The 276128-nt window shown below is 42.1% G+C and overlaps 2 protein-coding genes, 1 long non-coding RNA gene and 1 pseudogene across 7 annotated transcripts; 3 read left to right on the top strand and 1 right to left on the bottom strand.

Moving 5' to 3' along the window:
• The first annotated feature begins 29526 nt into the window (after window positions 1-29526).
• Window positions 29527-30285, top strand: LOC105500029 (chloride intracellular channel protein 4 pseudogene; annotated as a pseudogene).
• A 7132-nt stretch (window positions 30286-37417) lies between these two features.
• Window positions 37418-192579, top strand: LOC105500038 (ubiquitin specific peptidase 9 X-linked). 5 transcript variants are annotated; one of them, XM_011710070.3, is made up of 45 exons: window positions 37418-37684; window positions 74348-74601; window positions 80139-80284; window positions 82533-82612; window positions 85909-86021; window positions 88314-88532; window positions 92148-92263; window positions 92454-92705; window positions 92781-92919; window positions 94766-94918; window positions 96685-96789; window positions 100550-100756; window positions 103128-103264; window positions 105134-105282; window positions 115298-115385; window positions 118383-118725; window positions 120009-120104; window positions 120532-120743; window positions 122540-122780; window positions 123020-123169; window positions 125002-125122; window positions 134534-134664; window positions 134932-135210; window positions 137039-137164; window positions 138525-138650; window positions 139833-139999; window positions 146767-146875; window positions 147110-147256; window positions 147882-148028; window positions 149044-149266; window positions 158058-158278; window positions 161040-161230; window positions 166426-166599; window positions 169559-169700; window positions 171188-171941; window positions 172493-172616; window positions 173644-173869; window positions 174316-174445; window positions 178645-178830; window positions 180757-180977; window positions 181064-181152; window positions 185321-185477; window positions 185635-185895; window positions 186560-186655; window positions 188364-192579. In XM_011710070.3, exons 2-45 carry the CDS (start codon window positions 74506-74508, stop codon window positions 188499-188501), a joined length of 7728 nt encoding a protein of 2575 aa, XP_011708372.2. In that variant the 5' UTR covers window positions 37418-37684; window positions 74348-74505; the 3' UTR covers window positions 188502-192579. The 5 variants fall into 5 exon arrangements, with proteins under 5 accessions (XP_011708372.2, XP_011708394.2, XP_011708380.2 ...); XM_011710092.3 differs by lacking the exon at window positions 37418-37684 and adding an exon at window positions 38041-38712 and having other exon boundaries at window positions 105149-105282; window positions 185635-185847; XM_011710078.3 differs by lacking the exon at window positions 37418-37684 and adding an exon at window positions 38041-38712 and having other exon boundaries at window positions 105149-105282.
• Window positions 192580-225584: 33005 nt separating this feature from the next.
• LOC105463143 (sarcoplasmic/endoplasmic reticulum calcium ATPase regulator ALN-like) lies at window positions 225585-226067 on the bottom strand. Its single transcript, XM_011710104.3, has one exon. It carries the CDS (start codon window positions 226038-226040, stop codon window positions 225789-225791), a length of 252 nt encoding a protein of 83 aa, XP_011708406.1. The 5' UTR covers window positions 226041-226067; the 3' UTR covers window positions 225585-225788.
• A 7996-nt stretch (window positions 226068-234063) lies between these two features.
• Window positions 234064-235110, top strand: LOC139360597 (uncharacterized). Its single transcript, XR_011618095.1, has 2 exons — window positions 234064-234207; window positions 234417-235110. It is a non-coding gene; the product is annotated as an uncharacterized lncRNA (long non-coding RNA).
• The last annotated feature ends 41018 nt before the right edge of the window (window positions 235111-276128 follow it).

The following is a 276128-nucleotide window of genomic DNA, read 5'->3' as shown; positions in this document are numbered from 1 at the left end:
TAGTAGGTGGAAACATAATGCAGTATAACTCTTTTGTGAACCAATTTAGCAACACATAAGCAGAACATGAAACTTTTCATATCTTTGACTTAATAAATCTCTATCTGTGCATCTAGTACCCTAAGATAAACCTACATCCAGCAAAACCTTTATACACAAAGATATTCATTGTGGCATTATGATGATGAAAATTATAAGTAACTAATGTCCAAAAATTGGAGAAAAACTGATAAATGATGAAGCCATTACAACATTATGTAAACTATAGGATCACTATATAATGGAGTTGAATTAAGGTATAAAATGGAATAAAGATATCTATAGGTTATCATTAGGTGGTCTGTTGAACATGGCGTTAATTGAAGAAAGCAAGGTGCTGAAAAGGTGTATAGTAAGTTAATTTTGGAACTACAGATATATGTACATATTTTCTGATATTTTTCCAAACAAAATGTCGGAAAAATAAAGCAAGTAGTAACAAAAGTGGTTTCCTAAAGGTGGAGGTAGGCACTGTGGAACACACAAAGGTGAAAACTAGAACTCTCTGAATGTATCTTGCTTTATATTTTTGCTTTGTGTAAAAGATGGCCCCCAAGAATCCCTACCTCGTGGTATTTACACCCTTGTGATGTCCCCTCTGACACTGCACCAGGGTTTATCTGTGAGACCAATAGAATTTGGCAGAAGTTACATCTGTTTTGTGTGGGGGGAAAAAAAAACAGAATTTGGCAGAAGTGATGGTATAAAAATTTCCAAGATGAGATTCTTTTTTTTTTTTTTTTTTTTTGTTGAGACGGAGTCTTGCTCTGTCGCCCAGGCTGGAGTGCAGTGGCAGGATCTCAGCTCACTGCAAGCTCCGCCTCCCGGGTTTGCGCCATTCTCCTGCCTCAGCCTCCCAAGTAGCTGGGACTACAGGCGCCCGCCACCTCGCCCGGCTAGTTTTTTGTATTTTTTTTTTAGTAGAGACGGGGTTTCACTGTGTTAGCCAGGATGGTCTCAATCTCCTGACCTCGTGATCCGCCCGTCTCGGCCTCCCAAAGTGCTGAGATTACAGGCTTGAGCCACCGCGCCCGGCCTTCCAAGATGAGATTCTAAAAGACAATGTAGCTTCCTTTTTACCCTGTTTCTCTCTCTTGGATCACTTGTTCTGGGGGAACCAGTTGCCTTGTAGAGCAGTCCCATGTGGCGAGGATCCAAAGCCCAACAAAGCCACGTGAGTGAGCCCTGGCAGAAGCAGATCCTCCGGCGTTAGTCAAGCCTTACCATATCCCTGGCTGACATCTTGACTGCATTTCAGGAGGAGACCCTGAGGCAGGACCACCTAGCTAAACTGCACTGAAAACTGATGAGATAATAAAAGCTGATTTACAGAAACTGTGAGATAATAAAATTTGGTTGTTTTAAGCCGCTAAGTTTGGTATCATTTGTTATGCACCAGTAGATGTTAGAATAGTAAGACTGTTGTAAATAATTTAACAACTGGGCCGGGCGCTGTCTCACGCCTGTAATCTCGGCACTTTGGGAGGTCAAGGCGGGTGGATCGCCTGAGGTCAGCAGTTTGAGACCAGCCTGGCCAACTTGATGAAACCCCGTCTCTTCTAAAAATACAAAAAAATTAACCGGCCTTGGTGGCGCATGCCTGTAATATCAGCTACTTAGGAGGCTGAGGCAGGAAAATCACTTGAACCCGGGAGGCGGAGGTTGCTGTGAGCCGAGATCGCGCCACTGCACTCCAGCCTGGGCGACAGAGAGAGACTCCACCTCAAAAAAAAAAATAATAATAATAATAATTTAACAACTGAATATAATAAAAAGGAAAAGAGGCAGTCATTAAAAATTGAAGACAAACTGAAACAAATTGAACCTCATTATATATCAAGTTGGTGGCAAAACTACACATATAATAATGATTTTAAGTGATTCATGAACACAGTATTTTTCCTGTACATCCTTAGTGGGCTGGATCCTAAGGACTAAAATAACTGCGAATAAATCTTAAATGGCATTTAGTGATCTATCTGTTAGTAATAACATCGGTATTGTTATCCTGAAACTATTTCATTTATATAGGGGAAGAAAGCAAATAGATCATTATGTTAATATCATTAGGAACCAAGATTTTACACATGAGAGAAGAGATGCAAACACAAAATCAAAGAAATTAAGTAAAAACCCTTTAATCTTTAATTTAGATTAGAAATAGCAGTATTTATTCATAATTTATTTTTATTTTGAAAAAAAATTTTCTTAGCCTTGTGCACTGAAAAGACCTGAAAGAAATGACAGCATAATAGCAATAAAGACCCAGCATCCATATCATAGTGAGTAAATATAATTTAAAACAAACAAACAAGCAGAACTCCTTAGGGAACTGGCTAATTCCAATTCCCAGGCTGGAAATGTAAAAGATGAACTTGGAATTATTAAAAGTTAAGGGAGAAATTACAGATTCCAAGGGTTGTATGACAGTACGAAGGAGCCGACTTTTTAAGGTCCGTCACTGGCACAAGATGGATAATTTGAGCATCAAAAAGCATAATGAGGCTGGGTGCAGATGCTCACACCTGTAATCCCAGCACTTTGGGAGGCCAAGGCAGGCAGACCACTTGAGGTCTAGTGCTCCAGACCAGCCTGGCCAACATAGTGAAATCCTGTCTCTACTAAAAATACAAGAGTTAGCCGGCCATGGTGGTGTGTGCCTGTAATTCCAGCTACTTGGGAGGCTAAGGCAGGAGAATCCCTTGAACCCAGGACGCAGAGGTTGCAGAGATTCAAGATGATACGACTGCACTCCAGCCTGGGCGACAGAGCGAGACTCTGCCACACACACACACAAAAATGACAGAATTGGAGCATCAGCTTTTATGAAGGATAGTCTGGGTATGGAAATGCTTTATGTCTTGATGTAAATGGTGGTCACATAGTTGTACAATATGTAAATATTCATCAAGCTGTTCAGTTAATAGTCATACATTATATTTTAGGTAGTTTCATTTAATTTAACCTTAATTTAATAATTTTATCTCAATTTTAAAATTACACTTCAATTTTCAAAAATCTCCATTGTGGGGCTGGATGCAATGGCTCACTCCTGTAATCCCAGCACTTTGGGAGGCCGAGGTGGGCAGATCATGAGGTCAAGAGTTCAAGACCAGCCTGGCCAACATGGTGAAACCCCGTCTCTACTAAGAATACAAAAATCAGCCAGGCATGGTGGTGGGCACCTGTAATCCCAGCTACTCGGGAGGCTGAGGCAGGAGAACTGCTTGAACCCAGGAGGTGGAGGTTGCAGTGAGCCGAGATCACGCCACTGTACTCTAGCTTAGGCAACAGAGCAAGACTCCATATCGGGGGGAAAAAAATCTCCACGTGCCTCCCAGTGAGGAAGTACACAGCACCCTATGAAGTATGCTTGCCAAAAAATTGAACCTGAATCTAATCAAGTCTCCTAATGTGACTACCAGCTTATAGAAAATAAAGGGAACAGAGGAACATGTTATATGATACCAATAGGATACAACCAGATGAATTTAATATATGGGATATTCTGTAGGACAAGTGACATGATTTATTCACTAAGTAAATGACAAAATAGAGAAAAGGAAGTATGGAAGGAAGGCGTCTTAGCCCCTTTGTGCTGCCATAGTAGAATACCTGAGACACGGCAACTTATAATGAACAGAAATTTATTTCTCACAGTTGTGGAGGCTGGGAAGTCTAAGATCAAGACAGTGTCTTGAGCGTCTAGTGAGGGCCTTTGTGCTGTGAAGGGCAGAAAGCTGAGAGTAAAAAGAGGACCTAACCCATCTCTTTATAATGAATCCACTCTGGAGATAACAGCATTCATCCATTCATGAAGACAGAGGCCTAATCTGTTTCCTGGACTAATTACTTCTCATTAGGCCCCACCTCTCAATATGGTTGTTTTGGGGATTAAGTTTCTAATACATTCTTTTTAGCGCATACATTCAACCCATAGAAGAAGGATTATACAGTAAAAGAGACTTAAGGGACATATTCACCAGAACAATATGTGGACATTGTTTGGGCCCTGATTCAACTCAGGCCGGTTCGAATTAAGCCTCACAACACAAGAGCAAGTGGACAGCAGAGTGCTTTCCGTCCTTCCCGCATGCTTCCCGCTTCTCTCAGTTTCCCCACCAGGAACGTCTCTTCTCTCCACTCCGCTGACGCCCTGCCCGAGTCTACACCAGAATCCAGTCAGTTGGTGGTTTTCCAGCATCACAGAACCAGCCTCGAGGCAGGCCCATCGGCAGTGCCAGCATGAGGTGAGCAGCACCAGTATTTTCAGTCTGTCACATAGGTGGTAAAGCTGACTCCAGCAGGAAATCAAGCTTCGGTGGCAGAGAAAGTCTTTGGGCAATGTAATGCAGGAGCTACAGCAGTTGGAAGTTGGGCCAGTGTGTGCTAAATTGATGAGAGACAAGGGACAGGGGTAGGGGGCATGACAATGTTTTCTACACAGCCAAATGGCCGTTATAAAAAATTAATTTCTTAACTACATAAGCATTCATTATCCATCAAAGATACTTCGCTCTTAAGTACAGGGTTAAAATACTCTCAGTCACCACCCCCAATCCTTCTCTTCCTTCTCCCCAGAGTTAACCACCATTATCAGTTACCATTTACATGTGCTTGTATACATAGAGATACTCATTGAAATACATATGGCATGGCTTTTTAGATTTTTTGATTTTATTTCATAATATACATTGCAACTTGCTTTATTCAGTAAACAGTTTGTCTTAGAAGTTGACTATTCTAAATTATGGCATATAGATTCACTTCATTCTTTTTAACTGCTGCGTAATATTCCCCAGTATGCATATGCCATGGTTTAGGTTTATTTCACTGTTGACCTGCATTCCTTATTACAAAAATCCAGTGATTAACATCTCTGTCCCTGTGTCTTTGTCTCCGTTTAGGAGTGTCTCTCTAATGTAGATAGATAGTAGTAGAAATGCTGGGTCAGAGAGAATGTATATTTTGAAATTGCATTAGATGTTAAAAATGCATTCTCTAAGGCTAGGCCCAGTGGCTCACACCTGTAATCCCAACACTTTGGGAGGCTGAGGCGGGGGGATCTCTTGAAGCCAGGAATTCAAGACGAACCTGACCCACATGGTGAAAGCCCATCTCTACTTAAAGTACAAATTATTAGCTGGGTGTGGTGGTGCACGTCTGTAGTTCCAGCTACTTGGGAGACTGACATAGGACAATCACTTGAACCCGGGAAGCAGAGCTTGCAGGGAGCAGAGATCACACCACTGCACCCCAGTCTGGGCGACAGAATGAGATTGTCTCAAAAAAAAGAAAAGAAAAGAAAAGAAAGGAAAGTGTTCTGTAACCAGGCATGATGGCACATACCTGTAGTCTCAGCTAACTGGTAGGCTGAAGTAGGTGAATTGGTGGAGGCCAGGAGTTAAGGATGTGGTAAGCTGTGATCAGGCCTGTGAACAGGCACTGCACTCCAGCCTGGCCAATAGAGCGATACCCTGTCTCTAAAAAAAGAGAAAAAAATGTGTCCTCTGAAATGTGGTTCCAATTCACAAGTGTACCTGGAGAACACCAATGCCCTTTTCTTACTACAGTACTTCCGATAGCTGCCTTAGCCGACATTTCCCATCTGGCACCGCCCTGTACTACTTTAGCAGAAGATAACCCAGGGAGAGAGCTGTTCATCCCAACCACCCACAGACCACTGCACACCTTCTGCAGCCCCCTACAGTCCAGGGGGCCACCAGGGTAGAACTATTGCAATCCTGCAGGAGAAACCAACACCCTAACAGAGCCCTTAGAGCGGCAGCAGTGTCTGTGGTATCCAGCTGAGAGTAGAGTCTTACAGAGACTGTTGCAGTGGACTTGTTCCTAAGTATGTGTGACAACCCCTAGCAACTCCTGGAAATAATGAGGTGCTTTTTGTGGAGATTTCGGGTTCTTTTTTTTTTTCCTTTTTTGAGATGGGGTCTCGCTACATTGCCCAGGCTGGAGTGCAGTGGTGCTATCTCGGCTCACTGCAACCTCCGCCTCCCGGGTTCAAGCGATTCTCCTGCCTCAGTGTCCCGAGTAGTTGGGATTACAGGCGCATGCCACCACGCCTGGGTAATGTGTGTATTTTTAGTAGAGATGGGGTTTCACCATATTAGCCAGGCTGGTCTTGATCTCCTGACCTCTGGTTAGACCCCGCCTCAGGCTCCCAAAGTGCTGGGATTATAGGTGTAACCCACCGCACCCGGCCTTTTTGAGGTTCTTGCATGACAGATGGCAGGGCAATTAGGTTTCACTTAGCTTTTGTTTTATGCCAACAGTGGACCTGGATGCCTGTGGGAGTGGCAGTTTGCAGGAAGAAAGCTAGACAGTTTCTATCAATTTCCCCTAAATAGGCCTTGGGCTGGAATCCACAGTGTCCTTTGCCATGTGAATTTCTGAAAAAAACATTTTTTTCCAGTCAGAGGTAACAGCAAAGGCAAAGGTGGTAGCATGTTTATGGTTAAAGGAATGGTAAGGAGGCTGGCTGGAATAGAGGGAGTGAGGGGGAAAGTAGGAGATGAAGTCAGAGAGATAATGTTGGGGATTGGAGACATGGCAGCCTTCTCACATCATTTCCTGCCCAAGGGTCGTTTTACACCTCGAAGTGTTTTGAGAGCAGGCTCTTGGTTTCTTTGGTAATTTAATTCCTTCAAAACCATAGAAGGTTTCAGATCTCTTTGCTTCCAACTGTTGCTTACAGCACAGTTCCATGTGCTGTAACCATGCCCAATGTTCTTTCCTAGACATAGTGGTAAAGTCTCCTTTTCGTAGTGTTTGTTTCTTGGTCCTGTGCTTCTCTCCCTTTCAAATTAATGGTGGCTACCTTGATGTCATCTCAAGCAATACGCTTAGGTGAGGGCACCAACACCCTTAATCAATTTTTCCTTTAGGGCAAGGTCTCTCCGTTTAAGTGAGAGGTCTTATGGGCCATCGTGCCAAGGGGTCAAGCGCTCCCTAAGCAGCAACAGCATAGTGGCTGACACTATTGCAGCTCTTAGGCTGGCTTGCCACACTACTGTAGGTTTGGCTGGTAAGAGGTAATGAGGCCACATGGATTTGGAATGGTATATTACTTACAGAGACAACGTAAGCAAGATCAGCATGGTGTCGGCTTCCCAAGTCCTTAGTCCCACAGGGTGGCATGGAAGCTGAGGAGCCAAATGACAGGCCCCTGGAGTGACAGGTCACTCTGCTGCAGATAAGCCAGGTATAAACCATGGTTGATCAGTTTTGTAGAGTGCCTCAGAAACACGCAGCTGCACCCTAGCTCGGAGGTGGGGAAGGTGGAAAGGGTTGCCCTCCCCAAATGAGGGAGATGCAGTCTCTCACAAGATAAGGACAAGAAACTGCCTTGCAGCAGTTCCTTGTTTTCATCTCCCCTTGTTCCAGTGGGAATCAGGGGGCAATCTGCCAAAGCTCAGGTCAGACTGCAGCCAAGCCTCGCTCGTGTGGCCTACATGAAGATGTGCAGCGTCATCAGCATATCATGACAAAGCCTTTCCTGTACACTTTGTGACACGAAGTCTTTTTCGGGCTCCTCTCTTCTTATTTGGGATATAGACGTTGTGAGCTTTTCTAACCCTGTATCCCCAAATTTCTCAACTCTTTAATTTTTAGGCTCAGGGGTACATGTGCAGATTTGTTTTATAGGTACATTATGTGTCATGGGGGTTTGTGTACAGATTATTTCACCACCCAGGTAATAAGTGTAGTAACCAATAGGTAGTTTTTTGATTCTTATTCTTGTCCCTCCCTCTACCCTCACGGAGGTCCAGGTGTCTATTGTTCCCTTCTTTATGCCCGTGTAGACTCAGGGTTTAGCTCCCACTTAGAAGTGAGAACATGCAATATTTGATTTTCTGTAAAATTTGTTAGTTCGCTTAGGATAATGGCCTTCAGTTTCATCCTTGTTGTTGCAAAGGATGTGATCTGGTTCTTTTTTATGGTTGCACAATATTCCATGGTGTATATGTACCACCTTTTCTTTATCCAGTCTACCATAGATGGCCTTTTAGGTTGATTCTATGTGTTTGCTATTGTGAATCGTGCTGTGATGAACATATGCATGCATGTGTCTTTATGATACAATGATTTCTATTCCTTTGTATATATACCCAATTATGGGATTGCTGGGTCGAACGGTAGGTCAGCTTTGAGTTCTTTGAGAAATTGCCATACTGCCTTCCACAGTTGCCAAATTAATCTATATCTCCACCAGCAGTGTATAAGCATTCCCTTTTCTCCACAACCTTTCAGCATCAGTTTTTTTTTTTTTAAATTTTTTAAATAATAGCCATTCTGACCAATGTGTGATAGTATCTCATTGCGTGTGTGTCTGTGTTTCATTGAGACTTAAGGCAAGGTGGGCTTTGCCGGCTTTCAGGTCACTGTGGTTTTGATTTGCATTTCTCTTTTTTTTTTTTTTTTTTTTTTGAGACGGAGTCTCGCTCTGTCGCCCAGGCTGGAGTGCAGTGGCCGGATCTCAGCTCACTGCAAGCTCCGCCTCCCGGGTTCACGCCATTCTCCTGCCTCAGCCTCCCGAGTAGCTGGGACTACAGGCGCCCGCCACCTCGCCCGGCTAGTTTTTTGTATTTTTTAGTAGAGACGGAGTTTCACCGGGTTAGCCAGGATGGTCTCAATCTCCTGACCTCATGATCCGCCCGTCTCGGCCTCCCAAAGTGCTGGGATTACAGGCTTGAGCCACCGCACCCGGCCTGCATTTCTCTAATAATTAGTGATGTTGAGCCTTTTTTCATATGCTTGTTGGCCATGTGTATGTCTTCTTTTTTTAAATAATTTAATTTAATTTAAAGTTCCAGGATACATGAGCAGGATGTGCAGGTTTGTTACACAGGTAAATACGTGCCATGATGGTTTGCTGCACCTATCAACCTATCATTTAGGTTTTAAGCCCCACATGTATTAGCTATTTATCTTGATGCTCTCCCTCCCCCTGCCCCACTGTGTACGTGTGTATGCCTTCTTTTGAAGAGTGTCATTTCATGTCCTTTGCCCTTTTTTATTTTCTTTTTTTGAGATGGAGTCTCGCTCTGTTGCCCAGGCTGGAGTGCAGTGGCACAATCTCAGCACACTGCAACCTCCGCCTCCCAGGTTCAAGCGATTCTCATGCCTCAGCATCCCAAGTAGCTGGGATTACAGGCGCACACCACCATGCTTGACTAATTATTTATATTTATTAGAGACGGTTTCACCATGTTGGCCAGGCTGGTCTCAAACTCCTGACCTCAAGTGATCCGTCCACTTCGGCCTCCCAAAGTGCTGGGATTACAGGCGTGAGCCACTGCGCCCAGCTTCCTTTGCACATTTTTAAATGGGGTTGTTCGTTTTTTTTCTAGTTGATTTAAGTTCCTTATAGATTATGAATATTAGACCTTTCTTGGATACACAGTTTGGAAATACTTTCTCCCGTTCTCAAATTGTCTGTTTACTCTGTTGATAGTTTATTTTGGCTTACAGAAGTTCTTTAGTTCAATTAGGTCCTGTTTGTCAATTTTTGTTTTAGTTGCAATTGCTTTTGGAGTATTTGTCATGAAATCTTTGCCAGGTCCTATGTCCAGAATGGTATTTCCTAGATCATCTTCCAGGGTTTTTATAGTTTTAGGTTGTACATTTAAATCTTTAATTCATCTGGGGTTTATTTTTGTGGATGTTGTAAGGAAGGGGTCCAGTTTCAATCTTCTGTATATGGCTAGTCAGATATCCCAGCAGCATTTGTTGAATAGGGAGTGTGGCATTATTTAAACTCTTTAATTTCTGCTTTTTTTTTTTTTTTTTTTGAGACAAAGTCTTGCTCTGGCGTCACCCAGGTTGGAGTGCAGTGGCACAATCTTGGCTCCTTGCAACCTCCACCTCCAGGGTCCAGGTGATTCTCCTGTCTCAGCCTCCCGAGTAGCTGGAATTACAGGTGCCCACCATCTCATCTGGCTAATTTTTGTATTTATAGTAGAGATGGCATTTCGCCATGTTGGCCAGGCTAGTCTCCAACTACTGACCTCAAGTGACACGCCCACCTCAGCCTCCCAAAGTGCTGGGATTACAGGTGTGAGTCACCGCACCAGACCTACAGAATTATTTTGAATAATTGCATATGGACTTAACTTACTAAAACAGTCTCCATGTTGCTGGACATTTGGTAGTTTCCAACTTTTTGCTACTATCCACTGAACTGCAGTAAATACTTTAGGAATTTTTCTCTGCCCATTATTTGTTCATGATGAAATGGTAGATATATAATTGTTAGGCGAAGGGAATGGATCATGAAAGAATATTGATGCAGATTATCAAGAAGCACCTTTAGAAAGTTCTACAGGCAGGGCGCAGTATCCTCACTGTAGTCCTGGCTACACAGAAGGCTGAGGTAGGAGGGTCACTTTAGTCCGGGAGTTGGAGGCTGCAGTGAGCTGTGATCACAGCATGATCACAGCACTGCACTCTAGCCTGGCTGACAGAGCGAGCCTCCATCTCAAAAAAAAAAAAAAAGTGTTTTAAATTTCATTTTGCATTCACTTTTACTGTCCATATTTGCTAATTTTTGCACTGTAGTCGAAAAATCTGCTCCAGACTGTCTTAGCTTTTTGGAAAGTATTGAGATACAGTCAGTGCCTTTGCTCTTATGCTGTGAGGGTTAATTCGAACAGGCCTGAGTTGTTTTGCTGGCAAAGGCATGAAACATACTAATTACCAGTGTTTCCTTTTAGCTAGGGCCCCACAGGCTCCAGGGGACCAAGAAATTTCAGGGCATTTTGACCCAGTTTGTTAGAATTATTCATTGAGGACCTTGAGATTGATGATTAGCAGTTGGTCTTGGTCTTATATACCCCATCCCCCACCCCCAGGGAGCTCTGCTGTTGAGTCTTGTTACATATCAGAAAAACCGCTAGGTATTACCAACTCCTAAATATATATTCACAATCAGTAATCACAGTATTGAATGTGATTGATGAAAGCTATACCTCTCTGAATGTATCTTGCAAAGTACTTTATTACATATACCTTTTATGACCTAAAAATTACACTTCTTATTAAGTGCCAAAAATATTTTTAAAATATCACTCTGAAAAGTAAGAGGAGAAAGAAATAATTTTGCTCATCTAGTGAAGAATGATGACACCTGAACTTAGAAACATGTGCCATAGCTACCTTAATGGGAAACATGGCAGTGCTGTTTTGAAAACATTTAGGGACTATGTAGTTCATAAATAATAGATCTTTAACTGTAGTTTACGTTTTCTTAGCAAAAATGGGTTAACAGCTATTATTATAGCCAAGATAAAATTATAATTCCACAAATCCAACAAAATAACTTGATTTAGCATCTCTAAATATATGAATATATTGTACTAAAACTTTTTTGAATAATTTTAGTGACTATTATATGACAAATATAATCATAATCCTTGATGCACTTTATAATTTTTGTACATATTTTAGTCTTGCATGGAAATGTACTAAATATTTACTAGCTCAGAAAAATATTCTATGGCCAGGCACGGTGGCTCACAGCTGTAAACCCAGCACTTTGGGAGGCCAAGGCGGGCAGATCAGCTGAGGTCAGGAGTTCAAGACCAGTCTGACCAACATGGAGAAATCCCGTCTCTACTAAAAATACAAAATTAGCCAGGTATGGTGGTGCATGCCTATAATCCCAGCTACTTGGGAGGCTGAGGCAGGAGAATTGCTCGAACCTGGGAGGTGGATGTTGCAATGAGCCAAGATTGCACCATTGCACTCCAGCCTGGGCAACAAGAGTGAAACTCTGTCTCAAAAAAAAAAAAAAGAAAAAAAGAAAAATATTATGTAAGTCTACATGCAGTTCATGTTAAATATATAGAAAAATTAAACAGTAAAAAAAAGGTATTATATATAGAGAGAGAGTATAGTTTTTAAAATAACAAGTTATCATTGAAATACATAAAGTAAACTAACTTAGTACCTAGCATGATGTGAAAATATATGGGGACTAAAATAATACACTTAGGTATATCTGTTAAAATAGTGAAGATTAAAAAGAATTAGGCTACCAAGGGCCAAGCGCGGTGGCTCACGCCTGTAATCCCAGCACGTTGGGAGGCTGAGGTGGGCGGATCATCAGGAGATCGAGACCACCCTGGCTAACACGGTGAAACCCCGTCTGTACTAAAAAAAAAATACATAAAATTAGCCGGGCGTGGTGGTGGGCGCCTGTAATCCCAGCTACTCGGGAGGCTGAGTCAGGAGAATGGCGTGAATCCGGGAGGCCGAGCTTAAAGTGAACCGAAATCTCTCCACTGCACTCCAGCCTGGGCGACAAAGCAAGACGCCGTCTCAAAAAAAACAAAAACAAAAACAAAAACAAAAACATATCTTTGACTTAATGAATCTGTATCTGTGAGTCTAGTAGTCTAAGATAATTCCACATCCAGCAAAACCTTTATACAGAAAGATATTCGTTGCAGCATTGTTTATGATGATGAAAATTATAAGTAACTAATGTCCAAAAACTGGAGAAAAATCGATAAATGAAGAAGCCATTACAACATTATGTAAACTACAGGATCACTATATAATGGAGTTGAATTAAGGTATAAAATAGAATAAAGATGTCTATAGGTTGCCATTAGGTGGTCTATTGGACACGGTGTTAATTGAAGAAAGCAAGGTGCTGAAAAGGTGTATAGTAAGTTAATTTTGGAACTACAGATATATGTACATATTTTCTGATATTTTTCCAAACAAAACAATGGAAAAATAAAGCAAGTAGTAACAAAAGTGGTTTCCTAAAGGTGGAGGTAGGCACTGTGGAACACACAAAGGTGAAAACTAGAACTCTCTGAATGTATCTTGCTTTATATTTTTGCTTTGTGTAAAAGATGGCCCCCAAGAATCCCCACCTCATGGTATTTACACCCTTGTGATGTCCCCTCTGACACTGCACCAGGGTTGATCTGTGAGACCAATAGAATTTGGCAGAAGTTACATCCGTTTTGTGTGTGAAAAAAAAAGAAACAGAATTTGGCAGTAGTGATGGTTTAAAAATTTCCAAGATGAGATTCTAAAAGACAATGTAGCTTCCTTTTTACCCTGTTTCTCTCTCTTGGATCACTTGTTCTGGGGGAACCAGTTGCCTTGTAGAGCAGTCCCATGTGGCGAGGATCCAAAGCCCAACAAAGCCACGTGAGTGAGCCCTGGCAGAAGCAGATCCTCCGGCGTTAGTCAAGCCTTATCATATCCCTGGCTGACATCTTGACTGCATTTCAGGAGGAGACCCTGAGGCAGGACCACCTAGCTAAACTGCACCGAAAACTGATGAGATAATAAAAGCTGATTCACAGAAACTGAGATAATAAAAGTTGGTTATTTTAAGCCACTAAGTTTGGTATCATTTGTTATGCACCGATAGGTCAGTAATAGATGTTAGAACAGCAAGATTGTTGTAAATTTTTTTTTTTTTTTTGAAACGGAGTCTCACTCTGTCACCCAGGCTGGAGTGCAGTGGCACAATCTTGGCTCGCTGCAACCTCCGCCTCCCAGGTTCAAGCAATTCTCCAGCCTCAGCCTCCCGAGTAGCTGGAATTACAGGCATGCCCCACCACACCCGGCTAATTTTTGTATTGTTAGCAGAGACGGGGTTTCACCGTGTTAGTCAGGCTGGTCTCTAATTCCTGACCTCATGATCTGCCCGCCTCAGCCTCCCAAAGTGCTGGGATTACAGGCGTGAGCACCACCGTGCCCGGCCGAGTTGTAAATAATTTAACAACTGAATATAATCAAAAAGAAAACTAGAGGCAGTCGTTAAAAATTGAAGACAAACTGAAACAAATTGAACCTCATTATATATCAAGTTGGTGGCAAAACTATACATATAATAATGATTTCAAGTGATTCACGAACAAAGTATTTTTCTTGTACATCCGTAGTGGGCTGGATCCTAAGGACTAAAATAACTGCGAATAAATCTTAAAAGGCATTCGGTGATCTAACTGTTAGTAATAACATTGATATTTTTATCCTAAACTATTCTATCTAACCAGTGGAATAAATCAAGTAAGTCATTATGTTAATCACATTAGGAACCAAGATTTTACACATGAGAGAAGAGATGCAAACACAAAATCAAAGAAATTAAGTAAAAACCCTTTAATCTTTAATTTAGATTAGAAATAGCAGTATTCATAATTTATTTTTATTTTGAAAAAAAATTCTTAGCTCTGTGCACTGAAAAGACCTGAAAAGAAATGACAGCATGATAGCAATAAAGACCCAGCATCCAGATTATAGTGAGTAAGCATAATTTAAAACAAACAAATATGCAGAACTCCTTAGGGAAGTGGCTAGTTCCAATTCTGAGGCTGGAAATGTAAAAGATGAACTTGGAATATCCTATCCTACCAGAAATTAAGAAAAAAATTAAGGACTCCAGGGGTTTTATGACAAGAATAAAGAGCGGCTTTTCAAGGGCCCTCACTGGCCCAAGATGGGACAATTTGAGCATCAAAAAACATACTGACTGCAAAATACTGTAATATTTACACATCAAGTATTTTAAAACTCCATGAGTTCATAATGACATCGATAATCAATAAATAAAACCTCATTGGTTACCTTTTGGAGGCTGCTGGGACATCAACTCACTAATTGTAAAATAGGCAAATAAAGGAAAAGAATATCATTTGTTTTGCTCTTCTGGGCAAACTATATTCAAGAGCATCCAGAAATGATAGGAAAGTTCTTCATTATAAACTAATTCAAGTTCATTAAAAAATGACAGAATTGGAAAATCACCTTTTATGAAGGATAGTCTGGGTTATGGAAATGTTTTATGTCTTCATATAAGTGGTGGTTACATGCTTGTGTAAATATGAATATGTAAATATTCATCAAGCTGTTCACTTAATATTCGTTCATTATATTTTAAGTAGTTTAACCTTAATTTAATAATTTTGGCTGGGCGCAGTGGCTCACGCCTATAATCCCAGCACTTTGGGAGGCTGAGGCGGGCGGATTTCCTGAGGTCAGGAGTTCGAGACCAGCCTGACCAACATGGAGAAATCCCGTCTCTACTAAAAATACAAAATTTAGCCAGGTGTGGTGGTGCATGCCTGTAATCCCAGCTACTCGGGAGACTGAGGCAGGAGAATTGCTTGAACCCAGGAGGCAGAGGTTACGGTGAGCCGAGATTGTGCCGTTGCACTCCAGCCTGGACAGCAAGAGCAAAACTTCGTCGCAAATAAATAAAGAAACAAAGAATAATTTTACCTCAATTTTCAAATTACACTTGAATTATAAAAAAATTTCCGGCCGGGCACGGTGGCTCAAGCCTGTAATCCCAGCACTTTGGGAGGCCGAGACGGGCGGATCACGAGGTCAGGAGATTGAGACCATCCTGGCTAACACGGTGAAACCCCGTCTCTACTAAAAAAAAAATACAAAAAACTAGCCGGGCGTGGTGGCGGCGCCTGTAGTCCCAGCTACTCGAGAGGCTGAGGCAGGAGAATGCCGTAAACCCAGGAGGCGGAGCTTGCAGTGAGCTGAGATCCGGCCACTGCACTCCAGCCTGGTCGGCAGAGCGAGACTCCGTCTCAAAAAAAAAAAAAAATTTCCATTGTGGCTGGGCCCGGTGGCTCACGCCTGTAATCCCAGCACTTTGGGAGGCCGAGGCAGACAGATCACTTGAGGCCAAGGGTTCAAGAGGAGCCTGGCCAACATGGTGAAACCTTGTCTCTACTAAAAATATAAAAATTAGCCAGGCGTGGTGGTGCACGCCTGTAATCCCAGCTACTCAGGAGACTGAGGCAGGAGAATCTCTCGATTCTGGGAGACAGAACTTGCAGTGAGATCGTACCACTGCATCCAAGCATCGGTGACAGAGTGAGACTCCATCTCAAAAAAAAAAAAGAAAATTTAAAAATCCCCATTGTGGTCAGGTGCGGTGGCTCACACCTGTAATCCCAGCACTTTGGGAGGCCAAACTGCATGGATCACCTGAGGTCAGGGGTTCGAGACCAGCCTGGCCATCATGGTGAAACCCCGTTTCTACTAAAACTACAAAATTAGCCGGGCGTGGTGGTGTGTGCCTGTAGTCTCAGCTATTCGGGAGGCTGAGGCAGGAGAATTGCTTGAACCCCGGAGGTAGAGGTTGCAGTGAGCCAAGATCGTGTCACTGCACTCCAGCCTGGGCAATGGAGTGAGGCTCCACCTCAAAATAAATAAATAAATAAATTTTTAAAAAAGGTCGGGCGCGGTGGCTCACGCCTGTAATCCCAGCACTTTGGGAGGCTGAGGCAGGTGGATCACCTGAGGTCAGGAGTTCAAGACCAGCCTGGCCAACATGGTGAAACCCCATCTCTACTAAAAATACGAAAATTAGCTGGGTGTGGTGGGGCATGCCTGTAACTCCAGCTACTCAGGAGGCTGAGGCTGGAGAATCGTTTGAACCCGGGAGGCAGAGAGGTTGCAGTGAGCCGAGATCGAGCCATTGCACTTCAGCCTGGGGAACAAGAGCAAGACTTCATCTCAAAGGAAAAAAGTAAATAAATAAAAAATAAAAAAAATAAAAATCCCCATTGTGCCTCCCAATGAGGAAGTACACAGCACCCTATGATATAGACTTCCTGAGCTCCAGCAGTCTTCCCACCTCAGCCTCCGGAGTAGCTGGGACTACAGGTGCACGCCACCACACCCGGTTGATTTCTTTTAAATTTTTTATAGAGATGGGGCTTCCCATGTTGCCCAGGATGGTCGCAGACTCCTGAGCTCAAGCGATCCCTCAGTCCTGCAAAGTGCTGTGATTACAGGTGTGAGCGATGGAATTCGGTCCCTACTTAACAATTTTACGCCTAGTTAATTTTTTTTTTTTTTTTTTTTTTGAGACAGAGTCTTTCTCTGTCTTCCAGGCTGGAGTGTAGTAGTACCATCCTGGCTCACTGCAACCTCCACCTCCCTGGTTCAAGCGACTCTACTGCCTTAGCCTCCTGAGTAGCTGGGATTACAGGCATGCGCCACCACAGGTGGCTAATTTTTTTGTATTTTTGGTAGAGACGAGGTTTCACATGTTGGCCAGGCTGGTCTTGAACTCCTGACCTCAAATGATCCTACCGCCTTGGCCTCCCAAAGTGCTGGGATTACAGGCCTGAGCCGCTGGGCCTGGCCTTTTTTTTTTTTTTTTTTCTCTCCTTGAGAAGGAGTCTCGCTCTTTTTTTTTTTTTTTTTTTTTTTTTGAGACGGAGTCTCACGCTGTTGCCCGGGCTGGAGTGCAGTGGCGCGATCTCGGCTCACTGCAAGCTCCGCCTCCCGGGTTCCCGCCATTCTCCTGCCTCAGCCTCCTGAGTAGCTGGGACTACAGGCGCCCGCCACCGCGCCCGGCTAATTTTTTTTTTTTTTGTATTTTTAGTAGAGACGGGGTTTCACTGTGGTCTCAATCTCCTGACCTTGTGATCCGCCCGCCTCGGCCTCCCAAAGTGCTGGGATTACAGGCTTGAGCCACCGCGCCCGGCCGAGTCTCGCTCTTTTGTCCAGGCTGGAGTGTAGTGGTGCGCTCCCAGCACTTTGGGATGTTGAGTCGGGTGGATCACTCAGGCCAGGAGCTCAAGACCAGCCTGGCCAACATAGTGAAACCATGTCTCTACTAAAAATACAAAAATTAGCCGGGTGTGGTGGCAAACTTGTAGTCCCAGCTACTCGGGAGGCTGAGGCAGGAGAATTGCTTGAACCCTCGAGGGGGAGGTTGCAATGAGCCGAGATCGCACCACTGTACTCTGTCTTGGATGACAGAGCGAGACTCCATCTCAAACAACAACAACAACAAAACAGGTGTTCTCTGACCAGGCATAGTGGCACATGCTTGTAGTCTCAGCTACCTGGGAGGCTGAAGTGGGTGAATTGCTTGAGGCAAGGAGTCAAGGCTGCGGTGAGCTGTGATCTCACCTTTGAATAGGCACTGCACTCCAGCCTGAACAATAGAGTAATACCCTGTCTCTAAAAAAAAGAGAAAAAAGTGTGTACCTAGAGAGCACTAATGCCCTTCTCTTACTAGACTTCCAATAGCTGCCTTAGCCTATATTTCCATCTGGCACCGCCCTGTACTGCTTTAGCAGAAGATAACACGGGGAGAGAGCCGTTCATCCCAACCACCCACAGACCACTGCACTCCTTCTGCAGCCCCCTACAGTCCAGGGGGCCATCAGAGCAGAACTATTGCAATCCTGCAGGAGAAACCAACATCCTAACAGAGCCCTTAGAGTGGCAGCGGTGTCTGTGGTATCCAGCTGAGAGTAGTCTTACAGAGACTGTTGCAGTGGACTTGTTCCTAAGTATGTGTGACAACCTCCAGCAACTCCTGGAAATAATGAGGTGCTTTTTGTGGGGAGTTGAGGTTCTTGCATGAACAGGTGGCAGGGCAATTAGGTTACGCCTAGCTTTTGTTTTATGGCAACAGCGGACCTGGATGTCTGTGGGAGTGGCAGCTTGCAGGAAGAAGGGTAGACGATTTCACTTTCCCCTAAATAGGCCTGGGGCTGGGATCCACAGTGTCCTATGCCATATGAATATCTGAAAAAAACAATTTTTCCTGGCAGAAGAATCAGCAAAAGCAAAGGTGGTAGCATGTTTATGCTTAAAGGAATGGTAAGGAGGCTGGCTGGAACGGAGGGAGCGAGGGGGGAAAGTAGGAAATGAAGTCAGAGAGATAATGATGGGGATTGGAGGCCATGGCAGCCTTCTCTGATCATTTCCTGCCCAAGGGTCGTTTTACACCTGGAAGCGTTTTGAGAGCAGGCTCTTGGTTTCTTTGGTAATTTAATTCCTTCAAAATCATAGAAGGCTTCAGATCTCTTTGCTTCCAGACAGTTCCATGTGCTGTAACGTAACTATGCCCAATGTCCTTTCCTAGACGTAGTGGTAAAGTCTCCTTTTCGTAGTGTTTGTTTCTTGGTCCTGTGCTTCTTTCCCTTTCAAATTAATGGTGGCTACCTTGATGTCATCTCAAGCAACAGGCTTAGGTGAGGGCACCACCACCTTTAATCTAATTTTTGCTTTAGGGCACGGTCTCTCTAAGTGAGGGGTCTTTATGGACTATTGTGTCAAGGGATCAAAAGCTCACAAGATAGGGACATGAAATTGCCTTGCAGCAGTTCCTTGCCCTTATCTCCCCTTGTTCCAGGGAGAATCAGGGGACATTTTGCCAACACTCAGGTCAGACTGCAGCCAAGCCTCGCTCGTGTGGCCTACATGAAGATGTGCAGCGTCACCAGAATATCATGACAAAGCCTTTCCCGTACACTTTGTGACACAAAGTCTTTTTCAGTCTCCTCTCTTCTTATTTGGGATATAGCAGCAGAGAGCTTTTCTAACGCTGTATCCTCAAATTTCCCAACTCTTTCTTTTTAACTTTTAGGTTCAGGGGTACATGTGCAGGTTTGTTATATAGGTACATTGTATGTCACAGGGGTTTGGTGTACAGATTATTTCACCACCCAGGTAATAACCAATAGGTAGTTTTTTATTCCTCCCCTCCTCCCTCTGTCCGCCTTCAAGCAGGGCCTAGTGTCTATTGTTCCCTTCTTTACGTCCATGAGGAATCAGTGTTTAGCTCCCACTTATAAGCGAGAACATGAGATATTTGGTTTTCTGTTCCTGTGTTAGTTCACTTAGGATAATGGCCTCCAGCTTCATCCATGTTGCTGCAAAGGATATGATCTTGTTCTTTTTTAAAGTTGCATGGTATTCTGTGGTGTATATATACTACCTTTTCTTTATCCATTCTACCATACATGGTCATTTAGGTTAATTCCACGTATTTGCTATTGTGAATAGTGCTGTAGTCAACATATGCATGCATGGGTCTTTATGGTAGAATGATTTGTATTTTGGGGGGTATATACCAATAATTGGAATGCTGGGTGGAATGGTAAGTCTGCCTTCAGCTCTTTGATAAATTGCCATACTGCTTTCCACAGTGGCTGAACTAATCCACATTTTCATCAGCCGTGTATAAGCATTCCTTTTTCTCCACAACCTTTCCAGCATCTGTAGTTTTTTGCCTTTTTAATAATAGCCATTCTGAGTGCTGTGAGATGGCATCTCATGTTTTTTGTTTTTTTGTTTTTTTTGGCATGGAGTCTCACTCTGTTGCTCAGGCTAGAGTGCAGTGGCATGATCTCGGCTCACTGCAACCTCTGCCTCCCGGGTTTAAAAGGTTCTCCTGGCTCAGCCTCCTGAGTAGCTGGGGTTACAGGTGCCCGGCTAATTTTTTTGTATTTTTACTAGAGACGGGTTTCACCATTTGGTCAGGCTGGTCTCGAGCTCCTGACTTCATGATCCACCCGCCTCGGCCTCCCAAAGTGCTGGGATTATAGGCGTGAGCCACCGTGCCTGGCCACGTTTTTTTAAAAATTTGACTTAAGGGCAGGGAGGCTTTGGGGACTTTGGGGTCATTATGGTTTTGATTTGCATTTCTCTAATAATTAGTGATGTTGAACCTTTTTTCATGTGCTTGTTGGCCATGTGTATTTTTTTAAATTTAATTTAATTTAAAGTCCTGGGATACCTGTATAGCACGTGCATGTTTGCTACATAGATTAACATGTTTCATGGTGGTTTGCTGTACCTATCAACCCATCATGTAAGTATTAAGCCCCACATGCATTAGCTATTTGTCCTGATGCTCTCTCTCCCCTCGCTTCCCTGTGTATGTGTTTATGTCTTGTTTTGAAGAGTGTCTGTTATTGTCCTTTGCCCATTTTTAAATGGGGTTGTTTGTTTGTTTTTTTCTAGTTGATTTAAGTTCCTTACAGATTCTGGATATTAGACCTTTGTCGGGTTCATAGGTTGTAAATACTTTCTCCCATTCTATAGGTTGTCTGTTTACTCTGTTGATAGTTTCTTTTGCTGTGCAGAAGCTCTTTAATTAGGTCCTATTTGTCAATTTTTGTTTTTGTTGCAACTGGTTTTGGCATCTTTGTCATGAAATCTTTGTGAGGTCCTATTCCAGAATGGTATTTCCTAGATTATCTTGTAAGATTTTTATAGTTTAGGTTTTACATTTAAGCCTTTAATCCATCTTGAATTGATTTTTGTGTATGGTGTAAGGGAGGGGTGGAATTTCAATCTTCTGCATGTGGCTAACCAGTTATCCCAGCACTATTTATTGAATAGGGAGTCCTTTCCCCATTGCTTGTTTTTGTCAACTTTGTCGAAGATCAGATGGTTGTTGGTGTGTGGCATTGTTTTAACTTTTTGTTTTTTTTTTTTCAAGATAGAGTCTTGCTCTGTCGCCCAGGCTGGAGTGCAGTGGCACGATCTTGGCTCACTGCAACCTCCACCTCCCGGGTTCAAGCAATTCTCCTGCCTCAGCCTCCTGAGTAGCTGGGACTACAGGCACACGCCACCACACCCGGCTAATTTTTGTATTTTTAGTAGAGAGAAGGTTTCACCATGATGGCCAGGCTGGTCTCAAACTCTTGACCTCGTGATCCCCCCACCTTGGCCTCCCAAAGTGTTGGGATTACAGGCGTGAGCCACCGTGCCCAGCCTATTTTAACTCTTTATTTTCTTTCATTTCTGCTATTGAACCAGCCAGTTTTTGAGTCAGCTTTTCTCTTCATGTAATACCTTGCTAAATACAGCAAGTAACCATCAATACATACCTAAAATTGCTTTCTATCTTTTTTTCCCTAGAGTTATAGGCTCAGGAGACATTTGGTCTGACTTCTAATTTATCACAGGTGACATTTTAATCAAGAATTTTGCTGCTTTTTAACATGGCTCTCCATGTTGTATCCTCCAATATCAGTTTTGTCACCTCTCACTGACTCAAATACAACACGTTTTGTTATTGCTCATCTTAAAGTATTACGTGGGTGAACAGGTCAACGGGGCAACCTTCCTCCATGCAGTCATTCAGAAACCCAGGGTGACAAGAGCTTTGCTACCTTCAGCACATGGACACCAAGGTCATCCTTGGGGGTCGCACGCAGTCATCCCTACTGGAGCAACCTGGTAGAGGATAAAAACATATAGGAATATGTTTGTGAGTTTTATAGGAGCAGGCTAAAAGTGGCACGAGAAATTTGCTCTCCTATTTCATTGCTTATAAAGCAATTTCATCATATGACTATATCTAACTGCAAGGGGGGGCTGGGAAATGTGTTCCCAGGAAGAAGAGGAAAGCGTGGATCAGGTGAGGAGCTAGCAATCTCTGCCACAGGTGCTTTGGAATAGTGTATTGGCAATGAGAGTAGTAAGATGTGGTAGAATTTTAGGTTTATATTGAAGGTAGAGACATCAGAATTTGTTGACTCCAAGGCTTTTGGGCTAAATAATTGGAAGAATAAAAATGCCATATACTGATATGGTAAAGACTATTGAGAACTCAGTTTTAGGTATTTAATTTTTGAGATGTCTGTTAGCATCCACGGGGAGATGTCAAGTAAGCAGTTGGATATGCAGGTCTACAGTTTAAAGAAGTGGTCAGTATTGAAAATGTCAATTTGGGGGTCCTTAGGACATGGATGGTATTCAAAGCAATTGTACACTAAATGCAAAACTATATATAACAATACTGAATTTCATTCACTCTACGAAGTGCAATTTCCTCACATCTTTGAAATTGGAATGCATTTTAGAGCACTCAGCCTTCAGTTATGATTGGCAGGGCTTTCTTTCTTTGTTAGTGGCACATAAAATAATGATGTATCTACAATTGATGGCACCTCAGATTCAATGAAGCCTAGTAATAATGGTAAAAAATGATAATGATAATATTGAGCACTTAATATTGTGGTTGAGACACTGTGCTAAGCCCCTTCTACGATTATTTTTATATGCAGTTGTAACATAGAAAGTCTAAGAACACAGACACTGGGGCCTGACTGAGTGGGGTCTGTCTGAATTTTAGCTCTGTGCCTACTAATCACATGACTACAGCCAAATGCTATATCTATGCCATAGTTTTCCTATCTAAAATAAGATAATACCACCTCACTTACAGGTTTATTATAAGGATTAAAGGAATTAATACACATATGGTGCCTAGAATGAGGAATTAATACACATATAGTGCCTAGAATAGTGCTTACTTCGCACGTAAGTACTGAAATGATTTAATATTTTTGTTAAAATATGTGAAAAGCATATGCAGGCCGGGCACGGTGGCATGCGCCTGTAATCCCAGCTACTCAGGAGGCTAAGGCAGGAGAATCGCTTGAACCTGGGAGGCGGCCATTGAACTCCAGCCTAGGTGACAGCGAGACTCCATCTCAAAATCAATCAATCAATCAATTAATCAATAAAGAGCATATATGTATGCACGTAAAACTTGACGATACTCTTTTTTTTCTTTCTTTTTTTTTTAAGGCAGAGTCTCCCTGTGTCACCCAGGCTGGAGTACAGTGGAATGATCTTGGCTCATTGCAGCTTCCTCCTCCTGGGCTGAAGCCATCTTCCCACGTCAGCCTCCCAAGTAGCTGAGACTACAGGCATGAGCCACCATGCCCAGCTAACATCCCTTTACTTTTAATATATGTCTTTATATTTAAAGTTGGTTTCTGGTAGATGATAAATAGCTGGGTGTTGGGTTTTTTTAATCTCTTCCGACAGTTTCTGTCTTGTAATTGGTGTCTTTTATAATAATTAGACCATTGATGTTTAAGTGACTATTGATATAGTTGGATTAACGTCTACCATGTTTGTTACTGGTTTCTATTCATTATCCTTGTTCTTTTTGTTTTGTTTTGTTTTTGTCTTACACTTTTTTTCTGCCTTCTCTGGTGTTAGCTGAACGTTTTTTGTTTTTTTCTTTTTCTTTTTCTTTTTTTTTTTTTGAGACGGAGTCTCGCTCTGTTGCCCAGGCTGGAGTGCAGTGGCTGGATCTCAGCTCACTGCAAGCTCTGCCTCCCAGGTTCACACCATTCTCCTGCCTCAGCCTACCGAGTAGCTGGGACTACAGGCGCCTGCCACCTCGCCCGGCTAGTTTTTTGTATTTTTTAGTAGAGATGGGGTTTTGCTGGGTTAGCCAGGATGGTCTCAATCTCCTGACCTCGTGATCCGCCCGTCTCGGCCTCCCAAAGTGCTGGGACTACAGGCTTGAGCCACCGTGCCCGGCCTGTTTTTTTATTTTTCTAAACAGGATTTTGCTTTGTTGTCCAGGCTGGAGTGCAGTGCCATGATCTTGGATCACTGCAGCCTCGATCTCCTGGGCTCAAGTGATCCTCCTACCTCAGCTTCCTGAGTTCCTGGGACTACAGACGTGCGCCAGCACACTTGGCTAATTTTTGTATTTTTTTTTTTTTTTGGTAGAAAGAGGAGTTCACCATGTTGGCCAGGGTGGTCTCGAACTCCTGGGCTCAAGCAATCTGTCCGCCTTGACCTCCCAAAGTGCTGGGATTATAAGCGTGAGGTACCATGCCCGGCCAGTTGAACATTTTATATGATTCTAATTTCTCTCCTCTCTTAGCATATAAATTATATTTCTTTCTCTTCTGAAGTTGCTGTAGAGTTTGCAGTATACATTTACAACTAATCTAAGTCCACTTTCAAATAACACTACCACTTGACAGGTAATACAAGTACCTTATAACAGAGTATTCTCAGTTCCTCTCTCACACCCCTATAACATTGCTGTCATTCATTTCAGTTATCCATAAGCTATACTGAATACTGCTAATATTGAATCACTGCTATTATTATTTTGAACAAACTATTATCTATTAGATTAAAAATAAAAATAAAATATTTTATTTTACCTTCATTTATTCCTTCTCTAATCCTCTTCTTTTTTTTTTTTTTTTCCTTTGAGACGGAGTCTCACTCTTGTCACTCAGGCTAGACAATATCGGCTCACTGCAACCTCCTCCTCCCGGGTTCAAGCAATTCTCCTGCCTCAGCCTCCTGAGTAGCTGGGATTATAGGCACCTGCCACCACGCCCTGCCAATTTTTGTATTTTTAGTAGAAACGGGGTTTCATCATGTTGGCCAGGCTGGTCTCCAACTCCTGACCTCAGGTGATCTGCCCACCTCAGCCCACCGCGCCTAGCCCCTCTTACTTTCTTAATGTAGATACAAGTCTTTGACCTCCCTCTATAATTCTCCTTCTTTCTGAAGCACTTAACATTTCTTTCAAGGAGGTATACAGGCAAGAAAATACCTCAGTGTTTGTTTGTCTGAGAAAATCTTTACTTCCCCCTCACATTGGAAGGATAATTTGGCTGCATACAGAATTCTAGATTGGTGGGTTGATTTTTTTTTTCTAACACTTCAAATATTTTACTCCACTCTCTTCTTGTTTGTTTGTGTGGGCTCTAAAGAGAAGTCTGATGTGATTCTTATCTTTGCTCCTCTGTAGGTAAGGTGTTTTTCCCCTCTGGCTTCTTAGAAGATTTTATCTTTGATTTTCTTTCTTTCGTGCAGTGGCATGATCTCGGTTCACTGCAACCTCTGCCTCCCGGGTTCAAGCGATTCTCCTGTCTCAGCTTCCCAAGTAGCTGGGATTATAGGCGCCTGCCACCACACCTGGCTAATTTTTTTGTATTTTTAGTAGAGACGGAGTTTCACCATGTTGGTCAGGCTGGTCTCGAACTCCTGACCTCAGGTGATCCATTCACCTTGGCCTCCCAAAGTGCTGGGATTACAGGCGTGAGCCACTGCGCCTGGCCGATTTGAAACTTTTAGTAGCCTGCAGTAGAGTCGCTGGAGGTACCTCTTTAACTTGGCCATGGCTCTCTTGATTCTAGAAAGTTCTGTGTGGAAACAGGGCCCTTTCACATGCTTTAGAGAAGCTACTTTAATTACTAAAAATGATTTCGAAGTTTAGCATTTTAGCAGATTTTTCTAAAATATTCCAAACAACTCTGTAATAGAGACTAGATTATAAATAATTCTCTTATAATTTTGTTTATACTGTTGATTTGAATATGCTTTTTTTTTCTTTTCCCCAATGATAGGATAAGCATAAAATTCAAGACAGTTGCTGTCTAGAATATCATGTTCTAATTTAGTGAGATCCAAATTAATGATGTTATAGTAGATGAATTGGTAGCAAATGAGCATATTTGCTTACGGGCTTTAAAAGTGTTTACTTTTTCTAAGATAAGCAGTAATATTTCCAAATTAGAGTAGACTTTGAAGAAACTCTAGCAAAAGGAAGAGTTGGTTGAAAATTTGCCTTTTTACAAGACTTCTAGGCTAGTCAAGAAGAAATAACAGTGCTGAGGCAGAAAGCAGGACAGAACTGAAGCTTCTCTCTAGGTTGCAGTCATGTAGAGAATTTGACTTGATGTCTGACTTGAATTAGCAAATGGTTGGTCTGGGTGACTGCAGTGCAGTTTTGATCGTGAATATGGCTGGAAAATTTGGAATCCTCCAGATGGTACGTAGATCTATATCTGAGCTATACCACTGCTAAGGAGCAATGGATTTACTAGAACCAGCATAGGGTCAGGAATGAGGCATAATCTGTGCCACAAACTGGTGATATCTCCTCCGGGGAAAATATGTACTTCTTAGGCCTAGATGAAATAAATACGATTTCACTAGTAAAAACAAAAGGATCAAATTACTTTGCGCTATGGTGGTTTACACAGAATATGTAAGATACAGCCCTTCAAATTTTTTTAAAAAGCCCCAAAGATCTAAAAACTCTACAGTAAAAGAAGTGAAATAATACCTAAAACACTGGCTAAAAGACTCTGGTGGAATATTAATCGTGATGCTCCCTGGGGTAAGGTAAGGTGCAGGGAGGCAGGTTGACCTGGGGTCAGCTCTGGGGTCCCGCCAGAACTTTTCAGGTCTTACTCCTTAAATCTTTATTTTTATATTTTATTTTGTTGTTGTTGCTGTTGTTTGTTTTGAGACGGAGTTTTGCTCTTTTGCTCTTCTTGGCCAGGCTGGAGTGCAATGGCGTGATCTCAGCTCACAGCAACTTCTGCCCCCTGGGTTCAAGCGATTCTCCTGCCTCAGGCTCCCGAGTAGCTGGGATTACAGGCATGCACCAACACATCCGGCTGATTTTTGTATTTTTAGTAGAGACGGGGTTTTGCCATGTTGGCCAGGTTGGTCTCAAACTCCTGACCTCAGGTGATCCACCCGCCTCTGCCTCCCAAAGTGCTAGGCATGAACCACGGCATCCGGTCCTGTTTTTTGTGTTTTTTTGAGACAAGGCCTGGTTCTGTTGCCCAGGCTGGAGTGCAGTGGTGTGATTTTGGTTCACTACAGCCTCAGCCTCTCCAGTAGCTGGGACTACTGGCATGTGCCACCATGCCTGGCTGATTTTTTATTATTTTTTTGTAGTGATGTGGTCTCACTATGTTGCCCAGACTGGTCTCAAACTCCTGAGCTCAAGTGATCCTCCCATCTTGTCCTTCCAAAGTGGTGATGTTACAGGCCCTGGCTGGCCCTTGCTCTCTCAGCCACCCCTCCTCCTTTTTGCTCCTATCCCAGATTTCTTCTTAGGGTTTCCTGCAAAGCCATCCAGTTTGATGCCCAGGCCCTGCGGGCTCAGCTTCCACCATTTGGGCCTCTCAAGGTTCTTTTGAAAATCAGAATAAGAAACGTTTCATCTCATTGCGTATATTTATTTCATTTGTGTTTTTCTTGGCTTTCTAAATTGCTGGGGGGATTTTTTAAAATCTTTTTGTTTTTTAACTAGAAAAACTAACAAAATATACACAGACTCTCAAATGACACTACGGGTACCTTCATGGCTTTGCCTCTAATTATTTATTATTACCTTATCCCTCTTCACAGGGGCAAACCCATGCTTTATGAAGCCTGATGCTTACACAATTCTAGGAGCCTTCCTTGAAAAAAAAATTTCAAAATTACAAATGCAAAATTAGGTACAAAAGGGAATATTTACAATGAGAAATCACCACAAATAGCAAGATTTAAACAGCTGATAGGCCGGGCGCGGTGGCTCAAGCCTGTAATCCCAGCACTTTGGGAGGCCGAGGCGGGCGGATCACGAGGTCAGGAGATCGAGACCATCCTGGCTAACACGGTGAAACCCCGTCTCTACTAAAAATACAAAAAAAAACTAGCCGGGCGAGTTGGCGGCGCCTGTAGTCCCAGCTACTCGGGAGGCTGAGGCAGGAGAATGGCGGGAACCCGGGAGGCGGAGCTTGCAGTGAGCCGAGATCGCGCCACTGCACTCCAGCCTGGGTGACAGAGCAACACTCCGTCTCAAAAAATAAAAATAAAAATAAAAATAGGCCGGGCGCGGTGGCTCAAGCCTGTAATCCCAGCACTTTGGGAGGCCGAGACGGGCGGATCACGAGGTCAGGAGATCGAGACCATCCTGGCTAACACGGTGAAACCCCGTCTCTACTAAAAAATACAAAAATCTAGCCGGGCGAGGTGGCGAGCGCCTGTAGTCCCAGCTACTCGGGAGGCTGAGGCAGGAGAATGGTGTAAACCCGGGAGGCGGAGGTTGCAGTGAGCTGAGATCCGGCCACTGCAGTCCAGCCTGGGTAACAGAGCGAGACTCCGTCTCAAAAAAAATAAATAAATAAATAAAATAAAAAAAATAAAAATAAAAATAAACAGCTGATAAATTAAACAGTGCAAAATCCAGGGGAAAAAAAATCATGGTTGATCAAAATTTCTTTCTTTTTTTTTTTTTTTGAGATGGTGTCTTGCTCTGTTGCCCAGGCTGGAGTGCAGTGGTGCCATCTCGGCTCACTGCAACCTCCGCCTCCCAGGTTCAAGCAATTCTCCTGCCTCAGTCTCCTGAGTAGCTGAGACTACAGGCACGCGCCACCATGCCCAGATAATTTTTTGTATTTTTAGTAGAGACGGGGTTTCACCATTTAGCCGGTAGGTCTCTATCTCCTGACCTCGTGATCCGCCTGCCTCAGCCTCCCAAAGTGCTGGGATTACAGGCGCCACCTCGCCGGCCTTTTCTTATTAATAATTTAGAAACGTTTTTTCAGCCTCACAATTTGTGAGTAATATCAAGTACTTTTTTTTTTTTTTTTTTTTTTGAGATGGAGTCTTTCTCTGTCCCCCAGGCTGGAGTGCAGTGGCACAATCTCGGCTCACTGCAATTTCTGCCTCCCGAGTTCAGGCGATTCTCCTGCCTCAGCCTCCTGAGTAGCTGGGATTACAGGCGCACACCACCACAACCAGCTAATTTTTTTTTTTTTTTTTTTTGTATTTTTAGTAGCGATGGGGGTTTCACCATGTTGGCCAGGCTGGTCTCGAACTCCTGACCTTGTTGTGATCCGCCCACCTCTGCCTCCCAAAGTGCTGGGATTACAGGCCTGTGAGCCACCGCGCCCGGCCAATAATCAAGTGCGTTTTTAAGATGATCAACTGGTCGCGCGCGGGGCACGTGGGGAGGTGCTGAGGAGCCGAGGCCACGGCCAGCTAGACGCCGGACTGTCCAGCGAGCACTGCAGCGGGAGCCGGCAGTCGGAGCAGCCCCGGAGCAGGAGCAAAAGCAGCAGCAGCAGCCGTCGCCGTTAGCGGAGCGCAGCCGAGCCGGCCATGGCGTTGTTGATGCCGCTGAACCGGCTGAAGGAGGAGAACAAAGAGCCCCTCATTGAGCACCTCGTCAAAGCTGGCAGTGATGGTGAAAGCATAGGAAACTGCCCCTTTTCCCAGAGGCTCTTCATGATTCATTGACTCAAAGGAGTTGTATTTAGTGTCACAACTGTTGACCTGAAAAGGAAGCCTGCAGACCTTCAGAACTTAGCTCCCGGGACCCACCCACCATTTATAAGTTTCAACAGTGAAGTCAAAACGGATGTAAGTAAGATTGAGGAATTTCTTGAAGAAGTCTTATGCCCTCCCAAGTACTTAAAGCTTTCACCAAAACACCCAGAATCAAATACTGCTGGAATGGACATCTTTGCCAAATTCTCTGCATTTATCAAGAATTGAAGGCGAGAGGCTAATGAAGCACTGGAGAAGGATCTCCTAAAAACTCTGCAGAAACTGGATAAATATCTGAATTCTCCTCTCCCTGATGAAACTGATGAAAATAGTATAGAGGACATTAAGTTTTCTACACGTAAATTTCTGGATGGCAACGAAATGACATTAGCTAATTGCAACCTGCTGCCCAAACTGCATATTGTCAAGGTGGTGGCCAAAAAATATTACAACTTTGATATTCCAAAAGAGATGACTGGCATCTGGAGATACCTAACTAATGCATACAGTAGGGACGAGTTCCTCAATACCTGTCCCAGTGATAAGGAGGTTGAAATAGCTTATAGTGATGCCAAAAGACCTACCAAGTAAAATCGCATTTATGAAAGAGATGTCTTCATGTCTTCCCCTAAGAATATGCTTTTCCTAACAGGCTACTCTTCTTCTTATAGTGTAGAAACTATATTTTGCATGAACATGCAGTTATTGAAAATTAGGATCAAGGATAGACAAGGTATAGTAGTTATCTTAAAATATACACTCCTTGACTGGGCGCAGTGGCTCATGCCTGTATCCCAGCACTTTGGGAGGCCGAAGCAGGCAGATCACCTGAGGTCAGGAGTTCAAGGCCAGCCTGGCCAACATGGTGAAACCCCGTCTCTACTAAAAATACAAAAAAAAAAAAAAAAAAAAAAATTAGCAGGATGCCGTGGCATGCGCCTGTAATCCCAGCTACTTGGGAGGCTGAGGCGGGAGAATCGCTTGAACCCGGGAGGTGGAGGTTGCAGTGAGCCGAGATCGTGCCACTGCACTCCAGCCTGGGTGACAGAGCGAGACTGCGTCTCAAAAAAAAAAAAAAAATACACACACACACACACACACACACACACACACTCCTAAGCAGTATTATTTTGAAATCCTTTTACCCCGCCTACCTCTGTACCCGGGCTCCCCTCTTTTTAGTTTGGAGACACTCCACCACAAACTTTACACTTTAGAGGTAGCTTGCCATCTCTCAGGAGCCCTCACCATTGTGTCCATTCACTGTGTGTAGATGGCAGAATTTTGAGGTGCAATGCTTGTTAGAATAGTAACTACGACTTTATCAGGCAGCCCCAAACTGGTGCATAATGCATGGTACAAGGAATATTTATGTATTTTTTTGGATTTTTGTAATATTTAGTGCAGGGTGGAGAGCTAACAGAGGAAAGAGCTCCATTCTTCAAAATAGAGTGATGAAAATTCATTCTAAAACTCAAAGTATTTTCTTTTCTTTTGGGGGAAGGGGACGTAGTCTCACTCTGTCGCCCAGGCTAGAGTTGCAATAGCGCGGTCTTGGCTCACTGCAACCTCCTCTTCCCAGGTTCAAGAGATTCTCCTGCCTCAGCCTCCCAAGTAGCTGGGATTACAGGCGCCTGCCACTGCGCCCGACTAATTTTTGTGTTTTTAGTAGAGATGGGGTTTCACCATCCTAGCCAGGCTGGTCTTGAACTCGTGACCTCATAATCCACCCGCCTCGGCCTCCCAAAGTGCTGGGATTACAGGCATGAGCCACTGCATCTGGCCCAACTCAAAGTATTTTCATTTGGGATATTTATTCTCTTGTTTTTTATTAACCCAGTGATTACACTTGGCTACGTTCGAGGAAGGCATGTCCATTGTAATTTTGATGATGACAGAATTATTTTTCTTTGTAGAAAGACAGATACTACTTTATCAGGGAAGTTAGTCAAATGAAATGGAAATTGGTAAATGGACAAAAGCTACCTAGTTAAAAGGATGATCCGACAACATTCTTTAACCCCATTGTATGTGGAAAGAGCATAGCTTAAAATCTTGAGAAATTTGGGTCATAAAAGTTTTCATGGTAGACAGTTGATGCAGTATATAAATTGGCATAATGGAAATAATCTGATTTTATTTTTACAACTAACAAATCATTCCCCTTCATTTAAACACCTTTTGTATTTACTTCAATGAGGAGATTGGAGTCTGAATGGAAAGTCTTACTGTTTTCCAAGGGATTCTGAGAAATTTTTGTATTCAACAGTTGGAAAGTTCTCTACTATTCTAGTTGATAAAACTTCCCTTTTTTGATGTAGATGCAGATTTTCTATACAGTTCTATTGTCTTGTTTTACTAGGACTGTTAACTTTTGTCATAAAATTCAAATAAGATTTTATTTCTTGGTAATTTTGGCTTTCACAATTTGTCTTTAAATCCTTGAGCAAGATGTTTACAATTAAGAGATTTCTGACATTTATTCTTACACTAAGTGGATCAACTCTAGGATTTAGGCACGTTAACTTTACTTCTGTTGTGTTTTGAATCTCTCCAGAGTTGCATGTAGATAGTATTTGTTTCTGTGCACTTAAACCTATTTAGAAAATATCTACAAAGTAAAAATGGAGAGGAAATAGATGTGTTTTTTCATGAAAATTTTGATGCAAATTTCATCAAGTTTAATGATTCACCAATTTCTTACATTAATTTGAATTAAGCATTTAATTCAAAGAGAGGGGAGCATTCATTATTGACATATATGGGCTTTTAAAAACTCCATCCTTTATAAATAGTCAAGGTTTGGGTCACACAAATTATATTTTCATCATGGAAAAATTTCAATTTCTCAAGCCATAATGTTGAACGGAATTGGAGCATTTTCTTTAGAATTTCTTGAACAGGCAAATGAAAGCTTATTATAGCATGCATGTATTTTCTTTTCTCTTTGGAACATCAACACCAGTATATTGTTGGCAGCTATTGTATTAAAAAAAAAAGTATATTTTCACTATCATAAAGGATTCTTTCCCCCCCTCATGAAAATAAACAACAATTTGGGGTAAAAAAAAAAAAAAAAAGATCAACTTTGAGACAACTGTCAAGTTTCTTTCATACATGGGCTGCAAGTTTTCAAGACTTTTGTGCAGTTACTAATATTAAATAGTCTTTGAGTTGATAACGCTCATAACTAGCTTATCCTCGGTGTTCTCCTTCTAATGTCTGTGGCATTGATTGGTGACTAAGCCCCATTTACCATGACTAAGACCAGGTAGCTTGTTCCCTTTGAGTGGGCAGATACATGGTAGTTTTACTTTAGACTCCTTTATGTCCCCAGAACTCAGGGATGATCCAAGGCTAGGGCTACTCTTGCTATCCTTACAGGACTCTGCATCCAAGTCTTTGCCTGGGAATAGGTCAGTTTCAGAGAGATTCCCACAGAGCAGGAGGGACAGACTACTTCTGAGCATGTTGTTAGGCACTGGTGTTTAAAATTTAGTCGAATATCCATGAGCAATAGCACATTATCAACGGTGATCATTTAATTCTCTCTTGTTCTCCCTAGCTACATTTTCTGCCTGTTGTCATAAAGATGAAGTGGGACCACCTACTTAGATTTTTAGTTATCATATTTTTATATTAAAAATAGTAACTCATTGTGGACTTTGCTCATTCCATTCAATCACAAAGCCTTCTCTAGGGAACATATTATCAAAGGTCCCTCCTCTTCTATTTTAGTTTGGCCATTAGCCCGGAAAGTATTTCTACAGGTATGAAGCCTTTAACCGCTTGCCTATAGAACTTTAAAATTTGTAGCCCTGAAAATATTAAATAATATCAATTTATCCAGGAAAATTTATCTATGGTTTAAGATAAGTGTCCTAGTAAACAATGAGTATACTTATCAGCTATTTCTAGGGCAGGGAGAGTGGGGAGAGAGAGCAATGGGAAGTATTATGAGGAAATGTAATATAATAAGGTTTTGCCCTAATGAAGCAGAACCAGGAAGTTAGAAAAAATTACAGTTTGAAAACTAAAGGACAGGTGTTAGAAAAGAGAAACCCAAACAAAGGAGGAAGAAAGACCTGGACTATATGGATTTTAATTTAAGGAGTTACACTGTGATAATAAACCTATTCTTTTAACTCAAAACTGTTTATTTCCTATCCCATTAACTAAGTGGAAGATCTCAAAAGGGGGCAGTCCTGCAGGCCAAATGTACCCTGGGAGCCAAGGTGCACCCTCTGGGTAGCTCGAGAGAGCGCAAGGCATCAGTTGGTGGTGAGCTTGACTTGAGAGTTGAGACTAAAACCGCTGGTGGGGGTGTAATGTATAGCCTAAACCATATGACATAGTATTTGGCTAGATTTTCTTTTCTTCATTTTTTTTTTATTGTAAAATACAGATAACTTAGAATTTACCATTTTAAGAGTACTATTCAGAGGCATTAAGTACATTTGCAATGTTGTCCAACTATCACCACTTTGCATTTCCAGAACCTTTTTCATCATCTCAAACAGAAATTCTGAACCCATAAAACAACTCCCTATTACCCTCTCCCCCTAGCCCCTGGTAGCCTCTATTCTACTTTCTGTCTCTATGAGTTTGACTACTCTAGGTACCTCATATAAGTGGAACCATGCAATATGTGGCCTTTGTGACTGGCTTCTTTCACTTAGCATAGTGTTTTCAAGATTCATCCATGTTGTAGCATGTATCAGAGTTTCATTCCTTTCTAAGGCTGAATAATATTTCATTGTGTGTATACACCAAATTTTGTTTACCCATTCATTTGTTGATGGACATTTGGGTTGTTTGCACATTTTGGCTATTGTGAATAATGCTGCTATGAATGTTGGTGTACAAGTGTCTGTTACAGTCCCTGTTTTCCCTTCTTTGGGGTATATACCTAGGAGTGGAATTGCTGGGTCATATGGTAATTTTATGCTTTTTGAGGAACTGCCATGATTTCCACAGCAGCTGCACCATTTTACATTCCTGCCAGCAATGTAGGAGGGTTCCAATTTCTCCACATCCTGGCCGGTTATTATTATTATTTTTTTGGTTAATAGCCTTTCTAATGGGTGTGAAGTGGTATCTCATTATGGTTTTGATTTGCATATCCCTAATGACTATGATGTTAAGTGTCTTTTCATGTGTGTATTGGATATTTACATATATTCTTTGAAGAAATGGCTCTGCAAGTCCTTTGCCCATTTTTGACTTGGGTTTTGTGTTTTGCTGATGTTGAGTTGTAGGAGTTTTTCATATGTTCTGGATATTAATGCCATATCAAATATATTATTTGCAAATATTTTCTCCCATTCTGTAGGTTGCCTTTTCACTCTGTTGATAGTGTCTTTTGATGCACAGAAGGTTTTAATTTTGTTGAACTCCAATTTATCTATTTTTTCCACCTGTGCTATTGTCATATCCAAGAAATTATTGCCAAATCCAATCTTCTGAAACTTCCCCGTCACGGTATAGTTTTATCTCTTATGGTTAGGTTTTTTATTCATTTTCAGTTAATTTTTGTATGTTACATGAGGAAAAGATCCAACTCCATTGTTTTGCATATATATATGTATGTAATATATATTATATATGTATATAATATATATATACACACACACACACCCAGTTTTCCCAGCACCATTTATTGAAGACTGTCCTTTCCCTCATTGAATGGTCATGGCACCCTTGTGGAAAATCAGATGACCATATATGTTAAGGGTTATTTATGAGCTCCTTATTCTATCCCATTGGCGTATATACCTGTCCTTCCTCAGTATAGTTTTATAGTAAGTTTTGAAATCAGTAAGTAGGAGCCCTCCCAACATTGTTCTCCTTTTTCAAGACTGTTTTGGCTAGCAGAGAGGTGGATAAGGAAACTCCTTATCTGTATGAATTTTAGCATCATCTTGTCATTTTCTGCAAAAAAAAAAAAAAAAAAAAAAGCCTGCTGGGATTTTGATAGGGATTGCATTGACTCTGCAGATCAATTTGAGAAGTATTGCTATCTTAATAGTATTACATCTTTTAATCCTTGAATATGGGATTTTTTCCATTTATTTCAGTCTTTAATGTTTTTCAATGATCTGTAGTTTTCAATGTACAAATCTTGCATTTCTTTTGTTAAATAGATTTTTAACTTTATTGATTTTGATGCTATTGTAATGGAATTTTAACTTAATTTTCAGATTGTTTATTGCTAGTGTGTAAAACTATAACTGATGTTTAAATATTGATCTTATATCCTGCAGTTTCCAGAACTTGCTTATTGGCTTTATTAGGTTTTTTTTATAGTGGATTTCCCAAGATTTTCTATATATAAAATCATGTCATGTGAAAGTAGCGATAGTTTAATTGTTCCTTTCTTATCTGGATGTCTTTCATTTCTTTTTCAGGCTAGAACTGCAAGTACAATATTGAACAGAATTGGTGAGAGGGGACAATCCTTGTTAAAGGTGCACTTTTGATAGGGTTAAAAGACCAGTGTTCAACACTTTCCAATCCTGACCTTGGGCAAATCATTTACCCTTTCTGTTTCCTTATCTAAAATCGAAGATAACAGCCTACAGTGTACACGGGTGGTCGTGTCTACTTTTTAGAAGCCCATGAGCTAGTGGGTAAGCAAATGATTCATGGAAATAATTACAAAAACAAGGTAACATATGCTAAGAGTTATTAGGGCTATGAATGATGTATCTTGGATACCCTATTAGGTAATTTTGTGGTGAAAAATTTGTAAACAATCTAGTGCTAAATAGAGAAATGGTTTAAAAATTTAAGATACCAATAACTTGCTTTCACTGTCACCTAAATTAGTTTGGTTCCATTTTTAACAGTCTTTTATTACAAACTGATATAATCATAGCATAACTAAATTCAACCCTGTTCTCTATAAAATAGATCTCGTTTTGTAAGGTTTTACTATGATTTTGCATGCCATTTGATGTCCACAGGTAGTTTTAAGTCAAAAGGAAATCTGTAAATTAGGAACTGTTAATTTCCTCTTCATTTGGGCATCCTAGGCAGACTGTATAGAATTGTTCCAAGCACCCCATTAATTTGAGATTAGCCTAAGTTTTTCCTACGCCTGCACTTTGGAATATAAACATGTAGAAAATAGTCCATGACACAGCGGATGGGTTCATAAGTTTCTTCCGGGTTCTAACACCGAATCGTGCTGATGATCTGGCAATGGAGGCTAATCTTGCCATATCAAGTACGGCCTATTCGCTAAGCCGTCTGGGGTACTTTATAATTTTTTTCTTTCCTGGTCTGTTTGAAGGGCTCCTATAGCCAACAAGGTTGTCAGTCCCGTCAGTTACGCTGTGAGGACGCCTAAACGCTTTCAAGTACTGATGCTGCGAGATCGTGTGAAAGTGTTTCCCAGAGCACCTCCCTCGCGGGGTGGGGAAAAGGACCTCACTCCCCACGCCCCCTCCTTCCGCTGCAGGAGATAGCCACACCTTCCCCCTATCGGCGCCAAGCAGGTGGCCAGGCCCTCGGGACCTCGCGCCCCCGCAGCCCAGTGGCCCGGCCAGCTCGTGCGTCACGTGACGCGGGTCAGCTGCGCCGCCGGGACCTCCAGGCACCGCGGCGGCGACAGCCCAGCGCGTGGTCTCGGGATCTCATCTTTCCGCGCCCCTCCCCCCACGATCCCGGAAAAGGGGGAGGCCGGTGACGTCATCATCCGGGTTCTTGTCGGTGGGGCCACGGTTCACAATGGAACAAAAACAAGCGGCCAGAGTCAAACTATGAGCGACGCGGCTGCGGCTCACGCGATTAACCCCGTCGTGACCGCACACCCCGCCAGTCCCTGCCGCCCAGCCCCTCCGGCGTGGTGTGCCAGATCTTTTCGGGTCTCCCTTCCCCAACTTCGGTCCTAGAGCCACCTCTGCCCTCGTCCCGCTCCTGAGCCGAGGGGCATGGAACAGGATTTCTGGCGGTAGCACGACCCTGAAGGGGCCAGCCGGAAGAAACGGTACTGCGCGAACAATCTTTACCGCATTGTCTTCCCCTCCCCCACCCTAGCTCTCCGGGTTCCCAGCGGCTCGCGCCCAAGCCCGGCCCCCTCGGCGGCTCGCGCTGCTCTCCCAGCCTTGACGGTCCGGGGTGGAGGCGGGAGAAGAGGGGGCAGCTGAGCGGGAGGGGGCTGGGCAGGAGCAGGGGGAGGCCCGAAAGGAGGGGCCTGAGAGGGGCGGGGTCTGACGGGGGCGGAGAACTTCGGGTCTTGGGCGGCTCTGGGGCTAGTGGGAGTCTGCGCCGCCGCCGCCGCCGCTGCTGCCGCCGCCGTCGCCGCTACCGCCGCCGCCACTGGCCGAGCGGTTTTTTTTTTTTTTTTGGTTTGCCGGATCCGCCATATTGACGAGGACGGGCATCCGCGGCTGCGGACGCTAGTCTCCGCCGCCGCCGGAGCCGCAACCTCTCCGCACCCGGCCCCGTCAGGGCCTCTGCCGCGCCGAGCCCCTCCCCGCCTTGCACAGCTCCCGGGCCTCGCGGGAGCCCTCCGCCGCCGCCTCTCTCTCGCGGGAGGCGGCCGCCTTAGCGCCCGGTGCTTGGGTCGGCGCCGGGAGCTAGGAGAGAGCTGCTGCAAAGCCACCAGGCCCGGAACGGGGACAGAGGCGGCGACTAGGGGAAGGTGAAGCCGTCGCTGCAGGAGGAGGAGCAGGAGGAGGTGACGCAGGAGAAACGCACCGCCCGGAGCCCGTCTGAGCTCAGCGAGAGCCCCAGCCTGAGGGGAGAAGGGGGAAGAGGGCCGTAGCCGGCCAAGGAGGAGGAGGAGGCGGGCGCGGCGAGAAGCGAGTTCCGGCGCCGGGTGTGCAGCCTTTTGGTTGAGACGCCCTCAGCCCCGAGCCCGGCCGCCGCAGCCTTTCAATACACTTTGTTGCCGGTCACCCACGGGCCTGGGATGCACCCAGGGTAGGTCTTGTCCCGAGACCGAGCCCCAGCGTCGCTTGCTGTCTCCCGCCTCCACGTGCCCTGGTTCTGAGAAGACGTCTGTGTCGTGCGGTGAGTGGCCAGCTGCACCGGGGCGACGCGCCTTCCCGGGGCCAACAGCTGGATGTGGGTGAGGGGAGGAGGGCGAGGGGGGTGTGCGTGTGTGTGAGCTTCTTCCCTCGGCGGCTGCCGGCCGGGCCGGGGCTTCCCCGTTCCCCCTCCTCCGGCCCGGGCTGGGCGGGCGCGCGGGGCCGTGTTGTGTGTGGAGCCGGTGTCCCGAGAGCGTGTCTTGTGTGTTTTGGACTGTAAGGGAAAATGGCTGACGGCTCCGTCCCTCCCCCTCCTCCCCCTTCCCGTCCTGTCTGGGGCCGAGTAGGAGGATGGAGTCTCCGGGCGTGGCGGGCAGCCCCCCCGCCGTCCGCACCCGGGGCCCGGGTCGGTTTGGGGGCTGGCCGTCCCCGGCCCGGCGGCCGCTTTCCTGCCCGGTCTGGTTCCACTTGACACCAAACGCCATTACTGAGGTGGAGTGATTTGGAGTCGGGGAGCTAGGCCTCGGCTACGCCTGGCTATCAGGCCTGACGACTTGTCCGCCTCCCCCCACCCTCCCGCGATAACCCGCAGTTTCTCCCCGGCCCTGGGCTCCTGGAGTCGGAGCTGGGTTATCGGCCTCCTACACTTCCTTAACCCCGCTTAATTTGCAGAGGGCCAAAGCCGTGAAAGGGGTTTTTGAGTGCAGAAATCGCTTCCAAGCTAGCTTGGACCTATTATCTTTCTATTTTTAACTGTTTCTGCAAATATTAGCATGTGCGAGTTTATTAGTGATCAGATCTTCAGATTCTTGTGACGTGAGGCTTAGGGTTGGATAAATGGCTGATTTTTCATTCATTGTGAAATAAGTTAAAGAGTTATAGAGCAGGTGTATAGATGGCTTCTTCAATTATTTGTGTGGATTTCTGTAGCGACTAGAACTTACACCAGAATTTGCAAAATTTCTAGTAGAACCTGCTTAAATTAAGCATGTTATTTTTTGGAAGTTCCATAGTTATAACGTTAATTGAATTTACACGGTGCAGTTTACAGGTGTATATAATTGTTTCAGATTGTCTTTTAGTTTAAGCAAGTTGTAGGTATAGATTATTCATACTTTATTTTTCGGCGAGAGAAGTGTGTGTGCCGCTCTTTTACCTGGAAACCCATGAGTCCCTGAATCTACCTAACGTATGTATACTTTCACTTTTGAGGGGAATAATTTGGGGTGCATTGATTAGGAAACTTTCCAGCAGGTACTTAACCCTCTCGGAGCTAATTACCCTTAGGTAACTCCTTCACCATGACTAGCTTGGCTGGTTAGTACACTTGAACTTAAAAATAGAGACTACAAACTCTCCTTTAGATCTCGCTGGTCTTCTAATTCGCTGGGCTGCCATTTTGGTTTCAGCAAATTCCTTCAAATTCTTGAAGAATTATGTATTAAATATAAAAAATGTCAACATTCTTTTTCTCAATTTTTAAACTAATGTGCTGTGTCATACATCTAACTTTAACCCTTTAAACTTTATCGTTCCAGCGTTTGGGTGGAGTGAAAGCTTGAAGTATTTGGAATTGGTGTTCCACAGGTGAACTCAAAATGTCTTTGGTATTTTACTGTTTTGTTTTCTCTAATTTAAAAATAGGACATTTGGACTATATTAATTATCTCTACCCCTTTTCTTGTATTTTTTTTTTTTTTTTTTTGCATGAACGTGTAACTTGTAATTCTGGTTATCAACGTTCTCATGTTTCTTTTGTTTGCTGACCTTGGTAGTTTCTGAGAATTTCTGGAGGGAGTAATAGCACCAGCAACAGTACATGTGTGAATCTTAAGTTACTTCAGGAAGGAACTTTGAAGGGCATATTTTACCTTTCACCAGGTTATTGGGGTCTCTAGTTTGGTGTTCCATAGTCCATAGTTCGCATGGTGTTTTTTTTTTGTTTTTTTTGTTTTTTTTGTCTGTCGCCCTGGCTGGAGTGCAGTGGCACGATCTCGGCTCACTGCAACGTCCACCTCCCGGGTTCAAGGGATTCTCCTGCCTCAGCTTCCCGAGTAGCTGGGACTACACGCGCGTGCCATCACGCCCGGCTAATTTTTTGTATTTTCAGTAGAGACGGGGTTTCACCGTGTTAGCCAGGATGGCCTCGATCTCCTGACCTCGTGATCCGCCCGCCTCAGCCTCCCAGTTCTCATGTTTTATCTATGGAATGCTCAAGTAGGATTTATTTTAGATCTTTTTTCTTTCAGAGTCTTGTTTTTAATGTCTTAAGATATGAGATTTCTTTGCTATCTTCTCAGATTTTTCTTTGACATGGTGGTAATATAATGCAGCTTATGGTTTTGAAATGGTTGTTTGTCGTGAATTTGCCAATCATCCAGTTCTTGATTAGTTGGTCACACAACAAGCGTCTTTGAGCTTATTTTTATTTAATAAGATCGATTTCTAACGTTTTAGTTTCAAAATTTTAGTATTAAAACCAATCTTTGTTTAAAACAGATTTAAGAATTCGTTATTTGAAATATCTAGCAGTGTGTGTTAATGGGTTAGTGTTTTTGTAAGTCTTTTGGGCAGTGAAGGTGAGGGGGCTCTTATCCTGAGATTGAGTTAGTTGGTTTTTATTCTGAAAGAACGTATTACTTTTTATGGTAGCCTACATTATGTTTCCCCTCTTGTAGGTATGTTTTCTGAGTCTCGAATCGTTTTTCTCTTTTTTCAAAAAGGGAAGAAAACGTATTTTAGTTTTCATTTGGTTCTTTTTGGAGCTGTATTTTTGAAAGCCATCCTATTTATTGCTAAGTTCTTGTATTATTTTAACATAGAGTCTAACGTTAGTATTTGGGAAAGAGTTAATACATTGGACCTCAACCCTGACTGGACATGAGAATCACTGGGCCTGGTTAAAAAACAAGAACAACAATTAAAAAAACTGATCCCTGGGTTCCACCCCCAGAGACTGATTAATTGGTCTGATATGGGGCCTGGGCAAAGGTATATTTTAAAAGCATTGTGGATGATTCTTACATGCATTTGGGAGTTGAAAACCACTGGGCTATTGTTTTTATCATCTTGTTAGAACTTTCAAGTGGATAAATAAGAAAATGGATTTTTTTCTCAATTGTTTTCAGTTATTAGCATGATTATCATTTGAGCGTTAATTATGTGTCAGCACTGTTAAGCATTTTCCATTTATTGCCTTACGGAGATGGGTCTGAGGTCTGTCAGGTTCAACCAGTGGTGCTTCAACTACTGTGCTATGTTAGTGAAATGACACTGATTGCTATTTTTAAAAAAGCATTTAGAGCTTTTGGTTTGTTTCTTGTACCAGAGTAGGTTTAGATATAGTTTAGTTTTTAAGACTATCAAGATAGTCTCCAATTTGATAAATATCTTGGTTGCCCAAGGGATATGTTAAAAGCTATATGGCAAATAGGTTTCTCCCTTTCCATATATCTTCCAGCATGCTCAGGGTGATAGTTTAGTTGGTGAGTTTATGAGAAAATATTAGACAACATTCCTAAAAGGTGTAGAAACTATGCGTTTGTCTCCTAGTAATTTACTTAAATGATCTCATAAATGACCATTTAGTATCACATGAAATTCTGTTATCTCAGTTTGAGAATTTAGAGTTTTATTTGTCTTAGTCAAAATCGGTTTGATTTTAATTAAGCGTTTTGAATTTTGTGTTGTTTCGGGATTGATGTATAATTGTTTTATGGAACAAATGAAATAACAGTACCAGACATTTATTTGAAGTTTCTGTCTCTTAATCCACTTGGTCCATTGGACCAAATTCTGCATGGTGGGGGGATGGCAGCGGGGAAGCCTATAGGAGTTCAGGATCTATGAGGTGTTTTTTTTTTTTTTTTTGGAGACAGATTCTCGCTCTGTCACCGAGGCTCGAGTGGTCACGGTTCACTGCAGCCTCGACCTCTCCTGGGCTCAGGTGATCCTCTCACCTTAGCGTCCTGAGTAGCCGGGACTACAGGCGCTTGCCACTGTGCCTGGCTATTTGTTTTTTTTTTTTTTTTTTTTTTGTCTTTTGTAGAGATGGGATTTTGCCATATTGCCCAAGCTGGTCTTGAACTCCTGGGCTCAAGCGATCTGCCCACCTGGGCCTCCCAAAGTGTTAGGATTCCGGGCATGAGCCACTGGGCCTGGCCCTATGAGCATTCTTAGTGTGACACAAGATTCCTCAAAGATCTTTTTGTTAAATTATATCATAGAAAATGGGACTCCAGGGATCATGAAAAAAGTTGATGTAATTGTTATAAGGAAAAAAGACTTAAAACTTCTAACACTTACCTATATTGGGCATTGAATTTATCATTTAGTTATTGTGGATTATAAAGTGATGACCATTGTAATATACTTTTAAGGAATAACTTGTGAAAAAGTATATTGTTAGGATGAGATTGCTTACCTAAAATTTATTCTTCAAACATACCCATGCTAAATCTTGGTGGCTTCAACATGTGTAAACACACATACCTTATGTTTGGCAGCAAATGGATTTTCAGTTTTATTCTCAGTCACTGCCTAACAAGGATTTTCTACCACCTCTGTGTACCAATCATCTGTGGAGCTTTTTCAAAATATATATTTGCTCTACAGGTGAGTCTGATGTGTAACCAGGGTTTTTTTGCCATCCCTTTTAGGGAAAGGGGAGATCTGAGACCCTTTGCATGTGTTCCACCGTTAGGCAGTAGTACTCTTGCTTGAGTTTCGTTTTGTTAGTCACACAGTCAAAAATTACGGACTGAAACACAGACATGCAGTGAAAAGCTCAAACACTAGAAGAGACAGGGATTCCACACTCAAACGTAATATATACAGTATATTTGCACATACATATCAAATTTATTGTCACTTAGCACCTTCTCAGTGTTACGGTTCCAGCTTTACTATAAACATTAATATCTGTTAAGACATTTGTTTCCTTTTTAATCCATTCCACAAATACTTATGGGGCATCTGCTATGTGCTAGGCGCTGTTCTAGATATTACTGTAGTCTAGAAGCTAACATGTGAAGTGAGGTGGGCTGGACTAGCTGATCTCTAAAGTCTTTAGTGCTAATTTTCTGGCATTCTTTTATGTACCTCATAGGAGAGATTGGATTAAGTTGTTATTAAAAAAAAAAAAAAAAACTTTGTTATGGTATATGCCAATTGAATTTTTTTGTCACTTTAAATAGAATTTCATTCTGAACTCCAATTTTCTCCAGTGAGCCCAAATGTCAGGTATAGTAGAAATAGGTTCTTTTGAAATTCTTGGCATCCTGGCTTTAGGAATAGCTATACTTCTGATGCTGTTAATTTTTGACTGGAAATTACATACTCTGGTGTCACCCCTTACTCCTGCCATTCCTTTGCTGTATTAATGCTCTGTTATCTCTGCACAGCGTGTTTTTCTATTTAATTTACTTTGTTTAGGTGTTTTGATTAGTTTTGTCCTTCAAATTCTATCTTTAAGGTTAGTGGCTTTCATTCTAAGTCACTGATATATCCTTAGCACCTAGAAAGTGCCTGGCATACAGACATTTAGTAACTGTTGGATGAAAGTAGTTTATCATATTCTTGCTATTTTGCTTATTTTTTCTAATTCTTTTTACTACTTGGAGTCATTTGTCTTACTAATCCCATTACAACGAGGAGTCCTGGAAGAGATCTCAGTTCTTTCTAGTCAGACCCTTCATTTTTCAGATGAGAAAAATAGCTCAAAGAGGTGAAAGGTGAAGTAACTTGACCAAGATAGCATGCCATAGACTACCTTCTTTATGAAGCTATTTCTATATCTGTCAGATCACATTAATTATTAAATTCTCTGTAGTCACTCATAAAATTAACATTAAATTGTCTCTCTGGTAATGGATAATAAGGTCAGGGATTCTGTCCTTTACCTTTGTGTATTACAGAGCACCTAGAATAATACTGTTTATAATAACCATTTGATTACCTGAATGGGAAAATCTGGGGCAGTATTTAACTTGCACTACCTCCAGCCTCTTGTACAGAATTGATGCATCTTCATTTTATGGCACCCTATAGTTTATTCTTATTAATCATGTGAGCTTTGAACATGTTCGACCCATGTTAGTCAACCATAATCAAAGGAATTGTTTTCCTTGGGATGAGTTTGAGCTGGTGATCTTGGATATTAGATCCCATCTTCTACAGAGGCTGCGAATTGGGTGGAAAGGAAAAAGTGAGTGGTGAAGCTATGTCCATTTTATTCCTGCTGACTTTGGTGGCTATTGAGAGTTATAAATTGAGGCTGTTGGTTACATCTCTCATTTCTGGTCTTTTCTGTTAACTGGTTACTTAGAACTCCTAAGTAAGGCCGCTCATTATTAACTTGGACCCCAGAGAGCGTGGAAGTCACCGTATGGTATTGGACCCATTTCTGCCTAACAGTGTTTTCTCTGTGGTCGAGATGTAGTGTACAAAGTTTTGGTTGCTCTGCTTGGTAACATCGCTGGAGTTCAGAGCAGAGATCAGTAAACTTTTTCTGTAAAGGGCCTCATAGTAAATACTTTGGATTCGTGGGCTAAGAGGCAAAATTGAGGACATTGGGTAAATTTTTTATTGGTGAAATAAAAAATATAATTAAATACAGTTATGTATAACTTAGGTCTAATGAGAAAAACAATTTGGTGTGTGTGTGTGTGGAGGGGAGGTAATACAGTATTTTGCTTTATTGGGTAAAGTTGAGTGTTCCCTGTCATCAAATTGAGTACAAATGTTCTGTGTGAAATCCATTCTTAGCTTGCGAGCTGTACAAAAACAGGAGGCTGGAATTGGTCTGTTACCATATTTTGCCAGCCCCTAGTTAAGAGCAGCGATTTTTTTTTTTTTTTAAGAGGGGGTCTCGCTGTCACTCAGGCTGGAGTGTGGTGGCACAATCGTAGCTTATTGTAGCCTGGAATTCCTGGGTTCAAGCCATCCTCGCACTCCAGCCTACCGAGTAAGTAGGACTGCAGGCCTGCACCACCTCACCTGGTTAATTTTTGGTAGAGAACGGGTTTTGCTGTGTTTCCCAGGCTGGTCTCAAACTCTTGGCCTCAGATGATCCTCCTGTTTTGACCTGCCAGTGTTGCTGGGATTATAGGCCTGAGCCACTGTGCTCGACCTTCTATTTGATACACTATATGTTAACAACTCTGAATCCTTTCCTTAAGTTGGGTTCAGACTTCTGTACATTAGCTGATGAAAGGGTTTCTTTTTATTGCAAGGTGGTATTGCCTGAGAATAGTTTGGTTTCAGCAGCTTTGCTGTATTTGTACAGCAGTATCTTGCGTTTATGTGCAAGTTCAGGTGTATTTTGCCCTTTTATAAGAATGAGTGGAAAACAAAAATAAATGGCGCGATCTTGGCTCACCGCATCCTCCGCCTCCTGGGTTCAAGTGATTCTCCTGCCTCAGCCTCCCTAGTAGCTGGGATTACAGTCATGCACCACCACACATGGCTAATTTTGTGTTTTTAGTAGAGACGGGGTTTCTCCATCTTGGTCAGGCTGATCTTGAACTCCTGACCTCAGGTGATCTGCCTGCCTCGGCCTCCCAAAGTGCTGGGATTACAGGTGTGAGCCATCATGCCCAGCCTACCTGGAGGTCTTAAATATCCTTGAGACAGAGGGAACTGGTTAGGGATATGAATCTTAAACCTTACTGGATTAAGTTGTGCTTGTTGGTTTGGTTAGTTGGCTTTGTTCAAATAGTGAATGAAATAATTAGAATGAAATAGGAATTAAGTGTGGCAAATATATGATGAAGTTTATGAATGAATTTGAAAGGTGAGGGTATAATTAGAAATAAAATTTTCTGTACTCTGTGAGTGGGAAAATCCCCTAAAAACATGTGACTGTTTTTGAAATTTTTGACTTCTCTCACATTTTGGGGAATGTGAAAGGATACTGGCTATGTACAGCATATGTCCAGACTTTTGAAAATATAGAAAATCTCATTTACTCAATTAGTGTGTATATTATCTGTTTACTGTGTTCTTTGTAGATATAATTAATTATCCAGGATTCTTAAGAGTTGACTTGGAGCGTGCTGAGCTGAGGCAAGAGGGGTTGTGGGGCCAGACTGAGTGTTGGAGTAGGAACCTACTGTAGTGTCTACGGGTGTATTTCTTTTTTCTTTTTTTTTTTTTGAAATAGAGTTTCACTGTTGTTGCCCAGGCTAGAGTACAATGGCATGATCTCGACTCACTGCAACCTCCGCCTCCCAGGTTCAAGTGATTCTCCAGCCTCAACCTCGTGAGTAGCTGGGATTACAGGTGGGTGCCACTATACCGGCTAATTTTGTATTTTTAGTAGAGATGGGGTTTCACCATTTTGGCCAGGCCGGTCTTGAACTCCTGACCTCAGGTGATCCACCCACCTCGTCTTCCCAGAGTGCTGGGATTACAGGTGTGAGCCACCATGCCCGGCGTGTTTCTTGTCTGATGTCAGTGCATATCATTATCTGAGCCATGTCAGTGTCAGCTGAGGATTGCTTTGTTATCCTCGGTGCATTATGGGAAGGATTGAGTTAGTATGCCTTATCCATAATGTTTGGGATCAGAAGTGTGCCCGATTTTGTAATTTTTCCCCCAGATTTTGGAATATTTGGAATATTACTTGTGGGTGAGTGAAAATTCAAAATCCGAAATTTGAGGCCAGGTGCGGTGGCTCACCCCTGTAATCCCAGCACTGTGGGAGGCTGAGGTGGGCAGATCACTTGAGGTTAGGAGTTCGAGACCAGCCTGGCCAATATGGTGAGACCCCCCCCGTCTCTACTAAAAATATAAAAATGAGCTAGGTGTGGTGGTGTGCACCTGTAATCCCAGCTACTCAGGAGGCTGAGGCTGGAGAATCCCTTGAACCCGGGAGGTGGAGGTTGCAGTGAACCCAGATCGCGGTACTATGCTCCATCCAGCCTGGGTGACAGAGCAAGACTCCATCTCAAAAAACAAAAAAAAAGTTCAGATATTGGAGCGTTTTGGATTCCAGATTTTTCAGATAAGGGATGCTCAACCTGTGCCATTTTAGTCACCAGAGGGTATATGAAGATGATTCTCTACTTTCAAGGCTCTGAAGATGGTGAGCCAGACAATTATACAGTGCAATTACAGCTGTATTAAATGGAGGTGTGAAAAGTGTAGTAGGAGAGATGGAGAAATCATTGTTTGGCATTGGATGAGGTCCTCAAAGATGTACTTTAGATTTAGATTAGAGCAGGGACTTCCGGGCAGGGGGAGCAACTTGAGATGAGGCAGGGTTTTTTAACCTTGACACTATTGACAGTTTGGGCCAGATAATTCTTTTTTGTGAGGTGCTGTCCTACTCAGCCCTGGCTTCTACCCACAAGATGCCAATGGTATAGCCGCCCCCCCCCCATGTCTTCAGACCTTGCCAGTTGTGCCCTAGGGGCAACATTGAGAACCATTATTTGACATGGAGCAATGAAAGTGTGGAAGTATAATGTTTTCAGAGTAAGAACTAGTAGGAGAGTGTGGAAGGAACACTAGAGATACTGGGAGGGGAGGGGTTATGGGAGATGGGACTGAAAGGTAGTTTGCGTGAAGCTAAAATCACAAGGGGTGACCTTGAGTGCCATGTTAGTACATTTGCCTTTTACTGTTAAGGTAATGAGAGATGTACTTTCAAGTTTAAGTGAAAGGAGACATTAGATTTGTATTTGTTTTCGGAAGATAATTCTGGTGGCATTCATGGCAGATATGTTGGAGAGTTGGATCTCGGGGGATTGAGATGGTATTTTAACCGTCCTTGTGAAAGATAAGAAATAATGATTAGGGAATGGAATAAAGGAAGGAGATCAATGGGGTGCTCCCATGGTATGAGGGAGGTGCTGCTAATTTCAGTTTGGCTTTTCTGCCGCAGAATGGAGTACTGAGCTAAAAAGCAGAACACCTCTATTGTCTTCCCTTTCAACTTTTCCTGCCACCTCCCAATTCCCTTTCCTCACTGAGAGCTGCTGTCTGTTGAGATCTGTTGAAAGGTCATCGAGAGAAAGGAATCTGGGTTACAGAATGACTACTCTCCCAATGTGGTTCCTTAAACAGTGAATTATCAAAGCAAAAGTGTCATCGTCCCCCCACACCCTCCTCCCCCCCGTAAGGGGTTAGACTCTGGCATCCAGAGAGCATTAATTGTAGCCTCTCCTTGGTGTGTGTAGATGTTATGTTGCCTTAAAATACTTTGACATACAAACATAGGTGAATAATCTGATCGTTTAAATAATTGTAATGATTTCATTGCTTCCTATTTTGGAGGTTAGCTTTATTTTAAGTGAGAATGTAGTCAGTGGAAGGGTACTGGACTTGGATTCACAAGATCTGTGTTTTATTTTTTTATTTTATTGATTTTTTGAGACAGAGTCTCACTCTGCTGGCCAGGCTGGAGTGTAGTGGTGCGATCTCAGCTCACTGCAACGTGTGCTTCCCGGGTTCAAGCGATTCTCCTGCCTCTGCCTCTCAAGTAGCTGAGATTACAGGCACCACCACCCACGGCTAATTTTTTTATTTTTTGTAGAGACGGGATTTCACTGTGTTGGCCAGGCTGGTCTCAAACTCCTGACCTCAGGTGATCAGCCTGCCTTGGTTCCCCAAAGTGCTGGAATTACAGGCGTGAGCCTGGTCAAGAGCTGTGCTTTAGTTCCACTTACCCAACTCCCTGTGTTAAATCACTTAGCTAACCTCTTGGGTCTTCATGACTCTGTAAAACCAAGATGTTGGACAAGAGGTGAGTTTACTACTTTTTTAAGTTCTTAAATTTTATCTTTATTCCTAGAGATGTGGAAAAATCTGTAGTCTAGAGAAGAGAAATTGTCAAGTAAAGGAAAATAAAAAAGGTAAAAACACGTTAATGGGTTTAGGAGTTGGTTATATTCCTCCATTTACTTGTCAATCCGACAACTTGAATGTCTGCTCCCCCTTGTTTCTCCTTTGTGTGGTCTGAAGGGCTTTATTTTATTTAGAATCCTGTGGGTTAATTGTGCTTGGCCCACAGCTTGTACTGTGAATTTAGGGACCATAGACTTTGTAGCCAGGGGTATAATTTCTTTGTTGGCAGAGCAACTTAAAGTTTGGTTAAGTTTTCATCTGCAGTCTAGCTTGAGCTTTAATAACATAACTGTTGCTAAAAAGTGGTATAGCCTGCTAGGGGAAATAATATTTAGGGGAAAATTATTTTTTCTGAATTGAAGATGAAAATACACAGATAAATACAGTAACAGTGATTTTTACCTGGCACAGATGGTTTCAGAGAAAATGTTGATACCTCATTTCTTATTACTGTAAGAGAACTAGCAAAAGAAGCTTATTTTTATTGTGTTTCTTAGGTGAGTCGTTCTCAAACTTCTTGCTCTCAGGATGCTTTTATACTCTTATAAATTATTGAAGACCCCAAAGAGCTTTTGTTTATGTGGGGTTACAGCCATTGATTATTTACTGTATTAGAAATGAAAACAGACATTTAATAAAGTTGTGTATGCTTTTAAAAGTAACAAAACCCCACTGCAGGTCAATGTAGATAATATTTTTATGAAAAATAACTTTTCCAGAACAAAAATTAGTGAGAAGAGAGGCATTAGTTTACATGTTTTACAAATCTCATATCTAGCTTAATAGAAGACAACTGGATTCTCTGCCTCCTCCTGCCTTCAATCTATTGCGATATAATACATTATATAACCTTTGGAAGAACTCCATAGTACACTTGAGAAAGAATGACAGTGAAAGTTGCAAGTAAAGTCTTATGAAAACAATTTTGACTCTGACCTCTTGAAAGGGTCTCAGGGATCTTTGAGAACCAGTGTCTTGGACTGCCAAGAGAAGTTGTGATGTTATCTTTTGAGTGACTTATCTACTGTAAATTTTACTTTAACTGATATATATAACTTACAGTAAAATGCACAAATATTAGATTGTATAGCTTGATAAATTTTTAGAAAATACGTACATCTGTGTAGTCATTCAGATCAAGATATAGAATATTTGCAGCACCCTGTAAGGTTCCCTTATGCCTCTACCTCCTCCCCATAAAATCCCAAATACCCTGACCTCTGTCTGTTTTTTTTTTTTTTCTTGAGATGGAGTCTCGCTGTTGCCCAGGGTGGAGTGCAGTGGCGCGATCTTGGCTCATTGCAAGTTCCGCCTCCCGGGTTCACGCCATTCTCCTGCCTCAGCCTCCAGACTAGCTGGGACTACAAGTGCCTGCCACCATGCCTGGCTAATTTTTGTATTTTTAGTAGAGACAGGAGTTTCGCCATGTTGGCCAGGCTGGTCTTGAACTCCTGACCTCAAGTGATCTGGCCTCCTCGGCCTCACAAAGTGCAGGGATTACAGGCGTGAGCTACTGTGCCCGGCCTGACCTCTCTTTTAATGAATGTTATGCCAATTTTTAAACTTCAGATAAATGGAGTAATATACTATATATTCTTGTATCTGGCTGCTTTTGCTGAACACATGATCACTAACTTTGTCTTTTTCTTTATTTTTTTTTTTGAGATGGAGTCTTGCTGTGTTGCCCAGGCTGGAGTGCAGTGGCGCGAGCTTGGCTCACTGTAGCCTCTGCCTCCCGGGTTCAAGCGATTCTCCTGTTTCAGCCTCCCGAGTAGCTGGGATTACAGACGCCCGCCACCACACCCAGCTAATTTTTGTATTTTTAGTAGAGATGGGGTTTTGCCGCATTGGCCAGGCTGGTCTCGACCTGCTGACCTCGGGTGATCGGCCTGCCTCGGCCTCCCAAAGTGCTGGTATTACAGGCATGAGCCACCGTGCCCAGCCAACTTCGTCTTTTTCATTACTGTATAGTATTGTATTACATACATGATTTATTTATCCATTCTGTTGGATTGAGGTGGGGTTTTTTTGTTGTTTTGAAACAGGGTCTTGATCTATTACTCAGACTGGAGTGCAGTGGTGTGATCACAGCTCACTGCAGCCTTGTCCTTCCAGGCTCTAGCGATTCCTCCCACCTCTGCCTCTCGAGTAGCTGGGACCATGGCCACATGCCACAATGCCCAGATAATTGGTTTTATTTTTTTATGGAGATAGAGTCTCACTATGTTACTCAGGCTGGTCTCGAGGTCCTGGGCTCCAGCGATCCTACTGCCTCAGCCTCCCAGAGTGCTGGGATTACAGGTGTGAGCCTCTGTGTCTGGCTGACATTTGAGATTGTTCACAGTGTTTTCACCAATATAAAGAGTGTTACCATGAACACTTTTGTATATGTCTTTTGGTGGTCTTTTGCTGCATATCCAGAATTGGAATTGCTGGTTTATAGGATACATACGTGTTTAGCTTTAGTAGATACTGCCAAACAGATTTCCCAAGTAGTTTTACCAGTTTTAACTCCTACTAGCAGTAGGTCGTGTTGCTCTTCCTTATCAACACTTAGTATTATTATCAGTCAGTGTTTCTAATCTTAGCCATCTTGGTGGCAGTTTAGGAATATCTGGTGGCTTAAATTTGTGTTTGTGTCTAGTGTTTAGAATACTTTCACATGCTCACTGGTCACTTTACTGTTTAACTCTTGCTTACCTATAAAATTTGAAGCTTGGCCAATACATCTTTTGTAGCTCAAAATCTCTCGTTGAATGAATTTTCTGAAACGAGGCTTTTAAAAAAAACTTAATTGGCTGGTCATGGTGGCTCACGCCTGTAATCCCAGCACTTTGGGAGGCCGAGGCAGGTGGATCACGAGATCAGGAGATCGAGACCATCCTGACGAACATAGTGAAACCCCGTCGCTACTAAAAATACAAAAATTAGCTAGGCATGGTGGCACACGCTTGACTAATCCCTCTTCTGAGAAGCCTTTAATAGATACTCTCTACCCTCTTCTAATTTACTCCCTTTCCAAGCTTTTTATTAAGGAAAAATCAAACACACAGATGTAGATAAACTTCCATATGCCCATCAATCAGCTTCAACTCATGGCTAGTCTCTTTTTACCTACCCTTTCCATTTTGACACAAAAACCAGACAGCATTTCATCTTACATATTTCAGTATATCCCAGGCTAATTTAGATGTTTTTTCCTTGGTGTTCACATTGTGCTGCTCTATTGTAAATTATAAGTTCAATTTAGTTCTTACTATTACTCTACTTTGTAAACTTCTCCCAGGTAATAATCACTAACACTTAATACCTGTGTGTGAGGATCTATGAAATTGCTTCACCTGCGTACATTCTTTATATTCTTCACAGCAGTTCTAAAAGGTAGATAGATATTACTGTCTCTGTTGTATATATAAGGAAACCAAGGCACAGAGGTTGAATAACTTGCCCAGCTTGTACACCTAGTTAAGTGGTAGAATAGGAATTCAAACTAAGGCAGTTTATCTTCAGTCTTTAGTGTTAACCACTGCATTACATAATGTCTGAGTAAATGAGCTCTCTACTGCATATAAGTTCTTTCAGTCGTCCTTTTTAATTAGCATTTTTTCCTTGTTAATGTTGCCTCCTGTCTTGCATTTGCCAACGGCACACAGGTATTATTTGCTCTTTCATAAAATCTAGCTAAAAGGGTCTTTAGCATGCAACTCTCTTATTTTATTTTTTATTAAAAAAATTTTTTTTTTGAGATGGAGTTTCGCTCTTGTTGCCTGGGCTGAAGTGCAATGGCGTGATCTTGGCTCACTGCAACCTCTTCCTCCTGGGTTCGAGCGATTCTCCTACCTCAGCCTCCTGAGTAGCTGGGATTACAGGTGCCCACCACCACGCCCAGCTAATTTTTGTATTTTTAGTCGAGATGGGGTTTCACCATGTTGGCCAGGCTTGTCTCCAACTCCTGACCTCAGGTGATCCACCTGCTTCGGCCTCCCAAAGTGCTGGGATTACAGACGTGAGCCACTGCACCTGGCCAACTCTCCTGTTTTAAAGTTGAGCATCCCTTGCTTTTAGCTGTTGTGCTTCTAATTTTATATGTGATATTCTGTCAAAAAATTGCTGACCTCTGGTCTCTTTGTTTAATAATAGTGTCTCTATAATTACGGGGAGAAGGTAACACATACTGAATTTAAATATTTTTGTTTTTTATATACTACATTTTAAATTTTTAATGTTTTTGTTTTTGCTTTAACGTTATATTTGAAAATTTCATTTGCAGTAACTTGATACAGCTTTCACTTTAGATTTTTCTGTTTTGAGTATTAGCCCTCATGGTGTTATTTTGAGTGTTCGAATCTTTAGGATTAATTTTGCAAAGATATAAAGACTTTAGAGGAGCCGGCCAGGCACTGTGGCTCACGCCTGTAATCTCAGCACTTTGGGAGGCCGGGGCGGATGGATCACGAGGTCAGGAGTTGGAGAGCAGCCTGGCCAATATGGTGAAACCCCATCTCTACCAAAAATCAAAAAAAAAAAAAAAAAAAAAAGGATTAGCTGGGTGTGGTGGCACATGCCCGTAGTCCCAGCTACTTAGGAGGCTGAGGCAGGAGAATCACTTGGACCCGGGAGGTGGAGGTTGTAGTGAGCACAGAGATCGTACCACTGCACTCCAACCTGGGGCGACTGAGCGAGACTCCGTCTCAAAGTAAGTTAAAAAAAATAAATAATGACTTTAGAAGATACTTCTTCTCAGATCTTTCTTAATGGAATTTGTGTGTATAAAACTATTACAGAAACAACCCAAATGTCCATTGTCCATCAAGTGATGAATACATAAATATATAATGGAATATTATCTGTCAATGAAAAGAAATGAAGTACTGATACGTGCTGCAACTTAGATGAACTTTGAAAACGTCGTGCTTAAGTGAAAGAAACCAGTCACAAAAGACCTCATACCATATGATACCATTTGTATGAAATGTCCAGAATGGGCAAATTCATAGAGACAAAATAGATTAGCATGGGGCCGAGGGGAGGTTGGAGGGAAGGGAGAATGCTATTAATGGTATGAAGTTTCTTTTTGGGGGCAATGAAAAAAATAATCTGAGATTGATTTTGGTGATAATTGTGCAACTCTGAATATACTGAAAACCTTTGACTTGTACACTTTAAATGGACGATTTGTATGGTATGTGAATTAGATCTCAAGGGTGCTATTTTTAAAAACTTAAATATAATTTATAATGATAATCTCATCAATTAAAAATAATTTGAAATTCTTTGGTGTGCTTTTTCAGATTCTTTACATTTATGACTTAACCAATGTAGTTTTGGAAGATACAGACAAAAAGAACACCCAATGGAGACACACAAAGTTATTAGGCTGGGCGCAGTGGCTCATGCCTGTAATCCAAGCGCTTTGGGAGGCCAAGGTGGGCAGATCACTTGAGGTCAGGGGTTCAAGGCCAGCCTGGCCAACATAGGGAAAACCTGTCTGTACTAAAAATACAAAAAATTAATTAGCGGGGTGTAGTGGCACACGCCTGTAATCCCAGCAATTTGAGAGGGTGAGGCACGAGAATTGCTTGAGCCCAGGAGGTGGAGGTTGCAGTGAGTTGAGATCACGCCCCGCACTCAAGTCTGGGTGACAGAACGAGACTCTGTCTCAAAAAAAAAAAAGTTAATTATTAATACTGCCTTGTCTAAAATGTTGAATAAATGAAATGAGATCTTTGTTTTCAGCGTATTGGGTCAGCATTTCATGATTGGGTTAGTAACTTAGAAAAGTTAGATAATTTTGACAAAGATTGGTAAAAAGCTGTTAACAGATAACTTTGAATTTATCTTTTTTTTTTTTTTTTGAGATGGAGTCTTGCTCTCTCACCCAGGTTGGAGTGCAGTAGCGCAATCTTGGCTCACTGCAACCTCCACCTCCTGGGTTCAAGCAGTCTCCCTGCTTCAGCCTCCCTAGTAGCTGGGATTATAGGTGCCCGCCACCACGCCTGGCTTATTTTTGTATTTTTTAGTAGAGACAGGGTTTCGCCATGTTGGCCAGACTGGTCTTGAACTCCTGACCTCAGGTGATCTGCCTGCCCTAGCCTCCCAAAGTGCTGGGTTTATAGGCTTGAGCCGCCACGCCTGGCCTAACTTTGAGTTTATCTTAACCTGTTGTTTCAACAGAGTAGATTGATAGTTAGGCCTACCCGCATTCTGTAACATTTGATGTGACTTATGTCTAATATTAAGTCAACATAGCTCACCTATTGGCTGATTTAGGGACTGGGATTTATTGGAACTTCACAGCCTTTGTAACGATTAATAAAAGGAGTTAAAAACAGGTGTTTTCTTTTTAAAATAAGTTTTTTCATTTTGATGATATTCTTCAACATTAGTATATGCATTTTGGATTATCCAGATGAATGCCTCATAATCAAGAACTGTTAACATCATTTCAGTACTTACGTTAGCTTTGTGTTTTTATTGCCTTGCTTAGTTGTAACATTAGATTTGTGGGTTAATGAGAACAACAGAGGCAGACCTAACACATGAATAATATGATGGTGCCAAGGGCAAATGATGCCACAGGACACTATGTGTATAGAGTAGTGTAATCATTCAGGTAGAAGTAGGAACATATGATGGTGGTATAGCCAGGCAAAACTCGAACCCATGCCTTAGCATTCAGTAATACACTGCCATCTGTCATGTTATTTTAATAGTTTTATTTGTATTTTGTTTATAAATTTATTTTGGTTTTAGTTATAAGAGCAGTAAGCATAAGGAATTTAATCCTAATTTCATTTCTGCATTTATTTAAGCAACATTGAAATAAAGAGTGATTAGTTTTTGAAAATTCTGTTATGGTAGAACCAGAATTTGCAAGCTTGAGCCAGCTTACTTAGTATTATTGATAGAAACCTAGCATTTGGCATTAGATGACTGGAACTGGGACTGCAATTCTCTATTTACTAGGTTATTTCTCTATTTATGAAATGGGAAATATATTTATATTTCTACCTAAAAGGGTCGTTCATTTGTTCATTCTTTCACTCAACAGATAATTAGTAAGTTGTATAGCACCACATAATTTTATCTCATTATTAGTTTAATTTTCCCTACTGTCAAATTTTCTTTAGAGCCAACACAAAATCTGATAGGAATATTATGCTATGAATTGTCTTCTAGAGGGTAAGATTCCCCCTTTTTTGAGACAGGTTCTCGCTCTGTCACCCGGGCTGAAGTGCAGTGGTGCGATCATGGCTCACTATAGCCTTGAACTCCAAGGCTTAAGTCATCCTCCCGCCTCAGCATCCCCAGTAGTTGGGACTACAGGTGTATGCCGCCACGCCCAGCTAATTTTTGTATTTTTTTGTAGAGGAGGATTTTGCCATATTGCCCAGGCTGGTGTGCTGGGCAAGTCCTGGGCTCAAGTGATCTGCCCACCTCGGCCTCCCAAAGTGTTGGAATTACAGATGTGAGCCACTTCACGCGGCCTAAACCTTTAACTTGAAATTTACTTTTTAAAAAATAGGACAAAATAATTTTAAAATGTGGTAGGATCCTGTGTTAATGCAATGGAATAACAGCTATATCAGTAAAAGTGTTGAGGCTGTTCATGTATTTAAAAATCAACCTAAGCAATTGTAGTATGTATGCCAGGAGCAGAAAATTCTGATTATTTATAGTTGGGAGAATAATTTTCCTCTGGGCTGATCTAGAGATTATATTTATAGGGACCCTCTGAAGGTTCAAAGATAAGAATTGTCAAAAGGGGATAATAATCAGCATTTAAAGAGAGGAATAACCAGCACTTGTTAAAACACCTACTCTTTACTGGGTCCCTCTGTGTGTCTGGTACTTCACATGCATTCTATTAAAGCTTTTCAACAGTCTCTGGAGGTATTAGCCATTTTGAGAGAGAGAGAAAAAAAAAAGATACCTGGAGTTAGAACTAATCATCTATTGTTGACCTGTCTGCTATGTTGCAGTATATGCATTGCCAACAACCTCATAGTCTGCAAAAATCAGGTACCAAAAACTAACAATGTGTATAGGGAAAAATGGGATTAAGAGTAAACTGATCACTCTAAAGCTGCGTTACTTTATAATTAGAGCACTAACAAAACAAAAATTCCAGTAAAATAGCAGTTTTAAAGATCCTGAATTTCTGACAAACTACGATAAATACAGTACTTGAAAAAGGATAGCTTGATGGAAGGGGGGGGCAGGTATAAGGGGGAGGATTGGGGTGACTGAGTTAGGGAGACAAGGCTAAGATGTATAAATATCAGATGGAACTGCATACATACTTCTGAGACAGAGCATGTGGCCAGACTAAGCCAAGAAGAAGAATGCAAGGGGGTAGGGGGTGGTGGTGATGAGCATCTGGTTCAGACCTATAACCCCCAACCCCATGCTACATTCAGCTTCTGTTACTTGTGGGTACAAAACATTAATGTGTTGGGGGAAAAGTGGCAACCAGTATTCTACTTTGTGAATTTGATGACTCTAGGTATGTCATAAGTGGAATCATAAAATATTTGTCCTTTTGTGACTGCTTTATTTCAGTTAACATAGTGCCCTCAAGGTTCATCTATGTTGTAGCATGTCAAAATTTCCTTCCTTTCTAAAGCTGGATAATTTTCCATTGTTTGTATATCTATTTTATTGACACATTCATCTGTCAAACAGATACATGTGCTTCCACATTTTGGCTATTGTGACTAATGCTGCTATGAACATGGATGTACAAGTATTTGTTTAAGTCCCTTTCAGTTCTTTTGAATGTATACCCAGAAGTGGGTTTGCTGTATGTATCATATGTAAATTCTGTGTTTAACTTTTTTTTATTTTTATTTTTTGAGACAGAGTCTCACTCTTGTCACCCAGTCTGGGGTGCAGTGGCTCCATCTTAGCTCACTGCAACCTCTGCAGCCCTGGTTCAAGCTATTCTCCTGCCTCAACCTCCCAAGTAGCTGGGATCCCGCCACCGTGCCCGGCTGATTTTTGTATTTTTAGTAGAGACGGGATTTCACCATCTTGGCCAGGCTGGTCTTGAACTCCTGACCTCGTGATCCACCCACCTCGACCTCCCAAAGTGCTGGGATTACAGGCATGAGCCACCGCGCCCGGCCAATTCTGTGTTTAATTTTTTGAGGAATCACCATACGTTTTCCACAGTGACTGCACCATTTTACATTTCTTCCAGCAATGCACAAGGGTTCCAGTTTCTCCCCTTATCCTTGCTATCACTTGTATTTTCTGCCTTTTTGATTATAGCCATCCTGGTGATATCTCATTGTGGTTTTGGTTTGCATTTCCCTGATGGCTAATGATACTGAGTATCTTTTCGTATGCTTATTGACCATTTGTATGTCTTACACATTCAGATCCTTTGCCCATTTTTCAATTGGGTTGTCTTTTTGTTATTATTGAGTTGTATGAATTCTTTGTGTATTCTAGATACAAGTCCCTTACTGGACACATTATTTGAAAATATTTTTCTTGTAATTTGTGGGCTGTGGGTTGTTTTTTCACTGTTTATAGTGTTCTTTGGAGCACAGAAATTTTAAAATTTTGATAAAGTCCCATTTATCTATTTATTTTGTTGCTCCTGCTTTTGGTGTTGTACCTGTTAGAATCCATTGCCAAATCCTAGGTCATTAAGATATGCCCCCATGTATTCTAAGAGTTCTATAGTTTTTTACCTTAATTTAGATCTTTGATGCGTTTCACGTTAATTCATGTTGTTACTGGAAAACATTTCTATATGTAATAGGCTCAACAATGAATTATACACGTGTTGTTTTAAACAACGCATTTTAAATGAGTTAAGAGAAAGGAGAAATATGCAGTCATACTGTTTTCTTATAATTTTGCATAATTGCATTTACCAGTGTTCTTTAACTGAGGATGTGTCTTGTCATGCTCCTCAGGTTGTCATACTGGAAGGTGATTTCTGAATTCTTTTTTTTTTTTTTTTTAAGACAGAGTCTTGCTCTGTCACTCAGGCTGGAGTGCAATGGCGCGATCTTGGCTCACTGCAGCCTCCGCCTCCTGGGTTCAAGCAGTTCTCCTGCCTCAGCCTCCCAAGTAGCTGAGATTACAGGTGCCTGCCGCCACACTCAGCTACTTTTTTGTATTTTTAGTAGAGATGGGGTTTTGCCATGTTGGTCAGGCTGGTCTCAAACTCCTGACCTCAGGGGTGATCCACTTGCCTCAGCCTCCCAAAGTGCTGGGATTACAGGTGTGAGCCACTGCGCCCGGCCCTGAATTCATTTTTGAAATAAATTTGGTTGATGGTTTCTTTTCTTTTTTTCTTTTCTTTTTTTTTTTTTTTTTTGAGACAGAATCTTGTTCAGCCTCCCAAGTAGCTGAGATTACAGGCACCTGCCACCATACCTGGCTAATTTTTGTGTTTTTAGTAGAGATGGGGTTTCACCATGTTGGCCAGGCTGGTCTTGAACTCCTGACCTCGTGATCCGCCTGCGGTGGCCTCCCAAAGTGCTAGGATTACAGGCGTGAGCCACTGCGCCCGGCCAATTTTTTGCATTTTTAGTAGGTCTTTTGATAGCTGCTTATTGCCATGATCTCTCCTGTTTTCTGTTGTTTTCCAACACACCCTCAGGCAGCATATTACCGTATCGTTTCAAATAGTTCACTTTAAGACAACTTCAGAACTCTGTTCTTAAGGCCTGCCTTTCCCCCCGGGCAAAATCTTTACACCACCGCTTCAGAACTGGGTTGGACTGTGGCTCACTTCTCAGAGTGACACCTCTGCTTCTTGAGCAGGGTGCTTGACTTTGCCTGTCATGGAATCTTGACTCTGAGTGAGGTAGGGTGGGGGCCATTAGGACCACGCTTTTCTTGACCTGCTGCACCTGGGGTTAAGAGCGTCTGCCTCACAAGTGGTGCCTAGCTGGAGAAAAGAGCCCCAGACTTCTTAGCCATTCTTGCCTGCAATAGAGCCTCTGCAACTCAAAGTTGGGGGTGATGAGAAATGCTGGATGTCTTTCCTTCCTGGAGAGATACCATCAACTGGGAGCTGGGTCAGGGGAGGTGTGTTCTTGGCCATTCTCCGGAGTGGAGCTACTGTCCTGCTGAGCTGGCTCAAATGCCACAGACTGTCCTTATTGAGATATGGTAGATTTTCTTAAATAAGTTATTTTTTCATTTGCTGTATGCCCTTAGGACAATTTCCAGAGGCTTTTAGTGTTTTTTGTTTTTTAAAAAAATAATTTTCACCAGTTACGGTTGTTTCACTGGGAGAGCATTTACAGAGCCTCTGATGGCACCATTCCAAAAGTTATTTTTAAACGTAAAATTACTCAAATTGCCTACAGCCACTTAAAAATTTGTGTTTGAGAATGCTTTGGATAAGATGCTGAAGTTTATATGTATGTAAAAGCTTCAGTACCCTAATTGTGTACATACAACTTGACAGACGCTCAGTATGGAGGAGGTTTGAATAAGGGTGTTTGGCCAATTAGTGAGCATTTCTAAAAGAATAAATTGCTGCTGCCACCAGAATTTCGAATGCAGGATGTAGTTCTGTTGCAATGACTTGTAGGAAGTTATCCATAGGAAGTAGCCATGGATGTACACAGTAATTTACTGACAAAAATCAGGAGTCTGTAAGGGGGCGTGTGTGTGTGTGTGTATGTGTGTATAGTGTTGGAAATAAAACACAAGCATTTAGCTCAAGTAACATATTTAACAGATTAATTAGACATGTTAATTTGCATTAACCTGAATTATTGATTGGATTTAAAGCTGTCTAGAACTAGCATGGGCAGGAAACCTGTGCTTAATATAATTACCTTGACTGGCCTTGTGTATAATTTATCATAATGTGTGGTAAAAATGATAAGGTCTGTGCAAATGATAATGGCAGTGCCGGTGGAACTAGGAAAAAAGCTTTTACCTTTGAGCAGAGGCCACATTTTAAAATAACTTAGGGATGTTTAGGTTTGTAGCTGTGGGCTCAACTATTAAAAATAACTTACTGTATTTCAGACTCCTTAACGTGAACCTCCCCATTTAACACTCTATCTCTGTCAGAGGGAGAGATCCCCAGACTTCTCAGCCACTCCTGTCTGTTTGAGAAGCATTCTCAAATAACCCCCCACAACCACGCCCCAGAGAAGGGGCCTCATTTTGTTGCCCAGGCTGGCCTCAAACTCCTGGGCTCAAGTGATCCTCCTGTTTCAGCCTCTGGAGTAGCTGGGGCTATAGATGTGCACGACCACACCCAGCTAATTTTTATAACGTGATTTTTTATTATTCCATATACCTGAGGAATACAGCTAATTGTGTCTTAGCTCCTTGATATGTACTATAACAGTGACAAAGAATACTTAACATGCGGAAATCGTGAATTAAGTGAAAAATCCAATTTTGTAAAACATATTTCTGCATCAAAAACTAAACAGTTTGTCTTGGGAGTGGGGTTATGGTGAGATTAATGGTAGTTCCCCCCACCCTTTTCTGACATTATTGATGTATGGTCTGATAGTTAAAACTGTAGGACACTGGCACTTGCACTGCCTGAGTTTGAATCCTGGCTCCTACCACTTTGACGGCCTATACTCTCTCTGTCCCAGTTTTTTTACTCATGAAATTGGGCTGATAATAGGGTTGTTCTAAGGGTTAACTTGCTTAGAATAGTGCCTGAGACAAAATAAATACTTAAATGTTAGCTGTTGTCACTATTAATGAGGAAAATGTTATTTAAAATTTGAGATATGTCACCCTGGCTGCATTAGTATTGAAGTTGGGAAATGAGAGACAAAGTTGGAAAAAAAAGTTACAGGCTGATGATGAATGACCTTGAATATGTGTACCAGATCGAGAAGAGAAGCCATTAAAGGTTTTAGAGATGTAAAGTGTTGAGATTAATTTAGCATTAATATACTGAACGATTGGTGTAGTAGTGTGGACACTAGTCAGGATGCTGTTAAAATAGGAGTCTAGGCTAGAGTGGTTTGAGTGGGAGTGGAAAAGATAACATTGGACACATTATAAAAGAGGAATGAAGGAGATGGGAAGGGAGAGATTTGACTTTGTTTTTACTGTATTTCCCCACACCCCCAATTTTAGTTTGGAGCTCTGCTGTAGACTGAATGTCTCCACTCCCCCACCCCAAAAATTCATATGTTGAAACCTAACCCCCATGTGATGGTATTAGGAGGTGTTTGGGAGGTGACTGGGTCATGAGAGTGGAACCTTCACAAATGGGATTAGTGCCCCTGTGTTAGTAAAAGAGACTCAAGGAGAGTTCCCGCACACTTTCTGCCTTGTGAAGATACAGCAAGATTGCTATCTGTGAACCAGAATTCAGGCCTTCACCAGACACTAAAATATGCTTGGCCCCTTGATCTCCAGCCTCCAGAACTGTTAAGTGTTACTTGAGCCACTCACTCTGAGCTTTTGTTACAGAAGGGGCTAAGAGAAACACCTATTGTTTGCCAGTGAATCCTTGGGATTCAATGATGAGCAAAGCTTGCATAGCTTCTGCCCTTAAGGAGCTTTTATGTTTTAGTAGAACATAAACTCACACAGGTGCTATGAGAAAATAGGGTAGCTGGCTCATAGAGCCTAGGATATGAGTACTTGATGAATCCTGACTCAGGAGAGTTGGGAGCTGATGAATTAGTATGGGTAAAACTAAGCAGAGTGCTTTGTTCAGAGGCTCTCAGAGGTGGCATGAAGGAGCACCTTGTGAAGGAACAAGAAGAAGGCAAATTGAACTGGAGTTTGGACAAGCTTTGGGTCGGGTTAGCTGCAAGATGAGGCTGGAATTGGGTGTTTGAGGGCCTTGTAGACCATTAGATAAGTATTTTGATCTTCATCCTGGTCTTCGAACATTTTTTTTTTTTTTTGAGATGGAGTTTCGCTCTTGTTGCCCAGGCTGGAGTGCAGTGGCGCGATCTTGGCTCACTGCAACCTCTACCTCCTGGGTTCAAGCAATTCTCCTGCCTCAGCCTCCTGAGTAGCTGGGACTACAGGCATGTGCCACCACGCCCGGCTAATTTTGTATTTTTAGTAGAGATGGGGTTTCTCCATGTTGGTCAGGCTGGTCCCGAACTCCCGACCTCAGGTGATCTGCCCCTCGGCCTCCCGAAGTGCTGGGATTATAGGCGTGAGCTTATAATATATCCCGGCTAGTCTTTGAAGATTTTTAAGCAGTGCCATGACATGTTTCGCATTTCAGTAATACTCATAGTGATGATTTTTAATACCGAACAAAACAATTGTAAGAATGGATGCAGGCCTGACAGTCACTGTGCTTTCAAGAGAAAGCTCAATCCCTTTTCCCCGTTGTTTCCTCTTCTTGTTTGAGTTTATAGAAAACAACAGAAGGTTCTATAGAGAACCTTCATGGTATAGTGGAAGAGCCAAGGGTTTTAGAGTCTTAATGGAAATATTGTGATCTTATATAAGCTCAGTGTACTTAATCTCTTAGCTTCTATTTATGTCTGTTAAATTGGACCGATGGCTGTGTGAGATAGGTATTATGATTAAGTGAGATTATACAAATAAAGCACCTACTGTTGTGTCTGATACACAAATAAGTACTTAAAACTTTTCAAGAATAACATAAGATAGAACGGGAAAGGAGCCACAGAGAACCTTTTAATGAAATGGAACCAGCAAGTCCACAAAAGAAAATAAATCTTTAGCATAAATACTGAGACCTGTTTCGCCTTGCCCACAGGGTAGTTATGGACCATAGTGTCTGAATATAGTTTATTGTGAGGTGTATGCCACAAGTAATTATAAGTAGTTAAATAATTAAACAGTAATGTTTGCAAATGAGATTACCTAAAAATATTAGAGTCAAAGTTATCTCCTTAATAATTATTTCCACTCACATTTCATGTGTTTTCTTTTGAGGCACCAAAAGAACCCTTCAAGTCCAGCACATAAACTATTAATATTTGCTATTTTTGTTTTGTGTTCTGCTTTATACAGTTTTTGTGTTTTGGCAATTTCTCGGTGTCCACAGAAGTGTGTCAAGCCTGTGATAACCTTATTTTAGTGTCCTTTCTCATGCTGTGGTAGAAAAACTGCTGTGTAGGATACTTTTTCTCTAGACAACAATGCATTAAGATTTTGTCTTTAAAAACATATTGAATCTGTCATAGCAACAAAATCTTCAATTTAAAAATTCAAAAAGATCTAAACTTGGCTTAAAAATAAGTTTTTGTTGTTGTTGTTGTTTTTATTTGAGACGGAGTCTCACTCTGTCACCCAGGCTGGAGTGCAGTGGTACGATCTTGACTCACTGCAAGCTCCGCCTCCCGGGTTCACACTGTTCTCCTGCCTCAGCCTCCCTGGTAGTTGGTACTGCAGGTGCCCGCCACGATGCCTGGCTAATTTTTTGTGTTTTTAGTAGAGACGGGGTTTCACTGTGTTAGCCAGGATGGTCTCCATCTCCCAACGTTGTGATCTGCCTGCCTCGGCCTCCCAAAGTGCTGGGATTACAGGCATGAGCCACCGCGCCCAGCCAAAAATAAATATTTTCATATTCCAAAATGGTGGGCATTTTGAAAGAAAGCTTAGCTGAAAAGATACTGCTTACTGGATTGTAATAAACATGAAACAATTGATTTATACATTCACATTATAATTTTAAATCATTATATAGTTGACCCTTGAACAACACGGGTTCAAACTGTGTGGTCCACTTACACTGCAAATTTTTTTCAATAAATATATTAGAAAATATTTTGGAGATTTGTGACAGTTTGAAAAAAACACGAGGATGAGCTGCATAGCTTGGAAATACTGAAAAAATTAAGAAAGGTGTGTCATGAACGTGTAAAATATATGTAGATGCTAGTTCATTTACTACCATGAAATGTACGTAAATCTATTATAAAGTTTATCAAAACTTAATGCACACAAACGTTTTTATAGACCACATGTGGTGCCATGTGCAGTTGAGAGAAATGTGAACAAATGTAAAGATGGATTAAGTCATAACTGCATAAAATTAACTGTAGTACATTTTCTACTGTAGCTTCATAGCCATCTCCTTTTGCTACTGTGGTGAGCTTGTTGTAAGTATCGGATGAAAATATGTGATGCTAATCTCTGCGTGAGCAGTTCATCTCTCCAGTAAATGGTCTATCGTAAAATGATCTCTCATATTCTCATGTATTTTTCATCATGTTTAGTGCAATACCATAAACCTTGAATAACATTGCGGGACTCATGAAGTGCCACTAGTGGTGCTGGCGAATGGGCTCCCAAGAAGCAGAGAAAAGTCATGACGTTATAAGAAAAAGTTGAATTGCTTGATAGGTACCATAGATTGAGGTCTGAGGTCTGCAGCTGTGGTTGTCCACCATTTCAGATGATTGATCTTGTAAACAGATGTTGTAATATTACTGTATTGGTAAATACAGTACAGTACTATAAATATGTTCTCTCTTCTGATTTTCTTCTTTTTTTTTTTTTTTTTTTTTTTGAGACAGAGCCTCGCTCTGTCACCCGGGCTGGAGTGCAGTGGTGCGATCTCAGCTCGCTACAACCTCCATCTCCCGAGTTTAAGCGATTCTCTGCCTCAGCCTCCCCAGTAACTGGGATTACAGGCACACACCACCACACCTGGCTAATTTTTGTTTGCATTTTTTATTAGAGACGGGGTTTCACCGTATTGGCCAGGCTGGTCTCAAACTCCTGACTTCAAGTGATCCGCCCACCTCAGCCTCCCAAAGTGCTGGGGTTACAGGTGTGTGAGTCACCACCCCCGGGCTCCTTCTGATTTTCTTAACTTTTTTCTCTGGCTTGCTTTATTGTAAGAATACAGTATACATGTAACAAAATGTGTTAGTTGCCTCTTTATGATCAGTAAGGCTTCTTGTCAGCAGTATGCTGTTAGTAGTTAAGTTTCTGAAGAATCAAAAGTTATTTATGGGCCGGGCGCAGTGGCTCACGCCTGTAATCCCAACACTTTGGGAGGCCGAGGTGGGTGGATCACGAGGTCAGGAGTTATAGACCAGCCTGGCCAACATAGTGACACCCCATCTCTACTAAAAATACAAAAATTAGCCCGGCATTGTAGCGCATGCCTGTAGTCCCAGCTACTTGGGAGGCTGAGGCAGGAGAATCAGATGAAACCAGGAGGCAGAGGTTGCAGTGAGCCGAGACCGTGCCACTGCACTCCAGCCTGGGCAACGGAGTAAGACTCTGTCTCAAAAAAGAAAAGAAAAGAAAAAAAAAGTAGTGAGGTCTGCTGCCCTCTACTGGTGAAGCCTAAGTATAGCTTGTGTTGTACAGTTAGGTCTCTTGTCTCTAGTGAGTCAGATATTTTAAGAATGGAAAAACAAGGGTGGATGTCAGTTAAACATAGAAATTAGAAAGAGAATTCCCTTTGATTATTGGTACGTAAAACCGGAATAGGCAAAATTCACAAGTCAAGATAATTTTCGTGTATGAGCTTAAGGATGATTTATCAAATTGTTTTCTAAGAAACTCAACTCGCTTTGATGTCCAGTAAAGGAAATAATCTGGTAGGGAGTTGGAATTGCTGTTGCTTGTTTATTGTCTCTGTCCTCAGTCTGTAATGTTCTACAAAAGCAGAGATATTTGATGCACTGTGTACTTCCATATATTCTCCTATGATTAGAACAATATGTGGCCCATGTAATGCTCAGTACACAATTTTTGAACGACTGAGCTTTGCGTTTTTATTTAAACATCTTTTTTTGGATAAAAAGAAAAATTCAGAGAAGAAAATCTTAAGTATCCTAGGATCATATATCAAATCAGAGGATTTCAGTGAGCTGTATAAAAGGAGATAGATTCTGGGATATAGGGCAAATTTTAGCAGAGTTGGGATAATGACTGGGTAAGAAAGGACAATTCTTTGTCCCGAAAGGAATTCTCTGGTATTAAGGCCCTCTGTGAAAGCTGCTGGAGAAATTCAGTTCTGCAAAGTTTAAAGTAAATGGTTTGCTGTTCATGGAGTGCTAGATTACTTAATACAGTCCAGCCTTTATCTAGGTAAAGGTGATGCTTTTCCCATTATGGAAGATGTTAGGATGCTAAGTTTGAATATGAAAAAGTGCTGTTTTTCCTAGAGGTAATCAAATCACCATTTTGGTTGTATTTCCCATTGCAGAAAATTCAAGATGCATTCTGTTTGTATAATTTGTTTTTATGAAATAAAGCGTAAAACTTCATATGGTAAATTTTCACACTGTGATTCATTGTATTTGAGCATGCCTATAGAAAGTGATTGCTACTGTGTCAAATATTGAATGATTTGAATAATTACTAAGTTGTTCGGTTGTGTGTAGGATACTGCTGCTTTGACTTGGTAGAGAGCTTGTTCTAGCCCTGCTAGGTATGCCTAAATCTCCGTGACATAAAAAACAGGCTCTTTTAGAGTTGTGAGACTGCTGCTTGAAATCAAGCAAAGCTGTGTGATTCCCAGCTGTTTCCACCACTTGAGTATTGAATAGGATTTATTAAGAAAAGTAGTGGTGTTATTCTTGGATAACTTAATTGTATCTGTGATAAGTTTTTGCTCCACTCAAACCTTTCCAAGTTATATCTGAAAGCAATATTTTCAGATTCATTCCTCAAATATTTAGGAACTCTGCACAGTACATTGTAGAAAGGGAAATGAAAATTTAATTGCTCCATGCCTATTTCTTGCTCTTTATCTTGCATCCTAGTGTGCTGAGGGAAAGGGATCAAATTCTTATGTGGTAGTAGAGAGATGCAGCGGAGTATGCTATGCTGAGACCTGACATACCTGCTCAGCAATACCAGAAATATAGAAATGAGGACAGCTTGTCGGGTAGAAGAAACAGAAACCAAGAGCTAGAAAGGTGAGACTATATAAGAGATAGGGATAGCAAGCAACTTGAGGCTTTGCTGATTGAGTGTCCTGTCATAAGCAGAAGATGATTTAGTTCTGTGGTCTTAGAGAAAGGTATTTTGAGAGAGGAGCTTCACACTGCCACTTTTCCCATTTATCTTATTTTGTTTAAAGGGATAGTCCCTTAGTTATCCACATAATACTTTGGTCTAGAATAATTTATACCATGACTTTTGTCAGATATTTGATTTGTCTATAGATGGTTACTGAATTCATATAGATGGAAGGATATTGTGCATAAAAATATGAGAATATAATTTTGAGCTATTTTAGCTCAAATGATCTCCAAATGCTAAAGAACTGCAAGGTAAGGGAACAGTGAGTACTCTATATATACAATTTTACTGTGGGAAAACATACATACAATTTATCATTTTAACCTTTTTTTTTTTTTGAGATGGAGTTTCGCTTTGTCCCCCAGGCTGGAGTACAGTGGTGCCATCTCGGCTCACTGCAAGCTCCGCCTTCTGGGTTCACGCTATTCTCCTGCCTCAGCCTCCCGAGTAGCTGGGACTACAGGCGCCTGCCACCGCCTGCCACCGTGCCTGGCTAATTTTTTTGTATTTTTAGTAGAGATGGGGTTTCACCGTGTTAGCCAGGATGGTCTCGATCTCCTGACCTTGTGATCCGCCCACCTCGGCCTCCCAAAGTGCTGGAATTACAGGCATGAGCCACCACGCCCGGCTACTTTTTATATTTTTAGTAGAGACGAGTTTCACCATGTTGGTCAAGCTATTCTTGAACTCTTGACCTCAAGTGATCCACCTGCCTCAGCCTCCCAAAGTGCTGGGATTACAGGCGTGAACCACTGTTCTCGGCTGATTTTAACCATTTTTAAGTTTGCAGTTCAGTGGCATTAAGTACATTCACATTGTGGGATGCTTACCATCATCCATTTCCAGAACTTCTCTCCAAACTGAAACGCTGTACCCCTTAAGCAATAACTCCCTATCCCCCCAGCCCCTGGCAACCATCATTCTGCTTTCTGTACGAGTGTGACTAATCCGGGTACCCATGTTTGTGGAATTATGCAATATTGTTCTTTTGTGAATGACTTACTTCACTTAGCATGATGTCCTCAAGGTTCACCCATATTGTAGCACTTGTCAGAATTTCCTTTCTTTTTAAAAAATACTGAATAATCCACTGAATGTATGTACCACATTTTGTTTGTCCTTGGATTACTTCCTGGAAATACTTTTAAAAGAGACATAGTATTGGCTTAGTAGACAAGGTGATCTCCCCGGCCCCCCACTTGCCCCACACTTGGGAATATATAGTCGCTTACCTCGTCACTCTGAGGAGGCGATGGTAGGGAGTGGAGGTTGTATTTATTTTCGGGAAAAAAACCAGACTCCCAGGTGGTGCTGATGAATCCATCTCTTCCTACCCTTTTGTGATTAATTGGATCTGTGTTCAAGATTCCCAAGTTTTGCCTGAATTCTAGACGTGTAGAGCCAACTCTCTAGTGGTTTTCACCTCAGTTTCAGTGTTAGAACTGTAAGAACTGCCAGTCTACCCCTTTCCTTTGAAGAGAAGTGGACGGGAAACCTGGAGTCCAGGATTATATAAGCCAAGGAAGCTCAGAGTTTCAAGAAGGGAGAGGAGGTCAGTGTCTAATGATGAGAACTGTGTCTAATGATGAGAAGAGGGCAAACAGGATGAATATTGAGAAGCAATTACTTGATTTGTCAGTAAGTAGAACGTCGGGCCTTCTTCTCGTGCTTCCCCTAATGCACGTACTCAAAAGCTTTGTATGTAATTTTTAGGGGAATTAATCTTCAAGCCCATCCCTACATCTCAGTTAAGACCTGGCTTAAAGCAGTTTTAGTTTTAGTAGCTTTGGGTGGAGCCAGGTGAGAATGGACAAAGTGAAAGGCGAGATGGGCGGGGCATGGTGGCTCAGAACTGTAATCTCAGCACTTTGGGAGGCCAGGAGGGAGAATTGCTTGAGCCCAGGATCTCGTGACTAGCCTGGGTCTTAAAACAACCACCACCAAAACCCCAAAATTTACAACTTAGCTACTCTGTCTCCATCACATTTATTTAAAAAGAAAGAAAAGGGGAGATGGAGACAGTGTTATGACTTGTGGGAAAAGGGAAGGGCAGACACTGGTGATTTTCAGTAGGGAAGATTCAAGCACAGGCTGGCAAAAGATTGATTGGGGATGATGATGATTGGAGCATCATCCCTTGGAGAGGGTATACAATGGGATCATGACCCCAGGCTGAGGGACAAGAAGAAGAAGAAACTGGAGCAGATTTGAGGTAGACAAGAATAAAGTTGAATTGGTTATCTAGTATTTTGAGTGCCAAGAATATAATCATTCACATATTAGCCTGGTGTGGCGGCACGAGCCTGTAGTCCCACCTACTTGGGAGGCTGAGGCAGGAGAATTGCTTGAACCCGGGAGGCGGAGGTTGCAGTGAGCCAAGATTGCGCCACTGTACTGCAGCCTGGGTGACAGAGCGAGACTCCGTCTCCAAAAAGAAAATAATCATTCACATAATTTGTCAGCAGACCCAAAGTGACTAAGGAAAATGATAGGCAAATTTCTCAAGGTTTTTAAAATTGTCTGCTTCACGTAACACTCTTTGTAATTTAGGGTGTATAAAATGGATAACAAAAGCGAAAGAGGGACTGCTTAAAGCAGACCTTTTCATTTTTGTTTTCCACTTTGTGTTTAAAGAGCTTCTATGTCTTAGACTCACCAGTACTTGATAGTATCAGTCTTAAAGCTTTGTTTTGCTTTGCCAGTTTGATCAGTGGAACAAATCTTGGTTTTGTAATTTGCATTTTCACAATTACTAATGAGGTTGAGAGGCAGGCTAGTGTAGCATTTAAGAGCTATGGACTCCCTGGGTTTGAATCCCATTTTGCCACTTAGTACTTACTGATACAGGTAATTTACTTTTGCTCTCTGTGCCTCCCTTTCCTTACCTGTGAAGAGGGATGATACTAGTTCCTACTATATACATTTGTAAGGATTACAGTGCTACAAACAGTGCCTAACGTGTGAACAGCTCTATTTTAAAATTACGTCTTATTTCATGTATTTATTAGTCATTTCTATTTCTTTTTCTGAGAAGTCTGCATACCCTTTGCCTGTTTTTCTACTGAGGTGTCTTTATTTTGTAATTTGTTGGACATATATAGTTACGGATATTTTCTTCTACTCTGTTTGCTCTTTAATTTTTCAGAGAAAAATCTATCTGACTTCTTCCTGAAGCCTCTGAATTTTGCCTACAGGAGGACATATCTTAAAAATCAGTTTTTGTGTGTGCTTTAGTCAAGTTTTTTTTGTTTGTTTGAGGCAGGGTCTCGCTGCATTGCCCAGGCTAGGGTGCAGCGGCCCCATCTCAGCTCACTGCTACCTTCACCTCCTGGGTTCAAGTAATTCTCCTGACTCAGCCTCCTCAGTAGCTGGGACTACAGGGGTGAGCCACCATGAGTGGCTAATTTTTTTTTTTTTTTTTTTTTTTTTGGTATTTTTAGTAGAGATGGGGTTTCACCATGTTGGCCAGGCTGGTTTTGAACTCCTGACTTCAAGTCGCCTGCCTTGGCCTCCCAAAGTGCTAGAATAACAGGCGTGAGCCACTGCTCCTGATTTTAAACATATTCCTCTAGCACTTTCTATAGTTTACATTTTCCTCATTAATCTACCTATAATTTGTGTGTATGTGGGGTGGAGGCGGGGGTTAAAATGTACATCAACTTTTTTTTGACAATGAAAGAGAACTTGAAGAGGAAGAAGTCTTAGAGTCAGATCTGAATTAGAGTCTGTTCTGCATAACTTGGGCAAGCTCCTGCTGTCTCTTATTTTTGACTCTGTAAAATGGAGATACTACTCAATTTCTGTGCTGCATAGACTGGGTATGAGAATCAAGTGAGTTGTGGCAAAGCACTTGGAAACTTCCTGCAGTGGCTTAGTAACCTAAGTGTCTGGTGAAAAATACTTGGGTATTAATATTACAGAAGCAAGCCCCAGGTATGTTTTATATACCATGGTGTATGTTTGGTCTTGAATGTCTTCAGCCAGGTCATGATTAGAAAACTTAAAAATGAAACTTTGCAATGCTTGTGGGAAGTCTCTCTTAATCTCTTGAGAGCCAGTGAGTTAGAACCAATCAGTTAAGTTTCTCTATCTGGTGGCATGTTGGAGTCATTCACTGGGGAAGATTTTTTGCAAAGTACTGATGCCTAGGCCTCACTCCCAGATACCGGAATTTATTCCATCTGGAGAGGAACCTGGGCATCAGTGTTTTAAATAAAATCACTTCAGGTGATTTTATTGTGCAGCTGAAGGAGGGCTACTGATACAATGAATATAGAATTGAGGATTTGGTAGCATTCTTCTATACTCGTTTGCTGGTCAGGTTGTAAAGAAGAGTTCCCTGTTCTTAAACAGTTGTGGCCTTCTAACCCTGGCTCTAGGAGTGGCTGGAGTCAAAACCTTGCCAAAGTAGAGAGCTGAGATCATCTGACAAATTAAGTTGTATTGGAGTGTTATGTAGTTTGAACCCTCTTAAAGAAAATTTTGTCAGAGGTTTTTGGGGTTTTCAGGGTTTTTTGTTTGTAGGGGTTGAAGAGGGTGGGGAGCTTAACAGAAATTTGTTCTCTCAATTCTAAAGGCCAGAAGCCCAGTATCAATGTGTTGGTAGGTTTGGTTTCTTCTCTGTGGCTTGCAGGTGGCCACCTTTTTGCTGCATCTCTACGTGGTCTTATTCTGTATGCGTGCACCCCTGATGTTTCTCTCCAAAGTGTTAAAGTTTATGTTAAAAGCACTTGGAAGCTTGTTTAAAAAACCATTTATAATGCCCTAGTATCAATGATAAATGTTAGTTGTGCAGCCTTCCTTAAAATGTTTTAAAAAATTACTTTATACTTTGTCTTAGTACACGTTATTGAAACAGGAGACTTCCCTGACCCCCTCACAGGGCGGGACGTGTGACAGGGGTGTGGCTTGTTTATTCCTCTTATGGGAAGGGGAGCTCACAGGTGAGCAGGTACAGGAGCCAGGGCGAGCACTTTTGGGCTCCGGCCCCACAGCAGTGTCTAGGAGTGTTACAATGCTCTTTTAGCCCCGTTGTCCCAGCATAAGTGTTAAACAGCTCAGAAAAGAGTCAGTGTGACATCCTTTTTGGGTTCCCGCATGCAGGGCATCCCGAGTTCTTTTCCTGTGTCCGGGAAGAATCAGGTCACAGGGACTTGAAGGATGGTGAATGTGGAGATTTTATTGAGTGAGTGATGGAAGTGGCTGTCAGTGGGATGGGGAGCTGGTGAGAGGGGATGGAGTGGGAAGATGATCTTCTCCTGGAGTTGGGCTATCTCTCAGCCAGTCTCCAACCGCCCCCAGCTTCAACCTCCTCTCCACCTTTAGACATTTCCTCACTTCTCTTCTTCTCTGCTGTGCTACGCTGCTCTGCCACTCTTCTGCTTTTGGAGCCTGGGGCTTGGGGTTTATATGGGCACAGGATGGGGGTGTGTGGCAGGCCAAAAGGGAACACTTGGGCGTGAAAACAGGAATGCCTGTTCTCATTTAGGGCTGCAGGTCCAGGCTTGAGCCCTCGCCAGGGACCCCACCCTCATACCTACTGTCCTTATTATTCTTGCAGTATAATGAATGCATCAGCAAATTGAAAACAGATAGTTTTTGCCCTTTCTTAATTTAATTAAAATGACAGTTAAGTAGTTTGATATATTGCCTTTGGAGTCATTTCCAGGAGGCTATATTTGTTTTCTTGGTATAATGGCCGGTGTAACGTTATCAGTTTTAAGTTAAATGTAGTATTAATGAAACTTCAGCATTTTACTTTCTCTTCTTGTTTCTATAGCCCCTTTTTCCTGACTAGATTAACTGGTGATACTAAATTTGAACAGTTCCATAATTCATGTTTTTTATGTCTAAAACCAATTACTTTTTCCCCTTTCTATTTGTAGGTTATGCAATGGTCTCTGCAAGATGGTTTATTCTTGAATTGGACCTTTTTAAGACTGACAAATGCTGGTACTTCATCTTCTATAAGTGGACTATAATTTCTTTTCTCAAGACAACTACATAAGCAGACAAAATTGCAAAGATCTGCCCTGTGTCGAGTATGACAGCCACGACTCGTGGCTCTCCGGTCGGAGGGAATGACAACCAGGGCCAGGCTCCTGATGGACAGTCTCAGCCCCCCCTCCAACAAAATCAGGTAGGATGTTGAAGATACTAGTTAAAGCTACAGTGGAGTGGGGCTGGGCTCAGTGGTTCACACCTGTAATCCCAGCACTTTGGGAGGTCAGGGCAGGCGGATCACTTGAGGTCAGGAGTTTGAGACCAGCCTGGCCAACAGGGTGAAACCCTACAAAAATTAGCTGGGCGTGGTAGCATGCGCCTGTAATCCCAGCTACTTGGGAGGCTGAGACAAGAGAATCGCTTTAACCTGGGAGGCTGAGGTTACAGTGAGCTGAGATAGCGCCACTGTACTCCAGCCTGGGTGACAGAGCTAGTCTCTGTCGCGGAAAAAAAAAAAAAAACGAAAAACCAAAACCTACCTTGGTAGGTCTACTGTTGGGGTACTAAATGATGGAACATGTTCTAAATACTTTGTGAAGCAACTGTTATTTTAAGTTTTGATTAACAAAAGTGAACAGGTCGGGCACGGTGGCTCACACCTGTAATCCCAGCACTTTGGGAGGCCGAGGCAGGTGGATCACGAGGTCAGGAGTTCGAGACCAGCCTGACCAATATGGTGAAACCCCATCTCTACTAAAAAATACAAAAGTTAGCTGGGTGTAGTGGTGCGCGTCTGTAGTCCCAGCTGCTCAGGAGGCTGAGGCAGAAGAATCCCTTGAACCCAGGAGGCAGAGGTTGCAGTGAGCCAAGATGGCGCCACTGCATTCCAGCGTGGGCGACAGAGTGAGACTCCATCTCCAAAAAAAAAGAAAAATGAACATAGGTCTTGCATAGTAACAAGAAAGCTCAAGTGGTGTAGATGGTAATCCTTGACTATGTAGTCCATCTTTTTCTGGCGGCTTAACTGTCAGTCATTAAGATTAAGCCATGTGTCAATTCTAAGAGGGAAAGCATTAAATCGTTCAGTGTAGCCTATGATTAGCATGGACCCATCATAAATCATGACACCACTTTCTACCCCATAAATACATACAATTGTAAATTGTCAATTTACGATAAGATTATAAAAAGAACACGGACCCAAGTCATGTTGCCTAGCATTCAAATTTCACCTTTGTACCATATTTGCGTTATGACTCTGGGTAAATTATATAACCTCTAAGCCTCAAGTTTGTCTATCTGTACAGTGAGGGTAATAATAGTGTAACTACTTCATGGGTTGTTAAAAGGATCAATTGAAGTAATGCTAAACATAGATTTTGGTATTAAGGTTTTATGCTGACCTCAAAACTCATAGGGTGTGTCTCTTTCTGTTCTCTGGATGAATTTATGCGGTTTATTATTTGTTTCATTAATTGTTTGGAAGATTTTACTGGTGGACCCATCTGGCCTGGGGTTTTATTTATGGAAAAGTTTTAATTGAAGATCCTTTTTTTTATTTGGAGATGGAGTCTTGTTCTGTTGCCCAGGCTGGAGTGCAGTGGTGTGATCTTGGCTCACTGCTACCTCCGCCTCCCTGGTTCAAGCGATTCTTCTGCCTCAGCCTCCTGAGTAGCTGGGATTACAGGCGCGTCCCACCACACCTGGCTAATTTTTGTATTTCTAGTAGAGACAGGGTTTCACCATGTTGGTCAGGCTGGTCTCGAGCTCCTTACCTCGTGATCCGCCTGCCTTGGCCTCCCAAAATGCTGGGATTACAGGCATGAGCCACCTGCGCCTGGCCGATCCATTTTTTTTTAAGTGGAGGAATTTTTAAATTTTTAGCGTCTTCTGGTAAATTGTGTTTTTCAAGGAATTGGTTTATTTCATCTAGATTTTCAAATTTGAGGTAAAGTTGTTAATGACCCTTATTATCTTTTTTGTGTCTTGGGGCCTATGGTAATGCCTCCTTATTTCTGATACCACTACTAATGTCATTAAACCTTCTAAAAAACCAACTCTCTTGTCTTTACTCCCTCCCCCCACCCCCTCCCGCCAACACACACACACACACACACACACACACACACACACACACACACTCACTCTCTCTTTCTCGCACGCGTGCGCGTCTCTGTTCCTTTTAGTTTGGATTTGGTTTGCTGTTCTTTTTCTCATTTCTTGAAATGGAAATTAAGATGATTGATTTCAGTTGTCTTTTCTAATATATACAGTTTTATATTGGGAAGTATTAAACTGAATGACAAAACATTAACACTTGTGATGTGCAGCTCAAACAGTGCTTAGAGGTAAGTTAGTTGAGGTGTGTGTAAATTATCACAAACATGCTGCTTCCAATTTTTACATGTTTGTGTAGAGTCGGGTAAGTTTTTAGGCAAAAGTGTTATTTTTAAGTTTTTTTTACTATTATTTGGGGATAAGTTCTTATTGTCCAGCTATTACAGGTTAGATATTCTATTATAAGTAGTATAGAAAAGAGCTTCTGTCTCTCCTTTTTCCTCTTCCTCTGCCATTTTAGAGAAGTGAACAAGTTGGGGTTTTTTCCTCCCCCAAATAAGTGTGTCAGTTTTATTCCTTTTCCTCTCTAGTTCCCATTTTCGAGACATAAAATATTAAAGTGTATGGTCACAGGTCTTGGACAGAGTTAAGTCCTTCCTGTATCATACATTTGTTAGCCAGTATTCAGGTTTTTAAAAGCGTAGTCAGAGGTTTGAGTTGGATGCCAAAGATTTCTAATTTTTTTTTTTTTTTTTTTTTTTTTTTTTTTTTTTGAGACGGAGTCTCGCTCTGTCGCCCAGACTGGAGTGCAGTGGCGCGATCTCGGCTCACTGCAAGCTCCGCCTCCCGGGTTCACGCCATTCTCCTGCCTCAGCCTCCCGAGTAGCTGGGACTACAGGCGCCCGCCACCACGCCCGGCTAATTTCTTTTTGTATTTTTAGTAGAGACGGGGTTTCACCGTGTTAGCCAGGATGGTCTCGATCTCCTGACCTCGTGATCCGCCTGCCTCGGCCTCCCAAAGTGCTGGGATTACAGGCTTGAGCCACCGCGCCCGGCCAGATTTCTAATTTTAAACCAGAAGCTAGTAGTTAAGAGTTCCAATATCTTTCCCTCTTTCTTTTCCATTTTATACCTGCATTGTCCATGAAATTCTAACCTCTTTTGCAATGTTTCTGATTTGCATGGCTTTAGACAAAAATCAAACCATTTATTTAACCTTACTCTTATTTTAAGGTGTGCTTGATGATTTTTAGAGCTCTTGGGTTTGTGATATTCACCCTAATATTCTATGTCTACATTGTGTTCCTTTTCTTCTAAAAACTTTACATTTTTTAAGATGACTGGTAATTTAAAATAACAAAGGAATGAAACAAATTACATTATCCCTCACCCTAACATTTTGTTTTTCTCTACTTATTAATGTTAGGATTTTATTTTACAAGATCTGACACGGTTGTACCAAGAAGCAGCAACCAAAGTGTTAATCACTGTTCAATTTAGGGCTCACTTTTTGAATATGCTTTTTATGTGCTGGCATAAAGGGAATTTCTAAAATCAGATTTTTCACTTAAATTTTTTTAAGCATGCCTTTAAAAAAATTCTCTTAGAGAATTTTAGGCTTTAGTATGTAGTAAAACTCGAGAAATGAAACAGCCTTGGCAGAGGCACTGTGGGATGAACACTTTTGGATGCGGTTGCTGGGAGGGTGCAGATTTTCTGGAATGAAATTTGGCAGTATATGTCAGTGGCCTTCAAAGAAATTGTTTATACTGTTCTAGTAATTATATATCCAGGATCCTTTCCTAAGGAAAAGTTGAAGTTCAACACAAAGGTTTATATATGAGAACATTCATTACAGCTATGTTTATGTTTGTTAGCAGTAAAAAATACCAAATACTAAATGTCTCCTTAATTTTGTTTAATTCATGCAATATTATCTGGCCATTAATTTTTTTTAAGATTTCTAATGATCAAAAATATTGAATACCTAGATACATTGAATGGAAAAGGACACAGACTTAAGTATAATTCCAGTTTTATTGAACATATATATGGACAGTTTTTATTTACTCTTAAAGATTACAAGGAAATAAATATCGGTGGTGTTTATAGGTGTGGAATTACAGGTGTTTTAAATTTTATTTTTTTGTATTTTCTATTTTCTATAAGCATGTATAAACTATGTCAGGGGGAAAGGAGTTAAAAAATAATAAAGCAGGCTTCCAAAGTTACATACTTCACATCAGACATTTTTGCTGGACTTGTAACACTTGACTTCTGTGCTGTAGTTTCCTTTGCCTTGAGACCAGCCCTGTGGACACCTGCACAGTGTTCTCCATCTTAAGTAGAAGTTCACCATTTAGTTACTAATTGACCATATGAGTTCATGTATAAACTTTGTAAGTAAAACATATTAATGCTGGTAAACTCATCTGTCTTCGTGCAAGTGCTTACTTATGCAACTCTTTATTTTACAACTGTTCAATAGGTGCTTGAGTGTTAGGGCGAGGGGCCCCTTTCTCTTAAAGGGCCATCAGCCTACAGTGAATAGAAAATTCAAGAACACATGAGTAAAAATCAGTTTAAAATTTAGGTTAGTTTCATTTTGAAAGGGAAGATACCACTTGCTTTCTGAATTAAGAGTGAAGGTCATAAAAGTTCATTCACTTAGTTGTGAAAATATTATGCACTGCTAAAGCGGGGGGGAGAGAAAGACATGCTAAAAATAAGGAATAAAAGAAGTCAAAAATAGCCACATTAGTTGAAAGTGATGTTACTTATTTAAGAACCATAATCATGAACTTCTAAATAATTGTTGTTTGAGTAATAGTTTAGGTGTAGGGAAATTATGGAATAATTACGTTTTCCCCCCTTCAAATAAAAAAAAGTAGAAGTTATAAATTATAATGTGTAAAATGAGATGTATCATATTTGTAGAATAATTTCTGTCATGGCTCACATAATGGGAAATGTAAGCAGAGAGGCAGTACACATTATGATTAAGAACGCAAACTATTTAGACTTTGATTCAAATCCTGAGTGTAGAATTTGAGTTGTGTGATCTTGGGCTACTTATTGTCTGAGTTTTTTTCATCTATTAAATGGCAGTAGCATACTTCATTAGGTTGTTGAGGATTAAATGAAATTATTTTAAAGCACAGTAGTACAGAGATGGCCTGAAACATCATAAACTTTCAATTATTTTATCTTTTGTAAAAATTTACAATACAGGTGTCCCTTAGTATTCATGGAAGATTGGTTCCAGGACCTCTTACCACTTGGATAGCAAAATTGGTGTATGCTCAAGTCCCTGATATAAAATGGTTTAGTATTTGAATATAACTCATGTACATCTTTCTGTATATACTTCACATAATCTCTAGATTACTTATGATGCCTAATATAGTGTAGATGCTGTATAAATCGTTATCATGCTGTATTGTTTGGGGAATCATGACAAGCAAAAAAGTTTGTACATATTCAGCACATATTCAATTTTTCCTGAATATTTTCGATCCAAGGTTGTTGGTTGACTTTGCAGATGCAGAACCCATGGATATGTAGGGCTATTTACTGAATTTTAAAATCTGCAATGCTTGTCTGTGTTGGTGTTTGGATTACTATTTTACATATGTTATAGAAACTTAAATGTGGAATATTTAATTTTTAATTAAGACTTCATCGCCTGATTCTTCCAATGAAAATTCCCCGGCAACTCCCCCAGATGAGCAAGGTCAAGGTGATGCCCCACCACAGCTTGAAGATGAGGAACCTGCATTTCCACATACTGACTTGGCCAAGTTGGATGACATGATCAACAGGTGAGTTGGTGTGTAACACAGAAGAAAGAGAGCAGACAGGAAAGTAACCCCACTGCCTCCTTAATAGTCTTTACAGCTTCGTCACTGCCAAGTGCTTTATAACCCATGATTCTTAATGGATTTAATAAATGAAAGGGAGTGACAGTGTTAGTAAAATTTTCACATTAATGATGATGACCCTGCTTAGTTTGTTTCTGAAGTAAAATTGTATGTTCAGTTTCCCTCTTGGAGAGTTTATGAAGTTTTTTTCTCATTGGTCTCTTGGTTGCTGGATGACTTTCATAATTTTGGGATGGCCTGTGGTAAATCAGGTCATGAGGACATTGAGTTCCTCAGAACCTGATCCTAGTGAACTCTTGACTAGTTTGAGCCATTTAACCATCCTAGATGTTTCCTTTTTTTGGTCTTCATCTCAGGGAACAGTTCAGAATATAATTTTTCACACTTGTAGTACAAACAACCACCCTATCCCACCCCCACACACTTTGATTATTTAGAGGAAAACTCCAAGAGAGTGAAGCTTTAAGCTTTTGTGCAGAGGAAGAAAAAGATTTCAAGAGGCTAGGGAAGAGCACATCAAAGAATCCCATATGACTGTGGTCTTGACTGTGGGCTCAACAAGTGAGTGCCAGGAAGGTGTGACACATTTCCCCCTCACTACCCAAAAGGAAAGTAATGAAAACACATGTTCTTAAAGGCACTTGCTTTACTGAGTTGTTGTTTTTTTTTAAATTTCATTTTCTAAAAATAAGTCAACACTATTAAATGCATAATGTGAGAGGAAATAAAAATCCTTTGCATTAAAAAAAGAAATCTAAATACATAAATAATGAGTATGCATTGTTAAACAAATATTTTATGTAGGTAAACTTCTCTGTACTTTTCCCCCTTACATACACATATTCCTGCCAAAAATTACTGTTAACAATTAGTACATTCTCCAGATTGCCTTTGTGTTTACTATCATATATGAATTGATTTTTCTATAAATACAGGATTCTTACTATAATTTTGTAACTTGCTTTCATTTATCTTGAATATTTTTCCTATTAATATCCATTGTTTTTAATTATATATTTACAAGAATACATTGTGTGATTCTGGCAGGTGTCTATAGTAATGGTATATAATTATGTTTAATGGTGGTCCCTGACCATTCTCTATAGCAGTGATACCACAGCAGAAGGTTGTATTGTTTGTTGCTTTTCCATACTTGTCTGGTGGTTGGTGATTGGTAGTAAAATACTTCTTAGGCTGAAGTTGCATATTATTAGGAAGGTCTCAGTGGGGAGAAAAATATAAATGATTTTTTTTTTTTTTGGAGACGGAGTCTCACTCTGCCACCAGACTGGAGTGCAGTGGTGTGATCTCGGCTCACTGCAACCTCCGCCGCCTCGGTTCAAGCGGTTCTCCTGCCTCAGCCTCCTGAGTAGCTGGGACTACAGGAGTGCGCCACCACGCCCAGCTAATTTTTGTGTTTTCAGTAGAGACGGGGTTTCACCATGTTGGCCAGGATGGTCTCGATCTCTTTTCTTCTTTTTGAGACAGAGTCTCTCTCTCTTGCCCAGGCTGTAGTGGAGTGGCACGATCTTAGCTCACTGCAACCTCCGCCTCCCAGGTTCAAGTGATTCTTCTGCCTCAGCCTCCTGAGTAGCTGAGATTACAGGCATGTGCCACCATGCCTGGCTAATTTTTGTATTTTTAGTACAGACGGGGTTTCACCATGTTGGCCAGGCTGGTCTCGAATGCCTGATGTCAGGTGATCCGCCTGCCTTGGCCTCCCAAAGTGCTGGGATTACAGGTGTGAGCCACCACTTCTGGGTGACCCTGTCTCTTACCACAAAAAAAAAAGCAGGAGGAGTGGGGGCGGTGCAACAAAGAGGTTTATCATGTCTCCTTTGATCTGATTCCCGAAAGAGCACTTCCCTGTGAATTTTAACAAAAATATCCCTGATACCTAATTAGTTAATATTTGATTGTTATTAATAGTTTTATATCTTATCAAGATAATTTAGTTTTCTTCCCTCTCTTATTGCTGTATCTTTTGACAGTACCTGTAAAAATTTGTAGAGACAACAGATGGTGCTTACTCCCACAAAGCAGATATTCTGCCAACCTTGTCTTAATATTTTAATACTATTTTAATATTAAATATTTTCACAGCAAGATAATTATAATTAGTAGCTCATTTGTAGTGCCTCTTTTAGTGTACAACCATTAAGCATGTTTTATTTTATAAAACTTTTAGGCCTCGATGGGTGGTTCCAGTTTTGCCAAAAGGGGAATTAGAAGTGCTTTTAGAAGCTGCTATTGATCTTAGTAAAAAAGGTAAGTTGTGTGTTTTTATGCTTTCTATAATGTATGCTACTATATGTGCTTTTACTTTATCCCAAAAGTGGGTGAAATGGATTTGTTTTCCTCCATTTAATTGAGGGTCTTATCTGTTATGGGAAATAATATACAGAAGAACATTTTATAATTAAGTACCCTATAAATGATGGATGGTATGATGGACTCCAGACATATCTGCCCCCTGCCCCCCTTGTAATTTATCTTGAGTCATTTCTGTCCTCAAAAATATGTACTGTGTAAGTCTACAAATTATTTACACTTGCCCTTTGACTGCTTTACTAAAATGACAGTGAATTAGGATGTGTGGCTCTTTGTACCTAGTAAAATCTTCATTCATAATCCTTTAGGTAAAAATTACCATTTCGTTAATATTGTACTTTTAAAATAAACTATCTTGCTTACATGTTTGTAAGATTGGGTCTTCCTTTGTCACCCAGGATGGAGTGTGGTGATGTGATCACAGCTCACTGCAGTCTCTATCTCCTGGGCTCAAGCAGTCCTCCCACCTCAGCCTCCTGAGTGGGACACAGGCATGCACCATCATGCCCACTAATTTTTTTTTTTTTTTGAGATGGAATCTCATTCATGCCCAGGCTGGAGTGCAGTGGTGTGATCTTGGCTCACTGCAACCTCCACCTCCTGGGTTCAAGCGATTCTCCTGCCTCGGCCTCCCAAGTAGGTGGGATTACAGGCGTAGCCCACCACCGTACCCGGCTGATTTTTGTATTCTTAGTAGAGACAGAGTTTCACCATGTTGGCCAGGCTGGTGTCGAACTCCTGACCTCAGGTGATCCACCCGCCTTGGCCTCCCAAAGTGCTGGGATTATAAGGCATGAGCCACTGTGCCCGACTAATCTCTTTTTCCTCTTTCTTTCTTTTTTTTTTTTTTGTAGAGACAGACTGGTTCCCCAGGCTGGTCTTGAAGTCCTGGGTTCAAGCGATCCTCCCACCTCGGCCTTCCAAAGTGCTGGGATTGCAGGCATGAGCTACTGTACCCAGCCAATTTTTTTTTTTTTTTTTTTTTAAATACACAGGAAAGTGTGATTTTTCTCTTAGAGAATTGAAAGATGAGGTCTGTTTTTGTTAAACCAACAAAAGGAAATCTGGTGTTTTTACTCAGTTGTCCAGAAGAAAAAGTTTAATGCTGGAATTAATCTTTTTTTTTTTTTTACCCCAATGTCTTTGGTCTACTTTAGGTGCAGTTGAGTTATCTAACAGAGGACTACTATTGTAATAATTTTCAATTCATCTTTTAAGATACTGCAGATTAAAAAGCAGTAACATTTCATTTTCTGAAATAGGATGGCTATGGATATGTTATAGTTAATAATAGGCACTATCACAATTGAAATTGATTATTGTCAAAATTAACATGTTTAAGTACAACTCCATGGCAAGAGAAAGTTTGATTTATAATAATTCCCCTCTTTTGTTTAAAGAACGTGTCCTTACGCCTCATTAATCCTGTAGAAGTATACCAAAGTGAAAATATAACACACGGACAGGTTACAGTTGTTTTCACCACTCAAAATTTTTTGTTCTTTTACGCGTTTATTCACCAATTCATCAAAATTTTTTAAAGAAAATATCTTTTTTATTTTAAAAATGTTTACTTTTTATGGGTATATAGTAGGTGTATATATTTTGGGGTAATGAGATATTTTGATACAGGCATACAATGCGAAATAATCACATCAGGATAGATAAGAGTATCCATTACCTCAAGCATTTATCCTTTGTGTTTCAAACAATCCAATTATACTCTTCTAGTTATTTTAAAATGTACAATTAAATTATTTTTTTACCGTACTCCCTGTTTGGTGCTAACAAGTAACTAGGTCTTATTCTATTTTTTGTACCCATTAACCATCCTGCTATTCTCTACATCCGTGAGTTCAGTTGTTTGATTTTTAGATCCCACAAATGAGTGAGAACATGTGATGTTTGTCTTTCTGTGCTTGGCTTATTTCACTTACCATGGTGACCTTTTGTTGCATCCATGTTGTTGGAAATGACAGGATCCCTTTTTTTTTTAATGGCTGAATAATACTCCATTGTGTATATGTACCACATTTCCTTTATCCATTCGTCCATTAATACTTAGGTTGGTTCAAAATCTTGGCTATTGTGACCAGTGCTGCATCAAACATAGTAGTGCAGATATTGCTTCAATATACTGATTTTCTTTCTTTTGGGCATATCAGCAAATTTTGGAAGACTTCTGTGCTAAGCATGTTCTAAGTCTTGACTGTAAAATGATGGGTAAACACTGATTAATGGTATTTCATTTAATAGCATTGACATTCAGTGGACGTGTATTCCTCCCTCCACCGTATTTTTTTTTTCTGAGACCACAGTTATTTTTGACAAGTTCCAAATTTTTAAAAGTTTAAATTAGCCGGGCGCGGTGCCTCAAGCCTGTAATCCCAGCACTTTGGGAGGCCGAGACGGGTGGATCACGAGGTCAGGAGATCAAGACCATCCTGGCTAACACGGTGAAACCCCGTCTCTACTGAAAAATACAAAAAAACTAGCTGGGTGAATTGGCGGGCGCCTGTAGTCCCAGCTACTCGGGAGGCTGAGGCAGGAGAATGGCGTAAACCCGGGAGGCGGAGCTTGCAGTGAGCTGAGATCTGGCCACTGCACTCCAGCCTGGGCGACAGAGCGAGACTCTGTCTCAAAAAAAAAAAAAAAAAAGTTTAAATTACCATCTCTTTTGTACTATCCATCAAATAATACTTTCTATACAAATCGAATAGTTTTTATTTTGTCATTAAGAGTTACAGATTTTCTTTGTTTGGAAGCACATTGCTCTGTTGCTTTTCTAAAATGAGGTGAAATTAAGCAAAGATGTAAAGAAACAGACACTGAGATAGGCTAATAAGGAAGACAAGATATAATTCATTTTATTTGATCAAACGCAGAATAATATAAGGATATTGATGCTAAATGAATGATTTATGAACAAAATAAGATTTTAAAAATTGGGAAATGTTTTTAAGTTCGAAGACATTTTCAGGGAGCAAAATTCTATTTAAATTTGCCTCTTCTCATGGTGCTGCTGATCACCATTTTGTGTTTAAGGCTAGTGCCATAATTTGTAACATTTTTCAGTTAGTGTTAATATTACTCGGTCAATCTACTGTTATGCAATTAAGTATTTGTTAGCTGTCAGTGAAGTTTTCATTTATTACCTTTTATTGTATATTGGACAATGTAAAAACAATCAGATAAATATTTTGTTTGCATTAATTTTTCTCACTTTTCCTTAGGCCTTGATGTTAAAAGTGAAGCATGTCAGCGATTTTTCCGAGATGGGCTAACAATATCATTCACTAAAATCCTTACAGATGAAGCAGTGAGTGGCTGGAAGTTCGAAATTCATGTGAGTCTTGTGTTTGACTTTAAAGGATCAGATTTACATAGTGATGCCAGTGATTGGGGAGGGGTATATGTATGTATGTGTGGCTGTGTTATATTTATTCTGTTATAATTGAATTAAAAGGTCTAAAAATGAAAAACTTAAAAATGTTTATAAATTAAGTCTCTTGAAGGCAGCATGGTCATTTGGAATAAGCATGAGATTTAGAGTTAAACTTGGGTTTAATCTCTCCCCTGGGATCTCAAGTGTCTGTGACCTTAGGCAAGTCATCACATTCCATTGAAAATGTAATGCTATCAATTGTAAGGTACATCACTGTTTTATGGCCTATTAAGAAAAATACTCAAGATGGGGCATTTCATATACATCTGGGACACCAAAGGGTCAGTGTAGAGGTAAATGAGAAAGAACTTGCTATGCAGAAAGGGACAGCAAAAAACCCTGCATGTCTTAACCTTGGCACTTGGTGGAGGGAGGGATTTAAAAAAAAAAAAAAAGTGAAAATCTAAACCACAAGCCAGTATTTACACAGTTTTGTAGTCTGAATTCAAATTATAGTTGTGATACAAAAAGCCCTTAAGTGTAAAATGTAAAGTGGTCTCAGGTTGATAGTGCCCCCAAGTGACTAACAGAAGCAAACACAATTCCTTTTTGCAAATACCTTCCATTTAGGAAAACAGTAATGTATTATTCATTGATTATAAGATAGAGTCAGATTCCAGAGATCTTAAAAAGTGAAAAAAAAGTATATGTCTCAGACTGATAAAATGCCATAATTACTCTAAGTCTCTGTTACTTTTGTTTTTTGTGTGTGTGTGTGTTTTTTTTTTTTCCTGAGACAGAGTCTCGCTCTGTCTCCCAGGCTCCCAGGCTGGAGTGCAGTGGTGCGATCTCAGCTCCCTGCAACCTCCGCCTCCCAGGTTGAAGTGACTCTCCTGCCTCAGCCTCCCGAGTAGCTGGAACTTAGGTGTGCGCCACCACGCGTGGCTAATTTTTGTATTTTTAGGAGAGATGGGGTTTCACCATGTTGGCCAGGCTGGTCTTGAACTCCTGTCCTCAAGTGATCCGCCTGCCTCAGCCTCCCAAAGTGCTGGGATTACAGGTGTGAGCCCCCATGCCCGGCCTCTGTTCTTTTGTATACTGTGGAAGTGGTCATGTCAAGCAGATAATGTTTTTGTGGCCTGTAACCTATTTCCCAAATATGACCATAGCATAAAAATTCCACATTTTCTAGCCGGTGGCTCATGCCTGTAATCCCAGTACTTTGGGAGGCCGAGGCAGGAGGATCACCTGAGGTCCCAAGTTCGAGACCAGCCTGACCAACATGGAGAAACCCCGTCTCTACTAAAAATACAACATTAGCCGGGTGTGGTGGCGCATGCCTGTAATCCCATCTACTCTGGAGGCTGGGGCTGGAGAATGGCTTGAACCTGGGAGGTGGAGGTTGCTGTGAGCTGAGATCGTGCCATTGCACTCCAGCCTGGGCAATAAGAGCGAAACTCCATCTCAAAAAAAAAAAATTCCACGTTTTCTGATTTAACATGTAATTTTATAGGTGTAGAAAGGGAAACTTTGGAAGTGGCGTCAGACTTTTGCATTTGACATTTAGCTAGCAAATTTATCTTGGATGATTGACATATTGTATTTTATTTATTTTTATTTTTTGAGACAGAGTCTTGTTCTGTTGCCCAGGCTGGAGTGCAGTGGCACCATCTTGGCTTCCTTGGAACCTCTGCCTCCTGGGTTCAAGCTGTTCTCATGCTTCAGCCTCCTGAGTAGCTGGGACTACAGGCACATGCCAGCACACGTGGCTAATTTTTGTATTTTTAGTAGAGACACGGTTTCACCCTGTTGCCCAGGCTGATCTCAAACTCCTGGCCTCAAGTGATCCACTCTCCTCAGCCTCCCAAAGTGTTGGGATTAACAGTCGTGAGCCACTGTGCTCAGCCTGACATATTGTTTAGATTTTAGAATTGCTGCCTCTCGTGTACAAATTCCAGAGAGAAAAAATAGTAACTTGCATCTTATCTGTGGACGTAGAGCAGGAATAGATAACTTACGGTGCCTCTTGTATTTTTTAAGCCATAGCAAATGGCTTTTGAAAGTACCATATAAATTATGAAGTAAACAAATTCTAACTTGTCCTTTGATAATCAGTTTGATCCCAGTATTAATGAAATGGTTAGAAAAATGGAGAGATCATTATTTGTTAGGATACGATTAATATTGAAGATATTTCTGTTTGAAATTGCAGTGTTTTGATCTTGTAAATTGCCTTTCCTCCTCATGTAACAGAGGTGTATTATTAACAATACTCATCGTCTGGTGGAGCTATGTGTGGCCAAGTTGTCCCAAGACTGGTTTCCACTTTTAGAACTTCTTGCCATGGCCTTAAATCCTCATTGCAAATTCCATATCTACAATGGTACACGTCCATGTGAATCAGTTTCCTCAAGTGTTCAGTTGCCTGAAGATGAACTCTTTGCTCGTTCTCCAGACCCTCGATCACCAAAGGTGTGTTGGTTTGTTATTTTCAAAATTAAATAATACAATTGTTTTGCTCTGACACAGAATCTTCAGTGATCTGTATTTAAAGTGTGACAATGAAATAACACTTTAAATGAAAATACACTCAACCAGAAGCCTTTTTCGTAGCTTTGTCATTCTGGTTCTGTCTTTGTTTTTTCTGCATGTATAATTATCCCCCTTGTCTTCTGTCCAGCCTCTTTAGAAGTAGTCATAATTTGGGTTAGTAGGAAACACTGTATTTTTTCTTTGACATAGAGTAGGAGATTATTTCTTTGACCAAGGACTCAAGTGTTGTTCTGTAGGGCCATGATCATTTTAGGCATTCCAAGATTTTGACTCCACAATCAAGTATATCCTCTAAATACCTAATAATACATCATAAAATTACAGAAATTGTTAATGAAATCAATATAGTAAATCTTCCAAATCTCACTTAAATATATTCGGTACATAAATGTAAATTTTCTATATTGGTGTAAACAGACTATATACTGTGAAAACTTCGTCCCGAAATGCTGCTTCTTTTAATAAATATTAAGTAATTTAAAAATTTTAGATTTTAGGGAGACATTTTTAATATTATAGGTCTTGTACAAATTTCCCTTTTTCTATCCAGCCAGAAAAATTTTGTCATACATTATGCAGAACTTGGTTTATTCTACTAATAAGCTGAGGTTATCAAAAATATGTCAAACATAAGTTGAGATTTTCTGATATTTCCCAGTTCATATAGTTGCCACTAGATGGCTTATTTTTGCTTGAGTAGATCCGGTTAATATCTTAATAATGGCAATCTTCAAAATGAAAATTTTAATCTATACCTGTATTTCTTTTTAAATTTTACTTTTTTTTTTTTTTTTCCTCTATGTGCCAGTAATCCACAACTTAAGAGACTCACAGGAAACAAAACTTGATTTGGCAATGCTAAATGTAAAATTTTTAGATGACTTCTGGTTGAAGATAGTTTTATATCTTCGAAGTATAGTTCTTGCTATTAAACTTATAAAATACAGCGACTGGGAGAGTAGTTAGCCTTTCAAAGCCTTCAAGAGTACAATTTTTAAAAATATAGCCCAAAATATAGTTGTGAATCAGGGAGAAGCATATTCTGTGGAGTTACCTACACATTTACTTGCTGTTGAAGTAAGAGAAATTTTATACAGCTAAACAAGTCTTCTATAAATCTGATTAAAAGGGGACATATTTGGCAGAATCTTCAACCATGTCCCTAGTTGGATGCAGATGTCATGATATAATGAAAAATCTAAGGGATATATAATAGCCTCCATATGTTTTTTTATCCTGTTCTTCAAAGGTGGTAGTGGCAAAATTCAGATCATCAGACTTAGTCGATGGAGGTAAACTTTCTAAGCTGTAGATTCACTTTCGGATACTGTTTGTAATGAGTTTCATTTACCTTTGAGAAATTTGAGTTACAGAGCTTAAAAGTCTGTTTTATTAGGAATATTTTTTAGCCTTAATCTTAATCATTTTCTGGAGCTCTTGGTAGGTCTTCTGTTCTACTTCAAATTCTCTCTACACCCCCTACCCTCCTGGGACATTGAACCTCTGTGGCCTCAACTTTTGACCCATGAGAAAGCTAAAGCTGTCAGGACTATCTCTGAGAGTGTTTCCTGTTCCCCATCTTCCCCCAAGATGTTTGAAGATGTTTAAATGATATTATTTATTCAAACATTTAAAATATAATAAAAACTTCATTGGTTGTGACAAAAGGTCTCAGGTAAAATTCACCATGCTATCTTTGAGAAAAGGAACTTGTAGTAATAGAAAACTGTGTGGAAAGCATATGGTGAATTGTAGGCTATGTGGTCATTTTGAATTTTCTATTTAGGGCGACTGATCTTTCTCTGCCAGTCTTGACAACTTAGAGCCAGAGAAAGAAAGCTGTTGTTGGCAGCTGCTGAAGCTAGCCTATTAGCTTCAGTTTGAAGCACTCTATCTGAATATTCCCAATTGTTTAAGTGTACATTGCAGCCAAAGAAATACAGAAAGATTAGCTTTAGACTAATTCTTTACTGTGTCCACACCTGCTGTTTTATAAATATTGTAACTATCAAGTATATCAATCTAATACTCTCATTATAGTTACTGAAGAAATAAAATATATTACATAATGAGCATGTACTTTCTTACAATTGCTGAATGACAAAAGGGATCTGGTGAATTAAGTACTCAAGAGTTTTAATGGTTTTGAATTAGCCTTTTATGACTAAAAAGGAAAACACTTATATTGAAATATGGTAATGGATTTATTAGAGAATTTAGTTCATTCATATTCTTTTAAAACCATATAAAAATTAGCAGTAGGCCAGGCAAGGTGGCTCACGCCTGTAATCCTAGCACTTTGGGAGGCCAAGACGGGTGGATCACCTAAAGTCAGGAGTTCGAGACCAGCCTGGTCAACATGGTGAAACCCCATCTCTACTAAAAATACAAAAATTAGCCAGGTGTGGTGGTGCGTGGCTATAATCACAGCTACTTGAGAGGCTGAGGCAGGAGAATCGCTTGAACCCAGGAGGCAGAGGTTGCTGTGAGCCGGTATCGCACCATTGCACTCCAGCCTGGGCGACGAGTAAAACTCCATCTCAAAAAAAAAAAAAAAAAAAAGAACACTAGCATTAGCTATCATATTTTCTTTTTAAACAAACATTGGAAATACAGCCATTTATTTAGCATCTTTACTTTTTCCTATATATTTTTAAAAAACAGTTGTAGAAATTATTTTTGCTTAAGGCTTAGAAGAGAAATTGTCTCTTTTGTCCCTTGTTTTCCAGTGGCTTCTAAAACATGGCCTAAATTTTAGAAGGTGACAAGGTGTGAAAGGTTTTCTTAGGTACATTAATTTCTACGTATATTTGATTCTTATATCTGTATAGCCTTTTAATTCATCTTAAGTTTTTACATACAGACATGCTTTTAGCCTCACAACTGTTGTTTTGTGCCAGCTGTATGGTACTTTGAGCTACAGCTCTTCCTTAGTTCATCTTGTTGCATGGTGTTACTTCTAAGATAAGGAGAACTGGGTGCAATTCGTATAAGCAAAAGTATCAACCAGCATATTCTACTTAGGAACAATAGATACTAATACCAGGCCTTAGTTTTTAATTGACAATTCACTCTCAGGCTATTAGTTACTATGTTTATAGGGAAATTTTAATATTTTACAACTAAACAAGAAGTAGATTCAAAATTCATTACTAAGTAGCTGCTTCTTAACTCTCTTGAAGTCTATCTGCCTCCTGAAAATTATTTTAATATAAAAGACTTTCCAGTAATTAGAAGGTATTCATTCTTATATGGTGGGATATCTGAAATAAGAGCATGTCTTCTAATTCCTGTTCACCACTTACATTGGTACAAACAGACCGAACTATGCCCCAGTGATTTAATCTATACTTGCTACGTATACTGCTTCTGTCTCACAGATGGAATTACTGTGAACAAAATGCAATGTTTTGTGGTCCTTTGAAAGATGATTTGTTTTACTGAATTTACTATTTCTAGTATATTTCAAGAAGGCTTTAGTGCTTTTTACCCCTTGAAGTAGGAAGTTAACTTTTTTCATTAATTGTGTTACAGGGTTGGCTAGTGGATCTTCTCAACAAATTTGGCACTTTAAATGGGTTCCAGATTTTGCATGATCGTTTTATTAATGGATCAGCATTAAACGTTCAAATAATTGCAGCCCTTATTAAGTAAGTTACATTTAAAAATCAATGTTTAGTGCACCGTAGAATTGCTGGTTTTTGCTTCATAAAAATTGGGTTTTTCAAGTGTGGTTTCTTCAACTAATAACTTGGATTTTTAAAAAGTAATAGAGTTTAGTCCTAAATTGATTTTAAGAAATTGCGTATTTACAGGAGTTTTATATCTTTCTTATTTCAGACCATTTGGGCAATGCTATGAGTTTCTCACTCTTCATACAGTGAAAAAGTACTTTCTTCCAATAATAGAAATGGTTCCACAGTTTTTAGAAAACTTAACTGATGAAGAACTGAAAAAGGAAGCAAAGAATGAAGCCAAAAATGATGCTCTTTCAATGATTATTAAATCTTTGAAGAATTTAGCTTCAAGGGTACCAGGACAAGAAGAAACTGTTAAAAACTTAGAAATATTTAGGTTAAAAATGATACTTAGGTAAGATACTTACCTCTTGAAATAATTATTTATGCCGATTTTAGAATCATACTTATCACTGAATTTTTCTTACAGATTATTGCAAATTTCTTCTTTCAATGGAAAGATGAATGCCCTGAATGAAGTTAATAAGGTGATATCTAGTGTGTCATACTATACCCATCGACATGGTAATCCTGAGGAGGAAGAGTGGCTCACAGCTGAACGAATGGCAGTGAGTCTTTCGATTCTTCTTTATATGAATAAGAATCTACTTAAGACAAAAAATTAGAATAGCTCTAGCTAAAAAAATTAGTAGTAGTAACATTTTAAAGTAAACTGGAATTGGGAGGTGTTTTGATTGATTTATAACTCTGTTAATCCCGAGAACTTTTTGAAATAACATAGTTTATTATTTGGTAGTGATATGAGTAACTTTAAAACATCTTTGATAAACTTAGTGATGAATGTGGCGTTCTGAAGTAATTACTAGTTTGTTGGAGAGTGGGAAGTTGGTTGAAATGGAGTAGGTAGAGTTGATCTAGAAAATGGATTGGGTAGTATCTGCTACATTATAAAGTGGCCTGTTGTTCATTTGCCATTTACAGTTAAACGTTTTAAAACAGGAAATAAAATTACCAGAATAAGATCTACACAAATTGTTTCATCACGATTTTGAGAATTTTATTTTGATATTGAAATTTTAGGAAACTTTATGTACCATAGATACTTTGTATGATATTGTTTTGAAATGAGTAAGTATGCCATCTAAGTTACAGTGCCAATATTTTTTGAATGTATATTGTGTGACAGTCTTGGGAAAACATCTGTAGGAGAACTGTCCTTGCCCTCAAGGAGCCCTCACTTTAATAGGGGAGATAGTGATTAGAGTGTGTTAAAATGTATGTGGAGACTGCTTAGATACTGCCGTGTTAGGGGGTCGGGGTAGACATTTAGTTTCATACATATGATGTACGTATCTGCCTCGTGGAAAGTCCAGCACAGATCTATTCAAAGTGTGGTCTGAAGACTGGTGCTGGTTCTTGAACAAGTCCTAGGTAGGACAGAAAACAGCAGTGAAGTGTTTAGAAACTTTAGTTGCAGTTTGACATTGTGACATTCTTACTGTGTTTTACAAAAGTATCTGTGGCTCTGCAGTGGCTCACACATGTAATCCCAGTACTTTGGGAGGCCGAGGAGAGATTGCTTGAGGTCAGGAGTTCAAGACCAGCCTGGGCAACAAAGCAAGACCCTGTCTTTATATTAAAAATATATGTGTATATATGTAGAATAACATAAAAACAACTATCTGCAACAGATTAGACATTAAAAACTGGCTCTTTATCAGCTGAGACATGTACTTCTCTAGCACATTTTGGGCCTAACTACTTTTTATTCTCAGTAAGCTAAATACTGCAAAATCATATAGTGTGGATTACTCCCTGTTTGTAGCATGAGTTAGCACTTTATTCTATTGCTGTAGATCAAATGAATGCTAGTTGAGCAAGCTAGCACAGTGTTACAGAAAAACAGACTGTGGAAGCATATGACTTGATTCATATTCCAATTCTAGCATCTGTGAGCCTGTTTACATTTTGTAATATAATAATGTATCTCTGACTAGGATTGTTTGGAAAATTAAAGAGAGAATGGATAAGCAGTAATAGTGCCTAGAATGTGATAATTGTTCATAAATGAAAGTGAAAAATAGAATGCCTTTTTACCCAAGGTCAAAACATAATTCTGGGGCAAAATTGGGATAAAGAACCAAAGATCCTAAAATTGGTCCTGTACCCACCCTACCATGGTAATTGTGTACTTAAATAATATTTTTCTGAGTAAATGCTGGAGTGTAGAATCTTTTTAATTTCAGTATTTCTAATTTATGGGAAGATTTCTGTATGTGCAAAATTGTTATAAAATTTCATAATTTTCCATTAAAGCAACACATAAGTATATTTTATCAGTATTATATTTTGTAAATGTGTTTTAAATTTCCTTATATTTAATAATAGTGTAAGCAATTAAGAAAAAATTGTTTTAATTTCTGCTTTCAAACACGTTTTTGAATTAACATTTAGGAATGGATACAGCAGAACAATATCTTATCCATAGTGTTGCGAGATAGTCTTCATCAGCCACAATATGTAGAAAAGTTGGAGAAGATTCTTCGTTTTGTCATCAAAGAAAAAGCTCTGACCTTACAGGACCTTGATAATATCTGGGCAGCACAGGTAAGGAATTTAAAGTGATGGCTATTTAGTTTTTTAAATAAAGATACTAAAAACTGAATAAATACAGTAGTAGCTGTCATGACGTGGATGCAGGCTTGTATTGTTTGACTTTGAGAACATTTAAATGCTTGTTACCTTGCCAGGAATCTTTTTGAAATAACCAATAATCTTTTAAAAATAAAAATATTCTTTTATCTGTATTTGATAAAGGTTGAGAATTTGTCAGTGGCTTTTTTTTTTTCTTTTTCTTTTTCTTTCTCTTTTTCTTTTTTTTCTTTCTTTCTTTTTGGGACAGAGTCTTGCTGTGTTGCCCAGGCTGGAGTGCAGTGGCATGATCTTGGCTCACTGCAAGCTCTGCCTCCCAGATTCACGCCATTCTCCTGCCTCAGCCTCCCAAGTAGCTGGGACTACAGGTGCCTGCCACCACACCCGGTTAATTTTTCGTAATTTTTAGTAGAGGCAGGGTTTCACTGTGTTAGCCAGGCTGGTCTCGATCTCCTGACTTCGTGATCCACCCGCCTCGGTGTCCCAAAGTGCTGAGATTACAGGTGTGAGCCACCACGCCCGGCTGTCTGTGGTTTTAAATAAAGGTGCAAACAGTAAAATCATAAGGAGTGTCTATTGAAAGAGAGTAAAGACATCTGTAATTGGTTTCTTCATAGATTTAATAGAAAGCAAAAACCTCCAGTGTCTGGAGAATTAAATCACTTGATTATTTATAAAGACCTGTAACAATTATTCCAGAGGATTTATAACTCTTCAGAAGGATTAGTAACCTTTTTAGTTTTTGAGTTGGAGACTGCAACTCCTTCTACTAATGACAGTTTTCTAATCATGGATTTCTTGGGAAGCATTATTGAGTTGTAGATTATAAAGCTTTGTTTTTTTTAGTTGATAAAAACCAAGAAAACAGCTTTTCCTTTGAGTGCTTAAGGTTCCAGTTTTGAAACAATATTGTTAGTGTGCCTTATTTTTCTTTCTTTTTTTTTTGGTGAGACAGAGTCTGGCTCTGTCGCCCAGGCTGGAGTGCGCTGGCGCAATCTCGGCTCACTGCAAGCTCCGCCTCCCAGGTTCACGCCATTCTCCTGCCTCAGCCTCCCGAGTAGCTAGGACTACAGGCGCCCACCACCACGCCTGGCTAATTTTTTGTATTTTTAGTAGAGACGGGGTTTCACCGTGTTAGCCAGGATAGTCTCGATCTCCTGACCTCGTGATCCACCCGCCTCAGCCTCCCAAAGTGCTGGAATTACAGGCGTGAGCCACCGCGCCTGGCCTAGTGTGCCTTATTTTTCTATTTGCAATATTAAAATTGTCATGTTAAATTAAATAAATTGTATTAAAGGTTTGTATGAACTGCCAAAGTACACATTAGCTATATTTATTATATCATGAAATTAAGTTGCCAGGTTTTAGATGGCAGTTCTAAAGCATTTTATAATGTTAGGGTTTTTTTTGTTTTTTTTTTTTTTTTTTTTTTTGGAGACAGAGTTTTGCTCTGTTGCCCAGGCTGGGGTGCAGTGACTTGATAACAGCTCACTACAACCTCCACCTTCTGGGTTCAAGTGATTCTCCTGCCTCAGCCTCCCGAGTAGGTGGGATTATAGGCATTTGTCACCACGCGGGCTGTGTTAGGAATTTTCTTGTGTTACACAGTTAAATGAAGGAAATAAGAGTACTTTATTAATAGTTGTCAGTAAGCAGTATACACTACTTAATCTGTTACTCAGATTCTATTGTGTTGTGATTTTGTTTTTGTTTTTCAATAGGCAGGGAAACATGAAGCCATTGTGAAGAATGTACATGATCTCCTGGCAAAATTGGCATGGGATTTTTCTCCTGAACAACTTGATCATCTTTTTGATTGTTTTAAGGTAATTGTTAACATAGCAAAATATTACCTTTCTATTTCAAATATAATTGATTAATTAGATCTGTGAATTACTTTTAGCCAATAAATACTTCAATAGAAATCCCATTAAACAGTCTGTGGTGTGAAGGAATTGGCCATTGTTTTCTTTTCCAACGAGAACTTGGTGTTCATTTTCTTAATAGCCCCCATAAGGGAAACTCAGGCTATCACTTTTTACTTCTTTCCCTGGTAGTTTCTATTTTAGTTACAGGTTCAAGGAAATTGTAGGACTACAGGGAAGGATGATTGGTTGCAATAAACAGTAAGATGACAGCAAGAGAATACCAATATCTTGGTATTCTGGGGTCATATGTACAAGCAAAATATGAGTTAATCAAAATGTAACTGATAAGGTAGCCCAAGAACTCGTCCTACAGTCATATCTGCATTGATGCCATCATGTTGGGTTTTGAGGCCATGTTTTGTAACATCTTTGATTAGTTGCCAGGGTTAGGCTTGTGAAAGCTCAAGTGGTTAGTGAATTTGTGGATTAAGAACATAAAGACTTTTTGGCAGTTTGCACTAAGGGGTGTTCTATTAACAACTGGCATTAGATCATTAGGTCACCAAGGTTTCTTGTTAAAAATAGCAATTATACCGACTAGTGGGAACATAAATTGCTATAGCCACTTTGGGAACTACTTGGTATTTCTGGTAAAGTTTAAGATTCTCATAACTCATCAGTTTGACTTCTGAATATACACTTGAGAAACTCATGCTTATGTACACCAGGGTACGTGTTCAACAACACTTGTAGCAGAATTACTTGTAATAGCGAAAAAACCTGCTATGTAGGATAGATAAAGCATAGAATAGATAAATTATGGAATGTTCATACAGTGTAATATTTCACGGCAATGAAAGAGCAACTCAACCATATGGAGGAGTCTAATAAACAGAAGATTGAAGAAAGGAATAAAGCCACACAGTAATTCATACACCTTGATTACATTAATGTAAAGTTCTGAAATGGGCACAGCTGGTTTCTGGGGCGTTACTTGCCATGTATTATTTTTTACCTGGGTACTAGTTACCCAGGTGTTTACATTGTGTACCGTAATGTTGGTATATGCTCGTACTTTTCTAGATACGTATTTCACAGTAGAAGAAAAAATACCATTTTTACTGGCTTCCATCACAGACATATTAAATCAGATCAGTAGGTACTGAAACCCAAGAGTCTGTATTTTAAGCAAGTTTCACAGACAAGTATTAGGGTCATTAAAGCTTTGCTTTATGGAAAAATCGCTGCTTTATGGAAAATTTTATTTTGAAGGGAACAAAGTATTGAGTGAATCTTTTGTGTGGTTTTTATATATTTTGTTTCTATGCATGTAAAAGTAAAACTTACTTACTTTTTCCATCCATTGAAATATCTCAAAGGCAGCTGAGGTAATAATAGAATTGGTCATCATGGGCACTGTAAAGATAAAGACTTTTGAAATGATATGTGACCAGTGATGCCTTTGATGAGAGAAGTAAAAAAAGGGGTTGATTGTTATTGTGTCTCCTGTATCCCTCCTCAGGATAGTCTAAATACAATAATGGTCTTAATATAATAATAACTCTTCATGTTTTTTCCCCTTTGGCTTAACATATGTTTATTGAGCACTTGTCATTTCGTAACAAGCACTTTTTTCCCAAGGTGTTGGTAAATCTGGCAATTCTTATGGAGTGTTGAAAGTTTCTGCTAAAGATGATTTTGAAAGGAAGCGATGAAGTCTGAGTCACCTTGTGATTCTTTGCAGATTGCAACCAAATGATTCCATCCTTCTGGGTTAGACTTTGCTTTATGTCCTTGGCCTAGTTTTTAAACATTAGTCTAGTTTTTAAACATTTGAGTTCTAAGTAAGTTTCATATCTTTGCCAGCACTTGTTCGTGTCAGAGTTCTGAATTTTTGACAATCTTCTTGGTGTTTGAAATGTTACCTCGTTGTGCTTTTAGTTTTTATATCCCTTGATCAATGATGAGATTGAGTATCTTTTTGTATATTTTTTGAGCTGTTCACTTTTTTTTTTTTTTTCTCTTTTGGTGAATGCCTGTTCAAGTCTTTTGTCTATTCCCCCACCCCCAGCCCCATGGCATTATTTGTATTTTTTTGGATTGTAGTTCTTGATATATTTTGAATGCTAATCCTTGTCAGTTCAAGAGTTACAAATAATTTCTCCCAGTTTGGTTATCTTTTTCACTCACTCGATGGTTGCATTGGTTGAACAGATGTTCTTAATTTCTCCTTTCATGTAGTTTGTATCTCTAAAAGATGAGTACATGAAAAAATTCACAATACCATTATCTACCTAAAAAACAATAATTCCTTAATATCATAGTGTTAAAACTTCCAGTTGTCTTAGATCATACGTCTTCATTTTAGAAGTGAGTTTTGATCAGGATCCTGGTGTAGTCCATGTGTATGTCTTTTAAGTCTCTTTAAAACTAGCTTCCTTCTTTTTTACTTTCCCTGCAATTTATTTGTTGAAGAAACTGGATCGTTTGTTGCCTTGGTGTCTGTCAATAGTTTTGATACAGAAGGTTTTGTTTTTTATTTTACTAAAGCATATCTTAAGTGGTGGTGTGCTTTTCCTTGAGGAGGAATACCTAGTTGTCTCTCTTTTTGTTATGTGAGCCAGATGTTTTTAATTGTAATCTGATATTTAAGTCTTATATTCTTAGCCGTTGTCATATTTCTTTTGTTATTTTGTGTAGACTGAAAGGAAATAGAAACGGGCGCTCACATCATCTTTGAAGACGTACCATATTAGTAATTCCATTGAACGGATCTTCTCTCATTAACTTAATCGTTCTTTTTTTTTTTTTTTTTTTTTTTTTTTTTTTTTTTTTTTTTTGAGACAGAATCTCTCTCTGTCACCCAGACTGGAGTGCAGTGGCACGATCCCAGCTCACTGCCTCCTGGATTCAAGCAATTCTCCTGTCTCAGCCTCCCGAGTAGCTGGGATTACAGGCATGCGCCACCACGCTCAGCTAATTCTGTATATTTAGTAGAGATGGGGTTTCACCATGTTAGCCAGGCTGATCTTGAACTCCCGACCTCAGGTGATCCGCCCGCCTGTGTCTCCCAAAGTGCTGGGATTATAGGCGTGAGCCCCTGCGCCCAGTCAGCTTAATCGTTCTTCTACTGTTTGATGTGTTAGGTCCATTTCAGTTTATTTTCTAATAAACATTGATTAGCAACTTAGTCCATTTTCTGCTGCTATAACAACACCACAGACTGGGTAATTTATAAAGAACAGAATTTTATTTGGCTTATGGTCCCGGAGGTTGGGAAGTACAAGAGGCATGGTGCCAGCTTAATCATGAGTTTTGGAGGGGACATTCAAACCATAGCAGTAACTTTACTCATAAAGCTTTTCCCATGTTGCTTAGCAGCATCCCTGGTCTCTACTCACTAAATGCCATTAGTACCCTGCCCTTCCACAAGCATGATAACCATGTTGTATTACAGTACCATTTTAGAGGTTTTAAAAAAATGTATTTTAGAGTTTTTAATTGGGTGTCTTCTAAATTGAAATAATGTATCATTTATTTTTCATTTTTGGAATTTACCCTGTAAAAAAATACCAGGCTAACTGTATTTTCAGATCTCACTTGAATAATTCTGTGCTTAGCTACATTTCTTTTGATGAATTTGAATATAGTTAACCTGGTGACAACTTATGAAGTGGTGACTAAATATGTGTTTTCATGTCACTTAATTTTTTTCCAGGCCAGTTGGACAAATGCGAGTAAAAAGCAACGTGAAAAGCTACTTGAGCTGATACGTCGTCTTGCAGAAGATGATAAAGATGGTGTGATGGCACACAAAGTGTTGAACCTTCTGTGGAATCTAGCTCACAGTGATGATGTGCCTGTAGATATCATGGACCTGGCTCTCAGTGCCCACATAAAAATACTAGATTACAGTTGCTCCCAGGTAAGAGTATACTGCTTTGCTCACTTTTTGTCACCTTTCCCCTTCCCCCTTCAGTTAGGATGGCTTAGTTACAGAATAGTTCTATGTTACTCTGACATTGTTAGTTTTTAAATGATCTTCCAGAGTTGAACAAAAAATTCATTAGTCTGCCTTCCTTAGAATGTGTACATCAAGGTTTTGTGACTCATCTGAAAAGCATTTTAGTCTCCTTAGGAGAAAGTATAAACAGAACAGATTATACAGTGGTGGTATTACCAAGTGTATGGTTCTGAAATGCCAGTTTTGAATAGAATTCGAATATTAAAGCTGATTAGGGACTTCAGAGGGAAGAGAAATGAGGTTTTCTTTGCTCATAGGGAAGTTAAGAAAAATTAATAGAATTTCCTAACCATTAAAACATTTAGTGCCTCCACAATGAGCAAATCACACAATTTCCCTACAGTCTAATTTGTAGCATGTGTATTTTTTAATACATGGTAAAGTGAACATTGAGTAATTTCTCACATGTTAATAAAACTATTTGTTACACTGATGGACTGGTATTTAGGTAAGAGCCAAGGAAAGCTCAGGAAGGTGTATTAATGTAGATACTACTCAGATTTTGACTGTGATTATTTGTGACAGTTTGTTAAGTATTCAGCAAATTAAATAGTAATAAAGGCCTTGAGTATAAATTATTTCATTAAATCAAGGGTCCTTCTGAGGAGTCTTGAATCAGAGCAGTACATTTGCTATCAGGGCTTTTAACTGGTAACTTCTCTTTTAAATATCTGTTAGTATCAGTGCCTGGCATAGTGATTTACACATTCATTCATGAATAGTTACTGAATTTCACTGAATTTAGTAGACTGTTGCCTTTTTTAACTTCAACTTTCATTTATTGTTTGGGAAAAAATTTTTTAAAGTCATTCTCCAACTGCCACCTTTTCCCTTCTGCTTGCCAAAACTGCTGTCAAAGTGTACATTTGATCATAAATATTTTCATGGCCTTAAAAATGTACACACTATTAAACTCAGCAATTCTACTTAGATAAATTTCTTCTCAGAAATAGTGAAAAAGGATACAAAGAGGTACCCACAAGGACATTCATTAGTGTTTATGGACATGAACATGTGGAAGCCTCCTGAATAATTACTTTTTTTTTTTTTTTTTTTTTTTTGAGACGGAGTCTTGTTCTGTTTGTTGCCCAGGCTGGAGAGTACACTGGTGCAATCTTGGCTCACTGCAACCTCCGCCTCCCAGGTTCAAGCAATTTTCCTGCCTTGGCCTCCCCAGTAGCTGGGATTACGGAGGCGTGCCACCACGCCCAGCTAATTGTTTTGTATTTTTAGTAGAGACTGGGTTTCACCATGTTGGCCAGGCTGGTCTCGAACTCCTGACCTCAAGTGATCCACCCGCCTCGGCCTCCCAAAGTGGTGGGATTATAGGCATGAGCCACAGCTCCCAGCTGTGAATAATTACTAATAGTTTATACAAGGTTGTATTATGGAGCCATTAAAAGGATTAATATCACTTAAGAGTATGATCCTAATTTTGCTACCAAAAAAGGAATATCTGCATTACAAAATAATACCAAACTTGAGGGGTTTCAGGAAAAAAAAAAAAAAAAACTCCACAAAATTGTTTTCCTTTCCTTGTATGCAAAAGTAAAATAATCCAAGCTTACAAAATTGTTAGTCACACAAACTTGCAGTTGTGATTACTATTGACTTTAGGGGAAGAGCTGAAGTAACTTAAGGTTTGAGAAGTAAAATATCATAATTGAAATAATTTTGAGTTTATAACATTCTTAATTTAATTTTTAACAGTTTATATCTGCCTCTCTCCTTTTTCTCTCCTTGTATGTATGTTTCTTTATTTTGATTTTGGTGATTATTTTTAAATGTAGTTGTCATTGTATTTATTTTCTTAGTCAAATATACATTTTCAGTGTTCTTCACTCTACTAAAAGATGGCCCATTTAGAGTAGAGTAACAGTCAGGGTCTTGTTATGTATTAATTCTGGATTTTATGATATGGTAGAATCTCTTAAAATACTGGCTAAATACCTACCCTCTGGCAAACTTGGAAAATCAAACTTTCTGTCAGTGTGACTAATACTTAGGATCTGCAGTGTGTGCAGATCAATTTCAGTCCATATAATACAAAGCTTTTATAACAGTGCTGGGCTTTTTGGAGTTTTGGTAGTAAATGTGAAATAAAAACAAACTTAAAGCTTTTATTATTTAAACTCTTTACTGTAATTACAACATGATGCTTGTGTTGCTAATCTTAAAAGAAAAGCTTTTATTTTACAATTCTCAAAATAATTTGAAAATAAAATTCTCCTGAGTATTGATCTGTTTAAAACATTGAAATCATTTGTTTAAGGACCGTGATACACAAAAGATCCAATGGATAGATCGCTTTATAGAAGAACTTCGCACAAATGACAAATGGGTTATTCCCGCCCTGAAACAGATTAGAGAAATTTGTAGTTTGTTTGGTGAAGCGCCTCAAAATTTGAGGTAAGACTTTTTAACATAGAAAATTTCAATATTTAAATTTATGTACTTTATTGAAAAGAAACAGCATATCGGCTGGCAAATGCAAATTTTTCAATTAGTGGAGTGAGAAGAGGCTATATAAGAAGTGTTTGAAACAAAAGAATCCTTTATTATATCTATCTCCTTTGTTTTATTAATGAGGAAGTAAGCCACAGTTAAGTGATAAATATCAGAATCAAGATAATATTGCTTTTGGGTTCTTGGTTCAGAATTATTATTATATACATACCATATTTCCAGCAAGTATGCCAAGAAGTTTCATGGCATGTCTTTAAAGTTGGATTAGACCACAAGGACATTTAAATTGATGACAAGATACAGTTTCATAATTTTTAAACATTTGTTTTAGCTAAATTTCTTTTTAATAGCTGTCTTTATACTATCTTAGGTGTCAAATTCTGGTTACTGAAATAGTTTGTCCTATTTTCTGGTAATAGAGTTGGAACTGATAACATGAAAAGGAAAAATAATGTGAAGAGAAAGAGAGCAGGGTGCAATAGAAGGAATATTCACAGTGGAGTCAGGATTTCTAGGTGTGAATCTTGGGTCAAACCAGTAATTTAATCTTGTAAAAATTCTGTAAAGAATCATGTTTGGCCTAGTGTGGTGGCCCACCCCTATAATCCTAGAACTTTGGGAGGCCAAGGAGGGTGGATCACCTGAGGCCAGGAGTTTGAGACCAGCCTGGCCAACATGGTGAAACCCTGTCTTTACTAAAAATACAGAAATAAGCCAGGCGTGGTGGCATGCGCCTATGGTCCCAGCTACTTGGGAGGCTGAGGCACTAGAATCGCTTGAGCCTGGGAGGCAGAGGTTGCAGTGAACTGAGATTGCACCACTGCATTCCAGCTTGAGCAACAGAGTGAGACTGTCTCAAAAAAAAAAAAAAAGAAAAAAGGAAAAAAAAAAAAAAAAAAAAAAACGTTTTGTTTATATGTAAGATTAAATGAGTGCCAGGATCCTTTACAGCTCTACATTACTATGATTATAGCTCAGACAGAAAGAGAAAAGGTCATGTATATGTCTTTATTTAAACAGTTGAACTTTGTCTCACTTTTTTCCCTAAGGCTAGAAAAAAATATCAAATTGGAAAAGCTATGCAGATATAAACATTGTAAGAAATTGAGACATATATCTCATTAACAATAATATTTATTTGAGGGCGTATTTTGAGTATGTTTGGCCCATCGTACATAAGACTTTCGGCCTTTCTCAAATGAATGCATTTGGCTTTCGAAGTAGACACAGTAGTTTACATAGTCTTCCAAGAATAGTGGCCTCGTCTCCCCTAAAATAGTAGTAATGGATGTGAAAGTTGATTTTGGTTTCAGCAAAGGTAGCAAAACAGATTAGGTTTCAATGAAGATAGCAAAACAGATTAGTCTTTGTGGTGACACCTGTGGGCAAACTTGGCTACAGAGTGTCCCAGGATGTTTTCTTAAATAGCTAATAATTAATAAAATTCTTCCTTACAACTGTAGCATAATTTTTGTGATGCTAGTCTTGCAAAAAATGTTTCTATTTTATAATTTTGGTAATAATTAAGTAACACAAGCACGTTGGTACTATTATAGGATAGAAAATAGTCATTGAGGTATACTCCCATTTGGTGAAGTTGGTGAATACTGATGGATGCTTTTTGTGTAAAATAAGAATAATATAATAAATGTCTTATTTTTTGAAGAGTTTAAGTTAGTTGTGATATTTTCATTAAAAAAAGTAAATGTACAAAAGTATAATTTTTAAATTATTAAATCAGTAGCTAAGAATTTAGATAGTACGAACTCTTCTGATTACAACAGAGTTTAATTGCCTAATTATATTGTTAAGTTCTTCTCGTTTCAGTCAAACTCAGCGAAGTCCCCATGTGTTTTATCGCCATGACTTAATCAATCAACTTCAACACAATCATGCCCTAGTTACTTTGGTAGCAGAAAACCTTGCAACTTACATGGAAAGCATGAGACTATATGCTAGAGGTATGTATTGTAAGCTAAAATAAACTATGGGAAATAGCAGTGACTTTTTTTGCATTAATTACCTTAGAAATATAAATCATGTTCCTTTATGGGTTTAAGATCCACTATTACTCCCAACTGTTAGACATCCTAAACTCCAGGCCAGCAGTTTAAGGGTCTTTACTAAGTGCTTGCCTTCCCCCATTCTCTTTGTTAAATAGATTTTTCTTCCCTGCCTTGGGAGCTCTGCCTGCCTTTATTACAATTGATTGCTACCTTCTTAGGAATGTACTTGACTCATTTGCAACCTTTATTTCCTTTACCACCACCTTTAGCTTTTTAAAAGGAAACTTGTTTTGTCTATGTCTGTTCTTACATTATAGTTCTTTTATAATCCCAAGCTTATGTTTTGTAAGTGCTTCGAGACTCCATGAATTTAAAAAACATAAGAGTAGAGATGGGAGGCTGGCTATAAGAATCTAGATGTTTACATTGGCATTCAAAGTGTGAAATTGTTTGAACATGTTTAGGATAAAGTTTCCTGTGATTTCAACAGATCCTGATTATAAGTGCCTGCCATATGTGGAGCCTTGTGTCAATGCTCTTTTGCCCTCTGACAGTTATGTCAGTCTGTGTGTGCAAGAGTAGGGATGGCTTCTCAGTATATACTATTCCTCCTCTGTCTTATGACAAATTCATGCCCCTTTCCCCATTGATACTTTGTAGTTTCAAGTTTGTTTCCAGAGCAGTATATAAGAAGAAAATACTGTATTACCAATGTTAGTGATAGAGTTAAACATACTGATTACTCAACTTACCATTCATTTAACATGTTATGTAGGATTTGCAGAAGCCCATAGTGTGCGTATGTTAAAAATGAGAATATTTATAATACTCAATATTTGGGGAGTAGGCTTTTGACATTATTGAATAAAATCCCCTGGTGCTTATGAATTACCAGATTTTTGCTTAATACTTACATACATTTCCCAGTGAAATTCAGATAAACATAAAAATTAAGCAACTCTTCTGATACTTCTGGTAATAGTGTTGACTCTTTGTTCTTCCATTTATCCCCTCGGGGCCAATAGATTATAGAGCTAGACAAGCAATCTAAGTGTTAGGCAGCTGATGAGCAACAGACAGTGATCTGAGCATTTCAGTCCTAAGTTCTTTCTAAGCAGTATAATAGAACGATCAAGGCAGTACAGCCATGTGATTTATGTTCTATACCAAAGGTACTCAAAAGAGGTTTATGTGTAGTAGGGTTTAGTATATTATGATTATAATCTCTTCCTGGTGGTACAAAGCCCTCATGATTGCCAAGGAGGGCCTTCCCCCAGAGTAGAGCCATATAATCCATATGTGCTTTAATGCTGATTTTTATTTACTTCCTTTGCATGTGGTGGTTAATTTCATTGTCAGAGGTCAGGAACCCTACTGTCTTACTAGGGTTTTTTCTGCTACATTGTAGTACAATTCTACTTGAGTTACTGCCTCATCTCAACTTCGTTGTCACGATTACATTCTTCAGTTTTTCCTCCTTATGTTGCCTGTATATCTACAGACTGAGAGATGTGAGTCTGCATAGTCAGGTTGCCTAGGTCTGAAACATGACCCAAACATATTAGCTGTATGACTGTGGGCAGGTTATTCATGCTAGAATAATGTCTGGCACATAGTAAATTCCCCTCTGAATTTTAACATCATACCTTTTCTTTCTCCTAACCTTGGTACCTTTTCTTCTTCCAATTTATTACACTACTCTTGATTAATACTGATGAGTCTGGAGATACTTAAATATGGGGGTGGGGGAAAATAATTTTTAAAACTAGTAAAATTCTTCTATTAAACTTTTTACAACGTTAAATCACTTCTGTGGTAACATCATCCAGTAACATTTCTAAATTTGCAATTCTAAAGTAAATTATGGTTTTTGCCTCTATAATAAAAGTGATAGATGAATCCCATTAGGTATGAGGCATTAGGTTACTTGGCATGATAACATCAGGCTTCCACAGTTCACTGATATTCTCAATTTCTGATAACCATTTTACCAATGGTTTGTCCTGCCTGTCTTTTATCTTCACTAGCATCTTTAGCTTTGTGGGGAAAAACATTTCCTCAGTAAGCATGATTAGCTGATTTTACCCCCTATAAACATTATTTAGATAAAAGAATGAACTTAGTAAAATTCTCTACAGTATTTACTCAGGTTCTCACTACAAGTGCTTTCATACACTGGTGCTTACTTAAATTATTCTTTAAAAGTTTTTCATATGCATACAATAAAGTATAAATCACCTTTTAGTTTTCACTTAAGTTTTAACTCATTGGTAGAATAGTCATTCTACTGACTTCAGTACTTACTGAAAGTTTAATTTACCATTTTTTCTTATTTCTGGATACAGTTGGATGACCCAACTTCACTGTAGGTCAGATTTTTGCACTCTGTTTACTTAGGACTGCCACCTTCTGTTACTTCTTCCCAGTCTTTTCCATCCAACAGTAACAGTTTTTAGGAACATTTTCCACACAAAAGGATTTCTTTATGAGTGTCATTCACCAGCAGTGCTATGTTAGGATGCAGATCCTGTGCTAGATTTTCTCACTTCTGACTCATTCGTACACATGAACCATGAAATACTGTTAAGTCTGTGTGGCTTCTGTGTGGTTTAAAAATAATTAAATATTATCCATTTTGTGAACAATTTATACCTTCCTGGAGAAACGACTGTTTTCAGGCCTGGAACAGGGAAAGTACAACATGATCCTTGACCATCCTATTCCAGAAAGTAAAGTGTTCAACTTTTCTTACATGTTGACATGTCAAAAGGACACAGGAGTTGGCTTTCACTGGCCATAATTAGGTCAAAATTAGTAATGAAAATATGAAAATACTCATGTAAACAAAAATGCCGACTAACAAATGTAGAGTATATGATGAAAATAAACCCAAGGGGGTGAGGATTTTCATATCTGGAATGGCAGAGTAAAATGTTCAGCAGGCCTTAACGAAACAGCCATTTAACTGGAGATAAATATTAAAAATAGTCATTTAGAGTACCTGAAAATTGTCCTAAGGGAGTATAGCAAATGGGAAAACACTCAAGAAAATTTGTTAAATCTGCAAAACAGTAAGAGTCTGTAGCATTTGAGCCACAACTTGTTCTGTTCTCCCATGTTCAGATCCAGCTTTCTTGTGTGGAAACTCTACTCCAGGCAGGTATGACTAAGAAGCAGGGGCTCCCTCTCCCCACGGCTGCCAGTCTAGGGGCTATAGTTTGACCACATGAGGTGCAGGCTACTGGCATTTCTGATCCTTTTCAGCCCTATATGACAGAAGCTCTGTTCCAGGCAGTCATGTCCAAGAAAACTGAGACTCTTTTACCTCACTCAGTGCCTACTTGTAGGATAAATGCTTTACTTAAGGCATGACAGACTGAGAATACTGGGGCTCTGATTATCCCCAACCTAGCTTGCTCACAGGGTGGAAATTATATGTCAGGGAGTGCAATCTGAGAAAATCATAGTTTGATCCCACACCCCCAACACCAGCACCTGCTCTTAAAGCAGGGATATCATTTTGGGAGAAGCTAGCTGCTGTCCTCCCTCTGTCTCCTGAACAGTAGCATAGATGTTCTGTCCAGATGGAGAGAGAAGGTGTGAGGATGCTGTGCTCAGCAGTTGTGCTTGAAGAGACCATCTTTCTTTGGACCAGACCATACCGTGCATGCCTAAGGGTATTATCACAAATGGAGATTTGGGTGATGAAGAATTAGGAAAGTGCTTGAGACTCCCTTGTACTGGTATCAGCAAGTCACAGGATGAGCAACCAGAAGTTTAACAGAAAGATCTAGATAAAGAGATAGCCAAGACAAGCCCTCTTGTGATCACAGTCAACCCTGGGGGTCAGGAATGATACGTGTATGCATTAGGCTGCACCTAAGCAGAAACCATCAGAACTGGACACGGGACAAATTGAAAACATTCCCCAAGCTTCATGTCGATCCATCACCAAAGGGTGAAAGCCTCACCGGTACAGTGGACTTAAATACAGCTCTGACCAAACAGAGCACTGGGTGAATAATAAGCTACCCTGACTCAGGGGCAACTCTTTAGGAAGCCAGATGTGAAAATTACATGTATCTCTGGCAGTCTGGAAGACTGTGTATATATCATTGCATCCTTAAAGTAAGACTGCATCCTTAGCTGGAGTGATTGAGAAGGGAACATGCAAGCTACTCGTCTCCGAATGAACGTAGGACAAAAACATAAACTTTTTGAGTGGTGTGATAGCAGCCTCCAAGCCACGCAGGCATCCAGTGGTAAAGGGTAAAAATCTACTAGTCAAGGAGGCTTAAGCACAGGGTTTGGCCAGTAAAGGGCTTATACTGACCCAGGGACAACTAGGTAGGCAGGCTAAAGGATTAAAAGGAGGAGGAAAACATCTGGACAGAGCTGTCGGAAGCTGTGCACTGTGAGGGAAATAGACTATAGTCTGTTTCCCATAGTCATAGCCCAGTCACTAAACAAGCAAGCAAATGGGTGGGGGAAGGGAGATCAGTATTCAGGTTGTTATTGTATATCTAACATATCCAGATTTTGATGACAAAAATTGAGGCATGCAAACAAATGGGAAGATGTGACCTGTAGACTGACACAGAGACTGCCTTTGAAGGAGGCCACATGGAGGGCTTTATAGACACACTTGACAGGAAAGACTTGAATTACAAATATGCTCTAGAACTGAAGAAAACTATGTCTAAAGAATTTTTTAAAGTATTAATGACAATGTCTAAATTAGAGGATAGTAAAGAGAAATTATCTTTTATTTTAAAAATCATGTAGAAATTTTGTACTTGAAAAGTATAATAACCAAAATGAAATATTCATAAGGGGGGCTAAACAATAGATTTGAGCTGGCAGAAGAATTAATCAGTGAACTTGAAGATAGATTAGTAGAAATTATGCAATCTGAAGAACAGGAAAAGTGAACAGAATCTCACGGAAATATTGTGTACCATGAAGGGGGACCAATATTAATTGTAATGGGAATACCAGATGAATGAGAGTGACAGAAAGAGACATAGTCACTGAAAGCATCCCAAATTTGATGAAAGACAAGAAGCTTAAAGAATTGCAAATACGGTAAATGCAGAGAGCCCCAGACTGAGACACATTGTAGTCAGAACAATTGGAAGGTAGTAAGAGAAAAATGAGTCTTCCTGCACAAGGAAACCCCAATAAAAATTAACAGCTAACTTCTCATCAGAAACATTGAGGCCAGAAGGCAATAGGACAACATACTCAAAGTGCTGGGGTTGGGGGACAGACCTGACAACCAAGAATTTTACGTTCAGCAGCACAATCTTTAAAATCTGAAGGCAAGCTAAAGATATTCCCAGATAAACAAAGACTGAGAGAATTTGTTGCTCTAAGACTTGGCTTACAAGACATCCTAAAGGAAGTAACTAGGCCCAAAACAAGTGACATCAGGCAGAGTGTTCCAAATTTGCAGGAAAAAAAAATACTTGAATACTATAAACCAGCGGTCCCCAACCTTTTTGGCACTAGGGACTGGTTTTGTGGAAGACAATTTTTCCACGGACTAGGGGGGTGGGGGTGGGTTTACCTCCTGCTATGCGGCCCCGTTTCTAACAGGCTACAGACCTGACAGACATCTATGGAATACTCCAACAATAGTGAAACTACTAAAACCATATATCATCTTAATAGATGCAGAAAAAGCATTTGTCCAATCCAACCTCCTTTCAATATAAAAAGGCTCAAACTAGGAATAGAAGGAAATTTCCTCTACCTGATCAAGAGTATCCCAAAAAACCCATAGCTAACATCATACTAATTAATGGTAAAAGACTGGTTGCTTTCCCCTTAGGAACAAGAATGAGACAAAAGATGTCCACTCCAATCACTTCTATTTAACATTCTGCTTGAGGAGTTAGCCAGGGTAACTAGGCGAGAAAAAGAAGTAGACAACCCAATTAAGAAATGGATGCAAAGGATCTGAATAGAAATTTCTGCAAAGAAGGTATACAAATGACCAATGAGCACTTGAAAAGATACTTAGTATTATTAGTTATTAGGGGAATGAAAATCAGAACCACAGTGAGATAATGCTACTTCATACCTACTAGGGTGACAAAAAACAACAGTAAATGTTGATGAGGCTATGGAGAAATTGGAGCGTTCGTATAGTCCTTGTGGGATTGTAGAGTGGCACAGCCACCTTGCAAAATGTTAATCGTAGAATTTACCATATTACTCATTCCCAGTTACATACCCAAGTGAAATGTATACATAAATCTGTACAACATGAATGAACTTTGAAAACATTATGCTAAGTGGGAAAAAGTCCATCAGAAAATACCACATATTGCATAATTTTTTTGTTTTTTGAGGTGAAGTCTCGCTGTGTCGCCCAGGCTGGAGTGCAGTGGCACCAACTCGGCTCACTGCAACCTCTGCCTCCTGAATTCAAGTGATTCTCATGCCTTAATCTCCTGAGTACGTGGGATTACAGGCACATGCCACCATGCCCGGCTAATTTTTTTTTTTTTTTTAAAGTAGAAACAGGGTTTTGCCATGTTGGCCAGGCTGGTCTCAAACTCCTGACCTCAGATGATCAGCCCACCTCAGCCTCACAAAGTGCTGGGATTACAGGCATGAGCCACTGTGCTCAGCCATGATTCCATTTTTATATGAAATGCCTCAGACTTAAGCCGCAAGAACAAGGGGAGGGGGTGATTTGTACAGGGTTTCTTCTTGGGGTGAGAAAAGTGTTGTAGACTTAGATTGTGATGGTGGTTATACAACTCTACTAAAAAAATTGAATTGTATTTAAATGGATGGATTTTATGGTACTTTATGACTCAAGATTTTTTTTTAAATGAACTTTTAATATAAGTTCTAAAATGGACCCTAGAAAACTTGCTGTTTATGATGACAAGAACCAATTTATGTTAGTCTCAGCCATGATTCACCACCTCTTCCTACCTATTTTCATAGACACCTGTGTAATTTAGTCTCATCTAATTCTTCCTGCTGTTTTCAGTGGGATACTTGCCACCTAGACAATATGAGTCAAAAATGGATTATCCTCCTCATTTGACTGCTAGCTAACAAGTCCAGGTATTTGTTTTGAACTGAATATTTACTACAAAACTACCAGTTATGTATGTATGTATGTATGTATATGTGTGTGTGTGTGTGTGTGTATATATATATATGTATATATATATATATATATATATATATATATATATATATATATGTCTTGACAGCTTGGAAGCTTCTCTTGAGTAAGAGGGCCTCTTCATTCCTATTTAGCATAAAGACATCTTATTTCTTGACTTTTACTGATTAGCTATCAGTTGAATGCTTCCAAAGTTCTACTCTTTGTGCAGGGTCCCAGTTCTTCATAAGTAAAGTGTTAGCACCTAAACGAAAAAAGGAAGGTGGGTTGTTTGCTAAAACTAGTGGATAAAAGTTTAACAAAATAGTTACATAGTCTCAAAGTCTCTCTCCACAAATTACTTATTAATTACAAAGAGAAAAGTAGTACCTTTACAGCAGAGAAACCTGCCTCCCTTCTGTGTTACTGGCCACAATGCTTAGACTGATCTAATTATGAGGAAGTGGCGTGGAAGCCCAAATTGAGTGACATTTCAACAAAATTGGCTTCCAGTTTTCAAAAAGGTCAGAGAACACAAAGGATGATTAATTTTGCAGATTAAAAAATAAAAAGTCATGAGAACCAAATACAATCTTGGACTTTGTAGAAAAGATGTAAAAGGACATTATTGGGAAAATTGATGAAACTCGAATATGGACCATGAATTAAATCAGTGCTTCTCCGAGGGGGTGGAGGTGGCTATTTGACAATGTCTGGAGCTGTCTTAAACTGGGGTTGAGGGGTGAGTAGAAGCCTAGAATGTTACTAAGTAACCTATAGTATAGTCCTAGACAGAACAGTCCTACACAATGAAGATTACCTGGCCAAACGTCAATAATGGAAACCCTGGGTTAGATGATAATAGTATTTTACTAGTGTAGTTTTCTTGTTATTTGGAAATACTCATTGACGTATTTAAGGGTAAAAAGACATGTCCAACTCTCAAATAGTTTAGAAAGATTATGCACACACATGTATGTGTGTATTTTTTATATGTGTGGCAACTAATGAAGCAAATGGAGGAAGATGTCAACAGTTGGTGAATACAGGTAAAGAGTGTAAGAGAATTCTTGCTTTTTCTTGTTGTTTTTTTGCGACGGAGTCTCGTTCTGTCACCCAGGCTGGAGTGCAGTGGCACAACCTCGGCTCACTGCAAGCTCCGCCTCCCGAGTTCAAGCAATTCTCCTGTCTCAGCCCCCGGAGCAGCTGGGATTACAGGCGCCTGCCACCATGCCCGACTAATTTTTTTATTTTTAGTAGAGATGGGGTTTCACCATGTTGGCCAAGCTGGTCTTGAACTCCTGACCTCAGGTAATCTGCCCACCTTGCCATCCCAAAGTGCTAGGATTACAGGTGTGAGCCACGATGCCTCGCTTTTTTAAGAGACAAGGTCTTGATATTGCCCGGGCTGGAGTACAGTGGTGCAATCATAGCTCACTGCAGCCTCGAACTCTTGGGCTCAAACCATCCTCTCACTTCAGCCACCACACCTGGCTAATTTTTTTTTTTTTTTTTTGAGACTGGATCTTGCTGTGTTCCCCAGGCTGGTCTCGAACTCCTGGCCTGAAGCGATACTACTGCCTGGGCTTCCCTAATTGCTGGAATTACAGGCATGAGCTAAAACTTGATTTTCTTTCCAGTTTCTTAAGAAAACCTCTTGAAGTAGTCCTTTAAGTCCCAGTGTCTGATGAAATATACATTCATGGAAGTAGACAGTGTTTATGCCTATTTGCATATTCCAGTATGTGTGGAATTAGAAAGTAGTTGGTCGTAATATGTGGGGCTTTTTTCTTTACCAAAAGATCAAAACCAAATATGTTTCCAGACATTATGAATGTCCCATCTTTATAACACATCAAGAGTTTATTCAGAGAAGAAATATCAGTATTTTGAAGACTTTGATTACTGATTTCCAAAGGAGCTCACATAGACTCTTTAACAATAGCTTGCACATACCAAGGGTCTGGGATCTGATACGGAAATACAGTAATTAATGCTGAAGGAAAATGACACATTCTGGACATTAACATGGTAATGGTGACGATTGTATAAGTTGGTCATGTAGAGTAGCATCTTGTGTTACCCTCACTTCTTAGGTGTAATATTTATTTTTACATCAAAATAATTTTTTCTTCATGAAAACACCTTTCAGTGTAACAGGTAAGAAATTGAAGAAAAAAAAATTTTTTTTCTTTTTTTTTTTTTTTTTTTTGAGACGGAGTCTCGCTCTGTCGCCCAGGCTGGAGTGCAATGGTGGGATCTCAGCTCACTGCAAACTCCTCCTCCCAGGTTCACGCCATTCTCCTTCCTCAGCCTCCCCAGTAGCTGGGACTACAGGCACCCGCCACAACGCCCGGCTGATTTTTTTTTGTTTTTAGTAGAGACGGGGTTTTACCGTGTTAGCCAGGATGGTCTTGATCTCCTGACCTCGTGATCCGCCTGCCTCGGCCTCCCAAATGCTGGGATTACTGGAATGAGCCACTGCGCCCGGCCTGAAGAAAAAAATTTGGTCTTCCTTGTCAGTTCATAGACCACTTAGGTCGGTCTTAGGCTGCAATCATGAATTGCTTCATTGTGTGTGAAGGTTGCATGAAAGGGTTTTGCTGAATAATTATTTTTGATAGCACATTTAACAGATGATTTTCTTTTGGTTATGTAACAGGAAAGTATTTTTGTAGGGAAAACAGGAGATGGATAGAAACCACCAATTGGTAGAATTTAGGTTGCCTCTTAATGATAAAGGATTAATGGCATTTTAACTGATCTAATTTCTTTGGTTGAAGTCAGCAGTGATTTGGGTTATCCATGTGTATAATGCGTGATTTTTTTCTTAATTTGCAGACCATGAAGATTATGACCCACAAACTGTGAGGCTGGGAAGTAGATACAGTCACGTTCAAGAAGTTCAAGAACGGCTTAACTTCCTTAGGTTTGTTTTATACAATTAATGTTGCTCTCTTTAAGGAATACAGAATGAATAGACTATATAGCTTGGTCTTTGTTGGGTAGCCTTTTCCCAAGTCGTGTAAGACATTTCCCTGTATTAGTTACTAAATACTTCAAAATGATTCGCTGAGTTTTAACTTTTTTGCAGTGTTTTAAGAGAACACATTTTAACCTTTAGAGTTGACTTCTGTTCTTCATACCTGTTTATGCTGGAAATAATGTTTATTTTTAAAGGACAGATTCCCGTATTTTGACACAACCAGAAGGAGGACTATACTGACTTAATGATATCATAGACACTAAGGAAACGGGGGCAAAAGGCTGCTAGACCAGCACCTCAAAAGAGTGGTTGGAGTCCTCTGGTGCCTTGTTTATTCTAACAGTGGCTGACAGGCAATCTAAAGTCATGTGTTAATAATATCATTTCTGATTGGCTTGAGGGAAAAGGTTTATTAAGATAAAAAGTAGTCTAGGGCTGGATTTGCTCTGCAATATTTAGCTTTTGGTGATCATACACTTACAGATGTGCAAAGTGCCTTTGTTAAAAATTTTGATGGTCAGGTACAGTGACTCACACCTGTAATCCCAACACTTGGGGAGGCCAAGGCAAGCGGATGGTTTGAGCCCAGGAGTTCAAGACCAGCCTGGGCAGCATGGTGAAATCCCATCTCTAAAAAAAAATACAAAAATCAGCCAGGCATGGTGGTGTTCACTTGTTGTCCCAGGTGGGTACTCAGGAGGCTGGGGTGGGAGGATCACTTGAACCTGGGAGGCGGAGGTTGCAGTGAGCTGTGATTACACCACTGCCCTCCAGACCCTGTCTCAAAATAAAAAAAAAAAATTATGAGGTTTCTTTTGAATTCAAAAAACCACATGTAGCAAAAGAGCTTGTTTAGATTACAGGTGTGCTAACAGAAATGCCCAGATTATCACTGCTTCATGAAGTCTATTTTATTTATTTCATTTTTTTGAGACAGAGTCTTGCTCTGTCACCAGGCCGGAGTGCAGTGGTGAGATCTCAGCTCACTGCAACCTTCGCCTCCCAGGTACAAGTGATTCTCTTGCCTCGGCCTCCTGAGTAGCTGGGACTATAGGCGCGCGCCACCACGCCCAGCTAATTTTTGTATTTTTAGTAGAGACAGGGTTTCACCATGTTGGCCAGGATGGTCTCTATCTCTTGACCTCATGATCTGCCCACCTTGGTCCCCCAAAGTGCTCATATTACAGGTGTGAGCCACCGCGCCTGGCCCCATTTATTTTAATAACATTCTGGGGAGTTTTGTCCTGGGCTGTGTTAATTACGGATTTCTATTTATTGAACTCTGTGCTTATTTATGGATAAAATTTTAAGTAGCTATATGATGATTTTAATTTTAGGAAAAACCTCAACCAAATTTTAAGAAATTTGGCACTGGTTTAAAGTGAATTTTTTTTTTATGTGTGTTTTGTTTTTAACCACCTGGGTAGAAGGACTTGCCTCCCCACATTGAGAGTTACTGCCATAGTAAGCAGTCGTTACTGATTGGTGTGTGTTATATGTCCCTTAGGTTTACTAGAACAGAAAAGTGGTTTCAAGCCCTTTTGCCATTTTAAAGTTTGGAATCCGAGAAACTATTGTAGTTTCTTCTACTCCGTTAGTACCTCTGTATGTGAGCTATAGCAACCAACTCAAGGGAGAGGAACCTGACTTTAATGCCTGCTGTGTGTTGGGCCTGTGCCAGACACTTTATATTTACTCTGAAGCAACACAGTGCAGCAAGTGTTACTCCCATTTGATCAATAAGAAACCCAGGATTCCAGTGGCTTCAGGTAGCTTGTTTGAAGTCTCACAGCCAGTATATGATGGAATTGCACTACTAAACTAGGTCTCTTTTACTTAAGTCTGTGCTCTTCCTATTAGACCAGTAGTTTTTCAAACTTATGTAGGAGCTTTAGGGCTTCTGAGTTAAGTTCCTTGAAGATTTCTGAACAAGCAGTAGGAAGTTTCCCGGTTTTTTCCTTTCTTTTTCCTCTCCCGGCAACTGGAGCAGCTATAGTTTTTATATATATATATCAGATTCCAACTGGGATTTTCATTTGAAGAAGGGTTTATGCCATCTTTAGAATAAAACAAAAAAATGGAAAAGCTTTGAAAATGTAAGCAGTTTTAACTCATAAATATTGATGGATTAGTTATTTGTGAAAGTCACTTAATTGAATACCTCATTTTTCAATGATGCCATATAAGCAGGATGCTAAGTCTCTCTCTTTCTCTCTTTCTTTTTCTTTCTTTCTTTCTCTCTCTCTCTCTCTTCATTTTTCTTTTTCTTTCTTTCTTTCTTTCCTTCTGACTTTCTTTCTGTCTTTCCTTCTATCTTTCTTGACAGAGTCTCACCCAGGCTGTAGTGCAGTGGCACAGTCTTGGCTCACTGCTACCTCCACCTCCCAGGTTCAATTGATTCTCATGCCTCACTTTCCCCAGTAGCTGGGACTACAGACACGAGCCACCACACCCAGCTAATTTTTGTATTTTTAATCGAGATGGGGTTTTGCCATGTTGACCAGGCTGGTCACGAACTCCTGACCTCAGGTGATCCGCCCACCTCAGCCTCCCAAAGTGCTGTCATTACAGGCATGAGTTACTGTGCCCAGCCGAAGTCTTTTATTTTTAACTCAAGCTACTAAACGTCCTTCTTTCCAAAAGTCTGGTTTCAAAGACTAAATGGTTAAAAGTTCAGGGAACGAATCTTTTATTCATAATTCAGCTAGCTGCATTTCAGGCACAAAGTGGGTGTTCAGTGTGTGCTTGTTGAATTAATATCTAGTGGGGATTTTTTTTAGTACCAGATAAAAGTAGAAAAATAGGCTATTTTGAAAATGAATATCTTTTTATCTATAGTTAAAATATAATGGTGATAAATGTATTTTATAGATAATATAGATTGCCTTTCAGGATAAAAATTACATAAATCTAATTGCCAATTTTTTATGTTTTTTCAAGATTTTTATTGAAGGATGGCCAACTGTGGCTATGTGCTCCTCAGGCAAAACAAATATGGAAATGCTTAGCTGAGAATGCAGTTTACCTTTGTGATCGTGAAGCCTGTTTTAAGTGGTATTCCAAATTGATGGGGGATGAACCAGACTTAGATCCTGATATTAATAAGGACTTCTTTGAAAGTAATGTGCTTCAGCTTGATCCTTCTCTGTTAACTGAAAATGGAATGAAGTGTTTTGAGCGATTCTTCAAAGCTGTGAATTGTCGAGAAGGAAAACTAGTAGCAAAAAGGAGAGCCTATATGATGGATGACTTGGAGTTAATAGGATTAGATTACCTTTGGAGGGTAAGTCAAAAGTAGGAACTCTGTAAACAGTGTCTGATGTACTTTTTCATATACATAAGGAATTATAATTTCACATATAAATTGTGTATTTTACTGTGATGTTTGTCTCAGGAATTTGGTGTAGTTAGTAATTGTTCATTTTTATTATTATATCACTTGTCAGTGGGCTTTTTCTTCTCTCTTCCTCTCCCTCCTCCTGCCACTGATGTTCCTTTTGTCTTAGCTTAGTATCTGTGTATTCCATAGATGTGCACTAAACATACAAATCTTCCATTCCTCCCCGTGGATATTGTTCCTTCCCAATTTTTTCATTCAGTGTCGATCTGTTTCCTCCTCTTCAATGTTTAATGCTAAAATAGAGGACAGAAGAGAGGATTTGTGTTTAGTATAGATTATGAGTATATACTTTATTGGCACTGTTTACCTTGTGATATTTTTAAATAGCTGGGGGAATAAAATACTATCTTTTTAAGGCTAATCTTTCTATTTTTATAGTACTAGTGTATTATTCCTATCTTTAAAAGTCTGACCTGTTATACAGCAGTTTATATTGTTGTTTGGATGTCTGAAATTTTTTCCTGCAAACCATAGATGAAGATGTTTACTGTGGCATTTGAGTATTTAAAAGCTTTTCATTAAGTATGTGGTTTTTCAACATTGTTTTAACAGCAGAAACACATCTTAAAAATCAAAATTTGCACCACTCTACAAAATGTATACTGAATTGAACAAGAAAAATATATTTTCTTACTTGGTCTCCCCATGCTTACCCCCTTTCCCCTCCCCAACCCTTTTATAGGGGCCAACACTGAAAGACTTCCTCAAAGTCCTCTAAGGTTCTGAACATAGTTTGGAAACCACTAATGTAATTAGATGAGTGATAAAGATTTATAGAAACTGGGGGTAGAGTAGTCCTTTATGCTAAACTGTGTTTCATGTAATCTCTTATTTCCTGTCAACTAATTTGAATTTCTTCTTGAGTGTCTGACTTGGTTATCAAGATATTAAATTATAGGGTTAAATAATAGTGGTCAAAGCATATTTTATTTTTACAAAAATGTACCTTTCATTCTTAAATTACTTTTTTCGGAGACTTTCATTTTGCATTTATTATCCTTTCTTTTGGTCTGTGCTTCTCACTTAATTTTACTTGATTATCAAAGTCAACTTACCATTAAATAATTGAATAGTGTATTTAAGATAACTGAGGATATGGTTTGAATTTAAATGCCCAAAAAAATATATGTTGAAAGGGGTGAATACTTTTATCATTTTGAAACCAGGTCGTGATTCAGAGTAATGATGATATTGCCAGCAGAGCTATAGATCTCCTCAAAGAGATATACACAAACCTTGGTCCAAGACTACAAGTCAATCAGGTGAGGATTGATGTGCATTAAAACTTCCATATATCATTATTTCAGCCCACATTTCTCTTATACAAAAGAGAAAAAATACTAAATGAATCTTGCCTTGATAATTGTCTTGAAGTGATTGGGTTATTTTTAATATAACTATTTATTACATGTTGAAATGGCAAAGAAAGTCTTTGTGAATTCATTTTGATGCTAACACCCAGTCCTGAAGTTCACTTTTGGCTATCTAATTTATATTTGTTAACTTATGTAATGCTAGCTTCCTTTTAATAAACATATATTTTATTATATGGATTCTCTACTTAAATATGACTGTTGTTAATTGAGTGCTATGATTAAATTAGCCATTGCCATCTTTAATTGGATTAATGTTTGATTTTTTACGTTTTAAAGCAACTTTAACTGTGTTTATTTGGCCCGATATTTGTAGGTGGTGATCCATGAAGACTTCATTCAGTCTTGTTTTGATCGTCTGAAGGCTTCCTATGACACGTTGTGTGTTTTGGATGGTGACAAAGACAGTGTTAATTGTGCAAGACAGGAAGCTGTTCGAATGGTTCGAGTATTAACTGTTTTAAGGGAATATATAAATGAATGTGACAGTGATTATCATGAGGAAAGAACAATTCTCCCTATGTCGAGGTTTGTGAATCACTAATCTATTGGTGCTAATTCTTAATTATTTGATGTTTTCCTAGCCATTTGGTAAAAGGAGAGCAGAAATTTTTATTGTTTGTAAATTGTTGTCTTTGCCCATTAAGAACATTTTCATTTCATATAATTTTTTTTAATAACCTCCCCCACTCTCCCATCTGGTTTTGTTTTGGTTTTTTTGGGTGAGGCATTCTTACTCAAGTTGTTTTCTAGTTTTCTTTTGTCTTTGACATTATTGCTCATTAAGTGTTGCAGTGATATTTTGCAGTTGAAATGTTTTTGTTTATTTGTTTATTTTGAGACAAGGTCTTACTCTGTCACCCAGGCTGAAATGCTGGGGTGTGATCATGGCTCACTGCAGCCTCAACCTCCTGGGCTCAAGTGACCTTCCCACCTCAGCCTCCCAGGTTTTTGGGGCTACAGCACAGGCTACCACACCTGACTAATTTTTTTTGTGGAGGTGGGGTCTCACTACATTGCCCAGGCTGGTTTCAAACTCCTACGCTCAAGGAAATCCTTCTGCTTTGGCCTCCCAAAGTGCTGGGATTATAGGCGTGAGCTGCAGTGCCTGGCCTGTAAAGAACTCTTAAAAGCTGCCTTGCATGGCAGTATAACAAATATTTTCAAATGGTGTTTATAGTTTTGGGATGTTTTGTATAGTCAGTGCCATCATTTTTTTTAAAGAGTTTTATTAACCATGAAATTATATACAGTTGCTTCTTGAATATGATTTTTATTTTATATTTTACTTTTAAAAAAAGATACTATACCAATATAAATAGCATTTTGGAGTGAATTTTGATACAAAGGCTTTTTTCCAGAAAAGTGCGTTGTGGCATTTTTGTTGATGCTTTTAACAAAATGTAAAACTACCTTTTAAATGTAAAAGGTAAGCTCTTCCGTCTTTTTTTGATTTTTTTTTTTTTTTTTTTTTTTTTTTTTTTTTTTTAAATTAATACAGAGTCTACCTATGTTGTCCAGGCTGGTCTTGAACTCCTGGGCTCAAGGGATCTTCTTTCCTTGGCCTCCCAAAGTAGTAGGATTACAGGCATGAGCCACTGCGTCCAGCCTACCTTTTACTTTTAAAAATAGTCTTAATGAGTTGGGCTTTTACAGCGTAGAAATAAGCATTACATCTTTGTTTTAATTTCTTTTCAGTAGACACCCTATTTTCTGCAATCGTAGATACAAGACTAACAATAATAGAATATGATTATGTTTTTAAATATTATTTATATTTGTAGTTAAAAGGAGCAATATTTTTTTTTCTTTTGCATTTCACTCTTGTTGCCCAGGCTGGAGTGCAGTGGTGCGATCTCGGATCACTGCAACCTGTGCCTCCCAGGTTCAAGCGATTCTCCAGCCTCAGCCTCCCAAGTAGCTGGGATTACAGGCGCCCACCACCAAACCTGGCTTATTTTCTGTATTTTTAGTAGAGGTGGAGTTTCACCATGTTGGTGAGGCTGATCTCGAACTAGTGACTTCAAATGATCCACCCGCCTTGGCCTCCCAAAGTGTTGGGATTACAGGCATGAGGCACCGTTCCTGGCCTTATTTTCAAGATACTGAAAATAATGCAGGTTGAGTATCCCTAATCCAAGAAATCCAAAATTCATCTGGTCCCAGACATTTCATATAAGGGATTCTCAAGCTATATTAAGTATCTTTAATTCACATCCTCTTGTTTCATAAGAAAATACTCAATGTTAAATCCCTAGCATTATTTTCTTAGCAACAAAATTTCAGTCTGCTGAATATGATGATGTCTTTCTTTTTCCCCCCAGAGCATTCCGTGGTAAACACCTCTCTTTTGTAGTTCGATTTCCAAACCAGGGCAGACAGGTTGATGACTTGGAGGTATGGTCTCATACCAATGATACAATTGGTTCAGTACGACGATGTATTCTCAATCGTATTAAAGCCAACGTAGCCCACACAAAAATTGAGCTCTTTGTGGGCGGTGAGCTGATAGATCCTGCAGATGATAGAAAGTTGATTGGACAATTAAACTTAAAAGATAAATCGGTATGTATGTATAGTTAACAAATTTTTCAGTAAAATCAAACCAGAGACTATCATTTAATAAGTAAATACTAATTGAGCATTTGTTATGTTTGGGACTCTGTGTTAGGTGTTAGAGTTACAGCATTAAAGTATAGCATGTAGTAGTCTTTTGGATTTTTTGCTTGGTATATCACTAAGTTTTGTGTTTTGTGTCAGTTTTTTTCCTTGTTTTTGGTACTAACATAGTATATCATTTTCAGCTTATTACAGCCAAACTTACACAAATAAGTTCCAATATGCCTTCAAGCCCTGATAGCTCTTCTGATTCCTCCACTGGATCTCCTGGAAACCATGGTAATCATTACAGTGATGGTCCCAATCCAGAAGTGGAAAGCTGTTTGCCTGGAGTGGTGAGTAGATACAGTTTTGAACTACTGTATGTAAGGTATTATGCTAGGGTTTTTGAGAATAAAGTATATAGAGTAGTTCTTTCTTTTCTTGAGGAGCTTACAGTTTAATGAGACAAAATAGTAACTCTAGGGCCGGGCGCGGTGGCTCAAGCCTGTAATCCCAGCACTTTGGGAGGCCGAGACGGGCGGATCACGAGGTCAGGAGATCGAGACCATCCTGGCTAACACGGCGAAACCCCGTCTCTACTAAAAACACAAAAAATTAGCTGGGCGAGGTGGCGGCGCCTGTGGTCCCAGCTACTCAGGAGGCTGAGGCAGGAGAATGGCGGGAACCCGGGAGGCGGAGCTTGCAGTGAGCTGAGATCTGGCCACTGCACTCCAGCCTGGGCGACAGAGCGAGACTCCGTCTCAAAAAAAAAAAAAAAAATAGTAACTCTACAGTTAACCACCAACTTCAGAATGGATCCCTCTAAAAGGAAATTGTAACACAGTTGGAATTTAAAACATTATTTCCCCATAGGTATAGTATTGTTACTTTTACATAAAATTAACCAATTAGAGCTTAATTATAATACTATTGGATGTATAAATTTAGAAGAATACAGTCATCCCTCATATATGTGGAGAATTGGTTCCAGGACCTCTGCATATACCCAAAATCTTGCAGATGACCCTGTGCAACCAGTAGCCTTCCATATACTTGGGTTTTGCTTCCTGGAAATACTGAATTTTCTATTCCACATTTGGTTGGGAAAAAGTCTGCATGTAAGTGGACCTGTGGAGTTCAAACTTGTGTTGTTCAAGAGTCAGCTGTATCACTTTTAAAAATTTATGCCGCAAAACAGATCGTTCTTTTAGAACTATATATGAGCTGGGCATGGTGGCTCACACCTGTAATTCCAGCTACTTGGGAGGCTGTGAGGCAGGAGGATTGCTTGAGCCCAGGAGTTCTAGGCTGCAGTGAGCTGTGATTGTGCCATTATGCTCTAGCCTGGTCAACAGAGTGAGATCTCATCTCTAAAAATATAAATAAATGAAAACAAGAACTATGTAGGAAAATACCTGTAATCTTTATCAGATTGTCAGTAACATATAGCCGAAGAAACAATGACTCCCTTTTTTAAGTTCTCCTTTCGCCCCTCCCCACAGAAATTTTGATGGTTACAATAACAGCAGCCACTCCAGTGTCAGGAGGATTTGGCTGTCTAGAACAATTGGATTAAGAATTTGATAGTGGGCCGGGCAAGGTGGCTCATGCCTGTAATCCCAGCACTTTGGGAGGCCAGGGTGGGTGGATCATAAGGTCAGGAGTTCTAGACCAGCCTGGCCAACACGGTGAAACCCCATCTCTACTAAAAATACAAAAATTAGCCAGGCGTGATGGCGGGCTCCCGTAATCCCAGCTACTCAGGAGGCTGAGGCAGGAGAATCGCTTGAACCCGGGAGGCGGAGGTTGCAGTGAGCCAAGATCGTGCCACTGCACTCCAGCCTGGGCGACAAAGCAAGAATCTGCCTCAAAAAAAAAACAACCAGAATTTGATAGTGGGCATGGCAGCCTTTTGTTATGTCCGGAGTCCAAATTGTATATAAGAGAGAAATGGTTTAATAGAACAGGAGAGGAGCTATCACAAAAAAGTGACTGGAAGTGACTTGGATGATGTATTTAATCTGCACTATTAAGGATTTGTAAGGATTAAAAGATGGGAAAGTCAGACTATTTCGAAGAGTAGAAATGGCATAAGTAAAAGTAAAGGGATTAACACAGAGAAACTTACTTAGGTAATGGGAGTAAATAATTTACAGGTAATTATTTTGTGTATTTTATATTCTAGATAATGTCACTGCATCCCAGATACATCTCTTTCCTTTGGCAAGTTGCAGACTTAGGTAGCAGCCTAAATATGCCACCGCTTAGAGATGGAGCAAGAGTACTTATGAAACTTATGCCGCCAGGTAAGAATTTTTAAATGATGATCAAGTACTTGCTGGACAATAAAGGAATGTATTAGCAAATTTTATTTCTAAATGGACCGTGCTTTTTGGTATAGACTACAACAAGAGTCACAGATGACAGCCCACAAGCCACATCAAGCCCACTGCTTGTTTTTCTGCATCCCAAGAGCTATATTTTTAAGTGGCTACAAAAAAAAATCTAGAAGAAGAATATTGTGATACATGAAAATTATGTGAAGTTTAAATTTTAGTGTCCATGATCAAAACCAGGCTCATTTGTTTATATTCTGTCTACATGACTGCTTTTGTCTTAAAACACAGCTCAGGAGTTGTGGCAGAGGCCATATGGCTCACAAGCCTAAACTACTTAATTTCCGTGGCCCTTTACAGAAAATGTTTGCCTATACCTGGACTATAATGTGGGTTATGTATCATCTGTGGTATTGTTCCTTTTTTATTCCTTAGAAACAACCACTTTCAGCTTCTCGCTTTTACTTTTGTGTATATATGTACCATTATGTCTGGAGTGCCCTCATATGGCTATTTCTTTGTTACTTATAGATACATACTGATTTTCTACTGTGTAGATGAAAACTTAACTGTTACATACCCCCCCATCCTCCCAGTATTTGCTTAAATCCAGATTCAACATTTACATTTCCAAGATTGTGTGAAATGTAGTTCTCTAGATTACTGACAACTTTCATCCTGGATTTAATAATTTCCCTTTTATTTTCCTGATTGTACACCTATCACTTATTCTTTCCACATACTTTTTTTTTAGATATTTTTTATCTGAATGTAGGCAAACTATCACATTTGGTTAATGATTTGTGTATAGAATCCTAGGTTTGAAAATATATTCCTTCTAGCTGGTGGCATTGCTGATGAGAAGACCAAAGTCCTCTTGGTTTCTGTTCCTTTGCATGTGACCTTCATTTCTGGAAGTTTTGGTTTTATCCTTACATTTTGAAATATTATGATGTGCCTTAGAGTTAGGTCTCTTTTGTGGTGCGTCATCTGTGGGCCTGGAGATTTCCTCAGTTGAGAGAGATTTGTGTTATTTGATAGTTTTCTCACCAGCATTTTGCGTTTTGTGTGTCTTTGAAATGTCTAAGTGTGATGGTGAATCTTCTAGATCTAATTTTACCTTTTCTCTCTTCCCTTCTCTCTTTAATCTTATTCCACCTTTGGGGTGGCTTCTTTAACCTTTTCCAGCTCTCTCGTTGGCTTTTCCCTTCCAAATATTCTAGTGTTAAAATTTCAAGACCTTTCTGCTAGTGATCCTTTTCTATACACAGGATTTTATTTTTCACTAACACACTCTTGTGTTTCTGTTATAATATATGTGTGTTCCTTTAAAACCTAATGTTTGGCAAAATTATGCACTAAAAATAGTAGGGCTTTGGGGGAAAAAGTAGAGTTTGGGCAGATCGTTCAAGCCTATACAACCTAAAAATTTTTTAAATGTATTTTTTGGAAATATTTACAATCTTACAGAAAAATTAGAAGTATAATTCAAGAACATTTGAGAGTAATTTAGTGGTTTTTGTAATCCCATTGCCCACCAAATACTTTCCCTACAAACAAGGATATTTGTCTGTATAAGCAAAATCAGCCATCTGTACCAGGAAGTTAAATGTCGATTCATTACTGCCGTCTACTTAGCAGACCCTATTCAGTGTTTTCAGTCATCTCCTTCACAGCAAAAAGATATAGTTCAAACTCAAATATAGTCAGCCCTCCATATCCATGGGTTCTGGATCTATGGATTCAGCCAACTGTGGATCAAAAATGTTTGCAGGAAAAAACATTGTTCAAAGTTCCAAAAAGCACAACTTGAATTTGCCACATGCTGAGTACTGTGTTGAATCTACACAAATGAAGCTATGTGTAGGCATTATATTAGGTGCTACAAGTACAGTGAGACACCGGATAATGACATTTAGTCAGTGATAGACCACATATACAATGGTGGTTCTATAAAATTATTATAATTTTATAGAATGGTATTATACCGTATTTTTACTGTACCCTTTCTATGTTTAAATACACAAATACTTACCATTGTGTTATAATTGCTTACAGTATTCAGTACAGTAACATGCTTGTATGGGTTTATAGCCCAGGAGCAATAGGCAATACCATATATAACCTAGATGTGTTGTAGGCTGTATCATCCAGATTTGTTGTAAACACATTCTATGATGTTCACATAGTGATAAAATCGCTTAATGATGCATTTCTCAGAACATATCTTACGCAACATGTGACTGTAATCCGGAGTTAATTTATACGGGAAGATGTGCATAGGTTGTATGCAAATTCTACATCATTTTATATAAGGTATTTGAGCATCCCTGGATTTTGGTATTGGGAGGGTGGATCCTGGAACCAACCCCGCACCCCCCCACACCCCCCATGGATACCAGGGAATAACTGTATTGCATTTAGTTAATATATCTCTTTAGTTTCCTTCTGAAACAGTTCCTCATACTGTTTTTGACCTTCATGACCTTGACTCTTAAGGATTACAGGCCAGTTAATTATAGAATGTCCTTCAGTTTAGATTTGTTTTATCATGATTAGATTCAGGTTATGCATCTTTGGCAGAAATACCACAGAAGCGATGTTCTGTTTATCTCAATGCATCTGGTTGGATAGTATGTAATTTCAGTTTTTCCCATTACTGACGATGATCACTGTGATCACTTGAGTTTTTTCCTTGCTTCCCCACTGTAAAATTGCCCTTCCCTTTGAAAGTATTTTGGGCCAGGCGCGGTGACTCATGCCTATAATTCCAGCACTTTGGGAGGCTGAGGTGGGCAGATTGCTTGAGGCCAGGAGTTTGAGACCAGCCTGGCCAACGTGGCGAAACCCCGTCTCTACTAAAAATACAAAAATTAGCCAGGCACGTTAGCGTGCACCTGTAATCCCAGCTACTCGGGAGGCTGAGGCTGGAGAATCGCTTGGACCTGGGAGGCGGAGGTTGCAGTGAGCCGAGATCATGCCACTGTACTCCAGCCTGAGCGACAGCAAGATTCCGTCTGAAAAAAAAAAAAAAGGTATTTTGTGCAGAGGTACTTTGAAAATATTTATACTGTTCCTCATCAGGCTTTTTATTCATTCATTTATATCTGTATGAAATGATGGTCAAGGAGTTATAATCTGTTACTATCATTTATCTTGATGCCGAAATGATCTCTAGTTTGGCCAGTGGGAGTCCTTTCAGGCTGTTCTGTGTTACTTTAATATGTTCCCATTATTCTTTCAGCAGTTGTATGCTTTTTGGCTCAAGATGTTTCAGATTAGGTCAGGTGCAGTGGCTCATGCCTATAATCCTAACACTTTGGGAGGGTGAGGCAGGAGGATCACTGGAGCTCAGGATTCATGACCAGCCTGGGCAACATAGCCAGACCTCATCTCTATTAAAAATATAAAAAATTAGCCAGGTGTGGTGATGGGTACCTGTAGTCCCAGCTACTTGAGAGGCTGAGGTGGGAGGATCACTTGAGCCTGGGAGATGGAGACTGCATTGAGCTATATGATCATGCCACTGTATTCCAGCCTGGGCAACAGAACAAGACATGTCTCAAGAAAAAAGAAAAAAGTTCCAGATTAACATCTTGTACCCTCTCTGCCCCAGTCCTGGAATTGGCTGTTTCTCCAAGGAGGCCTGCTTGGTTTATTTTCCTGGAGAATGGTATTTAGAAACCAAGATCTGGACGTTTATTGCACTCATTGCTATTGATGTATTGTTGCTCCCTGGCTCTCTAAGCAGTTAGAACTAAGGAATGTATGTATGTGTATCCACATTTAAGTCTGTTACTATATATACACACACACGAATATATATATGTGTGTATGTTTTTACAAAACCATGGGGTCACACGACTTCTTCCCATTCCAGCCTATCAGTTTCATTCTAGTTTTCTCCCTTTCCATATTTGTAATTTTTTTTTTTTTTTTTTTGAGACGGAGTCTTGCTCTGTCACCCAGGCTGGAGTGCAGTGGCACGATCTCGACTCATTGCAACCTCTGCCTCCCGGGTTCAAGGGATTCTCCTGCCTCAGCCTCCCAGTAGCTGGGATTACAGGCCTGAGCCACCGCGCCTGACCAAACTCTCTTTTCTGACAGTGAAACACCTGGCTTCCGTTAGCCTCTCACTTATTTTCCTATTTAATCAGTTATCTCTAGCACCCCTCACCCTTTCTTTGAATGCTGAAGGACTCTGTCTCTGAATGTTGGGTCTCCACCCTAGGGACACTCCTCACTCTGCTTGAGTTGATTCTTTATGCTGAGCTCTACCGCTCGTTGGGCTCCCTCCTCCTCCATGATCTGTAATTCCCAACATAGGACTACCTTTAAAACTTGTACATAGTTTAATTAGAGCACTCATAAAATGATAATTAGTATCCTCAGAGATAACTTGGACAGCCCAGGCAGGTACTTCAGTGTGGCTGAAGGCTTCCTCAGGAGATAGTAAAAAGACAAAACCAATACAGAGGAAATGCTGACTTGACATTGCTGAGATACAGTGCAAAAGAGTGGAGCTCTGAGATAGATGGGCTACTGTTAAGATAGGCATGGTGGGAGTAAAACTTGCCAAGGTCCATGAAAGTCTAGTTTAGGATTGTATCTCACAAGATGAGCCCTTGATGCAAGTATTCACTTTAAATTTTCCTTTAAAAAGAAATAGGCTTCTGCCTACACATCTGCCAAGCTGAGGGGGCTTTTTGCTTTGCTCATTTTTATTTTTTTGTTGAAGATTAACAGTTCTGCTGTTCTGGCTACTGTTGCCTGGGAGAAATCACATATGAACAAACTCACCTTCTGCATTATACTGACATCATTATATTTGCCAATTGATTGTGAGCTAATTGGGGTTATAGAAACATGTGCTATAGCATAACAGACTGTAATTATTTCTCTCTAGGCTATTACTGATGGATATTATGTTTTCTTCTTTTTCCAGCATCATCTTTTACTGTCCTTGAGTTTTTTTTTTTTTTTTTTTTTTTTAAACAAAACTAGCTTCAAACTGTTTACAAAGAATACAGATAGCTCCCAAATTCAGTAATTAACAGTTTGCCGTAGTTATGGCATTCTGTGATTTTTTTTTTTTCTAACATTTGGAGAGCAAGTTGTTGGCCAGGCTGGTCTCAAACGCTTGACCTCAGGTGATCTACTCGCCTCGGCCTCCCAAAGTGCTAGAACATTACAGGCATGAACCACAGCACTCGGCCAAGTCATCCTTATTTCATTCTAATTGTGGTAAGGTGATATCTCATTGTGGTTTGGATTTGCATTTCCTTAATGATTTAGTTATGTTGAGTGTGCTTTCGTGTACATGTTGGCCATTTGGATGTCTTCTTTAGAGAAATATCTATTCAAGTCTTTTGCCCATTTTAAAAATCAGATTTTTTGCTTTTTTGCTGTTGAGTTCCTTATATATTCTGGATATTAACCCCTTGTCAGATGCATAGTTTGCAGATATTTTCTCCCATTCTGTAGATTTGTCTTTTTGTGGTCTTGATTATTTCCTTTGTTGGGTAGAAGCTTTTTAGTTTAATGTAATTTCGTTTGTCTGTTTTTGTGTTTGTTGCCTGTGCTTTTGAAGTCTTAGCCAAAAAGTCCTTGCCTGCACTAATGACATGAAACATTTCCCTTGTGTTTTCTTCTAGTGGTTTTATAGTTTCAGGTCTTACATTTAAGTTTTTAACCCCTTTTGAGTTTATTTTTACATACGATGAATAATAGGAGTCTAGTTTCATTTTTCTGCATATGTATATTCAGTTTTCGCAACACCATTTTTATTCAAGAGATTGCCTTTTTCCCCAATGTGTGTTCTTGGCACCTTTGTTGAAAATCAGTTGTTTCTGATTATGTGGATTTATTTCTGGGTTTTCCATTCTGTTCAATTGATCTGTGTCTATTTTTGTGTCAATACCATGCTATTTTGGTTACTATTGCTCTGTAGTGAATTTTGAAGTCAAGTGGTGTGATGCTTTCAGCTTTGTTCTTTTTACTCAAGATTGCTTCAGCTATTTGGAGTCTTTTGTAGTTCTATATGAATTTTAGGAGGTTTTTTTGTATTTTTTTGTTTTACCTTGCAGATTCAGCTCAAAGGATGTTTTATCTATTTCTGTGAACAATGTAATTGGTATTTTAATAGAGATTGCATTCAATCTATAGATTGCTTTGGGTAATATGGACATTTTAACAATATTTGTTCTTCCAATCCACGAACATGGAATAGTTTTCCATTTATTTGTGTCCTGTTTTCTGTCTTTCATCAGTTTTTTTGTAGTGATCTTTCTCCTCCTTGCTTAAATTTATTCCTAGGTATCTTGTATTTCTGCAGCTATTGTAAGTGAGATTTCTTTCTTGATTTCTCTTTCAGATAGTTTGCTGTTGGCAAATGGAAACACTACTGAGTTTTGTATATTGATTTTTATATCCTGCAGTTAACTAACACAGGTTCACGCTTGTACCAGTCCAGCTTCCTAGTCGTCTTCCGTTCCATATTTGTATCTCTACAGCAGTGAGAAATCTGTTTCCCCAACTTCCTAAACCTGAGGGAGTTGGAAAGGCTTCTTAATCAGTCTTCAGCCTCTGTCTTTAGGCCTTTGAATCATCTGTGCCTTCCCAAATGTTTGTTGTTTTCATATCTTAGCTTTTCTCAGATTTAGTAGGGCACTAATTTATAGGCACCCTCTTCTCCTTGCCTTCACAACAAGCACTTCTTGATTCAGCTAAACCAACTATCTATCTTCATCTTCACTACACCTTCAGTAATTTGTTGACAGCAGTTTAATGTGTTGCTTCCTCTTCTGTTTTTATGTTCTTTTGAGTTTACGTATTTTTATATTCATTAATTCTCATTTTAGTGGGGTTTGGGGATGAAGTACTGATAAATATAGTTCAGTACACCATATTTAGTTGACACATAATTTTTAAAGCTGTCTTTTGCTTTTATTACCTCCATTTTCTAAATTAAACACTTTGCTGGGCTTCTCATCTTGCTTTACAATTATTATGGGACAGAAGCATTTCACATGAGATTCTTAGCTAACGCTTCTCTCAAAAGATATATTGCATTCTTGTCTGTTACATCGTTTAGAATTTACATAGTTTCATTTGCTAGTATTTCAGTAATAGTCCTTGCATTGCTTTACTGCAGATTCAACCTTCACAACATACTGTAAAAACACAAACCCACCACTGAATCCTTGATCTTGTGATTGGCGCTTAATGCCACCAGATGGCGAGCATGAGCCCTTGTCAGACAGTTAAGGCAAGAAACTTGAAGTGGGTGCTTTTTTCATATTTTATATAATCAAACTAGAGTACCTAAATTTGAAACAGCCAGCTTTTGAAAAAGCTGGTAATGGTTGTATTGCAGCAGAAAATCATAGGCTTTGGACTCAAATGGGCTTGAGTTCCAATCCTGCTTCTAATTGCTACTCTATGGTGTTAAACATAAGTTTCATAGTTTATTAGAGCTTCCTTATCCTTAGAACTGGGATAGTAATAGCTTTTTTGTGTAATTGCAGGGATTAGATGAAACAATGTATGGAAAACCCCTAGCCTAGTGACTGGCGCTTGGTATTCAATAAACATTAACCCACTTTCTGTCACTTCCTTTTCTTAGAACTCCTGCTTCCTTTCTTATTCAAGAGTTTATGTGTCTAAAACTTGGTAATACAATCTTTTGTAAAAGTCTGTTGTAAGCTCTTAGCACTGATAAACTCAAACCACACAACATACCTATAAAGAAATTATTAATTTTATCTGTATTTTAAAGATGGAGAAACTGAAGCACAGAGAGATTGTTAATTCACTTGGGACACATAGCTTAAATGCCATTTCTCATTTCTTTCTTTCTTTTTTTTTTTTTTTTAAAGAGAGAGGGCCTTACTCTGTGTCCCAGGCTAGAGTGCAGTGGCATGATCCTGGCTCATTGTAACCTCAAACTCCTGGCCTCGAGTGAGGCTCCTGCCTAGGAGTAGCTAGGACTGCAGGTGCATACCACCACACCTGGCTTTTTTTTTTTTTTTTTTTTTTTATGGAGTCTCGCACTATCGCCCAGGCTGCAGTGCAGTGACACAGTCTCTACTTACTGCAGCCTCTGCCTCCTGGATTCAAGTGATTCTCCTGCCTCAGCCTTCCGAGTAGCTGGGATTACAGATGGACGTCACCATGCCTGGCTGATTTTTGTATTTTTAATAGAGACGGGGTTTCATCATGTTGGTCAGACTGGTCTCGAACCCCTGATCTCAGGTGATCTGCTTGCCTCGGCCTCCCAAAGTGCTGGGATTATAGGTGTGAGCCACCGCGCCCAGCCCTATTTTTCTTTTCTTTAAAAGAGGCTTTTACTTTAAAAAAAAAAAATTATTATTTATCAATTTTTTTTTTTTTTAAATCATAGGGCAATTACCTTAGATCATCAAAATGCTTTCCAAGGTTGATTGTTAATAAAATTGGAGTATTTGGTAGCTAATGCTTAATTGTATTTTGGGATTATCTTACTTTTCTCCCACTGTGTCTTTTCACTGTAATTTAAAATACATTTATGTTTTGGCCGGGAGCAGTGGCTCACGCCTGTAATCCCAGCATTTTGGGAGGCCGAGACGGGCGGATCACGAGGTCAGGAGATCGAGACCATCCTGGCTAACACAGTGAAACCCCGTCTCTACTAAAAATACAAAAAACTAGCCAGGCGTGGTGGCGGGCGCCTGTAGTCCCAGCTACTTGGGAGGCTGAGGTAGAAGAATGGTGTGAACCCGGGAGGCGGAGCTTGCAGTGAGCTGAGATGGCGCCACTGCACTCCAACCTGGGTGACAGAGCGAGACTCCATCTCAAAAAAAAAAAAAAATTATGTTTTAATATTATGACAAAAGGACAAAAGCTCTGCTTATTTTGAGGTGAATGAACATAGGCACTTATCCTTTTTTAGTGTTTACTCTTTAGGGTTCATTTTCTTGGGTACCACTACATTTCTTTCAGTGAAGTAAGCCAGTTATATTGTCAGGGAACAAACAATAAAGAGGTTGGAGGGAAGAGTTTATAATTTTTTTTCTTGTTATTTTCAGTCGGAACTACTTCCTTTTGAAATGTATTTTTTTCCATCTCCAGTGGCTGAGCGGAGGGTATCTTGATTTGAGGTCCCTGAGTAGCAGATGGTTTGTGTTGAGAGTAACTGATTAAAGAGCCCTGGTTTGTTTTTTTTTGGTTTTTTTTTGTTTTTGTTTTAATCATTCCAGGTCTTGTCATGTCTTAGGAAGTTTGAGCCTGTAGCCCAACTGAGTGGATTGTTATTCCATATTAATATGGTCTTTGAGATATCAAAAGTTAAATATGTATGAACACATGAATTACGTTTTCACGCTTTCTCTTTTTTTCCTCCAGATAGCACAACGATAGAAAAATTAAGAGCTATTTGTTTAGACCATGCCAAACTTGGGGAAAGCAGCCTTAGTCCATCTCTTGACTCGCTTTTCTTTGGTCCTTCAGCCTCACAAGTGCTATATCTAACAGAGGTTGGTTTTTTTGTTGTTGTTGTTTTGTTTTAATTTATTCTGTGTTCTTTAAATTTGACCTTTCATATGGTAAGGTGAATGATTTGGGTAAAATTGTAATGAAATAGTTTTGAAATGAAATATTAATTTGAAATAAATAATAGTGAGATGGTCAAGAATTTCTTGGCAGTGACAATAGTACAAATAGAAGTTTGTTTGTTTGTTTGTTTGTTTGTTTGTTTTTAATCTTTTAATACAGCCCTCTCCCCCTCTTCTCTATTTTTCCAGGTAGTCTATGCCTTGTTAATGCCTGCTGGTGCACCTCTGGCTGATGATTCCTCTGATTTTCAGTTTCACTTCTTGAAAAGTGGTGGCCTACCCCTTGTACTGAGTATGCTAACCAGAAATAACTTCCTACCAAATGCAGATATGGAGACTCGAAGGGGTGCCTACCTCAATGCTCTTAAAATAGCCAAGCTTTTGCTAACTGCCATTGGCTATGGTCACGTTCGAGCTGTGGCAGAAGCTTGTCAGCCAGGTGTAGAAGGTGTGAATCCCATGACACCGGTAATACAGACTTTTAAAAAATCTTTTTATAATAGTAGATAGCAGTTTTTAAAGTAAAACTAATTAGTGTTTTAAATGTAGAGTTCGAGATTGACTCAGTGTTCAAAGTACCTTATTTCAGAGGTTTTCTTTATGATGTTTGTATTAAAAGTGCAAATACTTTTCGCTGACTGCTAATAATATGAGGGTAGTTTCTCCCTGCCCACTTAAATCTCTCTTGACTTTCAATTATTTTAAACCTAACAAAAACTCCATGTGAATCTCTTATTAACTTGTGCCTGGCAGATATATAAAGACACAGATTGTAATAAGAGATGTAATTGGTTTATCTAGTTGCTTGTTTCCCTTCCCACCTTGGGCTTAAACCCAAGTTCTGAGCTTATTCTGACTCTGTTTCTGCCTTGGTGGCATTCTTGATCTATGTCACAAAAAATTCTCAAGACATACCGGAATTTGATACTTATTTATAAGAGATCAAACTATGCTTTTAATTCTAAGTAAAATTTCATAAACATCATAAATGATTGTTTTACTAAGTTACTGATAGAAGGTAAAAACTTCAGGGATAAAGATTTTCTTCTTTAGAAATGGCTTAGGTTTCAATTGGGGAGATCAGAATGTTGATAATTATGGTAATATCACATATAGTTGTTTTAGCTGTGATAGTATTGTGGTTATGTTTAAAAGGAAGAGTCCCCTATATTTTTGAAGTGATTGCTGAGATACTTCCAGGTGAAATTATATGATATCCAGGATTTGCTTAAAAATAATCCTGGGGTGGAGAAGTGATGGAAAGCAAGGGAAGATAGATTAAATAGTTTGGTCCACTGGTGATAATTCCTGAAGCTAAATAATATGTACATGGGAGTTAATTATACTACTTTGAACACTTTGGTGTGTATTATGAATTTTCTGTAAAAAAATGGCTCAAATTTTATATTGTTTTGTATCACAGGTCCCATCTTTGTTAGGATTTTTTTTTTTTTTAAGTAGTTTTTATTAGGTAAGTAAAAAGGCAGCTTCTTGTTAGGATAAAAACAGATTTTTGTCATGATCCCTGACACAGATGCTCAATGAAGTACGCAGAAAACAATTACATGTATCCACTTTCACCTTTCTTCAATATTTATTCAGAGTATGTGCCACTATGGATACAGAGGTACATAATAATCTCTAATCTCAATGAGCTCACAGTAGGGAGTCCAGTGCAAAATTAGTCATATAGAAATATCTTAAAATAATATTGTAGAAATATTTACAGTATATACATAGGAGGGGAGTTGCAACTTGAAGGCAGTTAGAATTACCTCGCTAACAATTACTTAATGAAATTAATCTGTCACTGATTTAACAACTTGATTATACTGTTAAGTAAAAACTAGGGTACCTTTTGTACATTAGTCCTCTTACTGCTTTTTCAGTATTCCTTAATTTTTCTTTTTTTCAAAGCAAAACGTGATAATGGGGAATACAAGCAGGGTCTACCCAAGGCATGTACATAAAAGACATACAATACTTAACTGAGTCTCTAGAAGGAACTAGGCTATTTAGTTATCATTATCCCCTGCAAGTTAAGCTGAGCCCAGATTTAGAGACACGAGTTGATTGCTCTAGAATGAGGATTTGCAGACACATGCCACTACAGTGCGCAAGAAAGAGAGGAAGCCCACTTTGTTGGCAGTGCTTTTCGTGTAGGTTGCCACAGGTTCTATAATGTGTATATGCAAGGCAGTCGTTCTGAGGGAGTGGGTGATGAATGAAGAGCAAATGGTTAGGTCTGGTTATGTACAAATTATTTACTCCAAATAAAATGGTTAACTTTTTTCAGATCAACCAAGTTACCCATGATCAAGCAGTGGTGCTACAAAGTGCCCTTCAGAGCATTCCTAATCCATCATCCGAGTGCATGCTTAGAAATGTGTCAGTTCGTCTTGCTCAGCAGATATCTGATGAGGTTAGTTTTATCAAGACTTCTGTCACAATTTTAACTTTCCTAGGCCCACTTATTTTAATCACTGTCTCATCCTTTAGATAATGTTCCCTTAGTATCAGTTTTGTCTACTATTAATATTAGTACTTTCTATTTTTAATCAACTATATGTATAATAAACAGCATCCTTTTAAAGTGTACAGATTGGGTGATTTTTTATTTATTTATTTATTTTTTGAGACAGAGTCTCACTCTGTTGCCCAGGCTGGAGTACAGTGGTGCCATCTTGGCTCACTGCAACCTCAGCCTCCAGAGTAGCTGGGATTACAGGTGCCCCCCCGACCATGCCCAGCTATTTTTGTATTTTTAGTAGAGATGGGGGGGGGTTTCACGATGTTGGCCAGGCTGGTCTCGAACTCCTGACCTCAGGTGATCCGCCTGTCTCAGCCTCCCAGAGTGCTGGGATTGCAGGCATGAGCCACCGTGCCCGGCCCAGATTCAGTGAATTTTGGCATATATGTGTGAAAATACTGCTGCGGTCAAAACCAAGTATTTTCATCACTCTTTATGCCCTTTTGCAGTTTATTCTTTCCCCAGGTAACCACTGCTCTTTTTGTCCCTAGAGAGTGTTTTTTGTCTTCTGGAGTTTTATATAGATGGATTATAGTATGTGTTCTTTTGTGTTGGGCTTCTTTCACTAAGAATAATGACTGAGAATTACCTATGTTGTGTGGATCAGTAGTTCATTCCTTTTTATTGCTAACTAGTACCCATATGAATATTCCACATTTTGTTTATCCATATTACTTGGTGAAGGAGAGTTGGATCGTTTTCCCTTCTTGGCTGTGAATAAAGCTGATGTGAACATTGTGTACAAGTGTTTGTATAGACATAAGTTTTCATTTTTCTTGGATAAGAAACTACAAGTGGAAAGATTGTCATCTTTGTAGTATTAAAATATAATAGTAAAGAGCTAGATAACTTGGGAAGCATACTTTGCTGTATTGCTGTTTAAAGGCTGGAGGTGGGGAATAAGCCAGGTGTAGTGACAGATGCCTGGAGTTCCACCTACTTGGGAGCCTGAGGTAGGAGGATCTCTTGAGCCCAGGAGTTCAAGTTTGTAGTGAGCTGTGATCACACCACTGTACTCTAGACTGGGTGACAGAGCCAGAGGGCTCCCCCCAAACCTTTTTTGTTTTCTTTTTTTCTTTTTTTTCTTTTCTTTTTTTTTTTTTTTTTTAAAGACAGAGGCAACTTGGGAATTTAAAGACAATGATACTACACAGTAATTCCTGTTTCCTTTACAAGGTGAAACATTTTTGTTTTTCTAAACATAATTTCACTCTCATTCTATCAACAGTTCTATTTACTCATTATCTTGCAGGCTTCAAGATATATGCCTGATATTTGTGTAATTAGAGCTATACAAAAAATTATCTGGGCATCAGGATGTGGGTCGCTACAGCTAGTATTTAGCCCAAATGAAGAAATCACTAAAATTTATGAGAAGGTAAGAATTATCACAGAACTGTATTCCTTGTAAGCAAATGTTTCTTAATTGTGCATGTGGTTTGATTTTTATTAGGTTTGCTATTTTTAAAAATTCAATCACTTGCATCTTAATGGTTGAAAATTAACTGATAGCTATATTGAGAATATGGTAAAATTTTACTTTGAAAATGAAGTACTTAAGAATCCTGCTATGGGGCTGCTTTTTAAATGAAATTGCCTTTTTCTGCTTCTTGTGGGGGTCAGATATAATTATCTCATACTAAATTTGCTTTATCCCGTTTTCCTTTTTCTTTTATCATCTTTCTGTCCTGCGTAAATTTTGGTTTGTCAGTTATGGTATGGCATTTAAGTGTTTTTTTTTTTTTAATTTATTCTCTTGAAGCAGTCAAAAATAAGACTGTTAGCCAATTAGGTATCATTCCTGACCTTCTATTAGATTAAGCAAATTATCTACAGAAGAGAAAATGTGGTTGGCTTTTTCATTTATCATGTATACCTGCTCCTGATGCTACATATTTAGAAGGAAAAATTGAGTTACAGGAACTTCCCTGGCTTGGTAGAGCTTCCTTTACATGGCCAACATAACCCTGATTCGCCTAGGATATATGTTGATGTTCCATAGTATTTGTCTGGCACAGCCCTAGGTATTCGTTCAGTATATTAACTGAATACTTATTCTGTTTCAGGCATGTACTATAGTTACTACTTTTGGATTAATGAAGTCAGATTAGAATTCATTAGGCACCTCCCCAAGCATATTTTAGGTTGTAAGTCTTTGATACCCTTCCTGAATAGTCAAAGACAATTGATTTTGAATAAAATGGCACAATAGGCAAGCAACATAATGGAACTAGTCAAAAGTACCTAAGTGCTATTGTGGTTCTTGAGAAAGGATTGGTTGTTGGTTCAGAAGTAAACAACTCAGAAAGTCTCAAAAAAAAATAGGTAGTGTGCTCCTCCAACCCTCCTTGAGACATAGGAAAATAATGGAATTAGACTTTATTTTCTCTTATAGTCATTTCCAGACTATTCTAAAGGGGCCTCAAGAGTTACATGCAGCCTTGGAGAGGCTGAGGCCAGGTGGTTTAAGTGAGTAGGTGAGTTTTAAGCACTAAATAGAAGTCGTATAAGATTTTTCTTAACCTCTTTGGGTAATTTGTTCTTGATTATAATTTTACAGACCAATGCAGGCAATGAGCCGGACTTGGAAGACGAACAGGTTTGCTGTGAAGCATTGGAAGTGATGACCTTATGTTTTGCCTTGATTCCAACAGCCTTAGATGCTCTTAGTAAAGAAAAGGCTTGGCAGACATTCATCATTGACTTACTATTGCACTGTCACAGCAAGTATGTGTCTTTTATAATTGTAAGAAACTTACTTTTGTAAATGGAGTGAATTAATTTAGGCTGGTAAAATGTGTCTCAAAAATTAAATATTTATTGTCTCTATAGCATATTGGTATTGAGGAAAATAGTGTTTTGTTTAACCTAAATTTGTTTGGTTTTAGTCTCTGCAAATGCCAATATTAATTGTCAAAGCATGATTTTTTTCTAATTCTAGAATTTAGTTTTACCTAGAAGGTATATAGGTTAGCCTGTTTCTAAAAATCTAGTTGGCAAGATTTAAATCATATAGGATATTAGCCTCCTATCTTAGATTCCTAGATGCCAGGTTTTTTTAAAGCCAAACAGAATTTGATATGAAATTTGTAAGACAGGGTCATTGTAAGAACTTTTGCAGTTTACACTGAGAATAAAGATAAGTTATGAAGCTCATGTTTCCATTTCAAGAGCGTTTAATCAGTGGCAGTAATTTTGTTTTGGGCTTCTTTTTTTGTGCAAGTCAGTCAGATTTATAGAAAATGTTGGTTTCCATCCTCATGTATCAGTTTGATCCTGACCTTCGTATATGGTAACTTTATAAACTTGAGCTCTAATAGTGTCACCATTATATGTAATTAATCTGTTTTATCTATAGTTTGTGAAAAGACACAAAATGTTTACTTTCATCGTTCGGTCACATGCCATTCAATAATGACAAAATTCATTGATGAAAGGTTAATGTAAAGTCACAATAAGCCATTTGTTGAAATGAAGCATAGTGATAAGTAAAGTTTTAAAAATGTACATACTGTGGGGAATAGGGTTCAACTTGCCCACTCAAGAGGATGTAGAGTCTGAAGTGGGAATGTCACTTTAGAGTCTAAAGTGATTTAGTGGGTTTAAAGTATGAATGTCACTTACTTTAAGAAGTTCCTTGGTGTAAGTTCTTTGAAGACATCCAGTTCAACCTATTCAGAAACTCTTTTAACAGGATTCCCCACAAATCAGATTGGGCGTGCTATCTCCTTGAGAAGACAGTTCTGCACATTGGAAAAGATAAATAGGTTTAGTAAGTCTAGTTCCATTTAGTGATACATACATGTGGGAATGGTGAGGATAGGAAAGATGATTAGCCAACAGTTTTAATGATGTCAGACCTAGAGGGTAGCAAGTTTCTTATTCTATGTTGATTTTTTTTTTAATATTTAAATTAGGAACTTATTTCACCTCTTAGTCTAGTAACCGTTAAGGAACTTGGTTTAACAGGGTTTTTTGCCCTCTACCCTTTATGAAAATTACCCTTATATAAGTCAGAACCATTTTGCCTCTCTCTTCCCTGAAACTTGCATGCAGTGTGGTAAAGTACTGTAGAAAGCATGTTATCTCATTAGGTCACCGTATTGTCTGCAATAATAAAGAGGGTGTTCTAAGTTAGGATTTTTTTGAGTTTTAAGTACCTGATTTTTATAAATATCTGAATACCTATGTAGGTTCAAAATCCATTATTTCCCGTTTGTAAGAATTTGTCAGCAAGTCCAACTTGGATATTAATCATTGGCATTAATATTCTAAAATCTGAATCCCCAGGCCAGGCGCAGTGGCTCACACCTGTAATCCCTGCACTTTGGGAGGCTGAGGCAGGTCAGGAGTTCTAGACCAACGTGGCCAACATGGTGAAACCCCGACTCTACTAAAAATACAAAAAATTAGTTGGGCTTTGTGGTAGGCACCTGTAATCCCAGCTACTTGGGAGCCTGAGGCAGGAGAATCGGTTGAACCTGGAAGGCGGAGGTTGCAGTGAGCCGAGATCACGCCATTGTACTCCAGCCTGGACAATAAGAGTGAAACTCCGTGTCCAAAAAAAAAAGAAAAAAAAAAATCTGAATCCCCAAATACATACTGGCCCCAGGGGTTTCAGATAAGGGATTGTGAGCTGTGTACAAGTCTGCCCCTCAGATAGAGTTTATAATCCTACAGTAACATTTAAGCATAGTTACTTACAAGGTACTTCTCACTTAATCCCTATAGCAACTCAGAAGTAGACTTTGCTGATGGAGAGGCACAAGGACTGTAGAAATTAAATGACTGACAAGGACATAATCATCACTAAATGCTAAAACTAAGACTGAAGATTTTCTACCTCTTGAGTTCTGACATTTCTGCCACACAAATTGGGCTCTGGGTGTAATTATAATCCACCAGCAAATATGTGAATCCCTGTGTATGTGCTTGGCCATTAAAACCAAAGTCAAATAAGGCAGTTCTTGCATTCAAGCAACTTTGAGACAGAAATTGGTGCCATAAAAGGTAAAATACTTTGAGAATCGGAAAGGGAATATCTTACTTTCTACCTGGAAGGAGCAAAAGTGAAGGTTTTGTGCTGGATGTAGCATGTGAGCTCGTGTTTGGGTAGGATTTATATGTGCATCAAAGTAGAAGATGGTCATTGCCAATGTACTCTCTCTCTCCCCGCCCCCCTCTTCTCCCAGTTATGTGGCTTTTATTTCATGTGTCTTTGGACTCCATACACTTTCCTCCTCATGGTCTACCCTCATCTAAGCAGTCTGTACCCATTGCCTGGACAATCATAGTATCCTTGATCTTCCCACCTGTAGTGTTGTACTCTTCTAATCTGTTCACTACACAGCAAACAGAGTGCTCTCTAGAAAATATGATCATGTTGCTTTCCTGCTTAAAATCTTTCCATGTCTTCCCATTATCTTTGAATTAAGTTCAGACTTTTAAATTTGGCTTATAAGCACTCCATAATTTGGTCCCTGCTTCTACTTACTCAGAAGTTTCAACTTAAATGCCACATATTCTAGAAACTTTTCCTTATCCCTAAACTAGGAAAGGTTTCCTAGACCTCTGTTCCTATTAGATGGTCTGCTTCCACATCATGACACTGACTTTATTTTATTATAATTAGTTGCAATGGATTTAAATTCTTTTAGATAAATGATATTCTTTTCTGCTGTTTCCACAGCCTGTTGTTTTATTCCCTGCCTAGTTAACTCACTTATGTTACCTCTCTGATCCATGAAAGCATTTGACTTTGCCACTCCTGGGATAGTGCTTTCAGAGCAGAGCTGAGTAGTTGGTTTAATGTTTAGAAAAGGAATCAAGGATAATACTGTAAAGAAGGTTAGTGGGAGTCAGTTTGACAGAAGGCCTATGGTGCTAAGGTCTAAGCAGCATTTGATTTTAATGTGGTGTAGGCAGTCTCATGTGTATGTTTGGTAAATATTGATCAAATACCTGTTGTATACAAGACACTACCTACTGTGGATATGGCAAAACGGACAAAATCTTAGCCTTCTAGGAGCTTACATGCCAAAAGGGATGGGAGAAGAGAAGACATACGAGAAGTATATCAGATAGGAATAAGTGCTATGGGAGTGACATGTAAAGCAGGAAAAGGGGCTGTGTAGTACGGGGCATGAGTGGAGTTCAGTTTTTTATAGGGTGGTTGAAGAAGACTTCACAAAGGTGATAGCTTTGTTTAGAGGTCACCTTTTATCACTACCTTTCAGAGCAAAGTAATAATCCATGTGGCTCATGGGGAAAGTGTATTTTAAGCAGAAAAAAACAACATATATATGTCCAGCCATGTCAAGAACATGCCTGACATGTGAAAGAACAGCAGGGAAACTGGAGTGGATGGAACAGAGGCGGTAGGGGATGGGGAGTAAAGTCAGAGAGGATAACAAACACCCAATGAGGGTTTTTATAGGTCATCATGAAGACATTGACTTTGATCCTAAGTGAGATGGGAATCTTTCAGAGGGTTTTAAGCAGATAAATGATGTGCTCCACCTTAACTTTATAAGTTTATTCTGGTTAAGAATAGTATGTAGGATAGCAGGAAAAGCAAGCTATTTTATGAATTCAAATGAAAGATGACAGTGGGCTGCGTGCAGTGGTTCATGGTTGTAATCCCAGCACTTTGGGAGGCCAAGACAGGAGAATCACTTGAGACCAGAAGTTCGAGACCAGCCTGAGCAACATAGTGGGACCTGTCTCTAAAGAAAATAGAAAAAATAAGCCGGGCATGGTGCACATGCATGTAGTCCCAACTACTCAGGAGGCTAAGGTGGGCAGATCACCTGAGCCCAGGGAGGACGAGGCTACTGTGAGCCGTGATCGTGCCACTGCACTCTAGCCTGGGTGACAGAGCGAGACCCAGTCTCAAAAAAATAATTTTTTTTTTAGCTGGATGTGGTAGCATGCACATTTAGTCCTAACTACTCAGGAGGCTGAGGTGGGAAGATTGCTTGAACCCAAGAGTTTGAGGTTACAGTGAGCTAGGATCATGCCACTAAACTCCAGCCTGCGTGACAGAGGGAAACCCTGTCTAAAATAAAAGGGACTGACTATCGTGAAGATAGAGGCAACAGGATTAGTTGACAGAAATATATTTCTTTTGAAGCACTGTAGAAGTCTGCATTTGCTCAGGAAAGTTTTATCAGGAATTGATAAGCATCAACTTTTTATTGCCCCCCTCGCCCCCACATTTGGGCTGCATACCTAGCTTGTTGAAAAATTAGTAAACCAAAGCAGTGGGAATAACATATACCTTTGAAAATCTGATTAAGTTATGGGCTTGTTCCCAGAAAACTAGATATGCCTAACTTTGGTTTACTTGGGCCCCCCCCAAACTCTACCTCCAAAAATTTTAGGGGCTTCTGAATCCCTCTGATTTATAGGCCTATGGACTGTTTTCAGAAACCTAAGATACCCTCTAGGGAGGGAAGTTAGTACACAGAATGTATGCTGTCAGGTCCTTTACACTTGTACTTTAAATTAGGTTCTAAGGGCTGGGCTCAGAGGCTCACGCCTGTAATCCCAGCACTTTGGGAGCCCGAGGCGAGCGGATCACCTGAGGTCGGGAGTTCGAGACCAGCCTGACCAACATGGAAAAACCCCGTCTCTACTAAAAATACAAAATTAGCCAGGTGTGGTGGCATATACCTATAATCCCAGCTACTCAGGAGGCTGAGGCAGAGAATCGCTTGAACCTCGGAGGCGGAGGTTGCAATGAGCTGAGATGGTGCCATTGCACTCCAGCCTGGGCAACAAGAGCGAAACTCTGTCTCAAAAAATAAATAAATAAATAAAAATAGGTTCTGAGTTACCTAGTAACTAGCACAAAGACAGAAATGTAGTTATCCATGAAATGCAGTTTGTGATGTCTGTAAGGTATTCACAAATGCTTAGCAGGTACTTGTTGAGCATCTTCCATGTGTCATACGTTGTTCTAGGTGCCAGGACCTCTGGCATCAAGAAAGCCCCTACCCTGAAAGAGCTTGCTTTGTAATGGAGATAGACTACACATTTGATAACTGGTTCTTGAGCTCCCCCTATATGCCAGATACTATTCTAGGTTCCAGAGGCACAATGTTAATAGATGATGTCTCTGCCCTCTTGGAGCATTTTATTCTAGTAAGATCTATATAGTACATAACGCAGTTTTTAAAAAAGATAGATCCGTGATTCCCAGATCTGAGAATCATGAGACAAGTTTTTCCCAAGGGTCATCAGAGAGAAAATATGGTATTGTGGTTCTCAATCTTTTTTTTTTTTTTTTTTTTTTTTTTGAGATGGAGTCTCGCTCTGTCACCAGGCTGGAGGAGTACAGTGGCATGATCTCGGCTCACTGCAGCCTCCGCCTTCCAGGTTCAAGCAATTCTTCTGCCCCAGCCTCCAAAGTAGCTGGGATTACAGGCGTGCACCACCACGCCCGGCTAATTTTTGTATTTTTAGTAGAGACAGGGTTTCACCATGTTGGCCAGGATGGTCTTGACCTCTTGACCTCGTGATCCATCTGCCTTACCCTCCCAAAGTGCAGGGATTACAGGCATGAGCCACCGTACCCAGCCTGTGGTTCTCAATCTTTAGTGCACATCAGATTCACCTTAAGAGTTTATTAACATATTGCTGGGCCCCACCTCCAGTATTTCTGATTCAGGAGGTCTGCATTGGAGCCTGAGAATTGGCATTTCTAACAAGTTCCCAGATACTGATGTTGCTGCTCTGGGGACCGTGCTTTTGGAACTGCCAGTACAGTATAAGGCAGCAGTTCCCAACCCTTTTGGCACCAGGGACCAGTTTCATAGAAGACAGTTTTCCATGGATCAGGGAGGTAGTGGGGGATGGTTTCAGGATGAAAGGATTCCACCTCAGATCATGAGGCATTAGATTCTCATAAGGGGCACATAAGCTAGAAGAACCCTTGCATGTGTAGTTCAGTAGGGTTTGCGCTCCTGTGAGATTCTAATGCTACCGCTGATCTGACAGGAGGCAGAGCTCAGGCCATAATGCTCACTCGTCCTTCTGGCCTGGGGTTTGGGGACCCCTGGTATAAGAGACATATGCCACAATAGCCTTACTGTGGTTACTACAGAATTTCCACAGAGCTGTTGTGCGAAACCATAGTTGAATAAAAATTCTGTGGAAGGCCAAAAAGATGCATAAAGTTTATTGTAGTAGAGCATTTGGTATATAGAGGAACATTTCCAGCCTGTTCCAAGAAAGAGGTGTTAGAAGATAGTATCCCTCAAACTCTTAGTGTCAATTTGAGGTTATAGTCCTGGACATACAGCTTAAGTTCGTGTATTATGTGGTGTTGGCTTGAGTGCTTGGTGTGTGTAGGTAGAGTAATCCTGTATCCTTACTATTAATTTATCTCCCTCTTATGCTCCCCCCACTCCTCCTCCCCAAGAGGGAACAATGTTACAATCATTTTTTAAAAATTGGAATAATGTATTAAATGTGAAACATTTTTATTTCAGAACTGTTCGTCAGGTGGCACAGGAGCAGTTCTTTTTAATGTGCACCAGATGTTGTATGGGACACCGGCCTCTACTTTTCTTCATTACTCTACTCTTTACTGTTTTGGGGGTGAGAGACTTTTTAAAATATGCCTATCAATTCAATGTGATTCATTCTTTAAACAAGAAACATTCAGAAATTTGTGGTTTTAGCTTGCATTAAAGTCAGGACAGTCTATATTTAATAAATGAAGTACTACTTAATTTCCCGTACTGTGGTAGTCCTCTAGTTAACTCTGGGTTTTTTAAAAAGTGGATTTTGAGGATAGACATGTAAATTGATATTATTCTACTTTGTTTCCAGAGCACAGCAAGAGAGAGAGCTAAACATTCAGGCGACTACTTTACTCTTTTAAGACACCTTCTTAATTATGCTTACAATAGTAATATTAATGTACCCAATGCTGAAGTTCTTCTCAATAATGAAATTGATTGGCTTAAAAGAATTAGGGTAAGTTGCAGATAATACTCCATTTATATGTCATTATTAATAAATAGAATGTTTTATTGATGGTTTATATTTTTTGAGCATTTTGGTTAAATGGAAAACTCCAAAGATTGATAAAAAGGGACCAAAGAATATACTCTGCATCGGTGGACATTAGTAACCTGCGATTCACAAAAATGAATACTATCTAGTTTTGTAAAATGAATTGCTTACTTGAGACTTGAAATACTGATGTTCAGCTTCTTTTATTTTAGCATTTTGGGCCTTTTCGCAAATTCTCATTTTAAAAAAAAGTATTCTTGAATTATGTCAAAAATAAGTCTGATAGAGCAGAACTTTTGATCATAACATCTGATACTTTTTACTTAGGCAAAATGATATAAGAATTTATTTCTGAAGAGTTTTGTAATTTTTAGCCTTCAAATTAGCATTTCTTCTAGTAGTTCATAAAGCCAATTTCTGGAAAGTTCTGAAGAAAACAAACTTGTTTGAATGGAAAGACTTAAGGAAATTATCTCATATCCCTCCAGCTCTGTCTTGTTCTGGCTCCTCTCTCCCTCTTTACCTCCCTTTCGTAAGCTAGACATTTGATCTCTCCTCCCCACCCCCAACCCCCCGCCTTTGGCAGGATGATGTTAAAAGAACAGGAGAAACGGGTATTGAAGAGACCATCTTAGAGGGCCACCTTGGAGTGACAAAGGAGTTACTGGCCTTTCAAACTTCTGAGAAAAAATTTCATATTGGTTGTGAAAAAGGAGGTGCTAATCTCATTAAAGTAAGTTCTGTGTTCTTGGTTGTAAGCTACATATCACAACCTTCTACATGTTTATAATCAAATTAATTTATAGTAGTATCATGTCTTTGTACTTTCTTGATGTTTTCTCTTTTTAAAGAATGTTTATCAAATTTACAGTAATTTAAGAAATACAGTTATGCCTTACTTTATTCAAGAGACATTTCTAAATTTGTATTTAAATAAGATTTCATGGCTGGATTGCTGGCCTCACGCCTGTAATCCCAGCACTTTGGGAGGCCGAGTCTGGTGGATGGCTTAAGCCCAGGAGTTGAAGACCAGCCTGGGCAACATGGTGAAACTCCTTATCTCCAAAAAAAAAAAAAAAAAAAAAATTAGCCAGGTGTGGTGGCACACACCCTTGGTCCCCAGCTACTTGAGAGGCTGAGATGGAAGGATCACCTGAACCCAGGAAATGGAGGTTGCAGTGAGCCGAGAACGCACCACTGCACTCCAGCCTGAGGAACAGAGCAAGGCCCTGTGTCAAAATAAATAGATAAATAAATAAGATACTTTATAAAGTAATTGTTTAGTTTTTCTCTTTGGAAAATCTGAATTGTTCATTTCATTTAATGAGGCAAACCTCTGTTTTGTAAGAATGCATCTTCTATATCTTTAATGAGTTTCTTCATGTAGTAACACAAGGAAACAAAGTTTCATTTTTGTATATTTTATTTCTATTCAAAATGGGTTTAATTTGCTATGGACTTGATTAAAGGAGCAAACTTATTTAAAATAAAAATTTTGATAAGTACTACATTCAGTTCTTTCTTAATATTTACAGATTTATTTAACCTGGGAAATTAGGTATGTTAATGATAGAAAATAGTGTTTTGAAGGAAGATCTTTTTATTAGAAAATCTGAGTTTTCTGAGATGTAATAAGATCTTAAATTTCAATGATTTTAATTTTAAAATGATTTACTTACAAGAGGCTTTTCTTTTTTTCTAAAAATATATAGCATTGCTAATATGTAATCCCTTTTTCAACTTTTTAGGAATTAATTGATGATTTCATATTTCCTGCATCCAATGTTTACCTACAGTATATGAGAAATGGAGAGCTCCCAGCTGAACAGGCTATTCCAGTCTGTGGTTCACCACCTACAATTAATGCTGGTTTTGAATTACTTGTAGCATTAGCTGTTGGCTGTGTGAGGAATCTCAAACAAATAGTAGATTCTTTGACTGAAATGTATTACATTGGCACAGCAATAACTAGTAAGTATTTTTAATATAATGTGATAATTGATCATTTCAGTGTTTCACAGTTCTGTTTTCCTGTTTTTCTTTCAGAAAATATTTCCAACTTATATATTTCTTTCAGTAACTAGTTTTAACATTTTTAGTGAATGAATGTATAAGACCATTATAGGCCGGGCACAGTGGCTCAGGCCTGTAATCCCAGCACTTTGGGAGGCCAAGGTGGGTGGACCACCTGAGGTCAGGAGTTTGAGACCAGCCTGACCAACATGGCAAAACCCTGTCTCTACTAAAAATACAAAAATTAGCTGGGCGTTGTGGTGCGCACCTGTAATCCCAGCTACTCAGGAGGCTGAGACAGGAGAATTGCTTGAACCCAGGAAGTGGAGGTTACAGTGAGCCGAGATCGTGCCACTGCACTCCAGCCTGGGTGACAGAGCAAGACTCCATCTCAAAAAAAAAAAAAAAAGGAGAAGTAAATAAGACCATTATAAGCAGACCACCTTGTATAGAAAAAAATTCAAACATTTGTTAAATGACATCCTATAAATGGTGTTGCTATTGGGCAAGATAAGTTTCATATCATGAAACCTGACATAAAATTCAAACTCCAGGTGAAAAAGTAGCCAAAGTAAAAGTACTGTAGAGTACAGACGTAAAACTTTCATTCTTTCTTTCTTTGAGACAGTTTCACTCTTGTTGCCTAGGCTGGAGTGCAGTGGCGCAATCTCGGCTCACTGCAACCTGTGCCTATCAGGTTCAAGTGATTCTCCTGTCTCAGCCTCCCAAGTAGCTGGGGTTACAGGCACCTGCCACCATGCCCGGCTAATTTTGTATTTTTAATAAAGATAGGGTTTCACCATGTTGGCCAGGCTAGTCTCGTGGCTTCAGGTGATCCACCCGCCTCGGCCTCCCAAAGTGCTGGGATTACAGGTGTGAGCCACCACACCTGGCCCAGACTTAAAACTTTAAATTGCATGTATTGGAAAACCTTTCAGGTCCTCACTTAGAAGTTCCTTAACATTATGAGTTTGAAGAAAATCTGGCTTTGAAGATTAGAACATGAGAAGTTACCATTTTAGTGCACCTTATTTATGTTCTCATTTAATGCCCACATCAGGCACATGAATAGGCTGCAGATTTCAGATCTTACAGATAAGGAATTGAAGCTCAAAAGGGCAAGGGCAATATAAAATATTAATAACAGAAAAAGCAGAAATAAGCATAGTTGGTGCTGTTTCGTTTTAAGAGAAAATCACTATTTAGAACACTTAAGAATATAACTGATTATAGTAAATCTTTAAGAACATGTCGGGGGGGGGCGGAGCAAGATGGCCGAATAGGAACAGCTCCAGTCGCCAACTCCCAGCGCGAGCGACACAGAAGACCGTTGATTTCTGCATTTTCAATTGAGGTACTGGGTTCATCTCACTGGGGAGTGCCGGACGATCGGTGCTGGTCAGCTGCTGCAGCCCGACCAGCGAGAGCTGAAGCAGGGCGAGGCATTGCCTCACCTGGGAAGCGCAAGGGGGAAGGGAATCCCTTTTCCTAGCCAGGGGAACTGAGACACACAACACCTGGAAAATCGGGTAACTCCCACCCCAATACTGCGCTTTAAGCAAACAGGCACACCAGGAGATCATATCCCACACCTGGCCGGGAGGGTCCCACACCCACGGAGCCTCCCTCATTGCTAGCACAGCAGTCTGTGATCTACCGGCAAGGCAGCAGCGAGGCTGGGGGAGGGGCGCCCACCATTGCTGAGGCTTAAGTAGGTAAACAAAGCCGCTGGGAAGCTCGAACTGGGTGGAGCTCACAGCAGCTCAAGGAAACCTACCTGTCTCTGTAGACTCCACCTCTGGGGAAAGGGCACAGTAAACAATAACAAACACAGCAGAAAACTCTGCAGACGCAAACGACTCTGTCTGACAGCTTTGAAGAGAGCAGTGGATCTCCCAACACGGAGGCTGAGATCTGAGAAGGGACAGACTCCCTGCTCAAGTGGGTCCCTGACCCCTGAGCAGCCTAACTGGGAGACATCCCCCACTAGGGGCAGTCTGACACCCCGCACCTCACAGGGTGGAGTACACCCCTGAGAGGAAGCTTCCAAAGCAAGAATCAGACAGGTACACTCGCTGTTCAGCAATATTCTATCTTCTGCAGCCTCTGCTGCTGATACCCAGGCAAACAGGGTCTGGAGTGGACCTCAAGCAATCTCCAACAGACCTACAGCTGAGGGTCCTGACTGTTAGAAGGAAAACTATCAAACAGGAAGGACACCTACACCAAAACCCCATCAGTACATCACCATCATCAAAGACGAGAGGCAGATAAAACCACAAAGATGGGGAAAAAGCAGGGCAGAAAAGCTGGAAATTCAAAAAATAAGAGCGCATCTCCCCCGGCAAAGGAGCGCAGCTCATCGCCAGCAACGGATCAAAGCTGGACGGAGAATGACTTTGACGAGATGAGAGAAGAAGGCTTCAGTCCATCAAATTTCTCAGAGCTAAAGGAGGAATTACGTACCCAGCGCAAAGAAACTAAAAATCTTGAAAAAAAAGTGGAAGAATTGATGGCTAGAGTAATTAATGCAGAGAAGGTCATAAATGAAATGAAAGAGATGAAAACCATGACACGAGAAATACGTGACAAATGCACAAGCTTCAGTAACCGACTCGATCAACTGGAAGAAAGAGTATCTGCGATTGAGGATCAAATGAATGAAATGAAGCGAGAAGAGAAACCAAAAGAAAAAAGAAGAAAAAGAAATGAACAAAGCCTGCAAGAAGTATGGGATTATGTAAAAAGACCAAATCTACGTCTGATTGGGGTGCCTGAAAGTGAGGGGGAAAATGGAACCAAGTTGGAAAACACTCTTCAGGATATCATCCAGGAGAACTTCCCCAACCTAGTAGGGCAGGCCAACATTCAAATCCAGGAAATACAGAGAACGCCACAAAGATACTCCTCGAGAAGAGCAACTCCAAGACACATAATTGCCAGATTCACCAAAGTTGAAATGAAGGAAAAAAATCTTAAGGGCAGCCAGAGAGAAAGGTCGGGTTACCCACAAAGGGAAGCCCATCAGACTAACAGCAGATCTCTTGGCAGAAACTCTCCAAGCCAGAAGAGAGTGGGGGCCAATATTCAACATTCTTAAAGAAAAGAATTTTAAACCCAGAATTTCATATCCAGCCAAACTAAGTTTCATAAGTGAAGGAGAAATAAAATCCTTTACAGATAAGCAAATGCTTAGAGATTTTGTCACCACTAGGCCTGCCTTACAAGAGACCCTGAAGGAAGCACTAAACATGGAAAGGAACAACCGGTACCAGCCATTGCAAAAACATGCCAAAATGTAAAGACCATCGAGGCTAGGAAGAAACTGCATCAACTAACAAGCAAAATAACCAGTTAATATCATAATGGCAGGATCAAGTTCACACATAACAATCTTAACCTTAAATGTAAATGGACTAAATGCTCCAATTAAAAGACACAGACTGGCAAACTGGATAAAGAGTCAAGACCCATCAGTCTGCTGTATTCAGGAGACCCATCTCACACGCGGAGACATACATAGGCTCAAAATAAAGGGATGGAGGAAGATTTACCAAGCAAATGGAGAACAAAAAAAAGCAGGGGTTGCAATACTAGTCTCTGATAAAACAGACTTTAAACCATCAAAGATCAAAAGAGACAAAGAAGGCCATTACATAATGGTAAAGGGATCAATTCAACAGGAAGAGCTAACTATCCTAAATATATATGCACCCAATACAGGAGCACCCAGATTCATCAAGCAAGTCCTTAGAGACTTACAAAGAGACTTAGACTCCCATACAATAATAATGGGAGACTTCAACACTCCACTGTCAACATTAGACAGATCAACGAGACAGAAAGTTAACAAGGATATCCAGGAATTGAACTCATCTCTGCAGCAAGCAGACCTAATAGACATCTATAGAACTCTCCACCCCAAATCAACAGAATATACATTCTTCTCAGCACCACATCGTACTTACTCCAAAATTGACCACGTAATTGGAAGTAAAGCACTCCTCAGCAAATGTACAAGAACAGAAATTATAACAAACTGTCTCTCAGACCACAGTGCAATCAAACTAGAACTCAGGACTAAGAAACTCAATCAAAACCGCTCAACTACATGGAAACTGAACAACCTGCTCCTGAATGACTACTGGGTACATAACGAAATGAAGGTAGAAATAAAGATGTTCTTTGAAACCAATGAGAACAAAGATACAACATACCAGAATCTCTGGGACACATTTAAAGCAGTGTGTAGAGGGAAATTTATAGCACTAAATGCCCACAAGAGAAAGCAGGAAAGATCTAAAATTGACACTCTAACATCGCAATTAAAAGAAGTAGAGAAGCAAGAGCAAACACATTCGAAAGCTAGCAGAAGGCAAGAAATAACTAAGATCAGAGCAGAACTGAAGGAGATAGAAACACAAAAAACCCTCCAAAAAATCAATGAATCCAGGAGTTGGTTTTTTGAAAAGATCAACAAAATTGACAGACCACTAGCAAGACTAATAAAGAAGAAAAGAGAGAAGAATCAAATCGACGCAATTAAAAATGATAAAGGGGATATCACCACCGACCCCACAGAAATACAAACTACCATCAGAGAATACTATAAACACCTCTACGCAAATAAACTGGAAAATCTAGAAGAAATGGATAATTTCCTGGACACTTATACTCTTCCAAGACTAAACCAGGAAGAAGTTGAATCCCTGAATAGACCAATAGCAGGCTCTGAAATTGAGGCAATAATTAATAGCCTACCAACCAAAAAAAGTCCAGGACCAGATGGATTCACAGCTGAATTCTACCAGAGGTACAAGCAGGAGTTGGTACCATTCCTTCTGAAACTATTCCAATCAATAGAAAAAGAGGGAATCCTCCCTAACTCATTTTATGAGGCCAACATCATCCTGATACCAAAGCCTGGCAGAGACACAACAAAAAAAGAGAATTTTAGACCAATATCCCTGATGAACATCGATGCAAAAATCCTCAATAAAGTACTGGCAAACCGGATTCAGCAACACATCAAAAAGCTTATCCACCATGATCAAGTGGGCTTTCATCCCTGGGATGCAAGGCTGGTTCAACATTCGCAAATCAATAAACATAATCCAGCATATAAACAGAACCAAAGACAAGAACCACATGATTATCTCAATAGATGCAGAAAAGGCTTTTGACAAAATTCAACAGCCCTTCATGCTAAAAACGCTCAATAAATTCGGTATTGATGGAACGTACCTCAAAATAATAAGAGCTATCTATGACAAACCCACAGCCAATATCATACTGAATGGGCAAAAACTGGAAAAATTCCCTTTGAAAACTGGCACAAGACAGGGATGCCCTCTCTCACCACTCCTATTCAACATAGTGTTGGAAGTTCTGGCTAGGGCAATTAGGCAAGAGAAAGAAATCAAGGGTATTCAGTTAGGAAAAGAAGAAGTCAAATTGTCCCTGTTTGCAGATGACATGATTGTATATTTAGAAAACCCCATTGTCTCAGCCCAAAATCTCCTTAAGCTGATAAGCAACTTCAGCAAAGTCTCAGGATACAAAATTAATGTGTAAAAATCACAAGCATTCTTATACACCACTAACAGACAGAGAGCCAAATCATGAATGAACTTCCATTCACAATTGCTTCAAAGAGAATAAAATACCTAGGAATCCAACTTACAAGGGATGTAAAGGACCTCTTCAAGGAGAACTACAAACCACTGCTCAGTGAAATAAAAGAGGACACAAACAAATGGAAGAACATACCATGCTCATGGATAGGAAGAATCAATATCGTGAAAATGGCCATACTGCCCAAGGTAATTTATAGATTCAATGCCATCCCCATCAAGCTACCAATGAGTTTCTTCACAGAATTGGAAAAAACTGCTGTAAAGTTCATATGGAACCAAAAAAGAGCCCGCATCTCCAAGACAATCCTAAGTCAAAAGAACAAAGCTGGAGGCATCACGCTACCTGACTTCAAACTATACTACAAGGCTACAGTAACCAAAACAGCATGGTACTGGTACCAAAACAGAGATATAGACCAATGGAACAGAACAGAGTCCTCAGAAATAATACTACACATCTACAGCCATCTGATCTTTGACAAACCTGAGAGAAACAAGAAATGGGGAAAGGATTCCCTATTTAATAAATGGTGCTGGGAAAATTGGCTAGCCATAAGTAGAAAGCTGAAACTGGATCCTTTCCTTACTCCTTATACGAAAATTAATTCAAGATGGATTAGAGACTTAAATGTTAGACCTAATACCATAAAAACCCTAGAGGAAAACCTAGGTAGTACCATTCAGGACATAAGCATGGGCAAAGACTTCATGTCTAAAACACCAAAAGCAACGGCAGCAAAAGCCAAAATTGACAAATGGGATCTCATTAAACTAAAGAGCTTCTGCACAGCAAAAGAAACTACCATCAGAGTGAACAGGCAACCTACAGAATGGGAGAAAATTTTTGCAATCTACTCATCTGACAAAGGGCTAATATCCAGAACCTACAAAGAACTCAAACAAATTTACAAGAAAAAAACAAACAACCCCATCAAAAAGTGGGCAAAGGATATGAACAGACATTTCTCAAAAGAAGACATTCATACAGCCAACAGACACATGAAAAAATGCTCATCATCACTGGCCATCAGAGAAATGCAAATCAAAACCACAATGAGATACCATCTCACACCAGTTAGAATGGTGATCATTAAAAAGTCAGGAAACAACAGGTGCTGGAGAGGATGTGGAGAAATAGGAACACTTTTACACTGTTGGTGGGATTGTAAACTAGTTCAACCATTATGGAAAACAGTATGGCGATTCCTCAAGGATCTAGAACTAGATGTACCATATGACCCAGCCATCCCATTACTGGGTATATACCCAAAGGATTATAAATTATGCTGCTATAAAGACACATGCACACATATGTTTATTGCAGCACTATTCACAATAGCAAAGACTTGGAATCAACCCAAATGTCCATCAGTGACAGATTGGATTAAGAAAATGTGGCACATATACACCTTGGAATACTATGCAGCCATCAAAAAGGATGAGTTTGTGTCCTTTGTATGGACATGGATGCAGCTGGAAACCATCATTCTTAGCAAACTATCACAAGAACAGAAAACCAAACACCGCATGTTCTCACTCATAGGTGGGAACTGAACAATGAGATCACTTGGACTCAGGAAGGGGAACATCACACACCGGGGCCTATCATGGGGGGGGGGAGGAGGGAGGGATTGCATTGGGAGTTATACCTGATGTAAATGACGAGTTGATGGGTGCAGCACACCAACAAGGCACAAGTATACATATGTAACAAACCTGCACGTTATGCACATGTACCCTACAACTTAAAGTATAATAATAATAAATTTATTAAAAGAAAAAAAAAAGAACATGTCAAATTACTTTTTAATGTGTTTCAGAATATTTGGAAGTTTTAAATAACATCTTAGGAATTTCTGAATAAATTGATTGCTTAAAAGGTTAGACCTTTAGCTGTCCTAGCAAATCTATGTATTTGAGAATTTTTTTTTTTTTTAACTTAATGGGGGTTAATTTTTTGATCACGGATTGGAGTATAGTATAATGTTGTTTGCATCGTTCGCTATCTGTCATTGTTCCCTGTCAACACATAAATATTTACCTAATTCATTTTTGGCCATGCAGTTTAGTATGATATAATTAACTGGTCCCCTAGACAGTGATACTTAATGTTGTTTCCAGGTTTATACTAGGTGGAGGGAGATAGGAAGACGTGCAGTGATTTACAATTATCACAAATCTACTGTCTTGCTCCCTCCTCACAGTAGCATTATAGATATAGGAAAAGCAAGTGTTACTTTTATTATTACATTTACTAGGAAGAAACAAAGTCACCTAAAGGTGGGGGGGAAAAAGAGGTGATAAGCATCAGAACCAAGATGCGAGCCCATATGGTTTTAGGATTATTTAAAACTGAGAAAATTATAATGTGTTGATATATTTAGATAACATTTCATTCCTTGGCAAACTGAAGGCAAAAGTATAAAATATTAAGAAAGTGAAAAATGTCTAAAAGTAAAGATGCAAGTAAAGTTAGCATGTAGACATTAGCATTATACTATCTTCTACTTTTGAGACTGCTATAGAAGCAACATCATACAAAACGTGTTTGCGGGTGATTAGATAAGAAGCTACACAGCGGTGCTTGTTGCTGTATATTTTATTTTATTTTATTTATTTTTTATTTTTATTTATTTATTTATTTATTTTGAGACGGAGTCTCTCTCTGTCGCCCGGGCTGGAGTGCAGTGGCCGGATCTCAGCTCACTGCAAGCTCCGCCTCCCGGGTTTATGCCATTCTCCTGCCTCAGCCTCCCGAGTAGCTGGGACTACAGGCGCCCGCCACCTCGCCCGGCTAGTTTTTTGTATTTTTTAGTAGAGACGGGGTTTCACCGTGTTAGCCAGGATGGTCTCGATCTCCTGACCTCGTGATCCGCCCGTCTCGGCCTCCCAAAGTGCTGGGATTACAGGCTTGAGCCACCGCGCCCGGCTGTTGCTGTATATTTTAGATTGTTTGAAGATGAAGTGCAAACACAGAACACTGCTTCAGGTTGCTCTAGGGTTAGTGGAATTATGGGTAGTAGAGTTATTCCCAGGGTTGCTTTGTCAGCATAATAGAGTTTGAAAGGACAAAATGGCTGTGTTCATGCTACAAGAATCTTTTCTTCTCTCAGCTTGTGAAGCACTTACTGAGTGGGAATATCTGCCACCTGTTGGACCCCGCCCACCCAAAGGATTCGTGGGGCTGAAAAATGCCGGTGCTACTTGTTACATGAATTCTGTGATTCAGCAACTCTACATGATTCCTTCCATTAGGAATGGTATTCTTGCCATTGAAGGCACAGGTAGTGATGTAGATGATGATATGTCTGGAGATGAGAAGCAAGACAATGAGGTAAATTTGAGTTACCATTTCTGTTTTCTGTGTTTTAAGTTATGATACCAGATATTATTCTCTCTTAAGAGAGTATTATGCTTTCATCAAACGTGTTAAAGTAGATTTGAAAGTAGGGATGGGCTGGGCACACACCTGTGGTCCCAGCTACTCAGGAGACTAAAGCAGGAGCATTGCTTGAGCCTGGGAGCTTGAGGCTGCAGTGAGCCGTGATCATGCCACTGCACTCCAGCCTGGGTTACAGAGTGAGACCCTGTCTCAGAAAAAAAAAGAAAAGGTAAGTAGGGATCGACTTCTCCCAGCCAGCGTGAACTGCTACCTCTTAACATAGTATAGTGCTCACTACCTACCAGACTTTAAACTGCAGTTAATTTTTAGAATAGTTTATACGTTTCTTTTGTTGTTGTTGTTGAGATGGAGTCTCGCTCATTGCCCATGCTGGAGTGCAGTGGTGCCATCTCGGCTCACTGCAAGCTTCACCTCCCAGGTTCGTGCCATTCTCCTGCCTCGGCCTCCTGAGTAGCTGGGACTACAGGCGCCCGTCACCACGTGTGGCTAATTTTTTGTGTTTTTAGTAGAGGCGGGATTTCACTGTGTTAGTCAGGATGGTCTCGATTTCCTGACCTCATGATCCACCCACCTCGGCCTCCCAACGTGCTGGGATTACCGGCGTGAGCCGCCACGCCTGTCCCAATAGTTCCTACATTTCTAAAGCAACAGTAGGTATTAAATACATTTACATTGTTGTACACTATCACCACCACCCATCTCCAAAACCCTTCATATTGCAAAACTGAAACTAGCCATTAAGCTCCTCCCCATTCTCCCTCCCCACAGCCTCTGACAACTACTCTTTTTGTCTCTATGCTTGACTACTCTACATACCTCATATAAGTGAAATCATACAGTATTTGCCTTCTCATAGCTGGTTTATTTCATTTTAAAGTCTAAGTAATATTCCATTATATGTATATACCATATTTTGCTTATCCATTCATTTGTCAAAGGACATTTGGGTTGCTTCCCTATTTGAGCTATTGTGAATAAGGCTGCCATGAACATAAATATACAGATATCTGTTTGAGGTCCTGCTTTCAGTATTTCCAGTTATATGCTCAGAAGTGGAAGTACTAGATCATATGGTGATGCTATTTTTATTTTATTTTATTTTATTTTTTCCAGACAGAGTCTCACTCTGTCACACAGGCTGGAGTGCAGTGGTGCGATCTCAGCTCACTGCATCCTCTGCCTCCTGGGTTCAAGTGATTCTGCTGCCTCAGCCTCCCGAGTAGCTGGGACTACAGGCATGCACCACCATGTCCTGCTAATTTTTGTATTTTTAGTAGAGATGGGATTTCACCATGTTGGCCAGACTGGTTTCGAACTCCTGACCTCAGGTGATCTGCCCACCTTGGCCTCCCAAAGTGCTGGGATTATACGCGTTAGCCACCGTATACAGCCAAATTTTTTGAGGAACTGTTTTCTAGAGTGACTGCACCATTTTACATTACTACCAGCATTGCACAAGGGCTCCAATTTCTCCATATCCTTGCCAACACTTACTATACTCACTCTTTCTGGTAGTTGACACCCTAATTGAGTGTGAGGTAGCATCTTGTCATGGTTTTGATTTGCATTTCCCAAATGGTTAATGATTTTGAGCGTCTTTTGCTGTGCTTATTATTGGCCACTTGTGCATCTTCTTTGTCTATTTTTAAGTTGAGTTGTGTTGTTGAGTTTTAAGAGTTCTCTGTCAGATATGTGATTTGCAGATACTTTCTTTTGTTGCCTGTACCTCTGATGTCATATCCAAGAAATCATTGCCAAATCCAGTGTCTTAAAGCTTTTGCCCTATGTTTTTTTTTAAAAGAGTTCTGTGGTTTTAGCTCTTACATTTAGGATTTTGATCCATTTTGAGTTAATTTTTGTATGTAGTGTTTCATAAGGGAAGGGCCCAACTTTATTCTTTCGCGTGTGGATTATCCAGTTTACCCAGCACCATTTGTGGAAGAGTACTACAGTCATGCACCAAATAACAATGTTTCAGACAATAACAGACCACATATATGACAGTAGTCCAATAAGATTATATTTTTTTTTTACTGTACCTTTCTATTTTTAGATGCACAGATTCACCGGTGGGTTGCAGTTGTCTATAATATATAGTGTACTATATATTATTATAACATGCTGTACAAGTTTACAACCTAGGAGCAATTGGCTATACCATCTAGGTTTTATAGGTATACTCTATGATGTTCACATGACAAAATCACTAATGATGCATTTCTCAGAATTTATCCCTGTCATTAAGCAAAGAATGACTATACTGATACTAATAAGTATATTTTATTGACAGATCTGAGCATTTTATATACAACAACTACACAAAGGATATGTTATCCCCATTCACACATAAACTTGAAGCTGAGAAAGTTAAAGTAGTTTTTACTGGCTCAAAGTTACTTGGCTTATAAGTGGTAGAGCCTGCATTTATGTCTAGTTCAGTCTAAATTACTATGCTAACGCTACACTGTATTATCTATCTCTCCTATACATGGTCAAGGTTATTTGGTTATGATAACTGATATGTGAAATGGTGTGGATAAACACTAAATACTAAAAATTTATAAATTGAAAATTAAGTGCTTTGGAAATGAGCGGAATAGGAATACAAATCATTTATTCACTAACTGCTTGGCATTTGTTTCAACATATTTTACTGTACTTTAACTCATTGGTGATAATTTTTGGTTTCTAGAGCAATGTTGATCCCAGGGATGATGTATTTGGATATCCTCAACAATTTGAAGATAAACCAGCATTAAGTAAAACTGAAGATAGAAAAGAGTACAACATTGGTGTCCTAAGACACCTTCAGGTCATCTTTGGTCATTTAGCTGCTTCTCGACTGCAATACTATGTGCCCAGAGGATTTTGGAAACAGTTCAGGTAAACTATGGATGGATAGTAATTGAGACACTTCTTTTTTTTTTTTTTTTTTTTTTTTTGAGTCAGAGTCTCGCTCTGTCGCCCAGGCTGGAGTGCAGTGGCGCAATCTCGGCTCACTGCAAGCTCCGCCTCCCGGGTTCACACCATTCTCCTGCCTCAGCCTCCCGAGTAGCTGGGACTACAGGCGCCCACGACAACGCCCGGGTAATTTTTTTGTATTTTTAGTAGAGACGGGGTTTCACTGTGTTAGCCAGGATGGTCTCGATCTCCTGACCTCGTGATCCACCCGCCTCGGCCTCCCAAAGTGCTGGGATTACAGGCGTGAGCCGCCGCGCCCAGCCGTAATTGAGACACTTCTTAAAATGAGCATCTCAATACACTAACATTAAACCTCTCTCTAAAAGACATGTTGGAAGGCATCTTTTTTTAAGCACTGGTAATATTCAAACTGTCCTTAGTTGGATGGGTTTTTTGTTTTTCTTTTTTTTTTTTTTTTTTTTGGGGGTCCCCTTAGGAAGAAGTAGAAACTGGCATAGTAAGGAAGGGCAGCATCCTTTAGTCTCTTAACCATATTATTAACTTTTTATTAGGAAAACATCTAATAAATATAGAAGTGGAAAAAATAGTATGAACCCCTGTATACTTGTCACCCAACTTCAGTAGTAGTCAACTTGTGGCCAGCCTTTTTTTGTTTTTTGTTTTTTGTTTTTTTTTTGAGTCGGAGTTTTGCTCTTATTGCCCAGGCTGAACTGCAGTGGTGTGATCTTGGCTCACTGCAATATCCGCCTCCCGGGTTTTAGCGATTCTCCTGCCTCAGCCTCCCAAGTAGCTGGGATTATAGGCACCCACCAACACGCCTAGCTAATTTGTTGTATTTTTTAGTGGAGACGGGGTTTTACCATGTTGGCCCAGGCTGGTCTCGAACTCCTGACCTCAGGTGATTCCCATCTCAGCCTCCCAAAGTGCTGGGTTTACAGGCGTGAACCACCGCACCCAGCCCCTACCTATTTCTTTCTAGATTGTTTTGAAGCAAATCTTAGTTCCATCTATAAATACTTAAGTATGTGTCTGTAGTGTCTGTCTCAAAATACGATCATGATACCATTATGTTTTTTTAAAAGTGCTTAATATCAAATATCTCTGTCAGTGTTTGAATTTACCAAGTTATCTCATAATTGGTTTTTACTGATATTTTTTAAAAATAAGATTCAGTTGAGGTCCATTTACCACAAATGGTTGATAATGACTCTTGGTTGTTCATCCATTCCTTTTTTTCCCTTTACAATTATGGGAGAATCAGAGGACAAATAGTTTACCCTATAAATTTCCCCACAGTCTGAATTTTGTTGATGGAATCCCTGTGGTCGTTTATTATTTTCTGTTTTTCTTGGTCACCTGCATCTTCTATAAACACCTTGTGAGATCTAGAGGCTTGATCAGATTGAGGTATTATTTTTCTTTTTGTGGAATGGATAGGCAAGGCTACTTCACAGGGGGTAATGTTTGAGTAACATATAATGTCTGTCTTATGATGTTAACAGCAATTGATTATCTTTTTTTTTTTTTTTTTTTATTCTGAGATGGAGTCTTTGCTCTGTCACCCAGGCTAGAGTGCAGTGGTGCGATCTCAGCTCACTGTAACCTCCACCTCCTGGGTTCAAGCAATTCTGTCTCAGCCTCCTGAGTAGCTAGGGTTATAGGCATGTGCCACCATGCCCGGCTAATTTTTGTATTTTTAGTAGAGACGGGGTTTCACCATGTTGGCCAGGCTGATCTCAAACTCCTGACCACAGGTGACCCGCCCGCCTCAGCTTCCCAAAGTGCTGGGATTACAGGCGTGAGCTACTGCTCCCGGCTTTTTTTTTTTTTGGAGACAGAGTCCTACTCTGTTGCCGCCCAGGCTGAAGTGCATTGGCTCAATCTCGGCTCACTGCAACCTCTGCCTCCTGGGTTCAAGCAATTCTTCAGCCTCAGCCTCCCAAGTAGCTGGGACGACAGGCCCACCCCACCCCACCAATTTTTTGTATTTTTAGTAGAGACAGGGTTTCGCTGTGTTGGCCAGTCTGGTCTCGAATTCCTGACGTCAGGTGATCCACCCGCCTCGGCCTCCCAAAATGCTGGGATTACAGGCGTGAGCCACCGCACCTGGCCGATTATCATTATCTTAATACAGTATTTCTTCAGGGTTACAAAATAACAATATTTTATTTTTTCATTTAATAGCTAGAAAAGATCTGTAAAGGAAAAATTGCCCTCACCAACTATTTTTTTTTAAGTTAAAAAACTCAATTACATTTTTATCTTGTTTCCTTTGACTTTTTTTAAGTCAGTAATACGTCATGCACTGTGCTAAAATAACTACAGTACAACACGTAACTCTTACTGTGTATGAAAAGGGGTATAATTATTTATAGCAGTGAGGTTTGGTTTGGTTTGTTTTGTAAGTAATCCTCCTTGGAATCCCTTTAAGGTGCTTCCCGGCCAGCTGAGAGGAGTGGGGAACGAAGGGTCACCTGATACTCTGGTCCGTCTTCCCTTCTTCTGACAAAGCAGTATAAATTTCTTCTCCTCCCCTAGCTGGGCCCTCTATTTAACTCTGTACTAGTGTCTTGCGTGGACCACCCTCCCTCCCATCTCTCATTTTGCTTTTAGTCCCGTTGCCCAGCATACCACTCTCCCTCCTCTAACTATTTCAGTTCTGTCTTCTTTCCCTAGGTTATTCCATCTCTGCCTTAAGGCTTTTAGCATTTCTGTTTATGCTTTTTCAAATTGAAGAACACAAACAGAGGCTTACACTGGGTGTTTTTTGAGATGTAGTCTCACTCTGTCGCCCAGGCTAGAGTGCAGTGGTGCGATCTTGGCTCACAGTAACCTCTGCCTCTTGGGTTCAAGCGATTCTCCTGTCTCGGCCTCCCAAGTAGCTGGGATTACAGGTGCCCGCCACCATGCCCAGCTAATTTTTGTATTTTTAGTAAAGACGGGGTTTCACCATGTTGGTCAGGCTGGTCTTGAACTCCTGACTTCAGGTGATCCATCCACCTCGGACTCCCAAAGTGCTGGGATTACAGGCGTGAGCCACCACGCCCAGCCGAGGCTTACACTTTTTAAACTTTTGTCTTAATTTGTCATTCAGTTACAATTTTTTCTGTTGTAATGCCTTTGCTTTTTTGACTTTTCAGTTACTCCCTGTGCTAGTGGAGCTCGGTTTGTATAGACTAGCACTTCGGATTATCCACACTTTAGACACATAATCTACTCTTGATACAAGTGGTTTAGTTAACTATACTTCCTCACCCCACTTTTTTCTTTTCTTTTTTTTTTTTTTTTTTGAGACGGAGTCTCGCTCTGTTGCCCAGCCTGGAGTGCAGTGGCCCGATCTCAGCTCACTGCAAGCTCCGCCTCCCAGGTTCACACCATTCTCCTGCCTCAGCCTCCCGAGTAGCTGGGACTACAGGCGCTCACCACCTCGCCCAGCTAGTTTTTTGTATTTTTTAGTAGAGACGGGGTTTCACCGGGTTAGCCAGGATGGTCTTGATCTCCTGACCTCGTGATCTGCCCGTCTCGGCCTCCCAAAGTGCTGGGATTACAAGCTTGAGCCACCGCACCTGGCCCACTTTTTTATTTTCAAAAGTTTCAAACCTACAGAAAAGGTGAAGAAGAGGTATAATTATCACCTTTATGTTATATTCTGTATGCAGTTTTACTAGTTAACATTTTGCCATATTTGCTTATCTTGCTATATGTATACTTGGTTTTTGGTTTATTTTGTTCTTAAGTTGATAGTAAGTTGCAAACATGATGCTTCACCCCTTCATACTTCAACATATATCTTATAAGAAATCATTTATCAGAATAAAGCAGTTTTCCTACTTAGGTATAATATAGTTATATCCAAGTAATGTAATATTGATTTTTAATCTCTAATATTCATCAGTATATATTCTGATTTCCCAAAAATGGTCTTTATAACTTATCTTTCTATCCCAATCTGATACTTATGAAGGAATCACAAGAATTTGGCTGTTTGCTCTTTAGTTGCCTTTTATGTAAAATAATCTCCGTAACTTGTGACTTGTATCACACTGAAATTTTTAAAGAGTCCAGGCCTGTTGTCTTGCAGAATGTCTTTTTTGATTTGTGTGATTGTTTCTTCATGATTAGCTTCATGTTAAATGTTGAGGGGGTGGGGGCAATAAAACTACATAATTGATGTTTTGTGTTTCTCACTACACTGTATTGGGAGGCATGTGTTACCACAATTATTAAGTGATACCAATTTTGATTTCTTGGTGTCTTAACAGATCTCTCCTTTATAAAGGGTACCTTTTCCCTTTTGAAGTTAGTTGATTACATGTTTGAAAGTTTGAGGAGTTGAGTATGGTTTGAAAGTAAATAGAACAGACTGGTGTAATTTCTTGTAATGGAACAAGCTGATTTTTAACAAATAATTTATTTGATTTTAAACTTACTGTATACAAATTTTTATTTGTCTAAAATATAGAAATGAGATTGCTATATAGAAAAGGTTTTACAAAAGTATCAAAAGACAGTTCTTGCATACTTTAAAATATTTGTCATTTCTTGCTTAGAACAAATACACTTAAATTCTCTATGTACATTATTCTGTATATACAAAATGAGGTATTATTGATAGTTTCCAGCAGTGCCTGAGTTTTAGAAGTATGAGTTCTCATTTTGTGGTATGTAGTGATGGTGTCTTTTCTTAGATTATTCAAGAGATTAACTGTAAAACAAGTTAAAGCTTTCTCTCTTGGGGAAAAAAATAAATTTAAGAGTAACTAGATCTGATCTTTTTACTATTTATAATCTAAAATATAAGCAAAATGAAAGAAATAAAATAGTAATTGTAACATCCACATAAGAGTGAGATCCACCACCTCATTCTTGGAGCCGTACTATCCATCAATTACACCACTGGTTTTGTGGCAGTTCTTTGCCGCTAGGGTACTAGTTTTAGTATGAGGCTCACTCTCTTACCCCACTACATTCTATAGGGAAAGCACATTCTTTTTTTTTTTTTTTTTTTTTACTTTTTCTGTGTGGTTGAGGAATAAAATCTCGGTTTTATATACTGTTGTTTGTGGTCCTGTTGTTTTTTTTCCCCCTGAAAAATATAGTTGTACATACTGTTCTGTGAATGTCACGTTACATGTTTTATTTCATTCATTTCTTAGGCTTTGGGGTGAGCCTGTTAATCTGCGTGAACAACACGATGCTTTAGAATTTTTTAATTCATTGGTGGATAGTTTAGATGAAGCTTTAAAAGCTTTAGGACATCCAGCTATGCTAAGTAAAGTCTTAGGAGGTTCCTTTGCTGATCAGAAGATCTGCCAAGGCTGCCCACATAGGTAAGTACTAATTACACATTGAAAGTATATGTTGTACCATGTATATACTAACAAAAATAAAATTTTTACTTGTACTTACATACAAAAGTGGAGTATGTCACTGATTACTAAATACCTGAAACAGAATGATTTATATACTGTGCATACCTTACTGCTGTGGGACTATTTTTTGTTTTTGTCAATTAATTTTTAGTTCCTTCTACTCTGCCTGATCTCTTAGCCATTTTATTATATTATACTCTTACAGTCTCCCTTCCCTTCCCTTTCCTTTCCTATTTCCTTTCCTTATTCCTTTTTCTTTTCCTTTCTCTTTTTTTTTCTTTCTTTTCTGAAAGAGACAAGGTTTCTCTTTGTTTCCCAGGCTGGAGTTCAGTGGCATGATCGTAACTCATAGTAACTTTGAACTTCCGGGCTCAAGCAGTCCTACTGCCTCAGCCTCTCAAATAGCTGGGACTACAGGCATGTGCCATCACGCCTGGCTAATTTGTAAATTTTTTTAGAGATGGGATCTCTTGTTGGCCAATGGGGTCCCAAACTCCTGACCTCAAAATCAGTCCTCACACCTCAGCCACCTCAGCCTCCCAAAGTGTTGAGATGACAGGTGTGAGCCACCATGCCCAGCCTACTATTACATTCTTTTACAGAATATTATTCCTGGAGAAATGAAATGGCATTTTGCATATAGCTACAGGTGTTATTTATAAATTTGCCCTTTATCTTAGAACTTGAGTGATTATAATAGTGTAAATACAGTAAGTTTAGAAGATGACAAAGCTGTGGTAGTATTTCCTATACAAATGAAATAATGACTTTTAAAATAGCATTGATTATTGTCATTGTCTTTAAGGTATATTTGTATACAAAACATACCAAACCTATTGTTAAAAAAAAGATTTTACAAGAAAAACATTGACAAAACAGATTGTTTGACTAAAAGGAAAATTGATTAAGGGCTTCTATTAGCAGTAGTTAATGAGTTCATTACTGATAAACACACATGCCTGTCATAATGGAAGTTTTACTTTGGGACTTGTCTTGTTATAATATGGATTAATGTTGATTTGCAATCGTTTTTCACCAAAATGTCACAGTAAGATAGTATTTTCTACAATCCAAACTCTATTAAATATAGTCATGGGTTGAGTATACGTGTGGTTTGTGGGGGTGTTTTGTTTTTGATTACCAGGAAATGATTGGGGGAGAGGTAATACTATATAAATGAGAAATTTCTAGGAAGTTATAGTCTTACCACTCATTCATAATTGGGGAATATACTTACTCACTTAGCCTAGGCAACTTTCAGTCCTTTTGAAAGGCCTTTTATATTAGGTGAACAATAAAATAAAATTTTAACCTTGTTTTTAATTAGTGATGAAAACAGCCAATTTTGGGATCATTTGTTCATGTCACTCCTCCTTAGTTTTAGACAATTTTCTAAATTATTTGGAAATCACTGGTTTTCTTTGGCAAGTGAAATGTCAAAAGATTATGGTCTTGAAATCAGATCCTTGTACCTGATCAACAGCTAAACTAGTCTTTTTTTTAACTAGCTGGGCATGGGGGTGGACGCCTGCAGTCCCAGCTGCTTGGGAGGCTGAGTCAGGAGAATCACTTGAGCCCAGGAGTTAGAAGTTCCAGTGAACTATGATCATGCCACTGCATTCCAGCCTGGGTAACAGAGCAAGACCTCACCTCATTAAAAACAAAAAAGAAACTCTACTTTGAGTGCCCATACAACCATTCTGTTTTTCACTCTCAGTACAGTATTCAATGAATTACATGAATCTTTGTGTTACAAGATTTTGCCCAACTGTAGGCTAATATAAGTGTTCTGAACACATTTAGGGTAGGCTAGGCTAAAGCTATGATGTTTGGTAGGTTAGGTGTATTAAATGCATTTTCAACTTACGATATTTTCAATTTATGATGGGTTTATTGGGCTGTAGCCATTTCATAAGCGAAGAGCATCTGTAGTTACCGCAGAGACCATATGCCTCACAAAACCTAAGATACTTACTTTCTGGCCCTTTACAGAAAGACTTTGCTGTCCTCTAGTGTTAGAACACCTTCTTTTTATAGGTGTTGAAGAATGTCCTACTTTTGAAGTGTAGTCTGAGATCTAACTTTTTTTCTTTTATGGGCTGTTCCCTGATTATATAGTAGCAATTTGCTTAATACCTGCGTTATATTTCATTCATACAATTTATAAATGCCTTTGTGTACCTTTTTTCCTGAGTTTAAAATTCCTTAAATAAGGGACTGTCTTAAACATTGAATATCCCTCAGTGCATTTACACATAGAAGGTACTCTCAGTCTATCCACTGAATGAATTAATGGTTAATAATGTATTCCTCACATCCCTTGTTTTGCATTTATGCGTGTGTCTCACCAGAAATCGGAGTCTCTTTGGTAGAAAATGACCGTAAACTGGGATTCTAGCTCCTTCTCAGGTTGCTAATCCTGTACTCATTTGTGTGTTCAAACTTTTGCTTTACTAAGGTTTCCATTACAGAAAAGGAAGAATATATAAAAATTTAGCTTATTCATAGTTTATCATTTTCAGAACTTAATAAATTCATGCTTTGGCCTCGGCGTGAATTACTGTCTAAACGGTTAATACTGGAAGCAGCATCGTATACTACAAAGAGATTCAGCTGTGAATCCAGACAGATTCAACTTAAAAAAACCATTTCACCTAATAATCTTGATCAAGTTAACTTTTATTGCTAACATTCTATGACTTAACGGGTTTCGTATTATAAAAATGGCAAATGTATGGGTGCAGCAAACCAACACAGCACATGTATACATATTTAACAGACCTGCACGTTGTGCACATGTACCCTAGAACATAAAGTATAATTAAAAAAACAAAGGCAAATGTGGTTTTCATTAAGTCCAAAACTAAATAAACGTTTAGAAAACTAAGGGATAAATCCTTTCTTTTATCGTTTTTAGGTACGAATGTGAAGAATCTTTTACGACCCTAAACGTAGACATTAGAAATCACCAAAATCTTCTTGATTCTTTGGAACAATATGTCAAAGGAGATTTACTAGAAGGTGCAAATGCATATCATTGTGAAAAATGCAATAAAAAGGTACGGGCTGTCTAGTTTTGTTTCATTTTGATTACATTTAATGGATTTAGAAGAAATTGGTTTTTTTGGTTCATCCTCACAAGTCACCCTCTTTTTATTTTCTCCTACTTTGGTATAGTGGTAGCAGAGAAGTAGTCAACATGATAACTGATAGAAGGTTTGGCAGGGAAGGAAAAAAAGTAGTGCCAAAGGGGCTAGGTAAATAAGATAAAAACAGGTAAATAAGAGTGAATAATTTTAAAAGTCAAAACATGATAGCACATTCTCTTAGATATCTAAGTTACACAGACACTTTCCATCTCTACCAAGAAACAAATTGCCAATGAACCCCTCAAAGATACAGAGGTGATAGAGGAAAATATTTCTCCTGTCATGTCCAGGATTACTTGTCAAGACCAAAACATTTGCTGAAACCATTTAATTACTGTATTGAACTACATAAGATTTCTTTTAGGCCGGGCGCGGTGGCTCAAGCCTGTAATCCCAGCACTTTGGGAGGCCGAGGCGGGCAGATCACAAGGTCAGGAGATCGAGACCACAGTGAAACCCCGTCTCTACTAAAAAAATACAAAAAAATTAGCCGGGCGCGGTGGCGGGCGCCTGTAGTCCCAGCTACTCAGGAGGCTGAGGCAGGAGAATGGCGGGAACCCGGGAGGCGGAGCTTGCAGTGAGCCGAGATCGCGCCACTGCACTCCAGCGTGGGCAACAGCGTGAGACTCCGTCTCAAAAAAAAAAAAAGATTTCTTTTAGACTAGTCAAGTGGCCCGTAAGATTTCTTTTGTCACCTATGTTATAAAACCATTTATTTTGGAATCTTACTAGCAGTTCTTTGGGAGAGATAATTCACACGCATTATAGTAATGAATAAGGTATATCTTTGGGAGCTCCCAAACCCTTTCACCCTCAAGTCACTTTTGTTGTTTTGGCCTTATGCACCACTTAGAGAAGTCTTAAAGTTTAAAGATTGAGATTGTGGGCTGTAAAACCATACTGCCTGCCACCTGCAGCTCCTGAGACCTGAGGCAAGTTACTTGACCTCTCTGTGATTACTAATTTTCATCTTTAAGGTTCAGTAGTATACACTTGAGAAGGTTGTAAGGATTAGGTATGTTTTTACGTGTGCAGCACTTAGTATATTACCTGGCATCTTAATTGCCCAACAAATATTAGCTACTATTATTATTGTTTGTACATAGGAAACCACCTTCATGGGAACAACAGTAAATATCAAACAGGTAATAATGGCTAGATAACAATGACAGAAACCAGTCAACAACTTACGTTTGCATATTATTAATTTTAGCATTTAAGTCAGCTGATAGGATTATCTTGATTATGCTCATTGTCATGTATTTGTTTACACTTAAAAATTCAGATAAGTCTTAATATCATTTAAAAGTTTGCTTGGGTTTTTGTTGGGTTTTTTTTGTTTGTTTTTATTGTGGATTTTAATAGAACATCTAGTAACTTTCTCTTGTTTATTTTAGGTTGATACCGTAAAGCGCTTGCTGATTAAAAAGTTACCTCCTGTTCTTGCTATACAACTAAAGCGATTTGACTATGACTGGGAAAGAGAATGTGCAATCAAGTTCAATGATTATTTTGAATTTCCTCGAGAGCTGGACATGGAACCTTACACAGTTGCAGGTGTCGCAAAGCTGGAAGGGGATAATGTAAACCCAGAGAGTCAGTTGATACAACAGAGTGAGCAGTCTGAAAGTGAGACAGCAGGAAGCACAAAATACAGACTTGTGGGTGTGCTTGTACACAGTGGTCAAGCGAGTGGGGGGCATTATTATTCTTATATCATCCAAAGGAATGGTGGAGATGGTGAGAGAAACCGCTGGTATAAATTTGATGATGGTGATGTAACAGAATGTAAAATGGATGATGATGAAGAAATGAAAAACCAGTGTTTTGGTGGAGAGTACATGGGAGAAGTGTTTGATCACATGATGAAGCGCATGTCATACAGGCGCCAGAAAAGGTGGTGGAATGCTTATATACTTTTTTACGAACGAATGGACACAATAGACCAAGATGATGAGTTGATAAGATATATATCAGAGCTTGCTATCACCACCAGACCTCATCAGATTATTATGCCATCAGCCATTGAGAGAAGTGTACGGAAACAGAATGTACAATTCATGCATAACCGAATGCAGTACAGTATGGAGTATTTTCAGTTTATGAAAAAACTGCTTACATGTAATGGCGTTTACTTAAACCCTCCTCCCGGTAAGTATCAAGAGAGTTTAGCTTCTTAGTAATAAAGAATAATTTCTAGTAGGCATCAACATGTTTAAGTTCATAAAATTAATGTTTTCACTTTAAATGAGTCTAAATTGCTGGGTGCGGTGGTTCACGCCTGTGATCCCAGCACTTGGGGAGGCCGAGGTAGGTGGATCACCTGAGGTCAAGAATTCGATACCAGCCTGACCAACATGGTGAAACCCCATCTCTACTAAAAATACTAAAATTAGCCGGCATGGTTGCATGCACCTGTAGTCCCAGCTACTCAGGAGGCTGAGGCAGGAGAATCGCTTGAACCTGGGAGGTGGAGGTTGCAGTGAGCCAAGATGGTGCCACTGCACTCCAGCCTGGGTGACAGAGTGAGTCTCCATCTCAAAAAAATAAATAGAATAAAATAAAAATGGGTCTAAATTATAGTAGCCTGAGAGAGGTTCTTAATAAATTTAGGACTTCTCAAAATTAATGGAAATGCAGACTTGTTTGAAAATGGGGTTGGAAAATAAAAATTTGTTTTTATATCTGCATTTTATTTATAGGGCAAGATCACCTGTTGCCTGAAGCAGAAGAAATCACTATGATCAGTATTCAACTTGCTGCTAGGTTCCTCTTTACTACAGGATTTCACACAAAGAAAGTAGTCCGTGGCTCTGCCAGTGATTGGTACATTGCTTTGGATTTTCATTCCTATTATACTAATGTTTGGTTTGGTTCTTTAATAGACTGCTTTATTTTTTTCTAAACCATGAGAATTTTGTTTGAAGTTTGGAATACAGAATAAAAATAACTCTGGGTCACAATAGAGAAATCATATTAAAATAGTTACTTAGTCTAAACATGGCCTTTTGTTATTCAGAAACTGACTTCTTCTATTACCTTGTATCATATCTTTGACATCTCTGCACCAAAGATTACAAGATGAGACTGGGGACAGTGACTCACACCTGTAATCCCAGCACTTTGGGAGGCCAGGGTGGGAGGATTGCTTGAGCTCGGGAGTTCAAGACCAGCCTAGGCAACATAGTGAGACCCTATCTCTTCAAAGAAGATTTAAAAAATTACCCAAGTATGGTGGCATACACCTGTAATCCCAGCTACTCGGAAGGCTAAGGTGGGAGGATTGCTGGAGTCTGGGAGGTTGAGACTGCAGTGAGCCATGACCGTGCCATTGCACTCCAGCCTGGGCAGCAGAGCAAGATCCTGTCTCAAACAAAACCAAAGATTACAAGATGAGACTGAAAAGTGTAAGCTACTTATGAAATTTATGAGGTTTTAGCTTACCTAGATTGAATTCTGACACAGATTAAAAGGGTAAAAAATTAAAATGATTTTCTTAAGTTTCTAATTATGAAAGTATAGAGGCCATTATAATACATTGATTTAATAATTTTTACTTATTGATTTCAGAAATAGTATGTCAAGATAAGGGGGTGATATTTTGTCGTTGAACCTAGGAAGAGTTTGTTAATGGATTTTTAGAGGACAAACTTTAACCCGTTTTGTAACTGAGAGAATAGACCAAGTCATAGTATTTATCTGTTATTTTAATACTAGAAGCAACCTTTGCTGGTTCTCTCTTCAGCAGTAGAGGAAGATCTTTATCTTTTTTTTGGTTCAATGAGACTCATCCTTTTACTATAGAGAACAAGTTATTGAATTAATAGTCATAGATTTTTTTGTTTTATTTTAGGTATGATGCATTGTGTATTCTCCTTCGTCACAGCAAGAATGTACGTTTTTGGTTTGCTCATAATGTCCTTTTTAATGTTTCAAATCGCTTCTCCGAATACCTTCTGGAGTGCCCTAGTGCAGAAGTGAGGGGTGCGTTTGCAAAACTTATAGTCTTTATTGCACATTTTTCCTTGCAAGATGGGCCATGTCCTTCACCTTTTGCCTCTCCTGGACCTTCTAGTCAGGTAATTGCACAGCTTTCTTTCTAAATGATGAGATGTTTACAAATAAATTGTGTTTCCTGGAAGTCGAAGTCACAAACCTATGTGCATCCACTTGATATGTTTACCTAACAGAAACACACACATAATATGATGTCAGTGAGTTCCATTTAATATTACTGCATAGCAATGAATAGTAATTATTGGCTCTTTAAAAATATAAGAGACTATTTTGAAGATTTTTTTAAAATAGTCTTAGTTTTTTAAAAAAATTACAAGTGTGAAGAATTATAATGAAATCCACCTCTGATCTTCATTCCCTTTCCCAAGAAGCAAAATAGTTTAGTTTGTGTGATCAGTCCTTCCATAAATGTATGCCTGTATCAGCATATGTGCATGTCCTTTTTATGCAAATAGAAGTATACATATACCTTGTTGCTGTAAAACAGGTAATGTTTTATCCTTTACAGGCTTATGACAACTTAAGCTTGAGTGATCACTTACTAAGAGCAGTACTAAATCTCTTGAGAAGGGAAGTTTCAGAGCATGGGCGTCATTTACAGCAGTATTTCAACCTGTTTGTAATGTATGCCAATTTAGGTAAGAATTTAAGTTTTTCAGAATTCTGTTTTGATGTATCATATTAAATTGTGAAGTCATTTAGGTCAAGTGATAAAATATAATCTGATTTGAAATAGAAACAATTTCCCATAAAACCTGTTGTGAATTTTATCTGAACATGGCACTTTCACCTTTTACTTTATGCGTGTGTCTTTGTAGTAGACACAGGTCAGAATCTGTGTCTTGATTTTTTTTTTAAATCTCCTAATGCAGTGGTGCCAAATCTGGCTGCTTTTGGAAAATACTGGTTTCTAGGCCTCTTCTCACACTGATTGAATCAGCATCCGCAAAGCTAATGTCAGGGAATCCATGTTTTCAAAGGAGTCCCCAGATGGTTGTGATACTCACCAAATTTAGATAGCAGACTTGGTCTGTACATAAGTTTTTGTGTAAGTAAATTACAATTATGGATAATAAAAATACTTGCTTCAAATATTAATTTAAGGGCTGGGCACAATGGCTTATGCCTGTATTCCCAACACTTTGGGAGGCCAAGGCAAGAAGATTGCTTAAGCCCAGGAGTTCGAGACCAACCTAGACACCATAGGGAGACCCTATCTCTACAAAATAAAATTTAAAAATTAGCTGCGTGTGGTGGCATATGCCTGTAGTCCTAGCTACTTGGGAGGCTGAGGTGGGAGAATCACTTGAGCTAAGGAGGTTGAGGCTGCGGTGATCCGTGATTGCATCAGTGCTCTCCAGCGTGGGCAACAGAATGAGACCCTGTCTCCAAAAAGCAAACAAACCAAACAGCCATATATCCAAAATGAAGTTCTATATCCAGGCATACCTGTCATTTTCAGGTTTTTTTTCTGTGACATTACTTAATCACCATTGGATTCATGGACTTTTTAACATAAGGGAGATTGTACTTTTCATTTGTCTATTTAGTTTGTCTTCCTTTCCCTTACCTTTTTCCACATTGTAGATATTTGGGTATTTGTAGATGAGAAAGAAAAGAATATTTAGCCGGGCGCGGTGGCTCAAGCCTGTAATCCCAGCACTTTGGGAGGCCGAGACGGGCGGATCACGAGGTCAGGAGATCGAGACCATCCTGGCTAACATGGTGAAACCCCGTCTCTACTAAAAAAATACAAAAAACTAGCTGGGCGAGGTGGCGGGCTCCTGTAGTCCCAGCTACTCGGGAGGCTGAGGCAGGAGAATGGCGTGAACTCGGGAGGCGGAGCTTGCAGTGAGCTGAGATCCGGCCACTGCACTCCAGCCTGGGCGACAGAGCAAGACTCCGTCTCAAAAAAAAAAAAAAAAAGAATATTTATTAGATAAGCATCAGTGGAATCTGTATTTCAAACTTAAAAATGCCAAATTTAGACATTCAGAAAAATCCTATTCTGTTCAACTCTTCTTTGAGAAATATTGCCTGTTCAGAAAGCACACATCATTGTTCCATAATGTAACCTACTTATAAAATTTTCTTGCTGAAAACAAATACTGTATGGTCTGTAAACCTTAATACGAAGTCCTTAAGATCGGATATGCATTGGGATTGAGAATTGTTTGGATTTAAGAAAAGCAAGGCAGTGCATATATCCCTATCTCTATAGCAGGGTCTGAGACAACAACTTAAAATTGAACACATTAATATTTCTACAGTAAAATGTAAATATTTATACTGAAGGGAGAAATGAAGACTGTAAGTAGCCTTTAGTCAGTTCAGACTAGGTTATCCCAACAAACACATTTTGACACCAACTTAATGAAAAACTTTGTTGGGCTGGACGAGGTGGCTCATGCCTATAATCCCAGCGCTTTGGGAGGCCGAGGCAGGCAGATCACCTGAGGTATGGAGTTCAAGACCATCCTGGCAAACATGGTAAAACCCCATCTCTACTTAAAAATACAAAAATTAGCAGGGCGTGGTTGTGGGCACCTGTAGTCCCAGCTACTTGGGAGGCTGAGGCAGGAGAATTGCTTGAACCCAGGAGGCACAGGTTGCAATGAGCAGAGATAGCACCACTGCACTCCAGCCTGGGCAACAGGGCAAGACTCCGTCTCAAAAACAAACAAACAAAAAACCTTGTTATAATAATAGCTTTTAGGCCGGGTGCGGTGGCTCACGCCTGTAATCCCAGCACTTTGGGAGGCCGAGGCAGGTGGATCACGAGGTCAGGAGTTCAAGACCAACCTGACCAACACGGTGAAACCCCGTCTCTATTAAATATACAAAAATTAGCCGAGCATGGTGGCACATCCCAGCTACTCAGGAGGCTGAGGCAGGAGAATCGCTTGAACCCAGGAGGCGGAGGTTGCAGTGAGCTCAGATCACGCCACTGTACTCCAGCCTGGGAGACAGAGTGAGACTCCGTCTCAAAAAAAAAAAAAAAAATTAAAATAGCTTTCGGAGTCTTAGGATTTTAGATAAGAGGTTGTGGACCTGTTTTTATTATGTTTTGGGGGATATGGCAATAAATAAGATTGCCTAATGGAATATAGAAGCAAATAATGTAGTTGCCATAAAATATGTTAATGGCTCTAATAGGGAAAATGCAGAGTGCATCATGGGGGGCATGGTACCTGAAGGGATTTGGGGAGTACAGAAGACTTAATGGGGAATGTAATGTGGGAATTGGTTGGTTGAGCTTTCCATCTAGAGTGAACAGCAGATGCAAAGACGTGATAAACTTGGTGTGGCTTATTGGATGGAATGAAAGTTGTCCAGTCTGACTAGAATTGATGTAAGATGGGAATGGCAGGAGTGCTGAGCAGGAGTTTCTGATCATGTGGTTCTAATAGGCCTTGTGAGAGAGACTGAGGCATTGGATGAGCCATTGTAGGGTTTTGAACAGGTAAATACCATCTAGAAAGATCCCTGTGGCCACAGTGTGGAATGGATTGCAATGGAATAAGATCCCAGAGAATGTTAAAATGATCTATAGACATAAGATCATTGTGGCCTGTACTGGAGAACTGGCAGTGAGAGACATACAAATGGACAGATAGATATATGGTGCTTTTTATAAGAAGTGGAATCAGTGGATTTGGTGATTGGATATTCAGAGAAGGACGGGACAGGGAAGACATGTGAAGAATGATCCCCAAAATTCTAACATAAACAACTGTGAGTGGTACCATTTACTGAGGGGAAATACAGGAGGAGAAACATTATGGGAAGAAAGGGGTGAGTTCAGTTTGGGTAGATTGAGTTTGAGCCTGTGTGACACCCAAATGGAGATATACAGTAGAACAGTAAGTAATTTGTCTTGAAATGTTTTTGAATCATCTGAATGAAAATATCTAGAACATTAAAGCCATGAGTGTGGGCTACATCATCCAGGGAAATCAGTGTGAGAAGATAGCCTGGCATGGGAACTTGGAGAAACATCAGTTTTTAAGAGACAGGAAGGAGGAGTTGCAAATAAGAACAAAAAGAGGTAGAAAGAAAATCAGGAATCGAGGGAGGAGGAAGTGGTTATGGTTTGAGAACTGCTCCTTAGCTTATTACCATGAAGAGGGACCAAAACCAAGAGTTCTTACTTCTTATTTAATATAGTTGTTTTGTTGTTTTCATCCTCTTTTCCTTACAAATGAGGGTTGCAGTCTTGGTTAGTCCCTTTAGACTCTCCAGGCCGTAGAAAGTGTTCATCTTCCAGTCGGGCGCAGTGGCTCATAATCCCAGCACTTTGGAAGGCCAAGGTGGGCGGATCATGCGGTCAAGATACCGAGACCATCCAGGCCAACATGGTGAAACCCTATCTCTACTAAAAATACAAAAATTAGCTGGGCGTGGTACGTGCCTGTAATCCCAGCTACTGGGGAGGCTCAGGCAGGAGAATTGCTTGAACCTGGGAGGCAGAGGTTGCAGTGAGCTGAGATCGCGCTACTGCACTCCAGCCTGGCGAGAGAGCAAGACTGTCTCAAAAAAGAAAAAGTGTTCATCTTCCTTAAAGTGAGCCGGTGTGACTGGAATGTCATAGTCATGGTCACTGTTTAACAATGTTAATACTTATACTCAATGGGCGAGTTTTCTTTTCTGGTAAAATAATTCTCTGAATGCTAAGTAAAAGTGATAAAATTACAAATCAAAATTTTTCTGATCATAAAAATTATAGACAAGATATTTTGTGTAACTGCTTGTTTTATTCATGAAGCCCTTGCCATCCTAATTTTTTCCTCGCATTTTTCTCCCTCTCTTTCTTCTCCCCTTCACTCCTTTGTTGTAGGTGTGGCAGAGAAGACACAGCTTCTGAAATTGAGTGTACCTGCTACCTTTATGCTTGTGTCTTTAGATGAAGGTCCAGGTCCTCCAATCAAATATCAGTATGCTGAATTAGGCAAATTATACTCAGTAGTGTCACAGCTGATCCGCTGTTGCAATGTCTCTTCAAGAATGCAGTCTTCAATCAATGGTAAATTTGAATGCTCCATTCTTTACAGTAGTCTTTTGTTGCTGTTGTTGTTGTTTGAGATGGAGTTTTGCTATTGTTGCCCAGGCTGGAGTGCAATGGCATGATCTCGGCTCACTGCAACCTCCACCTCCCCGGTTCAAGCCATTCTCCTGCCTTGGCCTCCCAAGTAGCTGGGATTACAGGCACCCACCACCACGCCCGGCTAATTTTGTATTTTTAGCAGAGACAGGGTTTCACCATGTTGGTCAGGCTGGTCTCGAACTCCTGACCTCAGATGATCTGCCCACCTGGGCCTCCCAAAGTGCTGGGATTACAGGTGTGTGCCACCATGCCTGGCCCTCTTTACGGTAGTTTTTAAATACTGCTGAGCATATATAGTACTAAGAGTCTGGAGGAAGATTTTTGCTTTGGAGTATTTTAGCCCTGTACCTTTTTTTTTTTTTTTTTTTTTGAGACGGAGTCTCGCTCTGTCGCCCAAGCTGGAGTGCAGTGGCCGGATCTCAGCTCACTGCAAGCTCCGCCGCCCGAGTTTACACCATTCTCCTGCCTCAGCCTCCCGAGTAGCTGGGACTACAGGCGCCCGCCACCTCGCCCGGCTAGTTTTTTGTGTTTTTTAGTAGAGACCCGGTTTCACCGTGTTAGCCAGGATGGTCTTGATCTCCTGACCTCGTGATCCGCCCGTCTCGGCCTCCCAAAGTGCTGGGATTACAGGCTTGAGCCACCGCGCCCGGCCCCCTGTACCTTTTTTACGTATTTAATGGGGATCTTTTTTCTGTCTCCTTGTGACTGAGGTTGATACCATGTTTATGAAATAGTTTAAGAATTAACTTTTGGCCGGGCGCGGTGGCTCAAGCCTGTAATCCCAGCACTTTGGGAGGCCGAGGCGGGCGGATCACAAGGTCAGGAGATCGAGACCATCCTGGCTAACACGGTGAAACCCCGTCTCTACTAAAAACACAAAAAACTAGCCGGGCGAGATGGCGGGCGCCTGTAGTCCCAGCTACTCGGGAGGCTGAGCCAGGAGAATGGCGTGAACCCGGGAGGCGGAGCTTGCAGTGAGCCGAGATTGCGCCACTGCACTCCAGCCTGGGGGACAGAGCAAGACTCCGTCTAAAAAAAAAAAAAAAAAAAAAGAATTAACTTTTTAGGCTGGGCTCAGTGGCTCATGCCTGTAATCCCTACACTTTGGGGGAAGCCAAGGCAGGAGGATCACAACAACAAAAAAGTTGGCTGGGTGTGGTGGTGTGCACCTGTAGTCCCAGCTACTCAGGAGACTGAAGTGGGAGAATCACTTCAGCTCAGGAGAAGGCTGCAGTGAGCTATGGTCACGCCACTGCACTCCAGCCTAGGTGACAGAGAGAGACCCTGTGTCCAAAAAAAAAAAAAAAAAAATTATTTTTAGATTTTGCATTTTTACATCTTGATATATCTATCTGATCATTATAATGCATAATGTTACTTTCTTTGTTGTGCTTAGGAAACTTGATTTAAAATGTTATTTTTCTAAAATAAAACATTTGGCCAGCCATGGTGGCTCATGCCTGTAATCCCAGCATTTTGGGAGGCCGAGGCGGGTGGATCACTTGAGGTCAAGAGTTCAAGACCAGCCTGGCAAACATGGCGAAACCGCATCTCTACAAAAATACAAAAAAAATAGCCAGGCGTGGTGGCGTGTACCTGTAGTCCCAGCTACTCAGAAAGCTGAGGCAGGAGAATCGCTTGAACCCGGGAGGTGGATGTTGCAGTGAGCTGAGATCGCGCCATTGCACTCCAGCCTGGACGACAGAGCAAGACTCCATCTTAGGGGAAAAAAAAAAAAGAAAAAATTTATAGGCTATATATAGGCTATTTTCTGTCATGAAAGTTGTGTATTATTGTGGAGAAGCTTATTAGTTTTTTTTTATTGGTGACAAATCTGTATTCTAGGTAATCCTCCTCTTCCCAATCCTTTTGGTGATCCTAATTTATCACAACCTATAATGCCAATTCAGCAGAATGTGGCAGACATTTTATTTGTGAGAACAAGTTATGTGAAGAAAATCATTGAAGACTGCAGTAATTCAGACGAAACCGTCAAATTGCTTCGTTTTTGCTGCTGGGAGAATCCTCAGTTCTCATCTACTGTCCTCAGTGAACTTCTCTGGCAGGTAGAAGGAAAATAACATTTGTATGTTTATAATTTGATTTCTTATTCCTTTCATTAAGTTACTCACTATGTCTTACTTGTTTTTAGGTTGCATATTCCTATACCTATGAACTGCGACCCTATCTGGATCTGCTTTTGCAAATCTTACTGATTGAGGACTCCTGGCAAACTCACAGGTGGATACTCTTTTTGTGACTGGAAGCAATTAGGCTTGCCCCAGGTGTTAGAGTTAACTGAAATTGACAGTCACAGATTTTTTTAACCTATTGGAGTTCTAGTGAATGTTTTATCTTAAACCTAGGACAAGGGTAAATAACAAGTTCTCCCCCTTTCCTCAGAATTTTATTTCCTCTTTTATTCTTTTCTCTCACTGCCTAAATTTCATACTTAATAAGCCTGTTTCTTTAGAATGACTTTTTTAATTAAGGAAGAGCTAGCTTGGGCTTTTGGTAAATGTTTGAATTTCATTAATGATGCCTGAGGATTATTTTATGATTAGATTACATTTGTTTTAGAATTAGTCTCTTGAAGTAACTTAGTCATTAGTCACATGAAGTATAATAGTATATGTAAAAATAGGTTTTAGGTAAGTACGATTTCCATTTTTCATGGTATTTATATTCTGTAAAGTCCCCACAGACACTGAGTTAGCAAATACTGAACCATTACTCCTAGGAGGAAATACAGAATTAGGTTTCTATAAGCCTCTTGTTTACATTTTTATCAGCCAGTCAATACATAACCTTGTTTTATGTGTGTTTCTATTTAAAGTCATTTAATATATATTGTTGACTTAGAGTTCACAGCCAAACAGCTTTGTAACTTAAGCCTGAACTTAAGCTTCTCAACACATTCTCCATAAGGCGCATCACATCCTTCTTGTGGTCAGGAACATTAGATACCACTTCAACATTATATACTTGGGGGTCATTTTAAACATAAAATAACCAACAAAAGCACAAATATGTGGAAAATGTGGCACTAAATACACCATGAAGGACACTTGTTTACAGCTTAAGCTGAAACAAGACAGAATGACACTCTTTTGGACTTCAGCTAAGGACGTTTGTGTTGGACAACTTGATATTTTTGCTGCTCTGCATGTGTCCACAGATGCCCAGGAAAGCACCTTGATGATTGATCTTGCAGTTATAAATAAAGTTTAGGAAGTAAGCAATTCACAAATGCGGAATTCATGAATAATGAGGGGATCAATTATAATTAGTTTTTATGAGAAGTTTTAGAATGTTAACTTTTTTCCCCCGTAAAAACTAAGGTTATCCAGCTTAACTGGCCCTCAAACTTTAACCAGAATTTTTCTATTTGTTTCAGTTTTTTGGGGTTTTGTTTTTTTTTTTTTTTTTTTTTTTTTTTTTTTTTTTTTTTTGCAGTAAAAGTTGAATATATTATCTTTAATCCCAAGAGTTATATAATTGATGATAAATTATGGTTATTAGTTGGCAGCACTGCCGGGTTTTAGAACTTACCTTCCCACACGGAAGATAGTATAATAGTTTGTTTGGGAAAACAATTCAAAGTCTGTGTCGCAGTTTGCCTCCCATCTGCCAATGTAATAAAACAAACTCAAAAACAAGTTCTGTAACAACAAAATGCTTAAAGAGAAGTTACAATCTGGAGTTTTAGTGGGGATTGCGAACGCCAGAATTTGTGACTTAGTATTTTCAAATTATCTCCAAATTTACCATAATAGATTTCAAACAAATACTGTAAAAATAGCATTAAACCAAAAATAAATTTTCGTGAGACACAAAAGATAGTAGCTCAAAATTATAGTCATTTATTCAGGCAGTATTCAGTGCCCTTCTAAATATGTTCATAGGATTTGAAAGCTTTCTTCAGAGTGGATTTTAATGAAATCTAACTTTTACTATTTTCTTTTTTTAAAATGCTGTATTTCTGGGCACAGTGGCTTACCCCTGTAATAAGCACTTTGGGAGGCCAAGGCAGGAGAATCGCTTGAGACCAGGAGTTCAAGGCCAGCTTGACCAACATAGCAAGATCTTGCCTCTATTTTTTAAAAAAGGAAAATACTGTACGCACTTACAGTTTTAAACCAGTTAATCACATCTTAGCTCTTGTTTGATTAGAGCAAGTGATAATGGCAAAGACATATGTGCTAGAGCAAATGTGGGAATTACACTTTTGTGTAATCAGATTAGTAAGATACTGTTGTTAAATGAATCACTGGCCCAAACATGAAAATAATTTTCTCATAATGAGCTTTTAGTTCATTCAGTAAACAATGTTCAGATATTTATGGAGTGTCTACCATGTGCCCAGCACTGCTTGGCATCAGGTAATAGGCAAGTGAAGGTAGTATTAATAAAAATGGCATTTGAGAACGGTTGATCCTAATAATGGGGAGAAAATATGATATGGTAGAAATAATGATTTAGCACTTCATTGTTACCTGAAAAAACTGAAGGTAAAAGCAATTTATATGTAGCGTTTCAGATTAAACAGCAAGAGGGCCTGAACATGGTTGATTTGTCTGAAATGATTAAGCTTTGCAAAATTGTTGAAGTAATCTGTTTTGTTTGGAAATCATGAATGCATTTGATGGAGGAAAAAAATCTTACTTTGAATTGAAACATACTATTAAGTAAAATACGTAGTGTACATGAGAATCTTTAGATTCTCAGTGTCCAGGTTATGTTTCTAATTGATGTAAAATTTACATAACGAAACTCACCATTTCAAAGTATACAATTCAGTGACTTTTAGTACATTCACACTGTTGTGTAGCCATTACCACTATCTGATTCCAGAGTTGTTTTTTTGTTTTGTTTTGTTTTTTGAGAGGATGTCTTGCTCTGTTGCCCAGGCTGGAGTGCAGTGGCACGATCTCGGCTCACTGCAAGCTCTGCCTCCCGGGTTCACACCATTCTCCTGCCTCAGCCTCCCGAGTAGCTGGGACTACAGGCACCCACCACCACGCCCAGCTAATTTTTTTTGTATTTTTAGTAGAGACGGGGTTTCACCATGTTAGTCAGGATGGTATCCATCTCCTGACCTTGTGATCCACCCGCCTCAGCCTCCCAAAATGTTGGGATTACAGGCGTGGGCCACCGCGCCTGTCCCAGAACATTTTTTTTATTACCCCAAAAGGAAACCCCTACCCAATTAAATAGTCACTCACCATTCCTTCCAGCCCTAGCAACCACTAATCTGCTCTCTGTCTCTGTGGATTTGCCTATTCTAGACATTTCATAAAAATGAAATCATGCAATTTGTGTGTCTGACTTCTTTCACTTAGCTTAATGTTTTCAGAGTCCATCCATGTTATAGCATATATCATTAGTTTATAGCTGAATAATATTTTGTTTACTGGCACATAATATTTTTAACACAAAAGAAACAAGGCATGTTTGTGCCCCTCCAATCATGTTTTAAGTTAGTTATTTCAGGGAAAGACAGGAACTAGTTGGCTATGTATTATTACTCCATTGTAGTTTGGGAGAAACTGAAATGAAATCCTGTGTTACTGGCAAATCAGCCAAATTGTACTATTGCCTGTCAAAATGCTTTGCCTGCAATGTATTCTCATTATTAGAATTCAAATACTGTACCTCCAAATTATGTCACTGAATCCTAACTTGCCTTCAGAGATGCAGTTTTATAGAAGGTATTGATGTATAGCAAATTACCCTCGACTACAGCAGTCATAAACTTCGTTATTAACTTCTTTAAAATTTGCATTACTCTTGAGTGTCCTGAATTCACTTCAGGTAATGTGTTTAAATTGCATACATGGCAGAATTATTTTGGATTGGTAATAAGTTAGAGCGCAGACTCTGGAGTCAGACTGCTCCACAGCTATATGACCTCAGCAAGCTGTGTAACTCTGCCAATTTTCTCATCTGTTAAAAGGTTTAATAATAAGGCTGGGCACGGTGGCTCATGCCTGTAATCCTAGCACTTTGGGAGGCCGAGGCGGATGGATCACGAGGTCAGGAGATCGAGACCATCCTGGCTAACATGGTGAAACCCCGTCTCTACTGAAAATACAAAAACTTAGCTGGGCATGGTGGCACATGCCTGTAGTCCCAGCTACTCAGGAGGCTGAGGCAGAAGAAGGGCATGAACCCAGGAGGCAGAACTTGCAGTGAGCCAAGATGGCACCACTGCACTGCTGCCCGGGCGACAGAGCGAGACTCCGTCTCAAAAAAATAAATAAACAAAGGTTTAATAATAATACCTGTTGTCTAATGTTAGATTAAATGACTAAATCAAAGACATTATTGAGTGGCACATAGTAGGCCCTCAGTATATATTAGCTATTAGATTTTAGATGTTTTTATTTTATATCTGGTTCTCTTTCAGAATTCATAATGCACTGAAAGGAATTCCAGATGACCGAGATGGGCTGTTTGACACAATCCAACGCTCTAAGAATCACTATCAAAAAAGAGCATACCAGTGTATAAAATGTATGGTAGCTCTATTTAGTAACTGTCCTGTTGCTTACCAAATCCTGCAGGTGAGGATTTTTTTCTTACAATTTTGTAGAAATCTTAATCAGAATTAAGGATTCTGTTTTAAAAGAAGAGAATAATGAGAACTTGGGGTTGTCATTTTAAGTTAACTTTGAAGTATTCCAAATCCTCTTATATATGTGGTTTTATTTTCTTTTGCAGGGCAATGGAGATCTTAAAAGAAAGTGGACCTGGGCGGTAGAATGGCTTGGAGATGAACTTGAAAGAAGACCATATACTGGCAATCCACAGTACACTTACAACAATTGGTCTCCCCCAGTGCAAAGCAATGAAACATCAAATGGTTATTTCTTGGAGAGATCACATAGTGCTAGGATGACACTTGCAAAAGCTTGTGAACTCTGTCCAGAGGAGGTAAAAAAAGCCACCAGTGTGCAGCAGATAGAAATGGAAGAGAGCAAAGTAATTCTTTATTTTATAGGCCAGTGTTTATGTATTAATGATATTATTAAAAGATTATGTTGAAGTTTTGGGTTTTGAAAAATGTTTATTCGGCTGGGCTCAGTGGCTCATGCCTGTAATCCCAGCACTTTGGGAGGCCAAGGCAGGCGGATCACCTCAGGTCAGGAGTTCAAGACCAGCCTGGCCAACATGGTGAAACCCCATCTCTACTAAAAATAGAAAAATTAGCCAGGCGTGGCGGTGGTGCCTGTAATCTCATCTACTTGGGAGGCTGAGGCTAGAGAATGACTTGGACCCAGGAGGTGGAGGCTGTAGTGAGCAGAGATCGTGCCAGTGCACTCCAGCCTGGGGGACAAGAGTGAAACTCCGTCTCAAAAACAGAAAAGAAAAATGTTTATTCTGTGTCATCTTAAGCTAATGAGGGAGCCTTCTTTTGGAGAAATTTCTGTGAAATTGTCTGAAATGTAGTAGTTCTGAGAGAATGCAAATCAGATTTTTGTTTGGTTTTGTTTTTTGTTTTTTTCCCAAAGTTCTTTATCTGCAGTAAAAAGAAAAGTTGCTAATGGGTCAGTTTTGTAGATTTTTAAAGTTTATTTCAAATAGAAGTTAAAAATAAACTTGAGTTTGCCTACATAATTCTTTATCTTGAAATATTCAAAATTAGGAGCCAGATGACCAAGATGCCCCAGATGAACATGAGTCGCCTCCACCTGAAGATGCCCCATTGTACCCCCATTCACCTGGATCTCAGTATCAACAGGTAAAACAGGAGTCAGTTTGTGGTTTTATCCCCTAGAACTAGGTTTTATGCTTATTTTTAGAGGATGACTCAATTGTTGGTTGTGACTACAAAGTAACAGGTAGGATTATCTACTAGCTTTGGGAGCATGATCAGAAGAGGAATGGTTTGGAGCGGGGGTCATGGTGTAACGTGTTTGAACTTAACCACTGTAGGGTTTTCCTTGTCAAGAAGGTGTCCTTATGCTGGTAGTTAATAAAACTATGAGAATTTATGTCAACATGAAATGATCATTGTAAGGATTGTGGTGACATTTCCTGTGAGGCAAAATCTTCACCTGGATTCCAAAAACATTAAGATATGCAATGAAGTAAGAAGTCCTTGGTTTCCAATGATGGTAAAAATCACTGGAAAAAAAAAAGGATTTGGGTAGATTTCCATAGGTGATTAGCTATAAAGTAAATAAACTAGTAAATAAATAGCAAAAGAAATGAGATGAAGAAACATTCTAAATGAAAACTTTTTCTTTCTGAAACCGAAATGTGACTAAATCAGCTCTTGTGAGGCAATGGTACTCAAACTTGAACAGGCATGAGTCTGCCTGGAGGGCTTGCTCCAGCAGAGGGCTAGACGCTATCCCAAAGTGTCTGATTTCATAGGTCTTCAAGGGGCTGGAAAATGAACATTTCTAACAAGTTCCCAAGTGATGCTGCTGGTGGTCCAGGAACTATACTTGGAGAAACATTTCAGGCATTCTTTCTTACGTTTCACTGTGTACACAGAAGCAAACTGAATAGTTAGGAAGTACACATTCAGCATACGTATTTTCATCTGTAGAAATGGGCGCAGTAGCTCATGCCTGTAATCCCAGCACTTTGGGAGGCTGAGGCAGGCGGATCACCTGAGGTCAGGAGTTTGAGACCAGCCTGACCAACATGGAGAAACCCTGTCTCTACTAAAAATACAAAATTAACTGGGTGTGGTGGCGCATGCCTGTAATCCCAGCTACTCGGGAGGGTGAGGCAAGAGAATCTCTTGAAGCCAGGAGGTGGAGGTTGTGGTGAGTCGAGATAGCACCATTGCACTCCAGCCTGGGCAACAAGAGTGAACTCCATCTCAAAAAAAAAGTCTAGAATCTTGGCTTGGCTGATGGAGCATATACAGAAAAATGAGAGCACTGTAGGGTTCAGACATTTTAAAAGGTTAAGGAACCAAATCCACAAGGGAGGTTAACTTCCTTTGACCCTGAGAAAGCTCTTATGTTAATCATGCCTGGTTACTTTATCATCTTGAACATTGTTCTGTTTTTAATCAGCATTATTGTGAGTTCAGGGTTACTACTCCTGTATATCTTGTATCATGGTTAGTCAATTGGATTTAGCATGTGGAAGAGTCAATAGATGCTCATAGATTGTTTTCTGAACATTTTTTTACCAAGAGCAACAGTGGGTTAATCCTTTATTTGCCAGACTTGAGTCTAAAAGATGTATGTGGACCTACACAATCACTGCTCTTATTCAGGGTTTGGGGGTTTGCATTTACATTATGTTTTTCTCTTTCAAGCCTTTTTTTGTTTTTGTTTTTGTTCTTGCACAATAGTAGTCCAACGGTATTTACAGAGTAAGTCCCAAGAATAAAAGTTTACATTTCCAGAGACTTCAGACCATGATTTTGAAGTTGTTTTACTACGTGAAAAGTTTTAACATGCAGATCTCTTCTCCTTTCCCAGAATAACCATGTGCATGGACAGCCATATACAGGCCCAGCAGCACATCACATGAACAACCCTCAGAGAACTGGCCAACGAGCACAAGAAAATTATGAAGGCAGTGAAGAAGTATCCCCACCTCAAGCCAAGGATCAATGAAATGCACATAATTAACTGGTTCCATCAAGACTGTGCACCCAGGCCTTACAGTCCAACCTTTTTCTGTGTCTGGCTAATATTTAAAACTAGAAAAACTATTCCTAATCAACATGGAGTGGAGAGTTTATTCACTGTCTTATCTGCAGAAATTTGCTGTCAATATATAACCCGCCTGCAGTGGAAAGTGTATAGTGTTTTGTAATAAATGGCCTGATGCTAATGTGTAAATGGCAAAGGTGTATATAGTATATTAATGTTGACTGTTAATTCTTAAGCAAGAAACTTTTTTCTTGATGAGACTCACAGATCTACACAAACTACAAAAGTTAATTTTCTTGTTATACCCACTGCACTCTGCAACCAGTGTTGCCTGCCTCATGGCAGTTGGTTCAGCTCCTTTACAAAAAAACCCAACAGCAACAAAACAGAGCCCATTCATGTCAGCCACACCAATAGTTTCATGTTAATTCTTTGCCACTGGAGTCAATTTTGCTATGAGCAATGTGTAAGGCTGGTAACCTTTAAATTATTTGGTTGATGTGGAAAATTGGTGATGTAACACTGTTTCTAGATTTTTTTCATTGCCTTTTTATTCTGATATTAGGTTAATCACTTTGAAGCTATAGTTATGCTGTAACATTTAGCATGGCTTCACACCAAGTTAGTGTAGCCAGTGAGGAAAAAGTTACCATAATGACAGCAGTTGTCTGAGAAGTGACAGCTGTATTACTCAGAGCTTTTACTTCTTACACCTAGAATATTAAAATATAAAACAAGGCGAGAAATGTGACAAACAGGCTGTTTTCAGTTGCACATATGTTCCTTATGTATAATGTTTGACAGTTCAATCTCTGGGTGGGATAAAGAACACTTACGTATCAGTAATGGGAATTTTAAAAAATATAAAACAAATATGCAAAAATTTGCTATGCCAAGATGCTGGAGCATAATAGACTGTATTTGGTGTGCTTGTTTTGTTTCTTTGGTAGAGTTTATTAGGTGAATCTTCTCAAACTTTCCTTCTGCTGGATCCCAGTGACGTGGAAGTCATCAGAACCCCACGATACTTGGAGTACCTCTCTGCACCAAGATAGCTGGCTGATTTTCTGCTCAGTCACAATTTTACTTGAAAGCAAGAATTGTCCTAGCTCCTCTTCCATTATTCCAAAAAGTTTAACGTTCAAAGCAGGGTCTCATTAAAAAAGAAACTACTGGTTAGTTAATATAATTGAGATATCACAATAAACATTTGATTACAAATAAGGAACTCCTCAGTTCATACTGTATTTAAAAGAGAATTGGTAACTTGAATGTGTGTAATTTTTTAGAACCTGTCTAAAAACCAAATACCCTGCAAACAGATACAGCCCACCCTATTCTATTTAAATATTTTGCTGTTTTATTTTATAGAAATTATTTTGCTGAATTCACAAATAGAATTTGATTTAAGAAGAACTTTTTGTCCTGTGGTGTGGTTTTTTTTGGGTTTTTTTTGTTTTTTTTTTGTTTGTTTTTTTTGGTTTTTTTTGGTTACTTTTTTTGTCCTTTTTTTCCACAGAGGACTGCATATTAAAATTCATTCTGTGCATAGCATGCCTAGGCATGACACTGATTCAGGATTTCAGTCACACTGAGTTTTTGTGCACAGAAAGATTTGACCTTTGGCCCTTTACTGAAGATTTTGAGAAATCAGGATGTTGACACTGTAAAAGTTTCCTAACATAATCTTGTACTTTTTGTATGTTTTTTATATACATGTATATTTAATGAGCACAAGCTTGGTTGTATTTTTTACAATTCAGTTAATAGGGAAATGTTTTGTCAAAAGGCTACACTTGGAACTGAACAAAGCAGAAACAAAATTGAGCATTGCATTATTTTGTGATTAAAAGGGGCAGGTATTTAAGATAAAGCTTTGGGTATCTTATTTGTAGTACTCTGTAGTCAACCTGTGCTTCTAGGTGTTCCTGTAATAGTAGGACATTTTGACACCAGATAGTTTTTACTTTGAGTGAAAGTTACACACGGTGTTTGCAATTCCAACTGATAGTTTTTATTTTTTTGTTGTTTTCTTCTTTGAGATGGAGTCTCGCTGTCACCCAGGCTGGAGTGCAGTGGCACAATCTTGGCTCACTACAACGTCACCTCCTGGTTTCAAGCGATTCTTCCGCCTCAGCCTCCTGAGTAGCTGGGATTACAGGCACCCACCACCACACCCAGCTAATTTTTGTAGAGACAGGGTTTCACCGTGTTGGCCAGGCTGGTCTTGAACTCCTGACCTCAGGTGATCCGCCTGCCTCGGCCTCACAGAGTGCTGGGATTGCAGGTGTGAGCCACCATGCCCGGCCCCAATTGGTAGTTTTTTAATTTAAGTTTCTTGATTCCAAGCTCTTTAAACAAGTGAAATAGGTTAACTTTATTTGGATGAGTTACTATTGTTAGGTGTACCATCTCACCATCTGAGAGGAGATTTATATATTTCCTGCTCCTTAACAAAATATGTAATGTACTTAAAAACTTTAATGACTTCCTAGTTGAGAAAAAACTTGACATACAAAAAAGGCTGTGAATTTTTCTACTTGGAGGAAGAGCCCAACTTTGGTTGCTTTGAATTTACAAGCCCCCTTGTGCCAGGTGAGGGGCTCATGAATCATTTTTGTCTTCATTTGAGGAAGAGTGGTCTGTGTTGTGACCAGGAGCAAGGGAAGGTGGAGTTATTTTTGTTTGTGCAAATTATTTTCTATATTTAACTTAAAGCAAGCATTAATGTATAACCAGAAATTTAAAGATGCATGTTATTGTAAGAGCAACATCATGGTGATTTTGAGGTCTTTTTCTGAACATACACGGCACATTTTAAATTTCAAGTCTTCAAAGTGCCTAAGGATTATTTAGTTCACCCTCAACTGATTTTTTGAGCCATATATTTCCTATTTTAAATGTTTGCAGAATCGCCAGTGTTGCTTTGAAAGAAATAGCCCCCAGAATTCTAAACGACATGATTATAGAAGACAGTAGAATGTGTTACCATAAAGACTGAAGATATTTTAGTTGTAAAACCGTGTGAACAAGGGCTTTTGCCCTATTGTATCTAAGTATTTCAGTGCACAACTTGTTAAAAAAAACCATATTGCTGCTGTTTCTAAGCCCTCCACCAACTGAATTTTCATGTTTAGCATTGTAGAGGCAGAAATAACATTTTTCTTTCTTTCATTGATTTTTCTCCTGGTGATAATTTCCCAGCCTTGTGTCTATTGTGTATACAAATTTAGAATTATTAAAATGTTTTGTTTTTTTTTCATGATTAACTTAGTGAATAACTTAAATCCTTAATCCTAGTAGTGGTTAGAAAGATGAGGAGCCTTTTTTATTTGACTTACATTTGTAAATGAAAACAAGTCTGTGAATATTCAGATGACTACTTCAAAGTAATTCGGTTTTTTTATTAGTATTTTTCCAGCTTATGTTCTCCCACGAGCTATTTTACTTTGCTGAATTTTGTGGTTAATTTGGTGGATATATCCTGCCTTATTTAGGATTATAGCTGGATAAGAAAATTGCCTTTTCATTGTAAGTGCCCAGTTTTGGTCTCTAGTTTAAAGGTACTACATACTGCTGATAAAGGAAAACACTCCCCTACACCCCAGTTTTTGTGTTACCAAGAAAAAAGAAAAGTACTGGTTTCATAGTAGGACTCAACCAGAATTGGTCCTACACATATGTTGAGTGTTTAGTTTTTGCAAATAAGGTTTTTGAGTGTGATAAAACACTACAGAAGTGCTAAATGTATTGAGAATTTGCTGCCGATTGTATTTATAACAATTATTTTAAAAAGTTTGCAGAAATTTAGCACTTTCCCTCCAAATTTATAGGTGTAAAAGAAGCGGGGGCAAGGTGCACCACATTTTAAAACTGCAAATGTGTGAAAATTTATTTTGAGATTCAGATTCCTAAAAGGAAATTTCACCACCCAAGTCATGCACTTCTTAGCCTTTTACAAGCCAACAGACTGACATGAAGATTGTTCACAGTTCCTAAGATTTAGCACATATACAAAAATAAAACTTTATAAATTCAATTTCGGTTTTCCCTTTATTTATTAATACAAGATTTTTAAACAGAAGGTAGAGGTGTAATAGAGCTGAAGGGAATGTTTTAAAGGGGAATGTTTATGAGGAATTCAGCCATCATTGTGTATACCCAAAGTGGATTCACACCTAAGGACCTCAAAGAAATGAGTTGTGATCTAATTGCAGACTTTTTAGTTAAAACTAAGATTCGACAAACTGATGTTTCACAGTTCTCTTAAATTGTAAATAAAGCAGACCACATGTTTTGAGGAGAGCCAGGGAAGTGAAAGTTCAGTTAACTCTCTAGCAAGTTCTGTCTGCTGTTTTTTTGTTGTTGTTTGTTTGTTGTTGTTTTGAGATGGAGTCTCGCTCTGTCGCCCAGGCTGGAGTGCAGTGGCGGGACCTTGGCTCACTGCAAGCTCCGCCTCCCGGGTTCACGGCATTCTCCTGCCTCAGCCTCCCGAGTAGCTGGAACTACAGGCGCCCGCCACCGTGCCCGGCTAATTTTTTTGTATTTTTAGTAGAGACGGGGTTTCACTGTGTTAGCCAGGATGGTCTCGATCTTCTGACCTCGTGATCCGCCCGCCTCGCTCTCCCAAAGTGCTGGGCCGTCTGCTGTTTATAGTGTCTAGAAATAGCTCTTTGTTGTCATGTCCCAGGGAAATAAGATTTCCACAGAAACCTGGCGGTGCTTTCCTAAAGTTGGGTTACTTCAAGAACTGCTGAAAGACAAATCTCAGATTTTCATTGGATTTAATTTCACTTTTTTTTTTTATGGAAAACTAATATTTAACTTTTCTGCAGTTTGGAAAACTCCCTCCAGTTGGATTAGACTGTATTTTACGTATTTTTAGCTACATGAGTACATCTAACTGAAAAAATACATCGCCGCCAATATTACGAATTGCTTCATTGTAATCTGATAACTTACAGATAGGCAAAAAGTTGACATCTTTATTTTTATCTATACCTGAAAGTTTAGATAGCTTACTAAAGTTCGGGTTACATAAAACGTTTCAGTGACTTTAGGGATGTAAATTGTCGAGAAATTTCTTAAACTACACCAAAAAACTTTCCTAAATAGAGCAAATTTCAGAGCTATTTAAATAAAAGTTGATTATTTTAAGGTCATTCTATTTAAATGGTCAAAACTCAAGAGTGAAATAGGAATCATTTTAGCCATCATCTGAGAAAACAAGTCTCGTTCTGATCCATTAATACTAGACAGAATATACTGCATTTCAGCAAGTCCAAGATGCCATTGGTTACAAGGCGCCTCAGCAAGCAAAATCACTGACTTTCATGGATATTAAAACGTGGGATACCCATCTGGTAGTAATCTTTGTCATGACAAATGTCTTTTCACATCTGGAAATAGGTTTTCGTCATGGACTTTTCTCACATTTTTTTCCATTAGTGGAAATTAGAAATTCTATTTTTATGTGTAATTGCTAACAAAGCTGGCCAATTTACAAGTTTATGAAGAAATGGCTTGATGGAACTGAACCTTTAAGGAGTCACCAAATTATTAATGAAGTGCCCTGTGTAAGCGGTCTTCTTGAGATAGTTTTGTGTCATAGCTTCTAGTTTTCACATACTTTATAGTTAACACACCAAGTGGACTTTCTTGCTCTGCCAGTACGGTTCAGCTGCCCTGGACTCGTCTCTGCCTGTCAAAACACTCCCTATGTTAGAAAATGAGTTACAGAGGCCAGGCGCGTTGGCTCACGCCTGTAATCCCACCAGTTGGGAAGGCCGAGGCGGGCAGATCACCTGAGGTCGGGAGTTCGAGACCAGCCTGGCCAACATTGTGAAACCCTGTCTCTACTAAAAATACAAAAATTAGCTGGGTGTGGTGGCGCACACCTGTAATCGCAGCTACTCAGGAGGCTGAGGCACGAGAGTCGCTTGAACCGGGAGGCAGAGGTTGCAGTGAGCCGCGATGGGGCCACTGCACTGCAGCCTGGGCGATGGAGTGAAACTCTGTCTCAAAAACTATATATAGAGAGAGACTGGCTTCTGTAGCCTTCCCAGCGCTAGCCAAACTCCTCAAAGGTAAGCAAGTGGGGGCCACCTTGCAAGATAGTAAAAATTGTGTTCATTTTCTATTTATATTCAACCCTATAGATGTGTTTAAAAACAAAGTATTCCAAATGGGTACTTTGGATATTGGAACATTTTTTCCATGGAGTCCTTTTTAGCAATTCAGTTGCATGAGGAATAGAAATGTATTCTTAACAGTGTTGCTGCTGTGTTTCTTTTTTTTTTTTTTTTTTTTTTTGAGACGGAGTCTTGCTCTGCCGCCCAGGCTGGGGTGCAGTGGCCGGATCTCAGCTCACTGCAAGCTCCGCCTCCCAGGTTTACGCCATTCTCCTGCCTCAGCCTCCCGAGTAGCTGGGACTACAGGCGCCCGCCACCTCACCCGGCTAGTTTTTTGTATTTTTTAGTAGAGACGGGGTTTCACCGTGTTAGCCAGGATGGTCTCGATCTCCTGACCTCGTGATCCGCCCGTCTCGGCCTCCCAAAGTGCTGGGATTACAGGCTTGAGCCACCGCGCCCGGCCCAGCTGCTGTGTTTCTTAAATCACTTGCCATTAATTCTCTTATGTTCTCATCTAATTCTTCCCCCACCCATTAAAACATTGGTACACCTTTGGAGTTCAGAAGTAATGATGATTTTGTCTGGGTCTTAATTCCCATGCTGCTAGGACCAGAGAGAAGGAAGGATATGCTTCATGGAGGTTCAGAATTGCATTCCATTCTGACCCACCAACTACTGCCTGCACGATAGCTGTTAGCAACAGGAAGCATTTGCAGGATGTCAAGGAAATGAGTCAATATTTAGGGCACATGGTGTGTTGAGGGAAAGCCCTTCAGAATCCATTTTCCTCAGGTGTCTATATGTTTAGGAGGTGGCCCTTATTTCTTGATGTAAACTAGTGTGTTCTGCTGGGTGATTAAGGAAACAACTTTTTCAGGCTGTGTTTAAAATCAATCAGAAACCTAGATGGGACTGCTTAAATTTGGTAAGTTAGTACCTTTTCTTACTGAGAATATTAATCAGTAGTACTAGTAATTAGTTATTCCAGCTACCTACTTTCAGAATGTTCTTAAGCATTTATTATGACTCTTTTCTAGCAAAATGGTCCATACGCAGATTCCCAAAATATCTTCTTTAGGAAGTCTGACTTAGTCAAAGAATGAATGTACTAAAGAGATTTGAAAGCTAAAGCTATTAAGTTGTTTTTTTGTTTGTTTGTTTTGTTGTTGTTTTGTTTTTGAGACGGAGTCTCACTCTGTTGCCCAGGCTAGAGTGCAGTGGCGCGATCTCGGCTCAGTACAAGCTCCACCTCCTGGGTTCACGCTATTCTCCTGCCTCAGTCTCCCGAGTAGCTGGGACTATGGGCACCCGCCACCATGCCTGGCTAATGTTTTTGTATTTTTAGTAGAGATGGGGTTTCACCGTGTTAGCCAGGATGGTCTCAATCTCCTGACCTTGTGATCCACCCGCCTTGGCCTCCCAAAGTGCTGGGATTACAGGCGTGAGCCACCATGCCCGGCTAAATTGGTTTTAAATAAGCACTTAGGTTGTAGTTAGCCTTTTCTATTGCTCCAAGATTGGATTTTTTATTTTTTATTTTATTATTATTTTTTTGAGACGGAGCCTTACTCTGTCTCCCAGGCTGGAGTGCAGTGGTGTGATCTCAGCTCACTGCAACCTCTGCATCCTGGATTCAAGAGATTCTCCTGCCTCAGCCTCCCGAGTAGCTGGGATTACAGGTGTGTGCCACCACGCCCGACTAATTTTTGTATTTTTAGTAGAGACAGGGTTTCGCCATGTTGGCCAGGCTAATCTCGAACTCCTGACCTCAGGTGATCTGCCTACCTCATCCTCTCAAAGTGCTGTGATTAGAGGCGTGAGCCACTGCACCCAGTCCAAGATCGGAATTTCTGTCTAACAGAAAAGCAAAAACCAAAAATTTCAGACTTGCACTAAAATGGTAGCAAGTTTGCCTTACTAATGGCCACTGAAGCTTGGTTTCGTAACTCAGTAATGTTAAGTGCTAGATAAACTGGATGATGGGTTATTGTTTAGCACTTACCAGCACAGCGTTAGACCTTTGAACTATGCCTCTTACACTGATATTAGCAAATACTCCATTATTACAAGGAAAATAATTCACTGTTCAAGAGTGCAGGCTGGAGAAGAATGTAAAATAGAAATGGCTACAGGATGTCCCTCTCATTCTGTGCTTTTGTCTCTAGAAAAGGGTGATAAAGTAACAAAGAGTGACACTTATATTATCAGGTGCTTTTGAGGAGTAACAATTTATCAATATGCAATCCACATTTAGGCTTTTAACTGCTGTTCCGCTATGCTGAAGTGCAATGGGCAATACTCATCACAAAAGCAGCTTACAGCTGTAAACAAAAAAGAGGAATTACTTTTAGGGAAGCTGGTTTAACTGTACAAATTTAAAGTCAAGAATTAACTGAAGATTTAAGGATAGAACTAAAAGAATGCATATATAATGTCATACCTGAATCTCCTACTAAATATTGAAGTTTGGTATTAGGTTGGTTTGAAAACAGTTGTTAAAACATGGCCTTCTGGCCTGGCATGGTGGCTCACGCCTGCAATTCCAACACTTTGGGAGGCTGAGGCAGGCGGATCACTTGAAGTCAGGAGATCGTGAACAGCCTGGCCAGCATGGTGAAACCCTGTCTCTACTAAAAAATACAAAAATTAGCTGGGCGTGGTGGCGGGCGCCTGTAATCCCAGCTACTTGGGAGGCTGAGGCAGGAGAATTGCTTGAACCCAGGAGTTGGAAGTTGCAATGAGCCAAGATCACGCCATTGCACTCCAGCCTGGGCAACAAGAGCAAAAATCCATCTCAAAAAAACAAAACAACAACAACAAAAAACTCAGCCTTCTAAATTTGACTAGTGAGTGGGGAAAAAGTCAAGTAAGTTTTTTTTTTTTTTTTTAATTCTGAATTTGTTTGCAGATATACCGTAGCTGAAATATAGTGTTACATTTTGTGTCTAGATTAAAAGAAAATAGAGTGGCCTAAAATAATATCCCATATTTTAAATTCTGCTATACATCAATCGCAATAGTTTTTCCCCCCACAGTAGTTCTTTGCAATGCATTTAGCGTGAACTCCTGTTGAGGAGCAGCTTTTGTTACAAATTTAATGTGGGATTACAACTTTGAAAACTGAAATACGCCTTTTACTTTTTCGTAGCTCTGATTTGAACCTCATTTGAAAATAAGTACATTGAAGATTTATACTAACACATTTCCAGTAGCTGAGATCAAGTGTTATAGCCACTACTTTGAATGAGAAGAAAATGTGCTAATGTGCTGTACAAAACACACCGGTCCCAGGAAGAAAATAAAACAGCAGTCCATATATTCAAGTGACAGCAGGTTGTACCCTGACTCAGCACCAATCCATCCAAACCCTTTAGCAGCTTTAAAATGTGGATGTCACAGACCCCAGTGGTGTCTTCGGTACAGCAATAAACAAGAAGTGGGCCTGTGAGCTCTGTGTTCTGGCCCAGAGGGGCAATGCCTAGCTCTAAGAAAGCAGTCTGTGTACGGTTCTTCTCAAGTCTGGTCTCAACTCCAGATGTTTTCCTCCATTAGAAAATGAAAAGCTTGTTTATTCATATGAAACCCTACCGAGCTGACTTTGATTAAAAATGCATCTCCTTTATAACTTTCACAAATGGGCTGAATTTAGACTGTGCCTACTGGTAGCCATTTGTCAAGTCTCCAAGACAGGAATTTTTCTCATCTGCCTTTCAAAAACTCTTGTCTTTGTTACAATAAGCTTTCTCTTCATCAGAAGTTAATTTTAGGCCAGGCGCAGTGGCTCAGGCCTGTAATCCCAGCACTTTGGGAGGCCAAGGTGGGCGGGTCACCTGAGGTCAAGAGTTTGAGACCAGCCTGGCCAACATGGTAAAACCCTGTCTCTACTAAAAATACAAAAATTAGCTGGGTGTGGTGGCATGCGCTTGTAATCCCAGCTACTTAGGAGGCTGAGGCAGGAGAATCACTTGAACCCGGGAGGCGGAGGCTGCAGTTAGCTGAGATCACGCCACTACACTCCAGCCTGGGCGACAGAGAGAGACTCTGTCTCAAAAAAAAAAAGTTAATTTTGCTGTCACAATCACTCAGGAATAATAATGCTGCAAACATGTTATGGGACTGAAGAAACAACGTAAAGAAAGGAGGTGGCCAGGCATGTTGGCTCACGCCTATAATCCCAACACTTTGGGAGGCTGAGGCGGGCAGATCATAAGGTCAGGAGATCAAGACCATGATGGCTAACATGGTGAAACTCCATCTCTACTAAAAATACAAAAATTAGCCGGGCGTGGTGGCAGGCACCTGTAGTCCCAGCTACTCAGGAGGTTGAGGCAGGAGAATGGCATCAATCCGGGAGGTGGAGCTTGCAGTGAGCCAAGATCACACCACTGCACTCCAGCCAGGGTGACAGAGCGAGACTCCGTCTCAAAAAAAAAAAAAAAAGGAGGTGAGGGTGGCCATCACAACTGAGGCACAGGTTCTACATGTGTGAAGTACACTTTGCCTTAAATTGTGTTCTCTCCCAGTTGCTCTCTTGATTTGAATATGGGGGATTGAGTCCAACTTGACCTCTGGAAAGCTCATCACTCCAGGTGCACAGTCATTAATCATGTCTAAAGTATTTGTGTTTGGTTTGGAGAAATCCTAGTGTCAGGCATATCCTTGCTGGGGTTTTCTGGGTGTACTCCGTGTCTTTTTTATAAGAAAAGTCAGCTTTCTTACAGACAGTTGATGCAACTCTCACGTTAAAAAAAAAAAAAAAAGAGGGGGGTGGGGGGTGGACGCTGTGGCTTACACCTATAATCCCAGCACTTTGGGAGGCCAAGGCGGGTGGATCACCTGAGGTCAGGAGTTCGAGACCAACTTGGCCAACATAGCGAAACCTCATCTCTACTAAAAATACAAAAATTAGCTGGATGTGGTGGCATGCGCCTGTAGTCCCTGCTACTCCTTGGGAGGCTGAGACAGGAGAATGGCTTGAACCCGGGAGGCAGAGGTTGCAGTGAGCTGAGACTGCGCCACTGCACTGCAGCCTGTGCAACAGAGCGAGACTGTCTCAGACAAAAAAAAAAAAAAAAAGTCAACCAATAAAATCTGTTAGCTTAGAATTCAAGTGGAAAAATTGGTACGTTTAGCATTGCATGGTTACCTGGAGAGGTGGATGCAACCTGAAGTTGGTTGGTGGTGTTGGCTTTTCAGTTGCTTCCTTGTATTTACTCTTCTCTTCTCTTTTCTTTTCTTTCTTTCTTTTTTTTTTTTTGAGATGGAGTTTTACTCTTGTTGCCCAAGCTGGAGTGCAATGGCAAGACTTCGACTCACTGCAACCTCTGCCTCCCTGGTTCAAGCGATTCTCCTGCCTCAGCCTCCTGAGTAGCTGAGATTACAGGCGTGCACCACCACGCCCCACTAATATTTGTATTTTTAGTAGAGACGGGGGTTTCACCACATTGGTCAGGCTGGTCTCGAACTCCTGACCTCAGGTGATCCACCCACCTTGGGCTCCCAAAGTGCTGGGATTATAGGCGCGAGCCACCGTGCTCAGCCAATATTTACTCTTTTCTTTATACATCCAGATTTTGAACATATACACATTTAAAGAATATTATCTTGCCTAACTCTGGTTACTTTTCTTTATATTTTCTTTGAATTAATTTTTATTGAAAATGATTGGGGCCGGGCGCGGTGGCTCAAGCCTATAATCCCAGCACTTTGGGGGGCCGAGACAGGCGGATCACGAGGTCAGGAGATCGAGACCATCCTAGCTAACACGGTGAAACCCCGTCTGTACTAAAAAAAAAAATACAAAAAAACTAGCCGGGCTAGGTGGTGGGCGCCTGTAGTCCCAGCTACTGGGGAGGCTGAGGCAGGAGAATGGCGTAAACCTGGGAGGCGGAGCTTGCAGTGAGCCGAGATCCGGCCACTGCACTCCAGCCTGGGTGACAGAGCGAGACTCTGTCTCAAAAAAAAAAAAAAAAAAAAAAGGCCGGGCGCGGTGGCTCACGCCTGTAATCCCAGCACTTTGGGAGGCCAAGACGGGTGGATCACGAGGTCAGGAGATCGAGACCATCCTGGCTAACACGGTGAAACCCCGTCTCTACTAAAAATACAAAAAATTAGCCGGGCGTGGTGGCGGCGCCTGTAGTCCCAGCTACTCGGGAGGCTGAGGCAGGAGAATGGCGGGAACCCGGGAGGCGGAGCTTGCAGTGAGCTGAGATCCGGCCACTGCACTCCAGCCCGGGCGACAGAGCGAGACTCCGTCTAAAAAAAAAAAAAAAAAAGAAAAAGAAAATGATTGAATTCTTTGCTGTTGCAATGCTCCTGTACACTTGAACTTGGTTTCCTTTTCCTCATGGTACAAAGTCAAGGGTAGCAAGGGCTGCAGTGGCCCTTAAGAAAGGACTGGAGGCTAGGCGTGGTGGCTCACGCCTGTAATCCCAGCACTTTGGGAGGCCAAGGCAGGTGGATCACCTGAGGTCGAGTTCGAGACCAGCCTGGCCAACATGGCAAAAATCTGTCTCTAAAAAAAAAAAAAAGGATTTTGTGAAACTTTAAAAATACAGAGAAATGGCCAGGCTTGGTGGCTCACGCCTGTAATTCCAGCACTTTGGGAGACTGAGGAGGGCGGATATGAGGTCTGGAGTTCAAGACCAGCCTGGCCAACATGGCAAAACTCTGTCTCTACTAAAAATACAAAAATTAGTCGTGGGTGGTGCCGCATGCCTGTAATCTCAGCTATTTGGGAGGCTGGGCAGGCGAATGGCTTCAACCCAGGAGGCAGAGGTTGCAGTGAGCCGAGATCCAGCCACTGCACTCCAGCCTGGGCGACATTTCCCCCATCCTCCGTTTCATTCCCTTCCCCTACACCAGAAGCAAGCACCACCATGATTCAATGTGTATCCTTCAAGCACAGTTTTTAATGGTGCCCAACTTTGCTGACAGATGGCCCTTTCAGGATGCCACTTCAACCCTAAGATAGGGACTTCAAAGGGAAAACTGGAAGTGGCGTTTCTCCAGCAAAGGACCAAGAGAATTCCAAAACAAAGAAAATAATCTGGTGAATTCAGGAATACTGCTAACATCGTGTGAGCAAAATGGCTGTAACAGAGTATATCCTAGACAAAGATGTCAGAGTCCAAAAGGAATTGACAATGTTTCTTCCGAAGTGGTCATGAGGTCCTCAGTTGGAAATGGGGTCGCGGCACACGTGGTATATGACATGGCTGCCTTCCCCAGATTTGTGGAAATAAGATTTCTAGTCATCATAGGTTTTTCTCACCTGTGGTTTGAGTCCTATGAGCAAGAAAAGGATGGTTTTTGTTTCTGTTAAGTTTTCCTTTAAGAAAAGAAAAGTACCAAGGCCCAAGTTTGTGTAGAGCCTTGCCTTGTAGGGGACTTTGATTCTGCCCAAGACAATTCCTCCAGCTTTAAGCTTGGCATCCCAGCAGCTCAACTTTCCAATCTTCTCTGAGCAAATAATGACAAACGAAATAGCACTTTAAGCCATCTGTTCAAGTTGGTGCATTTTGCCTCTGGTGTTTATAAACCTGCTCCAATAAAAAGCAAAAACAAAGCCCAGAGTTTAGCAAAAAGCATGGTTGGGTGAGCAGCCAAAAGCAATTTCCATCTCAGAAAGAAACACAAATTTATTTTTATCCAAGATGTTTTGGTAATGTGTGGTTTGCTTCAGAACAACAAATGTGGCATGGCCTGGTATCTTGAAGCGTCTCTCCTTTTTGAAGAAAAGCAAAGAAATGGGAGGAATATGGGGAGGATCACAACTTTGTGGTTGTGTGTTTATGTGTAAGCTTGGCTTTGTTGCTGAAATTAGCAATAAGATTCTTCTGGAACATCTGCCTATCTAGTTCATCAAATGATTCTTCATAATGCTTGGGGATGATTTTCAGGGCTGACCAATGGCGGTTAGCTTTACTTTTCGTTTGCTTTGGGGAATTTCAATGGGGATTTTTTTCTATTGATTTGCTAAATGATATCACAAGGTAGTATTCTTTTGTCTTGTCTACAGAATATCACTACAAAAAGATTGGCGTATTTAGTTCTCAGCAAGCAGTAGGATAACCCTAATTCCCATAACCCTGTGAGGTACGTGAAATATCCTTATCTTACTGAAGAAATTTCAGCTCAATGGGCTTAAATATAATAACTTGTCTGGGGTGGCTCAGCAGGATGAAAGATAAACAGGAAATTATTTTCTTTTCTTTCTTTTTTTTTTTTTTTTTTGAGACAGAGTCTTGCTCTATTGCCCAGGCTGGAGTGTAGTGGTGCGATCTCGGCTCACTGCAACCTCTGCCTCCCAGGTTCAAGTGATTCTCCTGCCTCAGCCTCCCGAGTAGCTGGGATTACAGGCATGTGCCACCATGCCTGGCTAATTTTTGTATTTTTAGTAGAGACAGGGTTGTGCCATGTTGGCCAGGCTGGTCTTGAACTCCTGACCTCAGGTGATCTGCCTGCCTCGGCTTCCCAAAGTGCTGGGATTACAGGCGTGACCACCGCGCCCGGCCTTAAATCATTTTTTAACAATGAAAATCCATTTTAGAATTAAGGTCTGGCGGACAGTCCTGTTTCGTCTTGTTATGGCAAGGAGCATTCTTGCCTGAAACTGTAAGCACTAAGGAAGTGAATTGTGAAGCCTCTGTGCCCTATGTCTGTTCCTCCTCTGCTATTGGACATCTTGCTAACTCCACTGGTTCTGTTAAGTCCTTCCACGCCAGGAACAATATCATAGCGGTAACTCAATTAGTTAGCGGTACTTTCTCAGGGATTTGAACCTAGGGTGTTTGACTCCAGAATACAAACTCTGTTGCCTCAGGATTAAATGGATCAAATTCTTTGTATCATAGTTTTGGTCATCTAGGTCCAATGTGAATGATTTACTCAATAGATATTTCGACCACACAATAATTTGAGTTCTGACCTCTATGTATTAATAAAAGTGCACCTGATAACACATAAGCACTTGTTTTTGTAATTTTTTTATTTTTTATTTTTTGAGACAGAGTCTTACTCTATTACCCAGGCTGGAGTGCAGCGGCATGATCTCAGCTCACTGCAACCTCCACCTCCTGGGTTCAAGTGATTCTCCTGCCTCAGCCTCCTAAGTAGCTGGGATTACCGGCGAGTGCTAGCACGCCAGGCTAATTTTTGTACTTTTAGTAAAGACGGGGTTTCTCCATGTTGGCCGGGCTGGTCTTGAGTTCCTGACCTCAGGTGATCCACCTGCCTCGGCCTCTCAAAGTGCTGGAATTACAGGCGTGAACCACCGTCCCCAGCCAATTTTTGTAATATTTTTTAAAAGCCTCCAAAATGAGTGATTTCTAGCAAGCTTGCTCTGGGCTTCCCTAAGGACCTCTGAGGAAGTCCTTGCTACCCGGAGACAGCAGCTATTTTGAGACTGGCCTTTGTAGCCAAACCTTAGAAACCATCTGAGTTCTGACTGAAATGTACAATTTGCAATGTATTAACGACTAGCAGAATTCTTTTTTTCTTTTTGAGACGGAGTCTCGCTCTATCACCCAGGCTGGAGTGCAGTGGCACGATGTCGGCTCACTGCAAACTCCGCCTCCCGGGTTCACGCCATTCTCCTGGCTCAATTTTCTGTATTTTTAGTAGAGACGGGGTTTCACCGTGTAGCCAGGATGGTCTCGATCTCCTGACCTTGTGATCTGCCCGCCTCGGCCTCCCAAAGTGCTGGGATTACAGGTGTGAGCCACCGCGCCCGACCTGACTAGCAGAATTCTTAATAACTTGGTTGGCCGGGCGCGGTGGCTCAAGCCTGTAATCCCAGCACTCTGGGAGGCCGAGGCGGGCGGATCACGAGGTCAGGAGATCGAGACCATCCTGGCTAACACGGTGAAACCCCGTCTCTACTAAAAAAAAAAAAAAAAAAAAAATACAAAAAACTAGCCGGGCGAGGTGGCGGGCGCCTGTAGTCCCAGCTATTCGGGAGGCTGAGGCAGGAGAATGGCGTAAACCCGGGAGGCGGAGCTTGCAGTGAGCTGAGATCCGGCCACTGCACTCCAGCCTGGGCGACAGAGCGAGACTCCGTCTCAAAAAAAAAAAAAAAAATAACTTGGTTTCCTGTATTGGATCAAAATAAGTCTACGTGGTTGATCAAAGGAAGAGGAATGAAACATACTTTCAATAAATGGTTTTGTGCCATTCTATTTATACCTTCAGCCTGTCAACTAATGTTAGGCTGAAAAATTAGAAAGCTGTCTCCATATAACTAATTCTCAACAATGCCAGATATTAACATCTTAGTAACTGGAAAGTGGCGCTGCTTTCTCATTAGCATGAATCTACTTGATTGCACAGACATTCTACCCTGGAAGAAAATACATGTCCTGCCCCCACTCCCATGGGATTCAAAGCTATTTTCACTTGGAATGAAAATAAATGCAGCCCGTAAGCATCATTTTCCCCTAAATTGGCTCTTGTGGGGGAAAATTAAGTTTGCTCACCATTAATATAGAAATTTCTAGAAGGTACAAGAGGTTTTGATTTGAGCTGTATGGGTTTCTCATTAGCCAAAGACCCGATAGGTGCCTATGAAGAAAACTGGGAAGAATAACTGAAGAAGAAAACAAAATAACCAGATGGGATGCTCCCAGGGATCCCTGGGGGAGGCACTCTGGAAGTGGTTTCTAAACACTGGGTTGATCCTCAGACCTCATAATCCTTGAGGATTTTGTCTGGTCAAAATGATGCAGAAGGAGAAATTGGGACAATCGAGTAAGATTTTCATAAGACTGAATTTGCTCTATTTAAACAACTATCCTATGAGATTATGTACCTTTGGATCTTTTTTAAAGAATTTTTTATAGAGATGGGGTCTCACTGTATTGGCCAGGCTAGTCTCAAACTCCTGGCCTCAAATGATCTGCCCACCTCTGCTTCCCAAAGGGCTGGGATTACAGGTGTGAGCCACTGTGCCTGGCCTCCTTTGGCTCTTTTGAAATTCAAATGTCTTTCCTTGTATGGAATGACAGTGATAGTTGTGGTTGGTTGGTTGTTTTTTAATTCCCTAACTTGGCACAACAAAAAGTTGGCAAACCAAATTGGTCCCTTTTTTTTGCTTTTTGTTTTTGTTTGTTTGTTTTTTATTTTGATTCAGAGTCTCGCTCTGTCGCACAGGCTGCAGTGCAGTGGCGCAATCTCGGCTCACTGCAACCTCTGCCTCCCGGGTTCAAGCCATTCTCCTGTCTCAGCCTCCCAAGGAGTAGCAGGGACTACAGGCGCATGCCACCACATCCAGCTAATTTTTGTATTTTTAGTAGAGATGGTGCTTCACCATGTTGGTCAGGCTGGTCTCGAACTCCTGATCTCAGGCGATCCACCCGCCTCGGTCTCCCAAAGTGCTGGGATTACAGGCGTGAGCCACAGCACCCGGCCAGGTCCCGTTTTTAAAAAAAGTGTATCAGTTTGTGAAATTTGAGATATCTGAGAGCAGCTCATCTATGGCATCTCAGTAAATGGTGGATTCCAAATGAGGCAAGCTGGAATAGGGCCCGCAGTGTTCACTGACACAGCAAGTGTAGGGTCAGCAAACGACAGGGTGGAGCAGAGAGGACAAGCGTGTGTTTATTTTCTGTAGCTCAAAGACTTGACAAGTCCAAGAATCCCTGGCCATTGAAGTCCAAGGAGTAAATATACCAACTCATGTACCTTACACTGATACGAGCTGTTCACTGATCTGAGTGCCCAGGGAGGGTTCGTTCCCTGCATGTGGATTTGGGGAGAGATTCTCTTCTCCCCAGGGCCCATTGACTGCCTTTTCCAGAACTGGCCATCACAATTTGCCCATCTATCTTGGCAAAGAAGGACCACCTTGGTCTGCTTGTCCAGGCAGGGCCTCCACAGACACCCCCCTTCCCCCACATGGTCTCCCCTCCTCTCGCTCCCTGCTCTGGCCTGGGTAGACTGGCTGTGCTGGGAGGAAAGGTGGCCCCTCATCAACTCCCCTACCCACTGTCCTGGGCCGTGGCCTCCATGTCCCACACTGTCCCACCCTCCACTCAGTTGTCATACAAGACAGTAAGTGAGGATGAAAATATGCAAAATTGACCGGGCGCAGTGGCTCAGGCCTATAATCCCAGCACTTTGGGAGACCGAGATGGGTTGATCACCTGAGGTCAGGAGTTCGAGACCAGCCTGGCCAACATGGTGAAACCCCGTCTCTACTAAAAATACAAAAATTAGCCGGGCATGGTGGTCGGCGCCTGTAATCCCAGCTACTTGGAAGACTGAGGCAGGAGAATGGCTAGAACCCGGGAGGCGGAGGTTGCAGTGAGCGGAGATTGTGCCACTGCACTCCAGCCCGGGAGACAGAGTGAGACTCCGTCTCAAAAAAAAAAAAAAAAAAAAAAAGAAAAAAGAAAATATGCAGGATCACATTTGCTTCCCCACGCCCTTCCACTGCTCAGCATTTCCTACTGTCTTTGCCTTGTCCATCCTCTCATCATGGTGGCAGCCAGGCCAGTCTTGTTCTTTGTCTTGGGGATGTATTAGCAGAAAGTAGAGGAAAAGGAGCTGCTTCTAGCATCCGACTTTTAAAGGGCCTGGCCCCTGAGAGACAACAAAATAACTCCAAGTAGACCCTTGATTTGAGGCAACATGCCTGGACCAGAAAAAAATGGTCCACATGCCTGGACCAGAAAAAGGTCCACATGCCTGGACTCACCAGGGAGTAAAAGGGTGAGGGAAGGTGTGCAGGCCCAGAACACCTGCTCACAGCCCAGCTGGCAGAGGGTGCTAGACCCAGAGGGGCCTGCAGATGAGGGCCAGACACAGATGCAAAGGCGCGCCTGCCTCATTCACAGTTGACAACAGGTGGAAACAGCCCAGGCATCCATGGACAGATGAATGGGTAAACAGAATGGGGCCTATCCATACAATGGAATATGATTCAGCAATGAAAAGGAAGGAAGCACTGATGCGTGTTGCAACACAGATGAACTTTGGAAACAGGCTGAGTGAAAGAAGCCAGATAAGCCAGGCACGGTGGCTCATGCCTGTAATCCCAGCACTTTGGGAGGCCGAGGCAGGCGGATTACCTGAGGTCAGGAGTTCAAGACCAGCCTGGCCAAGACGGTAAAACCCTGTCTCTACTAAAAATACAAAAATCAGCTGGGCGTGGTGGCGGGTGCCTGTGATCCCAGCTACTCGGGTGGCTGAGGCAGAGAATTGCTTGAACCCGGGAGGCAGTGGTTGCAGTGAGCTGAGATTGCGCCACTGCACTCCAGCCTGGGCGACAGAGCTAGAGTCTGTCTCAAAAAAAAAAAAAAAAAAAAAAAGAAGCCAGATACAGGAGGCCTTGGTCACATGATTCTATTGATACAAAACATCCAGAATAGGCAAATCCATAGAGATGGAAAGCAGATTAGTGGCTGCCAGGGGCTGGGAAAGGGGAGAATGGGAAGTGACTGCAAATGGGCAGGGGTCTTTTTTTTTTGGAGAAAGGAAAATGTTCTGGAAGTAGTGATGATAGTTGCACAAGATTATGAATGCACTAAATGCTACAAATTGCACACGTTAAAATGGTTACAATGGTAAATGTTATGGTATGTATATTTTACCGCAATAAAAAAAACTTTTGGCTGGTGCGGTGGCTCACACCTGTAATCCCAGCACTTTCAGAGGCCGAGGTGGGTGGATTGCTTGAGGTCAGGAGTTCGAGACCAGCTTCGCCAACATGATGAAACCTCATCTCTACTAAAAATACAAAAACTTAGCTGAGTGTGGTGGCGTGTGCCTGTAGTCCCAGTTACTCAGGAGGCTGAGGCAGGAGAATCGCTTGAGCCCGGGAGGCAGAGGTTGTAATGAGCTGAGATGGCGCTACTTCACTCCAGCCTGGGTAACAGAGCGAGACTCCATCTCAAAAAAGAAAGAAAGAAAGGGAGAAAGAGAGAGGAAGGAAGGAAGGAAGGAAGGAAGGAAGGAAGGAAGGAAGGAAGGAAGGAAGGAAGGAAGGAAGGAAGGAAGGAAGGAAGGAAGGAAGGAAGGAAGGAAGGAAGGACTTTTAATGGTGAACATGGTTAATTATATATGTATTTTACCACAATAAATTAAAAAAAAATTTTTTTTTTTTGAGACAGGATCTCGTTCTGTCCCCCAGGTTGGAGTGCAGTGGTAGTGCAATCTCAGCTCATCACAACCTCTGCCTCCGGGGCTCAAGCAATCCTCCCACCTCAGCCTCCCGAGTAGCTGGGATTACAGATGTGCGCCACCATACTCTGCTAACTTTTTTTGTATTTTTTGTAGAGACAGGGTTTTACCACGTTGCCCAGGCTGCTCTCAATCTCCTGAGCTCAAGCAATCTGATTTACCCGCGTTGGCTTCCCAAAGTGCTGGGATCATAAGTGTGTACAATTAAATTATTATTGACTATAGTCACCCTATTGTGCTATCAAATACTAGATCTTATTTATTCTATAAATACCAGATGCTATTCTATTTTTTTGTACCCATTAACAATCCCCACCCCACCCCCACTACCATTCCCAGTCTCTGGCAAGCGTCCTACACTCTACACAATACATTTTTAATAAAAAAATTTTACTTTTTATTTTTTGGTAGAGATAGGTTCTCCCTATGTTGCCCGGGCTGGTCTTGAATTCCTGGCTTCAAGTGATCCTCCCGCCTCAGCCTCCGAAAGTGTGGGATTACATGCATGAACCACTGACCCCGGCCTCAATAAATGTTTTTGTTTGTTTGTTTGTTTTTGAGATGGAGTCTCACTCTGTTGCCCAGGCTGGAGTGCAGTGGTGCGATCTTGGCTCACTGCAACCTCCACCTCCCAGGTTTAAGTGATTTTCCTGCCTCAGCCTCCCAAGTAGCTGGGATTACAGGCACCTGCCACAACGCCCTGCTAATTTTTGTATTTTTAGTAGAGACAGGATTTCAGCATGTTGGCCAGGCTGGTCTTGAACTCCTGACCTCAAGTGATCCGCCTGCCTTGGCCTCCCAAAGTGCTGGAATTATAGGCATGAGCCACCATGCCCAGCTGCCTCAAATTTTTAAAAAAACATGTGCCTTCCCCTGCACATTGTTCCAGGGACCTGCACACACACCCTCTGCCTGGCACACCACAGCTGACAAGGGCTGACAATAGTCAATTTCATCAGAGTGCTTTTCTCACCTAGATCCTTCGTTTCTGCCTCCTCACCACACTCCTTTACCCACAGACAGTGGGAGGGGAGACCTGGACACTCTCAGCTTCCTCCTGCCCCCGAGTTCCAGGGATCAAAGATAAAATTGAAAACAGTAGCTATGCCCACTGCTCCCTGGTGGAAGGCAAAGCCACCTTCTGAGGAGGTCTCATGGGAGAGTGAGCCCCCTCCCTGTGCATAACCTGACCCCCAAATTGGGGCTCTTCAGACCCCATCAGATCCTGCATAGGCCCTCCAGGATAGGTGCTCAGGGTACAGCAGCTGGCTAAGGCGCTGTGCCTTGTTTTCTAGGTGGTGTGCCCACCCGGGCTCCCGGTCCCACCTGGTCACAAGCATCTCCGTGTCAACTGATGAACACCCCTGTCCAGCAGGTGCCAGACACCCGAAATCAAGAGAAGTGTTCTGTGTTTCAAGAGCCTGATGGGGTGGCAAAGTCCCCGGGGGAGGCCTGATGGCAGGGAAGGCTTCTGACACACCTCTGCAGGGGCCAGGGCCCTGAGTCCCCAGTCCCCATGGTGTGTTTCTGGGTGAGGTCAGTGGCACTGCCAGCGCCGTGGTCATATTACCCAGCCCACAGCTGCCAGGCCTGCAAGCTCTTTCCTACTTCCCTTAGGTGCCCAGACCCAAAGCCAAAAGGACCTTGACCCGTGGGGGTCGTGGGTAATGAAAACAGTCCTGCGAACTTGAACTTCACTCGGGAGGTGGCGCTCTCTCTGCCCCGGTTCTATCACGCGCATCCGTTAGGAACCACCAAGCGGCACCTGCGCGAGGCCAGGCTTGTTGACATATTTCCTGCTGGTGGCGTCCTCTCGCGTAGAGCACGACTGCGCAAAGCGCCCACAGTCACCCGAGCGATGACGGCAGCAAGACTCCGAAGCCCCCTTAGCAACCAAGCCAGCGCCACCGCCCTAGCGCAGGGACTACAGCCGGGTCTTCCGAAGTGAAGACATGCTGCCCTCTAGAGGCCGGGGGGTGACATGGCCCATGACGCAGTCAGGGCAGGGTGGGTTCGGGTGGGAGGAAGCAAAGTGGACAACCCTGGAGAGGGGGGAGGGGCGAGGGATAGCATTAGGAGATACATCTAATGTAAATGACGAGTTAATGGGTGCAGCACACCAACATGGCACATGTATACATATGTAACAAACCTGCACTATGTGCACATGTACCCTAGAATATAAAGTATAAAAAAAAAAAAGAAATAAATATAAGAAGGCAAATGCAAAAAACAAAAAAGATCTGTTCAAGGTCACAGGGAGTCGGGGCTCACGCGGAGGCACAGATCCGAGCTCTCTGTACTGGGCCCTTTGGTATTCTGTTGGCTCCTGGTTTTTTTTGTTTTGTTTTGTTTTTTGTTTTGTTTGTTTGTTTGAGATGGAGTCTCTGTCGCCCAGGCTGGAGTGTAGTGGCGCGATATCGGCTCACCACAACTCCGCCTGCTGGAATCAAGCGATTCTCCTGCTTCAGCCTCCCGAGTAGCGGGGATTACAGGCGCGCGCCACCATGCCAGCTAACTTGTATTTCTTAGCTTTTTTTAAGCTTTTTTTTTTTTTTGAGATGGAGTTTCGCTCTTGTTGCCCAGGCTAAAGTGCAGTGGCGTGATCTTGGCTCACGGCAACCTCCCCCTGCAGGGTTCAAGAGATTCTCCTGCCTCAGCCTTCCGAGTAGCTGGGATTACAGGCGCGTGCCAACATGCCTGGCTAATTTTTTGTAGCTTTAGTAGAGACGGGGTTTCACCATGTTGGCCAGGCTGGTCTTGAACTCCTGACCTCAGGTGATCCGCCCACCTTGGCCTTCCAAAGTGTGGGATTACAGGTGTGAGCCACTGCGCCCTGCTGCCCCTGTTAATTTTTTTTTTTTTTTTTAGATGGAGTTTCACTCTTGTTGCCCTGGCTGGGGAGCAGTGGCATGATCTCGGCTCCCCGCAACCTCTGCCTCCTGGGTTCAAGCGATTCTCCTGCCTCAGCCTCCCGGGTAGCTGGGATTATAGGCATGCGCCACTACTCCCGGATAATTTTGTATTTTTAGTAGAGACGGGGTTTCTCCATGTTGGTCAGGCTGCTCTCAAACTCCCGACCTCAGGTTATCCACCCGCTTCGGCCTCCCAAAGTGCTGGGATTACAGGCGTGGGCCACCGTGCCTGGCCCTGCCCCTTTTAATTTTTAAAAAAGAAAACAATCCGGCCGGGCGCAGTGGCTCACGCCTGTAATCCCAGCACTTTGGGAGGCCGAGGCAGTCGGATCACCTGAGGTCGGGAGTTTGAGACCAGCCTAACCAACATGGAGAAACCCCGTCTCTACTAAAAAATACAAAAGTTAGCCGGGCGTGGTGGTGCATGCCTGTAATCCTAGCTACTTGGAGGCTGAGGCAGGAGAATCACTTGAACCCGGGAGGCAGAGGTTGCAACGAGCTGAGATCCTGCCATTGCACTCCAGCCTGGGCAACAAGAGTGAAATTCTGTCTCAAACAAACAAAAAATCTCATTTCTGTAATCCCAGCACTTTGGGAGGCTAAGGTGGGAGGATCACTTGAAGCCAGGAGTTTGAGACCAGTCTAGCCAACATGCTGAAACCTGTCTCTATTAAAAATACAAACTTAGCCAGGTGCAATGGCGAGTGTCTGTAATCCCAGCTACTTGGGAGCCTGAGGCAGAAGAATCCCTTAAGACTGGGAGGCAGGGGCTGCAATGAGCCAAGATTATGCCACTGCCCTCCAGCCTAGGCAACAGAGTGAGACTCTGTCTCAAAAAAACACAAAAAAACCTCTCACACACTCTATACATACACAGAACTCATGAAGCTTAACCCTCAGAGCCCCTCATTTGCAGAAGACCCTTCAGGGCCTTTAAAATGGGACACGTTTCACATATAGTTTTCACATATGGTTATTATTGGCCATCCTGGGGTAGGAATGACTTCCAGGAATTATCTGACCTGCCCACCTGGCCTCACGACACTATGCACTACAGCAGCTGGGACTGGGCTGGTGGAGGAGCAGCAAGGTTTGGAATGTACAGAACCAGAAGTTAATCCGTGGAAAATTCTTCCAACCATCAAATGCAAAAACTTGTAAGCAGATCAAAATGAAAGTTTTTCCTCCTACGAATATAATCAGGCTATGCGTGGTGGCTCACGCATGTAATCCCAGCACTTTGGGAGGATGAGGCAGGAGGATCGCTTGAGCTCAGGAGTTTGAGACCAGCCTGGGCAACGTAGGAAGACCCTACCCCTAAAAAAACAATAATAAAAGATTAGCCAGGTGTGGCGGCGCATGCCTGTACTACTGCCGAGGCTGAGGTGGGAGGATCACTCGAGCCCAGGAAGTCAAGTCTGCAGTGAGCCATGATTGCACCACTGCACTCCAACCTAGGTGACAGAGTGAGTGAGACCCTGTCTCGAAGAAGAAGAAGAAGAAGGAAAAAAAAAAAAAATTTATATATATATATATATATATATAAAATATATGTATTCAATAATGCAGTAATTGCAAACTCACTAGATGATGAAATTATTTTTCAAATATTTCTATATATATCCAATAGAAACTATTCTGACATCTGAGAAGTAAATTGTACCAAAATGTTTTTTCAGATCATACCAAAAAAGGAAGAGATAAATTTTGAATAGAGGTAATATATGGGCTCTTAGATTGTTAAACAATCTACTTAATAAAAGAAGTGAAATACATGAACACAGTAGGAAAACATTTACATTTTGTGCAGATTTGACTAAAATACTGTCATTGACAAAGATAACACAAATCTCATAATAGACTAGATCTCTACAGCAAGAAATGGAGATCAAATTGGTTCATGAGTATTGCCAATCTAGAGTATTTAAGGTTAGTTCCTGAACATGAAACCTTGACATGCCCTGAAAACTTACAGCTTTCTTTTTTTTTTTTTTTTTTTTTTTTTTGAGACGGAGTCTCGCTCTGTCGCCCAGGCTGGAGTGCAGTGGCGCGATCTCGGCTCACTGCAAGCTCCGCCTCCCGGGTTCACGCCATTCTCCTGCCTCAGCCTCCCGACTAGCTGGGACTACAGGCGCCCACAACCGCGCCCGGCTCATTTTTTTTTGTATTTTTAGTAGAGACGGGGTTTCACCGTGGTCTCGATCTCCTGACCTTGTGATCCGCCCGCCTCGGCCCCCCAAAGTGCTGGGATTACAGGCGTGAGCCACCGCGCCCGGCCTACAGCTTTCATATGAAAGAAACTGGATAGAAGTTTTCCCAAATTTGACAGCAATCCTAAAAATGTGCACAGAATTATTAATCATGAAAATGTAAAGCTGAAATTTTTCTAAACTATCAATAATGAACACCAAATTTCTATCAACCATGCTAGAACAAAAACTGAACTATCTATCTTTATTTTTATTTATTTATTTATTTATTTATTTATTTATTTATTTATTTATTTATTTTTGAGATGGAGTCTGGCTCTGTCACCCAGGCTGGAGGGCAGTGGCCCTATCTCAGCTCACTGCAACCTCCGCCTCCCGGATTCAAGTGATTCTCCTGCCTCAGCCTCCTGAGTAGCTGGGATTACGGACATGCACCACCACGCCTGACTAATTTTCGTATTATTAATAGAGATGGGGTTTCACCATGTTGGCCAGGCTGGTCTCGAACTCCTGACCTCAGGTGATCCACCTGCCTCGGCCTCCCAAAGTGCTGGGATTACAGGCGTGAGCCACACACCCCCCCCAGCCAAAAACTGAATTATCTTTCTATCTTCTCCCTAGAAAATATTATAAAATTGTGGCCATAGGCCAGGAGCAGTGGCTCAAGCCTGTAATCCCAGCACTTTGGGAGGCCGAGGCAGGCAGATCACGAGGTCAGGAGATCGAGACCATCCTGACGAACACGGTGAAACACCGTCTCTACTAAAAATACAAAAAATTAACCGGGCGAGGTGGCGGGCGCCTGTAGTCCCAGCTACTCGGGAGGCTGAGGCAGGAGAATGGCGTGAACCCAGGAGGCGGAGTTGCAGTGAGCTGAGATCCAGCCACTGCACTCCAGCCTGGGCAACAGAGCAAAACTCTGCCTCAAAAAAAAAAAAAAAAAAAAAATCGGCCGGGAGCGGTGGCTCAAGCCTGTAATCCCAGCACTTTGGGAGGCCGAGGCGGGCGGATCACGAGGTCAGGAGATCGAGACTATCCTGGCTAACACGGTGAAACCCCGTCTCTACTAAAAAAAAAATACAAAAAATTAGCCGGGCGCGGTGGCGGGCGCCTGTAGTCCCAGCTACTCAGGAGGCTGAGGCAGGAGAATGGCAGGAACCCGGGAGGCGGAGCTTGCAGTGAGCCGAGATCACGCCACTGCACTCCAGCCTGGGCAACAGCGTGAGACCCCGTCTCAAAAAAAAAAAAAAAAAAAAATTGTGGCCATACGAAAAGGTGATCAAAGAGTATGCAGCCAAAAATTATAGGGGGAAAATGTGCCATTGAGGTTTGTTAAGCAGTTAGCAAAATTTTGTTAGTTTTCTGAATTGTGTGAAATTTGAGGTATTTCTCAACTTTGAAAATATTGTGAATTGTGTTTTCTTTCTAATTCTAAATAGGCATCCCTTTCTTACCTAATTTTGCATTCACATTTTGTGGTTTTTAAAACATTTTTATTAATTTTTTTTTTTCTTTTAAATAAAGACGAAACCTTGCTATGTTGCCCAGGCTGGTGTTGAACTCCTGGGCTCAAGCAATCCTCCTGCCTCAGCCTCCCAAAGTGCTGAGATTACAGGTGTGAACCACTGTGCTTGGCCTGTGTTCTTTTTTTTTAAAGGGCTCCCCAAAATTGTATAATCTTTAGGGACCACAAAACCTGGGTCCACCCCATGCATGCATGCACACACATGTACATGCATGATCGCACATGCACACGCACCCCAATGTGTGCACGTACACATATTCCAGAAAATTCATAGAATCACCAAATTATCATAGATTTAGTCAAAGCTTGCTCCAAAGAGAATTTTTTGCTAATTAACTTTACTAATTAAACTAATTTTCCCATTGGTTCCCCCAGTACCTTCTGTTCCTTTAGTGTCACCCCCAAAGAAATTGCAGAGGACTGCTTTGGGCCATTATTGCACAATTCTCTCAGACAGAAGGGGTGGTTTTCCTTCCTCTTTCGTCTGTCGGGTATTTTAAGATTGTCATCATCTGTTATGCAAAAAAAAAAAAAAAAAAAAAAATCAAACCTTCATTTTTATGTTAATTTCCATGAGCTAAACTTTCATTTTGTTCTACTGACATTTATAGAAATAGGTTTTTTAGAAGTCAGTTACTCAAAGTTAAGTGGATGCAACCTGAAGAGGGGTACCTTGTCCCCTGAAATCTATGATAACATCCTCCTTGGTAGCGAGGTTCTGGTCCCATGATAGGATTTTTGCTGACCTAGAAGAGGAAACATAAGAGGCATACGGGTATGCCAGATGGTGAAAAATAGGTTTACAGCACCAAAATAGTGTTGTTTCTTTTTTATTAAAAAGTAGGCTAGTATTGAATGCCAGAAGGCGCGAAATCCAGCACTGAGTAAGAATCTCCACATTTAGCATTCATCTTGGCACGCATGACAAGGCAGGGGACAGTGGGCGCCCCAGCCTGGTGGGGGGTACTGCTGCAGGCTGGCTCCTGCGGCACACAGGATCCGGGAGGTCTGAGGCTGGGAGGGCCAGCTTGGCCCCTGTTCCCCATCCCCACCACCATCAGACTGGAAGTCCGCAGCTCTGTACTCTCTGACTCACCACATCTTCTTCATACTAGATTCTAATGTCCAAGAACCAGGAAGGCTGGAACCCTGACCTCCAAGAAGTCCTAGCTTCTTCAGCGTCATTGATGGTAACTGCCATCTGTAAAAGTTTCCCCCATGCTGGACGCGGTGGCTCACGCCTGTAATCATGAGCCACTGCCCGAATGGGAGGCCGAGGTGGATGGAACACTTGAGATCAGGAGTTTGAGACCAGCCTGGCCAACGTGGAGAAACCCTGTCTCTACTAAAAATACAAAAAATTAGCTGGGCGTGGTGGTGCGCACCTGTAATCCCAGCTACTTGGAAGGCCTAGGCAGGAGAATTGCTTGAACCCGGGAGGCAGAGGTTGCAGTGAGCGGAGATCAAGTTACTGCACTCCAGCCTGGGTGACAGAGCAAGACACCGTCTCAAGAAAAAAAAAAAAAAGTTTCCCTCAAACCACTAGCAACCAGCCTCCTTCGAGCTCTCCAATTTATGAGAAACTAGAATTCAAGAGGGTTAGTCTCTTTGCCAGCAAAATCCTTATCACCTGCGTCATCCCACTCTGAGTCGGGTAGCTTTTGCTGCAAAACCGACCCCCACAAAGCTTTGGGCCTTAAAACACCAACTTTTTGTTGTTGTTGTTGAGACAGGGTCTTACTCTGTCACCCAGGCTGGAGTGCAGTGGCTCGATCACAGCTCCCTGCAGCCTTCACCTCCTGGGCTGAATTGATCCTCCCACCTCAGCCTCCTGAGTAGATGGGACTACAGTCACACACCACCGTGCCCAGCTAATTTTTTTTTTTTTTTTTGAGACGGAGTCTTGCTTTGTCACCCAGGCTAGAGTGCAGTGGCCGGATCTCAGCTCACTGCAAGCTCCGCCTCCCAGGTTCACGCCATTCTCCTGGCTCAGCCTCCCGCGTAGCTGGGACTACAGGCGCCCGCCACCTCGCCCGGCTAGTTTTTTGTATGTTTTAGTAGAGACGGCGTTTCACCATGTTAGCCAGGATGGTCTCGATCTCCTGACCTCGTGATCCGCCCGTCTCGGCCTCCCAAAGTGCTGGGATTACAGGCTTGAGCCACCGCGCCCGGCCTCCAGCTAATTTTTTAATTTTTTTGTAGAGACAGGGTCTCCCTGTGTTGCCCAGGTTGGTCTTGAACTCCTGGGCTCAAGCGATTCCCCCCACCTCAGTCTTCCAAGTAACTAGGACCACAGACATGGCCAGCTAATTTTTTGATTTTTTTGTAGATATGGGGTCTTACTGTGTTACCCAGGCTGGTCTTGAACCCCTGGGCTCAAGCGATCCTTCCGCCTCCGCCTCTCAAAGTGCTGGGATTATAGGCATGAAGCCAAAACACCACCTGTTGATTTAGCTCTTGCTGCTGAGGGCTGGCAATCTGGACTGAGCTCAGCTGATGCACATGGCTCCCACCTGCATCTGCCAGACTGGCTGCGAACGGGCTGGTCTGGAGTGACCTCAGCTGGTCGGATCGTGTTCGTCTGCCTGGTTCTGCATCCCCGGCAGGCTAGCCCACGTTTGTTCAAAGGGAGGCGGCGGGGTTCCAGGAGAGTGAACAGAAACCGCAGACAAGCTCAAGGTCTCTTGCCACTGAGACCTGGAGCAGGCACAATGTGAAGTATTCAACTGGTCAAAACAAGTCCCAAGTCCAGCCCAGGCTCAAGGGCTGCCCCTCTTGATTCAAAGAGCTACCCTGCATTGAGAAGGAGTGGGGGCACAGGAAGGGTAATTATTGTAAATAATGCATTGTAAATATTGTATTTTTTCTTTAAAAAGATTTTTTTTTTTTGAGACAAAGCTTTCTCTGTTGCCAGGCTGGAGTGCAGTGGCACAATCTTAGCTCACTGCAACCTATGCCTCTCAGGTTCAAGCAATTCTCCTGCCTCAGCCTCCCGAGTAGCTGGGACTACAGGCGCATACCACCACGCCCAGCTAATTTTGGTATTTTTAGTAGAGATGGGGTTTCACCACATTGGCCAGGATGGTCTCGATCTCTTGACCTCATGATCCATCCGCCTTGGTCTCCCAAAGTGCTGGGATTACAGGCGTGAGCCACCATGCCCGGCCTTAAAAAGATTTTCTTGTGATAAAATATACATACAATTTGCCATTGTAACCATTTTTATGTATACAGTTCAGTGGCGTTAAGTACATTCTTAACGCCACTGAACTGTATCTAGCACACGATCGTGGTTCACTGCAGCTTCAACCTTCTGGACTCAAGTAATCCTCCCACCTCAGCCTCCCAAGTAGCTGGGACTACAAGCTAACACCACCATTACCAACTAATTTTTGTATTTTGTGTAGAGACAAGGTCTCCCTATGTTGCCCAGGCTGGTCTCGAACTCCTTGGCTCAAGCAATCCTCCCACCTTAGCCTCCCAAAGTGCTGGGATTATAAGCATGAGCCACTGTGCACAGCCGTGGATGAGTTCTTGTTCACCTTTCTGCAGGCGCCATGTTTTCATCCCTCTGGAACCTCCCCATACCCCATCTTCTTGGCCTTTTATGGAGACTTCATTGGATAGGCATGAAGCATGGACATCCATTTAGAAATGTGATTGGGCGGCCGGGCACGGTGGCTCAAGCCTGTAATCCCAGCACTTTGGGAGGCCGAGACGGGCGGATCATGAGGTCAGGAGATCGAGACCATCCTGGCTAACACGGTGAAACCCCGTCTCTACTAAAAAATACAAAAAACTAGCCGGGCGAAGTGGCGGGTGCCTGTAGTCCCAGCTACTAGGGAGGCTGAGGCAGGAGAATGGCGTGAACCCGAGAGGAGGAGCTTGCAGTGAGCTGAGATCCGGCCACTGCACTCCAGCCTGGGTGACAGAGCAAGACTCCGTCTCAAAAAAAAAAAAAAAAAAAAAGAAATGTGATTGGGCCAGGCGTGGTGGCTCACGCCTGTAATCCTAGCACTTTGGGAGGCTGAAGCGGGTGGATCACCCGAGGTCAGGGATTCAAGACCAGCCTGGTCAACATGGTGAAACCCTGTCTCTACTAAAAATACAAAATTAGTCGGGCTTAGTGGCATGTGCCTGTAATCCTAGCTACTTGGGAGACTGAGGCAGGAGAATCGCTTGAACCCAGGAGGCGGAAGTTGCAGTGAGCCGAGATCACGCCAGCCTGGGCAACGATCGAGACTTCGTCTCAAAAAAAAAAAAAAAAAGTGACTGGACAAAAAGGATATGATCTAAACCTAGCAAGGCCTGTCTGTTCAGATTCTTCTTGGCCTCTCTGTGCGGCATTCCCTCCTCCCAGGTATGGGGCGGGATCTCTTGTGAAATGGAGGTCTTATAACCTATGCTGAAGTCAAGTAAAATATACAGATAAATCTGAAATTAAAACGTTTTATTTGGGAAGAAAGAATTGCAATTCAGAGCATATATGCAGACTGGCCGGTCTTCAGTATGCCTGAAGAACAAAGAGAAGGTTAGAGGTTTTATGGAAAGGGGAAATGTTACATATTGCTCTTTGAGGAAGCTCATTGGCACTAGTAAGGTTTCAGAGAGCTGGCAAGCAAGCTCTGATTGGAGAGTGATGGCAGTGCGTAGAACTAGTCTTAGAGTTGCAGCAGTTTGCTTCAGAAGCCATGAGATAAAACTGGTTTCAAGGCCAGGCGTGGTGGTTCACGCCTGTAATCTCAGCACTTTGGGAGACTGAGGTGGGTAAATCACTTAAGGTCAGGGGTTCGAGACCATCCTGACCAACCTGGTGAAACCCTGTCACTACTAAAATTACAAAAATTAGTCAGCCTTGGTGGCGGGCGCCTGTAATCCCAGCTACTCGGGAGTCTGAGGCAGGAGAATAGCTTGAACCCAGGAGGTGGGGATTGCAGTGGGCTGAGATCAGACCACTGCACTCCAGCCTGGGCGACAAAGTGAGCCTCCATCTCAAACAAAGCAAAACAAAACAAAAAACTGGTTTCAGATCATAGCAAGCAGTTTCAGCAGCCAGGCTTGCAGATAATTACTTTTTTGGAGCAATGTTATGTGCCCGGACTGCTTCCCCCGACCTCCTGACTCTGTTTCAGCTGGGTATGTCAAGAATGACCCAATTCGTATGATCTTTCTTTCTTTCTCTCTCTTTCCTTCTTTCTTTCTTTCTTTCTCTTTCTTTCTTTTTCTTTCTTTCTTTCTTTCTTTCTTTCTTTCTTTCTTTCTTTCTTTCTTTCTTTCTTTCTTTCTTTCTTTCTTTTCTTTTCTTTTTCTTTCTTTCTTCTTTTCTTCCTTTCTTCCTTTCTTTTCTTTCCTCCCTCCTTGCCTTGCCTTTCTTTCCTTTCTTTCTCTGTGTCTTGCTCTATTACCCAGGCTGGAATATAGTGGTGCAATCATGGCTCACTGCAGCCTCCACCTCCTGAGCTCAAGCGATTCTTGGCCTCCCAAGTATCTGGGACTACAGGCACGTGCCACCATGCCCAGCTAATTTTTTGTATTTTTTGTAGAGATGGGGTTTCACCTTGTTGCCCAGGCTGGTCTCAAATTCCTAGGCTCGAGTGATCCACCCTCAGCCTCTCAAAGTGCTGGAATTACAAGCATGAGCCACCACGCCCAGCTGAAGTATGATCAACTTTTACACCTACAATCACACATGATAGGACAGATCATTTCTTTTGTTTTTCTTTTTTGAGACAGAGTCTTGCTCTGTTGCCAGGCTGGAGTGCAGTGGTTCAATCTTGGCTCATTGCAATCTCTGCCTCCTGAGTTCAAGTGATTCCCCTGCCTCAGCCTCCTGAGTAGCTGGGACTACAGGTGTGCACCACCACGCCCAGCCAATTTTTTGTATTTTAGTAGGGATGGGGGTTTCACCATGTTGGCCAGGATGTTCTCAATCTCCTGACCTTGTGATCCACCCACCTCGGCCTCTCAAAGTGCTGGGATTACAGGGGTGAACCACCTCACGTGGCCAGAGAATTTTTTTATAGCCAGCTCCAAGACAGGTAATTTATAAAGAAAAGAGGTTTATTTGGCTCAAGGCAGGAGAATATTAGAGTATATTTTAGTTTCTAAGGTACTATGGTTTGGATACTTAATCCCTCCAAATTTAATGTGGAAATGTGGCCCCCAGTATTGGAGGTGGGGCCTGGTGGGAGGTGTTTGGGTCATGGGGGTGGATCCCTTGTGAATAGCTTGGTGCTGTCCTCACTGTAATGAGTGAGTTCTCACTCTCTGAGTTCCCGCAAGAGCTGGTTGTTAAAAAGAGCCTGGCACCTCCCTGCTCTCTCTGTCTTGCTTCCTCTCTCTCCATGTGGTCTGCACACGCCATATCCCCTTCCCCTTCCGCTACGATTAGAAGCTTCCTGAGGCCTCACCAGAAGCAGATACTGGAGCCATGCTTCTTGTATAGCCCACAGAACTGTGAGCCAAATAAACCTCTTTTCTTTATAAACTACCAGCTTCAGGAATCCCTTTACAGCAATGCAAAAGAACTAAGATATACAGCCTGCCCTGGGGAGAAAAGGGAGCAGGTGAAAGGAGGGCAGGAGAAGCTCAGAGAGAGAGAGAGAGATTCTGTTTTCTGAGGCCTAAAACACTCCAATGTTATGACAAAAGACTGTCTTTCACCTTTATGGCTCTGAAGGCTGTTCTGAAGCTGCTTCAGGAACCAAGGACAAAAGGCCAAATGTTATTTATTTATTTATTTATTTATTTATTTATTTATTTATATGTTATTTCTTTTAAGATGGAGTCTCACTCTGTTGCCCAGGCTGGAGTGCAGTGGTGTGATCTTGGCTCACTGCAACCTCTGCCTCCCGGGTTCAAGCCATTCTCATGCCTCAGCCTCCAGAGTAGCTGGGATTACAGGTACCCACCACCATATCTGGCTAATTTTTTTTTTTTTTGCATTTTTAGTAGAGACGAGGTTCCACCATGTTGGCCAGGCTGGTCTTGAACTCCTGACCTCAAGTGATCAGCCTGCCTCGGCCTCCCAAAGTGCTGGGATTATAGGCGTGAGCCACCGCGCCCAGCCCAAATGCTTTTAAAATATATACTTATTGTTTTAGTCACTTAGGAAATAACAAGGGCTATGGCGCTTATCAACCAGGAAGTGTGAACAAAAACCTATATATATATCATAACATCACAACATCCAAGCTCAATGTGCCATTACAATGTTGGCTGGAACATCGTGCACTACTTATAAGAATGGGCCTTTGCCAGGTGCGGTGGCTCACGCCTGTAATCCCAGCACTTTGGGAGACCAAGTCAGGCGGATCACCTGAGGTCAGGAGTTCGAGACCAACCTGACCAACATGGAGAAACCCTGTCTCTACTAAAAATACAAAATTAGCCGGACGTGATGGTGCATCCCTGTAATCCCAGCTACTCAGGGGGCTTGAGGCAGGAGAATGGCTTGAACCTGGGAGGCAGAGGTTGTGGTGAGCTGAGATCTCACCATTGCACTCTAGCCTGGGCAACAAAAGCGAAACTGCATCTCAAAAAACAAAACAAAACAAAACAAAACAAGACACCCCAAAAGGACTGAGTTCTGGGAGCTTCTGAATATCTGCACGTGTGGAGGTTCCTGGAGGGTGGTACACCCAGAGGGTGCATGGAAGCTCCGCACCCCTTTCCCCCATACCTTGCCCTACGTATCTCTTCATCTGTATCTTTTGTAATATCCTTGATAATAAACTGGTAAATGTGTTTCCCTGAGTTCTGGGAGCCCCTCTAGCAATTTTTTTTTTTTTTTTTGAGACAGAGTCTCGCTCTGTCACCCAGGCTAGAGTGCAGTGGAGTGATCTTGGCTCACTGCAAGCTCCGCCTCTTGGGTTCATGCCATTCTCCTGCCTCAGCCTCCCGAGTAGCTGGGACTACAGGTGCCCACCACTACACTTGGCTAATTTTTTTGTATTTTTAGTAGAGACGGGGTTTCACCGTGTTAGCCAGGATGGTCTCCATCTCCTGACCTCGTGATCCGCCCGCCTCAGCCTCCCAAAGTGCTGGGATTACAGGTGTGAGCCACCGCACCCGGTCCCCTCTAGCAAATTAAATTAACCAAAGGAAGGGGTGGTGGGAACCCCGATTTATAGCCCGTCAGTCAGAAGCACAGGTGACACAACCTGGGGCTTGCCATTAGCATCTGAAGGTGGGGGGCAGTCTTGGGGACTGAGCCATCAACCTGTGGGATCTGAAGCTATCTCCAGGTAGAGAGTGTCAGAATTGAATTGAATAGAATTGGAGGACACCCAGTTGGTGTCCACTGCAGAACTGACTGCTTGATTGCTGGTGGGGAGATATCCCCACATATTTTGGGGTCACAGAAGTCTACTGTGTTGATTGTTGTGTGAGACCAGAGGAAAGAGAGTTTGTGTTTTTTCCACTCAGACTTTGGCTTGCTAGAAAACAAATAGAGAGACCGGGCATGGTGGCTCATGCCTGTAATCCCAGCACTCTGGGAGGATGAGGTGGGTGGATCACCTGAGGTCAGGAGTTTGAGACCAGTCCGACCAATGTGGTTAAACCCCGTCTCTACTAAATACAAAAAAATTAGCCAGGTATGGTGGTGCATTCCTGTAATCTCAGCTACTCGGGAGGTTGAGGCAGGAGACTCGCTTGAACCTGGGAGGTAGAGGTTGCAGTGAGCTGAGATCGTGCCACTGCACTCCAGCCTGGGCAAGACAGAGTGAGACTCCATCTCAAAAAAAAAAAAAAAAAAAAGAAAAAAAAGAAAAGAAAAGAAAAAGAAAACAAATGGAGGCCCCAGCTTGGAGTTCATTGCCATGTCTGCTCTGGCCCCAGCAGAGGCTGTCCTGGACTTAGCTTCAGCAGTGCAATTCTTACTGCACTGACTTAGCGAGCATGACTTAGCGATCATTCAGACAACTGCTCTCCCACGTGAGGATGGTGAGAAAATGACGCTGCAGCCAGCGTCAGAAGTCTCGTTTTATAAGCAGTTGTGCTGTGCTGTGCTGGCAATGGTGCCCTGTGGTTACCACTTTCTTACAGAACTCACAGAAGCTGTGCTTCAGCTTTGGGATGCTGAGATGAATGGGCTTTGGAGAGAATGTGACAGTTCAAAAAAAAAAAAAAAAGACTTCCGTTTTTAGACATGCATATTTAGCTGTTTGGGAATGCAATTGTTTCCTTCTTGAATGTCAAATATAAGAGTGCTACAGGCAGGGTGCAGTGGCTCACGCCTGTAATCCCATCACTTTGGGAAGCCAAGGCAGGCAGATCACTTGAGGTCAGAAGTTCGAGACCAGCCTGGTAACATAGCGGAACCTCGTCTCTACTAAAAATACAAAAATTAGCTGGACGTGTTGGTGGGCGCCTGTAATCCCACCTACTTGGGAGGCTGAGGCACAAGAATCGCTTGAACCCAGGAGGTGGAGGTTGCAGTGAGCTGAGATCGTGCCACTGCATTCCAGCCTGGGTGACAGAGTGAGACTCAGTCTCAAAAAAAAAAAAAAAAAAAAAAAAAAAAAAAAGAGTGCTACATGACCATATTTATGCTGAAATCCTCTTTCTTACTATCATTCCCATTCCATTTCGTTTAGACTTGTGACTGAAAGAGGGTCAGGTTGCTTGCCGCTTGCAGAAAGAAGCCAAAATAAGAGCAAGGCGTGTTAAAAAGAAAGTGAATTTCACTATCCGTTGCTAGCAAGGGGAAGACTGGCCAGAATCCTTTCCAAAAATTGCCATTTTCCAATTTCTGGAGAGGGAGCCCTGGTTTAAGAAGAGGGGCTTGGACTGCGGAAGAGGCATGGGGGGCTAGGAGGTGCCAGGTGGCGTGTCTCGCTCCAGTGACTTCTTTTCAATTATTGTTCCATCTGCTGAAGGGGCCAGCACGATCGTGAGTGCACCCAGCTTACAAATCAATCACAGTCAATCTCTAGCTGAGAGTGAACTCCAGCCTTGAAGTAAACCCCTGCTAAGGAGAGAATTCTAGGGATATCTGGTCCGTGTCAGAATTCAGCTCCGGAAACTTCTTTTTTTTTTTTTTTTTTTAAGTATAAACGCTTTTTATATTCAGCCCCTGTAAAGCCATTAGATGTTGGAAAGTTTTTAAACACGAACCAAAGGGTTTAATTTTAACAACTTAGCTAGGAATGGGTGAAATCCTACCCATTTAATAGAGTTCTGCAAACTAGTAACAAAGTGTAAGACGAAAGGAAGGGTCCCTTGGAGATGTGAAATTCTTCTGTTGAGAGTCTTGTCTTCTTTTTTCAAGAAGTTTGTAGCCATTTTCAGAATTCACTCAAGAACCAACTTCTTAATTTAGATATCAGCAAACGAGTCATGGCAAAAAAATACACAAAGAGAAACACCACCACATCGAAAAGCATGAAGAGCCAGAGGTCCAACCAGTAGGAGTGTTTGGGAAGCCCGTTTGCACCAGACCGAAGCCGCACATCGAGGTTCTGCCTCTCTCCCTCGCTCAAGCCTCGCTGCTCCCGGAGACCATCTCGACCATCAACACCCCATGCGTCCACCTCCATCTCGCTCCTGCAGCTTCCTAACAATCCCAGAAACTCCAGCTCCGGAAACTTCTAAGGAAATCTATAACCAGATAAGTGAGCATGGTGTGAGTTTAGCAAGCATCCAGGTAAATAAGTGTGCGTGACACATGAGAGCGTAAAGTTGGAAAGGGAAGGGCGTTTGAAAGCGCGTGTCGTAAGACCAAAGAAAACACACCTGCAGTTTGTCTCAAAGCTACGTCTTGAGACTGAGGAGAAAGGAGGAAAGGAAAACAAGTTTTTAAAACACAGTTTGAAGCTAAGCTGGGTCTCACTCTATTGCCCAGGCTGGAGTACAGTGGAGCAATCATGGCTGACTGCAGCCTCGACTTCCCAGGACCAAGTGATCCTCCCACCTCAGCCTCCCAAGTAGCTGGGATTACAGGCGTGAGCCACCGCACCTGGTCTCTTTTTCTTTCTTGTTTTTAAAAGATATTTGAAATTTAGCTTTATATTCTGGTCAGGCACAGTAGCTCACACCTGTAAACCCAGTGCTTTGGGAGGCTGAGGCAGGAGGAATTCTTGGGCCCAGGAGTTTCAGACCAGCCTGAGGAATATAGCAAGACCCCATCTCTACAAAAAATTAACAAAAAGTTAGCCAGGCATGGTGGTGTGCGCCTGTGCTATCCCAGCTACTCAGGAGGCTGGAAATGGGAAGGTCATTTGAGTCCTGGAGGCTGAGGTGCAGTGAGCTATGATCATGCCACTGCACTCCAGGTAGGCAACAGAGACCCTGTCTCTACAAAAAAGAAAAAGAAATGGTCACAGCCACGCATCAGCAGATGTCCAATAATTCCAATGATAGCTGTAATAGTAAGAAAATGACAGGCCCGGCTGAGTGCCGTGGCTCACGCCTGTAATCCCGGTACTTTGTGATGCCGAGGTGGGCAGATCACCTGAGGTCAAGAGTTGGAGACCAGCCTGGCCAACATGGTGAAACCCCATCTCTACTAAAAATATAGAGAAGTAGCCGGATGTGGTGGTGGGCACCTGTAATCCCAGCTACTCAGGAGACTGAGGCATGAGAATCGCTTGAACCCGGGAGGCAGAGGTTGCAGTGTGCTGAGATTGCACCACTGCACTCCAGCCTGGGCGACAGAGAGGGACTCCATCTCAAAAAAAAAAAAAGAAAGAAAGAAATAGAGAAAATTAAAAAAGAAAATGACAGGCTAGGCGTGGTGACTCGTGCCTGTAATCCCAGCACTTTGGGAGGCCCAGGTGGGAGGATGGCTTGAGCCCAGGAGTTTGAGACCAGCCTGGGCAACATAGTGATATGGTTTGGCTGTGTCCCCATCCAAATCTCATCTTGAATTCCCACGTGGGAGGTAATTGAATTATGGGGGCAGGTCTTTCCCATGCTGTTCTCGTGAGAGTGAATAAGTCTCACAAGATCTGATGGTTATAAAAAGGGGAGTTTCCCTGCACAAGCACTCCTCTCTTTGCCTGCTGCCATCCATGTAAGATGTGACTTGCTCCTCCTTGCCTTCCTCCATGATTGTGAGGCTTCCCCAGTCACATGGAACTGTAAGTCCAATTAAACCTCTTTCTTTTGTGGCTTGCCCAGTCTCTGGTATGTCTTTATCAGTAGCGTGAAAACGGACTAATACATATAGTGAGACCCTATCTCTACAAAAAATACACACATTAACTGAGTGTAGTGGCACGTGCCTTTGGTCCCAGCTATTTGGGAGGCTGAGGTGGGAGGATCACTTGAGCTCGGGAGGTTGAGGCTGCAGGACTGCACCACTGCACTCCAGCCTGGGCGAGAGAGTGAGATCCTATCTCAAAAAAAAAAAAAAAGAAAAAGAAAAAAAAGAAAAACAACAACAACAAAAAACATGTCCTTCAGGGAGCCCAGAGATGGTGATTCCCTCTGTTCTCAGGGCAGCAGAGCAGGGTCCCTGGAATAGTCAACTCCAGATGTTTCAGAGGGCACCCCAGTGTGGTAGAGTCTGGCTGTGTTTCCCACACTCCCCACAGGTGGTGAGCACGTGTGACCAACTGGCCAAGGAGGGCTCTGCCATTAGACACTATTTCAGTGCCCCTTGTCATCATGGACAAGGGTCCACAGAACTGCTGGAGGCAGAAGGTTCTTCCAGGTTCCCAAAGGCTCAGGGCAGATCAAGGCGTGGCCAACAGATAGGGATGGGAAGAGGTGGCCTGGTAGGGTGGTACCTCCACACTATGCCCTAAAACACCATCATCACACAGATCAGAAACCTCTATCTTTTTGTGGCTGATGTGTAGTTTTCTTTTTTTTTTTGAGACAGAGTTTCACTCTTCTTGCCCAGGCTGGAGTACAATGGCGCAATCTTGGCTCACCGCAACCTCCGCCCTCTGGGCTCAATCAATTCTCCTGCCTCAGCCTCCTGAGTAGCTGGGATTACAGGCATGCGCCACCACACCCAGCTAATTTTTGTATTGTTTTAGTAGAGACGGGGTTTCTCCATGTTGGTCAGGCTGGTCTCGAACTCCCAACCTCAGGTGATCCACCCGCCTCAGCCTCCCAAAGTGCTGGGATGACAGGTGCGAGTCATCGCGCCCACCCTGCTGGTGTGTAATTTTATGGTGCCCAAGCCAAATGCAGCACGGCTGCTCTCATAATGCATATACCTCTGCAAATTAGACCTTCATCTTTGTTTTGAAATGTCTAATAGGAAAAGATATGTTCAGATTCAAAGTCAATTCACATTACATAAGAAATGTAAACATTCCACTTGTCCACAAAATAAAGAGCTGCCAGATTCTTAGTTTTTTTTGTTTGTTTGTTTGTTTGGTTTTTTTCCAGACAGGGTCTCACTCTGTCAACCAGGCTGAAGTGCAGTGGTACTATCACGGCTCACTGCCGCCTCTGCCTCCTGGGTTCAAGTGATTCTTCTGCCTCAGCTTCCTGAGTAGCTAGAATTAGAGGCATGTGCCACCATGCCTGGCTACCAGGTTCTTTTTTTTTTTTTTGAGACGGAGTCTCGCTCTGTCGCCCAGGCTGGAGTGCAGTGGCCGGATCTCAGCTCACTGCAAGCTCCGCCTCCCGGGTTCACGCCATTCTCCTGCCTCAGCCTCCCGAGTAGCTGGGACTACAGGCGCCCGCCACCTCGCCCGGCTAGTTTTTTTTTTTGTATTTTTTAGTAGAGACGGGGTTTCACCGTGTTAGCCAGGATAGTCTTGATCTCCTGACCTCGTGATCCACCCGTCTCGGCCTCCCAAAGTGCTGGGATTACAGGCTTGAGCCACCGCGCCCGGCCAGGTTCTTTAAATATAATTTGAACTGTTGCAAAATTTTAAATGGATGATAAAAAACATTAAACGTTAACTTGTGCTAACACAACTTCTTGATGGTAGGTATCAAGCATTTGAAGTTGGTTGGGAGTGGCTTACGCCTGTAATCTCAGCACTTTGGGAGGCTGAGGTGGGCAGATCACCTGAGGTCAGGAGTTCGAAACCAGCCTGGCCAACATGATGAAACCCATCTCTACTAAAAGTACAAAAATTAGCTGGGCATGGCCGAGCGCGTTGGCTCACACCTGTAATCCCAGCACTTTGGGAGGCCAAGGCGGGCGGATCACCTGAGGTCAGGAGTTTGAGACCAACTTGACCAACATGGTAAAACCCCGTCTCTACTAAAAATACAAAAATTAGCCAGGAATGGTGGCGGGCACCTGTAATCCCAGCTACTCAGGGACTGAAGCAGGAGAATCACTTGAACCTGGGAGGCGGAGGCGGAGGTTGCTGTGAGCCGAGATCGCGCCATCGCACTCCTGCCTGGGCAACAAGAGTGAGACTTCGTCTTAAAAAAAAAAAAAAAAAAATTAGCTGGGCGTGGTGGTGTGCGCCTGTAATCCTAGCTACTCGGGAGGCTGAGGCAGGAGAATCACTTGAACCCGGGAGGTGGAGGTTGCAGTGAGTCAAGATCATGCAACTGCACTCCAGCCTGGGCAACAGAGTAAGACTCCATCTCAAAAAAAAAAAAAATATATATATATATATGTGTGTGTGTGTGTGTGTGTGTGTGTGTGTGTGTGTATAGTTTGGCTGTGCACGGTGGCTCACACCTGTAATCCCAGCACTGGGAGGCTGATGTAGGCAGATCACTTGAGGCCAGGAGTTCGAGACCAGCCTGGCCAACATGGCAAAACCCTGTCTCCACTAAAAATACAAAAATCAGCCAGGCATAATGGTGGGCGCCTGTAATTCCAGCTACTTGGGAGGCTGAGGTAGAAGAATTAGAATTGCTTGAATATGGGAGGTGGAGATTGCAGTGAGCTGAGAGCCTACCACTGCACTCTAGCCTGGGTGACAGAGCAAGACTCAGCCTCAAAAAATAAAAATAAAATAAAATAAATAAATAAAATTAAAGGCCAGTCACCGTGCCTCACACCTGTAATCCCAGCACTTTGGGAGGCCGAGGTGGACGGATTACCTGAGGTCAGGAGTTCAAGACCAGCCTGACCAACATGGAGAAACCCTGTCCCTACTAAAAATACAAAATTGGCCAAGCGTTATGGTGCATGCCTGTAATCCCAGCTACTTGGGAGGCTGAGGCAGGAAAATCGCTTGAACCCGGGAGGCAGAGGTTGCAGTGAGCCAAGACTGCACCATTGCACTCCAGCCTGGGTAACAAGAGTAAAACTCCATCTCAAAAAAAAATATATATATATATAAATATATATATATTTATAGTTTATGAAAAGGAAAAGTTATGAATGAGCTGGGTGTGGTGGCTCATGCTTGTAATCCCAACATTTTGGGAGGCCAAGGTGGGAGGATCACTTGAGGCCAGGATTTTGAGACCAGCCCGGGAAACAGTGAGACTCCATCTGTATAAAAATTTTAAAATTTAGCCAGGTGTGATGCTGCATGGGTAGTCTCAGCTACTCAGGAAGCTGGGGCAGGAGGATCGCTTGAACTTAGGAGTTTGAGGCTGCAGTGAGCTATAATGGCACCACTGCACTCCAGCCTGGGCAACAGAGTGAGACCCCCATCTCAAAAGAAAGGGAAGAAAGGAAGAAGGAAGGAAGGAAGGAAGAAAAGTTATGTTGATGGAAGCAAACTGCAATAGATTGTTGAAAGGCTATTGGCCAGGTGCAGTGGCTTACGCTTGTAATCCCCACACTTTGGGAGGCTGAGGCAGGTGGATCACTTGAGGTCAGGAGTTCGAGACCAGCCTGGCCAACATGGTGAAACCTCGTCTCTACTAAAAATACAAAAATTAGCAGGGCATGGTGGTGTGCACTTGTAATCCCAGCTACTCAGGAGGCTGAGGCAGGAGAATGGCTTGAACTCAGGAGGCAGAGGTTGCAATGAGCCGAGATCACACCACTGCACTCCAGCCTGGGCGACAGAGCCAGACTCTGTATCAAAAAAGAAAAAAGCCACAAATTCCTCTCATCCTAGTGTACATACCACTGTGCAATCTCTGCCATTCATTCGTCTCATCCATCGCTGAGACTTATTTCTCCCCCTCTCCATTCTCCCTTCACCTCTCTAGTCTGGGCTGGCTTTGTGACTTGCTTTGGTCAATAGAATGGGGCAGGAGTGACTCAGGACTCTCACAGGTCAGGAAGTTTGAAGCTTCTGCCTTGATTCTCTTAGAAAACTCTAGGTGCTATTTAAGGAGGCTCATCTAGCCTATTAGAGGATGAGGGGCCATCTTAGACATTTTAGGAGGAACTCCAGTCAAAACTGGCAGAGGAACTGCCCAATCCAATCACTGGAATAGTAAGAAATAGTAAACTATTGTTGCTTTGGGCCACTAAGTTTTGTAGTGGCTTGTTACACAGCCAAGCCTAACTAAAGCACAAGCTCAGTTTATCTTATCATTAAAAAATAAAAATATGCCAGGAGTGGTGGCTCACACCTGTAATCTCAGCACTTTGGGAGGCTGAGGCGGGTGGATCACCTGAGGTCGGGAGTTTGAGACCAGCCTGATCAACATGGAGAAACCCCATCTCTACTAAAAATACAAAATTAGCCGGGTGTGGTGGAGCATACCTGTAATCCCAGCTACTCAGGAGGCTGAGGCAAGAGAATCGCCTGAACCCGGGAGGCGGAGGTTGTGGTGAGCCAAGACCATGCCGTTGCACTCCAGCCTGGGCAACAAGAGCAAAACTCCATCTCAAAAAAAATAAAAAATAAAAAATAAAATAAACAAACAAACAAAAACACCAAATAAGTAAAATTAATTAAATAAAAATATATAATGGCCGGGTGCAGTGGCTCAAGCCTGTAATCCCAGCACTTTGGGAGGCCGAGACGGGCGGATCACGAGGTCAGGAGATCGAGACTATCCTGGCTAACACGGTGAAACCCCGTCTCTACTAAAAAATACAAAAAAACTAGCCGGGCGAGGTGGCGGGCGCCTGTAGTCCCAGCTACTCGGGAGGCTGAGGCAGGAGAATGGCCTAAACCCGGGAGGCGGAGCTTGCAGTGAGCTGAAATCCGGCCACTGCACTCCAGCCTGGGCGACAGAGCGAGACTCCATCTCAAAAAATAAAAAAATAAAAAAATAAAAATAAAAATATATAATGGGGAGCATAGGTGAGGATATAGGTAAAAAAAATTGGCTCTACATTGGTAATTTTTTTTTTTTTAAAGACATGGTCTTGCTTTGTCGAAGTGGCAAGGTCACAGCTCACTGCAACCTCCTGGACGCAACTGATCCTCCCACCTCAGCCTCCTGAGTGAGACTACAGACACGTGCCACCACGCACAGCTAATTTTTAAATTGTTTTGTAGAGATGGGGGGGGGTCTCACTATGTTGCCCAGGCTGGTCTCGAACTCCTGGGCTCAAGTAATCCCTCCTCAGTCTCCCAAAGTGCTGGGATTACAGGCGTGAGCCACCGCACCTGGCCTACATTGGTCATTGTTGAAGGTGAGGATTTGTTATCTACTTATCTACTTTTATGTATGTTTGAAATTTCTCATAATAAAAAGTTTAAAAAGCAAAAGAGAGGGTTAGAAAGATTTCATTAGAAAATTTTATATACATGCTTGATATTTCACACCTTTCCTAATGGTTTGTATTTCATTTTCTTTTTATGTTGCCTTTTGTTTTTAAATTTTTACCTAGTTAACTTTTTTTTTTTTTTTTTTTTTGAGACAGAGTCTGGCTCTGTCACCCAGGCTTGAGTGCAGTGGCGCGATCTCGGCTCACTGCAACCTCCGTCTCCTGGGTTCAGGTCATTCTCCTGCCTCAGCCTCCCGAGTATCTGGGACTACAGGCGCCCGTCACCACGCCCGGCTAATTTTTTGTACTTTTTAGTAGAGACGGGGTTTCGCTGTGTTGGACAGGATGGTCTTGATCTCCTGACCTCGTGATCCGCCCGTCTCCGCCTCCCAAAGTGCTGGGATTACAGGCTTGAGCCACCGCGCCCTGCCCTTTTTTTTTTTTTTTTTTTTTTTTTTTTTTGAGACAGAGTCTTGCTCTGTCGCCCAGGTTGGAGTGCCTTGGCGCAATCTTGGCTCACTGCAAGCTCCGCCTCCGGGGTTCACGCCATTCTCCTGCCTCAGCCTCCTGAGTAGCTGGGACTACAGGCGCCCGCCACCACACCCGACTAATTTTTTTTGTATTTTTAGTAGAGACGGAGTTTCACCGTGTTAGCCAGGATCGTCTCGATCTCCTGACCTCGTGATCTGCCCGCCTGGGTCTCCCAAAGTGCTGGGATTACAGGCGTGAGCCACCGCGCCCGGCCCCTAGTTAACTTTTTTTTTTTTTTTAATTTCCTCCTTTTCCTTTTTTTCTCTTGAAGTTGAAGCCTTGGAGGTGCTTTTCATTCAATTACAGAAAGCACCACCCCAGCTTAAAATGTATTTAATTTTATTTACAGGATTACATAATATATGGAAAATGAAATACATGTTTTTCCCACGGGGTCCCATTTTGACTCCCCCAATACCCTCCAGTTCATCCCGGAATGCCGTAGAAATCTATACATTTCCTGGATGTCTCAGGAGGTGAAGAAAAAAAAGGCAGGGAGTGATCCCAGCTGACTCTACATCCAGAAACCTCTCTCGCCCCCAGGCAGGATTCCAACAGTGCGGAAGCCCCCAGTCCCCAAGTCCGGGGTGGCAAGGACGTCCAGCCTCCCCGGGGAGCCACCTTGGCCCTCCCTCCCTCCTGCTGGCTGGGTGCCGCGCTGCGGGGCTGCTCAGGTTGGTAACTGTGCAGACTGACGCCGGGGCCCGCCTGCTTGACGATGGGGGTTGGTGGGGTGGGGGTGCTGCGAGGGGCGACAAGGCTCTCCCTTGCTGCAACCACGGAAAAGGCGGGTCAGCCTCCATTACAAACCGCTGTAGGAGGGGCCAGAAGCTTGGCTTGGCCAGACCGGCCGTCGTTGAATCCCTGCATCCATCTTGCCCAGGTCCCCTGCTGAGTCCCCCCTGGGCTGTGATCGTTGCGGATTTAAACACCACACTGTGGAAGCGGCCCTCCGTGTACCCATGAAGTGAAGGGGCGCGTGGCAAATAAGGCGGGGCGAGAGCGGCCAGAGCAGACCCCGGCGGGGTGGCCCGCCCGGGAGGTGGCTGAGGGTCCCCGGCTGCGGGGTGAGGGGTGGGACCGGGCGGCACCCCCTCCGTGATCGCCACCAGAGGCGCCTGGAACCCGAGTTTCAACCTCCCGGTGGATCCTGTCCCCGCTTCCTAGCGATGTTTGTCATGACTGCTGCGAATTCTCCGACCTCAAGGCCACTCTCCTTTCCTTCCAAGGACGCCCAGAACCCGCGGAGGGAGGGGGGGTGAGGGAGGGGGGAGGGAGGAGGGAAGAGGGAGGAGGGAGGGAGGAACGTGGCGGGGAGAAGAAGAGAGGGAGGGAGGAAAAGGAACGAACTGCGTTGGCCTGTCGCCTCCGCACTGTAAGATTCTGGCACCCTGGGTCCCGGCCCCCTCTCCTGGGGCCAAACGTTCCGGTTCCTGATGCCAGGCTGCAGAAAAAATGAGCACACAGAACACGTGGACTAGCACATAAATAAGGTTATTACCTCCTTTTTATTTTTTGCACACTAATTAATAAATAAACTACTGCAACGGAAAAAGAGAAAGCAGGCAGAATGCAAACAGCCTGTCGGTGGCTCTGTTATATAAGAGGGATGCATGGAGGCTGCTTGGTGGTCAAAGAATTCCTCCAATGCCCGCTCCAAAGCGGAGCCCTGCAATGGCCTTAAATCAAAAGGAAAGCGGGCGTCAGCAGCAAGCACAGAAAGTGGGGCCTGGTTCAGCCAGAAACTAACACAGTATTCCTGCTGGAGTGGGGATGGGGGCACGACTATTACAAAACTAGGCCCCCCTGAAAGCGCCCTGCCCCACCCAACACACACATTCACTTCCTTGCAGGTTTCCGCTGCAGGCAGCTTCCATTGAACCATACCCTGACCTCCACTCCCATGACCAGAGTTGCTGGGGCTGGGAGCAGGCACCTGCCCCAAGCACTGGGCCGCCAGCGTCCCCTTGCCCAGGAATTTAGGACTGGGGTAGAGAAAGGGAAAACAGTGTATATGGAAAGCGGGAGATCATCCTGTGTAAACAGGGGAGCTGGGGAGAGAGAGGCTACAGGGATTATGCCTTCCGCCTCACTGCAGCATCCTCCCAGCATCTGTAACCATCCCTGTTTTCCGGTTCCGGAGGCACCTATGACCTATAACGTCCTTCTGAGGCTCAGTGAGCTAGAAACTTCTGTTACTTGCACCCAGCAGAGTTCTAAATAATATGCCCTCAAAACCAAGCTTGCTTTCTCGTTTTACTTTTTTTTTTAATAGACTTTATTTTTTTTCGAGCAGTTTTAGGTTCACAGCAAAACTGAGAGGAAGGTGCAGAGATTTCCCATATTCCCCCCTGCCCCTGCACAAGCGCAGCCTCCCCCCAGCAGCATCCCCCTCCAGATGAGCCTGCATGGACATATCATTATCACCCAGGAACCACAGCTGACATTAGGGTTCACTCTTGCTGTGGTACATTCTGTGGGTTTGGACTAATGCATAATGCCACACATCCACCATTACAGTGTCATACAGAGTATTTTCACTGCCCTAAAAATCCGCTGTGCTCCACCTATTCATCCCTCCTCCCCACAACACCTGGCAGCCGCTGAATTATTTTTCACCTTCTCCATAGTCTTGCTTTTTCCAGAATGTCATATAGTTGGAATCATACAGTATGCAGCCTTTTCAGATTGGCTTTTGCTTAGTAATTCCTTTTACTTTTACAGTAAAAGTTTCCTGCTTACATTTTCCCAACCCTTCTTTCATGTAGTGTATGGTACATACACGGTACATCACATCTTCTAATTGAGGAAAAATCTCATTTCAGGCCTAGAAAAAAATTAGAATCAAGTGTTTTTCCTTTCAGAAAAAGGAAATTAACATTTGTGGAAAAGTTGAAATGAGAGATCCCAGCATTTCTATTTCCAGCCATAGTGCAACCTGTCTAAAGCGTTCTCTGATTTATCTTCCAGAGAGAGAGTTTTAAACACCTGGGGAGGCATGTGCAGAAGAGCGGTTTCCTCACCCAAGGATGGGCACCACCCTGTGGCCTGGCACCCATGGCACGGTTCTGAGGGCTTCCCCCTCTGCCCTGGCAGCGTGATTCCATCTGCCGTGAGGAGAGTCCAGCGGCGCTCTGCGTTGAAACAAAGCCATGGAGCCCTGTTGCAGGAGCACCTGCAAACACTCATCACCTCCTTATTTCTCCGGCGGTCATAATCGGTGTGCCATTGGCAGGTGTTTCTCTCATTTAATCCCCACTCTGTTTCTGCAACATTCTCCCGTCAGCCATAACAACAGCAACAGCAGTTTAAATGTACTGACTGTTGATTATGTTCCAGGCACCTTCCTTTTTTTAATTTAATTTTTTTGAGACGGAGCCTCACTCTGTCACCCAGGCTGGAGTGCAGCAGTGCGATCTCTGCTCACTGCAACCTCCGCCTCCTGGGTTCAAGTGATTCTCGTGCTTTAGCGTTCCGAGTAGCTGGAATTACAGGCACTCGCCACCACATCTCGCACATCCAGCTAATTTTTGTATTTTTAGTAGAGATGGGGTTTCCCCATGTTGCCCAGGCTGGTCCTGAACTCCTGACCTCAGGTGATCCACCTGCTTCGGCCTCCCAAAGTGCTGGAATTACAGGCATGAGCCACCGCACCCAGTCTCCAGGCACCTTTCTAAGGGCTTTATTTTTATTTATTTACCTTTTTTTTTTAGACAGAGTCTCACTCTGTCACCCAGGCTGGAGTGCAGTGGCATGATCATGGCTCACTGCAGCCTCAACATCCTGGGCTCAAGCGATCCTCCCACCTTAGCCTACTGAGTAGCTGGGAGTACAGGTGGCATGTGCCACCACACCTGGCTAATTTTTGATGTTTTGCAGAGATGAGGGTTTCACTATGTTGCCCAGGCTGGTCTCCAACTCCTGGGCTCAAACCATCTTCCTGCCTTGGCCTCCCAAAGTGCTAGGATTACAGGCATGAGCCACTGCACCCAGCCTAGCACTTTTATTATTATTGTTGTTGTTATTTTCTTTCTTTCTTTTTTTTTTTTTTTTTTGAGACGGAGTTTTGCTCTTGTTGCCCAGGCTGGAGTGCAATGGCGCGATCTCAGCTCCGCAACCTCCGCCTCCTGGGTTCAAGCGATTTTCCTGCATCAGCCTCCCGAGTAGCTGGGATTATAGGCATGCGCCACCATGCCTGGCTAATTTTGTATTATTAGTAGAGACGGGGTTTCTCCATGTTGGTCAGGCTGGTCTCAAACTCCCAACCTCAGGTGATCTGCCCGCCTCGGTCTCCCAAAGTGCTGGAATTACAGGTGTGAGCCATGGCGCCCGGCATTTATTATTATTATTTTCTTAGAGACAGGGTCCCACAATTCTTCTGCCTTGTCCTCTGGAGTAGCTGGGACTATGGGTCTGCTTCACTGTGTCTGGCTTATTCTCATTTTTCAAGATTTTTTTTTTTTTTTTGAGACGGAGTCTCGCTGTGTCTCCCAGGCTGGAGTGCAGTGGCGTGATCTCGGCTCACTGCAAGCTCCGCCTCCCGGGTTCACGCCATTCTCCCGCCTCAGCCTCCCAAGTAGCTGAGACTACAGGCGCCCGCCACCACGCCCGGCTAGTTTTTTGTATTTTTAGTAGAGACGGGGTTTCACCATGTTAGCCAGGATAGTCTCGATCTCCTGACCTCGTGATCCACCCGCCTCGGCCTCCCAAAGTGCTGGGATTACAGGTTTGAGCCACCGCGCCCGGCCTTTTTTTTTTTTTTTTTTTTTTTTTTTTTTTTTGAGACGGAGTCTTGCTCTGTCACCCAGGCTGGAGTGCAGTGGCCGGATCTCAGCTCACTGCAAGCTCCACCTCCCGGGTTCACGCCATTCTCCTGCCTCAGCCTCCCAAGTAGCTGGGACTACAGACGCCCGCCACCTCGCCCGGCTAGTTTTTTTGTATTTGTAGTAGAGACGGGGTTTCACCGTGTTAGCCAGGATGGTCTCGATCTCCTGACCTCGTGATCCGCCCGTCTCGGCCTCCCAAAGTGCTGGGATTACAGGCTTGAGCCACCGTGCCTGGCATTTTTCAAGATGTTAGTTAACTTGCTCAATATCACATACTAGTTGGGAGACAAAGTCAACACAGGTGGATCACTTAGCAAGGCAAATGGCTACAAATCCTGTTTAATAAAGCACACATTCAGTCCAAGAAAGTTGAGGCCACAGAGTGTATGATGTAGTTATCTATGGAAAGGTCCCTAAAAGTAAGTGCCTCTTCCTTTTTTCTGAGGCAAGGTCTCACTCTGTTGCCCAGGCTGGAGTACACTGGCACAAACACGGCTCACTGCAGCCTTGTCCTCCTGGGTTCAAGAAATCCTCCTGCTTCAGCCTCCCCAGTAGCTGGGAGTACAGGCACGCACCACCACACCCAGCTGATTTTTTACTTTTTGTAGAGACAGATTTTGCTATATATTGCCCAGGCTGGTGTGCCTCTTTCTTTCTTTCTTTTGTTTGGTTTTGTTTTTGAGATAGAGTCTCGCTCTGTTGCCCAGGCTGGAGTGCAGTGGCACCATCTCGGCTCACTGTAACCTCCGCCTCCCAGGATCAAGCTATTCTCCTGCCTCAGCCTCCTGAGTACCTGGGACTACAGGCGCCTGCCACCACGCCTGGCTAATTTTTTGTATTTCACCGTGTTAGCCAGGATGGTCTTGATCTCCTGACCTCGTGGTCCACCCACCTTGGCCTGTGTTAGGATTCCAGGTGTGAGCCACCGTGCCCGGCCCTATTTTTATTTTTATTTTGAGACAGGGTCTCACTCTGTCACCCGGGCTGGAATGCAGTGGTGGGTTCATGGCTCACTGCAGCCTCAACCTCCTGGGCTCAAGCAATCCTCCCACCTCAGCCTCCCAAAGAGCTGGGACTACGGTTGTGAGCTACCATACCCAGCTACTTTTAAAAATTTTTGTAGAGATGTGGGTCTTGCCATGTTGCTCAGGCTGGTCTCAACCTCCTGGATTCAAGCAATCCTCCTGCCTCAGCCTCCCAAAGTGCTGGGATTACAGGCATGCGCCATCGCGCCCTGCCACAGTTCCTATTTTGTAATCTGCTGAGCTCTACTGCAATGCCTCTGCCCTGTTCTGCCTGGAATGCCGCTCCCTCCCTTCCCTCACCTTTCTGATGGCTTCTTCAAAAACTGAATTCACGGCCGGGCGCGGTGGCTCAAGCCTGTAATCCCAGCACTTTGGGAGGCCGAGACGGGCGGATCACGAGGTCAGGAGATCGAGACCATCCTGGGTAACACAGTGAAACCCCGTCTCTACTAAAAATACAAAAACTTAGCCGGGCGAGGTGGCAGGCGCCTGTAGTCCCAGCTACTCAGGAGGCTGAGGCAGGAGAATGGCGTGAACCCGGGAGGCGGAGCTTGCAGTGAGCTGAGATCCGGCCACTGCACTCCAGCCTGGGTGACAGAGTGAGACTCCGTCTCAAAAAAAAAAAACAAAAACAAAAACAAAAAACTGAATTCACTATTCACCTACAGACATTCCCACCACCTCAAGAAAGGTGGGGTGTCACTGCCAAAGTGAAAGACAGGCCATACCACCTACCATTAAGAAAGAGGCAGCCGGGCGTGGTGGCTCCCGCCTGTAATCCCAACACTTTGGGAGGCAGAGGTGGGCGGATCATGAGGTCAGGAGACTGAGACCATCCTGGTTAACACGGTGAAACCCTGTCTCTACTAAAAATACAAAATTAGCCGGGCATGGTGGCACATGCCTGTAATCCCAGCTACTAGGGAGGCTGAGGCAGGAGAATCGCTTGAACCTGGGAGGCGGAGGTTGTGGTGAGCCGAGATCGTGCCATTGCACTCCAGCCTGGGCAACAAGAGTGAAACTTCATCTCAAAAAAAAAAAAAAAAAAGTATTGGATATTACATAAATACTGAATTTGGCCCAGGCCTGTAATCCCAGCACTTTGGGAGGCAGAAGTGGGTGGATCACCTGAGGTCAGGAGTTCGAGACCAGCCTGGCCAACGTGGCAAAACCCTCTCTCTACTAAAAATACAAAAAATTGGCTGGGCGCAGTGGCTCACGCCTGTAATCCCAGCATTTTGGGAGGCCGAGGCGGGCGGATCGCCTAAGGTTGGGAGTTTGAGATTAGCCTGGCCAGCATGGTGAAAACTCATCTCTACTAAAAATACAAAAATTAGCTGGGCGTGGTGGCAGGCACCTGTAATCCCAGCTGCTCAGGAAGCTGAGGCAGGAGAATCACTTGAACACGGGAGGCAGAGGTTGCAGTGAGCCAAGATCACACCATTGCACTCCAGCCTGGGCAACAGAGTGAGACTGTCTCAAAAAAACATATACAAAAAAAACAAAAAACAAAACCAAAAAATTAGCCGGGTGCAGTGGTGTGCGCCTATAATCCCAGCTACTTGGGAGGCTGAGTCAGGAGAATCGCTCAAACCCAGGAGGTGGAGGTTGCAGTGAGCCAAGATGGCGCCTTTGCACTCAAGCCTGAGTGAAACTCCATCTCAATAAATAAATAAATACTGAATTTGCATAAAATTCAGATAAAATGACTATAACAGAGCCCACTGGCCCAAGAGCAGGAAGCTGAGAGCGTTCCACCCGTCATGGGCAAGAGAGAAGCCTGGCCAAAGGGTCCCCATGTGGTGGTGTATTATTTATCTATGGCTGTGTAACCAAACTTAGCAGCTTAAAGCAACAATAAATACTTATTATCACAGGGTCTGTGGGCCAGGAATATGGGCACAGCTGTCAGGGTCTCTCTAGAGGTTGCAGTCATGCCTGGGCTGCAGTCTTGAAGACTTGACTTGGGCTGGAGGACCCACTTCCAAGATGGCTGACTCACATGGCTGACAAGCTGGGGCTGGCTGTTAACTGTAGGCCAGGCATGGTGGCTCACATGTGTAATCCCAGTACTTTGGGAGGCCAAGGCAGGAGGATGGCTTGAAGCCAGGAATTCGAGACCAGCCTAGGCAATATGGTGAGACCCCAACTCTATAAAACTTTTAAAAAATCTAGCAGGGTGGCCGGGCGAGGTGGCTCACACCTGTAATCCCAGCACTTTGGGAGGCTGAGGTGGGCAGATTGGCTGAGGTCAGGAGTTCAAGACCAGTCTGGCTAACATGGTGAAACCCCATTTCTACTAAAAAATACAAAAAATTGCTGGGTGTGGTGGCAGGCGCCTGTAATCCCAGCTACTTGGGAGGCTGAGGCAGGAGAATCATTTGAACCTGGGAGGCTGAGGTTGCAGTGAGCCAAGATCACGCCATTGCACTCCAGCCTGGGTGACAGGAGCGAGACTTTGTCTCAAAAAAAAAAAAAAAAAAAAAAAATCTAGCAGGGTGTGGTAGCTCACACCTGTAATGCTAGCACTTTGGGAGGCTGAGGCCAGTAGATTGCTTGAGCCCACGAGTTCAAGATCAGCCTGGGGGTCAGGCTGGGTGGCTCGCACCTGTAATCCCAGTACTCTGGGAGGCTGAGGTGGGCAGATCACTTGAAGCCAGGAGTTCAAGACCAGCCTGGCCAACACAGTGAAACCCCACCTCGTCTCTACTAAAAATACAAAAATTAGGCCAGGCGAGGTGGCTCACACCTGTAATGCCAGCACTTTGGGAGGCTGAGGTGGTCGGATCACTTGAGGTCAGGAGTTTCTAATATAAATATATTTTTAAATATAAAAAAATTAGCTGGGTGTGGTGGTGCTACTCGGGAGGCTGAGGCAGGAGAATTGCTTAAACCCAGGAGGCGGAGGTTGCAGGGAGCTGAGATAGCACCACTGCACTCCAGCCTGGGGGACAGAGCAAGACTCAAACAAAAATAAAAACAAACAACAATTAACTAGGGGTAGTGGCATACACCTGTAGTCCCAGCTATTCGGTAGGCTGAAGTGGGAGGATTCCTCAGTTCCTCACCACATGGGGCTCTCTATAGGGCTGCTCAAGTATTTTCACAGCGTGGCAGCTGGCTCTCCCCAGAACAAGTGATTCGAGAGAGAGCAAGATGATGTGAAAGGAAAATAAAAACTTATTGGGACCTCAATTCACTCTGCCAAAAAAAAAATGAAGCTGAAAGCTGAGTCATGCAAGAAGCTGCCTTTCCTTTTATTCCTAAGCAGATAGCTACAGATAAAAGGTTAAATACCTCCACAGGTAGCTATGTTTACCTTATCTTATGGAAAGTGGTGATTACTGAGTGCGAGTTGAATACATAATTGACTGTTCCTCTACTTGCTCCTTTTCTCTTGCAAGATGTGGATTCAGTAATGTGACCATACCCTCCCTCTTTCTCCTCCAGCCTGCTTTTCCCCTTTGAATACCGAAGCTCTCAAAATCATCTTTGGAGAAAGGCACAGACCACTAACTGTTTCTGTGACTCATGTTTATTTCTTCCGGGCATGTCCTTAACCTTGGCAAAGTAAACTTCTAAATTGATTGAGACCTGTCTCAGACACTTTGGTTTATAGTGTAAACAAACTGCAATGTCTGTAATGGGCTACCTTCAGAAGTCACACTGTCAGGCTTCTGCAGTATCCTATTGATTACACAGGTCAGCCTACTGAACTAGTGAACACCGAGATGTGAGGATCATTTGGGGCTTTTTTTTTTTTTTTTTTTAAAAGACGGAGTCGCTGGCCGGGCGCGGTGGCTCAAGCCTGTAATCGCAGCACTTTGGGAGGCCGAGACGGGCGGATCACGAGGTCAGGAGATCGAGACCATCCTGGCTAACACGGTGAAACTCCGTCTCTACTAAAAAATACAAAAAACTAGCCGGGTGAAGTGGCGGGCGCCTGTGGTCCCAGCTACTCGGGAGGCTGAGGCAGGAGAATGGCGTGAATCCGGGAGGCGGAGCTTGCAGTGAGCTGAGATCCGGCCACCGCAGTCCAGCCTGGGCGACAGAGCCAGACTCAGTCTCAAAAAAAAAAAAAAAAAAAAAAAAAAGACGGAGTCGCCGGGCGCGGTGGCTCAAGCCTGTAATCCCAGCACTTTGGGAGGCCGAGACAGGCGGATCACGAGGTCAGGAGATCGAGACCATCCTGGCTAACACGGTGAAACCCCGTCTCTACTAAAAAATACAAAAAAAACTAGCCGGGTGAGGTGGCGGGCGCCTGTAGTCCCAGCTACTCCGGAGGCTGAGGCAGGAGAATGGCGTAAACCCGGGGAGGCGGAGCTTGCAGTGAGCTGAGATCCGGCCTCTGCACTCCAGCCCGGGCGACAGAGCATAAAAATAAAAAAAAAATAAAGACGGAGTCTTGCTCTGTCGCCAGGCTGGAGTGTAGTGGCAAAATCTCGGCTCATTGCAACCTCCACCCCCTGGGTTCAAGAGATTCTCTTGCCTCAGCCTCCTGAGTAGCTGGGACCACAGTTTTGGTAGAGATGGGGTTTTACCATGTTGGCTAGGCTGGTCTTGAACTCCCGACCTCAAGTGATCCACCTGCCTCAGCTTCCCAAAGTGCTGGGATTACAGGTGTGAGCCATCGTGCCTGGCCATTTGGGGCCATCTTTGTGGCTGCCTACCACAGATGGCCTCTGGAGAATGGCAAGAGCTCTGGATATGTGGCCCAGCCTGCATGAACTGTTGCTCTGGGCTATTCTTCTTCCTCAACTCTAATTTTGTGCTTGCTATACTAGCTAGGATTAGGTGTGGCTCATAAAACAGAAAATCAATTAAGTGGTTTAAAAAAGATAGATATTTACTTCTCTTTCACATAAAAGTCCAGAGAAAAGTCTCAATAGGCTCAGGTTGGTTCTTTCTATCTTTGTACATTTTCACCGACAGGACATGGCTTCCATCCTAAAGATCACAAAATGGTTGCTGGAAGTCTACCATCACACCCACATTTGAAACAGGAAGTAAGAGAAAGGCCAGGCACAAAAGGTCTTTCCTAGCAACCCCATCCATCAACTTTCACTTACATCTCAATGGTTATCCCCACTCAGCTGCAAGGGAGGCTGGGAAATATCATTTTCTTGTCTGGGCACAATTCTGTCCCCAATAACATAGGGGGACTGTTAATAAGAGAGAAGGGGAGAAAGGGGATCAGTTAGGCATGTCTACCATTTTGCTAAGCAAACTTCCCACACAATAATTTGGTCTCCCCAGCTCCTTTATTTACAACAGGAGGGCTCTCAATGGGGAACCCTGATGCTCTGTGCAAGCAGGATGTGAAGGCTAAGGTGGGATTGTCAGTTGCCTGGCTGAGTTTGAAGGTGTGCTCCAAAAACCCACAGTAAAGACCAGCAAAGACTGGGAGAGTTATGGTTTCCAAATACTTAAGGAAATCTCAATCCATTCATTAGCTGACCACTAAGCTATCCCAGTGGACTTCAGTGGCTGCACATGACAAAGAACACACAGAATTAGTTCAGAAGAAAAACAAGAATAGACAGCAGCAACACAATGCAGCCTGGAGGGGGAGAGAATCTGATTTCTAGAGTTATTCCATAATATTTCAAGGGTCCAATTTTCCAAAACTTTATGGGACAAAAAAAAAAAAAAAAAAACTGAAGTGATGATAGTTGCAAACATCTGTGAAAATACTAAAACTACGGAATTATACACTTTAAATGGGTGGATGGTATGGTGTGAATTTTTTTTTTTTTTTTGAGACGGAGTCTTGCTCTGTCTCCCAGGCTGGAGTGCAGTGGCATGATCTCGGCTCTCTGCAGCCTTGCTTCCCAAGTTCAAGTGATTCTCCTGCCTCAGCCTCCCTAGTAGCTGGGACTACAGGCACCCACCACCACGCCTGGCTAATTTTTCTACTTTTAGTAGAGACGGGGTTTCGCCATGTTGGTCAGGCTGGTCTCAAGTCCCAAAGTGCTAGGATTACAAGCATGAGGCACTTTGCCTGGCCAGTCGTATGTAAATTATGAAGCTGTTTAGAAAAAAAAAGAAAGTGGGGCCAAGTGCGGTGGCTCACGCCTGTAATTCCAGCATTTTGGGAGGCCGAGGCGGGTGGATCCCCGAGGTCAGGAGTTCAAGACCAGCCTGGCCAACATGGTGAAACCCCATCTCTACTAAAAATACAAAAAATTAGCTGGGCATGGTGGCAGATGCCTGTAATCCCAGCTACTCAGGAGGCTGAGGCAGGAGTATCACTTGAACCTGGGAGGTGGAGGTTGCAGTGAGCCGAGATCGTGCCACTGCACTCCAGCCTAGGCAACAAGAGCAAAACTCTGTCTCAAAAAAAAAAAAAAAAAAAGTAAAGAAAAGAAAAAAAGAAAGTGCCTCTTTGAGAGGTCAAGGTGGGCAGATTGTTGAGCCCAGGAGTTCGAGACCAGTCTAGGCAACATGATGAAATCCCATCTCTGCAAAAAAATACAAAAATTGGCCGGGCATGGTGGCTCATGCCTGTAATCCCAGCACTTTGGGAGGCCAAGGTGGGCAGATCACTTGAGGTCAGGAGTTCTAGACCAGCCTTGCCAGCATGGTGAACCCTGTCTCTACTAAAACTACAAAAATTACCTGGATGTGGTGACATGTGCCTGTAATCCCAGCAACTTGGGAGTCTGAGGCAGGAGAATCACTTGAGTCCAGGAGGTAGAGGTTTCAGTAAGCCGAGGTGGTGCCCCTGCACTCCAGCCTGGGCACTATAGCAAGACTCCGTCTGAAAAAAAATACACATTGAGCAAAAAAAGCAAGATACAAAATAATTAATGCTACATGATTAGATTTCTTTTTTTTTTTAATTTTTTATTTTATTTATTTATTTATTTATTTATTTATTTATTTTTTTTTTTTTTGGAGACGGAGTCTCGCTCTGTCGCCCAGGCTGGAGTGCAGTGGCGCAATCTCAGCTCACTGCAAGCTCCGCCTCCCGGGTTCACGCCATTCTCCTGCCTCAGCCTCCCGAGTAGCTGGGACTACAGGCGCCCGCCACCTCGCCCGGCTAGTTTTTTGTATTTTTTAGTAGAGACGGGGTTTCACCGTGTTAGCCAGGATGGTCTCAATCTCCTGACCTCATGATCCGCCCGTCTCGGCCTCCCAAAGTGCTGGGATTACAGGCTTGAGCCACCGTGCCCGGCCTATTTATTTTTTTTTAAATTTTTTTTTTTTGAGACGGAGTCTCGCTCTGTCGCCCGGGCTGGAGTGCAGTGGCCAGATCTCAGCTCACTGCAAGCTCCGCCTCCCGGATTTACGCCATTCTCCTGCCTCAGCCTCCGGAGTAGCTGGGACTACAGGTGCCCGCCACCTCGCCCGGCTAGTTTTTTTTGTATTTTTTAGTAGAGACGGGGTTTCACCGGGTTAGCCAGGATGGTCTCGATCTCCTGACCTCGTGATCCGCCCGTCTCGGCCTCCCAAAGTGCTGGGATTACAGGCTTGAGCCACCGCGCCCGGCCTAGATTTCTATCTAACTGTAGAAAAGACAAATGTAATCTAGAGTGACAGCAGATCAGGCCAGATGTGGTGGCTCACACCTGTAATCCCAGTGCTCTGGGAGGCCAAGGCAGGAGGATTGCTTAAGGCTGGGAGCTCATGATCAGCCTGGGCAGCATAATGAGACTCTATGTTTAATGTTTATTAAATAGAGACCATCTCTATTTCATACAAATTAATTTTTAAAAAACAGAATGCCTGGGAGGTGCTGGGGAGACTTGTAATAGAGTTATGTGACAGCTGTCAGTGGTTTGGGTCACAGGAAGGAGAGAGGCTGTACTAAGGACATTATTTGGGTTTGATTTTTTTCAAGGACAGGAGATACGGATCCTGTTTACAACCTGCGAGAATGATGTCTGGTGAAAGAGAGAAAGAAAACATAAGAGGGATTTTGGAAGTTAAGAAACACCCAAGAGACAGGGAATGAGTCGGATGGGTTCAAGGGCTAGGTCAGGCTTGGGAAGGTACATGACCACTCAGCCAGTCTGCTTCAGGAAGGATCTGATGGGCACATGGAGACACACACACACACACACACACACACACACACACACACACAGACACACACACACACCCAGAGGTGAAGGCAAGGCCAGTTCAGCAGGCCTGGGAAGAGGAGGCCCCAGTGAACTGTTCTGTAGGAGCCTGGGGCTGGGGGAGAGCCACGGCTTTGAACCTACTCTTAGGAAGAGCAGGGAGCCGCCTGGGATTGTCAGGCATAGAGCTGGAACTTATTAATCAGTAATGAAGCCAGTCAGCGGGTTTATGGATTCTACCCTAGCAACCTGGGAGCAAAGCAGAGGAATAAACATTTCAGATGCCAGTTCCCTCGCAGTCCCCCGGACCGTGCTGGCTTCTCCCTGCAAGGCAGAATGTCTGGATGGGCCTGTCCCTGGTGGGGTGGGGAGGTTGCTGCCCAGATGAGGTTGCTGGCCTGTGCCCTCCAGCAAGGCGCCCACCTCTCAAGGGCCTCTGCTTGTGTGTGTCTTGGCTGCTGTGCGCTTGGCCATCTCAGACCCCTGACCAGGCCCTAGGTGTGTGTGGCAGTAGGTGAGACTGGATGTGGGCTGCATCTGCTGTGTTCACTCCCAGCCCCCAAGGTCCCTTTGCTCAAGGGGGAGAATGGGCAGAGGTTCCTGGGAGTCAGCTTCCTCCGGAGCCCTAATCTTTCATCTGCTTCTCAGTCATCCCCAGGGATTTACGTGAAAGCAGAGCCCCTGCTCTGAAGAAGGAAAACCCTTCCCTGAGGTGGCTTTCAGCCAGAGCCCCAGCACTTTTTATGCTTATCTGTCACATGACATCCTCCTCTGTTTAGTTTTTTCCACCTTTAATTATCTTATTGTTGCAAGATTACATGCCTATTGTCAGACATTCAAACTATGTAGAAAGGCTGGGCGCGGTAGCTCACGCCTGTAATCCCAGCAATTTGGGAGGAGGAGGTGGTCAGGAGTTTGAGACCAGCCTGGCCAACATGGTGAAACTCCGTCTCTACTAAAAATACAAAAATTAGCCGGGCGTAGTGGTGCACGTCTGTAATCCCAGCTCCTCAGGAGACTGAGGCAGGAGAATCGCTTGAACCTGGGAGTCGGAGGTTGCAGCAAGCTGAGATCATGCCACTGCACTCCAGCCTGGGCGATAGAATGAGACTCAGTCTCAGACAAAAAAGCCAAAAAACCCCACAAACTATGTGGAAAGATCCTTTCTGTAGGAGATAGCTAAAGAAAAAAGAAAGAAAGAAAGAAATGATGTGGAAATGATAGAATATTCGCTATACTCTCACCTTCCAGAAATGACCACTGTTCAGTCTAGTCTATATTCCTCAGGACGTATAAGAATATTCTTATACATAAGAATGTAGTCTTTATTTATTTTTTATTCTGGTAAATATACACAACTTTAAAATATCTTGTAAAATTTTATAAAATATTTTTTAAAAGGCTGGGCACAGTGGCTCATGCCTGTAATCCCAGCACTTTGGGAGGCTGAGGCAGATAGATCACTTGAAGTCAGGAGTTCCAGACCAGCCTGGCCAACATGGTGAAACCCTGTCTCTACTAAAAATACACACACACACACACAAACATTAGCCAGGCGTGGTGGTGCACACCTGTAATCTCAGCTACTCAGGAGGCTGAGGCAGGAGAATCGCTTGAACCCAAGAGGTGGAGGTTGCAGTGAGCCGAGATTGTGTCACTACACTCCAGCCTGGACAACAGAGCAACACTTCGTCTTAAAAAAAAAAAAGAAAAATTAGACCAGACGCGGTGGCTGACGCCTGTAATCCCAGCAATTCGGGAGGCTGAGGCGGGTGGATCTCCTGAGGTCAGGAGTTTGAGACCAGCCTGACCAACATGGAGAAACCCCGTCTCTACCAAAAACAGAAAATTAGCGGGGCATGGTGGCGCATGCCTGTAATCCCAGCTACTTGCTGAGGCAGGAGAATCGTTTGAATCCAGGAGGCAGAGGTTGCGGTGAGCTGAGATCACGCCATTGCACTCCAGCCTGGGCAACAAGAGCGAAACACTGTCTCAAAAAAAAAAAAAAAAAAATTAAAAATAGAAAAAATATATGATTTACTATTTTAACCATTTTTACGTGTCCAGTTCAATGACATTCCGTGTATTCACATTGTTGTGCAACCATCATCACCATCCATCTCCATAACCTTTTCATCTTCCCAAACTGAAATTTTGTATCCCTTAAACACTAATTCCCTATTTTCCCCTTCCCACTAGTTGCTGACAACCACTATTCCACTTTCTGTCTCTATGAACCTAACTATTCTAGAGACCTCAGATAAGTGGACTCACAATATGTGCCCTTTTGTGTCTGGCTTCTTTCACTTACTAGAATATCTAAGTTTCACCTATGTTGTAGCATGTGTCAGAATTTCCTTCCTACAAAATTTAGTTTCTCCAAAAAATAAACAAAAATTAAAAATACAAAAATTAGTTGGGTGTGGTGGTGCACGCCTGTGGTCCCAGCTACTTGGGAGGCTGAGGTGGGAGGATTACTTGAGCCTGGGAGGTCAAGACTGCAGTGAGCTGTGATTGTGCCACTGTGCTCCAGCCTGGGTGACAGTGAGACCCTGTTTCAAAAAAAAAAAAAAAGAGTACTTCCTTTTTAAGCCTGAATGATATTCCATTGTATCGCACTTGTTTACCCATTCATTCATTCACTGATGGACATTTGGGTTGCCTCCACAAGAATGTATTCTTTTTTTTTTTTTTTTTTGAGACAGTGTCTCACTCTGTCACTCAAGCTGGAGTGCAGTGATGCAATCTCGGCTCGCTGCCACCTCCGCCTCTTGGCTTCAAGCAACTTTCCTGCCTCAGCCTCCCTAGTAGCTGGGATTACAGGCATCCGCCACCATACCTGGCTAATTTTTGTATTTTTAGTTGAGATGAGGTTTTGCCATGTTGGCCAGGCTGGTCTCAAACTCCTGGGCTCAAGCAATCCACACGCTTCTCCCTCCCAAAGTGCTGGGATTGCAGATGTGAGCCACCGTGCCTGGCAAGAATGTATTATTATATGAAAGAATATCAGTGAATCTTGTTGATTCTCACTCCCAAAAATTCATTGGATAGTTTTAGTTCCTGATCGACGCAGAAGAGCCCAGCAGGCGGGCCCTCTCTCCTTCCATGTCTATAATCAGATGGCCTCTTAAGCCAGGTCCCTCTCACATTCTGGATCCTGCGGCGCTTTTTGCCTCTGCACCTTTGTCCCACTAATTTTGCCTTTTTTCTGGCAGTTTCTGTTGCCTAAAAACTCTCTTTGTGCTCCTTCCTGCCTGGCCATTCCTTTCTTGGCCCCTGGGACTAGGCCAACTCTCCGTTTACCCAATCACTCCCTGCTGTTTGTATCTAAAGCAGTACTTCGCAGATTAGCATGAGATTTACCTCATTGTGTTATTTTGACTTTCCAACTAACTGTAGACACCCCTTGTAAGGTGTCCTTGTCTCTGGCATTCTCCCTGGCTCTAGGTTTGTTACTGGACACAGTCATTTACGGAGGGCTTGACTCCATAGGATCCTGAAAGTCCGGCCAAGCAATTGAGACTCTGTGCTAGCAGGACATGCTTAAGTAAAGCAGTGACAAAACCAAGAAGTATTTTATGCAGATTTGTGTTGGGGCAGGAGAGTAAACTAAATGCCCTTTGCAAGCCCTATGAACTGTGGCTTTCTCTCCATATCTGGTTAATGCTCCCTGTCTTATTAATAAATGGACAATATACATTTACTGCACATTTGCAGCTGGCATTCAGAATAATGATTACAAAGTCATTGTGCAGGCCTTGTGGCACGAGACTGGACAACAGTCAGCACGGTGGAGAGGAAAATGTACTGAAGAGATCTGAAAAATCACATGCAATCGCTATGAACAGCTTTATTTAATTTTGAAAACTAGATGACAGAGACAATCTTCTAGATGTACAATAACTAAATCAATTAAGAAATGGGATATCAGAATAACCAATAACCCTTTTTAAAAATACAAAACCGAAGGGCTGGGCGCGGTGGCTCACACCTGTAATCCCAGCACTTTGGGAGGCCGAGACGGGCGGATCACGAGGTCAGAAGATCGAGACCATCCTGGCTAACATGGTGAAACCCCATCTCTACTAAAAAAATACAAAAATTAGCCGGGTGCGGTGGTGGGAGCCTGTAGTCCCAGCTACTTGGGAGGCTGAGGCAGGAGAATGGCTTGAACCTGGGAGGCGGAGCTTGCAGTGAGTGGAGATCGTGCCACTGCACTCCAGTCTGGGCGACAGAGCGAGACTCTGCCTCAAAAAAAAAAAAAAAAAAAAAAAAACACAGAAAGCCAAAAATCTCTCCCAAGGCCCCCACCCTACCTCCACAAAAGAAAGAAAAAAGAAAGGAAGAAAGGAAAGGGAGAGAGGGAAGGAGGGAGGAAGGAAGGGAACCAGGTTCAGACAATTTCATGGATGTGTTTTACCTAATCTTCAAAAAAAGGGAAATCCTACCTAATGTAAATGGTTACAGAAAATAGAAAAGAGGGCTGGGCGCAGTGGCTCACGCCTGTAATCCCAGCACTTTGGGAGGCCAAGGTGGGTGGATCACGAGGTCAGGAGTTCGAGACAAGCCTGGCTAACATGGTGAAACCCTGTCTCTACTAAAAATACAAAAATTAGTGGGTCATGGTGGTGCACACCTGTAATCCCAACTATTTGGGAGGCTGAGGCAAAGAGAATCACTGGAACCTGGGAGGCAGAGGTTGCAGTGAGCAGAGATTGCACTCCAGCCTGGGCAAGAGAGTGAGTCTCCATAAAAAAAAAAAAAAAAGAAAAAAAGAAAAAAAAATAGAAAAGAGAGAAAGCTGCCCAATTCATTTTATGGAGCTATTAGAATCCTGATATTCAGTCTACGGCCATACCACCCTGAATGCACCCAAACCCATCTGATCTTGGAAGCTAAGCAGGGTCGGGCCTGGTTAGTACTTGGATGGGAGAATCCTGATATTGAAACAAGAAAGTAGAGTAACGAGATAAGAAAGAAATAGGCTGAACTCACTTATGAACAGAAATCCAAAAATCCTAAATAAAATAATACCAAATTGAATTCAGCAGTGTGTTAAGACACTAAAACATGGCCAAGCAGGATTATTGCAAGAATGCAAAGATGGCTCAACATCAGCAAATCTACCATGACATTCACTGTGTTGATAGAAGAAAACAGAAAGAATACTGGTATGGGCATTAAAAGACAGACTTAAGTTCCATCTCTGCTCTGCCATTAACTAGCTGTGTAACATTTTACCTCTTTCCCATCCCCACATGGGTTCCCAGCTCTTCTCTGGGGAGGGGAGCACAGCATTGAGAATCAGTCTGCTCCTCTCCCTGCCTCATTTTCTTCATCTGTAAAATGAAGAAACATTCGAATTTTATGATTTTGCAGGCTTTGTGAAGGAAGCATGATGGAGTCCAACAAACAGTGAGGGAAATTTGCTGTGTAGCTGGGTCCTGGTTAAGTCATTGCATCCATAGTGCTGGTGGCCACCTCAGAGGAGATCAAGCTGGCAGTGCCACCCTGTGGCCTATCGGGAAGTGCATAAAAAGCGTAGACACCACTAGGGCAGACTGCAGACCAGAAGAAACACTCTGTTACTAAATACAGTGGTAGATGAGAGAAGTCACCATCACCACATGAAGTAGTTTTAAACACAAAACGAAATATTTGGGAGGCCGAGGTGGGCGGATCACGAGGTCAGGAGATCAAGACCATCCTGGCTAACATGGTGAAACCCCGTCTCTACTGAAATACAAAAAAATTAGCCGGGAGTGGTGGCAGGCGCCTGTAGTCCCGGCTACTCGGGAGGCTGAGGCAGGAGAATTGTGTGAACCCAGGAGGCGGAGCTTGCAGTGAGCCGAGATCACGCCATTGCACTCCAGCCTGGGCGACAGAGCGAGGCTGCATCTCAAAAAAAAAAAAAAAAAAAAGAAAACTCTGCTCAAGCCTCTAGATCTACATTGTCCAATTCAATAGTCACTAACCACATGGGGCTATTTGAATTTAAATGAATTAAAATTAAATAGGCCGGGCACGGTGGCTCATGCCTATAAGCCAGCACTTTGGGAGGCTGAGGTGGGTGGATCACTTGAGGTCTGGAGTTCAAGACCAGCCTGGCCAACATGGTGAAACCCTGTCTCTACTAAAAATACAAAAAAAAAAAAAAGGCCGGGCAAGGTGGCTCACACTTGTAATCCCAGCACTTTGGGACGCCGAGGCAGGTGAATCACCTGAGGTCGGGAGTTTGAGACTAACCTGACTGACATGGAGAAACCCAGCCTCTACTAAAAAATATACAAAATTAGCTGGGCGTGGTGGTGCATGCCTATAATCCCAGCTACTTGGGAGGCTGAGGCAGGAGAATCGCTTGAACCCAGGAGGTAGAGGTTGTGGTGAGCCAAGATCATGCCACTGCACTCCAGCCTGGGCAACAAGAGTGAAACTCCGCCTCAAAAAAAAAAAAAAAAATCAGTCGAGCATGTTGGCCTGCAGTCCCAGCTACCTGGGAGGATGAGGCTCAAGAATCTCTTGGACCTGGGAGGCAGAGGTTGCAGTGAGCTGAGATCACACCACTGCATTCCAGCCTGGGCGACTGAGACTCTGTCTCAATAAGTAAATACATAATTAATTAAATTATTAAATTAAATTAAATATGCAGCTCTTCAGTCGCACTGGCCCCATCTCAAGTGCTCATAGCCACACAGGACGAGTGGCTACCATCTTGGAGGATGCAGCTGTAGAACATCTCTATAATTGCAGAAAGCTCTATTGGATAGCCCTGCTTTCACTCTAACTTCCAATTTACAGAGAATATCAAGGACAGAGGAACATGTGAAACTGCACCATGAGTGTGCACTAAGCAATATTCAGGCAATGAGAAACTCTTATGGACAACTATTCAGTTTCTTTAACAACAACAAATTGCAAGAAAAAAAAATGAGATGGAGGATAAACCTACAGACTAACAGGCTTAAGAAACGTATCAACCAAATGCAATGTATGGACTTATTTGGATCTCGATTCAAACAAACTATTAAACATGTGTAAGATGGCCGGGGGCAGTGGCTCACACCTGTAATCCTAGCACTTTGGGAGGCCTAGGCAGGAGGATAACCTGAGGTTGGGAGTTCGAGACCAGCCTGGCCAACATAGTGAAACCCCGTCTCCACTAAAAACAAAAAATTAGCTGGGTGTGTGTTCTGTGTGGGAAATGTGAGAGGGGAGAAGAAAAGACACACACACAATACCTTCAAGGGTAAACAACCTGTATCCCACGTAAATGGCAATGCAGATATAGTAGGCAAACGATATAATAAGCAAATTGCAATGGGAAGGGGAAAAGGGAAAAAAAAAAAAAATATATATATATATATATATATGTGTATTTGCATTCACCAGACCGGGAAGCAACAGCCTGGGCTCCAGAGTCAGACACTGCACTCACCAGACTATGGAGGACTCACCACCAGACTGGAAGCAACAGCCTGGGATCCAGAGTTGGCCACTCGTCTGTGCACAGACGAGGAGAGGTCTCATGAAGCTTCGGCGTGGTCTGGGACCCTAGTTCTTTTTGTAACGAGTTGTTTAGCATGAGACCCGGTCATGAGGGCCCTTTGCGACTGGGCTCAAGGACCACAAAAAGGTCAACTTGTTTTTGCGATTGTCTGTTGTTTTTCTTTTTCTTTTCTTTCTTTCTTTCTTTTTTTTTTTTTCTTTTGAGACAAGTCTCGCTCTGTCACCAGGCTAGAGTGCAGTGGCTCGATCTTGGCTCACTGCAACATCTGCCTCCCGGGTTCAAGCGATTCTCCTGCCTCAGCCTCTCAAGTAGCTAGGATTACAGGCGTGTGCCACCACACCCGGCTAATTTTTGGGTTTTTAGTAGAGACGGGGTTTCACCATGTTGGCCAGGATGGTCTCGATCTCCTAACCTCGTGATCCACCCGCCTCCGCCTCCCAAAGTGTTGGGATTACAGGCGTGAGCCACCGCGCCTGTCTGTTGTTTTTCAATAACTAACGTATAGGAATAGATTGAAATAGAGATTTCTCTGAAACAGTGCTGGATGAATGCCTCAAGGGGCTCACGCAAACTGTTCTGGGACTTGGTGACCATTGTTTGTGCCCATGTTCAATTTAGTTCAAGTTTAATATTTAACTTTTCCGGCTGGGCATGGTGGCTCACGCCTATAATCTCAGCACTTTGAAAGGCCGAGGTGGGTGGATCATCTGAGGTCAGGGGTCCAAGACCAGCCTGGGCAACATGGTGAAACTCTGTCTCTACTAAAAATACAAAATAAGCCGGGCATGGTGGCGCATTCCTGTAGTCCCAGCTATTTGGGGGGCTGAGGCAGGAGAATTGCTTGGACCCGGGAGGTAGAGGTTGTAGTGAGCTGAGATCACGTCATTGCACTCTAGCCTGGGCAACCAGAATGAAACTCGGTGTCAAAAAAAAAAAAAATTAATATTTAACTTTTCCTCCACAGTGTGGTGGCACATGCCTATAATCTCAACTACTCGGGAGGTTGAGTCATGAGAATCGCTTGAACTCCGGGGGTAGAGGTTGCAGTGAGCCGGATTGCACCACTGCACTCCAGCCTGGGCGACAGAGCGAGATTCTGTCTGAAAAAAAAAAGTGGGAAAATGTGAACACTGAGTAGATACTTGATGATATGAAATAATTATTGTTATGGTGAGTGTTAATGCTACTGCAGTTATACTCTTTTATAAAAGTCCTTAGCTCTTAGAGCTATCTTTGGAAAAATCTACAAATGATATGATAACTGGGATTTGCTGCAAAGTATTCTGGGCATGGAGGAGTGGGTGAAGGTATGGAGGCAATAAGATTGGCCATCAGTTTTTGTTTTTTTTGTTTTTGTTTTGAGACAGGGTCTTGTTCTTTCACCAGGGCTGGAGTGCAGTGGTATGATCACAGCTCACTGCAGCCTTGACCTCCTGAGTTCAAGTGATCCTCCTGACTCAGCCTCCCGAGTGGCTGGGACAACAGGTGCATGCCACCACGCCCAGCTAACTTTTATTTTTGTAGAGATGGGGGTCTTGCTATGATGCCCATGCTGGTCTCAAACTCCTAGGCTCAAGCAATCCTCCCTCCTCAGCCTCCCAAGGTGCTGGGATTACAGGCATGAGTGACTGCACTGGGCCAGTTTTTGAAATGGGGTGAAGAGTACAATGAAGTTTATTTTACTGTTTCTCTATTTGGATATATGTTGAAAATTTCCATAATAAAAAGTTTTAAAGGCTGGGCATGGTGGCTCATGCCTATAATCCCAGCACTTTGGGAGGCTGAGACGGGTGGTTTACTTGAGCTCAGGAGTTCAAGACCAGCCTGGGCAACATGGTGAAGCCCTGTCTGTACAAAAAAATGCAAAAAATAATAATAATAATAATAATAAATTTAGCCGGGTGTGGCGGCACACGCCTGTGGTCCCAGTTACTTGGGAGGCTGAGGTGGGTGGATCACTTAAGCCCAGGAGGTCAAGGCTGCAGTGATCTGTGATTGTGTCACCACACTCCAGCGTGGGTGACAGAGTGAGACCCTATCTCGAAAAAAAAAAAGTTTGAAAATGTTCAAATAAAAATGTGTGCATAAATATGTACAGCTGCTTTCCTGGTCGCACTACATTTACCATAGAACCGAATCCAGGACAGAGAAGAGAGATGTTCCAGGACAGCATGCCCATTGTAGATGGACTTCCAGCCACTTGGCCAACTGCAAGGAAAAGGAGAAAAAGAAAAGAAAAGTTGGGGCCGGGCGCGGAGGCTCACACCTGTAATGCCAGCACTTTGGGAGGCCGAAGCAGGTGAATCGCCCAAGGTTAGGAGTTCGAGACCAGCCTGGCCAACATGGCTCAACCCCCCTCTACTAAAAATACAAAAATTAGCTGGGCATGGTGGCGCTTGCCTGTAGTCCCAGCTATTCGGGAGGCTGAGGCAGGAGAATTGCTTGAACCCAGGAGGTGGAGGTTGCAGTGAGCTGAGATTGCGCTGCTGAACTCCAGCCTGGGCGATGGAGCAAGACTCTGTCTAAAAAAAAAAAAAGAAGAAGAAGAAAAAAAAAAGAAGAAAGAAAAGGGAAGTTGGGATGATGATGAGAAGAGAGGGGAAAGGAAAGGAGGTTGTGGAAAGGGAATTCTACATGGTGAGAGAAGCAAACCAGAAGGGCCCAGAGGAGGGTGCCTGGGATAGTGAGATGCCTGGAAAAGGACAAGGTTGGAAAGGACCTTACTGCACAGCCCTGGGACGCCCTCTCCCTCCCAGCTGCTTTACCCAAAAGCCTCCATCTGCTTTTTGAACACGCGACTCAGACTGTATGCCCACTGGGACCATATGCCCACAGTGCATGCACACCGTGTGCCCGCAGAGACTCTGGGAGAATCCCCCAGATAACCGGGGGCCTCTTTCACCAGGTCCGCCTGCCAGTCCCCTAACTGCTCCAGTGGCTGTTGCTGATGGTTCACACCTGTGACCCTTGACAGAGGTTTGCCCTCAGATGATTGGAGCCACTCAGACCCGAGGTTCTCTGGAGCTAGGCATCTTCAACCACTGATTGGTATAGAGGCATACAGTCACCTTTCCCTGGCTTCGGCGCAGAACAGATTCTGAGGTTCAGTGTCTGCTCCAGAGCTCCCCGTAGGATCAGGCCTGAGGCTAGACTCCTGGAACCACATCCTTGCTAACCTTCTTCTCTCCTCCCCGCTTACAGCTTCCTGCTGAGAGCACCCCCACTCAATAACTGCCACTTGTGCAAGAACCCATGTTCCAGGCTCCACTTTTAGGGAGGCTTACTTGAAACAGAAGGTGGGGTAGGCACGCAGTTTTTTTTCTCTGGGTTGTCATGCTCAGAACACAGTGTAGAGATTATGCAGAGGCAGAGACCAAGTTTCATATATATTTCTTTCCTCCATCCGACCTGAAATGATTAAAGCCAAAAAGATCCTGGCTTGAAGTGCCCACTGGAAAGGATGTACAAGTGCTGGAGCTACTGGGCTACAAAGGAAACTGTCTGGTGCCTTGGTCTAAGCTGTGTAAGAAAAAGAAAAAAAAAAACAAAACAAAACCAGAAAACCTAGTTCTGTGGACTGTTACACCCAAGCTAAGCCACTAGAATTCAGCTTGGGGACCTCTCTGGCTGATTGCGGCCTGAAAGTTTTCTTTTTTTTTTTTTTTTTTTTTGAAATAGAGTCTCGCTCTGTCGCCCAGGCTGGAGTGAAGTAGTGCCACCTCGGCTCACTGCAACCTCTGCCTCCCGGGTTCCAGCGATTCTCCTGCCTCAGCCTCCTGAGTAGCTGGGACTACAGGCGCGTGCCACCACGCCCGGCTAATTTGTTTTTGTATTTTTAGTAGAGACAGGGTTCCACCGTGTTAACCAGGATGGTCTCCATCTCCTGACCTCATGATCCACCTGCCTCAGGCTCCCAAAGTACTGGGATTACAGGCGTGAGCCACTGCTCCTGGCCCTCTCTTTTTGTTGCCCAGGCTGGAGTGCAGTGGCGTGATCTCAGCTCACTGCAACCTCTGCCTCCCGGGTTCAAGTGATTCTCCTGCCTCAGCCTCCCGAGTAGCTGGGAATTACAGGCACCCACCACCACACCTGTCTAATTTTTTTGTATATTTAATAGAGACTGGCTTTCCCCATGTTGGCCAGGCTGGTCTTGAACCCCTGACCTCAGGTGATCCACCCGCCTCGGCCTCCCAAAGTGTTGGGATTACAGGCGTGAGCCACAGCACCCAGCTGCCTGCAGGAGTCACACCTGTAATCCCAGCACTTTGGGAGGCTAAGGTGGGTGGATCACTTGAGGTGAGGGGTTCGAGACCAGCCTGGCCAACATGGGGAAACCCCATCTCTACTAAATATACAAAGATTAGCCAGGCGTGGTGACACATGCCTGTAGTCCCAGCTACATGGGAGGCTGAGGCAGCAGAATCGCTCAAACCTGGGAAGTGGAGGTTGCAGTGAGCCAAGATTGCATCACTGCACTCCAGCCTGGGCAATACAGCAAGACTCCGTCTCAAAGAAAAAAGTAAAGTAATCACCAGGCTATTTCAGAAGCAGGTGTTACCACCAGCAAACTGGGGGAGAATCATGTCTTGAATGATTCTGAGACCATGTCTAATGGGGATTTCATTAGGATTCTGACTGTGAAGACGTTGCTTCAGGGATTGGGGGGGATGTTGCCTGCAGTTCAGAGGGCAGAGTCTAAAACTGAGAGCCAGAAGGTACTAACCATGTGTCAGGCAGATGGGGGCTGGCTAAAGGGTGAAGGGGTCAGGGATTGGGTAGCCAAAGGTCAGGGTCAGGTTTAGCAGGCCCCACAGGAGGTCCTGAGCTAGTTCTAAGAATATTACTGGAATGTTGTCTATGCTTGACTCATACATAATGAAAACACTACTTTTATTGAGTCTTCTCTAAAATCCATTCAATGGGCCAGGCATGGTGGCTCACACCTGTAATCCCAGCACTTTAGGAGGCTGAGGTGGGCGGATCACTTGAGGCCAGGAGTTCAAGATAAGCCTGGGCAACATGGTGAAACCCCGTCTCTATAAAAAATATAAACATTAGCCGGGTGTGGTGGTGTGTGCCTGTCATCCCAGCTACTCAGGTGGCTGAAGCAGGAAAATCACTTGAGCCCAGGAGGTAGAGGTTGCAGTGAGCCGAGATCACGTCACTGTGCCGCAGCCTGGGTGACAGAGTGAGACTGTGTCTCAAAAAAAAAAAAAAAAAAAATTAAAAAATAAAATCCGTTCAGTGGACATTGCCTGGATGTGACATTGCCTGGATGTGTTGGTTAATTTTGTGAGTCAACTTGACTGGGCCACAGGGTGCCCAGGTATTTGGCTAAACATTATTCTGGGTGTTTTCGTGAGGGTGTTTTTGCATGAGATTAATGTCTGAATCCATCGACCCAGCAAAGCAGATGGCCCTCCCTAATATGGGCGAGCCTCATCCAAGCAGTTGAAGGCCTGAATAGAACAAAAGGGCTGATATCCCCCAAATAAGAGGGAATTTCTTCTTCCTATCTTCAAGCTGGGACATTGTTTTTTTCTCTCTTCAGACTCAGACTGAAACATTGGCTCTTCTTGGGTCTCCTGCTTGCTGAGTCACTCCGCAAATCTTGGGCCTTGTCAGCCTTCATAATCATGTGCCCCAATCCTACTGGTTCTGTTTCTCTGGAGAACTCTAATATGCTGGATAAATAAACAACTCCATTCCTGTATAAATGCTCCAGTGGGCCTGGTGATTTTCAGCTGAGTCTTAGGTAATAGTCTCATAGTTCCTCAAAGGCACAAATGTAGCCTCTCCCATAATTAGAATATCCAGTCTAAGAGATTCTTTATAACTTCTCCTCTCCCCAATTCAGGCCTGCTTCCAGTTGGAATCATCCAGCAGGAAGTGGGCAGGAAGTGGATGTGGCTGGCTTCCTATTTCTCCACCTTGTACTTCCTTCTCCTTCCCTCCACCCCTACTAGCTTCTGAGGGTGGGGAATGGGTGGAGGGTGGAGTGGTAAGGGAACGGGCAAGGCCTCCCTTGGCCAGGTTCTCTCTGAGCCTGACAGGTGCTGAAAGGACACAAAGATAGATGTGTACCCGCCCCCCACCCGCTACACCCTTGTTCTGCTCTCTAATCTTTGCACATACCAGAGATTTCGTAAGTTCTGTGAGTACCTGGTTTTCTGCACGTACCAGAGATTTTGTTTTGCACATACCAGAGATTTTATAAGTTCTGAGGCAAGGTCACAAGACGTGTTTAAGTAAGATAAACTCTTGCTGCCATAAACCTGCTCTCCCGCCTCAAAGTTTGAACCAAAATATCAGAAATGGCGGGAACCAATCATAGTTAGCCAAATCGCCTGGTTCAAACACTAGCCAATCATATATCTGATTTGTATAATAACTCTATGCCCACTTTTCTTAGACTATATAACACTGCTCGGAGCTCAGTGGGGGAGCTCTCCTGCCCGTCTCGTTTCACGAGCGAGGGAGAGTTCCAGGTTCGAACCTGTAATAAAGATCCTTGCTGCTTAGCTTTCACTCTGGACTCTGGTGGTCTTCTTCGGGGAATAAACGGTCTGGGCATAACAAATGGGGGCTCGTCCGGGATTTCCCCCAAGCCCACCAGACCCCCAAGTCAATGGATCTTAATCTGTAGGTAAGCCGGCTTTGTCACTGTCTCTGTCTTTGTCTCTGTCTGTCTCCCTGAAATTTCGCGAAATCCGTAATCTGTAATCTGTATTGGTCTGTTTTATAAGTGGCATGGTCTTGGCGGACGCGCTAAAAGACAGCCACTCGGGACTGGTGGGAGACGTCCCCCAGTGCCCATCTGGGGGCCTCCATCCTTGGTTGCCCCGTCTGACTCAGGTCGGAAGTCCGACACGCGCTCGCGAAGGCTCATCGTTTCTCACTGTCTGTCCGTTATTGTTAAGTGTTAAGTGTAAGTCCAAAACGAAACATAAAACCTTTTCTTCCCCTTCCAGGACCGGACCTGTCGGATACTCCCCTCTGCTTCACACTCATTTTCGTCCCTCCTTCTCTTTGTAGGAGCAGTCCAAAGATGGGCAACAACCAGAGCACGCCGCTCTCACTCCTTGTTATCAATTTTAAGGATGTGAAGGCTCGGGGGCGTAACTTAAGCGTAGAACTAAAGAAGGGAAAGCTAGTTACTTTCTGCCGTTCGGAGTGGCCCTCTTTCGGCGTAGGGTGGCCCTCCGAAGGAACTTTCTGTCTCTCTATTATTACTAAGGTAAAAACTAAGATTTTCCTGCCAGGGCAGTCAGGACATCCTGATCAAATTCCTTATATTCTAGTGTGGCAAAATCTTGTGGAAGACCCACCGCCCTGGATAACTCCATTCATCCTTGAGCCTTGCAAGGTCCTAGTAATGCGACCTACAAGACAAAGGACTCCCTCTGCTCCCTCGGCCCCTGTGCTGCCAGACAGCCAGGACCCCCTAACGTTAGAACCCACACTTCCCCCACCATATCCGCACCTTATCCCGCAGGACCCAGTCCCCCAGGGTGGTGCTTCCGTAGAAGGAAACTGAGAAGCGGAAGCAGCCGAGAGCGAAAGTAACCCGGGGGGGCCGGCCGGCCGAACGCGAGGCCGCGTACTGCGGGACCAAGCTTCCCGACTCCCTGACTCCACCGTAGCCCTGCCTCTCAGAGAAATAGGATCGCTCGATGATACCGGGCTCTCCCGTCTCATGTATTGGCCTTTTTCCACTAGTGATTTATACAATTGGAAGTCCCAAAATGCTCGGTTCTCCGATAATCCCAAAGATCTAACCTCGTTGTTAGACAGTGTCATGTTTACTCACCAGCCAACCTGGGATGACTGTCAACAGCTCCTCCGAATCCTGTTCACAACGGAGGAGCGGGAAAGAATCCAAGTTGAGGCCAGAAAACTGGTTCCAGGAGATGACGGCCAGCCAACTGCAAATCCTGACCTCATTAACGCGGCTTTTCCTTCGACCCGGCCCAGATGGGACTACAACACGGCAGAAGGTAGGGGACGACTGCTCATTTATCGCCAGACTCTAATGGCGGGTCTCCGGGCTGCAGCTCGCAAGCCCACCAATTTGGCTAAAGTATATTCTGTGTTACAAGGTAAGACAGAAAGCCCCGCTGTGTATTTAGAGAGATTAATGGAAGCTTTCAGACAGTATACCCCTATGGACCCGGAAGCACCAGAAAATCAGGCTGCGGTAGTAATGTCCTTTGTAAACCAGGCAGCATCAGATATTAGAAGAAAACTCCAGAAATTAGAAGGTTTAGAGGGAAAGCAGATTCAGGACCTCCTTCAGATGGCCCAGCGAGTTTATAATAATAGGGATACTCCAGAAGAAAAACAGTTCAAGGCAACCAAAGAAATGACCAAAGTTTTAGTAGCAGCTTTCCCCCAGGCAGGGAATGGCCAAAGCAGAAAGCAGACAAAGCAAGGCTCTAGGCAAGGATTAGAAAAGGATCAGTGTGCTTATTGCAAGGAACGTAGTCACTGGATTAAAGACTGCCCAAAGAAACGGAGACCAGCTAACCCTACCTCCGTCCGTACTCGTTACCCAGGACTCTGACTAGGGAAGATGGGGTTCGGACCCCCTCCCCGAACCCAGGGTAACTTTGCAAGTGGAGGGGTCCCCAGTTCGCTTCTTGGTCGATACTGGGGCGGAATGCTCAGTCCTAACCAAACCAATTGGAAAAATGTCTAAGAAAACATCCTGGGTGCACGGGGCCACAGGCATCAAAAAATACCCCTGGACAACCCAGAGGACTGTAGACTTAGGAACGGGAAAAGTCTCCCATTCCTTCCTAGTCATCCCAGAGAGCCCCTGCCCTCTACTAGGGAGGGACTTGCTGACAAAAATGGGGGCCCAAATCCACTTTGAGCCAGAAGGGCCCAAGATAACTGATTCCCAAAACAGGCCAATATCTATCCTGACTGTCACCTTAGAAGATGAGTACAGACTCCATCAAGAGCAAAAGCCCCCCGATCAGGAAATTGACTCTTGGCTCCAGCGTTTCCCTGAAGCGTGGGCAGAAACTGGGGGCTTAGGGCTAGCTAAATATCGACCTGCCATATTTGTGGAAGTTAAGCCAGGGACGGACCCGGTTCGGGTTCGGCAATATCCTATGCCCCTGGAGGCAAGAGAAGGAATTACGCCCCATATCCGCCGACTCCTAGACCAGGGAGTCCTACGGGCTTGCCACTCATCCTGGAATACTCCACTGTTACCTGTTCGTAAACCCAACAGTACGGACTACAGGCCAGTACAGGATTTAAGAGAAGTTAATAAAAAGGTCATGGACATACATCCCACTGTGCCCAATCCATACACCCTTCTGAGTGCTTTACATCCCGAAAAACAGTGGTATACCGTTCTTGATCTAAAAGATGCTTTCTTCAGCCTTCCTCTGGCTCCCAAAAGTCAAGGACTCTTTGCATTTCAATGGACGGATCCTGAGAGGGGCATCAACGGTCAGCTAACATGGACCAGGCTGCCACAAGGGTTCAAGAACTCGCCAACCCTATTCGATGAAGCCCTTCATGAAGATCTGGGTGAGTACCGGCGGCAACACCCTGAAATAACTCTTTTGCAATATGTTGATGATCTCTTAATAGCAGCCAGATCCCCGGAAACTTGTGTTCAAGGGACTGAGGACCTCTTGAAGACTCTGGGGGAGCTAGGCTACCGAGCCTCAGCAACAAAGGCTCAGATCTGCAAGTCGGAGGTAACTTATCTGGGGTACCTATTAAAAGGGGGGCAACGCTGGCTAACCAAAGCCCGAAAGGAAACAGTCCTACGCATCCCTAGACCCCAGTCGACACGGCAAGTGAGAGAATTCCTGGGGTCGGCAGGGTTCTGTAGGTTATGGATACCCGGATTTGCTGAGTTAGCCAAGCCCCTATACCAGGCAACAAAGGAACGGCAGCCCTTCAATTGGACGGAAGAGGCTGAGCTGGCCTTTCAACAAATCAAAACTGCCTTGTTATCAGCCCCCGCGCTGGGGCTCCCTGATGTCTCCAAGCCCTTCCACTTATACGTAGATGAAAGTAAAGGTGTTGCAAAAGCCGTGTTAACACAGTACCTAGGCCCCTGGCAGAGGCCAGTTGCCTATTTGTCAAGTACTCCTGACTACTCCCACCACTCTCAAAGTAGAAGGCATCGCTTCGTGGATCCACTACACACACGTCAAACCAGTGGACCCAACATCCGACCTTCTCGAGCCGTCTGGAGCACCGGTTACATGGACTGTAGACAAAGCTAAGAACAATCCCTTAAAGCTAACCCTGCGCCGTCACCCACATAGCCGTAACCATGTCTAGCTTGCCTATGCTTTTATGCCTTATACATCTGACTCTCCTAACTGCTGCGCCGTCTAATCCCTATGTCTGGAGGTTCTGGCTCTATGAGAACAAAACTCACCCCGGGGAAACCCCCCAAGCGGGTAAACTGCTAGCTAGTGCAGACTGCCACCCCTCCGGGTGCAATACTCCAATTTACCTCAATTTCACTAATTTCCAAATTGCCCAACCGGGGATACCCATGATTTGTTTTGAATATGATCAGACTGAATATAATTGTAAGAATTATTGGTGGCACCAGAATGCAGGTTGCCCATACCACTATTGTAAAATGCACTCAGCCAGGGTATGGGACGAATACCCGAGAAAGTCTAACCTCCTCAGGACTCGCTACCCGACAGGGACTCCCAACATATTCACTTGGATAATAACAGATCCAGGGCACTCCCGGTGGACATCGCCCCAACATGGGGCAGTCTACTACGATGCCAGTAGTAGCTGGCCTAGTAGCCACCTGTACTTGTGGCGGAGTCTAGTCCAGATTCGACCCTTAATCCATACACAAATCCACAGACAGGAAACCAAGCTATCACAAGACTTGCAGCCCTTCTCCTGGCTAACCCTATTACAAGAAGGGCTAGCATTCGCCAACCTCACCGGTTTAGGCGACCTGTCCTCTTGCTTTATGTGTGCAACCTTAGGAAGACCACCATTAACCGCTGTTCCCCTTTCCTCCCCACCCACAAACTATATGCCAGATTCTAATTCATCAACAGTTGCAATACCTGATGTAGCCCTGTACCGTGACCCATACCAAGAGAAATACCCCTACTGTTATTCAGCATTTAGTAGCAGCCTCTGCAACCAGATGGCTACATACCCTAATAGCCCCATACGTGCTCCCCCTGGTGTGTTCTTCTGGTGTAATATGACTCTGTTAAAAACTCTGTCCAAAAGCATCTCTGACGGACAGTTGTGCATCCCTGTTACACTAGTTCCCCGACTGACCCTGCTGACCCCGGCAGAGTTCATAGGCTGGGCAGGGACTGCCCCAACTGAAACTGCGCGACATAGACGAGCAGTTTTTCTACCACTAATTGCCGGAATATCCTTAACCACCTCTGTCGTCGCAGCGGGGTTAGCAGGAGGGGCCCTACAACACTCCATGATAGAAAACGACAAGCTGTTACAACAGTTCTCTGTTGCTATGGAAGACTCTGCCTATTCCCTAGCCTCCCTTCAGCGGCAGCTCACCTCCCTAACACAGGTCACCCTTCAAAACCGCAGAGCCTTAGACTTACTCACGGCTGAGAAAGGAGGTACCTGTATGTTCCTCAACGAAGAATGCTGTTTCTATATAAATAAGTCAGGGTTAGTTGAGGAAAAAGTCCAACGCCTACACGAACTAAGCTTAGAAATGAAAAAGCAACAATTCACTACAGCCGCTAACAATTGGTGGAGCTCTTCAATGTTTTCCCTTCTGGCACCCCTTTTAGGCCCCCTAATGTCTTTACTACTTCTATTCACTATAGGCCCCTGTGTGGTAAATAAAATTTTACAATTTGTCAGAGAAAGGTTTGATACCATCCAACTAATGGTCCTCCGTAGCCATCACCAGCCTCTCCTGCACCCAGAAAGTGAGGCTATATTACAAGACTCTGGAAATCCAAGATTGGACATCCAGTTACTTATGAGAAGGGGGAAATGAAAGGACACAAAGATAGATGTGTACCCGCCCCCCACCCGCTACACCCTTGTTCTGCTCTCTAATCTTTGCACATACCAGAGATTTCGTAAGTTCTGTGAGTACCTGGTTTTCTGCACGTACCAGAGATTTTGTTTTGCACATACCAGAGATTTTATAAGTTCTGAGGCAAGGTCACAAGACGTGTTTAAGTAAGATAAACTCTTGCTGCCATAAACCTGCTCTCCCGCCTCAAAGTTTGAACCAAAATATCAGAAATGGCGGGAACCAATCATAGTTAGCCAAATCGCCTGGTTCAAACACTAGCCAATCATATATCTGATTTGTATAATAACTCTATGCCCACTTTTCTTAGACTATATAACACTGCTCGGAGCTCAGTGGGGGAGCTCTCCTGCCCGTCTCGTTTCACGAGTGAGGGAGAGTTCCAGGTTCGAACCTGTAATAAAGATCCTTGCTGCTTAGCTTTCACTCTGGACTCTGGTGGTCTTCTTCGGGGAATAAACGGTCTGGGCATAACAGTGCCTAAAGCTGACTTTCTGTCCCCTGGCAGTTTTTATGGGCTCTTCAAAGATTCTCATGGCTGGGGGATCTCCCAGGCTTGTGAATACAGAGGCATGAGTGTCACCTCCTCAGCCCTGGGCACTGGGCAAGTACCCTCTGACTTCTTTATGCTGAGGCCTCCCCAGCCCCCAGAAGTCCTCTTGAGCAGCCTCCCAGACAACTCTAGGGACGTTGCCTCCTGTGGAGTTCAAGGAAACAGACAAGTTTTCTCCCATTGTGCTCTGGAAGGATTGGGTGATTCCAGTGCGGCAGCACTCCCCTGTCTTGGTCACCATGGTAGCGAGCCAGCCATCATTTACCTTTTATTTATTTTGATTTAATTTTTTTTTTTCTGAGACAGAGTCTCACTCTGTTGCCTAGGCTGGAGTGCAGTGGTTCGATCTCGGCTCACTGCAACTTTCACCTCCTGGGTTCAAGCGATTCTCCTGCCTCAGCCTCCCTCGTAGCTGGGATTACATGTGTGTGCCACCACACCCGGCTAATTTTTGTGTTTTTAGTAAAGACAGGGTTTCGCCATGTTGACCAGGCTGGTCTTGAACTCCTGACCTCAAGTGATCCACCCACCTCAGCCTCCCAAAGTGCTGGGATTACAGGTGTGAGCCACTGCGCCCGGGCCATCATTTACCCTTTAGAAGTCCCAGGTGGGAGTCGACCCCAGTCTACTTCACCACAGCCTGCTTTATTCTTCTCAAGCGTGGGTCTGACAGGGTCCCCCATGGTTCTAGACAGTGGCACCTCCCTCAGCATCATGAGCACCTCTCACTCTGGCCCTGGGGCTTCTTTGTGGCTGCCCGGGTTGGGAGACTCCAACTCAGCATTCTGAAGCTTGTGCAAACACCCCGAGGGCAACCCTTGGCCGAGTGGGGCTAGGAGCCATAGATAAATACTGTCCTGTTCCAGCCTTCAGGCAGAGAATTCTGAGAGTCGTTTACATGGCCTGGGAAAGTCCCCAGTGATAGCAAGCCCCAGTTACCTACAATAATGAGGAGCTTCGATCAGCTTTCCCTCCTCTCCTGTTTCACTCTTTCCTGTCCCTCGCTCCTGTTCTTGCGGACCATTCCAAGCAATCAATTAAGTGTAAAGAAGCCCTGCTTTGGGGGCCAGGGTGGGGAGAGTGGCGGTGAGGAGACAGGCTCAGACAGATCCCTCATTAGACTTTGGTTAAGAGGTAAAACCTTCCCACATACGTCCTTCCCCATATAACCTTTCATTTTAAGGGCTTTGGTGGGGTCTCAGACACTGCAGTTACTACCCCTTTCCCCTAAATCTCTTCCTCTATTTCCCCTTTCTCGCTCTCTGACCTTTCCTATCTTTGATCTGACTGAGACCCTCCAGAGACGCTGAACAGGCCCGGGAACCATTTCTTTTGTAAATCTATATATGGCGATTTGGCACCTGACTGAAATTTCACGTTTATTGTAGCTCAGTGTCTCTGTAGAAGCTTCCATTTTTATATCCTGTTACACACTGATCATTCCACCCAGAGTTCCTCTTCCAGAAAACGCTGACACCTAGTTTTTTTAGTGTCTGTTACACAAGTTCCAGTTTTCCTGCCATCCCGGTCCACCCCTCTGGTCCTGTTCTGAGCTGGGTTACTAACGTCAGTCTTAAAATATGCCCACTCCCTGCCCACTGCCAGCGAAGCCAATGAGGCACACTCCACAAAAGACCTGACTGGCAAATAGTCGATGACTACCTCTGCCTGAATACTATGCGGCTATAAATGCAGCCTCATCTTGTCCTCGTTTTAGCAGCCACGTCATCTGGCTACATAGTAACTGCTGATCCCTATTTCCTAATGCCTGCCGGACATTTCCACTGAGATGTCTTCAGGCTCCTCACATTAATAAGCCCACGATAGCTCATTATGTCGTCCCACAGAGCTCTGCCTCATGTATTTGTGGTCTCGGAGAATGGAGTCACCCGATCTCCCAGGCTAGCCACCTCAGAGACTCTCATAAAGACTCCAGCCCCTCCATCCTCCCCATCCAATTCCACCTCTCCCCGATCCTCTGGGTTCTACAGCTTGAACGAGTCTCCAGCCCCACTACCTCAGTTCACGTCCCTTCACTCCAGCAGCCTCCTATCTGCTACCCCTCTGCCCTCCAAGGGGTCTTATCTTTCTGAGTTGATTCAGATCTTGTCACTTTTTGGTTTAGAAACTTTTGTGGTCTTTCCATCGGCCGTATGAGCGGCTAACTTTCAGTTCACAGGTGAGAACTATAATAAAAGTATTCACAAATCAGCCCCAAGACCTTTCCCCAGCCCCAGCTGGGGCACATATACGACGCCCCGACCTTCCTCGAAGGTCACAATCTTGGGTCCAGTGGGACCAAGGTTTGAAGCTCTACTTTCCTCTTCATTTCTGCCACCAAGTCTCTGAATTCCTGCCTCTGACAGTAACCCCGTGACTGTGGTTCTCCAGTCTCCAGTCATTACTCTCGGCTCTCATTCTCTTCCTATATTGAGTCAGGTTTCTCAATGATGACTGCCTGCTATTAATTTTCAAACTCCCAAGCAACCTGCTGGCTGCATCCAAATAACAGTCATCTGAGTACATAGTCCCCAGTCCCCCGGGAAGCATCAAGTGGCCAAAGCTCATTAAGAAACTACAGAAGTGTCCTGCAATGTTCACTCTTCCTACCTGCTTTGAGGGCAAGATTCCAGAACACAGCGATCTTCTCCACCCACTCTTTTCAGTTGCTGATGTTGTCCTGAGAGACTCAACTCCAGCACATCAGAGTACCTGCATGAGTCCATTGATATTCTGAGGACAGACCCGCCTGCTCTTGGAGTGGTCAAAGGGCTGGGGGTGGGGGAGAAGTCTGGGGACCCCGGCACCACTGGAGTACATGCCAAGAACCAACCAAATCAGCCGGGTGTGGTGGCTCACGCCTGTAATCCCAGTACGGTGGCAAGCGCCTGTAACCCCAGCAACTCGGGAGGCTGAGGCAGGAGAATCGCTTGAACCCAGAGGTCGGAGGTTGCAGTGAGCACACAACTACACTCCAGCCTGGGTGATAGAGTAAGACTCCATCTCAAACAAACAAACAAAAACAAAAAAGAAGAGCCAATCAAATCTATATACAGGGTGGAAGCCACCGACTGTAGATGAACAGTTCTGAACTCAGGGCCTATGAACCCCTAGGTTGTGAATCCCCAGAAATTATAGGTGAAATCTGATAATATATATACTGGCACTTCTGGGAAGAAGATCCACAATTCTCATCACATTCTCAAAGGAGTCTGTGACACAAATGAGGTTCAGGAAAGGAGAACAAAGTGGCCCGCCGGATTGATTATTTTGTTAGAATATGTTTCTTCCTGATTACAAAAGCAATCCATGTTCATTGGAAAACTGGAAAATAAAACAAGCACCAAGAAGACTGTAAAGTCAGCCCTGGCTGGGCGTAGTGGCTCACGCCTGTGATCCTAGCACTTTAGAAGGCCAAGGCGGGTGGATCGTCTGAGCTCAGGGGTTCAAGACCAGCCTGAGCAACATGGTGAAAGCTCATCTTTACCAAAAATACAAAAAATTAACTGGTGTGGTGGTGCACACCTGTAACCCCAGTTACTCGGGAGGCGGAGGTGAGAGGATCACTTGAGCCTTGGAGGCAGAGGTTGCAGTGAGTGAAAATGGTACCACTGCACTCCAGCCTGGGTGACAGAGTGAGACCCCGTCTCGAAAATAAATACATAATTAATTGTAAAAAATCAGCCCTGATTCCACCGTTCCTGGCTTTTTGGGATTTTTTGAGACAGAGTTTCCCTCTGTCACCCAGGCTGGAGTGCAGTGGTGCGATCTTGGTTCACTGCAATCTCAGTCTCCTTGGCTCAAGCGATTCCCCTGCCTCAGCCTCCTGAGTAGCTGGGATCACAGGTGCATGCCACCATGCCTGGCTAATTTTTGTATTTTTTGTAGAGATGGGGTTTTGTCACGTTTGGCCAGGCTGGTCTCAAACTCCTGGCCTCAAGTGATCCGCCTGCCTCGGCCTCCCAAAGTGTTGGGATTACAGGCATGAGCCACCGTGTCTGACCAGAAGTGGAGTTTTCGAATGAAAGAGTATAAACACTTTTATTTAAGGATTTTGTATTGAAAAACTATTCTCCATAAAGTTTACTGCAATTTATTCTCCTACCACCAATTTATGAGAACACTCACTCCCTTGCATCCTCTAGCAACCAATAGTTGTTGGGTGTTACCTTTTCAGGAGGAAGGAGGGGAATGTTCGTAATCTGGTAGGTAATAGAGCACATTTCAGGTTTTGCTGAAGCCCTGTGTAGATGCCGGTCAGGACTGCAGCTGTGGATTGCATGGTTAACATTGCCTGAGAATTTTCCCCAGAGTTTTAGCAACCCTCTGACAGGTGCTATTCAATAGAAGATGACTCTGCTTTTTTTTTGCCTGTGACCTGGAGACATGGCAACGGCTTAATTTCCAGGCAGTGACTAGTTTAGAGTCCATGAGATTGAGTGGCAGCAAGTAAATATTTGGTGGCTCTTTAAAAAGAAAAGATTCCCTCCCCTCGCCCCGGTTTAAGTCAAAATTTCTTTCTTTTCTTTTTTTTTTTTTTGAGATGGAGTTTCACTCTTGTCGCCCAGGCTGGAGTGCAGTGGCATGATCTTGGCTCACTGCAACCTCCGCGTTCCCAGGAGCAAGTAATTCTCCTGCCTCATCCTCCTGGGTAGCTGGGATTACAGGTGTGCACCACCACGCCCGGCTAATTTTTTTGTATTATTAGTAGAGACAGGTTCTGCCATGTTGCCAGGCTGGTCTTGAACTCCTGACTTCAGGTGATCCGCCCACTTCAGCCTCCCACAGTGCTGGGATTACAGGCATGAGCCACTGCGCCCAGCGTAAGTCAAAATTTCTATGTCTTGTGAAAGTTTTAAGAATTGTGGCTCAGGCAGGGCACGGTGGCTCAAGCCTGTAATCCCAGCACTTTGGGAGGCCGAGACGGGCAGATCACGAGGTCAGGAGATCGAGACCATCCTGGCTAACACGGTGAAACCCCGTCTCTACTAAAAATACAAAAAACTAGCCAGGCGAGGTGGCGGCGCCTATAGTCCCAGCTACTTGGGAGGCTGAGGCAGGAGAATCTCAGTGAGCTGAGATCCGGCCACTGCACTCCAGCCTGGGCGACAGAGCTAGACTCCGTCTCAAAAAAAAAAAAAAAAAAAAAAAAAGATTTGTGGCTCATCCCTTGGCCTGTAGTCCCAGCTACTCGGGAGGCTGAGGCAGGAGAATGGCGTGAACCCAGGAAGCAGAGGCTCATCCCAAAGCCCCCCTGGCATGCACCAGTTTTCTGGATAATTTGAGGAAATAATGAGCCTGTGTGAATAAATATTATTCATAATTAATAAATTAATAAATATCTGCCTAAAGACATGTCTTATTCTACACAGTACACTTGTTGGGGACTCCAGAAATGTGCATGTAACTGAAATCCTATTTTTTATAACATTTTTTTTTAATTTACATACAACTTACATTTCTCTATTTTTAACTTCTCTAGGATTACCCTCAAAAGTAAGCCCAAGGCCCAACACAGTGGCTCACGCCTGTAATCCCAGCACTTTGGGAGGCGAGAGGATCACTTGAGCCCAGGAGTTCGAGACCAGTCTGGGCAACACAGTAAGACTTCGTCTCTATACAACAAAAAATAAAGTAAAATAAAGTAAGCTCAGGGTGATTCTTTTCTTTTGAGGTGGAGTCTCGCTCTGTCGCCCAGGCTGGAGTGCAGTGGCGTGATCTCCCACTCACTGCAAGCTCTGCCTCCCGGGTTCACGCCATTCTCCTGCCTCAGCCTCCTGAGTAGCTGGGACTACAGGCTCCCGCCACTACGCCCAGCTAATTTTTTTTTTAAATATATATTTAGTAGAGACGGGGTTTCACCATGTTAACCAGGATAGTCTCGATCTCCTGACCTTGTGATCCACCCGCCTCAGCCTCCCAAAGTGCTGGGATTACAGGCGTGAGCCACCGTGCCCGGCCGATTCTTTTATAAAGTAAATAATAACCTATGTTGCAAATTCACATTTTTGCCTAGCTAGAGTGCTGGAAGTCACTTATTCAGTTAATTCACTCTCCTAACATCGTTACCTCACATAGGGTGCCTAACACTGTGTTTGGAGTTGTAGAAGGGATTTTGATTTTTGTCTTGTCTCTTGGGGCTTTTTTTTCTTTTTCTTTTTCTTTTATTTTTTGAGATGGAGTCTCGTTCTATTGCCCAGGCTGGAGTGCAGTGGTGCGGTCTCAGCTCACTGCAACCTCCACCTCCCGGGTTCATGTGATTCTCCTGCCTCAGCCTCCTGAGTAGCTGAGATTACAGGCACGCGCCACCATGCCCAGCTAATTTTTGTAATTTTAGTAGAGACGGGGTTTTGCCATGTTAGCCAGGTTAGTCTGAAACTCCTGAGCTCAGGTGATCCGCCTGCCTCGGCCTCCCAAAGTGCTGGGACTAAAGGCGTGAGCCACCACACCTGGCTATGGGGCGTTAATGAGGAGTGTGGCAGAGTTCCCTGACAGCCGTGCCCCTACCATGGTGGGCTTGCGGACAGGCAAGAGTTGGTGTCACAGGCTGGGTGTACTGCTCTCCCTCCTTCCTGCTGGGGGCACTGCTGTTGCTACAACTCTTCCCTCCTCTCCTTTTGGGTACCAATAACTGAAGGGTACAGCTGAGGGAAAGCAGACACACGTGGACAGTAACCCCAGAGGTCACCAGCCCAGATAGCAGTGATCCCAACTTGGCCAGTGATGTTAACCAGCAGTTTCTGCTTAAGTGGAAAATAGGTCCTAAAGGAAAGCTCCTGCCCTTCTGTGGTTTGCAGTAGGGCTAAGGGTTAGACTGGTGGAGACAGCATGGCATGGGGAAGTCCCAAACCGACACAGAGCCTGCCTGAAATGCCCGCATTGACTTTGCTTTTCAGTATTTCAATGTCATGCACAAAATCCAAAAGTTCATGGTGTATGTAGCTCAATGGAAAGAAGCAAATGAGCAGGCAGGAGTCAGATGCAAATGGGGTGTGTCCACAAAATGTCATTTTGAAGTTTGTGGTTTGGCATTTGGAATGTATTTTCCTAGAGGAAAACAGAACTATGTTTAAATGGATATTAGATTCCTAGACTAGACTTCAAAATTCTATATAACTCATAACGTGGCTAAATACCCTCCCTAGTTTTTTTTTGTTTGTTTTTTTTGTTTGTTTTTTCTTTTCTTGAGATGGAATTTCACTCTTGTTGCCCAGGCTGGAGTCCAATGGTGTGATCTCGGCTCACCGCAACCTCCGCCTCCCGGGTTCAAGCGATTCTCCTGCCTCAGCCTCCCGAGTAGCTGGGATTACAGGCATGAGCCACCATGCCCGGCTAATTTTGTATTTTTAGTAGAGACGGGGTTTCTCCATGTTGGTCAGGCTGGTCTCGAACTCCCGACCTCAGGCGATCTGCCCGCCTCGGCCTCCCAAAGTACTGGGATTATAGGCATGAACCACCGAGCCTGGTGTATACCCTCTCTTATAATGAAAAAACAGTAGTAAACAAAATGTCAGTTTGTAACAATAATTTTAGAAAACAAAGAAAAACAATTTCCAAACAGAAAATAAGAGTTTTGGCCAGGCGCACTGGCTCACGCCTGTAATCCCAGCACTTTGGGAGGCTGAGACAGGTGGATCACGAGGTCAGCAGATTGAGACCATCCTGGCTAACACAGTGAAACCCCGTCTCTACTAAAAATGCAAAAACAATTAGCCAGGCATGGTGGCGGGCGCCTGTAGTCCCAGCTACTCGAGAGGCTGAGGCGGGAGAATGGCGTTAACCCGGGAGGCGGAGCTTGCAGTGAGCCGAGATTGCGCCACTGCACTCCAGCCTCGGCACTCGGTGACAGAGCGAGACTCCATCTCAAAAGAAAAAAAAAAAAGAAGAAAAAAAGAAAAGAAGAATTTTTATTTATTTATTTATTTTTTGAGACAGAGTATTGTTCTGTCGCCCAGGCTAGGGTGCAGCGGCATGATCTTGCTTCACTGTAACCTCCGCCTCCTGGGTTCAAGTGATTCTTGAACCCTGGAAGGGGTTCAGGAGGCCTCAGCCTCCCGAGTAGCTGGGATTACAGGTGTATGCCACCATATCCTGCTATTTTTTTTTTGTATTTTTACTAGAGATGGGGTTTCACCATGTCGGCCAGGCTTGTCTTGAACTCCTGGCCTCAAGTGATCTGTCCACCTCACTTGAGGCACTGTGCCTGGCCAAGAGTTTTTATTTATCTGAACCACTAGTGCTTATAGAAACCAGACCTCATAGAAAAGGAAGGAAGAAGTCATTAACTTTTGGGAAGAGTTTGATCAGGTACTTCCGGGAACTCTCAAAATTAAGGGCTTGAAATCATTGGCTATTTTTGTCTAATTTTATTTACAATTTATGGCCTTTCTTTTTAAAATACTGCTGTATAACTAAAACCACTTTGGTTTAACACCAGCAGTGATCGGAGGGTTGGGTTTTGGAGTTAAAAGCAAGAGAGATTTTACTGAGGTAAAATTAAACATTTAAAAAATTTTTCCGGCCGGGCGCGGTGGCTCAAGCCTGTAATCCCAGCACTTTGGGAGGCCGAGACGGG

Source organism: Macaca nemestrina, chromosome X (assembly GCF_043159975.1).
Source record: "Macaca nemestrina isolate mMacNem1 chromosome X, mMacNem.hap1, whole genome shotgun sequence".
NCBI lineage: Eukaryota > Metazoa > Chordata > Mammalia > Primates > Cercopithecidae > Macaca > Macaca nemestrina.
Note: the sequence above shows the minus strand (reverse complement) of the source record. Positions and strands in the feature narration are given on the sequence as shown.

What these genes read in the sequence shown, in the direction of transcription:
- LOC105500038 (XM_011710070.3), top strand. Translation starts at nt 74,506, where the DNA reads ATGACAGCCACGACTCGTGGCTCTCCGGTCGGAGGGAATGACAACCAG. An exon ending in CCCCCCTCCAACAAAATCAG is followed by an intron (nt 74,602 to 80,138) that starts GTAGGATGTTGA and finishes TTTTTAATTAAG; the next exon opens with ACTTCATCGCCTGATTCTTC. An exon ending in ATAATATCTGGGCAGCACAG is followed by an intron (nt 94,919 to 96,684) that starts GTAAGGAATTTA and finishes GTTTTTCAATAG; the next exon opens with GCAGGGAAACATGAAGCCAT.
- LOC105463143 (XM_011710104.3), bottom strand. Translation starts at nt 226,040, where the DNA reads ATGGAGGTGGACGCATGGGGTGTTGATGGTCGAGATGGTCTCCGGGAG.